The 225,809-nt window shown below is 38.7% G+C and overlaps 3 protein-coding genes across 4 annotated transcripts; 1 reads left to right on the top strand and 2 right to left on the bottom strand.

Moving 5' to 3' along the window:
- The first annotated feature begins 21,259 nt into the window (after positions 1-21,259).
- On the top strand, positions 21,260-49,789 carry LOC139731931 (uncharacterized). 2 transcript variants are annotated; one of them, XM_071642805.1, is made up of 11 exons: positions 21,260-21,361; positions 25,637-25,816; positions 27,157-27,341; positions 31,917-32,066; positions 33,235-33,333; positions 42,162-42,298; positions 44,301-44,406; positions 45,166-45,325; positions 46,770-46,890; positions 48,667-48,860; positions 49,306-49,789. In XM_071642805.1, the coding sequence occupies exons 2-11, from the start codon at positions 25,696-25,698 to the stop codon at positions 49,707-49,709; spliced, it is 1,677 nt and encodes a 558-aa protein (XP_071498906.1). In that variant the 5' UTR covers positions 21,260-21,361; positions 25,637-25,695; the 3' UTR covers positions 49,710-49,789. The 2 variants fall into 2 exon arrangements, with proteins under 2 accessions (XP_071498906.1, XP_071498907.1); XM_071642806.1 differs by lacking the exon at positions 21,260-21,361 and adding an exon at positions 24,146-25,151.
- A 37,320-nt stretch (positions 49,790-87,109) lies between these two features.
- Positions 87,110-198,278, bottom strand: LOC139731932 (inverted formin-2-like). The gene is made up of 18 exons (XM_071642807.1): positions 198,132-198,278; positions 178,338-178,437; positions 136,774-137,431; positions 123,153-123,268; positions 122,094-122,287; positions 113,391-113,411; positions 100,893-101,046; positions 99,353-100,265; positions 98,979-99,130; positions 98,245-98,412; positions 97,388-97,473; positions 96,686-96,786; positions 95,972-96,042; positions 94,976-95,154; positions 94,160-94,280; positions 93,141-93,305; positions 91,569-91,784; positions 87,110-90,597 (listed from the first exon to the last, which is right to left on the bottom strand). The coding sequence occupies exons 3-18, from the start codon at positions 137,219-137,221 to the stop codon at positions 88,384-88,386; spliced, it is 5,319 nt and encodes a 1,772-aa protein (XP_071498908.1). The 5' UTR covers positions 137,222-137,431; positions 178,338-178,437; positions 198,132-198,278; the 3' UTR covers positions 87,110-88,383.
- Positions 198,279-210,767: 12,489 nt separating this feature from the next.
- On the bottom strand, positions 210,768-225,211 carry LOC139731933 (phosphopentomutase-like; the record flags this gene model as incomplete). The annotated part of the gene is made up of 10 exons (XM_071642808.1): positions 210,768-212,374; positions 213,098-213,231; positions 214,339-214,425; positions 215,917-216,016; positions 216,509-216,638; positions 217,865-217,958; positions 219,636-219,718; positions 221,076-221,337; positions 224,257-224,380; positions 225,042-225,211. Coding segments are annotated over 10 exons (1,287 nt in total), but the record flags the coding sequence as incomplete, so codon positions are not given.
- Positions 225,212-225,809: the final 598 nt, after the last annotated feature.

Genomic DNA, 225,809 nt, shown 5'->3' on the forward strand with positions numbered 1-225,809 from the left:
GTGGTGTTCTTTTAATAACTTTCCACACTTTTGAGCTATATGACCACCAAATTCACTCATCAGATCATCTAAAGATGGCTGTCAAGTGTTGATAATGGTGAAGTCCGACTCTGTCAACAGTCAAAAAATTCAATGAGCTTACATTTGAAAATCAGTGTAATCACAAATTCGATATGTGGGCAAGACATCACTTCGCTTTTACCTTGTTATATGGTGAATACTAAGCTTCCGTTTCTAATTCATACAGCATCAGCATACCTCATGTCTGATAGTGGTAAAGAAGATTAGAGACTTTGGCAACAGCGTGTAAAATTCGCAAAATTTTATTTTGTGCCTTATTTGCTGAACAAACGTCGCAGGAGTACTACAACCTGTTAGGCAATATAGTGGAACAATAACTCTATTATTAGCGTTATAGAATAAATGACAATGATGTAGTTCTGAAGCATACTTTTCATTAGATACTTTTGCAATGACACCATGAATTGAACTAGGTATATAATCATCAATGACTTGTATACTTGAATAACGACAGAATGATTCGGTGAGGAAAGTTTTCTGTCACGTCATTAAGGAAGAAGGGAACGTGTCAATATTATGCTATTTGTTCCATAGTTATTTCTGAAGTGGTTAAATGTATTTTCCTAAAACATTTTTCATTTTATATACACCTATGTTGCATCTAGATGCCTATTCATTGAAAAATGTGGGCAATGTATTCAAAGGTCAAAGATCATACGTTAATGGGCCTAGGGTATATAACATTTCACTAGTTGTTGTTGTTTTGTTTTGTTCTCTTTTTTTTGGGGGGGGGGGGGAACGGTTCAAAGTGTCCTGAAACCTTGTATAATACATGTATTTAGTTATGTATGATGCCAAACTGTTGCCGTTGCAAATGCAGCCGTTTCAAGGAAATAACATAAGATTATTCTTATACTCCATGATTTGGTAATGCTTCAGTGGTTCATAAGAGTCCATTGAAACCGTGTATAGAGCAAAAAGTGGATTTGACAATGGTATACGATATCCGCAGTTTACTCTTTAACGGGGTCTATCATCCGATTAATATGTATAAGCGCGGTAGTCCCCTATTCGGAAACTACAAGTTAGATAAGCTGCATTCATTTTGCACGCGACCATGGCGTTATAGCCAAAGGTGATCTGCAAATCCCTGTGTGCCTACAGAGGATTGGAAAACGTAACAACTTTCTTTGTATAGAACAACGAAACAGAAACTGGTGCATGTATCATTCTCAGTCACTTTGTTAGTCGTAATGATGATTTGCTCAACTTGTTAAATCCGCTTACATCTTTTTTTTTTTTTTTTTTTTTTTTAGATATGGTGCATACTTTAGAAATGTAAGTAGCATGCTCTTGTTTTTGAGGCTTTGTGTACTGGTAAGAAGCATATCTTATTCTTATAGATTATGTGAATAAGTACGTATTCAAGTACGTTTTGAATAAAATGTATCCAGACAAATGTATATCATATTTTTACCTCTTCCTTCATGCAGATGTATACTCTTGCCTAGAGGGTTTGTTTGATAGATAGTGATAGTGCTCACCTTATTGGAAAGGTAATTGGGTAAATATTTGGTTTTAGTATGTCATTCAAACATAACTATAAATTAACTTCTACATTAACATTTCAAAACTCACAAATTCCACACACACATTTCATGATTCACAGGACCCAAATTACACCAATCCTATTTACTTTGCAGAGTGCAACAACAGCATAAGTTTGATATACTGAGCAAACAGGCTTGCATTATTTCGCACTATTCAAGGTCTAAAGTAGTAAATTAATCAAATTGTATACCCGGTTATGTGATGCTAAGTATATACCTTATAGATATAATGTTGCAAATATGTGGTGCTTATTTCATCCATAACTGCTGCAAAATTGCTTCTTTAAAGGAGCCATTCAGTGTCACTGCCTGTTCCTCTAGAGACGCAATATTGCCCAGTAATCTCAAGGTGCACTTGAGGTTCTGGGCAACATTGCGCCTCTAAAGGCGTAGACAGTGACACTGACTGGCTCCTTTAAAGAAGCAATTTTGCAGCAGTCATGGATCAAATAAGCACCACATAGGTGCAACATTATACCTATATATATGGCACAAAATCGCACCCTCAAGAGAAGGCTACAATCTTGGAACTTTGGGTGCTTCTTTGCACCCTCACGAAAGGTGTAAAGTTGCACCAAAAGTAGAGGCAAGAAAGGGTGCAAAGTTGCGCCGAAAATTAAAGGGAGAAAGATCGCACCCTCAAGAAAGGTGCAACTCGGCACCAATTAGTGTGGGTGGAAAGATGCACCCTCAAGAAAAGGGTGAAACTTAGCACCACTTAGTGTGGGTGGAAATATGCACCCAAGGGAAGAACTTCGCACCCTCAATAAAGGGTGCTATGTTGCACCCTCTATGGCCGTGCAAAGGTGCACCCACAGGGTGCAAAATTATACCATTGCACCATGGTGCAGCTTTTGCACCAATTTCTTGAGGGTGCAAGATAACACCCATAGGGAGCCACCAGTGTGACATCACTTTGCACCCTTAAAAGGTGCAAGAGTGAACCATTTTTTCTTAGTGTGTAGGTCCAAGCAGAAGCCTAGTGTGAAGAACAGGATGAGGAGCACGTCTACGTACTATAAGTACGGGTACAACTAAAGACCAAACTATTAAAAAAATAATCTCGGGGTACAAGATTCTTCTCAAATACATTCAAAGAAGAACAAGTAAGCAACCACATGCTGCACACGAATTGTTGCTATGGTAACAGCATATTTCGTATGAAAATCACATACTCCCCTAGTTTTTTACATGTGATTTGAAATAATAATGGCATATGTGACCACTATGTCTATGATCTGAGTTTGAGCAAACTTCATCATTTATCATCGTCAAACAATGTGTGGCCATGGTATCAATATTATGATATAAAAATCACACAAAAATATTATGGATTGTGCTATTAACCGCCCCCCACCAGGTTAGTAGCATTTATTTTGACGTTAGATTTGACACATATTATTAAGACCACTGTACAGTTTTAGCATGTGCAAAACACGTCTTTTGACTGTGTTGAACAATGCGTTGTCATGGACCATGCACATTTCTTTTTCAAAAAAAAATACAAGGAATTGCGGATTGAGCAAACTCCCTCAGTTTATTAGTATTTGACTTGAAATTTAGCAAGTGTATGTGACTGCTTTTACTATGTAGATGTGCAAACTTCATTTTCGTCAATGTCGAACGATTGGCTGCCATGATAAAAGCATTTTCTCAAAAGAAAATTATGCAAATTACCAGAGAATTTTGCTCACTCACTTAGTTTTTGAGCATTTGAATTGAGGTTTTGCGCATGTATTGTGAGCAAATTAATTAATTTGAGCAAAATTTGACTTGAAATTTAGCAAGTGTCTGTGTCTGCTTTTACTACACACTAAGAAAAAATGATTCATTCTTGCACCTTTTAAGGGTGCAAAGTGATGTCACACTGGTGGCTCCCTATGGGTGTTATCTTGCACCCTCGAGAAATGGGTGCAAAAGTGGTACCTTGCGCAAGGGTATAACCTTGCAACCTGTGGGTGCACCTTTGCACCGCCAAAGAAGGTGCAACATTGCACCCTTTATTGAGGGTGCGAAGTGGTTCCCTTCGGTGCATATTTCCACCCACAATAAGTGGTGCTAAGTTGCACCCTTTTCTTGAGGGTGCATCTTTCCACCCACACTAATTGGTGCTGAGATGCACCTTTCTTGAGGGTGCGATCTTTCTCCCTTTAATTTTCGGCGCAACTTTGCACCCTCTCTTGCCTCTACTTTTGGTGCAACTTTACACCTTTCGTGAGGGTGCAAAGAAGCACCCTAAGTTCCAAGATTGTAGCCTCTCTTGAGGGTGCGATTTTGTGCCATATATATAGGTATAATGTTGCACCTATGTGGTGCTTATTTGATCCATGACGGCAGCAAAATTGCTTCTTTAAAGGAGCCAGTCAGTGTCACTGTCTACGCCTTTAGAGGCGCAATGTTGCCTAGTATAACCTCAAGTGCACCTTGAGATTACTGGGCAATATTGCGTCCCTAGAGGAACAGGCAGTGACACTGATTGGCTCCTTTAAAGAAGCAATTTGCAGCAGTTATGGATGACATAAGCACCACATATTTGCAACATTATACCTATAAGGTAAATATACTTAGCATCACATAACAATGTACAATTTGGTTACTTAACTACTTTAAACCTTGAATAGTGCGAACTAATGCAAGCCTGCTTGCTCAGTATATCAAACTTATGCTGTTGTTGCACTCTGCAAAGTAAATAAGATTGGTGTAATTTGGATCCTGTGAATCATGAAATGTGTGTGTGGAATTTTGTGAGTTTTGAAATGTTAATGTAGAAGTTAACTTATAGTTGTTTTTGAATGACATACTAAAACCAAATATTTACTCAATTACCTTTCCAATGAGGTGAGCACTATCACTATCAAACAAACCCTCCAAGCAAGAGCATACATCTGCATGAAGGAAGAGGTAAAAATATGATATACATTTGTCTGGATACGTTTTATTCAAAACGCATTTGAATACGTACTTATTCACATAATCTATAAGAATAAGATATGCTTTTTACCAGTACACAAAGCCTCAAAAAAACAAGAGCATGCTACGTACATTTCTAAAGTATGCACCATATCTTTAAAAAAAAAAGTAAGAGGATTTAACAAGTTGTTTGTATGCATTTAAACGAATAGGCCTACATATTTCCATGCGTACAATATTCATGTATTACAGTGACGTCATCATGAATCATCAAAAAGATATGTTTCCAGCATAGACATGAATTTATCTAAAATTTAAAACATGTCTTACAATTAGGAGTTTGTTTTATAATGACGATGCCAATTGTCTTAAAGTCCTTATCACGACATGTCTTGGTGTTCACACTTATTCAAATCATGAGATTCTTGGCACTTAGATTACGACTACAATTTATTATGGTTTAGATACTTAACTGACATACGCATACCATATACAGGTATACGGGCATTTCGATGAAAACATCTAAATACAAGGTATAATTATAATATGAAAATCGAACTTGATACCAGCCCTTATGGGCTACCAATGGAGACTAGGCAGAATCGCAGTTATCATGGTTATGTGTTCAGATTTTGTTTTGGGTGATACACGCATTCCGACTGATTTGGGATCAATTCGAGTCCCTCGAGCTGAGATTCCGGAACTGCAATGAGCAAATCATCATAATGACTAACAAAGTGACTGAGAATAATACATGCACCAGTTTCTGTTTCGTTGTTCTATATACATAGAAAGTTGTTACGTTTTCCAATCCTCTGTAGGCACACAGGGATTTGCAGATCACCGTTGGCTATAACGCCATGGTCGCGTGCAAAATGATTGCAGCTTATCTAACTTGTAGTTTCCGAAAAGGGGACTACCGTGCTTATACATATTAATCGGATGATAGACCCCGTCAAAGAGTAAATTGCGGATATCGTATACCATTGTCATATCCACTTTTTGTTCTGTACACAGTTTCACTGGACTCTTATGAACCACTTAAGCATTACCAAATCATGGAGTATAAGAATAATCTTATGTTATTTCCTTGAAACGGCTGCATTTGTATGAGCGGGAACAGTTTGGCATCATACATGACCAAATGCATGCATTATACAAGGTTTCAGGACACTTTGAACCGTGTCCCCCCCCCCCCCCAAAAAAAAAAGAAAAACCCACAAAACAAAACAAAACAAAACAACAACAACTAGTGAAATGTTGCAACTGATTGACAAATTGCCCCACATCGACGTAAATGAGCACTGAATTGATCAGTGTTTTAGTAGTAGCCATGATAAAAAATCATGGGCGTTCATACTCGAGCAGGATTTGAACCTACTATGGCTACTACTAAAACACTGATCAATTCAGTGCTCATTTACGTCGATGTAGGGCAATTTGTCAATCAGTTGCAATGAAAACATTTCGACGGAAGAACTTCATGAATTTGAATAGTGAAATGTTGTATACCCTAGGCCCAATAGTGTATGATCTTTGACCTTTGAATACATTGCCCCTATTTTTCAACGAGTAGGCATCTGGATGCAACGTAGGTATATATAAAATGATTTTTTTTAAAAGGAAAATACATTTAACCACTTCAGAAATAACTATGGAACAAATAACATAATATTGACACGTTCCCTTATTCCTAAATGACGTGACAGAAAACTTTCCTCACCGAAATCATTCTGTCGTTATTCAAGTACGAAGACATTGATGATTATATACCTAGTTCGATTAAAAGTATACATGGAGCCATTGCAAAGGTATCTAATGAATAGCATGCTTCAGAACTACATCATTGTCATTTATTCTATGACGCTAATAATGGAGCAATTGTTCCGCCATACTGCCTGGCAGGTTGTAGTCCTCCTACGACGTTTGTTCAGCAAATAAGGCACAAAATAAAATTTTGCGAATTTTACACGCTGTTGCCAAAGTATCTAATCTTCTTTTCTCAGACATAAGGTATGCTGATGCTGTATGAATTAGAAACGGAAGCTTCACAAATATTCACCATCTAACAAGGTAAAAGCGAAGTGATGTCTTGCCCACATATCGAATTTGTGATTACACTGATTTTCAAATGTAAGCTCATTGACTTTTTGACTGTTGACGGAGTCGGACTTCACCAATATCAACACTTGACAGCCATCTTTAGATGATATGAGGAGTGAATTTGGTGGTCATATAGCTCAAAAGTGTGGAAAGTTATTAAAAGAACACCACAATACTATGTCGACAGTGCTAACAAGGTGAGATACAAAGAAAGAGCACGAAATGACATTGTAGAATTTGACAATGACCTACAATATTTGACCTTGAACGCTGGCACCCACAAGGTGGTAGAAGTAACTTCGTCCAATCGTACATACATATGCAAAGTTTCATTTGGATACCTCAAACAGTACTTAAAGGGGAATGAAACCCAAATGTACCCGTGGATTGGAGCAATATCATAAGAACACATAAGTGAACATGGAAAATCGTATGATCCAGTGGAAGTTATGCATTTTTTAAAGTTTCAGTGTCACTTTCATGTATGGAAACGTATATGAAGAAAATATCAAGGGAATTCCATAAAATCTGATTCTAAATGAAAAGTACAAATTGCCTCCACTTATTTGTCGTTGCCATAATGTTAAGGGTAATATTACCCCCCCCCCCCCCCCCCTTCTGGATGAAGGAAATCAAGTGCTCCTTTTGTAATGCTAGAAACGTGAAACTATGCCTATTTTCTTTACATTTCTTTATATAATTTTCCATGGTTGACGTCAAAGATGTAGCTTTCTCATCTCGTAATGGCGGCACTGAAACTCTAAATATATGTGTATATAGCTCTTCAACGGTTTTTCCGATATTCCTCAATTTGTGACGATGTGTTCAACTGCTAAAGTAATCTCCCTGCATTAACTTGTCCACTTGTACTTTTCGTTTCATTTCCCTTCGTGATACAACGTTGCCATAATCGATAACAGACTGATGTACGAACGGAGGGACAAGCTGAACAACATCATTTCTCTGGTGACAATTCCTTGTAAAAGTATACACCATGAAAACTTTAGGCTGGTAAACTATATCAAGACAATCATTGAACAATATTGTTAATGAAATGTCGTAGGTTTTTCTTCGTGATAGTTGCCTGTTCAGATCAAGGCTTGCAATGTACTGCTGAAGTATGCATCGGGTGTTTCTGCCTTGTCTGAGATACTGAAAGCCACAGAGCACAGAAGGCCGGAAACATTGTAGCGAAGGAAGACACGATTGTATACAGGAATTCGGGCAGATTTCACAACCATCCAGCCAAATAGTGATGTCACTAGTGCGCAGCATTCACAGTGAAGATTGTGGGATTTAGTCCTGTCAGGTTCTGAAAGAGATTTTGGCATGAATAGATAATGACTGAATAAAATTTCGAAGGAAATAGGTCGTTTACACTACGCAGTTGTGTTGCTTACATAAACTAACAGGTTACAACTATGACCATTGACCAGAAAATGGAAAATTAAATTGATTGCATAGATCTACTTCAGGTTTCTAACGTCTTTTGCTGAAATAATGAGAAATGGTTTTGAAATAGCTGCGATATCCAAAAACAGAGCAATAATAATATAATATAGGACTCACTTTTTATCACGATCGCTGCATTTTATTTTGTTTTTGGATGGCTCATCCATTTCAAAACCAATTTTCATCAAATAATCTTTAGAATTCCTCTTAGAATGGCATACTCTCTATTATTTCATAAGTAGGTTCTTGGTATATCACAAAAAGTTAAAAGCCCAAATCCTCACCTCCACCAATACTATACCATCCCTTTAAGCTTTGATATTGGTTTCTAAACAAATCCGGTCGGATAGATTTATTTCAGCTCTTTGTCATATAAGTAAAACATGATAATGTTGCAAAGAAATATTCCTCTTATATTTCTAGTCACAAAGCAGATGGAATTCCCGTCTCCCATAAAAAAATAAAAGTGCAGCACTTACTTTGTCACAGACATACAGCATGTCCTCTCCAGGCAGACGGGGAATTAGGAGACAGCATGCCGACATCATTAAGTTAGAGCTGAAAAAAAAAGAATAGATGTGGAATAGCCTGAGTAAAGTCATGTTGAAAAGAAAAATGTGGCGAATTTGGACTGAGATGAAAATACACACCTTTTATGTAGGCCTGCATACATTTATGACATAGGGCATATTCAAATATTCCCACATTTTCCTGACGAACTCAAAGTCTTCATAACATAAAATAACAAAGTAAGACAACATCAAATTACATGCCAATTCAACATCAGTTTGCTGTATATTTTACACAGTTAGGAAAGGAGTAAGACTTATAGACCTCAGCCATTCAGCCGTTGCTGAGCTTGCCACAGATGATGGTCCGGGTGCTGGCCATGGCAATGGGTGTAATGATGCCCATTATGGTTGACACCTCTAATCCTGCTACCACACACACAAAAAGTGAAAATATAGCCCCCTCTACTTATTCATAACATTGATTTGATTTACTTTGATAATACTGGTTACAGAAAAGAAGATTACCCCCCCCCAAAAAAAAAAAAAAAATAATAATGATAATAAATAAATAAATAAATAAATAAATAAGATAAAATAAAATAAAATAAATAATAAATAAATCAACAAATCAATAAAAAAGAAAAAAAATGAAGATTCTTGCGGGGTAGAGATGCTGCCTGTATGAGTTACAATCCATCATGGAGTTTTCAGGAAAAAGTCCGAAAAAAAACTGAGAAGACGTAGAACGGAAAAGGCAATAATGAATGATCGCAGTGGTCCACTTGAGTAACATATCTCTCGATTATAGATGGTATCAAAAATTGCACTATAGTCTTATCAAATTTTCCGCAACCCACTAAACGGTGGCTACGTTATAGTAACTGATAGAACTGCGTTCATGTGTAATAATAAGCTTTAATATAATATACTTCACGGATATCACATGCTGAAAATCTAGATGAATCAATAACCTGAAAATACATATACATGTATTACGGATTAATCCATTAATGAAACTTACATATTCTGTTGAGGAATCACTCTGTCCTTCAGAATTGCATATAAGTTTACGTGATCAGGAGAATGCGCGCAACTTCATCATATTGTATCTTGCTTGAATACCTGAAAAGGAAAATCAAGTGTCATGAGTTCAAGGCCACTGTTCATGCGTGTGTAATAATTTTGCAGAAGAGCTAACTTATGTAAATGTGACTACATAACTCTCTCCATGGCAGCTTAATGTATAGTTCAATTCTTATGCACTGCCTTCTGCATACAGGGTGAACTTAAGTCCACCACTAACACTACCTGACTACAGAGAATTATCCCAGCATAAAGATAAGCGTGCAATGTTTGCCATTATGAGTTTAGTTAGTACACTGGTCTATTTATCCATAAGTTTATCAACAATTATTAATCAACTTCCGTTCCTTTTATTCGTTATTAATCAAATGTGGTATGGCACGACGCGATGTATTATCCTTGGGGATGTGTGTGTGTGTGTGGGGGGGGGGGAGGTGGCGTAAAGGTTATGTTAAGGATACACTTCCTTAGGAATATCGGATTCCACGTTTTCTTAACTATTTTGTTTTGTTGTTGATCGGTAAATATAAAGAATTACTTGAAATTTGTGATTATGTATGTGTTCACTGTATTGTGAGTATAAATTATGCTTGTATAATTGTGTATGTAGTGAAAATTGTATCATTTATAATGTGTACATGTACATGAATATATGTGAGTTTATGCATGTATGTACTAGGTGTTTCAAAAAACATTTCCCACTTTTGATCATAAATATTTCAAAAACTATTCGTCCGATAAAACTGTCATTGATATGAGTAATAGCTGAATAGTGTACAATTTGGTTGGAGGTGATTTCCACGTGAAAGCATAAATCAGTTTCATTAAATCTAAGATTGATTTTGAAGTAAGGTTTCAGATTTTGGTCAAATTTCATCCCTCTGTACAAAAATTGAACATGGCACAGGAACCAATGATGTGTATGTGAGTGTGTGCTGACAATGGCCCTGAACAATGGACATGCCTGAACCATCTGTTGACTAGGCGTCAGTCTCGCGCTCCCTGGCACATGAATGCTTAATCAATAATTCATGTGGATTGCCCTGGGCACTGCTAGTCTGAATTCATGCACGGTAAAGTGCTTGCAAACACCACATTTCATTCCAGCTGGCAATCATTTTCAAATTTTGCTTCACATATCACTAAATTTGGGATATAAATAAGCATAAATGATCTAAAGTTCCTCATTTTAATACAACTGTCTACTAATCAAATAGTCTGACAAATTTTTCGCTTTTTCGAGAAAAAGATCAATTTTGGTAAAGAGTTCAGCAGCATTTATCATTGGGGCGATTTGTTTCAGAGTAGATTTATTTAAGGCTCCATATACACAAGTGTATACTCTAATTGATTTTCTTTACTTCCTGTCACCACGTTTACGATAGAACAGAAGGTATTCATTGTAATTTTGTTTTTCAGAAGTAGGGAGAGCACTGACGCGACTCAACGACAGTATCGACAGGCGTTTGACTTTACACAGATACTGCCAGAGGCTGAATAAAGACTAGCTGTGATAGTGGAATTTCTCATGAATGAATAATGAAGCATTCAAACCCTGGCCATTGTTCAGGACCATTGTCAGGGTGTTAACCACACACTCCCATACACACCCATTGCCCCCTGTGCAAAGTGAAATTTTGTACAGAGGGTTGAAAATAGAGCAAAGTTTGGAACCTAACTGTGAAATTAATCATGGATTTCATGAAACTTATTTATGCTTTCATATTTAAACCACCTTCAACCAAATTGTACACTATTCAGCTATCACTCATATCAATGACAGTGTTATCAAATATATGGTTTTTGAATTATTAAGAATCAAAAGTGGGAAATGTTTTTTGAAACACCTAGTAGATATTCCTATGTGCACGCCCATGTACCAAAAAAAAAGAATTTCCTATTAAAATGAACAATAAATGAATCTGAAATCTGAAATCGGAATGCCATGACGTCTTTAGCAAGACATTTTATCGCTAAAGCTGCTCTAATTCCACAGAATGGTTACGAAACAAAACAAAATAGAACAGAAAACAGCACGCATAAAACTAGCCAGTTTTAACAGAACTCTAAAATGAACATTTTAATATTACTGCCTGCAAGCTTATGACATGGCTATACAACCAAAAACATAACAGATACAAGAAATTTGATGAAGGGTAATATCGAGAGTAAGGCCTTGGTCGAGAACATTGTGGATATTTCAAATCATGCTTTACGATGATGTTTTAACTCACCATTTTCCACGTAGTAGGAATCTGCGGGGTCTTGATATTATGAAGTGGACAAAATAATTTTGAAGTCGGAGTTGCATTCAGCCGCTACGAAAAGCCTCAGAAGAGCTGATCTGCTGTGGAAATGGAATTTGCGCTAGATGCTCAGCTCAAACACGCATGAACGAGCTGTACAATGAGCCATCTGGGAGTCAACGTATGTGCACATAAGTTTGCACGACTCAACAATTCATTGAATTCATAAATCATGTTCAAGAAAAGAATGAACATGCCCACACCAGGTGACCAAACTACTGGGTCCGTGAATTGACACTCTAGGAAACATCCATGTCATTATTTTGCATCGAATGTATTCTATGGATTAATAGGCGTTTAAAAAAAATTCCACTTTTGATTCTTAATAATTCGGTAACTATATATCAGATAACACTATCATTGATATGGGAGATAGTTGTATAGTGTACAATTTCGTTGGAGGTGGTTTAAAACACAAATCAGTTTCATGAAATCCATGATCAATTTCACAGTTAGGTTACAGAGTTTGCTCTATTTCCAACCCTCTGTACAAAATTTTCACTTTGCACAGGGGTCAATGGGTGTGTATGGGAGTATGTGGTTAACACCCTGACAATGGTGTTGAACAATGGCCAGGGTTTGAATGCTTTATTATTTATTCATGAGAAATTCCACTATCACAGCTAGTCTTTATTCATTCTAAAATGTGGTGTTTGCAAGCACACGGAAACATGTGCTTACATTTTTCATGTGCATGCATTTTACCCTTAGGCTTTACCGTGCATGAATCCATGAAAAAAAGGGGGAAAAATCAACCCTTACAAATAAATCGTGTAGTTTGCACCCTTATATATCCGCGAGTTTGCTCTCTAAATGATTTTAGTTTATCATTTCCTTTACTTTCACTTAATAAAATATGCATACATAAAATGTGACAATGTTACGAATAAAATAACAATGTGACAAACAAACAAACAAAGCAAACAAACAGCAAAAGATATCAAGTGAAGGGGTGAGTGAGAAGGCAATTGGCCTTATTTAAAACTAATCCCGGAAAAGTAAATACATTGTATATACAGAGAAAAACATTGGCACACACACACACACACACACACACACACACACTCACACATACACACACATGCATACACAGACAAAAACATGGACCAGCGCATATTAGCAATACACAAGATGTCATTTTCACAAACACACCCTATCTTGCTAGTCTCTTATAAATTCGTAAAATGATATTGGTAACTTCCAGAAAACCTTTCAAGTTAAATACGTTTGAAAACTTTCTTAAAACTTTGTACCGTTTTCTTACATTTCACATCAGAGTGGATGGAATTCCAGATTTGAGGGCCTTGAAAAAATATTGACTTTTTTTTTCTGTCCCGAGATCGAGTCGCAACGAAAATCTTTAGCGTGTAGTAGGGTTTGACTCTATCATCGCACAGTAAGCATGCAGGGAATGCTGTGACATATTCCATTTCGATTGGTCAATACCAGACGAGCAGTCAAGTATTCTTCGTTAGCTTGTTCGCAGACCCTTTCATCAAAGACTCAACTTCATTTAAAAATGCTCCGATGAATGATTATGAAATTATAAGAGAACATCAAGTTTTATGATGTCTTTAAAAAAAAAAACATGTACATAGTAGCACCACGACGGTATGCAATATTGTATTCAAGTGTCGATCAACACCATATGGGTCTTTCTTTGAGACTTGCTATGGGCTCAATATTGCACCTTAGCAAGAATGAACCACAAACAGGAAGATATGTCTTTGTAATGGTAATTACGTTTCGACATCCCAACCAATAAGAGACAGGTTAGGTGAATGTTAAAGACACGGGGATACACGAATAGAAATTGCTCCCCAAAAAATGAAATAAAACGAACATTATTCTAGCAGGCATGCCTGGGCAATAATCTGATGTTTCTATAGATAAAGAATTCTATTTGAAGATTCATATCAGTTTGCTTTGTCAGAATCATGAGGAAAAGTGATAAAATAAATCGGCTATCCAGGGTACAGTTTAAACACTTTCACATGAAACAGCTCTGATTAAAACTTCTGCACAATAATATTTCTGTTCAGAATTGACTTTTGTTTTATATGTTTTTATCTTAAAGTATAGGATTTCATTTGAAGCAAAATATAGCCAAAATTATGTAAACGTCCAAAATGAATCTTCAGATTGCTCAGCGAGACGGCGGCATCGAATCCCGATCAGCGAAGGTACAAATGCACCTGTGGAATTGTTTTGTACAGCAATAGAAATCTGACGACTATTTGAATAATTACATCCAGTTGGAACTTCATCTGTTAAACCTCCTAGGTTATGTGTACAATGTGATTGGTCAATACCAGACAAGCAATCAGGTATTCTACGTTTGTTTTTTTAGTAGACCCCTTTCATCATGAACTCAACTTAATTTGAAAATATACTCTCGATGAATGATTATAGAATATGAAAGAAACTTAATTTTCCTGATATCAAAAAATATATGTTCATAATATCAGCACAAGGATATGTAATATTGCATTTTAGTGCCGAGCAACACCATAGGATGGCCTTTGTTTTGAGACTAGTTTGGGGCGTAATATTGCACCGTCAATGACCGTGGCAAGATCGAACCCAAAATGAACCATATAAGAAGCAAAGTTCCACCATTTTCTCAAATCGTGTAGTTTGCACCCATTTTCGCGACTTCGAACCCTTCTAGCTCCCTTATTGAACCTTTTTTTCTTAGTGTGTATGTAGATTTTCAAACTTCATTTTCGTCAATGTCGAACGATCGGCTGCCATGATAAAAGCATTTTTTCAAAAGAAAATTATGCAAATTACCAGAGAATTTTGCTCACTCACTTAGTTTTTGAGCATTTGAATTGATGTTTTGCACATGTATTGTGAGCAAATTAATTAATTTGAGCAAAACACACTTTCAATGAATGTTGTGGTAACCTTATACGAGAACATACCTATATTGCAGAATGAGCTATACAGTAACTCCGTCAGTTTCAGGTTGGGTATTCATCACATTCGGTGATAGTTTTAAGCTTGCCAGCTTTCCTTCCAAAAACGTGTGATAGGGGGTAATGTATTTGTCTTCCCTTCCAAAATCCCGTGCCTATGGGGTCAAAATCTTAATTCATTTCCATTCCTAAAGGGAATATCTGAATCTGGAACAAGAATTATGTACCGTATGTCCCCAAAAAAATTACAACGGGAGCCTCCGCAATGATATCTTTAAAAATAGTAAATCGATCCAAATAAAAATTCAGGGTATGGAACTATAACTCATTGCCCACACCTTACAGAAAACCCCATTTGATGTGCTTTAGATTCAAAGAGAAATGAGGAATTTTGTAGAGGATGTCAGGAATCTCTTCCGTCCAAGTTCTAGCTGTCATTGTATTCACACATAAAAGCATCGAAGTGCTAAACTTGGAAGAATCAGACTCATGACATGCTTTACAACTTTTTATATTTCTATGTGACCGTTTAACCAAATTGAATGGGGTTTTCTGCAAAATAGAGCTAAGATGTTATATTTTAAGACCCTAAAGTAGCATTTAGACATAGAATTATAACCATATATTATACTGAGTGTTATCAATGCGAAAATTTGATTTGCCTGGGTGTGTGTGGGGGGGGGGATGGGTGATAATTTTTTACAGTCAAGACACTACAATAAAAGTGATTTACATTAAAAAAAAGTTTCTCTTGATTAGGCTAAGTAGGTATCCCCTAGTTTGCAGGCACAAACCCTTGTTGGTCGTAAAGGAGTTTGTGCACCAAGACTACTACAATCACCACAGACACTGCTACTAGTAATAGGTCGTGTAGTAGTCTTTGCCCGCGCATACTCATTTACGACCAACAAGGGTTTGTGCCTGCAAACTAATATCCCTTTTATGGATTTCATTTTTCTTTCCCGTTGTCCTCTTCATGGTGGCACGAGGGACAAACGAAAAGGACGACTACGGTATCGAAAATACGATGAATGCAAAATCGATATAACTCTAACACTAGATTAACTTATATAGTGGGGCGGTTTAGCTCGAAAATTCAAAGGAATTGTGCATTTTGTGATACAAGCACCAAATATGGCACACATGTACATTAATATGTTGCAAACATTTTTAGATATTAGGCCACTCGGAATTCTGTCTTTATGTCCGCATATTGGATTTCAAAATGGCCGCCATTTGAAATCTACATTTGCGATTATCTCTGGGTCTAATGCTGCTATTGACTCGATTCTGGTGTCTAAATGTATGTTTTTGGGGGGCAAGGAATCCAATGGTAACAATCTGCATTGCGTATTTTCACCAATGGGCCGCCATATTGGATTTTAAAATGGCCGCCATTTGAAATCTACATTGGCGATTATCTCTGGGTCTAATGTTACTATTGACTCGATTCTGGTGTCTAAATGTATGTTTTGGGGGGCAAGGACTCCAATGGTAACAATCTGCATTGCGTGTTTTCACCAATGGGCCGCCATATTGGATTTCAAAATGGCTGCAATTTGAAATCCACATTGGCGATTATCTCTTGGTCTAATGCTGCTACTGACTCGATTCTGGTGTCTAAATGTATGGTGTTTTTTTTTTTGGGGGGGGGGGCAAGGAATCCAATGGTAACAATCTCTATTGCGTATTTTCACCAAATGGGCCGCCATATTGGATTTCAAAATGGCTGCTTTACATTACATGGCCGCTTCTCGACCTACATTTGTCGTTATATTTGGATCTAATGACTTGATCCTGGTGGTGGTGGTGGTGGTAGTAGTTGTAGTTGTAGTGTTAGCTGTAGTGGTAGTGATGATGCCAGAAATATTACATTATGTCATTCCAGGTTCATCGTGATGCATGCATGCCTGTAGACTGACGGTGCTGGTCGGTTTTTGTTCAAGACAGTTCCACCATGTCCAAGAGGTTCACACTAGCTCATGCTGAGTGAACTTCACCATCAACATCACTGCATCTCACCACAACTGACTGCAGGTTGTGCCTCATACGGTCAAGAAGACAAGATGGAGACACTGACCAAACCTGACCAATCAAAGAGGAAAGACATTGGTAGTGGGTACAGTTCACTCGCAGAGAACTTGATCAAATTCAGTGATCTTTGAGAGCTTCCAGGATCATTTCACATGGAAAGACTCGATGATGGTCATGGCATTGAAGCTGCGATGGTTGCACACGATGTACAATACCACCAGACGTGCAGGCTCCAGTACAACAACGCCAAACTACAGAGGGCACAAAAGAGAGCACTCAAGAAAGAATTCAGGGCAGAGCGATGAGGAACAATCTTCATGGAAACGCACCAGGGCACATTCACGTTCATCGAGTACAGAGACGGTCCCAGAAACTTGTTTGTCTCGTGTGTCTGCAGTTTGTGGTCTACAGTATTGGTTCCCATCCTGGAATTCTTCGATCACCCTAGCAACCTCCGGTCCCGCAACCATCCAGCGATGAAGGGCACTAGGGTTTCAGTGAGCCCAACTGCGCCACCGTCTCCTTTGATGCAGGCATTATTCTGCTTATGTGCCTGGTCAATCGGGATTGAAGAGAACACTCTCTGTGTTTTCTGAACTGTGAAGTGGCCTTCACTAAATTTCCTGGCTACGTCTCGGTGTTTGGTAATGAGTTCGGCCATGTCCTTTAGGTGCACTGGTATCCACCTAGCATAGGTGGGACCAGCTCTGTCAGAGCATCGAGGTACATCATCAATGATCCCTGCCTGAGAGAACGCACATACACTAGAACCAACAGTTCTAATTCTAGCACAGTTGCCCAGTAGCGAAACTGGGGGATGTTGTCTCGTCTCTGGCGACACCAGTCTTCAAACGCAGGAAGGTCCTCTGTGTCCCTGGTTTCTCCTAGACAGTTGTGGTTGTAGGCACGATGTTGCAGGATGTACAGTGCAGCTGTAGTCACTTGATGTGCTCTTCTTGTGCGTAAGACATGAAATGCTCGCAGGAATGAGTCTGCTGTCACGATCGCCATCTCAGTTTGCACAAGTGCTTGCACCCAATCACTCCCTTGCAGTCAGTCCCCCATTGTTTTCAGTGCCGCCATCTCTAAGTGGAGATCACCAAACATCACCACTCTCTGGCCACTTCCACTGTATCTGCTTGGCCAAAGCAAACAGTAGGTGATCAAAGGTGACCACTGGTGTCTGTCCAGGATTCAGGTGTTCTGCAGCATTTTTCACAACATCCATTGAATGCAGGATCATGGCCACAATGTGGGCACTTTCCAGGAAGAGTGGAAGCAGCGACATGGGCAGATGACTCGAGCATCTGGTGGCTGTTGGCTGACATGAAATGCAGCCCAAGATGACGAGAGAGAGAGAGAGATGCTCCGGCCAACGCGTGACAGTCTGTCGACCAATTCCTTCTTGCGTGTATGAGCATGCAATATCGTCCCTATGTATGTTGGAAGTGGGGTCTCCTGTGCAACACTGTGCTTGACACAGGTAGATGATGTGGTGCCACGTGTTCACCTGTGTTTGATGCTGTTGAACGTCAGTATCTGGGCTGCGGTAAGTGCTGCAGGGTTAGTGTCTGCGGTCTTGTGATGCTGGGTCCCTCTAGGATCATGCTGACTAGGGCAAGCAGCAACGGTGGCACAGATTCTTCTTGACATCATTCAGGGAATCCTGTGAAGGGCTTGGCTTCTCCAAACGCATGTGATTGCGAACAATATGAGCAGCACGGGCAAGATGGACTGCATCACTATCACTGTCCAGCTCGCAGGCTTTGTCAAGAGCAGCACCGAGATCTTCTTCAAATGCCATCAGGATGTCTCTCCCCTTGGTGTGCGCCCGCATGTCAGGAAACTGAGATAGCAGTCTCGGTTTCAGTCGTGTGGAGTGGACTCTCGTATCGAGCTGCACTCCAAGCTAATCCATTCTGGACTGACAGAGGTGGAAAAAAATCGGCCAATCTGAATACTGGTGCCGTCTCCTCATCTTGTCTGGTTTCTTCAATGTAGAGGACGGGTTCAGCGAAGACAACTGCCGACATTGCTCGCTCTTGGTCTGAGTCCTGTAGTCCTGTTGACTGGACCTTTCTTGTGCAGTTGTAAAGTCCTATTAGGCACTGTGGGTGATACTGGGTGTCCAACGCTACCATGTCCCCACCACTGAGACGGCTAAGCAGTTCTGTATCACCAAGAAGGGTTGCACAGGCACATACCCGTCTGTCCATTTAGAATGTTGCAGCTTTCCAAAGAATGTTAGACCCAGTAGATTATCCACAGAAGAAACAAGCTTCTGGGACCTTCTCTGTACTCGATGAACATGAATGTGCCCTGGTGCGTTTGCATAAAGATTGTTCCTCATCGCTCTGCCCTTCTTTCTTGAGTGCTCTCATTTGTGCCCTCTGTAGTTTGGTGTTGTTGTACTGGAGCCTGCACGTCTGGTGATGTTGTGCAACCATCGCAGCGCTTCAATGCCATGACCATCATTGAGTCTTTCCAAGGTAAATGATCCTGGAAGCTCTCAAAGTTCACTGAATTTGATCAAGTTCTATGCGAGTGAATTGTACCCACTACCAGTGTTTTTCCTCATTGATTGGTCAGGTTTGGTCAGTGTCTCTATCTTGTCTTCTTGACCGTATGAGGCACAACCTGCAGTCAGTTGTGGTGAAGTGCAGTGATGTTGATAGTGAAGTTCGCTCAGCATGAGCTAATCTGAACCTCTGTGACAAAAAACAAAACAAAACAACACAGTCAGTCTACAGACATGCATACATCACAATGAACCTGGAATGACACAATGTAACATTTCTGTTATCATCACTGCCACTACAGCTACCACTACAACTACTACCATCACCACCACCAAAATCAAGTCATTAGATCCTAAGATAACGACAAATGCAGATCGAGTAGCAGCCATTTTGAAATCCAATATGGCGGCCCATTGGTGAAAATACGCAACGCAGATTGTTACCATTGGATTCATTGCCCCCCCCCAAAAAAAAACCACAAAACAAACAAACATACATTTAGACACCAGAATCGAGTCAGTAGCAGCGTTAGACCCAGAGATAATCGCAAATGTAGATTTTAAATGGCGGCCATTTTGAAATCCAATATGGCAGCCCATTGGTGAAAATACGCAATGCAGATTGTTACCATTGGATTCCTTGCCCCCCCCCCAAAAACCCAAACAAACAAACAAACAAACAAACAAACATACATACATTTAGACACCAGAATCGAGTCAATAGCGGCATAGACCCAGAGATAATCGCAAATGTAGATTTCAAATGACGGCCATTTTGAAATCCAATATGGTGGCCCATTGGTGAAAGTACGCAATGCAGATTGTTACCATTGGATTCCTTGCCCCCTAAAACATACATTTAGACATCAGAATCGAGTCAATAGCAGCATTAGACCCAGAGATAATCGCAAATGTAGATTTCAAATGGCGGCCCATTGGTGAAAATACGCGATGTAGATTCTTACCATTGGACTCCTTGCCACCCCCCCCCCCAAAAAAAAAAAAAAAAACACAAAAAAACAACAACAATTTAAACAAACATACATACATACATACATTTAGACACCAGAATCGAGTCAATAGCAGCAGTAGACCCAGAGATGCATGAAAGCAAATGTAGATATCAAATGGCGGCCACTTTGAAATCCAATATGGCGGCCCATTGGTGAAAATACGTACGCAATGCAGATTGTTACCATTGGATTCCTTGCCCCCCAAAACATACATTTAGACACCAGAATCAGGTCAATAGCACCATTAGACCCAGAGATAGTCGCAACTGTAGATTTCAAATGGCGGCCATTTTGAAATCCAATATGGCGGACATAAAGAGAGAATTCCAAGTGGCCCAATATCTGAAAATGTTTTCAATACGTAATGTACATTTGTGCCAAATTTGGTGCTTGTATCACAAATGCACAATAGATTTGCTAAGCTGCCCCACTAATAGTTATGGTAGGCTGTGTGTGATTTGAATATGTTTTTCATACAATTTTAGATATTTCAATACAAATAACAATAAACAAAATAAAATGACGAACAAAGGATTTATTGTCTGTAAATATGAATAACAGATTGAAATGGATTCTGGAAAACAGTAGGTAAAATCAAAAAGAGAAATCATACCATATGTCGATTTATCGTGACCCCCCCCCCCCCTCCACCTTCTAGACTGACGGACAAGGGTTCTGTGTAGTGTGCAGTGGATTGTCGACCCCCTCCCCCTCCCCCCTCCCCCCCCCCCCCCACACACACACACACACACTTTCTATTACAAAGTGGACGTGTACTGAGATTACGACACTTTAAATTTCTGGTGTAAAATACTTGCATGTATAGCTGTCAACTGCGCCAGTCGCACTGCAAAGGATTTTATAAGGCCGTATCCATTGTAAGTAGAGTTCTGCACGTTGCTTGTCATTCATAAAACGAAATTCTAATTGTTAAAGACAATGCGTGCTCCGTGTAAACACGAAGTGTGCATGTGCCCACGTATACATTTTTGTGTTATTGTGTGTAGTCTATGGACGCCTCGGTTTCTCCCGCTACGCATATGAATACAGTATGTGACCATGTACCACAAACCAACAAAAGTCGCTAGACAAGGATTTTTTGGTGGCATTATCGTGATATAGTCCCCACCTAGATCCCCACCACAGTGCGCGTGCACCCGTGCGTTTAGGGTTAGGGTATAGGGTTAGGTAGGGTTTTATTTAGTACGGACACGCAGCGGTGGGGACTAGGTCTAGACGTTCTATATCACGATTATGCCTTTTTGTGGTTAAGGGCAGATTCTGAAAGAGCAGACTCTAAGCTTTAAAATGATGTAAAACTCAACTCAAATGGACTCCAGCTCCCCTAACCTACCTAAATGTAAATTTATTTATTAAACTGTTTAATTTTACTAGAAAAGATAGAAACCAAGAATCTAGATAATTTAGATCTAGAGCTAGATCTAGGAGAAGTCTAGATCTAGTGGCAGTGCCGTGGAAAGAAAGCACACACTCTGGAAAAGTGTGAACTGAGAAAAAAGGCTCTTAAGTACACGGTCTAATCAAGCGCTTAAATCTTTACATTTACTTTACCAAGCTGTGCTAGCTGTGGCATGAAATGGACTAAACACGGGATGTAAACCACCGGGGCAACAACAATGAAGAGATTATCAGATTAAGCTGAAATTGAGCATGTTCTACCAACACATTCTGCCCGTGGTTAATGCTAACTTTCAAAGCAGTAGCATCATCCTGTCAAACGTGGTTTGGACTAGACTTGAACATGTGTTGAAAGTGAAGAGTGTGCAAAGGATTTCAAGATATTTAAAAGTGGCCTGTAAGACATAAATTACTTTTTTTTTGTTTTGTTTTGTGATGCACAGTCTCCTATATAATATAGGAGAGTGGATCGTATTTTTTTTCATGGCTCTGAATTCTGTACTTAGAAAATGAAAATTCAGAACTGCATAGTCGAACCTTGTAAGAACAATGTACTTGGCAGGTTTTTTACTAGTGTGATGGAATATGCAAATGCCAAAAATGGACACCATGCCCCCACTCCCCCACTCTCAAAGCTGCCCTGCCCCTACAACTGTAACTGCGACCAGCCCCAACGCTACGTGTTGGGGCTGCGCATTGTAGGATTTTGGATTTGGGAGGACGCAGTAAAATTTCATTTTAAATACTAGAAAATGCATCAGTTGAATACTTACTGATGTATTCCAATTACAGTACTCTCCGCGTAATCGAGTATCGCTAAACAGGTACCGGTACTCCGTTTAATTGGGTAGAAATGTCATAATCAGTTCCAATGCACATTAGAATTACCTGATAATTGGGTTGCCTCTCCGCATAAACGGGTAAACAATTTTCTTCTAATCTAATTTCTACCCACATTTTATGATATATAATGCTGCAAGAAACCATGAATGTCAAAATTTCCACGGCTAATCGCATTCTCTGCTTAACTCTTAATGTGCCAGGCCCAAAACCCCTAACGTGCCAGAGGTTTTTACCTAACGCCAGAACGTTTCGAAACTGGACTGACATTGAAATTTAAAACAGCCATATCTCTGAAACTATTGACTGTTTTGAATTGAGTTCTACACAACATACATCAAGAAATGTTTGCTCTTTCATTTCATGCAGTCAGTTTGCCACAATATCTATCTGAATCTGAAATATTGCAGAAATATTTGATGCATCAAAAAAATTATTAGAAATGTTTGTGTAGTATGGAAAAAAAAATGACTCTGTTTTGTTTTTTCTTCAATGGAACGCTCCCTTGACTCTGTGAGAAAGTTTTAGAGCAACATCTCCTCTTTCAAATGATAACAAAATTGCCCTCTAGAATTGTATGATTCCAAAGATACTAGCAGTTTATTTTGTCTTAGCAATTTCTCTTTCTGCCTCAGTAATTCATTCCCAAATCTGAGTCCTTTAGTCCCAGATCCTATATTTGAAACTGAAGTAATTGTTCCGGGCCCTTGAATAGTGTCTTTTGTCCACCTGAGAATGAAGAACCTGACAATCCTCCTTTTGTCTAAGCGGACTGCGGGCGGGTGTACTCTATTGAAATCGGGAGGCCTTTGTCCGCGCGCAATTCCTATGCTAGCTTGGGGACGATTAGTGACGTTCACCAAAACAAAAGGATGAAAGACTTGACCGACGAACGAAAGCTGACCCTCTTTGAGGGACAAAATCAAAGCAGCTTCCCGCAGGACACCGTCCAAGTGGAACAATGCGAGTGGAACCGCATAGACAATACACGCAGAGTCAGTAGCATACACACGCGTTGTTTACCTATGAGACTTTTGATCCATACACATCTCGCAGAGGGTGCGCCCGCTGCGGATTTTCCCGATGTGAAAAAAATACATCTAGCTGAAAAATGGTGTATTTACTCAAAATTTTCCAATGTAAGCATGCTCATAGTTTTAGTGGAAACGATGGCCATGCTAATCAGCTACCAGTACATATCATTGGCAGTTCCTTGGTGGTACACATTATGGTACCACAAGAACTTAAATGATCAATGCTTTTCTCGCTGTTCTTAATCGCCGATCGGCGACCATGGCACGTCAGGACTAAGGTCGCCGTTCGGCGACCATGGCAATTTAAGAGTTAATTTGCAAAGACTGATCATTTTGTGAGTGATTAAACATGAAAACACATGTACCAGTACCGACTTGCCACATGCACACGCACATTACACATGTAGCTGGCACTCACAATTGCATAGTCAGTCAGGAGTTGAACACACTTGCTCCCCTCCCTTGATCAGCATTTCACAATACGAGAAGTTTGCAACGAAAATCAGGTCATGCACCAGCTCCATAATTTTGCTTTTCCCCAGTCACTTCTCGAAAAGTAAACAGACGTTCTACTTTAGAGAAATAATTTCAGAAAAGCCTGCTTATTAGCGAGGAGTCCATACATACGCAAACGACAAAGTTTTCTGAAAACATATTTGTCGATAAAAAGAGTGTAAATTTTTGCTCGTGACTGAGCAAAAGTAAGGTATAAATATAATGTGCGTGCAAGCACCAGTGTTAAGCATACAGTTTGGTGCAGTGTTCAATGCATTATGTACATACACATTGTGTGTGTCAATTGTGAATGAGACGTGTTCTTCTGTTAATCGGGTACTCCGCTTAATTGGGTAAGAAACGCTCTGCTAGAGCCTACCCGATTATGCGGAGAGTACAGTGAACATATTGACAAGAGGAAACGTGGTACGTAAAATAGTCCGTTAATAGTCCATTTCTGTCTAAATTGACGACTTTTAAATGATTTAATCAGCAGGGATCTCTGAAATCGACAACTGCTCACGAAGACGGGATTCCAAACCTCTGCGTTTGTGCTAGTTGGTACCACTGTAGCCTTTTTGACCAGGCACTCTTACTGCGTGACATCATGTGGCGCCTGATCACTTGTTGCTGGTGTGGGAGAGTTTTACTCAAACCCTTTCGCTCGCCACTACACAGTGCGCAGCAAAATGGCCTTGTTCAAAGGCTAAAATCATCGAGAATCTCATGCATACGTATCATATCGCCAATCCTAAAGTGCCACGAAAGACAAAGAATGAACGGGAGGTATGGAGATGAACTCGTAGACAAAACATCTTTTCAAGACTACGTACATGGGATCAATGTGGAAATTAACAAGTGAATGTTTTGTATGAATAAGGTAAGAAATGCACATACTGTACATTATAAAAGTAAACCTTTTGCTAGTAAATTACAAAACTTATAGTGGTGCGAAAATTTGTGTTGCTTTTTCAATGTGCAGAGATAGCACTCTTTCGACTCAGGGCACTCCCACAGTATAACTGTGTACATTTACAAGGAGCGCCCTGAGGTTACCCCCCCCCCCCCCCCCCCCCAAGTTTGCATTGTTCTGAGGTTAAGAGTCTGCAAGAGTGCTTGGAAGGTGTACTTGTAATTCTCAGGAAAGCGTGAGACCCCCAGGTTTCTTGTTTATGTTAAGAAGGGCATTTTTTATGTATTTCAGGCATAGGAAAAAAAAAATTGTCAGACATGTGAGTGTGTGAACCCCTAAGGTACATACACGTAGGTTGTATGAGTCTCACATCATTTGGTCTTTTGCACCCACCATTTGAATGCATCTGTATATATAAGAGTAAAGTATTTCATTTGCGTTTGAATTTGCAGGTGATATAGCCAAAGTCAACATCTGACAAAATGTCGGCAGTTTGATAAAGCTTTCGGGAATGGATCCTCTAAATTTTGAGGAACAGCGAGGGCGTCACTGCAATGTCTGCTACCATGCTTTTTCAAGAGATGGAGAGCATGTTCCACGGATATTAACCTGTGGGCATACATATTGCACAGGTGAGTGAGACCCCTTAAATGCATATCTAATAGATCTATAATTCAGGTAATGCTTATTTCAGGCCAGCCTCTCTACACTGATAACCTGACACTCAAAGGCAGCCTTAAGTTTGGACTATGAGCTATTCTGGCTTTTTGTTTGTTTTTAATGACAGAATATGGAAGGCATATTCTCATGCAAGGCTATTAATTGTGATCCCAAAGGAAAGCTGTAAACTCTTGAGCAAGCCTGAAGATACTGTACATGTCATTTGTGTTCTTGTGTGTAGATTTACAATTCTGCTCCTGGTTAATCATGTTTTATGCCCCATCCCTGCAGAGTGCCAGATATTACTGAGATGATTTACCGCTAAGAAAAATCAGACAGTGGATGCCCTTAACACTTTTAATAGCCTAGGATTGTTGCATACGTTGTTAGTGCACTTTTATTCAATATTTATAAGACAAAAATCCAGTTCTGTCAAAGTTCACTGAACTTAGTCTTTGAGATATATGTATCACATCTTCTAGTCTGAACATCAGAATGGAATATGTGATGGGTGGAATGTGTGATGGGAGAAATGCACATCAATTAAGACAATTTAAATAGTTGAAGATGAGTCCTGAGTATGCTCAGGCAGGTGTCTATGGGAAATGGGTGTATTAGCAAAATCAGCCTGTCGTTAATGGGTTAAGGTGTGAGAGAAGACAAATGTTTCTGTCAATTAATAGACTCAGTAGTCACTCTACTTTTACTAAAAATGTCTTATAAATAAAGAATGAACACTATGAGGATGATATGAAAGGAAGAAAGTTAGAGGTCAAAGGACCCTCTACTTTGGCAGCAGTGGTAATTTTCCATCCATAAATTCAGCATGTCTATAGAAAAGACCAGTGATAACGTTACTTCCCAGAAGGATAAAAAAAACCAATAATGAATACAGGTGAAACAACAGCTTGTCAAAAGCACCACTTGAGCAGACAGATGGCAAAAGTCACTAAGCTTTATGGTGTTAGCTAACAAGCTATCAAATAATGCTTGTTCAGTCTGCTGGATATGTAAGGTTGTATGAAGAATATGATGTGGGAATTAACCTTGAAAAATAGGCACTGTTTCTTATCAGGAATGTTCTACCATACGTACATGTATGTTCTGTCTCTGTTTTAAATGGCAAACACAATCTTTTTAAAGCATAGGAACAAAAGACAAGCTTAATTGGTAAGTAGAGTCCACCTACAGTGAATGAAATTTGTTTGTGTGTGTGTGTGTACATTACCTCTGACCATATTAAACCAGGCACAGTGTATCGTATGAAGGAGAAGCTGAATTGTCATCCATGATACTCTTCTTCCACTGTCAGCATGCTTGGGCAAACTTGTTGGGAAGTTCTCCCGAGGGAAGGTGTGTTGTCCAACTTGTAAAGCAGACACATCCATACCTGGTCTCGTCAACAATGTCCAGAGGCTGGCCAAGAACTTTGCTGTCCTGGAGATACTTGAAGGACTAGAGGAGTCTCTGAGGGGGTCATCTTCCGCTACTAACCAGGTGAGGAAAGACATTTCAGTGAAATGGCACAACATGTTACATGGACACTCTGTGATTTGTATCTGCACTTCTCTTAAGTCTAAGCTTATTTATTGACAATCTTTATTTGCCATTGAAGCTGAATGGGTTTCGAATTCTCTCATCTATTACCCTACCATCTAAACAGAGCTATTCAAAACCTTACCCCCCCCCCCCCCCATCTTCGAATTTTAGGATAACGGCCAAGGAACACATTTCTGTACCTTGGGCAATAAAACTGCAGGAGAGAGCAGAGGTGTGGTCTTAACAGACACACAAAGAAAACCTTGTTCGGGTATGTTTCCATAACAGCGTACCTGTTCACATCTGATTCAATCCTTATGTGGATTAGATCACACTAGTCATGTCATTTTTGTCTCGCCCACCGGAGGTGAAGGCGAGACTAAGGGATCCAAATGGCGTCCGTCCGTTGTCCGTCCGTTGTCCGTCACAAATGTTAAAGTTTACCTGCAAGACTCTCTTATGATGCATAACTTGGCAGCTGTTACAGCAATGGCAGCCACACTTGGGTGATAGAAGCACTAGGGGTATCTTCATGTTATGGTGTTGTCAGAGGTCATGTGATGATGTCAAAGGTCATTTGAGGTCACATATTAAAGAGTACAACAGGTTGTATGTGCAAGACTCTCTTTTCTATGTTAAAGTTAACCTGCAAGACTCTCTTTTGACAAATAATTTCACATAAGTTGCTTGGATTACAACCTAACTTGGGTCATAGATGCACTGGGGGTACCTTCATGTTATGGTGCCGTTGGAGGTCACAGGATAAGGTCAAAGGTCATTTGAGGTCATACGTTAAAGTTTACTTGCAAGACTCTCTTATCACATGAAACTCGACACATGTTGCTACAATGGCAATCAAACTTGGGTGATGGATGCACTTGGGATACCTCCATGTTATAGTGCTGTAAGAGGTCACATGATAAGGTCAAAGGTCATTTGAGGTCATACGTTAAAGTTTTATCACACGTAACTCAGCACATGTTGCTACAATGGCAATCAAACTTGGGTTATGGTAGATGTCTCTTGGGAAGTTGAAGGTAGCCACAAGGTCAAAGGTTACAGACAGGGGTCAACGAACTTTTAGGGCCCAATGTTAAGTTTTTAGGGGGCATTTCTTTTATGGCTCGTAACTTTTGATCCCTTTGTCCGTTTGTGACCAAACTTGGATGGAAGATGTCCCTTGGGGAGATGAAGGTCGTCACAAGGTCAAAGGTCACAGGGGTCAACAAACTTTTAGGGCCCAATGTTATGTTTTTAGGGCGTGTTTTGATTGTGGCTCATAAATTTTGATCCCTATGTCCGTTTGTGACCAAACTTGGACGGTAGATATCCCTTTGGGAGTTAAAGGTCATCACCAGGTCAAAGGTCACGGAAAGGGGTCAACAAATATTAGGGCCCAATGTTAAGTTTTTATGGCGCGTTTCGATTATGGCTCATTACTTTTGATCCCTTTGTCCGTTTGTGACCAAACTTGGATGGTAAATATCCCTTAGGGTGTTGAAGGTCACCACAAGGTCAAAGGTCATAAGCAGGTCAATTAACTTCCGGGAGTTATAAAAGATATTAATTCCTTGTATGCGAATGGGCGAGACACAATTTGGCGATTGCCTTGTTTAGCAAAGTAATGCTGCTGTGAGTGTAAGATACCAAGTTTGAACACATCTATTCCAAATGAATTTCATTGACAATCATGGGTGTGTTCAACATGAATTTGTGGTGGAAAATTTTTGTCTATATCATCGGATGATGACACAGCAAACATTCTGGTTGTTATGGGTACTGTCAATATGAAGTCCTGTCCTTTTCTGTCTTTTTATAAGGAATCATTTCTCCTCTTTGTCCAACATTGTCAGGGTTACTCTGATTTGAAAAAACTCTGTTAGACAGGGTATATGTGTAGTTTAGGACCATGCTAGAGGTAAAGGCATTTTCTGCATCATGATATTCTCATAGTTTTAAGAATACACACTTTTTGAACTCTGTTTTCTGAATCCATGTACCATTTTGAAATAACAGGGAAATTTATCTAACACTAGCCAGTAAATCACACTTTATGATTCACTAAAATATGACAGTACCACTTTGTCAGACGTGGATCACTAGTTTCATGTTTCATGTTTTTAGCACTAGATTCATGTTTATTCCAATGATGGATTTCAAGTGAAAAAAATACAATATGGAAAATATGACAAATGTGCTGGTAAGCCTTTGTAACCACTTCTCATATAAAAAAAGAAAAAGAAAAACAGTTTCCATTGTACAACATGTTCTGTTGTTCTTTGTTATGTTGCAGTTTGCACCATATGCATCTTCAAAGAAATCCATGTGTTGTCATGAGGATTTAAAAAAAAAATATGGCGAATAGAGGATGATATTTGCGAGTATCCTCTTATTTTTTTTTCCCACAAGCACTGCTTTTCAGGTAACCTTACCTCTACACAGAAAATGTATGCCTGTTTTTATATCTATGCTTGGTTGAGGCTGGGATTCAGGTTTAATTTTTTTGTAAGATTATAAGAAAAAATATGAAATATCAAAGAGCATACAACTCTAAGAGATATTGAAAGTTTAGTTGATAAATATCAGTTTTTATGCCTCCGCCACGAAGTGGTGCCGGAGGCATTATGTTTTCGGGTTGTCCGTCCGTCCGTCCTTCCGTCCGTCCGTCCGTCCGTCCGTCCGTCCGTCCGTCCGTCCGTCCGTCCGTCTGTCCGTCCGTCCTTCCGTCCGTCCGTAATGAATTTTGTGGACAAGGTAACTATCAAAACCTGTTGAGGTATCCTAATGAAACTTGGCTTGTATGTGTATTAAGGGGTGAAGTTGTGCCTATCAACTTTTGGGTGCACATGCTCAAGGTCAAAGGTCAAAAGGTCGAGGTCAAATACATAAAATTTCACTATTTCCACCATATCTACGCAATGCCTGAAGATATTTTCTTGAAACTTAGCGTATACATGTATTACCCAATTAAGATTCTCTGGTGAAAGTTTGGGTCGTGAGGTCAAAGGTCAAAGGTCAAAAGATCAAGTAAAAATATTAAAACTTCTTTTTTTTCTCCGTACCTTGGAAAATTGTTCAAGGTATCTTCATGGAACATAGTATATACATGTACTGACTGGCAGTGATTACCTAGAGAATGTAGGGTTCATGGGGTCAAAGGTCAGGGGTCAAAGGTCAAGTGCAACACAAAATTTTACTATTTCCCTCATGTTTATGCAATGCCAGCAGGATTTTTTTTTTTTTAAACACTTGGTGTATGCATGTGTAACCTAATAGAAATTCTCTGGAAAGTTTTTCTTTTTCTTTTTCTTTTTTTTTGCCTCAAAGGTCAAAAGGTCAAAGATCAAGTGAAAGTGCTGAACTAACTTTTTCCTCCATATCTCGGAAGTGGCTCAAGTTATCTTGAAACTTACTACATATTTATGCGTGTTCTACCTGAAAGTGATTAGCTTAATTAGTTATAAATTTTAGGGTCAAAGGCCGGATGAAAATGGTAACAATTCACTATTCAATACAGAAATTGCTTTTTTTCTCCATACTGGTACCTTGAAAATTACTCAATGCATTAATGTATGAATGGGTCAAAGTCAAGTTATAGTCCTTAAATCCCCAAATACATGCTCTCCTTTTATCCAATTAAACCTATGTCAAGGATGGTGAACATTCAACACATTTGAGACAAATTTGTCATTTCAATATTTTGCCAAATTTGTGAAAATGTAATCACACATTGTCCACATGTACTAGATCTAGAACTATTAAGAGAATCGTGCATTTTGGCGGAGGCATACCAGTCGCCATAGCGACATTTCTAGTTAATTAATGGCTCAGATATCCCAAAACTAAGCAAACCAAAGTGGTCCTTAGGGACCCATCTTTTATTTAGTACCACTAATGTTTTTGGATATTTCAGCCATTTCAAAACCATTTTTTTATCAAATAAACTTTTGATTCGTCTTAAGAATGCATGTTCTTTAATATTTCATATATTAAGTGCTTTCTAAGTATCTCGCCAAAAGTTAACATCTGAATCTCCATCTCAACCAAAACTATACCATCCCTTTAACTAAATGCTCGTGGCCAAAACTAATGAACAGAAATTTCCTTTGCTGTATTTAAACAAACTACTACTGTGGTGTATTGAAAGACAAATGGATCTAAGACATTCAAACACAATTTTAGAGCAATTGAAAATACTGTAGCAACATACTCCAAGAAGGTTGACAAGTGTCTTGACTCAAAACATCCTCAACCAGCTTAGGACGAGTCCAGAGTATACTCCGACAAGTGTCTATGGGAAATGCGTGTTGTAGCAAAATCAGCCTATCCTCAACAGGTTAAACTTGAGATTCAGACTGGAAGTAGTAAAGATATAAAACTTTAGATTTCCAACTATATTTCTTATGTTTCATCTAGATCACTTTACTTTGGTTTCTTTCTTTTTTTCATAAGTGAAGTTTTCTTAATTTCTCTTTACTGCACTCAAAGTCTTAAAAGTCATAATTTAACTTCAGGCAAAATATTATTCCCTAGGTGCTTTTGTGCAATGAACATGAGAACGAGCCAAAGAAGGTCTACTGTCTTACCGATAAAGAAGTCATCTGCATCTACTGCCAGGTCTATGGCCAGCACAAAGGTCATGAGTGTCAGTTGGTCAGCCAAGTGGCAGCAAGTAATAGAGAGGTCAGTACCTAGAATTGTCATTACTAATATAAAATTATGAGACTGCCCAGCTCAAAACCCACAAATAAACGGTCACAAAGTAGTATTCTCTGTGATGGACTATGATAAATACGTCGTTTAATGTGACTGACTCAAATTCTTAAACTTCGTCTTACCTGGAAGACTACTCTTTCCTCTACCTGTTGTACAGGCTGCTGTCAAAATTTGGTGGCCCCCAAAAATTAAAATCATGATATTAGTTTTTCTGGGCCATGATTTTTTGGACAGGTGCTGCTTTCACTGGGAAATTCTATTGATATTCCTATGCAGCAAATCTGAGTGACCCTAATCTCTCACTCATCTTTTCTACCTTTTCTATGAAACTGCACCTCACAAGTCTCTCTTATTTCAATCTCTTTCTGAATGCATTACAATTTTAACAAGTTATGTATCTCATTTTCTCTGCTCAATTTTCCACTTAATAACTTAAGCCTCGAACTTACGTTTTAACTATGTAGAAAAGTGGAACTCACTTTGGCTGAATTTTTGTGGGTTTTCAGCTTGATAGTCACATATTGACTGTTTAAATAGTGCAAGAGATAAGCATTTAAGCAGTAGCTACTTGATGATGAAATTTTATGACTAAAAAGCCCCAAAATGCCCACGTGACGGTCAAGTGAAATATTACGTGCTTTGCAGTATTCTCTCGTGAAATTTTCAGAGTTTCACACAAGGATATACATGTACTATGTAGTATCCTTTTGGCCTTATCCCAACCTGATTGTCTTGTAAATCTATGTATGAAAGGGAAAGTTCCTTCCAGAACAGTCTACTGTGATAAACAGGAAAGGGAAGTACTTAGAACACTACGTAGAATAACATCATGTGAAGTACCAGATTTATCCATTGTACATGTACTTTATATTCTCATGGCATATAATACAATGTGAATATTCTAGTTTGGAAATGGTTTTCCAGTGCGGTGATACTTGTATATCTCTTCATATTTTAGTGATGGATTAATGTTGCAACTTTTAAATTGTTTGAGTGTTTCTTCAGGAACATGGTTACAATGCATGCAGCACATGTCATCAAAGTTGAGTAATATCAAAGGTAAAGGCAATGATAGTGTTATAACAATTTTTGGTGACAGACGAAACACTTCTATTTCATTCCCCCTGCATCTCAGACATTAGGTCAACTGCAAAATGACCTGTCTGCTCAAACAGCCATCCTCCTCCCAGCCTTGAAGCATTTACAAGATGTTTCCAGTTCTGTTCAGCATCAAGTGAGTTCCAGTTGTCACCATAATTGCTTTAACCTTTAAACCTTATAAGTCTACAGGTGTATAATGATATATTTGTAGGCCTATTTTGTGACAGCAACACAAAAATTATAATCATACTCCCTCCCATAGGTGAAACCATTGGTCAGCGGAGGTTATGTTTTTGGTTCCATATGTTTGTTTGCCTGTCTATCTGCCTGCTTGCCTGTTTGTGTACAAATCAGCTTGTGAACGAATGATCAGATTTTCACCAAACTTGCAGAGTGTTTATAATGAAGTAAGAAACTTTGGGGGTCATGAGATCAAAGGTCAAATGTCATGCATCATAAAAGATATAAAACAACCTTAATCTCCCAATAACTCAATAATGAATGATCAGCTTTTCACCAAATGTATTGTGTGGATGTTCCTGTACCGCTCTATGTTTGTGTTGAAGATGCTGCCTACAAAATGGTGATGTCTTAATCACAGATGGTTGACAGAGGTCTGCTCTCTTGCCATGCTCTTGATGTTAATGAACACATGTAAAGTAATACAGTTGAACGTAGGATGTTGTGAAATTGACAGCTTACATCGGGAATTCTGGGTGTTTCATTCAAGCAAATCCAATGCAATGTCTTTTTTTTTTTTATCTGTTTTTTTTTTTTGCTACTGTGTCAGAAAGAGTCACTGAATTCGCATTATTTCTATGAGTGAGTCTGCATATCTCTGAATTTGTAGGTCAGTATGAAAGGAAGCAAAAAAAAAATGGTTTGGTTTGACCCACTCTCATAATGGGGAAATGGGGAATAGTGTGCCTTACTCTAAACCTGTTTTTGTTTCAATTCTTACATGAACATATTTCTCTTGAATATTTCATTTTCATACTATCCTCTTAAAACAAATTTATAATGCTCAATATTTCAAATTCAATTCAGTTTACCAATTTTGAAGAAAAATTAAACTGTACGGTGGGAGAAAAATGTTAATAGAAATGTCAATGATTCTTAGATTTATGATATTGCAACAAGCATGACTTTGTCAACTAGAAAAGCACTCTGAGAGCGCAGACCTCCGCCAAGCAGACTACTTTCCATCGTGATCTGGCTATTCCATAGAGGTCAGTGATTTCCACCCACGTTGACTGAAAAATCGCCCGATTTCCCAATATAGAAGCCTTTGTTATGTCATAAACCCTCACATGCGCAGCGCGCCTCACCCCAGCAGAAACAAGAGCACACACTTTAGTGCGCGCATGAAAACATAAAAAATGTGCAGCTTGAACTCCCACGTTTACTGACCTTACCTGGCAAAATATCCAAAATCCTTCATAAAATCCATAAAAATTTCTGGATCACCACCAAAATTTAATCATTTGTTGCTTGTGTCATTCTCAACCTTTCCTGTAAGTTTCATTCAAATCCATTAACTACTTTATTATTTTTTTTGAGTTATTTTGCACAAGGACAAACAAAGAAATAGACCAGGGGCTGGCTGCTGGTCAATTTACCCCACCAAGCCCAAAAGGTTTGACCCCTGAGAGTTGCTGGGACCACCCTCCTCATTGAAAAACTGCGCGTCAGCCTGGTCCCTGAGGGCGGGTTATATTAGGTGGATACATACTAGTAATAAAGGGTATTCAGGTTGTGTGGCCAGTAAAACACAATACAATTGCACTCAAATTTCAAAATCTCTTCACTGCTCCTGCTTGAAGGTTCACAGATGGTATCCATAAAAAAAAAAAAAAACATTCAAAAGGTATGAACATCTTTATAGGTCGGATATTTGATATGTGCAAGGTATCATGGTTGTATGGAGAAACCAGTAAACATGTTTTGTGTAACGGTATACTTGGTATACATAGAGTCATGTGTAAACGTATGTGTGAGTGCGTATGCGTGTGTGTGTGTGTGTGTGTGTGAGTGTGTGTGTGTGTGTGTGTCTGTGTGTGTGCGTGTGTGTGGTGAATTTCTGGATGCAAACTACCCTGGGTTCCAGGGTTTAACGGGTAGTTTGCAGGCACAAACCCTTGTTGAGCATTAAGGAGTCTGCGCCAAGACTACTACATGCACTAACTGGCACTGTCCCTCAGACTGTTGGGAGACGCTACAGAACAGGGCCTATGGGACAGTGTAGTCTTGGTGCAGACTCCTTGACCAAAAACAAGGTTTTGTACCTGCAAACAAATGGTCTGGCAACCCCTTTCCCAACCAGATATTTTGTCAGTTTTTATATTTTGATTATGTACACCCATAGGACGGTATACTTAGTATACATAGAGTCATGTGTGAACGTATGTGTGAGTGCGTATGCGTGTGTGTGTGTGTGTGTGTGTCTGTGTGTGTGTGTGTGTGTGTGTGTGTGTCTGTGTGTGTGCGTGAGTGTGGTGAATTTCTGGATGCAAACTGCCCTGTTTCCCAGGGTTTAACGGGTAGTTTGCAGGCACAAACCCTTGTTGAGCGTTAAGGAGTCTGCGCCAAGACTACTACATGCACTAACTGGCACTGTCCCTCGGACTGTTGGGAGACGCTACAGGGCTCACACCCGTAAATACAAGGGAATGCCCCAGGCCCCTTCACAAATTTGTACCAAAGATACCAAAATAAATGAAGAAAAAAATTGATTAAAAATCAATGATGTAGTTTGGCAAAAAACTGAATAGCTGTATATATTGAGTATGAATTCCTCTACAAATTGCGTTTTGGTTGGAAGATGAAAGCTTTTCTGGTGGAATTTGAGGGGACTATATTTCATTGGGTACGTGTACGGAAAATGGGTGATTTTTTGAGTGATAAGAACTCGTAGTCTGGCTTTGCGGACCCCTGGACAGAATTTGAACTGAATTATCCACCCTGAGAATTTGATAGATGAAAGGGTATATCTAACTTATCCAGGTTAGTGAAGCTGAAACACCTCATTTCTCCCAGCTGTTTTACAGAATTTTTTGAAAAAATTTGATTTTTAACACACATCCCTATGGGGAAATATTTATGGGTGTGAGCCCTATAGAGGATGCATGCAATGCACACAAGTCTATGGGAAGTATTCATCCCATACAAACTCTGCTGGTTTATGTTGATCTATTGTGTCAGATCTCTTCCTCCCTCCCCCCTTCCCCTTCCTACCCCCCCCCCCCCCCACCTCTCTCCTCTACCCCCCCCCCCCCCCCCTCCCCCAACTCTGTTTGGCTACAATTTGTTTTCTTATTATGTTGTTGTGGTATAGATAGATCTTTGTACATAGCAGGCATCAGTATCACACAACTTTGAATGACTGTGTTATTTTAATGTATTTCTTTGTTTGGCTACCACTGAAATAGGTCAAACTTCATAAAGTTAGTCTGTTTGACAAAACAGAGTCTTTTCAAGTATTTTGTAGGCAATAATGTGATGATGACACCCCCATAATCAAAGATTACTGCCTGCCTCTAGGTATTCATCTTATGAAGAACTGATCCACACTACATTTTTATTTTTTTTAAAAACCTCAAAGGGCATGAGTTTCAAAAATGTCCCTTTGAGAAGCTTTATGACCCTTGAATGTGTAATTTCCCATATGATGTAGGTGCAAATCTCATCAAAAACACATTTATGATGTTTAAAAGTCAAATGAGAAATATTACCTCCACTATAGGGCTCACACCCGTAAATACAAGGGAATGCCCCAGGCCCCTTCACAAATTCGTACCAAAGATACCAAAATAAATGAAGAAAAAAATTGATTAAAAATCAGTGATGTAGTTTGGCAAAAAACTGAATAGCTGTATATATTGAGTATGAATTCCTCTACAAATTGCATTTTGGTTGGAAGATGAAAGCTTTTCTGGTGGAATTTGAGGGAACTATATTTCATTGGGTACGTGTACGGAAAATGGGTGATTTTTTGAGTGATAAGAACTCGTAGTCTGGCTTTGCGGACCCCTGGACAGAATTTGAACTGAATTATCCACCCTGAGAATTTGATGGATGAAAGGGTATATCTAACTTATCCAGGTTAGTGAAGCTGAAACACCTCATTTCTCCCAGCTGTTTTACAGAATTTTTTGAAATTTGATTTTTAACACACATCCCTATGGGGAAATATATATGGGTGTGAGCCCTACAGTACAGGGCGTATGGGACAGTGTAGTCTTGATGCAGACTCCTTGACCAAAAACGAGGTTTTGCACCTGCAAACAAATGGTCTGGCAACCCTTTTCCCAACCAGATATTTTGTCAGTTTTTATATTTTGATTATGTACACCCATAGGACATTCATTTAGGCCAAGTTTGGTCCATGGGCTCCATGGGGTAAATTACACCCGCCGGAGGGCCTTTTCAGGGGGTCCCTGGGGGCCGAACCTGCCCTCAGGGACCAGGCTGACGCGCAGTTTTTTAATGAGGAGGGTGGCCCCAGCAACTCTGAGGGGTCAAACCTTTTGGGCTTGGTGGGGTAAATTGACCAGCAGCCAGCTCCTGATCTGAAACCACTGGTAATGAAAACATAACCTCCTCCCTTGGCGGAGGTAATAAGAAGTCACACTTACATGCAGACAACAATGACTTGTTCAAGTTGGCCATTATTTGCAAAAAAAAAAAAAAAAAAAAGATAGAAAGCATGGTTGAAGATGCATATAAAAATAGCTTTTGAAATATTAAATGTAATAAACTTATACTGTTCATTAAAAGTTTCTTGTTTTGCAATAGCCTTGCAGTAATATGAAAGAGTGTAGTTGCTTCAAGTTATCAACTCTTATCAACCCAAATATGATATTTAGTATATTCTTGGGCACACCAAAGAGAGTTATAAGGGGAATGTCAGCATCACATCAGCATATAGCATAAGTGCACATAACAAGCGTCAACTAGGAAGTGAAATCATGTGAAACATTAAAATGCTAATTTCAATTCTTTTCTGTGTCCAATTTTTATGAAACTTGCACCACTGTTTTTCTTATTTGATTTGATTTGATTTGATAAACTTTGGGTCAACTTTAACATGATTGGAGCTGCACTTTAAGCAACTGTTTAATTTTCAAAATATTTTGATGACCATGTGATCTACTTGACACTATTATTATCTTACATCACACAATTTTATGTCCCATTATTTAAACCACCCCAAATGTGATATCACAAAAATGTGCATGAATCAACATTTATAACAAGAGATATGAACCTGAAAGCCTGCCAGTAACCATATAGAGAAGAACAGAAAGACCAAAAGAAAAAGAAAGTCTGTAGAGAACTATCCATTTAGATACCAGACACACATGAAAGAGGCTTTTGACAAAGACAAAAACATATTATAAGAGGTACAATATGAGCTGTCCTGTAACTCAAAACCTAATTGTGAAATGCTGCTGGTACTCATTATTCATTTTGATCATGAAAGTGAAAGTCTAGTGCTGGTTAAAAATAAGTGTGTCATGCGCTTCTCATATGATCCCAAGGGTTACTTTTTTTTTATGCTGCAGCATAATGATTATGCAGATGGAAGTATTGTGATATTGGTTAAAGTTTCCCAGGAGTTGATGAGTTTACATTCACATATTCCTGAATGGGAATAGTGTAATCAAATTGAATGTCTCGAATAAAACTGCTGGTAATTTATATTTCAGATGAAATTTATTTCATCACGGATTTTAAACTTTGCTCCAATATCTCATAGACACTTTTGATTACAGGTCTTGTTGGAAGTAAAGGGTGTGTACAGTTCTGGTCAAGGTGTAGATTTAGCTTTTAACGTTTTGCGAGATATTCAGAAACCACTCTATGAGATGTCAAAGAGCGTGCAGTTCTAAGGGGTATTAAAAGTTTATTCGATGAAAATCGCTTTTGAAATGGCTGAGATATCCAAAAACAAGGTGAAACAAAGAGATCCTAATAAAGTTGTGGCATGTCGCCTTTTACTATTACCACTTTTTTTGATATCTCAGCCATTTGAAAACCAATTTTCATCAAATAAACATTGATCCTTCTTAAAATTACATGCTCTTTCATATTTCACAAGAGGCTTTTCATTATCACACTTAGGAATGTTCAAAACATGAATCCCTACCTCAACCAGTACTGTACAGTCCCTTTAATGTTGATCTAGCTAACTATCAGACTTTGGTTTCAAGCATGTGTTTGTAGGCTGTGGAGTACTGTATAAAGAACAGTTCATTGAGTGTATGCTTCTTCCTACTCTATGTCCCTTATCTCACTCTCACATATTTCTTCACTTCCTTCCTGGTCCTCTCTACTTTGTTTCCTGTCATATTCATTTTACTCTTCAAATGAACAGGAAGTCAATGTTTCTGTCTTCATGACAAAATTAAAGTTCAGGAAAAAAAACAAACGAAAACACTGCATTATGTTGTGCTTTATGTATATATCAGAATATTTTCTCTGGTTTGGTGCTCTGTTTTGTTTCTAAATTGTCAATATTCAACATCATCATTTCATAGTAGTGACTTGATGATATCATTCTTATTCATTTGTTGTTCATACAATTGTAAGTATATCGGCATTTGATTCCATAGACAATGTTTATTAAATTACAGTTGTATTGTTTGAGTAATGTGGAATATCATTCGGGCGTGAAATATGTAATAAGTGCGGATGACGTATGAACTGAGCATGCGCTGATGGGCTCACATTTTTTTTTTTCTTGGACTAAAGAGGCATCTCAATGGGGTCAGCAAGTGAGATAATCTGAGCTCAGCCGTGATTGCTTTGTACATCTTCATACAAGTTTTATAGCAAAATAAGCGCAGACTACATTGGAAAAAAGGCAAATAATACCAGGATACACACACTTTTTATACAAAAAGAAACTGATATTGATACAAAAAATTGTGATCTTTCTCTCAAAGCCATTTTGTGGGAAGCATAATACAAAATGATAAGTATGAATTTAGGCCCTGAATGCAGGGACTCTTGTCTACATTTTTGGAACCTGGTGTACCAGGTTACTGTACAGTTGATGCCACGGGAACCTAGTCCGGAACCTGGAACCCCAGGTTCTCATAAGGAATGGGGTAATCAACAATTTTAAATTTTATAGGTCAGGGATATTTATAGGTAGTAGGTGGCTTAATAGGGGGATCAAATGTATAACAAACATATCAAGTGAATTTTCTTAAATGCTTTGCCTAAATTTAGTGTCATTTTAGTTGTCAATTGTTAAAGTTTTATATTGCTTATTATGGCACAGGCACATTGTTTTTATTTCAATATCTCAGTCATAGGCACCTTTATTTATAAAGGTCTTGTTGGAAATTACTAATAGCTGTTAATCAGGCTTTGGTAGTAACGTGTCACATGCCTGTGTGATGCGATGTTGAAGGGAAATGGTTTATTTCCTCTTATGTCCTATGATATTAGCATGCAAGGTAAAGAGAACCATCTTTGTGGCAGATGTGTGCATTCATCTTTCTTATTCTTAGATACTGTACGAGCTGAAATTTTCACGTACAGATATTTTTGCGAATTGCTACTTGGAGGACATTTTCGCATGTTGTTAATTTTGCAGTTGCGAGGGTCTTATTGAACTTAGTTGTTCATGCGTTGTTATTTTCGCGGTTCAAAGGCGATTCGCAAAATTCGCGAAAATAAAACCACCGCGAAAATTTCAGCTCGTTCAGTAGTATGTCTGTTATTGCACCTCATATAATTCTGGTGATAGGTAAATCCTCTTAGGCTGTCATGCTTATTTTCTGGTAGGAAAACCAGTCGTTTTTTAAGGGGGGGGGGGTCTGCAAAATCATGTGAGTGTGTTTGTTTATAAGATGTGTTTTGAATATCTGTGAAGTGAAAGTTTCTGTACTCTCTGCTTAACCCATGAAGTTCCATAGACCACATTTCTGTGTTCTTGTGCTGTGTCTTTAATTTTTTTTTCAAGTTATCATTTCAAAGGATTGAGTTTCTCATTTTCATTCATTTGAGTCCTCTGTTGTACATTGTGTACGTATCTTTTTTTTTTTGTAATGATAGATAATGATTATTAAATTACATTATTACTGGTAATCACAATTTGATTACTTAATTTCTTCATTGTCCCCACTGAACGAGTTCGAGCAGGGGACTATGAAACGGGCTTCGTACGTGTGTGTGTCCGTTGGTGTGTGTGTGTGTGTCCGTGTGTATGTGTGTGTGTATGTGTGTGTGTGCGTCCATGTGTGATCAAAATATTCAATTTGCTTCTTCTCTGTCATTTATGAGCCAATTTTGATTCTGTTTGCTTTATATGATAGCTCTACATGGGAGCTTTGAAACTTCTACACAAAATTTCAGTTGTGACCTTTGACCGTGACCTTTGACCTATATTGTACATTTTGCTACAAAATGCTACTACTTCGCCATTTCTAACCCGATTTCAATTCCGTTTGCTTTATGTGATGGCACTAGGTGAGGGCTTCAAAACTCCTACACAGAATTTTGACCTTTGACTTCTTTGACCTTTGACCTTGATTTTTTACCTATATTGTACATTTTGCTACAAAATGCTACTCCTTCGCCATTTCTAACCCGATTTCGATTCCGTTTGCTTTATGTGATGGCACTAGGTGAGGGCTTCAAAGCTTCTACACAGAATTTTGACCTTTGACTTCTTTTACAGTACCTTTGTCCTTGATTTTTTACCTATATTGTTCATTTTGCTACAAAGTGCTACTTGCGGCGGGGACATATATTACGCACCGCGTAATTTCTACTTTTCCTTGCTCTTCTTTATTTCATGCTATCTATATTTAGATGGAAGATGGAGATTGGAAGAATATATCTGCAGGAAGAAATAAAACTTGAAAATGGGGCATAAAGAAAAAACAATTATGGTTGATGTACTTGTGTTTCTGTGCCAACTAGTTTTTCATAAAATTCCCATGGTAGGAGGAGCATATCGTTTGGGAAATCCGTCATCACTTTGAGAAGTTGAGGAGGAAGCTTTGTCGGCGAGAGAAGGAGGTTATTGGAAAGCTGAAGGCCTTGACATCAGGCAAAGTTTTGCTGTTGCGTGAGCAATGCAGGTGAATTTTTGGATGATGCTCATTTGCTACAAAGGTAGCTATATCAAGTTTTTTTTTTTCTTTAATGATGTAGCATATGTTAAATTGAATGTGAAATTGGGTGATTTATTCTGAAATGGTTTAAGATTTGCTTTGGGGAGAACAGCATTGTTTGAGTATTAAAGGTCATAAACAATTTTGTCACATTTACCCTTATGTCATGTAAGTAGAGCTTTATTTGCCAGGCATATTGACAGTGGTCGCATATTCTACCTTTTTATGCTTGCGTGTGTGTGTGTGTGTATGTGTGTCTTTCATATCCTGTGTCTTGAATATAATGGCACAATATCCTGAATATATTGTGTCAGGACAAAATTGATTAGGCCTTGAATAGAGAAAGTGAACAATTTTCCTGTTTATGAATAGATCGGGGAGAGACATGTGTAACCAATGTGGCCAAATCATTCAACATCACATGACAAAGATAAATACACTTCTACTTCAGTATTCCAGTGGTAGCCATTCGAATGCCATTTGAATCTTAGTATGACTTTGTGGTTTCCAGCATGATAGCTTTCTTCATTTGACCCCCCCCCCCCTCGTTTGTACATAATAGGTGTATTATCTGATGTCATGGTGTGTTCTTGTCTGTTTTTATGCCTCCGCCACGAAGTGGTGCCGGAGGCATTATGTTTTCGGGTTGTCCTTCCGTCCGTCCGTCCGTCCGTCCGTCCGTCCTTCCGTCCGTCCGTAATGAATTTTGTGGACAAGGTAACTATCAAAACCTTTTGAGGTATCCTAATGAAACTTGGCATGTATGTGTATTAGGGGGTGAAGTTGTGCCTATCAACTTTTGGGTGCACACGCTCAAGGTCAAAGGTCAAAAGTTCAAGGTCAAATACATAAAATTTCACTATTTCCATCATATCTATGTAATGCCTGAAGATATTTTCTTGAAACTTAGTGTATACATTTATTACCCAATTAAGATGCTCTGGTGAAAGTTTGGGTCATGAGGTCAAAGGTCAAGTAAAAATATTAAAACTTTACCTTTTTTCTCTGTACCTTGGAAATTGTTCAAGGTCTCTTCATGGAACATAGTATATATACATGTACTGACTGGCAGTGATTATCTAGAGAATTTAGGGTTCATGGGGTCAAAGGTCAGGGGTCAAAGGTCAAGGGCAACACTTCAAAATTTTACTATTTCCCTCATGTTTATGCAATGCCAGCAGGATTATTATTTTTATTTTATACTAGGTGCATGCATGTTTAACCTAATAGAGATTCTCTGGACAGTTTTGTTTTCTTTTGTTTTTGCCTCAAAGGTCAAAAGGTCAAAGATCAAGTGAAAGTGCTGAACTAAGTTTTTCCTCCATATCTCGGAAGTGGCTCAAGTTATCTTGAAACGTACTACATATTTATGCATCTTCTGCCTGACAGTGATTATCTTATGCATCTTAGGGTCAAAGGCCAGATGAAAATGGTAACAATTTACTATTTGATACAAAAATTGCACTTTTTCTCCATACCTTGAAAATTACTCAATGCATAAACGTATGAATGGGTCTAAGTCAAGTTAAAGTCCATAAATCCCAAATACATGCTCTCCTATTCATCCAATTTAGCCTAGGTCAAGGAAGGTGAGCATTCAACACATTTTGACAAACTTGTCATTTTAACATTTTGCCAATTTTGTGAAAATGTAAGCACACATTGTCCAAATGTACTATTTAGACCTATTAGGAGAATCATGCATTATGGTGGAGGCATACCAGTCGCCATAGCGACATTTCTAGTTTATTTTGGTTTGAATCTTATTATGGAAATGTTGTGTGATGAAATCTTTTAATTGCCTGTTACCTACAATGCCACCCCCCCCCCCCAAAAAAAAAAAGAAGGTTAAAAGGGATTATTTTTTTCCATTTATGAATATGAGTTTTGAAAGTTTTCTGTTCAATGATCTTCTTCCTTTCAACCCTCTTTAATGGTGGTTCCTGTATTTATTCACATTGGTTGCTAGGCATATTGGAGGGCTTTTGGATCGAGCTGAACAATTGCAAAGTTCCTGTCAGACACACATTTCTGGGCCAGACTATGAAATTGTGCAGAAAATGGATTTTATGAAGGTATGGGTAAACTTTGTTGCAATGATATGTGAATCTTTTTTTTTTTAAACCATGGGGACATATTCAATCAGGCTATTACCTCAAAGTTTCTAGTCATCAGACGGTAGGCCTATGTATGTTTGAGCAAAAAAAAGAGTTGACTTTGAATTATTGAAAGAGGTATTTCAAGGAATGTGAAGAATTTGACAAGATTATCATTTTTGATCATTATTGTATCAGTGATCACTTGCTATGTATAAATGGATTGGTAGAACATTGAAGGTAGTTGCTCATCTTATCACTTGATTTTTCATTCCCTTTCATGTGGAATTGATTTGAAATGAAACACAGAGAAAACATGAAATGTTTCAGGTTACAAAGGAGATCTGGTATTACATTGAAATATTTGAGGGTTGTAAACAGACACAATTTTTTTGGCAATCTTAAAGCTAATATACATATATATTTACTAATATAGCTTGAGATACAGCAGTAGGTACAATATAGCTACATGTATCAAGCTATGTAGAACTAACAGCAAAAATAGTTATGAATTTTGCAGCAATTGAACATGTTCTATTGGAGATGAGTACATATATATAGGAGTTCTGTATTAGTACTTGTGTGAAATATGCAGATTCAACAATTATTATAGATCTCTGTTATGTTTCTCTTCTCTCATGCTCATTGTCTTCCATGTTTCCCTGTTGCTCTGTCTGCAAAACTGATACCACCACATCTTTACTTCCGGGTTCCTTGAATGAAATTGAAACCGGGCAGCATCAATTTCAAAGCCTGATATCACAGCTAGCTGGTCACGACTTCTCTCCGTGCACAAAGAGGGGCATTGCGTGTGACCTACCAAGTACTCTAGAGGATGCCATAGCTACTCACGCAAAAATTGAAGAGACCGATGATGTACAGAAATTCAGTCTTTTTGGTAATATGTGGAAGCTACATGTTATTTTTTTTCTTTATCTGTAATGCACAATCAATAATACATTTCATTCATTTGTTGACTGTATACTTCGTCTAAGTTTTCCAGCTGCTGAAATTAGCTCAGAAATATATCAGCCCATGTGCATCAGATAGTGATTACACCACTTAGAATGTATTGTACATGCCATATATTTAGAGTGAGTCTAATCTTTTGTGAATAGTGCCTTTGCGACAATTTTTTGACTAGTTAAATATATGATCTAGGAGTACAGTAATGAAGGGAGATTTGTATGCATGCATGTGCCATGACATCAAGGTCAGACTTTATATAATTTCACATTGTTAAATTTGGGAATAGTACCGACTTCGAATTTGCAGAGGTATAACATTGCAAAATATGTGGCATATACAGTGTGCAGAATATTCCCTCACTCCAGATTCATTGGTTGGTCGTTGTACGTTCTAACAAGAGAGTAAATGTTAACATGGCTGTAAAAACCATATTCTTCCCTTCTCCCCCCCCCCCCCCCCCTTCTGATAAAAATCAAAGCTATCCAATTATTAAAGTTATATTAATGGTAAGGCTTGTTGGGTTTCCACTGCGTAAAGTACTTGAAATGTTTTAATGTATGCTTCCCAGCAAAATATGAAATGGGCTGAAGCAAATCTTTGGTTTGCATGTATTTCTTCAAGGTTGCTATTGTAACAGTATATCATCAGCTATTTAGTTAAACCAGAAGGGCCCTATCACGCCCTAAGATTTGAGCGGAAATAAAAATGAAGAAGTTGTCAATTTTCATGAAATAAGAAACTTTATTACATCAAAAGTAGGTAATATTGGGTAAAATAGTGCCCTTGTGGTTTTGATTTTTGACATATTACTGAAAATCAAAATATTTTGAAATTGACACTGTAATGAAGAAGAGATTGAGCTTTACAACATGATACCAATCATTCATTGCCTCCCAAAAATGTGTTAAAGGCCTTCTGGTTCTCGGCTGACGATAGATAACAAGAATATTGTAACAAGTTCACTCTTGCTCACAACAACTCCTCGGAACAGGACACAGTAACTCACTCTCTAAATAGGACAGCAGATCTCAAAATTTCCTATAAAATTACAAATTTGAAAGATGAAACTGACTTACTTCAACAGTCGATGTTCACGATTATGCCCGGACCATCCTTGGCTACTTCTATGAACTGCTCCTAGCCACGCCTGAATCTCGCCACCAACTCCTGTCCCCCGCTTCTCCCCAAAACGATCTGGCCCACTCACTTGCCCCCCTCCCTTTTATGCACAGCACCCATGCTGTGCTGGTACGCGAAGGGGGTGAGTCATCTGTGGCGCACGCACATTTACATTATCCTCTATTTTAACAATGTTTGCATAATCTTTAATCCCATTCTCATCTTTCATGCACCTTGTACTTTGTCCTGTGCAGCTAATCCTGAAGGGCAGAATGAAGATGGTAATGGAAGTGACCCAGTTGAATGCCAGCACCAAGGTGGATCCCCTCTGCCATCTGGTTGTCAGGGACAACGGTACGGCCACCCCTCTGTCAGGTAATCCTCAGCTACCTTTGAAACATTTCTACAGCAAGTTCAGACATAGCTGTATGGAAAAAAAAATCATTATACTATAATTATCTACATTATCATTACCATGTGTGTATATGTGACCCTGCACCACAAAACAAACAAAAAGTAGCCAAACATGGATTTTAAAGAGCATTTTCTGAAAGAGCAGACTTCAAGCTTTTAAATGATGTATAACTCAAATCAAATGAACTCTCCTAACCTATCTAAATAGTGGAAAGAAAGCACACTCTCCAGAAAAGTGTGAACTGAGAAATTAGGCTCTGCAGTACAGGGTCTATTCAAGCATTTAATCTTCACCAAGCCATACAACCTGTGCAATGAATGGGTCGAAAAAACAGGATGAAAACCACCGGTTTAACCACAATGAAGGGATTGTCAGATTAAGCTGAAATTGAGCATGTTCTATCAACACATTCTGTCCATGATAAATGCCAACTTTCAATACAGCAGCATCATCCTTTCTAAAGTTGTTAGAGTTGAAAGTGAAGAGTGTGTATAGGTTTTTTTTTTTTAAGAAATGAAAGGTTGAGTCTAAAGACACACCTAATCGCGCTATTCTAAAGAGCGTTCGAGATAAACTGCTAAAAAACATGCTTTCCTGTCAATTTTATGATACCAAATTTCAGCATAATGTAGAAGAAGACTTCCTCTTTCAGAAACTATAAAAATGTCAAGATTGACCAAATTGACCCTTTTCACCTATTTTCAGTCCTCACACAAAATCAGTGTATGCGGCTTTTTGTTCGTTTTGTGATGCATGATCACATATCGTCGCTGGGGTGACAAGACCTCGTATCTCTAAAATGTCAATTTCTTTTTTTTTTTTTTAGCCTAATGGTCAAATAATGGGTCAAGTGATGTCTTGGCCAAATCCCAACTGTCTTACTCCAAAAATAAAGCCACCATGACATGTCAAAGGAAAGGCTTTCCCATTCACTATAGTGCTTTGGCCGCCATGTGTTTTTGCTCTCCTGAACATTTGACATTTTTGAGATACGAGGTTTTGTCACCCCAGCGACGATATATACTTTGATATGATTGATTAGTTTCATTTTGTTGCCTCCTCCTGGTACATCCTTTCAGGGCTCAATGTTTGCTCAGCTCCCCGTGCCCCCCCCCCCCCTCCTCAGTTCCCCTTGCTGTTGCCATTTCACTCTTTTCCTTTCTTTATTCCTCTGTTGTTCCTTATCTACTTTGATGTTGCCTCCCTATTCATCCTTTTCCTTCAATGGTTGCCCCCATGGTCCTCAGGATCATCACTGACCCTCCTCTGCCTTTTGTCTGTCCCCCCTCCTGTCCTAATCCCCCTCCCTTTACCTGTTGACCTCCCACCCTCTTCTTTGTTTTCTTTGTTCTGTGTACCCAGTCTGTCCTTGACTGTTCTTGTTGTGTGAAGTCCTTATAATGTGTTTGCTTTCCCTGCCTGTTTGTCATTTTGCCTCTGATGAAGATTCTGCTAAAATCGAAAGCTCAGGCCCCTTTTGACTCCAAAAAAGAAAAAGAAAAAAGTTTCTTGGTGTGTAGTATTACTACTGTGACCACAGGGGCAAGTTCCAGCAGATAGGCCCAGTTGATATGAAGCAGAAAAAGCTTGTGGAATCTCATCACTATTTTCTTGTGATGTAATCTTTTTAATTGAAATAGCCATGAGATAACCATAGGATATTGCATTTGTTTTTGTTCTTATTAATTTTTCTGAAGATGTATGCTAAAACAATTTTCTGCATGGTAATTATGCAGGCCGAGACAACGTCTCCAGAGGCCCGATGTCATCATATTTGACAACGTTGGTGACCTGGACGAGATCGATCCATCTGTGTGTAGAGTGCGCCCTCTATGTCCATGCCACCACGATGGCCGAGGGAGGAGCAATCTGTACATTCACAGTGAAAGACACGGCCACAGAGAAAGAGGATCAAGCCAGACTGGGGAAGGTCTGATGACTAATTTTTTTAACATGCATCAAGTTGCAATAATTACACACATTGAAAGATAATATTTGATACGCTATATTATTCTTGATTTATGTGTGTTGTTAGCTTGTTTCATTCTAACACTAGGGAGACATTGCTAACACTACAAGGCAACACATTTAGGAAAACAGAATTGTCTCATTTGATAACTTACATTTTGTAGAGTATATGGTGTGCAGATAGTCCTGCATCGAGCAAGAAAATTTTTGTTTATATTACAAACCATGAAGAGCTCACAACTTTCGTATTCATTTACATTGCATATAAATGTGAATTTCATGCCTATTTGGTAAATCTTTTCTGATAATGCTTCTCTTGAGCCTTGACATATGGCGATTGCCTGTAATATCACTATTTTGGATGCAACAAAAGAATAAATTGCTGATTCATTCTTTTGCTCTCACAGATACCTTCCATAATGTTAGTGACATCAGCAGTGACTCTAGTTCAACTGTGGACAGCCCTCATTTCAGCGACTTTAGCGATGTTGACCTGGATCTCCCGCTGAGGTCAGCGTGGTCGAATCGTGATGGGTGGTCGTCTTCGACGCCAAACACCACTTTTGCAGAGCCTCACCAGAGCGGAGAAATGGAAGGAGCCACTGCTGTCAGGGTGTCTGCGAGGGAGGTTGTCGCAGAGATGGACCAGGGTCAGGGTGCAGAGGATGGAGGTGAGGGAGCAATAGGAGGTCAGGAGTCATCATCTTCGTCGTCATCATCATCAGGTGAGATGATTTGTTGTATGTCTGTATTCCAAACATTCATTTTTATTCAGGTGAGAGTTCCTTCAATTTGTCTCCCCCACATATGAAATTTGTTAGATGGCAACTGCTGATCTGTAATTGTAACAAACATGTCGGAAAAGAGAGGGAGACAAATTGAAGAAACTCATACCTGAACCTTCACCCCTCTGAATATCTTGCTTTCATTCATTTTTAGTTTTGTTTCATTTTTGCCACTGTTGTGCAGTGCAATGTTTTGCTTGCCCATGTCCTGCTGCATCTGTCAGATTCTGGAGACATCATGTCATTGTGGTAAAGTTATGAAGCTTCCATTATTGTTTTGACATTGAGAATGTCTTGATGGTTGATTTCTCTATGTTGTACAGTTTTGCATTATGATGCCAATGATTTAATCATAAAGTCTCGACAGATGTGTGTTTCACCCAATGTCAGTGTTTTTGGTTTTTTTTTAACCTCTGGTTTTCCATTTCTTTTCCTTCATACAGAATATGCGCATTTCCACACTGTTGTATCATGTTAGACGATCTGAGTATTTAATTTAAACATCATGTAATATACACGCTGATATACTTTTTGATAGCAAAATGTGTAATTAAGGTCGCTAAGCTTCCTGTTGTGAATGCACATCATCTGTGCAGCAGATGTAAACTAACACCATGCACTCCAATGTCAAAGAGAGCAAACAGATACAAGGGATGTAATTTGTAATCCATGCGAAATAAATTGTGTTGATAAATGTGTAGTCAAGAGACGAGTTGTGAAGGAGACAGGTTTCAGGTCTCAGGTCTCACTTCTATTTCAAGTCTGTGTCTCATGAAAAAGTCCCTTCCAAAGTCTGCTCCACCCAACTCTTCAACTGCATTGCACGCTGTAGGCAAGCAGTGTCTTTGGCATACAGTATTGACTTCCTTATTTAACTTGCGACATGCATATCAATGAATACAGTTGAACTATGTAAGATATGTGACCCAGTATCATAAAACCAACAAGAAAGTGGCTATGAATTTAAATTGTTCAGTGAAGGGCAAATTCTGAAAGAAGAGATTCCCAGCTTTGAAGATGACAAATGACACATGGAGCTGTACATACATGCAAACATTCTGTAAAATTAATGATCAAAAATCAATGTGTAGCAATGCTATTTTTTGAGAAAAAGGCCTGCTAAAGTGAGGGTCTCTTCAAAGTATCAAAGTAAAGGCAGACTCTAAAACTTATGCAGGGCTTTATTACACATTTTTACATTCCTCTTGGGTGGAATTATGAGAAAATTAAGCTGAGGTAGGAAAGAAATATTGAGTAGGAAGTAAGTAGGAACTCTGAAGATCTCCTACTCAAGTCTACACTTTCAAACTTATACAAATGATAACTCCATCAAAAAATACCCCAAACCCCAAATCCACTTGATTCACAGTGCTACATGTATTTGTGTAAAGGCCTTCTGATAAATCAATCCACCCAACCATGCATGGGGATCTGAGATGCAAGTTCGTATATACGACACATACATTATGGTACTATGTCTGCGTTAACCCGATGTAGACAGCCCGAGAAACTCCTCACTAGTCTTCAATGGGTTACACGTCCTTAGTCTCAAGCAGACATGTAGCTGTTTCCTGTTTGTAATAAAAACATGCTTGAAATGTGATGGTATCATTGGATACGATAGAGTTTCAGTTTTTATAGCCAACAGATGATTTATTGCCAAAAGGAAGAAACGTGTACATGTACGTACTTCCCGCGCTTGGCTGTAAAGTGGAAATATGATACATTTACGTGTGATGCATATCGTCGGTGGGGTGACAAAACCTCGTATCTCAAAAATCACGAATTTTCAGGAGAGGGAAAAAACATTCCTGTTTCAACAAATTACGTGCTGTGATAACGTTCTTTCTTTTTGAAAGTGGAATATTTCTTATTTTTCAAATATCATTATTGAAATATCATAAAATGGTTATTTTGATTTTTGAAATTGAGTTACGAGGTTTTGACTTTTATCGAAATTGAGATACGAGTTTTTTACCTTTTATTCAAATTGAGATACGAGCCCTTAGTTTCAACTCTGAATGAGTTACGAGGATTTTGCTGAGTCGTTGTTATGATAATTGATGTTCATGGTGATTATGAAGATTATTGCAATCCTGTCAACATTCTAATATCAATTTTCTCCTTTACACGGTTCATCGGTAACTTCAAAACAGAACCATCGTTCACACGCCCATCTCCCAAAACAGACATTGACGGCACATATCCGTAGTGAAAAAAAAAACATTATAGATGAAATTAATGACTGCATTAATGATTATTGTTAAGACAAAACAAATGAGATATTCACAATTTATCATTTGAATCGCCAGATAAATTTTATTTCATTCAATTCAATCCAAAATCCAAGCAACGCATTCCCAACATATCAAAATGGATTTGTTAAGAATTCTTGAAAATTCATAGTCTTAGAACATCGATTCAATGTTAAATAGAATCTGAATTATTAATCGAATTAATTTAAATCCAATGCATTTTATTGTTCAGGGGGGTGTCTCATCAAAGTTGTCTTTCACTTACGGTTACCATAGTAACTGTCAGTGACCAGTATTTTCAGCCAATCAAAATGAAGGATTTCACTAAAATTGTCAGTGATGACAACTTATCAGCACCGACAAACTTAGATGAAACACCCCCGATATATTCCTGTTCTTCCAAGAAGGTATCAAAGTGATCAGCAAAAACATAATCATTTTTGGAGTCACAAATTTGCTTACAGAATCACACCGACTGTGATCACAACAACAGAGTTTGCCTAATGTATCGGCAAACTGTACATCACTTTATGAATGAAATGCAGAATCATTGTCTATGCTCTATTTATTCATCACGCCTGTTCTATGTCATTGAGTTTTGAGACGGTTGTCCGGCATCATTATCAGAAGAGGAACTATCCCCATCACTGACATCTTCTACGTCTGGTGCGTAATCTTCGTCAGATATGTCGAGATCAGCATCTGCAGCTTCTAAACTTGTGTCTTCTGAAACTGAAATAGATATGCCATTCACCTAAAGGTTTACCCGTGTATTTTTTTTTCGGGGGGGGGGGGGGGGGGGAGGGGCGGAGATTCACATGCTACAGCATCAGGACAGGGTATTTTGTTATACAAAACTAAATACTTTGTGTTATGTTTTTAAGTCGTCTAGGCAAGGCCAGCGGTAGTGCCCAAGTTTAAATGCATGTATGTCAATGTCGTTTGACATTGGATTTCTTTTATACAAATTTAGTTGCCGAGCAACTGTTGATCAAGGCTGAAATAGGAATACATCAGCAAGTACGGGGGGGGGGGGGGGGGGGGGGGGGGGTGAATCCACTGGAAAAATATGTATATTTACTGATAATTGTTCGGGAATACTTGCTCGCTATAATAAAAGGCGCTATGAATGACGAAAATATGCGTGAGAGAGAGAGAGACACTTATTTTGAAACATCAGCAAGTTTTCACTGAGTCTCCTCTGCAACAGCTCGTTTAGGGAAAAAAACAATCATTTTTCGAGATTTATTTGATTTTTGAATAAAGATGAGTAAAAATGCGGGACATTTTTGCACCATAACGGTTTCTACTATCTGCTGAGCGATACTTGTATGGGAATACCATAGCTGGTAGTTCACTATTCTAATGTAGGTTTTTGTGATTTTGTTAAAAGATGTGTACCTTTTGTGTCTTCATTTATAACAGGATAAGTGTTTGACTGTCTGTTATCACTCTCGATGTTTTGATCTTGACCTTCTCCAGCCTGTCGCAAATCTGCATCTGAAAATCACAATCACATGAATTACAGCTTCAAGTTGCATGTACATAGTGTATACATTTTTCTTTTACAAAACACTTTACGTTGTGACTAAATTAGATTTATGCTTTTAAGTAAACCAATCTTCTGACCCTCTGTCTTACCAAGAAGAGGCCCATTCAACGGAATTCAAGATTAGTTCGCCTACCATGCCATGGTGGCCCAATAACAATGGTCAGTGCTCAACATTCTGATTCATGAAGGCAGTGAATGGATAATTATGTAACACAAATCTGAATTTTCCCCCTCAACAGCTATCCTTGGTAAAAATTTTATGTCATGTGTTTTAAAATGCAATGGGGAAGGAACCGAGTATAAAGATGAATACCCGTAAAAATATCGACAAATGCTTCTTTAATAGAGTTGGACTCGAATGATAAGGTTAAAAATGCCATGCCTCTGAATGTTGAACACTGACACGGAACCAACAGCCGCACATTATTTTGGTTTATTTTTTTTTATTTTTATTTAGTCATCATGAATCAATTCAATTCAATTTTTATTTTCCACTTATGGGGTGGAACACCCTCGTCAGCCAAAGGCTGGTTTTCAGAGGGGTCCACACATACAGGTTTAAAGATATAAACATTATACATACAGTATGACCAGGATATACATCACATAATATGAATATTATTTTGTTAGACACACAGGGGCATTGTTCATAGTTACATTTTTTCCTTTAATTTTAGAAGACCTGTTCATCGCAGGCGAAAGTGGGAATGTGGATGGCAAGCATTCATAATTAAAAACAACATGTATAACAAAAATGCCCCCTTCTAATAAAAGTTAACCAGAGCAAAATTAAAATTATGAATCTATTTAAAGCTTAAGTCAAAACAATCACACATGCAATAACTTTTAAAAACTTCAAATATCTCAGTATGAAATAGTGAAACTAAGCAGGAGGGGTAGGGAGGTTGTAGAATATGACTTGACTTCAATGTCTGTACATGTATCTATTAAAAAGACATTATACATCCCCTCAATTTTAGTTTTACACATTCAATGGAACTTCTCTTAGATAAAAGAGACTGTACACACAAAGGACTAAAAGGGGAAATATGATTTATTGATATTTCTAAATAATATGTACGACAGTAGTGCTAAGTATTAAATAGACAAATTGAATAAATTTCTAGAGAAACAGTACCCGGGGAAAATAGCTCTGGAAGATGAAAATGCGGCTCGCGTAAGTTTTCATTGAGTGGAAAAAAGTCTTTTGAAAAGAGAAATGAATTCTCCCCCAGCCTGCTACTGCTAGGAAAGTACACTTAATGTGGAGTATTGAACGAAGAGTATTTTGATGCAGTTTCGATCTGGATGTTTGCCATGTGAAAGCATATTGATAATGTATACATTAAAACGTTTCACATTGAATTGCTGAAATTTTGCAGAGTTTGAAGTTAAATCATTACCAATTTGTGTTTGCCATTCAGCAAATATTATTCATTACACACCCGTGGCTGTTTATTTGTGTTGATACTTTGCCAAAATAGTGATCTATTTTCAAATTCATGTTCCCCTATTCTCAACATCTTTGTTGTGTATCCGTATTTCATCTTCATTGCGATAATACAATATCTTAATGCACAGTTTCAAAGTGAATTGACCTACTGCCAGTATTCCTGCTTACCTTTAAAAAGGAAAAAAACAAAGACAGAATCATCTATTTACCTTTTTTTTCTACTTTCCATTGCTCCAATTCTTACCAAATGTTGACCTCCCTTGAATAATGTCAAGGAGCACCTCTTGGGCCTTCAAATCACGGGCGTCATCATCTGAGTCCTCCCAGTAGTCCTGTTGTGATTCTTCTGTGTCCATTGGAATGATTGGTTCCTGGGTTCTTTCGACTTTAGCTTGTTCATTTTCTTGACTTTTTGTCTGTTTCTTACTAAGCTCAAGAATGTGCCACCCTCGCGTGAGTTTATGCATATTCCTGCAAGTGAGTAAATGGGATAGGTTGTCAAAATGAATATCCTAAGCGGAGAAAACAAGGAAAGGGCATCCCATCCCCCCTACCCGGCACCTTGGCTCTTCCCCCACCCAAAAAAAAAAAAAAATGAATAGATAAAAAATAAAAGAAAAACAAATACATAAATGTTGATGGAAGAATTAGTGTAAATTTCCAAATGTTCGGTAAATGTATAAACTCGGAAAGAAAACCGACCACAATTTTGTCAGATCTTACCGATTTTATTTTGTCATTTCTTATTTCTCATTTTTTTTATATGGGGATTTGGCCGTCAATTATTTTTGTATAAGTACTAAAAACACACATAACGTTAAAGCATTACTAAAATGTAGAACAGATTTCGGCAACTATTTATCCCCTTCCCCACCCCTCCCACTTCCGCGAGGTATTCAGGGCAGATGGAGTTTGGACAGAACTTTGATTAACGGATCCAAAAGTAATGCGTGCACCCCCCCCCCCCACAAAAACAAATAAAACATTACAGATCTAACTAGTATCAATGATAATAATAAAAGCGGTCCCGTGCACATAGAAGTTATGAATGTAGACCTTCTTGAATGTTACGTTTAACCCGTCATCGCCTAACCTTAGACCAAAATATGGTCTGGTGCTTGTCACAGTGGGTAGATCAAAATGCGGTCTAGTACAACCATTATCAGTAAGATGTGCTCAATTTCTGAATCTAACCGAATTATTTTATGCAAAAAAAAAGTTATTTAGACCTAGAATCTATCACTAAATTACAACATTGTACCCAAAGTGATAGTGAAATTAATTTATAAATGTCAGAGTACCGGTACTCTGCAAATATAGATCTAGACTATAAAAAAGTAATATAGATTGACATTCGAATGATTACAAAGATTACATAGTCATAGAAAATACAAAGTCAAAGATGAACTCTATGCTGGCAAGACAATTAATGTATGATAGTCTAGCTTTATTACACATGCAGCTAGGACCGATAAGCTTGAAACGATCAGCTTAGAAAGGTCTAGATTTACATGCTACTTAAGTTCTACGCCTTACTTAATAACTTAGGCTTAGCTAGCCCGATATCTAATAATAACATGAGCTTCATGTACGAAAATATGCTAAAAGATAGCTAGCCCTAACAGGGTAGACGTACAGGCCATACTTGGAACTCTTTTTCTTGGCACGTACCTGATGCCAAGGATTGGTAGATCTACTAACTTACATAGACTAAGTTTGACCTTATACTAGTTTTAGAATAATTCAAGTTAGATTTACATTTAGATCTAGTTAGATCTAACTGTTAGGTCTCTATATTAAACTAACGATCAACGCCCTAACAAAGCATCAAATTGCCTAATTTTACTGTAAGTTAGACTAGACCTATCAAAACCAATTAAGTTATGAGTCATGACATCTGCACTCTCTAATTTCTAACAAGGTTTTGACCAGTCTGACATAAAATTCGAGTTCAACTCTCCCCCGAACATAAAAACTAAATCAGGAACACTCATGACTCAAAACACTCACACACACACACACACACACACACGCACAGAGCGACACACCGATCACAGTTAATTTACTCTCACAGCCTACACAGGCAGGCCTAACTTTGCCTACCTTCATGAATAATAACCAAAAGTTAAATCTAATTTTAGAATTTTATAATGATATTTTACAATGATACAGTCTCTAACTAGCCCAGCGCTATTAAAGTTCAGCTAAACTCCCTTACCTAATTGATTATGAAACACAGTATAAGAAAAGTAATTTAAGATTTGGTATAGTTTTTTGGTACCTTGGTTCGTGATGGCTGTTGCGTCTTCCTTCCTATAAACTGTTCAATGGGAGAGCACAGAAATCGATATGACATCGACTTCCAATTCCATAAAATGATAAATGGCCCATTCTCAGTAAAAGCGTTCAAATACGGAATTTTGGTGTCGCCGACATTCCATGACAGTTTGCGGTTCCCTGAAACCTATTAGATACTATTTAAATGTTTATAATATATCACGAGGACTTTATTTGTTAAAAATAAACACGATCAAATGCGGTTGTCTGCCTTTTTGTATAAAATTTTGCTGTTAAACTTCGTTAAGACCCCCAAAACGCAGTGTCGCCGGCTATTTCAGAATTATGTTTTATTGCTCCTCTCCGTCCACAAACACACTTTCCAAATATCATTTTCATGGACGATGAGCATATCATATGTGCTAATCACAATACTCAAAAAGTTCCAAAATTTTTATTGACTTCTTTTTTTATAGCCTTTTGAAACCTGTCGCCAAATTTACCGCCAGATACGTTACCAGTTTCTTTAGTGTTACAGCATTGCGAAAATAACAAGACTATGCAATGACCCTGTGTATATGAAACCCTGAGGATATACTTCATACACTGCAAGTACTTAGATTTTTTGTGCAACAGCTCTTTATTGAGAATACGGTACAATGTTTGAAATATCGGTTTTCTACACTTTTATTTGGGCAGATACGTTACATACTTTTCACGCCACCCACTGCGACAGATATTGCAATGTCAGACAAATTGTATATTATACATTACTCCTCGGAATGACGCATCGATTCAACATTAAAGTTTAGTACAAGTGAGAAATATTTGGTAGATATCGCTCTCATAATAATATGATCGACCATATACGTTACCACAGATACGTTACCCCAGATACGTGACCGAATTTTGCTCATTGGTCTTGTGCTTTCTGGGGATCAAATCTGGTCAAAATTCATCCCTACACATTACATGCTTCGTTTTGTTGGACCTCAGGATTATATTCTTACACCAAAAGGACAGAGAGGTGAAAAAGAGCAACACTTCCACATGATTTTTCTTTGAGCGTCAGTGTCTCACCACTTAATGCCAAGTTTTCCGACAGATACGTTACCACATAATCAAAATGCTGAAAAGAAATTGTAAATGTTTTTACAAACAAATCGTTGTGTGCTCATAAACTCCAAAGTTCTATTCTATAAAACCCAACCACTTTCATATTCTATGCAACAACTTTGAACGTTTATTTTACAAGACGAAGCTAAGATTCAGCATATCAGTTTTTTGCTTTTCGGATTTAGCAGATACGTTACGTATAATTCAGGGCACCCACAGTGACAAATAATGTTATGTAAAACAAAGTGTTCATAAAACAATTCTGCATAGAATGACGCTTCCATAAAAAATTAAAGTTATGTTCAAATGAAGAATATTCAGTAGAAATTGCTCTGTAACTTCACCGACAGATTCATTTACGGTACGCCAGATACGTTACCAAACTTTAAAAGAGTAAAAAGTAGTTTATGAAACGCTTCCGAGAAAAGTTTCAGTGTTCTGTTGCATATTTATTCTAGTGTTTTTCAACATATGAAGAACAACTCAAGATTCATTGATAAGTTGAACAATTATTTATTCATTTTCATTAAAAGGGATGAGCCAAATACGTTACCATAGGTCAAACAACTGTTTTATCGAGTTCATAGAGACTGTACCTACTTCCTTCTAAGTGCCTGCAAAAATATATTTTTTAAACCTTGTTTGCATTATCCATCAAAACTTAATGAATATTTATAGTCAGATGGATAAATACATTCAGACGTAAGATGAGAATATTCTGTGAATGAAGAACTCAGCTTTCACATTTAGGGCTCTTTTCCACTACATTTCATAGTTTAAATATTACGTACAATGTTTGAAATTGTTAATTTGGGCTTACATCATTCATTTTTACATCAATTCATGAGGTAAATAATTAAACAGGTGATATTTATCAATTCATACACAACTAAAATCATTACTTATATTTTACCAGATACGTTACCAAAGGTGATTCGATGTTTTTCAATAGTTATTTCCCCAGGAAAGCAATTCATATTTGTTTCCTGTGGAAATTCCAGATCGGATCGTTCCCTTTGCATGATTTGTGGGATTCGAAACTTTATTTGTAAGCGAAATTTGCTAAAGATACAAAGTGAATCTTAAGGTTATATTTCATTTCAGCAAAAAGCATATTTCAACCTACCACACAGAAATAATTTCTACCAATTCAAAAGGGATGACAACATCTTTACCTCTTGAAAAACCCCAATATCTTTAGGGGGGACAGATGTCTTTTCCTGAACAGAAATTGGATCAAAACAATAAATTTAATTCAGAGTTAGGAGTCCATTACAACATGTAAATTTGCGGTAACGTATCTGATTGGTGATCAAAAATCATATATGATGCTCTATTTCAATTCATTTTTACTCAATGAATGGCCATCATTTAGAATGTTCCACTTTTTGTTTCGTATTTGACCGGTTTTGAAGTTTCCGAAAACACATCTTTGAATGTATTACTTTGTGGTTGATTTTTCGGTTTTACTCACATGGAATTGAACACTTAATCTGAGAATGGCCCAAATAAGAAAGCGCGCGCAAAAATATTTCACGCTAAATGTACGAGACACGCGTTTTGTCAATGCGCATTTGGAATCACGGCAAGTAATAATATCGCGTAACTCGATGAACGAAATTTGCAACTGAGATACGAGGTATTATCAGCGCATTTTTGCAGTTCCTATTTGCATAAACCTTGTAACCCAATATGGGTCGAAGTTGGTGTGGAGATACGAGGTTTTGTTAGAACAGATTTTGGAGACATAGGGAGAAGGAATTGCGTATCTTATGTTACGAGGTTTTGTCAGTGCAGCTTCGACGTGGGTTAAAATTACGAGGTTTAGTTTCAAGGCGTTTTTGAAAAAACAAAGGCAGAATGGCGTTCCATAGGTTTATCAGATGGTGCGGTAGGCCATTAGGTACAAAATTATGCAAAAAATTCAAAATCTCAAAAAACTGAGATACGAGGTTTTGTCACCCCACCGACGATATGGTACAGTGCACTTCTTATTTTCACAGTGGCACGTTCTAAGATGTGGGTCGCCTAGACCAGTGTTTAGTATGCAAAAAGATACATGTAATTGATAAAACTGACATGCCATACTCTACACATTGTGAATTGTGCCTACAGCTCAAACTTCATAAAGCACTTGCAGCATTTGTGTGTAACAGTCTATTCAGCCATTCAAAAGCCTTACAAATAGCTGTGGGCAATGTAAGCATCATGTATGTAAGCAAAATTTCATATCTTGCTTGTAATTGGGGCTATGAGTAGGTCATGTCAGAAGTGGAGTTTATGTGTGCTGATATCTACAGAAATACCTATTATACATGTGTATCTCTGTGCAGATGAACAAATTCCTTCAAGTCCAGAGAACCTTGGGTCAAGTACAAACAGAGGTCATGCAAATTTGCAATCTGATGGTCACTTACAGGCAAGGTATGACTGGCTTTGCAACTTTTGTGCATCTCTCAAGATTAAAAAAGATGATGGACCTCATGCGCAAGTTTTAAAAAAATAGTTTCTTGAGTCATAAATATTACTATCCATGAATAGGCACATTTGTATATGCTAAGTCTATATTTAAAGTGTTGTGTCACCAACTATCGAAAAATTCAAAAAGCTCTAATTTGCTTTTTTAGTTGTCATTGTTTCCTGCCTCTTTTTTTTTTTCTTTTCATTTTGTGATGCAAGCCTGAATGTTCGTATGTGACCCTGCACCACAAAACCAACAAAAAGTCACCAGACATGTATTTTTAGTTGAGAGCTTATTCTGAAAGAGAAGACTTTAGGCTTCAAAGTGATGTATAACTCAAATCAAATGGACTCTTCTAACTTATCTAAATAGTGGAAAGAAAGCACACACTCAGGGAAAGTGTGAACTGAGAAAAGAGGCTCTGAAGCACAGGGTCTATTCAAGTGCTTAATCTTTACCAAGCCGTGCTAGCTGTGCAATGAATGGGACAAAAAACAGGATGTAAACCTCTGGAACAACAACAATGAAAAGATTATCGGATTAAGCTGAAATTTAGCATGCTTTCTCAAAACATTCTGTCCATCATTAACCCTAACTAGGCCGGGCAATTTAGGTAGTTGATAGAGCCGGGGGGGGGGGGGGGGGGGGGGGGCCTCCCAGGCCCCCCCTCCAGATCTCGGCCGTCGACCGCGCGATCGCGACGAAAATTGGCACACACATTACCTATGATGTAATCTAAAATACCATGAAGTTATTTTTTCAAAAAAATCATCATTTATGGTAAATTATGCTAATTTAAGCATGATGATGCATAAAATCAGACTATTTGGTATAAATCACAAAATAAAGCTCAAAACAGGCACATTTTTTGTGTAGATATTCTTTTTAGTGTCCTTAGCAAATGTAATAAAAAAAATTGTGATATCAGAAAAAAATTCTTAAGTATTTTATTGTTTTTTGGAATTTCTTATGTATTTCTTTGTTTTTTCGACTTTATGTTTTTCATTGTTTTTATGATGAAATTCGTCCGCGACATCGCTCCGAACAAGAAAATATGTTATTCATTGATTTCAATCAATAAAACACCATAATAATCATGCTTTTATGAAATTTGCCTGCAAGCACAGTTTGCATTGAAATTGTACACGAATTAACGTTTTTGAGCAATTTTTGGTCTGACATGCATGTACATATTTATGCGTAACTTCAGAACCGCGCGCCCGGGCGTCGCAAATTTGGTGTTAAAAGATGCGGGAGACTCGAAAGAAAAAAGTCATGAAACGTCGCGGCGATAGCTTTTTGCGATTGCGATACATCGCGCAGAACGTCGAGGGGGGGGGGCCTCCGAGGCCCCCCCCCCCCCCGGCCTAGTTAGGGTTAAAATGCCAACTTTCAAAGCAGTAGCATCATCCTGACTGAAGTTATTAGAGTTGAAAGTGAAGAGCATGTACGGGGTTTTTAAGAAATGGAAAGGGGACTTTAAAGACACACCTAATCACACTATTCGAAAAGAAGGTGTTCGAGATAAACTGCTGAAAACACACTTTGCTTGTCATTTTCTGATCTAAACTTTTTGCATAATGTAGAAAAAGAGTTGCTCTTTCAGAAAATATGAAAAAGTCAAGATTGGCTAGGTTGACCAATTTCACCTATTTTCAGTCCTCACACAAAATCAGTGTGCGCAACTTTTGTTTTGTTTTGTGATGCACAGTCACATATATGCAAGTGATAACTGGTTCGCCTTGAAGTAAATATGTTGGGAATCTCGTTATCACAAGGTCATTGAATTTGGCTAATATACCTCGTCATATCACAGTCGTTGTATCTGTACACTGGGAATGCATAAGTGTCCACTTTATAAACATGTTCATGCTCTAAGAGGGTTATATGCGATGCAATATTGATGAAATAGAAAACATGATTTGCAATGAAAAATTGCTAGTGCAGTATTCTGACAACTAGAAAGGTCCACCAAAATTTCAGTTTTAAAACAAAAAACAAAATAAGCTGAATGCAGATGGAAAGCACCTCTATTCATATCCATGAAACAACAGTGCAAAGTAAAGTTGATTCCAAGACCCTCATAGTAAGGTTAGTTGGAATAAAGCAAATTCTCATCATTCCTGATGTCACTGTAACAGAACTCGCCTGTATATCAACATATGGGTCCGTGGTATACTGAAATGTTTGTCAAAGTTAGATCAGGGTGGTGCTCCCTGGTTACATCCCTACAGTGTCTATTATCAAGTACAAAGTGATGATTGAAAAGTTCACATAGCAAAGAAATACATGGCCAGAGAAATATGACTTGTCTTTTTGTGTATGTGTGTATATAGACCCAGTCAAGAACCGAAGTGCTCCGTGTTTAACTGCTCAACTAGAACTTCAGCATCTGTGTATGCTCGGTGTAAGAATTGTAGCCGAGTGTTCTGCCAGAGCTGTGTGAGCCAGTCGAGTAGTGCTCGCCGATGCTACAAGCGCCCTCGTGGTCACAGCTTTGTCTTCCTTTCCCATGGATCACGCCCAAACGTGTCTGGCAACAACAGCAACTCTGCTGTCCTCCATGCAACGTCAGGCAGTGGCACTCACCATCGGCATCGTCATCGCCATCACCACCATCCCAGACATCACCACATCCACCACCAGCATGGTCATCACCGTGGTAACAGGCACCACCACCAATCTGCATCGCACAACCACTACCACTCACAACGGCAGCAGCGTCACCACCACCACCACCACCACCAAGATGGCAACGGGGAGTACTCTTCTCGTCATCCATGCAGTGAGAGCTGCCGCAGCAGTAGGAGCAGGAGCCGTCACAGATCTGGAGGTCAAGAGGTCAGGTCCCACAGCCGGTTTCAGGGAGAAGAGCAAGGAGAATCAGCTGCAGTGGTTGAGACCATATTTCAAGATCTCATCATATGAGTGAAGGCATACTCAGAACTAGTGTACAATTTCATACAAAATGCTACAACTGTGGGCGTGCCTTCTGCTTGGAAGATGCAGCCCAGGATTTAAGATGTAAAAGATCTTCCAAAAAAAAAAAAAAAAACGTGACCGTGCATCACAAAATGAACAAAAAGTTGCACCCTCTGATTTTGTATGAGGACTGAGAATAGGCAAAATGGGTCCACCCAGCCAATATTGGCTTTTTATATTTTCTGAAAGAGCAAGTCTTCTTCTACATTATAATAAAGTTTGGGATCATAAAATGACAAGGAAATTGTGTTTGTAGCAGTTTTTTTCTTGAACACTTTTTGGTAGAATCGTGTGATGAGTTGTGCTTTATAGAATCCCCTTTCCATTTCTTAAAGACCCTGTCCATACTCTTCACTTTCAATTCTACTAACTTTGGAAAGGATGATGCTACTACTTTGAAAGTTGTCATCAATCATCTACAGATCGTGTTAATGAAGCATGCTCATTTTTAGCCTAATCTGATAATCCCTTCATTGTTGTTGCTACAGTGGTTTACGTCCGATTTTTTGTTCCATTCATTTCACAGCTAGCACAGCTTGGTGTATATTAAGTGCTTAAATAGACTCTGTACTTCAAAGCCTCTTTTCTCTGTTCACACTTTCCAGCATGTGTGCTTTCTTTCCAACATTAAGGAAGGTTAGGAGAGTCCATATGAATTGAGTTATACATCATTTTATAGCTTAAAGTCTGCTCTTTCAGAATCTGCTTCTTAACTGAATATCCATGTCTGGCGACTTTTTGTTGATTTTGTGATGCAGGGTCACAAATGTTCTAATAAATCTGTATGTGCTAGACATGTTTTCACTAACCCTAAATATAAAGAAAGAAATAGCCTGTATTGTATTTTTTTTTAAAGTCCAACTGCATTAAATTTCAAACATTAGATCCTTGACAAGTATTCAATCGTAATGTATGGCAGCACTTGTTTATGCATTATGCATATTTGTTTTTTGAACATTTCTGCTTGAAGTGGTAATTCATTTCATATACACAGCTGAATGTGGACATGTAGTAACAATATCATCATAGAAGTTTCCTTTTTTACTGTTAATCTCCATGAATAATCCTGTTTGCTCAATCTGTATTATCATTATGAACATGAAGTAAAAAAAAAAAGGGAAGAAGAACCAGCCTGGGATTTTTCTTTTTTTCAATTGGTGTTCATAGCAATACAAATTTAACATGTAATCATATTCAAAGAGAGTAATATCAACAGAGAAAACATCTGTAACTACACCTCAGCAAATAGATGCCCTTCATTCATATGTCATTGTAATTTATCGTAAGAAATTGCAGAAATTCAGTCTGACTGAGATAGAGTAAAAAGAATAACCATGATCATGGCAGTGGCTACTGAACAAAGAAATGTATAGAAATGAATGACATTTATGCTGTGTAAACCAAACAATGCAAATTAGATGAAATAGTCACAACTCTTGAAAACATGCAGAAATCTCACAGGCTGAATTCAGAAAGGTGGTTTAACCTGTTGAGGATGGGCTGATTTTGCTACAACACGTATTTCCCATAGACACTTGCCCGAGTATACTCTGGACTCATCGTCAATGGGGTAAGCTAAGACCATGGTACACTATAAATATAGACCATAGTCTAAAGTATGAAATAAGTGTACCTTTGACTTATGTGTGTCAACGCATTTTTGTTATTGGACGTGTGTATGTGTATGCAATCTGTCAATCATATTTACGCAGAAGAAATTTACATACTGCATGGTTTAAATTTAACTGCCTTCTTGAATTCGGGCCTATGAGTATTGGTTCTGTGAATTAATTTTTCTGTTTAGCAAGACTAATTACATTTTCCCTTCTGTAGAGTCATTTGCTGCTCCGCAATGCCACCTCCTCAAAAGTAATTTTGTCACGCACAGATTAGTACTCAACCCATAGAACTCTGTTTTATGTCATTACACGTACATGAAGTATCCATATTGTTTATGACAACTGAATCCCTCATAAATCCTTCACATATCTAGGCTCAAGGATAATGGTATGGGACTACTTGAGAAAGATGTATTTGTCTTGTTATAGATGAGTTCCTGATAGTCTCAGATGCTTGACAACCATGCCCTGGGAGGAACTATACATTATGAGAGCTCACTCTTTTATCTCTCTTTTCTAAACTAAGTTTCAATCATTATTAAGTACTTAACATTGCAACAAACACTGCCCTGTATTCTGGTTTGAGGAAATTAAATGTCAAAAAAAAAATCCTTAGGTCCCTGATGTGAGAGCAGGATGTTGGTATTATATTGAGATCGATCAAGGAATTTGGCATGGATACAAATGGTTCTTTGAAATGGGGGGAATTTTATGAGACTATCGAGACTATCTCAAAGAATAAAAAATTGAAAGAGGGATCACGCTTAATGAACCCCATGTCTTCACTTTAATATTCATTATCAAGTACAATGTATGTCAGCTACAACAAAACTGTTGGTGGGACATCCTCATCTTTGTGTCACTGTTTTACTAGTTTGCCAGGAATATGTGATTTTACTTCCGTGATTTTTCTTCTTTTTCTGACATTGTGTATTATTAAAACAAGTTGTATCAAAAACACTCCGTGGTATGTGTCACTTTAATTTCCATTGTATTGTTGAATTGATGCTGTACAAGTATTCAGCCAGTATTCAATTAATTAGCACACATTGACATTGTGCAAGTGTGTGAGAAGCTGTATTTTGCCATAACCTTGAAGTCCTGGGAAATTTTACCGCAGAAGTCATCATCCTGTCATTATTAGATTAGTATGCCTGCATTTCACTGCATATCTGGTATTACAGAAAGACAAATTGGAAATAGGTTACATTCATTTTATCTTCACAAAAATTGGATAGTAACTGTTCAAGCTGTTATTTTTGAGTGGGTTTGATTATCCCACATTTCTGGAATCATTGGTAGGCCTTTGATTTAACAACATGCAAAGAAATTGCCAGTGCCTTGGTTTCAAATCGCGAAGACAGCATCTCACAAAAATGTCTTTGACCTCATTTGAAAAAAAATATCTGTTTGTTAAAATAACAGCTTTGACAGGTACAAAATATATGCAAATATGAGAGAAGCGAGAAATAGGGCATTTAGTCTTCTAGCTAGACTATTTTGCCAAAATAAGAATTAGTTACAGATGAAGAAGTTAATAGCTCTAGAACATTTTACAAAAAAATAATAACAAATAGTACATGAACAACTAATAAATATATCAAAGTCATTTTTCCTTGTTTTTTTTCCCTATACCTTATGAAGCACAGACAATGAAAGATAGATGAAGGGGGGGGGGGGGGGGGGGGGAGAGAGGATCTATACACTTGTAGGCAGGGATGTGAGAGTTCAGAATTTAAGCTGATTTCACATCTTTCTTCATTTTTGTTTTTATTCTGACCTAAAACCCTCTTTTTAGACCCTCTGTCAATTCAAATGCATTGAAATGTTTACAGTTTAATGCACTTCAGACTTTTTTTTTTCACCATGAGTCCAGATTTTTGTCAATTTTTTTATTGGCAAGAATAGTACTCTAACACCCCTGGCTATGGCAGCATAACACAGAAATGTGATTTCTTGGACTTCACTACTGTGGCTGTCTTTCCTCAACCTATGGGAAATACAGTGAACCTTGCCTACAGCAAGTCCAATCTGTTCGGATTGAAGAAATAGCTGAGACTTAGAGAAAATTCGACTTATGAGGGATTAAAAACAATAGAATATAAAGAGAAGAGGACTTGAAAAGATCTTTGACTTGGGCAGTTATTTGAGTTATGCAAGGTTGACTGTATGTGGGAAATTTACAGTACTAGATTGATGTGTTGAATGTGAGTTGCATACACCTGTATTTCTTTTTTTGACTATCTCATGCTTCATGCACCTTTCCACTGCCTATTTATTTAGTTTAAGGGTAATGGAATACAGTATAATGTTGTGTTGCATGCTCCATGTGCATCAGAAGAATCTATGAGCATGTTGTAACACATGTAATATGCATATTAAAATATACATACATATATTAACACACAGATGCACACAAAGCGTTTGATGGCACTGCTTTGAATAGCAATGACTCAATTTTCCTACATGACAAATGCAGCACCTTTCAGTTTATTTCATTTTCATCTCAAAAAATCTCCCCAACTCTACACAAGGAAGCAGTAGTGCAAGGAAGACATATTTTCTGCGCAATCTTTTGCTTGGCTGAGGATCAGTAATAATGCATGTACATCACTCGATGCAATTGATGTAACAAAGGCTTATAATTTCCAAGGGTGTGTTAATCGAAAATGAAACTAAAGACGTAACTCTGAAGGTTCATTACTTTCATTTTCGGTTTAACGAACCTTCAGAATAACAAACCTTGTGTACTTTTTTATTTTTTATTTCATTTGTATTTATGGAACCTTTGAAATAATGAACCTTATTTTCTTTTCAGACTGATAAAGGTTTGGAATAATGCACCTTCTGAATGAGGCCACAAAATGTTTCCTATTTTCAGATTAAGAAACTTTTGGTCTAACAAATGTCACCCAATACAGCTAGTCATTACATGCTGTACAATTATTGTATGTGCATGCATGTGGCTGATGCTTTTATACATTTAGGCCTATACATTGAACATGTAGATGCATTGACATGTACGAACAGACGAAAGTTGCACAGAACTTATTTGACCGCTAAAATAGCTACCTCTTAGTAGGCCCTATTCTCTGTAAGAAAATTAGACATGCTGTGGCTATTTCATTGGCTATATTTTTAGAGGCAAAAACAGATATTTTAAGTCTTAGATCCTTTTTAATAGCCCAGTGGTCCCCCTTTAAGGTTCAATTATTGTAACATCCTGCCGTGCACGCCTCTCGTGTAAATGTTATGTTCGGATGAACGGCTAGATATTAATATCATATGTTTAAGCGGTACAGTCCAATGAGCTAGTTCAGTGATTAAAGGGATTGAAAGTTTTGGTTTATGAGGTACTCAGATTTTAGCTTTTTGTGAGAGATAAATTAGAAACCACTTAATATGAAATAGAAAGAGCATAGGCCTACAATAATAAGAGGAATTAAGTTTATTTGATGAAAATCAGTTTTGGAATGGTTGAGGTATCGAAGTAAAACAAAGTGGTCATAATAAAAGGTGGGTCCCACCTTTTGTTAAATATCTCCTTGTTTTAGGATGTCTTGGGCATTTAAAAACCATTTTCATCAAAGAAAAAACTTTGAATTCCTCTCAGAATCGTATGTACTGTCATATTTCACGAGAAGTTTCTCATTGTCTCATTGAAAAAAGGTTGGAAACCTGAAGCCCCATCTCAACCAAAACTACACCATCCCTTTAAAAATGCATGAGAGCGGCATTTCAGGCATTGCTCTTTTCATTTTCTGACCGAAGATGGCGCTGTAGATAGTTAAAAAGACCCTTGGGCCTGAACGTTACTTGAGATTAATTTCCTGAAGAGAAAAATTCCTTTGTGTTGCAAAATGAATCTGAGCGATCACACGAAACAAACAGTAATTGGCCTAAGAATGACGTCTTTGTCAGCGACGTTACAAATATAACTGCACATTAAAAACAATATTTTGTGAACAACATTGTGAGTTCGAGGAAGAAGAGGACTAAAAACTGATTAAGAAATCAAAATAGTTAAATCAACTTTTTTTTCCTCCACCAATCACAGTAATACGGTTTCCGTGCCCTAGTAAGGCAAGATCAATGTGAACACAAAGCAATTTTGGTCCAAGTATTCTTGTAGGCTTTACAGCTAACTAATTCTAATGAAAGGTCGTGATGTCCTACGGATATGACGTCTCGGGAGACAACCATCTTGCTTAATTCCAAATTCAAATATTGTAAAGTGCACTTATTTTGTATTATATTCTAAATCACTAAACAAAACAAGGAAAGGAAAATCAAAAATACTGTACCAGGCATGTACAGTATAATTTTATGCTGCAACTTTGTATGATTGAATATGAGCACTCCAGTTTTGTTATGATCTTGAAAGGGCATTACATACAATAATGATATCAAATGAGGCTGTGTTCTTGAAGACAGAGCTTTTCAGTTCTTCTTGGTGTTTTTCTGCTCCCGATCCCCTCAGAAACTCTGCTTGTATGTATTTTGATATCTTAAATCTCAGATTTTGGGTTCGTAATTCCGAATTAAGGTTGAAAGTATTTTTCAGAATAACAAACTTCTGGAATAATAAACCTTATAAGCTATCAATTTAATTTTCGGTGGAATGAACCTTCGGAATAACTAACTTTTTTCATTCATTCTCGGATGAACGAACCTTCGGAATAACGCCACAAATGTTAGGATTAATAAACCATATTATGTAATTTTCGGATTAAAGAACATCTCCAAGGATAAACAGTACACATATATAATTAACATCATCCACAATGTATACCTCTCCAAAATGTGCATTTCTTATTAAATGCCTTTCAAATGAAGTTATATCCAAGTGGTACACGGATTCTTCCCAAATGGACCTCCAAACTTTATTTACATACAAATCGCGTGATTATTTCCGTTTGGTAGAGTAAACATTCAGAACACCAACAATAATAATGATTAAAAGCAAACAAACACCACCCCCCCAAAAAAATGTATATATAATGATATTGTCATTGCTCATATTTTTGATCTTGCATATCATATGCGAGAACAATTTCACACTGTGGATATTTACGCAAATTTCGCGTCCACTCGCGGGGGACAGAATGCGCGATTGTATTGGGAGGTATCAAAAGGCAAAGCAAAACAAGAGAAACTGAAATGAGAACCAGGTAAACTTTCATCCGCGAGGTTGAAAATAAAGTTCATCTAAATTTGCCCAACGCAAAATATTCATCGCGCTTATCCAAGTTTCTACTTTCACAGTAGATCCCTACTCGATGTAAGGGGGGGGGGGTAGCTATGATTTAATGGCTTACTATAGTTTTGAATAGTGAACGGCCTCGAAAAGAGCATAACCCGAAGGTTCGTTATTCAAGAGATTTGTTATTCCGAACAAAATACAAAATTCGTATATTTGGGGATTCGGTAAATCTGAGAGTTTAAGTAGGGTTCGTCGCATTTTCAACCCCGAACGTTCGTTTCCCTGAATATATGTGACCGTGCATACCGGCTACCTCAAAACGAACATAAAGTCGCACACACTGATTTTGCGTGAGGACTGAAAATAAGTGAAATGGGTCAACCTAGCCAAACTTGACTTTTGCATATTTTCTGAAAGATCATGTCTTCTTTTACATTATGCTAAAATTTGGTTTCATAAAACGGGCAGGAAAGTGTGTTTTTTAGCAGTTTATCTCGAACATTTTTGGTAGAATAGTGCGATTAGGTGTGTCTTTAGAATCCCTTTTTCATTTCTGAAAAACCTTGTCCACACTCTTCTCTCTCAACTCTAATAACTTTTGACAGGATAGTGCTACTGCTTTGAAAGTTGGCATTGATTGTGGGCAGAATGTGTTAATGAGGCATGCTCAATTTAAGTTTAATCTAATAATCCCTTCATTGTTGTTACTCAGGTGGTTTACTTCCTGTTTTTTTGTCCTATTCATCACACAGCCAGCACGGTTTGGTAAAGATTAAGCGCTTGAATAGACACTGTACTTCAGAGCCTCTTTTCTCAGTTCACACTTTTCCTGAGTTTGTGCTTTCTTTCTAATATTTAGATTAGTTAGGAGAGTCCATTTGATTTGAGTTATACATCATTTTAAAGCTTAAAGTCTGCTCTTTCAGAATATGGTCTTAAGTAAAAATTCATGTCTGGCGACTTTTTGTTTGTTTTGAGGTGCAGGGTCACATATTGGACATACCCGATAGCGAAGTGAGGTCGTTAATCCAAAATTGAAGTAAGGTTCGTTTGTCCGAAAATGGAATAGGACAAGTTGATCTGAAAAAAAGAAGAAGAATGAAATAAGGTTGCTTTTATTTACCAACGGTAAGTGAGATTGATCATTCCACCTTGATGTCCCTGGTGTGCTTCTCGATAAGGCAGTTTATAGGTAGTGAACTTACCTCTCGTGGAAATACCATCCAGTGTTGTTCAAGTGTGTAAACACAATATTACAGATACTCTGTGGTCGCAACAACGTTGAAAACTTGTCAGAATGAAGATTATGACGTATCATTATGACGTATCAGCTGATAGAGACAACGCCCCTGACTTCATTGCTTATTATGCGCAGTTGGTTATGGCATTAAATTGTGCGCGTGACGCGCATCTTCATGGCGATTGATTGTTGACAACCGCGCGCTGACACCATTTCCATGGATACATGAATTCATCATCTAGGGGTTATACATCCAGTTACATGCATTTTGTTGGTATATTGTACGTCTCTTTACTTTTGCTGCATTTGGAAAACGTGACTGTTACATGATTTCCTTTATACTTCAGGCCTACTTCAGTATAAAAAGTGGATTGTTGATCTTTACTACAAGAACTTGCTGAAAGGTAACTACACAACGTTCGTCACTGCAAGATTTACGGTGAGTGTATCGATTATTATGTTGTTGACATCTCGATCCTCTGCGAGGCCAAGGCGAGCAGATACAACTTAATGTCAGTCGAGGTGCACTGTGTAATTTAGTGGTTTACAGCACAGCAGTTTGTTTCCTATGTTGTGGTTTGGTGGTAACTGTCATGAAGACTTGCTCTGCGTGCCCGTGTCATAAGAAGAAGAAGAAGAAGAAGAAGAAGAAGAAGAAGAAGAAGAAGAAAAAGAAGAAGAGAGAAGAAGGAGGAAAAACCAAAAACGCACTGAGTCGGACCCGGCATTTTCCCTTCCTTTTCTTCTTCTTCTCGTCCTCCTTCCTATCTCTATTCAGTGGAACTGTTTCACGAAAAGGTCTCATTATTTTTTTTTTTCTTTCGATTGCCCTATAGAACCTCTAACGTTAGGGGTCTTATTTCATTAAGTATGTCTTCCATTTACACTACTATTTCAGGGCCGGCGGAGCGTTTTCAAAGGTGTGTGTGTGTGTGGGGGGGGGGGGGGGGGGCACTTCCGGGTTTCTTCGGCTGACAAGCAAGAAAAAAAAAAGATCCTCAGCTCATCTCTCCCCTTCCACTTCGGGTTTCTTCGGCTGACAACCAAAAAAAAAAACAAAAAAAAAAAAACAAAAAAAAACACCTTCCGGTTAAGTGGGGGGGGGGGGGGGCAAAGTGATGATACCTTATGTATTCCTTTGTATGATGCACAAAAAGAGTGTGTCGGTCGGGCCCCCACGCCCCACCCCCACCCCCCCCCCCCCCCCCCCCCCCCGGTTCCGCCGGTCATGCTGTAACATTATGTGAGTGTTGTGGAACGAAATCTAACATCTGTATAACTGAACTCCTTACAGTATTTCAGCAAAGTGTTATACTGTTGTTATTTTCCAAATACGAAGCATTCAAATCGCCATTCATTGCTGAGGGTTCGTTATTCCCAACGTTTGTTAAGCCGAAAAGTAGATACACTTAGTTCCATGTTCTCGTTATTTCGAAAGTTTATTAAGCAGACAAGTGAATAAAGTTCATTACTCCGAAGCAAAGGTCTGTCAATCGAAAAATGGAATGAAGCTCGTTGGGGAGATGCAGGAGAGTTGAACCACCTTTTTACTTGACGCAGTGGGCCATATCCCAAAACCTGTATTGTGTGCACTGTTGGTCGGAGAACTTCATATCATTTGAGGGAAGAAATTACAGAATACCCATTTTGCGTCATGCATATTTATGCGTGTAAGAGCAGTCGGAGGCGGCTCTCCCTGACACGTGAGAAATAAATTTCATCCCGAAGGCTTGTGTACATGCACGCAGCAGTGCTGCGAAAATCCTTCGTTTTTGTTCAGTCTAAAAGCTATTTGTTGAAAGTTATTTGTTGAAATACATGACTATCACATTCCTGTCAAAATGTTTTGTTTTGATAGCTTACTCAGACTTGATATTTGAAATGAGAGGCTATATGCGTGAACTAATATACTGTAGTTTGATGCCGGCAGGTATTCACAAATTTAAAACCATTACAAGCTGATGACTAGATTGCTGCTCTTTCTGAGTAAAAGTAGGAAATATTGTCCTGTGAATGTACAATACAAATATTTGAATGTTTAATTCCAGAACTTTTGAGCAAATACAAGTAATAAATAACAAATTTATAGCGTAGTTTTAAATGGGTGTCTATGTTTACACATCCCATGTACATGTGCATTGATACAAAAGTGCTTTCGTAGCCTGCCACTGTATTTTATGGGCCTAAGATATGTTATTCAAATGTATCATGCATTCAATAATCATGAGACTTCAATTTTACAGCCTATGACAAAAGGATTATGTAGATTTCGTTGTTGCTGAATACAGATTTTCTTTTCAATCAGTAGAATTTCACACAATGACATTAAAATGCATATGCTTTCTTTTCTCAAACCAATGCGAATTAGAATTGAATAGAAGTAGAATAAAAGTAACTCAACTCCAACATTCTGCGATAAACTCAAGTTCATGACAGGCAATTAAGAATGGTTACCATATAATTCACCAGAATTTGGTGATGTGAGCAAAGTAAATTCCATCAAAGGAAATGAAAAAAAAAATCACTTTTCTATACCATAATGAAAGAGCACTTAATAAACCGCTAACAGAAAGCAGGGGGGATCCTATTGCTACCCTTAACTATGTCAGCATCAAGTTGATGGAATATGTAATTTTCAAGAAAAGGGAATTGTTGTGGAGTTCCCTTTATCATTTTCTTTATATTGTTGTCCACACATACGTCATTACCTCTACTAGTCTCCTCATCCAGCGGTCCAAACACAAAAACTTTAAAAATTCATAACTTTTGCACCGATTGTCCGATTTTCCTAAAACTTTCACTGATGTGTTCTACATTAATGTTGCTGCTTTCACTCAATTCACGTTCTCTTTGGGTTTGGGTTTCCTTTAAGCAATGCGACATCACTCCCGCGAACCGATATCCTCTCCAAGATTTGTTGCATTGTCTAAAAACTGTAAATGAGTTTTTGTTTTCGATTTAGCACAAGGAGAGTTGAGCCATGGATCAAGTCTTCTTATGATTAATGACTCATATCTCCCCATGTCGACTATTTCGACATGTACGCTCACCTCAAAGCAGTTGTATAAAATTCAATCAAAACCTCAATAAATCTACAATGCATAGGCTACATGTTGCCTGCAACATCACACAAATTACTACTTCTATATGTAAATGATAGAAAAGGTTACCTCTATTTAAACTCTGGAATCCACTTTCGTCAGCAATTTAGAGTTCTTCCTTCGCCCCATGTCCATTAAGCTGTTAAACAACTCTTTGCCATGACCAAAGAGAAAGATATGTGACACTCTACCAACAGATGGCATCTGAGCTCAAATCACCTGCATCTCCCCGCGAAGTCGTTAATCCGAAATGAAAATAAGGTTCGTAATTTCGAACATTAATTTAAAGGTCTAGTACGCACCGTCTTTATATTATCGGATTAACGAATCTTCATAAGTTTTAGACCCATGTCACTCCACCGAGGTTTATTGATGATATTGCTCAAGGTGACAATATGGCAACTTAATACATGTATGCTGCTTTGTATTTCTCTTGCAGAGTTTCGCTACTTGTGCATCGCTGGAATATGGAAACAACACGTCTGATCAACGAGGATCAAAGACGAAGTCCGTGTAGAATTCCTACACTAGGCACCACTACTCAAGAGGAACCAGATTGTAGCAGACAGAACAGTAACGCCAATCCAGAAAATACAATTCAAAAGAGGTTAGCACCGGATTCAATCTCAATAAACTGCGTGAGAGATATTGGCAATAAATCCTTTTCCCCGACTGAGGGGTGTACAGTGTCTCCTCTGCCCGGTGTAGCTTCGTTGAAGAAGGCTAAGGCAGAGTTGAAGATTCCACCAGGTATAATAGTGGCTAGTCCGAGGAGCAGAGATAGTAAGGGGCACAAACCCCCTCCTAAGGTAGTAACCATCACTAATGAGCAGCTACGGATCCTTCGTCAGCAGAAGGCCGTACAACTATCACCGATTGTGCCGGGCAAGTCAACTGCTGCGCTGCAACGCACCCAAATCTTTCAAACGGCAAACCTGCCTTCCCTGACTTCTCCCTCGCACACTGATAGTACCCATGGTGAGACTGGGAATAGTGATTCGAAACTTTTTGCCCCTTCCCCAAACCTGATGACAGTTCTCGGCACTGACGACAGAAGCTCCCTGCAAAACAATGGACACTTACCGAAGGAGGATGCACAACCTCCCCTTGACACAGACAGCAAAGATAGAGTTTGTTCTGGAAATATACAGCAGTCATCAAATGAATGCGCAACATGTTCTGAACAAGATGAGAGTTACGGAACACTCAAAGCTCTTTTGTCTGCTACCGAACCCATTTTTGGGGATGGGATACCACATTTGACATGGATGTCCGCTATGTCCGAAGAAGGCAAAACAACTAAGAGAGCACAGCGAACAAGCGAAAGTGACTCGCAAATCATTCAGGAATCTGATACAGCTAATGGAAGTCTATCAGAAGCCAGAATAGCAAGAGAGACTGACCCTAATATTAAAGGGGTTGGGCCAAAGAACACCCGTTGCTTATACAACGTAACAAGTGATGTAGTTCTGAAGTCCCCATCTAAATTCAGCACAACCCCCAAACTCCGAAATAGCTCTTTCTCTGGGATGGTAAAAATATGTAATGAAGTGACTTCCTCACAGAAGCCAGATGTGTCTTCTCGTACTATTCAAAGGTCAACTGGTCATGATGCATCATCGGAGAAACAATTAATGAACGACATGAACATGCTAACAGCGAGAAATATGAGCAATGGTCATGAGCCTAGAAAGATTCTAAGCAAACTACACGTAAATGAGAAATCGGCTAAGAATGAAACAGATTTCACGATCCATGTAACTGGAAGTGTAGAGTTAAGATCTACAGTATGTGAACCAGACACGCGTGAATTGGAAGGCCCATCGGATGGTTCTGTCAATCCAGCGACTGAATCTCATAGTCCTGATGGAGCACAACCGGACAGGTCTCACGTCCAAGTCTGTCCTCACAGCAACTCCCCCACATCGACGACTGATAAGCAATCAGCATTGTGTACGACTTCAAAGCTCATCGGTGCTCTCACCAAAACAAAAGAAGAAGGAAAACCTCGGATTCCCTCAGTTACCGTTTTAAACAGCATGCAGCACAATTTAAGAGACAACCTGGATTGCAAAGAGACACTTGTAACCTCTTGCTCTCCTAAAGCTCCTCCAGAATCTGCAACTGGAAGCTCGGCCTGGAAGAGAGCTACCAGTGTGAACGTATCCACTTTGATACACAGTAATCACAGAGAGACAGACAATACCAAACTCCCTCTCACGGTAAGCCCAGTGAACCATTCGTCGTCTCTTTCTGCAGTTGCCTCTCGGAACCAACCAACGCAACAGAAGACATCGCGTGCTTTCCCGCTTGAGAACACAAGCAAAACAACGAAGCAAAGTCCTGATGTCCCGGTGGTCTCGTCTCCGTCTCCACTTCGTGTGACGTTGACAGGGAATATTAACACTGATGCTTTCAACCTGTGGAAGAGGTAAGTGTAAGATACTTATTGATGAATAGGAACATGCGTTTTGTTTGTAGTACGTGTACTAAAAACCGGATTGTTTGTACAAATTCGAGCAAACACGCTCAGATACAATGAAACTATAAATTACCAAGGACATTTGTCAACCCACTACATTTTTATTATGACATGAATTAAAATTAACAATAAATATTTCAATGACTAAAGAACATCACTAACATCTTCGATTCCGGGAATTTAGCGTATGTTATCTACAAGGCTGAAATGCTTCCATAGCAACGGTATAAAACTTTGTTTCAACCATACATTACTTTCATGAAAACTATGACCATTAACTATTTTTTGGTACTAGCTGTTATCGCTGATAACAAAGCTGTAAATATTTTTGTGTCTCATGCAGCAATGTCCGCAAGGCATTTCATGAAAAATACGGGAAAGACTTCGAATACTACTTACACAACCAGTGGGTAGGGATGACTGTTGCTGAGAAGAGTCCATTCGTTCATCAAGTGTGCAACCTCCTGAAAACTTCTGCGTCAGCGCAGCTCTCGACAATTGCCAGCCATGACAAAAGCACAGCTACGGAACTCGTTGGTCACAGTCCCTTCAGGGCAACTGAACCTCGATCTGCTTTGAAGAAACATGACATTTCGAGGGCTGAACTCTCGGAAACTTCGACAAAACCTAACGACAAGGACTCATCAAGGGAAAACGCGGACGTCATTAGAGAGCTCTTCGACGAAGTGGGGCTTAAAAGTATCTCTTCCGACTTTCCAACGTGGACGAAAGGCAACAATACTTTCCGAAAAATGACGAGGAACATGAGGGACCTCTTCACTTCTACGTCAGCCCAGTTAGATCCGATCTTCGCTCTCTGCGTGTTGTCTAAAAATCCCGATGACATTGACAACTGGATTGCTATGAAAAGTCAGTGGCAGGAGACACCAAAGTGGCTGGAAGACTTTCTTGTGGAATACGATATGCGACAAAGAGCAAAGAGAGTAGCGGCGGAAGCGAGCGTGATGCGTAGAGTTGCCATGGCGCAAAAGATAGTTGGAAAGCGGGAAGAAATAGGAAGAGAGGAATCAAGCGATGAAAATGCACAAACTCCGAAGCGTTGTGGGAAAAATCCTCAACATGACCTTGTCTCAACGACTCAAAGAACAAAAAAATCCGGGAGCCATGCCGACACTGAGATAGTAAAGGACAAAGACAGTATCTCAGCGGGTAGAAAGGGCAGTAATAGCGCTGTGCCTAGCAGAGACGACAGTAAGGTTTCGAGCTCATCAATGATAACGTCATCCTCGTCCAAAGACATGAACTCAGTCATCTCCAATTGTTCTCCCGAGGCAACTTGTTCGGTCACACAACCAGTTTTCACTTCCAGTATTACCTCACAAACAAATGATTACGGAAATATAAATCATATTGAGAATACGAGCTTTAACTTGGCCTCGCAAACCAATACCTCACACTCAAATTCTACGAAGTCTACAGACACGACGAATATGACTCCAACCTCGTCTTTGGTGTTAACTGCAAATAACATTTTGGAATTAGGAGACTTGGACTGTATCGAAGATAGGCAACTTTGGAATATCCAATGTTCTCTGTTCCCTCTATGGAAGCGGGTTCCACTGGACCTTGATGTTGCTGACGTTGAGTGCTTTTTTGAAAACCTCGAGAAAAGACCGTCCTCTGACTGCCCTGATCTCCGAATGGCTAATACATCTGCTGTGGAAGGTAATGCGGAAAAACTATGTGAACCCGGTGCGTCAAGTAAAGCTGATGTCAAGACAGCACCTGATGTCGCAAGCAAAGGAACCCAACAACAAGAGTTTGGCTCTCCAGTTCAGGAACTACATGATGCAAGTTCTAACCAAAGTGATTGTTGTGATGAGCGGACTGGTCCGCAGCCAAAATATCCAGTAGATGATGCAGTAGGCCCCTTACATGGGCATCAAAGCGAGACATCTGATGTATGTACCACACAAATTATCGCTGAAAACAAGACATTGGTAAGTCAAGGAAAACCAAGCCTCTCCAGAGAAGACATGTTGCATGACACTAGTCCCTCTTCAAGCATGAAAAGGAGAGAAAAACGGTCATCATACTGCTGCAAAGTGGATAGACAAGCTGAGGAAGCTGCTGCGGTTGCTAAGTTGCTCGAGATTCTAGATCAAACAGGAGATGCGAACGTGTCAAATACTGGCACAGCAGAGTGCATCAAACGCAAGACTCTGGATAAAACCATGACAACTCGAAATTCTCCTGGACTTCAGCAGCCTCAGGGGAGCAGAAATGCTATCAGAATTGATGGTGATGTAAATACATCCATCATAACTGATAGTGACAAGTCACCTTGCAACATGGCATCGAGGAGGGCTGAAATTGAGCGATGGCACAGAGAAATAGAACCGATATTGAAAATAGTTGCAGATTCGTCATCTTCATCGTCCATTGAAGATCGAGAGGGGACCGAAATTCAAACCAGAGCTTCATTTGAAACGAGTGTAAAAGATGGTGACGAGATGATCCGTAGAAGACCTCTGGAAGATGATGCCGAGACGTCCATTCTACGTGATGTAAAAGTAAGCACGGCATCAACCCTCATCCAGGCCAAGCCAAGCTCCTCCGGTGAATACGTGACTGCGGATGAGGATTTAGAGCAGCACAACTCTCAAAACGAGAATGAAACCCGGGGTGTAGAGAGCGTTGGAAATGTGCAGATGAATTCATGCGGTGGAGAAGGCACACAGCATGGCCGTGACCTCGAAGAAATACAAGGCTCCTCTCCAGTGGAAGAATGTAGAGGAAATGCTTTAGAAGATTGTGCGGATCAGTGCATAGATAACTGTGTTTCAAATGACAAACATCAAAGCTCTCCTCCAAAACGGAAATCGGAAGGCCCAAGGAAGAAGAGGAGAAAGAAGAAGAGAAGCAATTCACTGAACTCTGACCAGACAACGCTGTCACGTTCGCCAAGTCCGGAACCGAGCTTGAGTGAGACATCGCTACGTTCTGCAGATACTGCTATAATTCCATCTACCACCCGCGTGTCGAGTAGACTTGCTAAAAGGAAGAGGTCCAAGAATTGAATAACGAATAAGTGTCAAACAACGAGATGGATAATTCCCCAAAAGAAAAGTCATGCAAGTACTTTGCCGTTACCTCGTTGATAAAATTTGCAATGGAAGAGGGAGGGCTTGGGGTACACCCAGACACGATTTTTGCCCACAGGGCGACTTCCTTGGCAATCCACTGGACTAATTATCAGGAAAGTGTAAGGGATAAGGATCGGACATGTGGAGGCATACATCCGTGACTGAACTTTTTAAACGAAAATATGACGAAAATGAAATCTTAAACCAGGGTCCCATTGCATTAAAAAAAAGTTGATATGATAGCAACTCTTGCTGGAATGGCAATCGTCATGGTGTCAACAATAATCCAGCTTTCTGATTGGCTGTTGCCATTGGCAGTTGCCATTCCAGCCAAAGTTGCTACTTAACATCTTTTATGAAATGGGGCCCAGGACAATCGTGCCTATCTTCTCTCTCCAAGTTTACTGGACAAGATGAGTTTGAAATTCAAAGTAATAAATTAATTCACTGCGAAGACCGTGAAAGCATGGAATTCAAAGATTTCGTGTAGTGAATGAATAGGATAATGATTCTTCCGATTTGAATCAAGTTACATCAGTGGTGCATCGCTGTAAATCGGAGTCAATATTCATGTATATCGATGCTTAACCCAAGTTGAATAATAGAAAATCTTTAATGGTTACTTTCAACTCTTTAGAGTCAAAAGGTGCGGAAGATTTATTTTTGGGTTTGGATTTTTGTTCATCAGAATCAAGCGAACTGACTTAATTAGATTTTTTACGACTTCTGAAGGTATTTTCTTTTATACACATGTATCTATTCCTGATATACACAAACACGTAATTTTGTATCTACACAGACATTTTATAGGTGGCGTCGGTCTACTTGTATTCGGGATTTCGAGTATGTGGTAATTTAACCATCGCCATTAGGTGTTTCTGTGCTTTCTTAATTCGTGCGTATGTGAACTTCATTGTTTTCCATTGTGAGCACTTTTTGCGAATGTTATCAGTCATACTCAGTGATATTTCTTGTTTATACAACGTGTATTCAATTTTCATATGCAAGTGATTTTCTCAATGTACTGCAATGATCATGATATTGCCAAGCGTATCAATATAGCCTTAAAGCACTGAAGCAATATACATGATGTAATTTCAAACAGGTTTTGCCGTCTTCTATAGACAACCATGCATTACTGGTAAAGTTTTAAGGGGAAACACATGCGGAGAAATTTCTCGTTATACGTTCATAAGCTGTATAATGTTGGCCATGTTGGTCTTGGGGTATTGTGTGCAAGGCGATCTTTAGAAAGTGGTATTATAATGATAACGACTTAAAATGAAAAGATCGGGAAAATATAACTTCAGAACCGTGACTAACATCTTTCGCAGTTTTACCTTATTAAAAAGGGAACGTGGCGTGGGCTGGAATATAAAACAATACCGTTATTTCCAATTTACAAACATTCTTGGATGCATGGTTTTACAAGCTACCGGTGTTTTTTTTTTTTTTTATCCAATATACGTGAAATATGAAACTATGACAGTCTTGCGTTTGAAAAGGATCATCTAATGTTACATGAAGGTGAAAAGTCTGTGAAAAGTCGCATCTTTCATACTCATTGTTACTGTAAAAGCAGCACTGTCCAGAATAAACTCTTGCTTTTGGGTTTATTTCTTTGTTTGTTTTTTGACATGGTGATTAAATGTTCGCAAAAATCGTGACAATGACAGCTCGATTTTCAAAATTTTTGTGCTTGTTGTTTTTTCAACCATGTGAACACCATTGTAAAGCTATTGTACGCGGTCTGCAGGTGAAATTTAGCAAAGATTGGATTATATAATAGAGTTGCCAATCACTTTGAGTAGCATATACGATGTATAAGCTTTCTATTCTTACCGTTGATTAGCTTGTTCAATTTTATTGAGCAATTACAAAGGAAAGTAAGTAAAGTTGTATTTTGTTTCTGGGATACGACGCTCTTTGCAGCAAACTGTGAAATACAAGCATATAAGACAAAATACCCCTGTAAAGCGTGCGTGTCTTAACCCTAACTAGGCCCCCCCCCCCCTCGACGTTTCGCGCGATGTATCGCTATCGCAAGAAGCTATCGCCGCGACGTTTCATGACTTTTTTCTTTTGAGTCTCCCGCATCTTTTGACACCAAATTTGCGATGCCCGGGCGCGCGGTTCCAAAGTTGCGCATAAATATGCACGTGCATGTCAGACCAAAAATTGCTCAAAAACGTGAATTTGTGTACAATTTCTATGCAAACTGTGTTTACAGGCAATTTTCATAAAAGCATGATTATTTTGGGGGTTTATCGATTAAAATCAATTAATAACATATTTTCTTGTTCGGAACAATGTCGAGGACAAATTTCATCGAAAAAACAATGAAAAACATAAAGTCGAAAAAACAAAGAAATACATAAGAAATTTAAAAAACAATAAAATACTTAGGAAATTTTTTCTGACTGTGCAATTTTTTTCTCTTACATTTGCTAAGGACACTAAAAAGAATATTTACACCAGAAATGTGCCTGTTTTGAGCTTTATTCAGTGATTTATACCAAATTGTCTGATTTCATGCATCATTATGCATAAATTAGCATAATTTAGTGTAAATGATAATTTTTGAAAAAATTAACTTCATGGTACTTTAGATTACATCACAGGCAATGTGTGTGCCAATTTTCGTCGCGATCGTGCAGTCGACGGCCGAGATCCGGAGGGGGGGGGGGGGGGCCTGGGAGCCCCCCGGCTCTATCATCTCCCTAAATAGCCCGGCCTAGTTAGGGTTAATGCTTGTACTTTTTTTTCATCACATAGTTTTTTGTTAGTTTTTTTTTTTTGCAATTCAAAGCCAAGGTCAATAATATCATTTTCTTATCTTACGTCGGTGTCACTTTTGTATGTGTCTTGTTGTATTGACAGGTTAATGCACACTGTAGCCCCCTCTTTCACAATGAAATCGACAATCACATAACAAGGCAATCATTAATTTGTCATGTCATCGTCAGTCATCTCCCAAGCTGTCTTCATCCAGTAATTAATACGACGACAAACACGGCTATACTGATAAATGGCACACTTCACATCAGTTCACATCAATTTTTCCTCCTCTTTCTCTTTCTCCTGCAAACAGATTTCACTCATGAACGATTATTCAAAGACAACTCGCATTTTTCTTCAGTCTGTTACATTTTTTTTTTTTGCTTTATTGCTGATTTATAGTTTGTTGCGTTTCACCCGAGATACCTCTTCATCTGTCTTTTTACAGGCTACAAAGCACCAGTACTGAAATACCGTATTAGAAACTGTACACGGAGTAGCTGATAACACGGGGTTTATGCACAAAGCACTGGGAAAAAAGCAAACAAAAATAAATAGATTACAATACAAAGAAGAAGATAAAAAATAGTGGTCAAGACTACCACCGTTCAACTTAAGATGACGAGAACCATTAAACCAGTAAATCGTTTCTTGCGAGGGCAAAAATTTAGTCCAGAGAAGAATCCATGTGCGGTAAAGGGATCGTAACGTTATAGACTTTTGGTATAAACCGTCTCTTTCTGGGGGTCAGACTAGGATTACCGTATCGCGACAATCTCGCAGCGAAGTGTCACAGCTAATGATACCAAGAAATTCCACGAGTACTCTCGCCACCATATATCTCCCATGCATAGATCTGCCACCTCCTTTAATAGCTAAAGTTAAAGCTACTGATTGACATGTTCAATTGATTTCATCCAGCGGGTTGGATTTTCGATCACATAAGGTTGTTTGGCAACACAACTTTTCACAGGTTTACACAACCAAAACAAAACAAAACAAAAACATATATACAGCACAGGTATACATGGCGCGAAATTATTTTTCTTTTCTTTGAAGATTTGATAATTAAAAAAAAGCAACATAAAACTTTGAACTGGGCATATGACTAGCATCATAAAGGCATCGGTGACTGTAATGGGTACATTAATTTTTGTCAAATATATACAAGTCATTGAGAAAAAGCCACACAAAAGTAAATCCCCACCTTTTACAGCTCACACATTCAAAACGCAATTTCACAAACCCATAATAACTCAAATATAACACCTACTAATAAGTAAACAGATATTGGCCTTTTTCTTCTTACATATGTAATCATGTAATACGTGTAAGAATTCTTTGTATGATATTGACGAGGAATACAGAAGGTAACGCGGAACACGTAGGCATACCGTTGGCACAAACATAGCGCATAACAAACGGTAAATGTATACCATATTTACCAAACTACTATAAGTTAAATGGATCTCATTTGACTATAGTGGTGGTAGAATTTTTTGTAGCAGGAATTTTAAAGTGAACCACGTGGCTCACAATTAAACTGTCTTCAGTTTCGCCCTTTTTAATATCCGCTTGTGCTGGTTACAACTGCCACTCACAGTAAGTTCTGATTAAAATCTTGGCATGATAATTTCTCAAGAATTGAAAAAGCTGTTAAAATTCTAGTTGCTAAAATCTTTAAAGCTATTGTAAAAAATGGAGGATATTTCTTGGACTTGATCCAGTACCAAAAACAGTTAAAATAATCTCTACGAAAATAGATTTAATTTGTCATAAAATAGATATTTCAGATATAAATCTACAGCAAAAAGAAAGCACATACAAAATATGTATATCTTTGTATCATAAACCATACAGTCATTTCAACAATACCATAATTATTTCGAGTCGTTTGGAATGATGTGACCTTCTAACTCGATGTCTGATGTTTACAATATATGACACATCTTACAAATTTGGAGCTCATCCTTATATGTTCCCAAAACATATAATATGGAAGATATTTTTTGTATATTTTTACATTTTTTCAAACACTTTTTCACGAGTCTGCGCTTGGGACCAGCAAGGAATCCTTTCTTCAATTCCACAGATGCTTTTGAAGCATTTTGTTATCATGATGGTAATTATTTCTTGCAGGTGCATGTGCAACTTGACATCATACTTCCAGGCATTTTTGAAGAGTTCAATATTTTTCAATCTCCAAATTTGTTCTTAATTACCATTACCACAAGGCTGACAATGCTTCCATTTACCTAAAGAAAAAAAAAAAGAATACTAGTCTGTGATTTCTCTCCATGGTCAGTATCCTAAAAGCTTGTTTTGTGTAAAAAACAGCGGTATTTAGTCATATGAATTATATCAATTCCTTTGTCACACCAGGTTAGGTCATAGGCAACGGGTTTCTCATACAAACCTCTTGACCCACAAGATAGACAGGGGAAAAAAAATAGAAGGTGCCAATCTATTTTGCCTGTTTCCTTCCCGTGTAAGATATGACAGATATGACAGCTAACAAAAAAAGGTAATATTATAATAAAACTTCAAAATCCTGAAGGGATGAACAGTACTATCTGGGCATTGGAAACTGTGCTCTTCAAAGTTACAAGTTGATGCCTGAAAGTATTGTAACCAATTCTGATACCATGATTAATGATTATCTTGCTACACATGACAATAATATCAAAAACATTCATACAGCCCAAGAAAAGTACATCTATGATAACTTCAAATAATGGTAAAATTTGCCTGTGACTCTAATCAGTCAGATAAATAAAGAGCAGGGCAACTGCAAAATCACAATTGTATTGGAATAAGTAAATCTGAATCGTTTGTGTGTTTACTTCATTCTCATACACTTTGGATGGTTATATTGCTTCCGATCATGTAAAAGAACTTGCAATATTTCATAAAGGAGCAATATTATGATAAGACCCCTCATTCATACCTACATGAAATGAATTTATGCAAATCCAGCTTGAATGTTTTTACAATGATTTAGCTCTCAATGTGAAAAAAACATACACTGCCAACCACAAAATACCATGTGTACCTTCACTCATGGTTTACTACTTGTACCTGTCTCCATATCTTTGGGTGCGTTCGAGTGCTCTCCTAAAGCGAACTGTACCGTACCGTATCCGCGACAGAGGAGCGCTCGAACGCTCCTAAAGTGTACTGTACCGTACTATACCGAGCCAAAAGTGGACCACTTCCCGATGTGCTCCAAAAGCGTACCAAAAGTTCATTGTACAAAGCATGCGCGTATTATGCGCATACGTCACAATGCAAAGACATCATTCTCTTTGTTCGGGACAGCTGTAGTAAGTAGTTCAAGCGCCAGTCAAATGACATTCTTGCTACAAACATGCGTGACCTTTTCTAAAAATAACTCATGAGGTACACTTTCTCAACAGAGCGCTCGAACGCTCCAAAACTGGCACGGTTCGGTACGGTACGCTTTGGTTCAGTTCGCTTTGGTGCGCTTTAGAGCGCTCGAACACACCCATAGACAATATCTCAGCAAAAGCAACCTTTAATTTTGTTTCAGCTCATTCTTTGGTTCATTACTTTTTGCCCAAAGTCAAATTCTATTACAGACTATCATACAAACTCATGGGTCACATGCAATGTAAATAATATACGTCTCTGCTGATATAACTTATTTTTGACTAACATAAATATATACAGAACAGTATCTCATGAAAGCATTGAAAATATGAATATCATTGAAAGCAACATAAAACTAATCTATTCATATACCCCATTGAGACAGAAAACAGAAGCCGGTGACCATCTTCAACAGAATTTCAATCCTGCATAATATTTACGACAATTAATACATAAGATGTAATGCTGACAAAATATTCTCAAACCAAAAAGTGATGCTCAGTCACAAATAATACAGGGGGATAGGAACAAGCATGGTATAAGCTGTAGCTGATTCTTTAATGGTAGGCTTATGCATAAGAAATGTATTAAACTTATATGGAGCATAGATGCCTCCAGCAAACATGACGAAGCAACCTTGATATACACGTAGTTGTATTACCAGCAAAGCTTTCAAATTAAAATTTGCTTGCATACTTTTGATCAATCCACAAGGAATTGCCAATCATTTAGACATGACAAGTGGAGAAAGCAAGCATTAAATGCATACCTCAAAGCTCACATGACATCTTCATCATAAAGTTTTCCTTTATGGATATATACCTGAATGTTCATATCCCTCAGTAGTCAGCACCCAAACACTTTCCATCTGTTTTGCTAAGACTGTGATGAACTTCAAAACTACCTGTTTTTTTCCAAACCTGTTCCTGAGCACTGTTTAATGAAAGTTGTCAGCCTTGACAAGTTGTCATTCTCTGACAATTTCAGTAAAAAATCTTGGTTTTGATTGGTTATAAGCTCTGACAGTGACTGTTACTATGGTAATTGTCAGAGAATGACAAGATAACAACTTTCATGAACGGTGTCCTGCACCACCCGCTAAGAGACAAGGAATACATAAATTCTTGTGACAACTTGATGTTATAAGCTAAGATCAAGTTTGTGTAATCTCTTTGTGACATCGCCCTTGAACTTTTGACTTGAACTTTGTCATTTAATTACAAGGTTTGTAAAGTTTCATTTGAAAATGTATGGTAATATAATTCCAGACTTTGGTACATATCTCAACCAAAAGGTATAATTCTGACTTGAACTTTGTCATTTAATTAGAATGTTTGCAAAGTTTCATTTGAAAATATATGGTAACATAATTCCAGACTTTGGTACATATCTCAACCAAAAGGTATAATTCTGACTTGAACTTTGTCATTTCATTAGAAGGTTTGTAAAGTGTCATTTGAAAATATATGGTAATATATTTCCAGACTTTGGTACATATCTCAACCGAAAGGTATAGTTTTTTAAAAACTAAAGTGCTACAGGGGGTGGAGAAGTATATTGTATAACTCAAAACAAGTGAAGTCGTGCCTCTTTGTGAAATGGAGGTGGACAAAGAAAACAAGCAAAAAAAAAAATGCAAGACATCTTTCGAGCAATTATCAACATACAGATGTAGAAAAATGCTTTAAGTACTCTTTGCCTTTGATCTGTTTCTGTTCTTAAGGCTCAATCTGAGTTTGCCCATTCTTTGATGTTTCTTCTCTTCCTCTGACTTGGTGCTATCCTGCCCAAGAGCATCAGTCTTTGACTTTACCTCTATATCATATTTTCCTTTGCCCTTCTTGCCACGTGACAAGAAGGAGCTGAAAAACCCACCTCTCCTCTTCTTGTTCCCAGCATGTTTCTGCTGCTCACTGTCCATGCTGGCCTCGGAGGTTGTGATAAGGTCTGGCTGTGTGGCACTGATGCCAGACGACACTGAACCAGTTATGGATGACCCGCTGGGCCCCTCCCGGTTCTCTTTCCTCCGCTTATTCTGGCGCTTGAAAACAGAAGCGTACAGTCTTGCACTCCTTGAAGGTTTTGAGACCATAGGCCTAACTTCATCTGACTGCTCTCTATCATATTGTTCTTCTTGTGGCTGCTGTAATGGCTCATTTGCATAGATGAGTTGCTTCGGTTGGTCGGGTGAAATATTTGGTACTTTTCTCAAAGGCGAACCTTTGGCTTGAGGTGATTTTGTTGATTGAATGTTGGATGCATCAGGACTCGGTTTCTCTTGAAGACTTGCTGACTTGGGATCACTGCTGCCTTTGTCATCTGATTCTACGGCAATGTGTGGCAGACAAACAGAGGCTTGCACTTTGGAAGATCCTGGGGAGACCACTTCCCCATTATGTGACTCATTTCCGTTGACACGAGAGGGTTCATCACTTTCCCTGCCATTATCTAATTGTGAAGGCACTTGACTTGCGTTTTCCAGAGGTCCGTTGGTCCCACTATCCTCTTCATCACGGTCTGGAGAAAATACAGAATCTGACAGAATCGTCTCCTGAGGAATATCCAAGAGGTTCGCCTCTTCCTCTGTGAGGCTGATGCTACTGTGACGCGAGTGGTTGTTATTGGTATTGTCAGATTCAAAGCTGATGTTGATCATGTCCTCCATCTCCTCAATCATCATCTCCAGGTCAGTGGCAGTCTCGCGTTCATCATCTGCGTCCTGCCCCTTGCTGCTCTTGCTTTCTGTCCCTTTGGATGGAGAGGACTGTGCAGATTTCTCACCGTCACTGCCCATGCTTCCATTTGTTTGCCCTTCTGGACTTGTCACTGCTCCTCCTTCAGCAGATTTTGGTGCTGATGGGACACCAATCTTTTGAATTGTTGGTGCTGGCTGATCACTTGGTGTTTGACCATTCACGTTAACAGAGAGTGTTGCATCACCATTAGGAAGGGCTTGACCATTTTCAAGTTTTGTATCGGAATCGGTTTGGCCATTCTCCCAACCTGGCGGTGAAAACTCAATGTGATCAGCTCCATCTTCTTCCACATAAGATCTACGCTTCATGTCTTTGATGTCCTTGTCGACTTGCAGGCACAGGGCATCGATTTCATTCAAAACATCAATATCTTGCTCAGCCTCATTACTAACGCTCTCTCCTCCATTCTTTGAGGTATCCTCCTGCAGAACAACAGCTGGAGTCGATACCGAGCTCTCATCAGGCGAGAGAGAAGCAACGTCACTCGAAGTTCTGTCCTCACCACGAACCTCATCCTGTCCCCCACTCATTGATGCGGTCAGTGATCCAGCTCTGATGCCATCTGGTTTCACGTTTTGTTGCTCATTAATTACCATGGCCTCTACTGCCATTTGCTTCCCCTCATTCTTGTCGGTGTGAGGAGCTCCATTTGATAAAGTTTGTTCAGGTTCCGTAACAGAAGAACCTGTCAAGTCCAGTTGCATACCGGGATTTCCTTCGACGGTATTTTTCATGTCATCCCCTTCACTTCCCTTACCCACTACAGGAGCATGTTCAATCTTTTTGCTTTCATCAGACTTTGTCACATTCTTCTTGTTTTGCTCCTCCTCAGATAAGAAAACTGCATCGTCGGCAGGTGGCTCTTTCTTCGTTTTCTTTTCCGCAACACCATGTTGCTCTCCCTCCTCACTGATTGGCATCACCTGAGTCCTGGCGCTTCCGCTGGTGCTGGTGTCACTCTCCTTCTCAGGGTCCTCCATGACGCTCTTCTTTTCTCTCCTGGAGGTGCTGGAAACCGAGCCCACCGATGTCATGGAGGTGTTCGACTTCATCCGCAGTGATCGCCTCTTGCTCTTCAGAGGGCTGGGATCTTGACTTGCATCATCTGCTGAAGACATCCTGGTTTTCTTCAGGACAAAGCCCTGGGAAGATGAAAAATTGAAATGTTTGCAAAATCAGACTATGCACAAATCTACCATGAGTACATGGTCATTCAACAGAGTTATATGAAGTTTATTGATCTTGACCACTGAGAAAGAATCAATCTGAAACCCTCTCTGCTCAAATGATAATTGTATTATATTCTCCAATCATTTTCTATCCACTGCACGAAATAACATTTTCACTGGATTTCCAGAGTGGTAATTATCAGTTTTTTTCTCCACGGGCATACAAACAACCTAAAAGTCATGGGCCAACAAAGGATACCCCATCCCAATTTCTAAACATGACATACCATGAAAGGCTTCCAGAACTAGGTGGCACGACTTCAGGTATGACATATGCTAAAATTTTCTGGATCAGACAATAACAAACTGCAGGAGTAATTTAGGAAGGTCTATGATTATCAAGGACACTTATCAAAAACATGGATTAGTACATTTATGCTGCCCTCTCTTTATCCTTGTTCTCTAGGTGAAGTGCTCAATGATCTTAACCCATTGAGGACGAGCCCCGAGTATACTCGGGCAGGTCTATATGGGAAATGTGTGCTATAGCAAAATTAACCCGTCCTCAACGGGTCAATATGCTTAAAAAGAAAGAAGGAAAGGGTAAGTACACTAATCAAAGTTACTGTTGTACAAAGCCATTTCTCTTCAAATAGCAAGGGAAAATGTTCTAGTTTTGACAAATTTTTACAAAAGTAACGACTGTAGACATCCATATTTTCGCGTGATTAATTCTTTGAGCTGAGTGGCTCAAAAACATAGGGCCTTTTCGAATTTGCACTGCAAATTGAAAAGGTATTTTCGCAGGTTTTAGAATTCGTGCTAGCCAAAAGTAGCAAGAAAAAAATGAATGCACTGTGAAATTTGTGCATATTTACAGTACTTGGAAGAGCAAGGGGCAGTACTAATAGAGCCAAAAGAAGGTTGTTGTTATTGTCACTAACCTTCCTTATATCACTGAGAAGCCTGTCTATGATGCAACCATCCTCCTCCTCTGGTTCTACATGCTTGAGACCTCCTTTTCCAGGAGCCCCTCCTCCATCTGCCTCGCCCTTCTGTCCTCTCGCTGCTGCCTTGGCGGCCTTCTTCCTCTCCATCTCCTCTCGCTGCTTCTTCCTCTGCTCGGCCTTCTTCTCTTGGAGTTTCCTCTTCTCATTGTCCTGCAGGGCAACGACAGAAAAAAAAAAGACTTCAAGTCTCTTTGCATTCATATTCCAGTATCCTCTTTGTGGGAGAGGGGAAGGAGAAACTAACCTTGCCATATAAGTTCTCATCTAACACACATGTATGTTCAATCCATCACCACAAAAGTATGTTAAAGTGGACAAATATCACCTTCCTGATTTTGGGATCATTTGATTCTTCATACTCTTTACAAATGACATAAAATATGTCCAAATTAACCCTCCATCCCCCCCCCCCCCAAAAAAAAAATAAATAAATAAATACATACACAGAAATAGTCACAAAGTGGTCACCAAATAAACAGTTTTGAGAGTGCTTGCTCTTGGAACTACAGTGTGCAAGAGATTAAGGCATAATTGGTGGCTAACCATCAGTATACTGAAAGTACTTATCAGTGTCATCTTTAAGCTCTATGCAAATTGCATTACTTTGGAATCTACTCAGATGAACAACTGAAGGCTTAATAATCTCTTCCATGCATCCATATACATCTAACTACATAACATTTTATTTTAAATGCATATTATCACCACTACTCTGGCTATGTCTACTACAAGCATATCCCGCCAGTATCCCTGACATCTGTACTACAATTTGTTTTCTTGGTAGCTCCTTCAGGTCATCTAACCATTCCTTACATTATAGAATAAACACACTATTGCTTTTGAAATTAACACTCTTTCTTGCACCTTTGAAATCACTACAAGCTGTGATCTAGCCTTAACTCTTTATGTGCCATGTTCGCACGTCCCACTCAGTCGACGTCATGCCAACTTCGCATATTCTGCTAAAACGCACAAACCCGCCCAAACCAATCGAAAAATTGCCGAATGCCGCAGTACAAAGAAAGCGTTTTTCCCTTTTTTGTTCCTCTCACATATAGCTTGCATTTTATGTCCTGAATGACTAACAAGAGGTGTTCCCTACTGGATTTGCAAGTAAATTCTACGTTTCTGGCACTGTTTTGTGTGCAAAAGTAATGCCTCTACAATAATATGGCTACTGGTCATTTGAAAGAAAAATGATTGCAGATTTGTCATACAATTTACATCAAGGCAAAGTTTGGCATTTTCTCAACAACTTTGCTCATTACATTTCCAGGGTAATAAAAATCTACTTTAACTTACAGAGATTTGAAAAACGGATTGTTTCTCCAAAGCATGGCTACATTATTTGGTGTCTCAGAATAATGTGGCACACAGGGGATTTACACCATGGCACATAAAGAGTTAATAATAATTTTATTTGGTCTGCCTGTTCCCATGACAATCTCATCACCATTAACTACATCTCTGTCCCCCCCCCCCCCCCCCCCTTATTTGATATCTCACCTCCTTGCACTGCTTGATGCGGTTGGCAAAAGTCTCAAATATCTGCAGGAATTCCTGGAGCTTGAAAGTCTTCTGGTCCTCACAGAAGTAGGTGGCAAGTTCATTGGACAGCTGTTCAATCTTGGCCAGACCATCCTTGAGATCCTGGACCTCCATTTCTGCATCCTACAAAAGCAAATAATCCAAAAAATCAAAATACACATAATAATGGGATATGAGTGCAGTAATTTTGACAAGATAACTGAATTTGATACAATTGTATGACCTACCAAAGAACTTAGAGAAGACGGGGAAAAAAGCAGAAATGGTTCAAATGCTGACAGTACAGGTGGTGGAGGAAGAGTGAGTAGAGATTTGGTCAATCTTTATCTCAATCAGAGCAGATTTGTTCTTTCATAGCGATCACCAAAAACTGAAAAAAAAACCTTCTATGGCAGAGACCACATACTAGCTACTATCACAAAGATATTATTATCAAATAACTGCTGACTACATTACTTGATTGTGCTTCTAAAATCATAAATGAGATACTTTGTGAAATTAGATTAGACAAGAACAGCATTGAATATATAACTCAGGTGCTTTGAATATACTCTTATTGGCATTAATATACAAATATTGCTTTACAGTCAGTTCTGGTATAAGCAATACCATCAACAATGGCCTTCAAAGATGCTATTCAAAGTGAATTCAAGAGGAGTGTGCACTCTTTAGAGACACATGCTATCATGGCTACAAGAAGTCAATTATCAAATCAATCTTAATGGCATAAGGGTGAAAAGGACACAAACAAAAACATTGCTGGAAAGAGATATGACCATTGACACAACATGATTGGCTCACGCATAACAAAATGAATTCACCTGATTCTAGTGTAGTCACAACCTTCTCTCCTCCCCCCCCCCCAAAAAAAAAAAAAAAAAAGAAAAACAAACACACACAAGTGAACCATAAACAGGAGTCAGAAGGGGGATGATGTCATTAAATATTCTGGCTCATACTCAAAGCACCATGAGTACCTTTAAGAATTTCCCAAGCTGCTCCTTGATGTCATCTGTGGCCTTTTCCACCTGTTTGGTCAATTTTGCCAAACTCCTGTCCAGTAGATTGACCTCGGATGTCAGGTGGTCAAGAGACAGTCTATGTTTGGGGGACAGGGAGGGTGCAGGAAGGAAATTAAAGTATATCTAAGGGACAAAGCATGAATCTCAGTGGAAAGTCTCTGAGGGGATGCAACACAACCCATATCATATAAATGAGCTTCATGAAACGATGAAGCAGATCCTAACCATATGATTGGATAAGAGTGTACACATGAACAGGCATTCATTTTACCTAACACATATCTCGCTTGCGACCAGTTGTCAGAAAAGTATGATGTTCAGTCATTAGCACTTTCACAGTTTCGTTTATTCACAGAAAATGCTACCACAGAATTTTATCGAATGACCTGGTTCTGCTTCAACATTTTATAAAACAAATGATACACATCATTTTGTTCAGGCATGAGTACATCATACCCGTACTCAGTAATTTCATAAATAAAGTTTCATTAAAACATGATGCTATGCCTGTCTGGATGGAACAAAATATTTAACAATTAGCCAAAAATACATGAGAGATTTATGAAATAATTGCAATCAGCACATAATCCTCACTATTTTTCCTACAATCATCGTTGATAACCTTTTGTTTTTCCTCTCATTGTCGCTGTTATCATCTCCTTTGCAATCATCATTGCAATATACCTACCAAGGGTATATGAAAGTCATCATTGTTACTGATATCATCAATGATTAATAACTACAACTCCAAGATTACAATGGGCAACTTACTTGCACGCTTGGCCGAGGTTCTTCATCTCGTTCGGGAAGGTGAGAAGTTTTGGGTCCTTATCCTCGGCCACCTCCACCAGGTAGTGCATGAGTGTCATCCGGGGCTTGTTGGCCCTGGTGTCCTGCAGCTTGAGGAGGGATGAGATCTTGAAGGCCACTGCATTCCCTGCATAGCCTCCCTGTAGAAATGAGCAGAACAAACAAATTTGAATTCTTACCATTACTGACTATTCAATCAGCAAGGGGTGTAGAATTACATCACTATCCCCTCTTGGCAACCAGCCTAAACCTCCTGACAGAAATTGTCTGAAGGTGCCATACAAAATTCAGCCTGCATTGGTCAAACTTCTTGTTTACCAGCTGGTTTTTAATAGCAATAATTAGATTAAACAATTTTGTGACTTTTCTGTTTTCTGTTTCTTCTATATGCACCATTACAGAGTGAAAGGATTGTGTTGTGATACTGAATGCCATATTGTTACATGATATTAATGTTTTGGATGTTAACAATGTGAATGCTGGCTTCTAAAATTAACATTAAAAGAGTATACATTGCATGCCCTAGAGTGTAGATACAATACTTATCTCTATCTACTGTATAGTCATTCTATACACCAATGCCTGCAACTGACATGTGTCCAAGAATACAAAAAAAGTTCTTTGTACTACTGAAAAGGGGATTACAATTATAGGAAAATGCACGTTCACATTTGTAAGCTACCTACAAAAAAAAACAAAAAAACTAAACACTACATGCAGTTCTTTTATTTCTACAGCAGATCTTTGGACTGTGGACCTTTCAGCATATCTTTAACCCGTTGAGGACGGTTTGATTTTGCTAAAACACACATTTCCCATAGTCACCTGCCCAAGTATACTCGGGACTCGTACTCAACGGGTTAACGACTGAATGAATATCTACAAACTTTGTAAAACCCTAAAAGCTGCGGATAGTTCAGAATATATTCCCTGTGCGACCCAGACACAATTACTTACAGCATTCATGTAGTTGCCAGTCACCAAAATGAGCGCCAGAAATTCCTCCAACATCGCACTGTTCAAAATGTCTGTGAAACAAAATATTTAAATAGGATGTGAAAGTGACAGATATACATAATTCATTACTTTGAAAATTTGCTCACCACATCAAAAAAAAAAAAAGGAAAACCTACAATGTCAATCCTCAACCCTAATAAAGCTGAATGGAAGCCAGTTGGCATGCACATTACACTACACTAATGAAAGTTTCAAGGTGAAAATAAATGGAAGGAAAACAATAATGCCAATGTTGCACTCTTAATATGAAAATGAGACTGAAGAGATTTTATGGTGAAGAGATTTTATGGTGAACAATACAAAGTACTGTATATGCCATATGTGCGTCTAAGTTTTCACGAATCAGGAATCACGACGATTTCGCGAGTGGTTAGATCGCGATTGTGGAGCACAATCCAAAACGGAGAAATGTATACGTGTACATCACATTCATATCATGTTCAGAGTCAGTATGTTTGCATGTCTTTAAATTCGCGAACAGCACTGTACTCGTGAAAATTAAAACCTCCCAAAATATTCAGCACATACAGTGCATAATATCTTCAGCAACTTTTCTTTAAAGACGTATGATGGATCAGAGGTTGATACTACAAAAAAAAAAAAAGCACAGATGTGATAATATATTCACTGGACCGACGGAGAATCATTTATTACCTTTGCATGCTTGGGCAGTCACTGTGATGGCAGGCTTGAGGTACGCCACTGACACGGAGTGCTCCTCCTTCATCATCATGCCATCAATCCGTAGGGTGTAGCTGGAGATTGACAGACACCAGCAGAAATCATCATAAACATTATCACACATCAACAAAACTTTGATGGAAAGCAACAACGCACTTCCTTTGCACCCCGATCCAATACCAGGTACTGTACTCCATTTTGGACGTGGGTTTTGTTTGAAGAATTGTAATGTTTGGAGTAATCACAAAGAAATAAATGTACATTGCCCAACAGATCAAACTGGCAACAATGTGTTTTTGCTCTCTAGCTTGAAGCTGATGCGTGTGCACATCAAGACTTCATGTCTGTATGACCATGCACCTTGCTTTTAATAATTCCCTGGGATACTTTTAAGCTTTCAGCTGGGTCTCTCCCAACCTGATGACCACAGTGAAATCCGTACAACCAGTGAAGGATTGAGAAGGAGTAGCATTGTAGCAGTACCACATATAAAAGCCATTGTGGCACATAAATGATTTGGAAGGAGATGTTCATTCCCTTGCACAATGCCAGCCAGTTTCAGCAATGCACCTGTGAGGATCAGTAAATAGAATACAAATGAAATACAAATAAAATAACTCCCCCCCCCTCCAATATCTGGGTCCCGATCTCTCGCAGTTCAAAAAGTGTACTCACTCTTTAAGCTTGGACAGTTCAAGATAGAACTTCTCTGCTGCTCCAAGTCTGGTCTTGTCTCCTTCAAAGTTGTTGAGCATATCCAGCTAGAAAGAAATGGTCAGGATTTGTTAGGTAGAGCAGTTATGTGAATAAATCTAACAAGGTATCTATTTTGTGAGGAATATATGTGGTTGCAACTATTGCACTTACCTGAAAATAACAAAGCTGCATTCACGACTTGAGTTCTTGATGTGGTAATTGCACTAATTTCAAGTGACAAGTACTTATAGCTGAATAAGTTGGACTTCTTACACCCAAAGGGGGTGGGGAGGGATACGTTGGATATCACCTTGCTATAGAGAAGAGGAAGGCATGTAACTGAAAAGTTTCATCACAAAAATGGCTCAGCACCACTTTTAAACATTTTTGGAGTAAGCTCATCATCAGAGCAAAAGCAAACATTTCCAGTGATAACTCACTTGTAACATAACACAGAATATTCTTGAAGCTATGGTTAAAAACATCTGGTATTTTCTTATTGTTTTCTCTGTTTATTAGAAGCTTTAATGGCAAATATCTCAAATAAACAGGGATGGAGTTTCAGTGTAGCTCATTTTGCAATAAAACATTTATTGCTGATCTCAATCAAGCATTTCCTGCTGAATGCTGTGTCTTTAATTCTTTCCAGTATAACGAACATGAAAAGGAAATGACATTAAAAAAAAGAATACATATCTTCTTGTATTTCCCTTGTCTCACCATCAGAAGAAACAATCTAAACAAACAACCACAACATTATATAAACCACCTAGCACAAGAACAACAAACAATTAAAGGATAAGGGCAGGGGGTTGCAGAACTAGGACACTGCGTACCTCATCTTTTTCCGGGAGGAGCTTGGTGAGGCCTCGGAGCCGCTCCACTCCTCCAAAGCCCTCCACATTACTCTCCTCTATCATCTTGATGATGGCCTCATTGGGCATCCTAAACTGCTTCAGGAAGATGTTGACGTTAAGACTCCTCTTGCCATCAAGGAGATTGATCTGACAGAAAAAAAAAAAAAAATTGGATGATGGTCACTTTAAGTTCATTCACAATTAATCTGGACCTCATTTTGTTGAGATTTGCTAGAATGGGTCAGGCATTCATTACGTGACAAGACTAAAACTAAAAGAGTACTGACCTATGGTGTAAAGACATACTGCAACATTTGAAAAGTGAAAGAAAATAAGCTTCATTGTCATTCCTGTCCTAAAAACTGGGAGTGAAAGGGGGGGGGGGTGCTAACAAAGTACAGCAAAATCATCTATTAATATGATGAAAAGTATTATGGTTGCTTCTTCAAAATGATCAAAATGCCGAGAAAAAGAAATTGCCTGCAACATACAGGCTCATCTGGCAATGTACAAAACTACCATCATCACGAATACGGAAATGCATTCCTTAGTAGTATTTACCACATCATATCCTTCAAAAAGTGGGAAATCTTAGACTTCTTTACAAAAATATAATAAAGGAGACTCTTCAGAGATTTACACTTTTGTTACTGTTTAAATGATAAAGGAGGCTTGTACCCACTACATGATACAGTATCTTTTTGTTGTCTCACCTCTGCAGACTCTTTCTTTTTCTTCTTTTTCTCACTATCCACCTCATCCTTGGGCTTCTTCTCCTGTTGGCAGAACAGACTTTCCAGATTCTCAAACTCGGGAACAATGGAAGGCGTGCCAAGCTCACTGATCTGACGCCAAATATTCTTACCTGGAGGAAAAATACACACACACATGAAAAAAATGAATTGATATAAGAATTACATTCTTTGAATTTTCCATATAATTATACTAATAGTATTAAGGAAAGCAGGATTTGTAACTGCTTGTCATTCTTTCTTCAATGCCTGAGCTCAATGAAGGCAGAATTCTCCATGTTGTTTCTCTCCTGTGACAAAAACTGTAAAAGCAGTATCAGAGCAATCAATCTCACCATTGTTTGTGTTGATGTTTGGTTGAGACATGACTCTGTTGGGAGGGATCTTGGACCAGTTGACCGTTCTCATCTTCTTCTTTGGCTTTGGTGGTGCTGAGACTGCGTTCGCCACACCCACAACACTGAATACTGACATTCCTGGTGGCGCTGGTGGACGCGGGACACCCATCCCTCCTAGTGGTGGTGGGGGCGGAACGCCGCCTGGAAGAGGAGGTGGGGGAGGCGCACCCCCTCCTGGGAATGGGGGTGGAGGTGGTGGGGGCACACCGCCTCCCATTCCTGGAAGTGGTGGAGGAGGAGGCACAAACCCACCCATCCCTGGAAGCGGTGGTGGAGGGGGAGCTCCTGGCAAACCGGGTGGTGGAGGGGGTGGTGGCACACCCATGCCACCCGGCAATGGCGGGGGTGGTGGTGGAGGTGGCATTCCAGCCCCAGGAGGTAGAGGTGGAGGCAGAGGGGGTCCTGGTATCAATGCAACACTGCCAAAATCTCCTCCCAAAGGTGGAGGGGGAGGAGGTGGAGGAGGTGGAGGGGCAGCTGCAACACTAGGAGCAGCACTTTCCTGCATCCTCTCTGTCTTTGCTACCACCACACCCTCCACTTTAGTTCTTGGGTCTACCACCTCTATCTCATCTGTCTGCACCTCCCTGTCCACCTTGTCAACACTCGGGACAGCCTTAGGTACTTGGTCAGTCAGAGGATCCAGTCCTCTCCTCAACAACTGGATGATGTCCTTCAGGCCCTTGTTCAGCAGATTATGGATGTGGTCAGCATTGTCAAGCGCTGTGGCCTGGTTAACCAGCCTGTCGGCCAGCTCCCAGAGCTCATCTGAAACCTGGTCTTCCGGATCCAGCTGGAGCAAGGCGTGGAGGATGGACAGCAGGGAGGCAGCCTGGGGACTGCTTCCAACCTGGAGGCAAAATGGAAGATACAATGCCAGTAGGAAATAGAGGTCGACTGCACAGACAGTAATGGTCAGTTGTTTTTCCTATTCTATTTTTTTTTTGACCCATTGAGGAGGGGCTGAGTTTGCTACAACATGCATTTCCCATAGACACATGCCCTAGCATACTAGGGACTTGCCCTCAATGGGTAAAAGATAAACTCTATACGTACCATTATTATAACAATTTACAATGTAATACATGCCTGTAAGCTACTGGTTTGAAAGAAGAGCTACTGTGTAACTTGGGGTAAAAAATGAAAAGTTACAATACAATGCTGAAGACAAAGTCTACATTTATATGTGTATCTGTAGTAATGGGTCAAAATCCTCTAATCTTTTCATTTCATTTCATTTCATTTCATTTCATTTCATTTCATTTCATTTCATTTCATTTATTTCCAAATTCTAATTTAAAAGCAAAGAAAAAGCTGAGAATAATAAAATCACATCAGATTACAATACACATGTACAAGAAAAAAATGCAGCACATTATGAGAGAGAATGATGAAAAGGTAAAAGAAGAAAAAAATATATAACATGTTTTGTTTTGTTTTTTAATCTAGGGGAAAATCAAGGCAAAACATTGTTTACCTTCTTGAATATTGCATGGAAGCATTCAACTGGGCTGTTCAGATCTACACCATCATCAGGGTAATAGGTCATGAGCTCCTCATCATCCACCAGCTTCTGCTCATCAAAGACATCCAGCTGAATGGCCAGATCACTGTCCTCTGTCTCATCTTGCCTGTAGAGGGCGACAGAGAACATTTTCACCACTTAAAAACATTTCTCAAAATGTTGCTGTGATAAATCGATATGATGACAATTGTGATGCTCAAAGCTCTTTTAAAATAACTGTACGAAACATTGTCTCTTTTTAATATATGTTATGTCTGATACATATTCTCACACAAAATGATGAAAATCTTGAAATCAGGCATCAAATGGAATGATAAGCTTTCATCTAATCTACCACAAAAGTACAAAACTTTATCTGCCAAAAGCAGAAGCAAAACAAAAACAATACAGGCAGAAGCAATACATCAAAACACTATCGGAACTCACTCACTCTCTTTCTTTCTCTCTCTTCCTTTCCGCTCTGTATTAGAGCTAAAAAAAAATGGGAGAGCTTTCATTTTTTTTTCTGAATGCTATGATAGCTTTGCCAGGCAAGAAGCGAGCATATGCGAATGGAATCTAAGGGAGCAGGGTGCAGATGATGTGTGGTCACAATATGAACTTTTGAGATGAGGGGTAGACTGAAATACACAAGCTAATATTGGAAATTCTGAAATGAATATTATGTGTGTACATACATACTATGTCCTTGTCTTGCATGAAGATGTGAAGATGGAATGATACATTGTATTACCTTGTCATGTACTACACATGTACATGTATGTTGGGGGGGGGGGGGGAGGGTAATCAGATGCGAGCTGTTCAGGCTGTATTGATTTACTTTTATTGCCATCAGAGTTTTGGTCTAGTTTTATTTTGTATAGGTAAAGGGCAAACTTCCAACAAACTGCATGAAAGACTCACAGAGCAGGATCTGTGGCACCCTTTCAAAAAGCTGTCAGCCCTGACAAGCTCTCAGTCTCTGACAATTACCATGAGTAACAATCATTGACCAGGGCTTCTAGTCCAATCAAAACCAAGGATTTTTATGAAATTGTCAGGGTTGACAACTTTCATGTAACAGTGCCTGGATCTGTTATACATGTATACATGGGCAAAGACCAAATTCAAAATCATGAAGATCTAATCTGTATCCCCCCCCCCCCAAAAAAAAAAAATAAATAATAATAATAATAATAAAAATAAATAAAAAATAAATAAATAAATAAAAAAAATAAACAAAAATAAACAAATAAACAAAAATCAATAAAAAATAAAAAATCAAAGCATTAGCAGAATAAGAAAAAAAAAACCACTCACGACATGATGCATTGCAGTTACATAATTTTTATGTAGAAATCTTGCCCCCATTACATAAAACAAGAATGTTAACATTACTAATAATATATTGGCAATTCTGCAATCAATGGTAACTACCATCCTGTTACCCTACACTCCCACTTCTCAATCAGTGGCCGGGTCGCAAAGCTCTCTCACGTGGGCTGCGATGTCATCCAAAAAATGAATAAAAGATATTGTATTCTATTTTACTGGGCATCAAAAATAAAACAAACATATAAGAGCCTAAGTGGGCCTCAGGCTAAAAAAGGATGAGAGGTATTGCCCTATACCATAGCCAATCCAAGCCAAGATGTCTCTGATGGTTACCACTAATTGCAGAGTTAACATTAATCGTAAGGTTACTATTAAAGTTTAACACAATGGGGCCTTAAAGTGGATAGTAATGACACATTTGGAGCCAGAGGGGAAAGAAATGTCGTTCCCTAGACGAGGCTCTTGGGAAGTAACCAGGGTTCATCAGCACTGGAGAGTAGGCTGCACAAGGTTGAACCATATCCCTGGTAATGTCATCATGGCTCATTCATGATCAACTATGCATTCCTGAATGTGCATCCAACAATATAAGGACTAGTCTACATATCCAGACCTTTCATAGCATAAACATAAGGGCTTGCATCTCTGTACAGCTTTATTGTGTAAATGAAGCCAATTACCTTGTTTTCAGAGCATATAAAAATTGTCAAGTTCAATTTAGGCCTGTTTGTTTTACATACCACCACCCCCCACCCCCCCCCCCCCCTCCAAAAAAAAAAAGAAAAAAAGAAAAGAAAAGAGCAAATTTATGTTGTGTCATTATATAATGAACAAAATGAATCCATTATCTGCCATAGACCATACACTGCATTGGATACAATTTAAATTACTCAGGTAGATTTGGATTGACAATTTGACCTGCTAGAGGAAGATATTACATTTTCATAACTCTTTCATTCCAAGGAAGAAACAAATATGCCCCCAAGAAAATAAGATAAAGACAACATCACATTTAGTAGCAAAAAGGCAGACTTGCAAGGATAATCTGCACACTCCTACCTCCTCACTGGGCATGCTATGTAGACAATCACATACTCTTCGGGGGTACAAATATGAAAGTCCAGGTCCCTTTAATTGTCTAAACCATGATTTTTCTTCCTTTTTTTCAATGGAATATCAAATTATTTATTACTATTTGTGCATGAAAGGGTTGTATAGAAAAATATTTACAATGACTGCATGTATGACTTGAATTTACATGATGGGTATAGGAACATTTCTTATTTCATACTACAGAGGAAATGGGAGTGAGCTTGTACTGTATGTGACATCATAGAATGTCAACGATTGAATAATCACAACTTAAAAAATCATAACTTTGTCAGTTTTCATAAGAGTTTGCTCAAACTTTCACTGTCCCTTTCCTCTAATTTTCATGCATCTATTCAGACAAACTATTTTGTCAGGGTGGACGTCCCATTTTAATGTGCTTCATTTGAGAACCAGTAGCATATCAAATATGCTGCTATGTTTTCTTTTCAACTTCCATTTGCCCACATGTCCTGTAACTCAACTGTCAATATGGAGGAATTATGTCATATGCCTAATCTCCATGGAATTACAACAGCTTTAATGTAGGAATGTCAAATCCCTGCACCTGAACAGGTTTGTCAAACTCACATTACAGCCAGAGCTGGAAAGCTGGAGCATAAAAAGTGCTTGGAGATATGTGTCTTATAGGTTGACAGAAAACTGGCACACTTTAAATACAGGAACATGTGTAAGAATTATGACCGAAATAGCAAATTTCTCACAGCATTTCATCAACAAGCAAGGTGCAAACTATCATTTAAAGCAACAACAAATATTTAACAACAAAATAATGTACCCAACTTGATTATTAGATTAGTAGTTGTCTATATCATACCATTACGAAAGGTTTCTTTTCCTTTCTTTTTGACAAAGAGGACCTACATGTTCCACAGTCATACAATATATGCAGGCTGACTACAATAACCATACACACTATATAAATATCATCAAGTAGTGATTCTGATGTTTGCTATCTTTGGAAAAAAAAGATTATCAATCCTACGTACTGGTCCAAGAAACAAATGCTGCCATCTGATATCTCAGCTTGACAATGAACAGAAATTGGTGGAATGTTACAAAATGATTGAAGGAACTGTAACAACAGAAAATATGAAATAAACTAAAAACTTACCATACATTTTTCAATGCCTCTGTTGTCATGGTAATCCACAATGAAATTCTCTTTGCAAAGCTCTCTCAAAACAAACTGGTAGACCTACCCACAGCAGACCAGTCCCACAATAAATCCTCTGCTGAATTGACAGATGTCACAATTAAGGACTTCCCCTAAATCTTAGGCCTATAGTCCAGTCCACTGACCCATCCATCCAAAAATGTGGGGAGAAAATGTGTTTGCGTCATTTGCGGGTTGGTTTCGTGGGCAGTTGTTTGAAATCCCTGCTCTATTTGCGTCAACTTGGATATAATCCAGTTTTGTCTGTCTGTTCGGAGAATCCTGAGTCATTTGACTACAGAAACACAACAGTTGAGGAGAAAAATTTCCTTAAATCATTATTAAAAACCTGTTCCTTTCGGGAAACCGGTATACCATACTTCCAAGGTGTAGACAAGAGCATCTATTCTCCATATAATTATTGTGAATTACGCAAGACAGGTGTCAACTGCAAATTTAACAATATGCAAAAATATCAACTTTGATGAATGTGACAGGCATACATACTTTTCCTGGTTCATTACTGTAATCCCTGATCATGAAGTTACCCTCTCACAAAAATTGTCAAGAGGTCCAAATTTGTGAAAAATTAGACTTGCTAAATACAATATGACATAATCATATACAGCATGTACTATAGTACAAGTATGCTATTCTTTTCTTCTTCTTCTTCTTCTTCTTTTTTTTTTGGTAGTCCTTGACTAAAGTCAGGCACATTATGAGTAAATTAAGTGAATCCAATTTTTCTTGAAACTGATTATTAAAGAGATAAGCACATTAGCATTGCCGTATGGAGTTGGCACACACTTATCCCAATGCAGCAAGTGCCAGTACTTTTCCCCCTAATAAAGTGCCACCTAATTGGACTGCACTTCTGAATTGGATCCCTGCCTGGTGATTGTTAGCTTTTCCCCATCCCCTGAGGGCAGTATTTATAGAATATGAAGTGTGTTGTTGCTGTAGGGACCGATATTGACTTTAGGTGTGGCGAGGATGCAAGCATTTTGAGAACTAGCTAATTGGTTTTGTGTGCATTATCGTTCTTCAGGTCCTGATATCAAAAGAATACCAAGTACGTACCACTAAACGGGTCGCTTTAGTTATGGCCAAAATACCACACTTTAAAGGGTTGTGCTTAACTGATTGAGTTTGATGTTTGTCGTACAACATTTTATAGAATATATCCTTCTCTCTTTGTGCTTCATATAATATTGCTCCTTCCCCAGACAGAAACGAATGAGAATGCATACGCCGATATTTTACTACTCTACAGCTTTTTTCCAAAAGAGCATGACCGAGGGCTTGCCACCGCAGCCTTAAAGGACAAGTCCACCTTCATATACATAAGGATTGAGAGAATGCAGCAATATCAGTAAAACACATCAGTGAAAGTTTGAGGAAAATTGGACAATCCGTTCAAAAGTTATGAATATTTTAAGTATCTGCGCAGTCACTGCTGGAAGAGAAGACTACTACAGTGTATGATGTCACATGCGCACAACTATATAAGGAAAATAAAAAGAGAATTTCACAAGACTTTACTTTTTGAATAAAGTGTACATTTCTTCAACTTGCTACTGACATATGCTAGGGGTAATATTATTCCCCCAGCCTTCTGAAAGAGAGAAGTCGAGTGTTCTTTTGTTATATGAGAAAAATGGAAATATGTTGAATTTTCTTTATTCTTTCTTTATTTTGTTGTACTCATGTGACATCACAAGCTATACAGTAGTAGTCTTTTCATCCAGCCGTGACTGAGCAGAAACTTCAAAAATTCATAACTTTTTAACGGATTGTCCGATTTTGCTCAAACTCTCACTGATGTGTTCTACTAATATTGCTGCATTCACTCAACCCACATGTCTATGAAGGTGAACTTGTCCTTTAATAATACATCACAGACGAGTAGATGACTGGAAGCAAATGATTGAAATAAAATCAGGCATGAGCACAGGGGATAAATATAGTGCCATTCTCATATAGAAATTTGGGTCGCAATCAGGGTAGCTCATTTTGATTCAGCATTCTCACTGTAAAAAAAAAAAAAAAAAAGGAGTACCGGTAATGTTTTGGGTCACCAATATTGCAAAGAGTTGACCCACACATGTTATGAATGGTATGCTAGTCTATGTACATCTCAAGGCCAATTCAATATACTGTGGTGCACCACAGCATGGTAAAAATAGCAAGGGCCGACACGCATGGTGCCTTGTGGAATGTACAATCTCAAAATTTTTGGTTAATTGTCACTATTCTCACTGCACAACTCATGTCTTTTTACAAAAAATCACACAAACTTAAGTGCACTTTGGATCGCGACCCAAATCTAACAACAAATGCATTATTTCTGTTCTCACTGTAAAAATTTCATAATCTGGTTGGCGATCAGGATCATGACCTGAAATTATTTTTAGTATAATGACAACTTTGGCAATAATCACACAAATAAAGAGGAGGGATGCATGCTTGAAACATTAATTGTCACTACATGCTGGCTTACACAGTATATGTATGGGGATGGATCGCGAACACAACAAAACAAGAAAGAGCATGCTAAGCAGATATACATAGCATCAAATAGTATGCTGCCTGGGCTTTTCAGTGCAAGCAAATTATTGCAAATCAGTGCAAAGCATGAGATATCAAATGCTTAATCCATACAAAAAACAACCCTATGATACACACACACATGCACACACAAGTCACAAGGAGGGAAAATATATCTTTTACCCATATACTTTCAGCAACAGGAATATACTGAAGAAACATGCTCAGCACCCAGTAGCTTTGCACTCAATCATTTATCTATATTTTTTCTAATTAGCATTATGACTTATGATGCCAACCATCACAAAAGACGGCAAGCTTTAATAGAACCATATGTCTACAAGTCAGAAGTTCACTATTACCATATCCCTGTTAAAGCTCAGATGCTGAAGTGCAATTAAATACAGGTGTCCACACAAAAATCATTTGCAAGAACAGAAAACAATATTGTGTGTATTCTCTTGACAAATCTTGACAGTTTTAGTAATCCTTTTGAAACCAAGGAAAATTCAGAAAACAGTCAGAAATTCACCTTGCCCATATAAATTCAACAGTTGCTTATGTATAATCCAGAACAGGGGTTCACACAAAATAATTTGCAAGAAGAGAGAAAAAAAGCCAGGTGTATTCCCTTGACAAACCTTAACAGTCTTTATAAGCCATTTGAAACCAGGTAAAATTCAGAGAATGAAAGGAACAATTCCAGCCACCACAAATTGTTGAAAGGAAATGTGAAAATGGTAATAGAGCAGTTAAATAAGCCGCAAAATTTCGACAAAAAAAAAATCATGGGAAGCATCAGTAATTTTCGGTGCAAGATATGATCGATTGATGCATGATATTCTAAAATGCAGGACAAATATTTGCTCTTACAGCCACATAGCCAGACCTACTGCATAGCAACAGGCCAAAAAGAGATGATCTACATGCCTAGCAAGCACTTTTATATTCATGGAATACATTTGAGCACTTGCAGTAAAATGAAATGAAAGTAAACAGAACAAAGTAAGAGTAAACCAAATGAGGGTCAGAACTATGGTAAGCTTAGATTATTTTGTGGTAGAAAATCACAATTAGGCCTATGTTCATCCTGATTTCATGATCAGAGCATGAGAAGGAAATTGTTGCTTATGACTCACAACTACCTATTATATAAAAAGCCATCCACATACTGCAAGTTATTCAAAAATTTCAGGTACGGTAAACAAGTACATAATTATGAATTTATCTTTGATTATAACTATATGCAACCATCATGATCACTGTCACCACTGTAAGAGCAGAAATATTTGCATGAACATTCTATTTTGTTTGTGTGTATTCCGCCAGGTTTAAAGGGTGTGTACAGTTCTGATTGAGGTGAAGATTTAGCTTTTAACATTTTGCGAGATATTCAGAAACCACTCTGTGAGATGTCAAAGAGCATGCAATTCTAAGGAGTATCAAAAGTTTATTTGATGAAAATCAGTTTTGAAATGGCTGAATGGCTGAATGTGCTGAGATTTCCGTACAGTGAAAATCTCCACTTTTACAATATCATAAAAGGCCGTCATACGAACAAACAAAAGGCTTAGTTGGGTAAGTATTTGTTTTTCAGCTCTGCCGTTTATACCCTGATACTGTGGAATATCAATCAAGACAGGACAAAATTGTCTCTCATAAACTATCATGTGCATCAATTATGAAATCCTGAGCTGCTTTTGCGCACGATGATGAAAGTATGCATCTCATTATGGTACAACAGTTCTGATAAAGCAATGACCAATAGAAAGGGACTGCAAAGTAGCAAGTGAATAGTTTATGACTAATAAATCCAACATGCTGTTTTAAGCTGAAAAAAAAAAAGTATTCTACTGCAGACAAAGGCAATTTTAAATTAATAGCACTAGACCTGAACCATCTATTTCAATGAAATTAAAATCAGCGATGAAAGCAACAAATTTTGAAGGAAAGGTATGGTTGAGCAATCACATATTGTAAGCTAAGAGGAACTTTGGTGTACTGTAAAACCGGAAACATTTGCAACATGAAACTTTTGCAAATTGCCACTGCCATTCAATGTATTGCGTAGAAAAAAAAAACAAACTTTTGTATGCATTTGACTTTTCATGAATCACAGCTCCTCAAAATATTTGTGAACATTTAATGCATTAGAAAATTTCTGGTTTTACTGTATGCACTGTGAAATACAAATAGATGAGCTCTAAGGCATACTATTTCAATCATCTACATAGGTGGCGGATCCAGAGGGGGGCGCAACCTGCGCATGCCCCCCATTTATTTTTCGCTAAAAACAAAAGAAATAAAAAGAAAAATAATGAAATGAAACCCCGAAGTGGCACCAGAAATATTAGTCACATCTCCCCCCCCCCCCCCTTACAGAATTCCTGGATCCGCCCCTGTACATATATCATCTATTCATCCATTTTCTGATCCATCTGTTCATTCTCTTCTTATTTTTTTTCAGCTCTGTTCTGTCTTTTTGTGAAATGTTCCAACAAAGATTAAATGATAACAATGTAAAAGGGGAAAATAAATAGCATATAGAAAGCATTACATATCCAAGCTTGAGATTTTTCACATCCTCTCGAATTTAAAATTGTCTTGACTGGACAAGTCTTCTTGTTTCTATCCCCCCCCCCCCCCACTTTAATTGTATAATATGTCATTACTTTGTATCACATTGTGTGCCATCACAATCTGTGCATTTGTACATTTGGATAACTTCATTCAATAATGGGCTCCGTACTTGAAAAATGGTAAACATAGTAGCCCCTATAAGTGCAAGGTATTGTTAGCATCATATACTTGATATGACAGAGAATAAAGAGATTCCTTTCTTCTTGTAAAGTAACTCTGGCAAAAGTGATACCTTTGTCACAAATGAAAGCGATACGTACCATGACCCACACTGCAAAGACCAACTAAGCTAAATGGATTAACCTTTGCTATAGATCTGCATATATTATGTGGGACTGGAAGCAGTCTGCACCATAACTGGGTGAATGTTCTCACTAGCGGTACAATAGTCAAGTTTTTGGCAGAATCGGCTAAATGTTAATAAATGGCAAAGCAAATTACAGCTACAAGGTCATATAGGGGCATTGGAAGCTAGAAAATGAGAGCGTATATTTGGAAAGCCAGAAAATACAAAATAACCAAAACAACACAAAAGATAAAAAGAATGCAAAGGGAGGATGGTCCTTCTGCTATTACAGCGATTCTGAAAAAGCTGGGACTAGATCTGGGCATGTGTGCATTCATTTGCAAGTGCAGTACAAGAGATCATCCAAGTGCAGCAAAAGAGGTTTACTACCACAGTGCCTGCATCAGCTAATGAAGCAAGCAGATGAGCAGGAGTTGAGTTACACATCGCTGTGGGGCTGCCACAAAACAAGACAAAACATGAAAACACACACATACACTCACAAAGCTGTGCTTGCATTGCAAAATGGATGGACAGCAAAATGGGGGGATGTCAAAGTCTACTGTAAGAATCTGAAGTTAGCTTTCAAACTGCGGGTAGATGTTAGCTGGGGTTCAAACTGAAGAGAAATGATAGTTCAATGGGAGGAAGCTCAAGACTGCAAAAATTTGTGAGTTTTTTTTTTAATAGTGTGCCATGGATTATTGATCACACAATCCTACTTATTAGAGATGTTTCCCTTTTGGAATTAAAAACCAACATGACAAAACTAATTGTTAGTTATTCACCCCCAAAATTATTGGGGGGGGGGAGGGTATGAACATCTATCTAATCTGGATGATCTAGTTTAAGTCTAAAATATTTTTCTTACGTAAAATCAGGGGGTGCGACGTTTTGTTGGATTTGTGATGCACGTTTACATATATGGGCAAGGAGTGCCACATCCTAGTACAGTCTGACAGAAATATAATAGCCTTTTCTCTTTTTTTTTGTTTCCTTTTGTCAGTAACCTATTTTTAACTCTTATGAATTCTGAATCTTAATCTTTGCTATGCTTGTCTTTCTTATGAAAAAATGAAAATAAACAACAGCGTATAATCAGTCCAGCAAGATCACTTCTGATATGAAAACAAAATATGCAGTATCAGTTTAACTCTTTACTAGTGATTTTAGCTTTCCCCTTTTTTTTCAAATAGTTGTTTTAATGGTTGTTTTAATGATGTAATTACCGAAGAATTTCTTGAATGTGATCTCTACGGCAGGAAAAAGGGTAACTACTTGTAAAACATTTGTGCAGTGAGGGAAGTTCTTTTTTTTTTGGGGGGGGGGGGTGGTATGTGGCTAATGACACAGTACACAGTACTTTGTAATCACAGTGCGGTTCGTAATGATAGTATGGACTAAACAAGAGACCCGCGGGTCTAGCGCCCACCTGAGTATCGCAAGTTCACCTTTCACGCAGTCACTAATCTAAATTATTCACAGCTCTACCAAAATTTGACCAGGCATTCTCAAGTAGAAGATGAAAATGTACAATAAGGGCCCAATTTTTTTAAGATTCCTTAATTTGGGGGGATTGGGGCCCCCTGGGGCCCTCTGGGTGGGGCATGGTGCCCATTTTGATAAATTGAGATCCTGACCCCCTAGGGATGCTACCTGCCAAGTTTGACAAAAATCCATCATGAGGTTTTCAGGAAGAAGATGAAAATGTACAATTCAGGCCCCCATTTGGACCCTTCCAACCACCACCCCCCCCCCCCCCCTACCCAAGAGGGGCACCCCTGGATCTCCTATGAACAAACTTGAAACTACAGTCATTAATGTACTCACTCATAGTATTATCTCAGCTCTATATATAACTTCTGATTCTAGAGAAGATTTATAAAGATTCCTTCATTTGGGGGATTTGGGACCCCTGGGGGCCCCCTGGGTGGGGCATGGTGCCCATTTTAACAAATTGAGATCCTAACCCCCTAGGGATGCTACCTGCCAAGTTTGGTGAAAATAGGTCATGGGGTTCTCAAGAAGAAGATAAAAATGTACAATTTAGGCCCCATTAGGACCCCTCCTCACCCCCTCCCCTGGGTCCCAAGGGGGGCACCCCTAATTCTGCCATGAACAAACTTGAAACTACAGTCATTAATGTACTAACTCATAGTATTAACTTAGCTCTATCACTTCTGGTTCTAGAGAAGAAGATTTTCGCAGTTATTCCTTAATTTTGGGGGGTTTGGGCCCCCTGGGGGCCCCCTGGGTGGGGCATGGTGCCCATTTTCACAAATTGATTTCCTAACTCCCTAGGTGTGCTACCTGCCAAGTTTGGTGAAAATGGGTCATGGGGTTCTCAAGAAGACGATGAAAATGTACAATTTAGGCCCCATTAGAACCCTTCCCCACCCCCCTCCCCTGGGTCCCAAGGGGGGCACCCCTGATTCTGCCATGAACAAACTTGAAACTACAGTCATCAATGTACTAACTCATAGTATTAACTTAGCTCTATCACTTCTGGTTCTAGAGAAGAAGATTTTTACAGATTCCTTAATTTTGGGGGGTTTGGGCCCCCCTGGGGGCCCCCTGGGTGGGGCATGGTGCCCATTTTAACAAATTGAGTTCCTAACCCCCTAGGGATGCTACCTGCCAAGTTTGATGAAAATCGGTCTTGGGGTTTTCAAGAAGAAGATGAAAATGTAAAAAGTTTACGCACGACGCACGACGCACGACGGACGACGGACGACGGACGACGCACGACGCACGACGCACGACGCACGACGCACGACGCACGACGCACGACGGACGCCGGACGAAGGGCGATCGCAATAGCTCACTTGAGCCTTTGGCTCAGGTGAGCTAAAAAGGGTTAAAATGCATCATATTGACACTAGGAGGGAACTAAAGCATGATTCAATATTCAAATTAATGAAATTCTTGCATCCAGTTGTTTTTATTGTAACTGATTGGAAAACTGCCCTGCATCTACTTATCTTTGTTTTATGTACAATGTAGGGCAATTTGTCAATCAGTTGCAATGATTCGCCTATGGTATAAAGACCAAGTTAACGCAGACGCAGTATACATATTTGCGCATCTTTTAACATATTCTTTTAGCATTTCATAGATTTGGTTTGTAGCATTATCCTCTACTCTAATGTTATATAGTGTGGGTTTTTTGTTTTTGATTTTTTTTTTCAAACCTCTACTGAACAAGCCAACAATACAGCACACAGTTGCTACATGCCATTGCATCAAACACTTTACATGACCATAACTGGAACACAGGAAAACATAAAATTGGTAATAGAAATGTGTTTAGTATGTGCAGGCAAACTTTGCAAAGGGAATTTTAGGTCAGTCCAAGAAAAATAAAATCAAACAAGCAAAAAAAAAAAAAGTGTCTTACCTTAGTTCGCATGATTCAATCCTTTGGAAGAATAATTGAGAAGAAATACAGACAAATTGATTATATTCATAGACGTGGTAAAGATGAAATTCACACCTTATTTAACACAAATCAAAGCATCAGCACACGCAATGTGTTTCATGTGTACAATGTGTTTCAGAGAAGAGGAAAAAATCTAATGGAGATGGCAAGGTTGTCTCAACTCTAGGTAGGCGTAGGCCCCCACCAAATTTCGTAAAACATGATAGAAAAAAATGTGAAAATCACAAACAGGCAGTCTATTGTAAGCATTCCGGAAAACAGAATTGAAGAAGTAAAAAATCAAAGAGCAACTTGTAATGCTAATCAGAAAAATCAGTTTCACATGGATTCTCGCTCTCTCCTCTACATAACCCAGAGCTCTGATCATAGGATGCAGACTTTATCCATCAAGAAACATGCATTCTAGACACCTATACTGCTACAAGGGGTAATGTGAGAGTAGGGTGGGGAGAAAAAATGGAAAAAAAGACACTATGATTCACATTCCATTTGTGAAGATCATATTTCAAATCAATGAAAGGGGGGGGGGGGGAGACGGCACTGCATACAGGGAAACCGAGCTTCAATGGATATGGAAGGAGAAGCGGTTGCTAGGAGACACAATAGCGAGATGAAGAAAGAGGGCATCTCCAGGTTGAGACTGGTCTCCCCTAAAGGCCTGACCATACATATATCATATTGAAACACTTACCTTGACTGGGGGATTGAGGAGGAGCAGGAGAAGGAGGGGGGGGGGGGGCTTAGCTGAGGTGAGGCTCATAATGATCGACGAGGGAGTCCCAACATTTGCACACAACTTGGAGGCACAATGAATGGTCTGAGAGGCTCAACATCCAACCCGCCTGTGCCATTCACAATGACCTTTCCTATATTAAAAGCCCTGGGGATCATGGTCCCATTTGTCATACTCCCGTCTTGATGGCTTTCTCAAGAAAGAAAAGGTGGGTGGTAGAGAATACTTGCATATCACATTGATATGTCATCTCCTCCATTTTCTTTCCTTGTTGGGCTAAAAGGCTTGCTTGCGTTGAGAGATTACATTACATCATTCACATTATAGGAGCTATGAATGTCAGGGGGATATGACAAGCTCGCTGTTCATTGTGTTCACTGGTAGGTACACGGTGATATTTCACAATATCAAACAAAACACTATTGTGTACTTCAAAATGCTGAACCTAGCTTCAAACAAATGTGAGGGCTATCAAAATTATTTAATTTTTTTTTCTTTGGGAATAGAAATGGTATAAAGAATGGCCCTAGAACCAGCATCTGGGAGAAGTGACAAAAAGCAATAAGCCAGCCTCGGTGGTATTTGATATTAACTTATCTCATGAGTATATTGCTGCATACACAGAAACTCTCCTCATTCATGTCATTGTATTTATTTCATTTTATTTTTGTTTGTTTAATCTCCTCTGAAGATGATATCAAGCTGCAATGCTATTCCATATTTAGTTGACTTAATAAACAGGATGAAATCAAACAAATGTCAAATTAAGGCATGCATATTTTTGTTGGTCTACCACAAACCTCTCTTCCTCAAATATCAATTACAAAAGAAATGGGATTTTGAAGCTCCTTCATATTTTTACATCACATTCAAACTCTTTCATCTGATTTTTATGGAACTTCAGCTATGACTATTTATTTGATGTTATCGATTCATCAATGTCAATTTCAACTTGGAATGACACTGCTCTTCAAATTTATCTAAGAGCAGTGTACCAATCAGCTGAAATTGCTCATCAACTCCAGTTGGAAAATTATGCCCTGTATTTTTAATCAGTGAACTACACCACCACAACATTCATTACTGTAGCAGAATGCTTTATATCTCATGTCAACATATCTATAGAAGATAAAACAGGTAACATCGTCATGAAGATGATATTCATCACAAATAAGATGCTTTTGTTGTCTCGAATTCTTTATGGTCCAGGGCATATGTCACATGAGCTGTATCACTGAATACCCCATATGCTGTAACCTTGGAAGCCTCTTACCTTGAAATCCACATACATATGGATTAGACTTTCTATCACTTATTTTACTGGGTTAAAAGCCTCCACTTTTGACGAATTTATCATTCTAAGGATGGAGAATCCCTGTGACTTCAATATTCAAATCTGATACTTTTTGTTGTTTTATGCACTGTTACATAATTGAATAAATAATACAAACATTACCACAACAAAAAAGATAAATGGATTTCATATCTTTGCCATCTCTGCCATGTTAAAAAGCCTTTGATGCATATTTTGAATCATGTTTTGCTAGAGGCAATACATTTTTTGAAGTTCAGATTTCTGCTTTTTAAATGCATTTTGTAACTGCACTTCTTACAAATGAAAGTTGACTAGTGAAAAGTCCCGATACAACATCACTTCTGACATTTTTGCAGAGCTGATGCACATTTTCCCCATTACGGACATCTCTCGAATGACATCTTTTGAGTTCCCTGTCATTTCCTCTCTGGGCCTGATGCATGTCGACAGGGTAAAATTCTACTGAACTCTGGCCTGTCTGGTAATGTCGTCATACGTTAGAGTGCATACTCTTTTTCTTTGTCCTTGTTTACGTGTTACAACAGTGTCATCTTCCTCAAGAGGGGGCTTGCATGATATCCAAGAAAAGAGTAAGCCTAGATATGTCTGACTGGAAAAAAAAGAAGGAAATAATTTCACCAAACAAATACAGAGCTCCAGCAGCATTCTGTAGCATGCCCCACAGAGAAACAATTCTTGCAAGGCTTTAAGAAGATTTAAGTGTCAAAAGCAACTTAGCCAAACATACATTAATAAAAATAAAGAATGAACAGTTGGTATATTTTGTATTTTTTGGAAGCAGCAATATAACATATTTTTTTCACTACTGTTACATTAGATAAGTTCCTTGTATGACAGATAACCTTCAAATTGACTTACTTTTATACGCTGAATCAGATCTTGTATCCCATGTATTCCATTATTGAAAAGTGTTGTTCCAGAAAGAGTAAGCCTTTGATATCATTCCTAGGATCACTTTTTTTCTTTAAATCACATTTAATGGCATTATTCTAGATGTCCTGGATTTTCTTCCATTGTATCTTAAGTTACCAGATCTCCCTGTGTGTGGTACATGATAAGTAATTCTCTGTTATTGCATATCCTGCTGTTTTCACAACTTTGTCAAGACAGAGACAAATTTTACACAGAGACACAGGCAGATGATTGTCTAAAAGCTATTGATTCTTGCAAGTGGAAATGCAAAATTTGACACTTGCTCATGAGTCATATATGCAAATTATGTATCTTAACAAAAATAGCAGACTGCAATTAACATTACTTTTTGTTTAATACAGTATCTAATCTTTTAAAGGTCATCAAAGTTCAGCTTAACAAATCCTCTGTCACGCTTGGTGTCCTTTCTCCATCTCTCCTTCGAGATTTTCGAGACTGATCACATGATCTCATGTGAACAGCTGTACGTTTGCCTTTGAAGGCTGCACAAGGCTGTTGGCAATGCTCGTATGCTGCAGTAGGCTTTGGGTTACCATGCCAATGTGGCATTGAATTTTCTATTTGTAGCAGTGTGTGATTCACTTTAATACGGATGTGAATAGATGCTGCAGTGATTAAAACGTACAAATTGTAATCTCTCGCAAGTAATCTCCACGATGACAACATTCATGAGAATGATCTAGCACCCACCTATCTCACATTTCTGATATGCTGCTATACATCATCTGTCAGGGTAAAAAAGATAATTTTTAAAGAGCAAAATATGGGTGTGTGTCCTCTAAGATCAATTCATGAATGCTTGATGCTCAATGACATTTGAGAAATATGCATTATCATTATAATGCACCTGTCTCCTGGGATTTTTGCTCTATGACTGTGGAATCCATTCATCCCCTTCATAATTCTTCTTATTTAGTATAGGCCTAATATATATTATTTGAATATTGCATTTTTATGTGCGTATGCATGTATGTACTGCATAATGTTCATATGATCTACCTGTAGAAGATTTCCTTTTCATATAATGAACAATTCGATGCAAAACAAAAAGCACATATTACATGATAGTCACCTAGCATTGTTGCTATCATTTTTTAAAAGTTGCAGCATCCAACTTTTGGGTGAATCACAATTCATCACTTCATTGTCCACCTCTGGCAAAATATTTCACCGATTTCTTTAATGCACATAATTTAGTTTCACTTAAAGATTACATGCTCCTAAGATTACATGCTCAAATATCTGCCATCTTTTCCTTCCCATCTTCAATATGACAGCCAATGAATGTACTTTTCTGGTGCAAGTGACACTGATGCAGTGTAAAGTGCCCTGGACTCCCCATATCTGCAGGACATAATGTGACAGCTAACCCAGGGCCATGGTAGTGTTATTCCTCAAACCACACTGCACTCCAGGTATCACGGCAAATTGATGTTTTTCCAGTGAACACTCACCCCCAGTTCTTTCCTTTTTTTGTGCAGTGCTCTTTTTCTTTTTTCTTTCTTTTTTTTTTTGGGGGGGGGGGAGGGCATTGATGTTGTTTTTTGTTGTTGTTACTTATGTCCTCAGCTTGCCCCCTGTGCACTCAAATCCTAGAACTTGTCAAGCTTGCCTCAGTCCATGGTACTCTAAATCCCACCACTGATGGATTGTTTCCTACATAAATTACTGCTCCTGTCATGGCTCGCCCCTTCCTGCCCTAGTAGATTCCATGGCCCTCGCCTTTTGCAGCAAGTCAAATTTTACTCGATCGCCTTTTGCAGCAAGTCAAATTTACTCCAATAAAGTCAAGTCAAGTCAAGCAAAGCAAGTCAAATTCACTGAGTTTTTGTTTTTGTTTTTTTGATCACTCATAAAACTCTCACTTCAGATCTAATGTATTTCCTTGCAACCTAGATAGGCTATGTTCCACTCATCTTTAAACTTGATGAGGTACGTCAATTCTTTTTCAGGGATGATTACTTGAAACATTCCTAGAAACCCTTGAAGTACGTATTATGCCTATTTTAAAGCTTATAAGCCTCTTATTCCTCGTAAGTTATTTAATCTAAATACCAAGAATTATTTGTCTGTGTTTGTGAATACATGTGTGTGTGTGTGTGTATGTGCGTTATTTTTTCTTCTGACATACTCAGCTTGCTCACAGTTACACAGAAAGTTTCTTGGCCATGTTTCTTGAGAGAAAGCGTAGAAATGAAGGAGTACTATGCAAATGATGGAGGAATCCTCACAGATATCACTTTAAAGTCAGTTATGTTGCATTTGATATTCATCAATTTTGTTAACTATTGTGGATGAAGTTCCCTGTCATCAGAAAGGCATGGACACACAACATAACCAGCAGCCCACTATCTGCCATGACATTGGACTCTGAAAATGATCCTCTTACTATAGACTGCAAGATACATGTATTTCAGACTCACTGATACCTTTGTGACCTAGTGAGTGTATCTAGTGAAAACAAGGACAGTTCCTACTTCTAATATTAACCCACCCATGTAATCATTTACAATGACGTAGCTGCTGGTTTCAATGATGGCATATCACTTGCAACCTTGTTATACCTGTGGAAGATGATATGTATTTCAGTGGAACTTCATATTCCTGTATGTATACTTCCATCTAAGATTACTTCCTAGTCACTATACATTGATCCACACGGCACAGGGAGTATTCTTCCATCAACCCTTTGTGCCCATGCGCTACTGTAAAAGTGAATATTTTTGTGTGACTAATTCTTCACGCTCAGCCGAGTGAAGATGAGTTTCACATGTTTTTAATTCCACAGAATCTAGACATCAACTACTGGAACATATGGCAGGCAAGAATATGCGAGGGCTTGCATTTTCGCGCTAGTTTCTGGTTGCATGAAATGTGCGAAAATTTCCACTTTTACAGTAAGGTATACTTTAAATCCAGAAACATTCCCACATAAAACTTCTGCAAATCTAAGGTCTACTACACATCATGAAACTTTCAAGAATTGCCACTGGCATTCAATGCATAGTGTAGACAAAAACCTTTCACAAAATCTTTGCTCCTCATGAAATACGGGGAAAGTTTCATACCAAGAAAAATTTCTGGTTCTACAGTAATACTTGCCATGCTGTTTTATCAGCATTCAGATAATTCCTCCAAATCTAATGAAACTGAAAGTTCACCAGTCTACTAAGGTACGTGTATAGCAACATGCGCCTCAGTCCAACAGGAAGGCCATAGCGCATGATAGGGATTTAAAGAGGATTAGTTAATCTGTAATCATATATAACCATAAGTTTGCAGACTTCGGGAATCACCCAATCGGGGAAGACAGAACTCAAACAGATGTCCTAAACATCGAGTGACCCTTGGTTTGCCTCTGTGGATCTCTCCAGGGAAGTGAAACATACCTATCTACACAAACACAGGTACTGCCTAGCATATGATGGGCAGGTAAATAGGTCTCAAAATAAACAGAGCTCTGCTCGTAAGTTATTCATCATAGCCAATCAGTCATATGAGGCTTAATGGACCATGACTGGGGATCAGTCAAGCTGTAAAGTATGTCTGAACTGATTACCATTCACATGGGTAAGGAATCTTCAATCCACACCGCATAACCACTATACCATTGTCATTCCCATCAAGGATATTATGCACAAACACCAAAAATATTGTAATGAATGCAGCCAACATTGTGGTATGTATTCTGACAACTGGAAGGTAAATGGGGGACTACAAAGATTGTAGAACCTTTAGTCATTTTTTTATCTGCATGACGACAACTTCTATGCATTAGTGATAGCTTGATGATGATATTGTGATCGATAACAAAATGTAGAATCTATGGTATGGGCATACATCGTATATTCATGGGACAGTTGACTATAAATTGGTGTACAGATATCTCATTCTGACCTTGATACTTGACAAACCAAGCAACATGTACATAGCCGTTACCACTTGGCTTGTTCATGTTTTCTTTTTGTAGTGATCATAAGCTTTTGAATATCCTCTAATGCTAAATTAATGCAAGAAGCAACTTTCAGTTGAGCAAAATGCTGATGACAAACCTTTATTTCAAGAGAAATGGTAACATCTTTTTCTCAGAGCCAAAGGATCATGCAAATTGTACACATAATCATGTACCTATCAAAGAAATCAATCTATCAATCATAAAGATGGTCAAAGATAATGAAAGTAGGGACTTGTACAGTTAGGTTGAGTACAATATTTCCCCCATAATCAGCAAAGATTTTGTTGTAGCTTTCGAGAGGTTGCTGTTTATTTTCTCACGTGCCAGCAAACTGTGATTTATCCCATTTCAATATAAACATACTTTGCCACACACACTCAGGCTGTTGGTGTGACATATCATATTGAATGTATGCACATGTTGTAAGGAAACAAATGACATGGTAATTTCAGTTATACAATGCCATTGCCGGTCTGTGCCATTACATTACTGAGCACTCCTTTTCTGTGTTTATGGGTCTGTTTGTCATTTTGCTTTCTGCTGCACAACATACACAGAAATCATTTCAAATCATAAATTAATTTTCTGAGCGAATCATGGATAGGGTACTGTAAAACATGGTATATTCGCGGCATGAATTTTTCGTGAATTGGAGCCAACGGCCTTTTTTGCGGCATGAAATTTTCACGAACTGCCCCTGGCATCCAATGCATATAGTGTAAACAAGAACTTTCACGTGCATTTTAATTTCGCGAATCTTGGTGCTCGCGAAATTCGCGAAATTAAAATGCAGGCGAACATTTCTCGTTTTACAGTACCCATATTATGTGACTGTGATGCCAATTTCATGCTTCATTACTGCATCAACTCATGTGTGAGATCCACATTATCTTTGAATTAGATCTCAATATTCATCAAGAAGAACAAGAATTATGGCATGCATCTAGGGAAAGGATCTGACAAAGGAACTCTTTTTTTTTGAGCAATGTAGAAACAATTGCTCCATTTATAGAAGTTGGGAACATTTGTCTTGTTCAGTGCTCCTGATCAATCTTGTAGAAATCGCACACAATGTTTGTGTTTACTTCATGAATTGTTTGTGACACAGCTGGAAACACATGAATGCATATAATGCCACTTCCAACATTGCTGAGGGCTGTGCACAATGGCATAGCCTAAAATAGGGGGAAGGAATAGTTTCGAGGGGTGGGGGATGATACTGGGAAGATGAAAAAAAAAAACATTGCAGACAAGAAAATGATCTACTACCAAGGAAGCAGATTGACAGGCATTAGTGGGGCAAGTGGAAAACAATGGGTTAATATCCGAGTTTTGGTGTCGGCACTCGACAACAACGGGGCAGGAGAGGTATGACTCCGTAATCTTAGACTGGAAATCAAGAGGCTACCTGGCGAGATGGGATGCTATCTAAAACAACAGGGCTGGCTAAAATTGCCACGAAATTTAAATCGACACCAACCATTGGGTCAGGACACTTTTTCACTTCCCCTTATCCCACTGCGTAAGGGTCATTGAGCATCACGTAACTCAAAGACATTGTATGTAACTCTACTGCCGAATAAGTATGGCAGATACTTCCATCTGCACTTTTCCCCCCGCCGACGCCTGTGAGGACAAATCTCCAGTTTCGTTATCGGCGATTGCAGCTCCTGGGAGAGATATAAAGCTCGGGAGTTTCATTACCTGAGCTGTGTGAGTACATCGAGCAGCTGGAGACCAATGAACTCGTTCCTCATGTGAATCCGGGCGTCAAAGTCGGCGGTGGCTATCAGCAGGGCGTTGATGAAGCCGAGCAGGGTCGTCTTGTAGGGTATGATCTCCGCCTGCTTCAGCTCGTTGATGATGAGGCTGAAGCGGTATCGCTGATTCTTGTTCACCTGCAAAGAGAGTCAGACAACATTTCCTTGCTTGTACATCAAGTTTTTGTAGAATAACTACTATTCTTATTGCTGTGATCTAGGTGACCCACTACAACAAATGGATCCTAAAGTCACAGACGGGTGAGCTGAGAAAATAGAGTTTGAAGTCAGATCACCAAAATCTGTCAAAACGTTCAGATTTCTGTTTTTAACATAATTTTGTAGTCTAATGTATCTTCTATCATCTGCCGAAATTTCGAAGCTAAATGATCAAAGGAAAGGCCTGAAAATAGCATTTTTCTGGGCCATGCTTGGCTCGCCTGTCAGCGACTTTAGGATCCTTTTGTTGTAGCGGGTCACATATTATACAGCACTTAGGGTAGGATTCATTCATATTATTCATATTTTCATGTCTTCACAGCTAGCCTTAACATGCCAGCAAAGAGTTTACAAAATACATTCTTCCCAAGGAGTATCATCACATTAAAATTCTCCTATGTAAAGCCATGTACCATTTCAAGGCAAATTGAAACAACAAATATGAAATTACAAAACACCTTTGGAAGGGACTGAATTCTACTAACAAAGTCAAATATAACTTGGAGTTGAACATGGATATGGGGACTCTGAATGATACATTAGAAATGGTTATCACAATCAGAAGTAAGTAAAAGTGATCCCTATGAAGACTTTTAAGACTAGGAATGATCCCTCACCTACACATTACAACTGACAGGGCATCAAGATGAGGCAGCAACAAACTCTATGTGCATATAGATCAAAGTCAATATCAAACGTGGCTTATCTCCAATCTATGTAAACTAATGTAGATTGGAAGATGGGAGGACAGGAGGAGGGGGTCAGCCATGATGGGTGTGGTTACCTTGTAGTCCTCCAGGGCGTCGACCGCCAGCTCATAGCCCTTGTGGCTGTAGACACATAGGGCAGAGAGCAGCTCAAACACCTGCTTCTTCACTATTACATTCTTGGTGTCCAGGGCTGTGGAGAGGGATGGCATAAAAAATAGAGCAAATAGCCTTAATATCAATACACGTTTAGGGCTAGCTAAGGATGTACTTTGAACACATACACAAAGATATAATCACAATAGTTCTGCCCTTTTGACAACTTTTGTGGAAAAAATGACAGAGGCTATAGAACCACACATACATACAATGTACCACACATAGTAGAGCAGGACATGGGTGGGACTTGTTTGTAAAGAACATTTGAGATTTACTACAAATGTAGGTGTAAGCACAAATGTTCATTCACAATGGTCTGGCCAAAGGAAACCAAACACACTCTCTGCTTCATTACATTGTTAAGAAGGGGCAATTATATGCTTTTGAGAAAGAGGGGATTTTTTTTTTCTTTTATGCAGAGAGAGTGCAGTTACAAGCCAGAGATTTTCTTTTTCTTTTTCCTTTTCAAGCTAGTTCTTTCTTTTTCACTTAATGTGCATAACACAGAGAGCGAATTTGCTCTCATTCATGGAGATAACAGAAAAAAGAAAATAATCATAATACAATTTTTGTAAAAACCTTTCTTGTGAAAAGGAAAATAAATCAATGGTTGTCTTTTTGTGCAGCTTTTGTGCAGTTATCAAGTTTAAGTCTACATGTACATCTATTCTAGTCCATATGGACTAGAATTGCATTTAACACCACCTATTCCCAAACCAGACACAACCACACTCTAATCTACAAAGCATCGGCTATCCACACACACAAAAGAAACTCTGATATATGGGGCTGATAGCTAATAAATTAATTATTTCTACAGGTATGTTCCCATAGCCAAATGCTGAGGCATGGAAACAAAATTACATTTGTACCCTTAATGGGATTGCTGCTGGAATATTTTAGATGTAATCCATTAAGCACATGTCAGTCTGGCTATTCAAATTGATACTACATTGTACCCATCTGGAATGATTTAGAAAGAAATTGCATGTTTTAATAATGAACTGACTACAGCATCGACCTCAAATATTACAATGTAAGTATCTCTCAATAATAGATATCAAACAAACTCTGTCCATGAATACCTTTTGGTACTGACTGATTGACTGACTGACTGATTGATATATTGATAATATCATTTCCATCTCTTGACATAAATCAAGGAAATGAAATACACTAAACACAGAAATTCATATTGAACTATTTAGATACATAGTTTCTATATAATCAATGCACATACAAGAAGTAGGGAAGGCAGAATGCTCAAAATAGCTTAAGAAGAGCAATGCCTCGCTGAGACACTGGAAATACAGAAGAAAATATCTAATATAGAGAATGTAATGAAATGAAAAGATATGGTACAGTAATACTTCATAACCCTACTCCACAAAGTGTGATATGCTTGTCTTTTCCCCCACCCCTCCTCTCCCATAATGGCAAAGAGTATTAAAAGCAAATGTGACTATTTCAGCAATTTTGTTCTAGGAAGTATTAAAGTTTGCTATGCAATGTATTACATGCTATACCAAGCAGGGTTCCACACACACACACAAAAATTGCTGCATTTACCATCATTATTTTTGTCATTATTTCATCAGCTATATCACAGGCAGGCACAGAGTGCTAGTCCAGCAGTGAATGCAATCTTTAAGCAGATTAGATATCATATTTCATGCTTGACTTTCCTTTTTAGCTCAAATCTGATTAATTCCTGTGGCTAATCCTGTCTATCCCAGCTTTGGGCAACTTCCTAATAAATTATGTTTGGGCTCTTATCCCATAAATGTGTAGAAGGATGGATATTATATTCCTGTAGGGTGAAAACCACATACAAGCATTGGACAAAGCCACTATCATAATAAAAGGCAGTATAGATCACTCTTAACACTAATTCTCATGAGCAAGTGGAAGAACAAATTAGTTTTTGAAATTCAGCTTGTGGGCAAATACAAAGGGATTGTATAGTATTGGTGGAGATGAGGATTGGGCTTTTAACTTTTTGTGAGATATCAAGAAACCACTCATAAACTAGTACAAAGCATACCATTCTAAGAGGAATTCAAACTTTATTTGATTAAATCGGTTTTGGAATGGTTGAGACATCCAAAAACAAAGTAAAACAAAGCAATTGTAATAAATGGTGGGTCCCACCTTTAATTAGGATTGCTCTGTTTTGGATATCTCAGCCATTTCAAAACCAATTTTCATCAAATAAATGTTGATTTCCTCTTGGAATTACATGTTCTTCCAGATATCATAAAAGGTTTCTCATTATCTCATCAAAATGTTAGAAACATGAAGTTAGGTCTCAACCAAAACGATACGATCCCTGTAATACCCATAAATGCAAAGTGGTGTGGTATTTTTCTTTATTTCTTTCAATTTCTCTCTCTGTTTGTGTTTGTCTGTCTGTCTGGCTATATATCTTTCTTTCCTCATTTATGTGATATGTACAATTGTATACAAATGATGCACAGGATAGAGTGTGTTAGTGAAGGTGCGGCGCGCTCGAGAGTATTGACAATGGTGCGACATGCACGAGGCGCAGCCGAGTGCATGTTTGCAACCGTTGTCAAAACTCGAGAGTGACCCGCACCTTCACTAACGCCACGAAATAATCCTGTGCATCATTTGTTTTATAAAATGGGTCGAAAACTAACAGCATTATTCACGTACCTTTGTGGGTCAATACCAGTCAGCTACATGTAGCACTCTCTCAAAAGTCAAGATGTCCGAAGATGTTCGTCCCAAACATTTACGCACATCGCACTCGGAAATCCCGCACATAAGTACTGTGCGTATGTATAAGAGTATACGTACGCCACGTGTTATGCACAAGAAAGGCCGCCGGCTGTTGTGGCAGCCCGAACTAGAAGTTGTTTACAGGATTGACAGCGCGTATAGTAGCGCGTGACGCACTTGTAACAACTGATTGAGTGCGCACTGCTAGTGTAAACATTGTGACGTACGTCAGGCCCCGGCCGTGCATTTACTAAGAAATTAATGCACGCACACGTGACTCATTTCAGCGCTTCCAATTGGCTACATTCTTGAACCCATTTTATAATGTATGATACTGTATACACAAATAAAGTACAAACTTTTTTGTTGTTTTCATTCTAATTGATATGCAGCACTCTAAACTTGACGTTTTCTTATAGTGTCAGTGCTCTGCTTTGTCCATGGATATCCTATTGAAAGGGCAAGCTCTGTAAGAAAAGAAATCGAACATCATGGTGCCAAGTTTTTTAAAGGCGGAAGGGGAATTCAGACAGACATTCACACATTTCAAAAGAAACATCAAACACCTGAAGAGACATTTAACCCCATAAATAAGCCACTCACTATGAAATCATACTTGTATACTGGCACATACACTTGACACTGATAGCATGTACCGTATTTGGGAATAGCTCTTTGAATGAAAGATGAGCACTGCGAATATCATAATGCACATGGATGTATCCAACACCCACTCTGTCTTGTGATTTGGTTCTCATCTATCCAGGTGCAAGCCTAATCCAAAACTTTGATAACTAATGTAATACTGCAAACCTGTCACATTGGGTGGAGTTCTGTTTGAAGGCCCTCAAAGGCAGCTGTTACACGCTAACGAGGGGACATCATAATAACAAGAGACCCGCGGGTCTAGCGCTCACCTGAGTATCGCAAGTTCACCTTTCATGCAGTCACTAATCTAAATTATTCACAGCTCTACCAAAATTTGACCAGGCATTCTCAAGTGGAAGATGAAAATGTACAATAAGGGCCCAATTTTTTTAAGATTCCTTAATTTGGGGGGATTGGGGCCCCCTGGGGCCCTCTGGGTGGGGCATGGTGCCCAGTTTGATAAATTGAGATCCTGACCCCTAGGGATGCTACCTGCCAAGTTTGACAAAAATCCATCATGAGGTTTTCAGGAAGAAGATGAAAATGTACAATTCAGGCCCCCATTTGGACCCTTCCAACCAACCCCCCCCCCCCTACCCCCAAGAGGGGCACCCCTGGATCTCCTATGAACAAACTTGAAACTACAGTCATTAATGTACTCACTCATAGTATTATCTCAGCTCTATGACTTCTGATTCTAGAGAAGATTTTTAAAGATTCCTTCATTTTGGGGGTTTGGGCCCCCTGGGGGCCCCCTGGGCGGGGCATGGTGCCCATTTTAACAAATTGAGATCCTAACCCCCTAGGGATGCTACCTGCCAAGTTTGGTGAAAATGGGTCATGGGGTTCTCAAGAAGAAGATAAAAATGTACAATTTAGGCCCCATTAGGACCCCTCCTCACCCCCCCCCCCCCTCCCCTGGGTCCCAAGGGGGGCACCCCTGATTCTGCCAAGAACAAACTTGAAACTACAGTCATCAATGTACTAACTCATAGTATTAACCTAGCTCTATCACTTCTGGTTCTAGAGAAGAAGATTTTTCCGGATTCCTTAATTTTGGGGGGTTTGGGCCCCCTGGGGGCCCCCTGGGTGGGTCATGGTGCCCATTTTAACAAATTGAGATCCTAACCCCCTAGGGATGCTACCTGCCAAGTTTGGTGAAAATGGGTCATGGGGTTCTCAAGAAGAAGATGAAAATGTGCAATTTAGGCCCCATTAGAACCCTTCCCCACCCCCCTCCCCTGGGTCCCAAGGGGGGCACCCCTGATTCTGCCATGAACAAACTTGAAACTACAGTCATCAATGTACTAACTCATAGTATTAACTTAGCTCTATCACTTCTGGTTCTAGAGAAGAAGATTTTTACAGATTCCTTAATTTTGGGGGGTTTGGGCCCCCCTGGGGGCCCCCTGGGTGGGGCATGGTGCCCATTTTAACAAATTGAGTTCTTAACCCCCTAGGGATGCTACCTGCCAAGTTTGATGAAAATCGGTCTTGGGGTTTTCAAGAAGAAGATGAAAATGTAAAAAGTTTACGCACGACGCACGACGGACGACGCACGACGGACGACGCACGACGCACGACGCACGACGCACGACGCACGACGGACGCCGGACGAAGGGCGATCGCAATAGCTCACTTGAGCCTTTGGCTCAGGTGAGCTAAAAAAGTACAATGTATACCATCAATGGGAAAAAAAAAATGTAGATCCATGATTAATGTGTCTCCTTTAGAAAGGAGCATAAAGAAAGAAGAGATAGAGGAAAAGAGAGAAAAACAAGACAGGAGAGAGAAAGAGAGATGTCAAAAAAAGTTGGGGAGGGTTCTCTAGTAGAAAAAAAAAGTTAGCATGCATGAGATCAAGAATTCAAAAGGCTTGAAAGGAATGACAAATGCCTCCAGGTAACAAAGGCTTTTGTGCGTTGAGTCATTTAAAAGATCTTGAGAAGTTTCTGCATGCAGAGACACTCTGTCCTGCCTCACAATTGGACCAGCAGCGACAGTTTTGTGCATGCATGTCTACTTCGTCATACATGTAAAACCTGTCGCTACCGAAGTAAGACTGATGTAGACTCATCACCAGCACCTTTCATTTATTATTCAAGAGCCTGGCTATCTAGTATTTGCACTTTGCAAAGAAACCTCTTGAATTAGGCATATGTGTCTGCCACTATCTGGTAGCAAAAGAAGAAAATGTGCATTTGTCACAAGGTGTTCACAGAGATCTGTTTACTGTAGAAATATGTAAATTTAGCCCCACCGTTGGTACGGGACTATCCTTAGCCCACTTTCTGTTTACACTCGTTTTTGCCAAAGTGGGCTAGCCCCACCGATAGTACGGTACTATCTGGCCCTGCAAAATAGCAGGGGTTAGCACCGCAATTGCGGTGCCAAGCAAGTGAGTGTAAACAGAACGAAAAAATAATCCTGGGCTAAGCGAAGGAGGCGAAGTCCGACCCTCACTGACCAATCAGAAACAGGTAATCAAGTGCTGCCGTTGCGTGCGTGTACGTGTACAGTACACAGCGTAATCATGAATATTCATGTGGTTTGGAAAGTCCGGGGCTAAGAAATACGAGTGTAAAAAGGTCAGTTTTCTCCTTAGCCCCGGACAAGAGATAGTACGGGACTAATTGGTGAGTGTAAAAAGCCGAAAAAATTGGTACGGGACTAACGATAGTCCTGGGTCAGAGAAAGTCCGGGGTTAAGAAACACAAGTGTAAAAAGCCCTACACGTACTGTACAGCCAAATAATCCAACCCAGGCAATAGTTTTTGGTTACAATAATTCAGATGGGAGATGGTGTCCAGATCAAAGGTTCTTAATCGCCACGCAGCCGTAGAAATTGTCATTAAAGGCTCAAGTGAAAAAGGCATTTGCAGAGCAGCTAATAATTCCTTCAAAAATATCTCCAGAAAACTTGCTCATCATACATTGTAGCATAAATCAAAGAACTCTAACTTATCACCAAAATAGAGCAACCGGAAGTCCTAATCACTAAATTTGTAATTACATCAGAGAGGTATCTGGGTGATGCAGTATATATACTTGACATACAGTGTAGGCACCATGCTAGAGGCACACCCCATTAAGACTGATATGATGGTACATCTGAATCACATTGTTTTAATACTTGTATCTCACTTTAATATATGGGGAATGAAACCAGCTAAAGGAATCAACTATACAGTCATGATGGCAAGGAATTACAGTTTTATATAATCCACATGCCTAGAGCTGACTGATTTGTCCTCTGAAACAGAGTTTGCCTCATCTGGCTTACAATGAGATGTATCAAGCAGCCCTTTTCTGATAAAAGTATAAGCAATACCAGTACAAGTATGTTTATAATATCTGCATTAATTACTATGTCAAATATGTATATTTACAAGTCATTGTAAGGAGGAATATCTGGAAGCATTATTCAGGATCAAACATGGAATTATGACCACACAATTTTGATTCTTGTTCGATGAAGTGCATTCCCAGGGCAAGACAGTACAGAAGAGCTTGTGGTGCCAAAAAACGAGAGAATAAGGAAACAAACAAACAACAAAGTTTCTGCATGGTTTGTATGCATGAGATAAAATGGACACTCAAGTTTACAATTTATACTTTTAAAATGTTAATCACCAGGGGAGGGGGATATTTGCTACTGACACTATAGATCTGACAGAAAGTTGATTCATTTCTTCTTTCCAGACACCTCCTGATTTTATAATCTCAAAATGTTAGAACATACATTGTATATGATCCAAATGTGAAAATGTGTAAAAGAAAAAGACAAACTCGGGAGGGTTTGAAGAGTGCCATGGCTGCCTTTAATGGAGACCCTAATCTAAACTGTCAAGGGTGATTAATCATCCCCAGTTTACAGAGTGTGAAATGATGGCATTTTGCGATCACAGATTATGCATCATTTCCAAACGACAGCACACACCCATCAGCGCAAAGTACCAAGGAATGTCCCAAGTGTACATACAGCAAGAGATGCACTTCAAAACATTGCAAAGAGATGGTTCCAAAAGCCCTACCGCATTGTCACAGTGATTGTGATCATACATACCTAATATTGTAATAATTATACTGCCTATGATAATTACTTTCAATATATTTAATTTTGACTACATGTATCGTCAATACATTGTTGTAAAATCATCATTTTATTGAATATGAAAATAATTTCCAATACAATTGATTTTGAGCACTGTCCTCACAAAAGGGTAAAATATACATTCTTCATCATTAATATTCTTATTTGGGTGTGTGATTGATACATGTAGAAAGTCCTAAGACATTCTGACATTCTGTGAATGGTAATATTCTCATCAAAATTTGAATTAGAATATAAGCCATCTGTACGGGGGAAAAATATGACTTCATCTCACACACTACGGTACATGTAGCTCATTTTTAGGCACTTTTCACTCATACTGCAGCTATTGTCTTTAGCATTCAGAAAACCTGTTCCTGATGTTTCAATTTAATGTGTAATATTTTGAATATTCCTTGTACCTGATATTGATACAATCTGCTACTTGACTTACAAAATTAGAAATAATGATATAAACATACCAGCCCCTGGTCCCTCTGTATTGTGAATACACAGAAGATAAATAGAATCCTATGTACATATTCATTTCAGATTGCTTTCAAAAAGATTTTTTTACTGTTGCACTGCAAGTAATGATTATCATTGAACATTAGGTAGGAATGTTTATCATGAGCACAGGAGTGGTAATCTACTTACCTATTACAGAATGCAAATTCATTGGCATTTTGTTGCAGTTTTTTTTTTTTCCTGCGAAGATTACACTTAATGTGCCACCACCAGAAGCACAAAAGATGACTAATGTAGGCCTCTGAGGCATTTTTTTTTTCTTTAGCTGTATGATCATTCATCTGAAACAGAAGGGTGTGGGTGAAATTTGACTTTTCTAAGCAAAGCATGCATGAATGCATACTCTATTAATAATGGAATTCAATGCACCATTTCCACAAGACTGAACATGCAAAGGAAATGTGGCAACGAATTCACAGGCTTATTGCCAACATTCAGCCTTATATTTTTTGCAGTCAGCACATGGAAAGTTTTTTTGTGATAAGTGTGGCAGCATTTGAAATCACTTTTGGTAGTACTTATATACAATAATGTACTATTATAATAAGCAGTATTCATCAATGTGTGTATGTACACTATGCTAATGCAATACTGTATACGCTATAATTTTCGCGTACATAAATTTTCGCGAATTGCCGCTGTCACACATTTTCGCGAGTGGTTAGATTCGCGATTAGGGAACCAGAGAAAATATGAAGTGGCAAAGAAAGTGTGAATTTTCAACTTACTAGCAATAAGAATGATACTAGTTATACACTGCATGAAAAATACTTCACCAAACTCTGCGAACTAGTAAGTTAGAATTCAACATTTTTGAAGTGGTTAAGTCCATCGCGCTAGATTTCTGACGAGTGGTCCCCTTGCGATAATGGATTGGCTCTCTACAGTACTCGTAAGTAGACGTGGACGTGCTATTATGTACGTAAACAAGCTTAGCCAGCATGGTCTGTTCGGTAAGCCATGACATGGTATACTAGTACTGAAATGTTCGTATCATCAAGGCAAGGGATTCATTTTGGAAGGTAATATTTTCATGTGTTGTTAATTTCCCGAATAGCACCCGACTCGCGAAATTCGCGAAAATAAAACCCCCGCGAAATATATAGCGTATACAGTAGTTTATAACCATCAGCGGATAAAAAGAAACGTCTAGATATAACAAAGGCATGAGTCACTTATTTTGAGAAACTGTGTGAAAAGAAGAGATGGAACTTAGTGAGACACCCAAGGCAACATTTATTCATTGAGTGCATAAACAAACACTGTATTCCTGTCACTTGTTTTTATGCAGATTGACTTTAACAGTGACGGCCACAGTTGACTTGACAGCGGGACAATGTCCACAGAATCAACAAATGTCACAGGAACACAAGTTTGAGCAGAGTCTTCTTTTTCATTGAGTCATTCAATTTCTTTGGAATAAACATTGAAACGTTTTCTTCCATATCAGCCAACAGATATAAACACACTCACACACTCACACGGCTTTTCCACAGGTTCCTGATGAAGCACAATTTTTTTCTGTCTCATTTGCATAGCCAACAACTATGGTAACTTTTAGTAAAAAAAAACCCACCCAATTACAGTGTAAACAAAGAAATAAGATAAACAAACTTCAGCTTTCATTATCACAATTGGTAGATTCGAATAACAGCTGACACTTGCCTAATACATCTTCACTGTTCTATAGGAACAGTTAAACAGTACCTTAAAACTTTTGTACAACAACTGTAAGACAGAATGACAATTATTCGTCCAAGTCCTGGATTATAAAGCCCTATTACCCCTTGCTATCCCAATAGTTTCATGGGATGTTTCCTCTATTTGTTCCCAAGCTACACAAAAATCCTGTTAATCAACCTTGGGGAGTACACTCATTACCTTTTATCAGTGGTATATCACATCTACCAAACTTGCCTACCAAAGAGAACTTATCTTGAGCAAACATCATATTGGATATCTATTACATAAGGGTTGCTCCCTTCAAAGAGACTTTGCTAAATACACATTTCAAATGCAAAGTCAAAGGAGATGTTTGCTTGTTTTCCTCTCGCTGATAGCATGTACTAATCAATTACACCTAGATATCCAGAAATGACTGTTTAACTCATGCATCATAATTCTAAGGTGGCCATCACTGGGCTGATTTACTTGCGTATGTACAGTGTACATGGAACACTGAATAAATTCCAATGTTTGGGGTTAAAAACTTGTGAAGTTATAAAAATTGGACTGACCAGCATCTTGTTGATACTATATATGGTAGATTCGAAGATATAGTACATTTTCCATTTTCAGTACTGTATACATGGTATATTTTGCCATGTTTTTATTACTATAAATTTCAAAAGTCAACTGATATTTGCAAAATTAACACCTTGTGAAGATTACCTCCTGTCACACAAAGGCACTATCATATTCGATTGAAGGTGGAAAATCATTAATGCTTCTCTGGAAGGAGAAAAGTGTTCATTTTTTTTATTCCATCCCTTATTATTAATCACAAATTCAACTATTTGCAAAGTCTTTCTATTTTGTTATGAATCAGGAAATATTATGCTTACGAAATATGTATGTTGTCCTCAGAAATCTGTCTAAGTTATAGGCTTTCAGTTATGTATGCTGTACATGGAGAGTATATGACAATGTCTCCAACAGTGGGAATTTTAATGCCATACAATTGTATGTTGTGATAAAGTATCTTGATGTATGAATAAGTACATTCACTCAAAAGAATGCAAAGCAAAATTCAACCAATTTTCAGGTTCAGCATCAGCAGAAGACATTCACACTGTTTTGCTTTGTAGACAAGACATCTAAAAGACAATATGTTTCCATGTGCAAAACAGCTGTCCTTACATTGTTCCTCACAATAAAAGCAGGTCTGCTATGATGCGATTTGCTTTACTTTTAAATATAAAGAGATAGGAACAGTCTTTAACTCTTTATGTGCCACGTTCGCACGTCCGACTCAGTCGATGGCATGCTAACTTCGCATATTCTGCTCAAATCTACAAACCCGCCCAAACTGATCGATAAATCGCCAAATGACGCCGTACAATGAAAGCTTTTCTCGCGCTTGCATTTTTTGTGGTGACTGACTATCAAGCGGTGTTCCCTAATAGATTTGCGTGTAAATTCTAAGTTTCTGTCGCTGTTTTGTGTGCAAAATCATACCTGTATAGTAATGTAGCTACAGGTCATTTCACACAAAAACGATCATCGAATTGTCATGAATTTTTATCCACTGAGGCAAAGCTTGGCATTTTTTCTACAACTTTGCTCACTATATGTTCAGATTAACAGAAATTTATAGAAGCTACACAGATTTGAAAAACAAAATGTTTTCTAAAAGCATGACTATGTTGGTGTCTGAGAATAATGTGGCACACATGAGGTTTCCACCATGGCACATAATGCAGACTATTAAAGCAAGTTCAATGAACCACAGGATTGCAAAGCACAAAGTAGCTCGGTGAGGTGTGAATGCATTGAAAGTCACAATGGCTCACGTTCAAACCTGAGCCATCGTGGTTGTATGGGAATTACGAGTATAGCCTGAGCATGACTCTCATGGATTGTATCAAATTTTTTTCTGGACTCATAAAAGCAAAATAAGAAGCCAGCTAGATTTATTAGTGTCATGGCCTAGTTCGTATCATATAATGATGTTCATTTCTGATAGAAGAGAGATATTTTCATTGTTACTTTGATATTAAGAAAGGGTGTGAGAATGATTGTGTTGCCGATGGACGTAGAGCAATCTACTTTGCATTTACACATGTATGCTTTGTGCACATTGATGTGACAGTAGTGACAGTGTGTTTTTTTTCCCTCAAACAATGTAAATCAATGAATCATCAAGTGTAATTCACTGACATTGTATGTGTAATACTTGGGTATTTTTCCTTTCCTTTAAATAAATAACAGTAGATGCATAAAGGCATCAAGATATCTTGACAAGCATTGGCAGTGCTCATAACATATGTTCTTTAATAGAACTGTCATATAAAAAGTGGTCATACCGTATTTATGTATACAAGCACAACGTGTATGAAAATGCAAGGAGGCAAGCACTTGCACATAACATGTATGATGTACCATTACAGCATGCATGGTGCATGAAAATTGAAATGAGTATTTTGGAACTGAAGGATATTTCACAGATATTTCACACTTATCCCTCCTGGCAGCTAGGATTTTCTCCCTCTCTTTCTTTCACTTATTCTGCAGGCAGTATAACACAATATTTCCTGCAGCATCTTCTATCGTGAAATTGATTGCAATATGATACAGTGCAGTGACTTCTGGCACGATCGAGTGAGGAGCATGCAGTATAACCAATCTGTGATTAGAGATACAATGTACATGTTGTACGCTTGATAGTTGGTTGTATGCTGTAGACAAGACTACTACCCATGACATTATTCTTACATGAAATATGATTGTATCCATTACTGCAAAACATATTATTTTCATAGCATGAAATTTTCATCAAAGTTTCATAAATTGGAGCTGACCACTATTTTTGTAGCATGAAATTTTGACAAACTGCCACTGGCATTCAATGCATATGGTGTAGACAAGAACTGCATTTTAATGTTCAAAGTTAGGAAATGCAACTGACTGACACTCTGTCCTTCGTACATTAATGGAAATACCCTCACCCCCCCCCCCCCCCCCCCCCCGCCCCCTTAACAAGGAAAAAAACCCCAGAAATACAAAAACATTTATAACATAAAAACAACTTGATGCAAGAATGTCATCAATTTTGAAGTTTGGGACTGCTGATGCCTGTATGATACACAATGTAGGCAATTAGGTAATCTACGTGAAATGTGTTCACTTTTATAGTGACCAGCATCATCATACAACCCTGTATGATGATGGTGATGATGCAGATGGAACACAATGTTTGCCTTACTGGTTCCTGAAAAGGAAGACAAGCATCATATAACTCTGATGTTGTGGGACTTGGGATCCCACCGGCCGCGGAACTTGAGAGCCAAGGTGGATCACATCGTATGGCCGAGGGGCTCAGGCGAGCAATTCAGAACAGCTATTTATGGTATAGGACAGGTGGGAAATACACAGGACATGCTGTACTGTAGAGGTGGGGATATTTCATGTGAATACAAAGTGTACATGTATTTTTTGCACTTGACCAGGTAAGATAGATTCTATGGTTTTCTCATGAAGAATACATGTGTACTTCATCATAAATCCTAACAGAGTTAAAGGGAAGTATTGATGGAGGGTTGAATGATGGAGACAAGATCAAAAATATCTTCCGCCCGACTGGCTGTCAAGCAGAAGATTTGTAGTCTAGTGGATGTGATTCCTGTCCTGTAATCAGGAGATCATTGGTTCAAATCCAACCAGAGTACGTATGCCCACAATTTTTTTTTTTAAATCATAGAATGTAATTACTAGAATATTAGAAAACTGAATAATCAGTGCTTATTTACATTGATGAAAAGGCAGTTTGTCAATCAGTTGAGAGATCATAAAGTGTTTGAAGGACTCACCTCTCGCCAGTTTCCTGGTGAAGTCTGTGCTATCGATCAAAAAGTCCATCCCCGTCTGAGAGTTCATGACAGCCTTGATGCATCCCACAATCTCCACCTGGAGGTAGGCGTCGGCGATGCTCATGCCACGCCCGGACAGCCGCTCCACCACATCCAGGAGCACTTCCAGCCCGTCCAGCTCCAGGAAGCCCTCCAGCCACTCAGTGGAGCCCGTCTGGATCCGCTTCTTCAGACCCGTGTAGTTGTTGATAGACGGGATGCGCAGGAGCTGTATGCAGAGCTCGGGCTCGCTGTTCTCCAGGCTGGCTCCACTGTTGTCATCTCCCCCACTGCTGACTTCTCCCTCCGCTCCTCCTCCTCCTCCGTCTCCTCCATCCTCACCGGGGACCCTTCCCTGCTGCTTCTTTGAAAGAGTCCTTCTTGCAATCCCTGACCACTTCTTCAACATGATGTTCCTTTTGATGCCTTTTTGCGTCAAATCAACACTCTTGGGCAGTGAGCAGTTCTCACAGCAGACCAGCCATGTTTACATTTGTACCTTTCAATACAAAAATTGTCATGATCTGCTCATTATCACACCAGCAATTTCGGTCAGCAAGTGCTCATTTTGGAGAACGGTCATCAGCATCTCAGGTTCATGGCGACTTCAGTTCCTCATCTGCAGAAAATAGGAAAAGAGAGACCTAAAGTTTGTTAACTTTTATCATTTGTGTCCTGTATTTGTCATAAATAGTCTTGACTAGAAACTTGATGTCCTGATACAAACTTCAAATGCTGCAGTTTATCTATGGTCTACTTTTTAATAACAAATATGATTGATATGGGATTAAAAAGCCCACATCTGTGAACAGATAAAATCTACTCGTTTATTCTTGGAACCTTCTTTTCTTTGAGAAGAGACATCTGAGCCACCAACAAAACAAATTCCAACTTGTTTGTGTACTAAACAATTACTACATCAGTAAATATCACTGCATGTCAGCTCCACAGTTCTATGCTTTAAACAAGCCCAAGCCAATTTTTTGCTTGTATAAGTGAGGGAGGCTTCACTCAAACAACCAGGATATTGACCTCCTTTGAAAGACATGACAAGATCCTCCACCCCTCCCCCAATCAATGGCAGCAGACCCCTATTGTCAGAGGAAAACTTTTTTTCAAAAGTGACAGAACAAAGAACCAGTCTACCATTGAAGACTGTGAGTTGAGAAAGTTGGATAAAGGGTGTCTGTACTGTAGTCATCCTGACTGCTTTCAATATCCATGTTTGTCACCCTTCCTATTCATGTTATGTCCTCACCTGAAAACTGGATTGATGAATACATGTCCCTTGATAACCTTCAAACAGTTCTTCATTATTGTCAATGATAGTCTGAATGTAGCACCACCAAAGATGTATGGAATACTGATAGAACCTCATTTGCAAATTCTCAGTTCTCTTTTCATGCATGGATCTTATAAGTCACCTGAAAATATCAAAAAGGAAAATGCTGGACCAAATGTGCATATTCTGTAGTTCTCTGTTCATGATCCATAATGTAGGCTAAAAGTCACGTGAACATATCACAAAGATAAATGTAAATGTAATGGCAATAATATGTGTCATCTCATTTCTCTTTTTCTAATTTCAAAGACCAATGGAAAAGTTCTCCCACAATACACATCCTGATAACATACATGTTGATCTTAATTGATGAACACACATAGGGTAGCACTGCAAATCAAAAGATGACCACTTTTGCATGTGACTTTGCATTATGTGATTCAAATCTCAGAAAAACCCAAGAATAAGTACAACCAGATATTTGTTCTGAGTGCAACTTTTTGTCACAAGGTACCAGTATTTTCACTCTTGCTCTGCACTACGTCAAGTGAATTGGTGGAAAAGAGCACTTCCCACAGCCATGCTTCTCATGTTTCCTTGGGCAACAAGGCACCACAAAGAGAGAGGAGAGTCCTTGTAAATGAGCTACATGTATACAAACATGATGATGGTAATAATGCAACTACAATGTATAATGTACCAATTGCTAGTACTACAATACATGTACACTGTACTACAGTACTAATGATGATGATGTTGATGATGTTGATGATGATGATGATGATGATGATGTTGATGATGATGATGATGATAATGATAATTATGATAATAATAATAATAATAATAATAATAATAACAATAACAATAACAATAATGATAATAATAACAATAATAAAAATAACAATGATAACACAGCAAGTTTGGCCTTTCTCACGTTTTGAATGTGCTTGGAAAAGAGCATATATCCCTTAGCATCACACAGAGTGTAGAACTGTGGTATACATTGTACATCACATACAAATATCTCGTTCCAACAACTTGATACATCATGTTTGTTTGGTGGAAGCTATCTAATTTATGATACAACATTTTATCTTTTAGCGATCGTGAATTCTGTAATCTCATTGGTCAATCAACCACTTGATATATCCCGTATTACGGGGATATGATGTCATGATACTGTATTACACAGCCAGCTGTGTGTGTACCAAAGACGCTTATAGGAAAGTGCGCGCTAATCCTGTACAAAACAAATGGACAGCGCGCGGTCCTCAAGCGTATTGCGCACATAACCTGAGACCACTAGACGCTTGATAAACAACAGCAACTTATATCTATCTGGCTACTGCACTGCAGTATCTTATGGCGTGTACGTGTACGTATTTGTATTCGCGCATCACATGCAGTAATCAGCTCGTGAGACGTACGTAGGCGTAAGTCAACATGGTCATGGCTGACAGCCGGCGATTTCAACATCATTCACGAGGGGAAATCAGCGAGAAGAAGGTTAGCACTTACACTAAAAGATAAAATCGTTACCCCCTGCTTGTTCTTACGAAATACGGGAAATATCTACGGTCTGGTGCCATATTCCATTCGGCCTTCGGCCTCATGGAATATGGCACCAGACCGTAGCAGGGGATAACTGATAGTATTGATCAAACATAGCAATATTCCGTTCACATTGAGATCAGATTTAGTATAAAGTCTGTAGTATTATGTCTGTGCATAAGATCAGGAACATATTTTTCAAACACTCCATGCTTGCTATAACTGATAAGACTGCATAAACCGATTAACACTTTTATAGCGAAACATCCCCCTCAAAAAAAAAAAAAAGAGAGAAAAAAAAAGAAAGAAAAAAAGCCTGAGGAGCTTGACAACATTGGGCAGTACTCAAAGGTTTCAGCCAAATGCTCCTGTTCTGTTGAAAACAGAAAAAAAAAAGATCAGTATAGATTAGGGGTGCAGTAAATGACACTATCTCATTTGAGTCCACCAACCATGTCAGAGGATTACTTTTTAATCTCATCACGTGCAATCACCTTATATTATGGGGGTCAAAAAATGAATGACCTACAACAAAATACCTTTCATTGATCTACTGTACACTACAACTGTACAGTCTGCTACCAAGTACAATGTAACTGCAAGGAAGGGGTGTTTCACACAAGAAAGCTTTTTAATACATCGGGGGGGGGGGGGCATTTCATGAAGCATTTTGTCAGATATTTTGTCTGACAAACTGTTAAAAGCTACTGAATTCCTTGCATCTGATTGGCTGAGAGCAAATTTGTCTGACAAAGTTGTCGGACAAAATGCTTCATGAAATGACCCCCAAGTGAACTAATCACTTTTTGCATGATCACCATTACCCACGGGTTCAGTTGGGGAGGATGGTGTAGCAGTTTGCGACTTTGGTTGTGATGTGAACATCTGGATGAGGTATTCACAGTCCTCAACAAAATACACTATTAAAGAGTTTAGGATTACAAACTGTGAGAGATCAATTATCGCACACTTGTAGAACAGGCCATATGTGGAAGAAGCTGACTGTTTTATAGTATGAAATTTCATTTGCAAAGCATTGTTGGGGATTTCAAAGAATGGCAGACTTTGCAAGGATTCTTTAAAGAGATGACCTCTACGTGATAATGTCGACATGCACCATGAAATTGAAAACCCGGAATTGGTGACACGTGTCACAGGTAATGCTGCTTTCACGGGATGTGGCATAAACGGATCCAGAGGGGGGCACCCTGGGTGCACACCCCACCTATTTTTTGTTAAACAAAAGAAATAAAAAGAAAACACAATGAACGGGGCGAGGGTGTCCGCTCCCCCTATTAATATTTGAAGAAACCATCTTTGTCAGCTGATTGTAGTGGGAGTAGAAAATTGCGCTGAAGCCCTTTTTTGTTTTTTGCTTATTTTGTCAGCCAAAGAAACCCGGAAGTGGTATGAGAAATTGAAAAATTGTTTGTTTGTTTGGTTTTGTTTTTTTTTTGCTTGTAAGCCAATGAAACCCTGAAGTGGCATCAGAAATATTTTTGGTGTCCCCCCCCCCCCCCCACCCCCCCTTTTCTGAATTCCTGGATCTGCCCCTGTGTGGGAGTCTGATGTAACATACAAGACACAACCTCTCAAACATTGTCATATAGGTTTAGCCAACTCTACACTCCTGCAATTTTGCAGTCAACAAACAAGCATGACTGGAGGCAGAATAAGTCAAGCTTTGAAAGAGCTTTCCACACATCATGTGAGAACTATCAAATCTCCAGCTCTATTTATACAATCACAAAAACAGGACTCTTTCTCACACAAGAAACTAAACTCCCCTGGTATATATGTGACATGATTGTTCAATCATGTATCAAAGTGGGCTCTTTGTCTCGGAAACATTCAAAGCAAAACAAAAACAAACAAACAAAATGCAATTATGATGTCTTAGATTCTCACACTGCCACATAACCAAGCTCAATCAGAAGCAATAGCAATATCTTCTTACATCTGACCACCAGTGCAGTCACCACATTCAATCTACCCATGGCACTTTCAAGGAACTGTGAGTGTGATAATGCCTTTATTTCACCCCTCAGCTCTGGAACATTACATAATTCAACCCACTGCAGTGCAACCACGATATTCCTATCACAATGGTCTGCAAGTTAAATTCCTTTCATATCAGGAAACACACTTTTACATGTAGTTTTAGACCTGCGATATGACTTTAAATAATCAATTGCTCATGCAATTACAGCGGATTGAAAATGTTCAATGTTCCATGAATCTCTCTGGGGTGTGAAAAGACCTTTATCACATCCCATGATTCCAATCAATCGTACCACTTGTGCCCATGAAGTGGTTCATCAATTGATTACTTCAGTCACATGCACACACACACACCTGACACACTATGATTAGGTATATGTCGCACACATAATTGACACTTTGCAAACTATTGTTCTACTTCCATATCGATACATGCTGTTCTTTATACAAATTGTAACTCTCATCAAATCATCGTAAGAAGTAGTTTGTAAGCTTTCCAAGGTCTTGCTAATTATATGAAGAATCCCACAATCAAATCAAAAACATTTCAATTTTCCTCCTACCTCAACTCCCAGTTGAAGAAACACAACTGTTGCCTGTCGGGTAGAACTCACATGAGACAGGGGCCAGCCAACCAACTCAGATCCACTAAAACCGAGGTTCTGGAAGGTGGCCTACAATATTAACACACTGAACTAGGCAGTGATGAGATAGTGACGAAACACAATTCAGAGGTACTGAAAGGAAACCCTCCGCATAGACTTATCCATGGTTAAAGCAATGTGAAAGCTGCGAGAGTCACCAAATCGCTCACCCCCTCTAAATCCGCAACAATGCCCACTAACAATACTAGTACGACCCCAGATTTGCCCAACTGTAACCCACAGACAGTCTGAAAACCTTCGTAAAAGGAAACCACTCATATGGACAAGTGCACTTATTTTCCTGCACTTGGGCTGAGCCTATTTCGAGGGATATTTTTTTTTCTCCTCTCAACACGACTACCATCAATACACGTGCAAATGTCTGCATCCTCACCCTACCCCCCCCCCCCCCCAAAAAAAAAAAAAAATGATCCAATTAATGGACTGGTACCCAGTGCATCCAAGGCACCTGATAGCCATAAAATTGATACCACTGACTGAATTTTCCTTAACTGTTCATTTGAATGAATCCAACTGAAAACAGTACGACTCCCTGGCTGCATTTAACCACTTTCCAACGTTTGAAACGTTTTTCAATACCCACTATCTATAAAACGCACAAGCGAACACCTTTCGGATCTTGTTTATCGAGTTGATGCATTTATCAATTCTGTTGTGAGTGAGTCGACTGGGAGACCTTGTTACTGCACAACTCCATTGTGCAGTTTGACCCGAGGAGCTGAGATGTGTAGGCCTACATGTAGTTGGCAGTGGTTAGGGTGGGCAGGTCTGAGCAACAGTATAAACACGTTTCAAAACAATTTTGTGTTTATCAACTCTAGAGGAACATGTTTGTGGCTGAAACGCATTTTTTATTACACTATTTTACGCAATTCAGAAACGCCGTTTCTGACCCCATAATCAAAACAGTTTGCGCTTTTGGTATCAACTGCCCAAAACTCTGTGAAGTTGTTTGGAAACCGTAATTCTGCGTCAGAAGTGAGTTGATGAACATACCCCTTGTCAAATGACCAAAGAATTGCATTGCTTTTGCATTTGCATAGTAATACATGCACCGCACACAAGATTTCACTTGTGCCAAAACCTGCCATCATACTTAATGGTTAATTTTCTTTGAGACCGGAGGAACCTGTCAAGAGTTCTCCAGATTTTGCACACCACAAAAATTATCTAAAATTCAGAGACAAAATCACGAGTTGGTTATATTGTCTGGTTGATTTGCAAACAGAAACTACAACCAAATAATAACCTGAACTTGAAAATGACCGTTATGCTGTTCTGAGCATTGATAGAAGATTCACTGCTACTGACCTCTTTTGACATCTAGGCTGTGATTTATCACTGAACCTCAAACTCTGATAAAATGGGATGAAATTGATGTAGATTTATTGGGGTCAGGTACACAGCAGCCATTGTGAATCTTTCTCAAGGAAACTAAATGCTGTAATTCCCCCACTTTTATTCCCCTATCTCTCTCTCTCTCTCAGTACATATTTGTCTATCTACCTACAACATTTTGTCTATTTATGTATCTACCTGTCTACCAATCTATATCTATCTACCTATTGTCCCATCTATCTATCTATCTATCTATCTATCTATCTATCTATCTTTCTATCTATCTATCTATCTATCTATCTATCTATCTATCTATCTATCTATCTATCCATTTACATATCTAAATAATCTATCTGCCTATAGACTATATCTACCCATCTATCTACCTATCTATTATACACAACATATCGTCGGCTGAGAACCACAAGGGCATTATTACAATTTTTGTGGGTATTGAATTATCATGGTGAAGAGCTTGATCTCCTCTACATTATGAGGTCAATTTTAAATTCTTTTCATTTTCAGTAAAATGTTACAAATCAAAACTGCAAGGGCACCATTTCACCGAATATTTGGAACAATGTAAATAAATCTACTAGCCTTTGATTGAATAAACTGTTTATTTTAAGAAAATTGATTGTTTTAACTTTACTACAGCTGTAAATACTCAATCTTTCATAGAATGCTATAGCGCCCTTCTGGTTCTCAGCTGATGGAATAATCTAGTCTGTCTATCTACCTAATGTCTGACTATCTATCTATCTACATATCAATCTATCTATCTATCTACCTACCTATACCATATCTGTCTATCAATCTACATTTATTTATTTATTTATCCACCCATCCATCTATTTAGATATCTGCCTATCTGTCCATCTACCTATCCCATTTGTATCTGATCTATTTAGGTACCTATCTGTCTTCAGACTACATGGATGTCTACCCATCTATCTACCTATCTATCTCCACCAATTCTTATTACTATATTTCAATCCTGTGGCCAGCTCCCTCCATCTCTCCCTCTTCTGCTCTTTCTCCCTCTTACCAACTGCCTCCACTGTATCAGGCTGTCCAAACTCAGCCATGTTTCACTATGCAATGATCAATGAGCTCTTCTATCTCCACGGATTCAGTTCTCTGTCAAGGTGTGACATCATCAAACTCATCAAAAAGATTAAATCTTCATTCAGCAGTGCTGTGGTAGTGCCATCCTTATTCTGATTCTTGACAGGCAGCACATCATATCATAGTTCCAGGAGCGCCAACACAATGAATCACATCCAGTGATTTACGACAATGGATCCATACATGTGTTACTTGACGACGAAGATATCATCTGTAAATATTATTGGATGTAAAGTACAGTGCTAATGGGCCTCGCAAAATGTCGACAGCCTAGTAACCAAACGGCCTTGGCAGCAGCTCCCAGTTGTTGCACAGCTTCTGTCCCTGCTGTGAGGCACGAAAAATGCTGTGGAGTAGCATTGGGCTTCACAGCCCTGCATGCATTCATTCTTGATTCTGAGGCCACCTTTTATATTATTTGAAGGTCTGGAAAGGTACTTTGTGTATATCTATGCATTAGAAGAATGTATTATTCATACCACATTCCCATCCAAACCTTATTATCTATTAAAGTTTGTTGTTTGTCCTTGGTGTAATGAGATAAAAAAAAACAGGGGCCACAATGTCATCTGTCTCTTTCTTACTTAGCTTCATAGAGTTCGCAAATACAAAACTTACATAGTTATCTAAATGTTTTCGAAATATTTAGTTCATGATTTGATACTTTCTATACCTCACCTTATAAAAGGTGTAGGGGCCACAATATTTCTGTCAATTTTTTTTTCTTTTTGGTAATGCTTGTAAACATACACACAGTTTTTGAAATGATGCATTTAACATATATGATTCATTCTGCTCGTTTTTGCCTCACCGCATATACAGCATTGGGGCAACATGTTTTCTGCTTTTTTTTCTCCTCTTTCTAACATTTGTAAATATTCATATTGCATACATCGTTGTCAAAATGTGAAATATATGTATACATCATTGTGCATATAGGCCCTAATTCATGTTGTACTTTCTCTTTACCTACCACGCAAATCAAAGAAAGTACTTGTACTCTATTTTGAGTCAAAGGGTAAAATCATATGAACCCATCAATGACAGAAACTGAATGGGCCTTGTGCAAAGTCAATGGGGGTTTCGACTCTGTGGAAGGGAAAGGGTTAAAGAGTTCCTTCTATACTACACTGGGACATTCTCAAACCCTCTGACATTCGCAGCACTCCGGTAGCACTTATTCCCTCGTCTATCACACAGAGCTGTGTGTCAGCATGTCATGTGTCCTGTCATGTATTATCAGTGTATAAATACAAAGGGGAAAAAAGGACAACAACTGCACTGGAGGCACACTGACTTGTGAGGGAGTCCTTGCTCTTTCAAAAAGCTTATTACGATGCATGTTTTTTATATCTCCACTGAAGAGGACATGTTTGTTCTATAGCCCTCATTTGTGTGTTTGTATGTTCATTGACCCTAGCTATTTGCAAAAAGATGAAGAAAATTCTTCTAAAATTCCTAGAAATTCCCAGTTCACAACCAAAATTTAATCATCTCTTTCTCATGTCATTATCAACTTTTTTCTGTAAGTTCTATCCAAATCCTTTCACAACTTTTTGAGTTATTTTACAAACATACAGACAGAAAAACAGACAGATGAACCAATGAAAGCAATCCCCCCCCCCCCCCCCCCTTGGTGGAGGTAACAAACAACAGTTGAAAAAAAGGAACCCAGAAAAATTGTTTGTGTTTGTAGCTGTGTGGGCAAAACCACTTCTTTATTTAGACTATCATCTACCTTTTCACCCTGTATTGGCTATAGGCCTATATGAATTTTAACAAGATGCATTTCTTTTTCTTCTTTTTTTTTGGCCACTGCTTTGGTTTGCACAACAATTGGTTACCATTTCCTATGCAAGGAGTTCTGTTTTGAAAACAGGACAGGGAAACAAAAACACAAACAACAAAACTGCATTTCGCAAGCAAGTAGCCTCCACAATGGTAATTGCTCCTTATTTGTGAGTAAAAGTTGCTCATTCCAAATACCAAGGATTTCTGGTGGCTAACCACTGAATCCACCATATACGTCAACCCAGGGACCCAGCCAACACAGAACAAGCATCAGGGATTTCAAACACACTTCTGAAGCTTCTCAATGACGTTTTGTGTGTGGATGGGAAAACAAGAGCACGGTGAGGAACATCTGTTCGTAGGACAATTACAGAGAACACAGGTGGATAAATGTCAATTCAAACTATAATCAGTATGCAAATTTTAGATGTAAAAATATTATATGGGTCTACTCAAATTGCTGTCCACATAGCAGCCACAAGTATTTGAAAGAATTGGGAAATAAAGGTTAAAAAAAACTTCCAATAAGTGATTAATGATACAGTCAACATTGCTGAGATTTCAATACAAAAAAGACAAATTATATGATATAGATGTCATAGGTGTTAGCTTTCCTCAGTGTATCACTAACCATGATATATTTTAACTTTGTCTATATATACTGGATGTACTATCACTTACTGTCTTTCAATAAAGATGAATTCGTGTATCTTTGTCACATACTTATTATAAGTCCTTGTCACATAATTATAAGCAGAAGCTGCATGCCAACAAACAAAACTGCAATGACAGCTGGCTTGCTGTGTTGCAAACATTAATTCTGTACTCGTGTAGGATGGGGATTGGCCCCTAGAGTGGCAAGTTCATTGTCGGTGATTCATGGGAATCTATGCAACCTGGGCCCCCATTTCATAAAACTTTTTATCAATAACAAGTTACGATAATTGCTATAAGCTACTGAAATCCTTACATCTGATTGGCTGGGAGCAACTTTGTCATAAGGGCTTTTTACACTTGTGTTTCTTAACCCCGGACTTTCTCTTACCCAGGACTATCGTTAGTCCCGTACCAATTTTTTCAGCTTTTTACACTCGCCAATTAGTCCCGTACTATCTCTTGTCCGGGGCTAAGGAGAAAACTGACCTTTTTACACTCGTATTTCTTAGCCCCGGACTTTCCAAACCACATGAATATTCATAATTACGCTGTGTACTGTACACGTACACGCACGCACCGGCAGCACTTGATTACCTCGTTTCTGATTGGTCGGTGAGGGTCGGACTTCGTCTCCGTCGCTTAGCCCAGGATTATTTTTTCGTTCTGTTTACACTCACTTGCTTGGCACCGCAATTGCGGTGCTAGCACCGCAATTGCGGTGCTAACCCCTGCTATTTTGCAGGGCCAGATAGTACCGTACTATCGGTGGGGCTAGCCCACTTTGGCAAAAACGAGTGTAAACAGAAAGTGGGCTAAGGATAGTCCCGTACCAACGGTGGGGCTAAGGCCCCCCCTTAGCCCCACCGTTGGTCCGGGGCTAAGCAAAATTTTACAAGTGTAAAAAGCCCTATAGAAACATGGCAGTTGTTACTGATAACAAGTTTTATGAAACAGGACCCTGGAACACAGGATTGAGAGTTGCTTCAATTGGCTAAACTTGAAGCAAAACATTCCCCCATGCAGATCAACGCTCCTGATTTATTATTTACATTGGAAAACTGACACTCTTATATCAAGGTTACTGGATGCCATAAAATCTTCCAACTGCCTAGAATGGTGGGGTATCTTGGGCATATCTTGAATCCACATGACTGTAAGCAATCTATCAAATTTCATGTGAACATTTAGTGCTTCAACAAAGAGGTGCGTTAAACTGAAACATCTACTCATCCTTAATTTCATTACCAACATCAGGCCCCCAGTGAGTACTGTTTTTTTCGGAAATGAAGATAGAGCACAGACGCCTCAAACCCCTTCGGCAGCCTCAGAAGCTTTCACTAGTCGCTGTGTGATGGCCGATGGTGTACATTTCAAACAGAACATCCTGGCTCCAGCCCCTCATTGCTTGGCTGCATGCCGTCATGCTCATCTCAATCTACTTGGTCACATTCTACTTCGTCTGCAACCCCCCCCCCCATCTCTCCCTCTCTCTCACACACACAAACACACACATATACACACTCCTCTCTATCTATCTGTCTATCTGTCTATCTATCTATCTATCTATCTATCTATCTATCTATCTATCTATCTATCTATCGATCTATCTATCTATCTATATATCTATCTACATCTGTCTACAGACTATGTCTACCAATCTACCTATCTACAAATATACCTACATATAATATTGTCTATTTATCTACCAATCTACCTACTTATCTATCAACCTACAAATACTAAAAAATTTATCTACTTGTCTACCTACCTAGATATCCGATATTTTTCTACCTACCTACCTACCTACCTACCTACCTATCTATCTATCTATCTATCAATCTATATCTATATATCTAACTACCTAAATGTATCTATTATCTATCTCTACCAATTCTTATTATCTTTCAAATCCTTTCAATCTACTTGTTCACATTCTACTCTGCCTGTCATCTCTCTCTCTCTCTCCCCCTATATCTCAATCTATATATATCTCTCTCCAGCTGGCTGTCACTCTTTCTTTCTCTTTGTATGCCTAATTGTTTCTTTGCCAGAGGCATCATCTACTCTCCATACAAAAAGTACCAAATATCTCCCTCCTCCATTTCATTTTCCCAATTTCTCCCTTCTCTCTCTGTCTGTTCCTTCTTTGGTCTTCATTCAAGATTTATCTACAATCAAACTACCGCTATGCTAATGTTTGTTTGTTTGTTGTTGTTTCTTTTTTTAGGGAAGAAGTATCATCTTTGTTTTATATAAACTTGCAGTGTACCCAGCTAATATTCCTCTCTTTTATTTTCTCTATCTTTTATGTACACATACACACACATTACCTCTCTCTTAAATGATATGTATCCATCAATCCTTTCTATTTCTCTCTTTTTTTTAAATAATTTTATTTGACATGCTTAAATGTCCATTTCTTTCCCTTTTGGATCTTTTCATGTAGTCGCTGAAAGCCATTATGTTTATCTCAATTTGCATCACATTCTCTCCTTATTTCATACTTTCTTGCTATTTACCAATGATGACATTGCTGCAGGTCAAATACTGGATCAATATCCTCTTTCTTTTCACTGATTACTGCAATCATGAAATAACAGGTATATTTATGTAACCACTGCTCTTTGCATTTTATGGTGCACATTTTGACATCCAATATTGATTCTGACTGAAACTCGTCTGTTCCCCTCTCTTACAACGATCCCTGTAGAAGAGAGGTTTTATCACATCAGGAGATAACTGAAAGTCATTACTCTTCACCCTCCTACTTGCCATGTTTGACCTTTAACACTTCCATCTGCTTGCCAGCTTTGACTTTTGGCAAAGATACTTACTGCAGAGGTTCCAATGGAGCACATGTTATGTTTCTTCCAAGGACAGACGCAACAATGATGTGTCAGGTCATGTTATGCTCACACAATCTCATTCATTGTCACATGTCTGCACTTGGGCCTACTTAAAGGACAAGTCCACCTTCATATACATGTGGATTGAGTGAATGCAGCAATATTAGTAGAACACATCAGTGAAAGTTTGGGGAAAATCGGACAATCCGTTCAAAAGTTATGAATTCTTAAAGTATCTGCGTAGTCACTGCTGGATGAGAAGACTACTATAGTGTATGATGTCATATGCGTACAACCATATAAAGAAAATAAAAAGAGAATTTCACAAAACTTTACTTTTTGAATTAAGTGAACATTTCTTCGACTTGTTACTGACATATGTTAAGGGTAATATTATTCCCCCTGCCTTCTGAAAGAGAGAAGTCAAGTATTCTTTTGTTATGCGAGAAAAGTGAGAATATGTTGAATTTTCTTTATTCTTTCTTTATATCGTTGTACTCATGTGACATCACAAGCTATAGTAGTCTTCTCATCCAGCCTTGAGTGAGCAGAAACTTCAAAAATTCATAACTTTTGAACGGATTGTCCGATTTTCCTCAAACTCTCAACGATGTGCTCTACTAATATTGCTGCATTCACTCAACCCACATGTCTATGAAGGTGAACTTGTCCCTTAAAGATGATTAAAGTTTTGGTACCTCAAAAGTTTCCCTGAATTTCCTTGTCTTAGTTTGTGTTTCAGGTTAAATTACCTTTCGTATAACTAACACTGTGAGACTGACTCGCCCCAAAGTGCTCTCATGTCTCAGTAATCATGCAATAATGGTTTCGTACCAGAGCACAGTGGGCTCTGAAAATTTGAACGAGCCGTTAGTTTGACTCGACGTGGTACCGCGAGAATCAATATACACGTATTATACAAATGATGCACAGGATAGCTCGTGCATGTTTCACAATTGTAAATACCCTCGAGTGCGCTACATCTCCACTAACGCCACGAAATAATCCTGTGCATCATTTGTTTTATAAAATGGGTCGAAAACTAACAGCATTTTTCACATATCTTTGTGGGTGAATACTAGTCAGCTACATGTAGCACTCGCTCTAAAGTAAAAAAGTCAAGATGTCCGAAGATGTTCGTTCCTAGCCCGACCAGACGCTGTTACTACGCTACGCGACATACCTATGTACAGCGACTGGGCTGTGTATACTCAGTAGTTAGTTCATCCCAAACATTTACGCACGTCGCACTCGGAAATCCCGCACATATAAGTACTGTACGTATAAGAGTATACGTACGCCACATGTTATGCACAAAAAAAGGCTGGCTGGCAGCCCGAACTAGAAGTTGTTTACAGGATTGACAGCGCGTATAGTAGCGCGCGACGCACTTGCAACAACTGATTGAGTGCGCACTGCTAGTGTAAACATTGTGACGTCAGGCCGTGCATGTTAGTGAGAAATTAATGCACGCACACGTGACTCATTTCAGCGCTTCCAATTGGCTACATTCTTGAACCCATTTTATAATGTGTATTATTGCATGATTACTAAGACATGAAAGCACTTTGGGGCGAGTAAGTCTCACAGTGTTAGTTATATAAAAGGTACTTTAACCTGAAACACAAACTAAGACAAGGAAACTCAAGGAAACTGTTGAGGTACCAAAACTTTATATTATCTTTAACTTCCATGCTGAGTTTGTGCTTTTGACCTTACAATTTTGTGCATTGGAGGAATTGAAAACTTTGGTAGCATGGCTGCATATGAATGCAGGGTGAGCACATTACAATAAAATGCACATTGCTTGAAACACAAAGTCATCTTCAAAACATTTCAGACTAGAAATGTCGCTTTGACGACTGGTATGCCTCCGCCATAATGCATGATTTTCCCAATAGGTCTAGATAGTACATGTGGACAATGTGTAATTACATTTTCACAAAATTGGCAAAATATTGAAATAACAAATTTGTCACAAATGTGTTGAATGTTCACCTTCCTTGACCTAGGTTTAATTGGATGAATAGGAGAGCATGTATCTAGGGATTTAAGGACTTTAACTTGACTTTGACCCATTCATACATTTAGGCATTGAGTAATTTTCAAGGTACAGGTGTGGAGAATTGGTGTGAATTTCTGAATTGAATAGTAAATTGTTACCATTTTCATCTGGCCCTTGACCCTAAAATTCATAAGATAATCACTTTCAGGTAGAACATGCATAATATGTACTAAGTTTCAAGATAACTTGAGCCACTACCGAGATATGGAGGAAAAAGTTAGTTCAGCACTTTCACTTGATCTTTGACCCTTTGACCTTTGAAGCAAAAAAAGAAAAAAAAATTTCCAGAGAATTTCTATTAGGTTACACATGCATACACCAAGTGTAAACAAAAAAAAATAACCCTGCTGGCATTGCATAAATATGAGGGAAATAGTAAAATTTTGAAGTGTTGCACTTGACCTTTGACCCCATGAACCCTACATTCTCTAGATAATCAATTCCAGTCAGTACATTGTATGTATGTTCCATGAAGATACCTTGAACAATTTTCCAAGGTACGGAGAAAAAAAAGAAGTTTTAATATTTTTACTTGACCTTTGACCTTTGACCCCATGACCCAAACTTTCACCAGAGAATCTTAATTGGGTAATACATGTATGCACTAAGTTTCAAGAAAATATCTTCAGGCGTTCAATAGATATGGTGGAAATAGTGAAATTTTATGTATTTGACCCCGACCTTTTGACCTTTGACCTTTGACCACATGACTCAAACTTTCACCAGAGAATCTTAATTGGGTAATACATGTATACACTAAGTTTCAAGAAAATATCTTCAGGTATTCAATAGATATGGTGGAAATAGTGAAATTTTATGTATTTGACCCTGACCTTTTGACCTTTGACCTTTGACCTCATGACCCAAACTTTCACCAGAGAATCTTAATTGGGTAATACATGTATACACTAAGTTTCAAGAAAATATCTTCAGGCATTCAATAGATATGGTGGAAATAGTGAAATTTTATGTATTTGACCTTGACCTTTTGACCTTTGACCTTGAGCATGTGCACCCAAAAGTTGATAGGCACAACTTCACCCCCTAATACACATACATGCCAAGTTTCATTAGGATACCTCAACAGGTTTTGATAGTTACCTTGTCCACAAAATTCATTACGGACGGACGGAAGGACGGACGGACGGAAGGACGGACGGACGGACGGACGGACGGACGGAAGGACGGACGGACGGACGGACGGACGGACGGACGGACGGACAACCCGAAAACATAATGCCTCCGGCACCACTTCGTGGCGGAGGCATAAAAAAAGGACAAAGAGTTGAATCCACTGCAATCCCATTGTGACATTACTAACCACATAAAATTAGTTCAGTTGTCTGTAGGAATAATCCCCCATTATGAAGTTTGACAGTGCAGCCAGGAAGAGGTTGATACAGCAGGAAACCCCATTAGGCTAAATTCATGAAAAGAGTTGGGTATGATATTTACATGACAATCTTTCAGTAAAAAATGGGGATATTTAACTTATAAAGAAGGCAAGAATGACATAAAGAAAAAATACAATTTGAACATATCACTGTTCGGTGACAAAATATCCGTAATGCATATTACCAATGCAGGAAACACCCTCTTTTTGTAAATGGCAATACGTATAATTCCTAAACTTCCTTTTATTTAAAGATTAACAGTCGAGTGCTGTCCAAACAGCTACATTCCTGTTATTTTCCCAGAAGACCTTTTCGTGTCACCATGATTCTGGGCAAACACAGGTTTTCTTGACTTGCTGAAGGATATGGGGCAAACATTTCCTTTTTCATGACAGGCATGAGCCTGCCTGTCAGGTCAGACACATTAGGCCAACCACAATGTGTCGAAGGGGAGCACCGTCTTTCTGCAAACTATTTGCATTCTGTCTGTCTTTGTGAATGCAAACACCACATCACTATCAGCAGGTTTTTCATTCTGACTCTTTCAAGCATGACAACCATTTCAATACGTCCAGTCCTTGTCCACTCAAAACTAGTTTGCCCACCCTACACCTTTTTCATACTGCAAAACTTACAAAACTCTGGCAGGATGTTTGTACAATGAAAGTAATCCCCTCCCGAGAGAGAGAGAGAGAGAGAGAGAGAGAGAGAAAAAAAAAAAAAACAGAAAAAAAAAAAAACACAGCACATTATGCGTGTGTGTGCATGCGTGTGTGTATGTGTGCGTCTACCTGGTATGTAAGTACATCCATGTGAAATAACATAAAAGCTCACAGACAGACAACATTCATTGAAGACTGATCGATGCAATTCCATCAAGGCTTTTAACAAGGCAATCGCCAAATTGTGTCTCGCCCATTCGCGTACAAGGAATTAATATTTTTTATAACTCCCAGAAGTTAATTGACCTGCTTATGACCTTTGACCTTGTGGTGACCTTCAATACCCTAAGGGACATTTACCATCCAAGTTTGGTCACAAACGGACAAAGGGATCAAAAGTAATGAGCCATAATCGAAACGCGCCATAAAAACTTAACATTGGGTTCTAAAAATTTGTTGACCCCTTTCTGTGACCTTTGACCTTGTGATGACCTTTAACTCCCCAGGGGACATCTACCGTCCAAGTTTGGTCACAAACGGACATAGGGATCAAAAGTTATGAGCCACAATCAAAACGCGCCCTAAAAACATAACATTGGGCCCTTAAAAGTTTGTTGACCCCTGTCTGTGACCTTTGACCTGTGACGACCTTCACCTCCCAAGGGACATGTTCCATCCAAGTTTCGGCACAAACGGACAAAGGGATCAAAAGTTATGAGCCATAAACAAAATGCACCCTAAAAACTTAACATTGGGCCCTAAAAGTTCGTTGACCCCTGTCTGTAACCTTTGACCTTGTGGTTACCTTCAACTTCCCAAGAGACATCTACCATCACCCAAGTTTGATTGCCATTGTAGCAACATGTGCTGAGTTATGTGTGATAAGAGAGTCTTGCAAGTAAACTTAAACGTATGACCTCAAATGACCTTTGACCTTATCATGTGACCTCTTACGGCACCATAACATGAAGGTACCCCCAGTGCATCTATGACCCAAGTTAGGTTGTAATCCAAGCAACTTATGTGAAGTTATTTGTCAAAAGAGAGTCTTGCAGGTAAACTTTAACATAGAAAAGAGGGTCTTGCACATACCCTTTAATATATGACCTCAAATGACCTTTGACCTCATCACATGACCTCTGACAACACCATAACATGAAGATACCCCTAGTGCTTCTATCACCCAAGTGTGGCTGCCATTGCTGTAACAGTTGCCAAGTTATGCATCATAAGAGAGTCTTGCAGGTAAACTTTAACATTTGTGACGGACGACGGACGACGGACGGACGACGGACGGACGACGGACGACGGACGGACGACGGACGGACGACGGACGACGGACGGACGACGGACGGACGACGGACGGACGCCATTTGGATCCCTTAGTCTCGCCTTCACCTCCGGTGGGCGAGACAAAAATGAGTCTTTGACTGAAGACTACAGAGATGTCTCTGCCCCACCCCCTTCTAGAGGAATGGCGTCAATTTAAAGAAATGATATAGTTCTGGTTGAAGTCGCAAGCTTCAGGTTTCCAACTTTTTTGTGAGAAATGAGAAACCTCTTAAAAAATATGAAAGAGCATACAATTCAAAGAGGAACCCGAAGTTTATTTGATGAAAATTGGTTTTGAAATGGCCGGTATACCTAAAATAAAGCAATCTTAATACAGTAAACGGTGGGACCTACTTTTCTTGTAATTGCTTTGTTTTACTTTGTTTTTGGATATCTCAGCCATTTAAAACCGATTTTAATCTAATAAACTTTGAATTCCTCTTAGAATTGTATGCTCTTTAATTTTCATAAGTGGTTTTGTAATTATCTTGCAAAAAGTTAAAAGCTGAATCCCCATCTCATGCAAAACTATATTATCCCTTTAAATGCTCTGCGTAACATTATGCTAGCTTCCCCTATTGAGATCATGTTTGTAACATGGTGGGACCAATTGATCTCAGCTGATCATCGGCGTGGCATGCGGCATTGCCTAGTTACAACCTCTTTCCCTGGCTAGCTGAGCACAATCTCACCAGTATGGAATGCACACTACTACTCACCCCTCACTGTCCTCAGACATATATACAGTATCAGAGGACAATGACAGAAGTTGAGAAGCAGAAGGTCATTATCTCTATGCACTTCACAAAAAAAAATTATCAATGCCCAAACTTTCACATACTCTACTAATAACTTTCTGCTGGATCCACTAGGTTCATATTGACAGTGGAGCTATACTATCTGGTCCTGTTGCTTTATCCTGGTATTCAATCTCACTTCACAGAACCCACTGACTCTCCTGTTGATTAGAAAGAAAAAATGGCCTTATTCTCAAAACATCCCTTAGAAGAGGAGACATTTCTTGGATGGTGGAGGAATCTTTAGAAGTCACTCCTTTACCCCTGCCATTTTAATTTGATGATGTATGAATCCCGAGATGTTGGTCTTTTAGTATGCCCCAAAATATTGAGTGAGAATAGACAATGATACAGCAAAGTAATCAGTTGCTGTAGTCATGACATAGGCACAGCATCAACGATACCTTATGACCAGAAGGTAACACTATCAATGTTGGTGACTCAAAACGTGAGCGGTTTGATGATTGTTTTGAACAAATCAAAGTAGATTCTTTGGGTATTATCTCTGATCTACAAAAATCCCTCCTGCAGTCTAAAAGTAGGTCAGTCAGTGAGGAGTGCACTCTCCAAGAAGGTGTAAAGTTTGATTTGATGCATTGAAGAGGAAGACACCTGCCTGCTCTTGTAATATCATACCATTCTTATTCTTAAGTGATTGACAATATGACTTCATAATTATCATACTAGCCTTTGTTCCACAATGTTAAGTGGATTTTTTTGTTGTTACTTTATGTGTGGTTATCTTATTTCATTGACAGTAATACAATGTTTGTTCAGTTATCACAATCTCACAACACAAAATGGAATTGAACAAGCTTTAATAGAAAATGTATGTTTCCGTAATCTTGATGTAATTAATAGGTCTGATCAAATTGTTTTAGCTTCAGTCTGGAAGTCCAGAGCATGATGGAAAGATTTCCCAACCTCTAATAAGGAAGAAAGAAATGCTTGATGCCACATTAAAGGGATCGTACAGAACTGGTTGAGACCTAACATTTTTGGTGAGATAATGAGAAACCTCTTATGAAATATGAAAGATCACGTAATTCTATGAGGAATACAACTTTTATTTGATGAAAATTGGTTTTGAAATGGATGAGATGTCCAAAAAAGAGCGATTCTAATGAAGTGTGGAACGCACACTTTATTACGATCGCTTTGTTTTACTTTGTTTTTGGATGTTTCAGTTATTCCAAACCCGATTTTCATCAAATAAACTTTGAATTCCTCTTAAAATGGTATGCTCTGTACCGATATCAACAGTGTTTTCTTGGTATCTCACAAAAAGTTGAAAGCCCAATTCTCATCTCCACCATGGCACCAATACTGTACCATCCCTTTAACTCTTGTGTAGACACTTACAGTTACAGTATTTTCTGCACACATTGTCTTATTGCATGATATGGACAGGATCTTCACAGCTTGTGAGTAAGTATGGCTTGTGCTTGCCAGCAGGCAGTCTCTGTCTGACTGTCTAGCTGCATGGTTAGATCTGAATCAAATGAATAATGACCTACGAGTTAAGGTTGAGCATGCACATTGTTCCTTTTGTCCTTGCCTCCAGGGCTAGGGGTAACTGCCAGTGGCTGCCTCCATGTAAACCTATTCCAGCAGTCCTGGCTAAATAAAAGGGGATTTAGTGAACAATTGACAGCTTTTCATTCAAGGCCTTCCGAGTTATTTGCATTCGATAGGCGTTTTCACATCAGCCCGATGTTTCGAAATAGTGCGCTATTTTCTGACTTGGGAAATAGGAAAATATCTCGAGCTTGGATTTTTATCGGGCTGATGTGAAAACGCCTATTAAGAATCCTCTCCCAATGGCTATTCACAACCTCCATAAACGTTAATGAGCTACATGTGTGTCCTTAAGCCAACAAATTGTGTACTCTTCGCTACGTCTAACCTACAAAGATGTTGAATGTGGTTTACCTAAGACTGGTAAACTGTGCATTGCAATCACAGAAAGGACACATTAAAGATGTGAGTACTATTACTTTTAACTCATTTAGGATGACCTGATTTTGCTATCAAGACATGCATCTACCATCGACACCTGCCTGATGATACTCAGAACTAGCCTTCAGCGGGTTAAGATAGTAAGAAACGACTTCAGCAGAGACTAGATAAAACCACATTCATGTCATCTAAGTTTCCTGTATCTAGATAAAAACTAAGATCAACTGATCCTGTAGGTTATGGCATGGTAAATTGTGATAAAGATGGAATATACAACAGTAGGCATATTCTCACGTTTCTTTCTTGGAGACTTTTACATCAAATATCCAAACAAAATATTTGCAGTCATATAGTTTACCTAGTACTATAAACACATTATAACTAATTTGTAGGCTGCCAGTTTAGATTCCATTATGTTCAATGTGTGTGGGCAGTGTGTGAACATCAAGATACAAAATTTATGTTCTCTGCGGTTAGAGCATCAAGTTCTAAAGCAGTGGACTTTGAGAAAACAGCTTGATCCCATTGCACACAAGTGTAGATCCTGCAAGGTTTAAGGGTGGTCAGTTTTCCCCTCTACCAGGGCATGGATGTTTATCCACAGTATGCAAACTTTTAACAGTCCTAGCCTTGGAAGTTCATTGCTGGTCATTGTTGTTCATGTAAAAGTTAATTGCCACTAACTTTGCAGAGCCACGCTATGGACTTTTGTTTGTTGATACAATAATTCTCTTTCTTCTTCAACTCCTCACAATCATCATTGACATCATAATCTGTCTCCATGTTTGTTTGTTTTTTGTCCATCTGACAGTGACTAATCATCAGGTCCTGACCTTACACAGCATGCATGCAGCCTAACTTTCAAGTCCTTGCCTCCTGCTTTCATCCTTTAACAGTTGTACTAACGCTCATGTTTAATACCAGCCTTCACACTAAGAGACTTTTTATCTCTTTTACGATCATACTTCAAAGGGTGCAGCATTGTGCTGAACTAAAAAAAAAAAAAAAAAAATGAAACATTGTCTCTCTCCCCACGCTACATAGGTCTCTGAAGAAATAGGAAAAAAAAACCAATCAAAGCCCGAAAGCAGGCAAGCTGTATTAACCTCTATTAACCTCCTTCCTCTTCCAGTTTTGATATCTTATCCTTGATAAACTTGATCTCCAAAAGGGCTTTTTACACTTGTGTTTCTTAACCCCGGACTTTCTCTGACCCAGGACTATCGTTAGTCCCGTACCAATTTTTTCAGCTTTTTACACTCGCCAATTAGTCCCGTACTATCTCTTGTCCGGGGCTAAGGAGAAAACTGACCTTTTTACACTCGTATTTCTTAGCCCCGGACTTTCCAAACCACATGAATATTCATAATTACGCTGTGTACTGTACACGTACACGCACGCTCCGGCAGCACTTGATTACCTCGTTTCTGATTGGTCAGTGAGGGTCGGACTTCGTCTCCGTCGCTTAGCCCAGGATTATTTTTTCGTTCTGTTTACACTCACTTGCTTGGCACTGCAATTGCGGTGCTAGCACCGCAATTGCGGTGCTAACCCCTGCTATTTTGCAGGGCCAGATAGTACCGTACTATCGGTGGGGCTAGCCCACTTTGGCAAAAACGAGTGTAAACAGAAAGTGGGCTAAGGATAGTCCCGTACCAACGGTGGGGCTAAGGCCCCCCTTAGCCCCACCGTTGGTCCGGGGCTAAGCAAAAATTTACAAGTGTAAAAAGCCCTAAAGTGATCCTTCCAGACACCCATAATCTGTTACACCTGTTCCTATTTTGTTTAACTTCTGGGTTCATGTACGAAAGCATCTTCAACATGTAATGTCTCAAAGTGGCCTCTTTAGGCCAAGTTCAATAATGAACAAGTAGGAAGGAGCAATTTACATTCAATGGACAGTAGAAACAATTCTTATCCTTACCCTGGCAATATAAACATATGGAAATTTGTGTGTTAGCCCATTGAGGACAAGTCCCGAGTAAACTCTGGCAGGTGTCAATGGGAAATGCATGTTGTAGAAAAATCAGTCCACTCAATGGGTTAAACACTATGACACAAAAATTAAACTTTGTTTGTGTTGGCATAGATCTATTGTAGGCCTTGGAAGCGATAGGCTAATAAATGACACCTCAAATTAACCAATGCTCAATCAACACAGAAGGGGCAGGTGCATGGTCCCTGCTAGTTTCAAATGCTTTTGTCATGCATATTGCATGCTCCCTTGAAAAGTTGAAACTTATAGAGTTATGACAGTAAGGAAGAAAAAACTTTGATTTGATTCCAAATAGAACCCATCAATGGCATCATATTTGCGTCCTTGTTATAAAGTGTGCAGTACGGCGGGTGTCAACCAGGTTGATTACTCAAGGGGTAACCCTGGGGCACTCCTTCACTCAGTTTCGCGCTCGGTTTCAGGAAGACTTAGGAAATCATAATAACATTTTCATAATACCTGACACAATCAGTCATCACATCTTGATATTGTAGGTAGATAAATTCCTGTTTATTGCAGTCTATGGCACATATCCGGTATGCTTACATCGACATTTCGAGTGAAGACCTTGAAAACATACCTTTCACAACGGTTGCTCGAATGCGCTGCACCTATTAAGACCCACCAACAACCCCCCGCGAGTGAGTGAATTGCCCCCTGAGCGCTGGCGTTGGTAACTAGTTTGCCGACACTCGAACACGCCGAAGAAAGGCAAGTTCAGTTGGCCTATCCGCCCGTCAATATTGTGCCACAAATTTATCGTACAATCCTCATCTCAACCCCTAAGTCATTAAGATGGTATTCTCCCACATTTCATAGAAACTAAAGATGCAAAAAATGGCAAAAGAAAAAGTTCGGAGTCATTAAGTGTGTAAAGCAGAAACACTCACCGTCTACTGGGGTTCTCCGCGCTTGACAGTTTCTGTCGCTTTATGTAGCGTCTGATGCCAGACACACACCTGTACACGGTGAGTAGGCCACCGTGACGCTCTGAGGGGAAACTCCCTGCCCCCGTGCGTGTTCAACAAGGAGCTGACTTTCGCATGATTTTCGACTCATACACGAGCAAAGGGGATACTGTTCGGCGATAACCTCTCCGAACTCGCCTGATCCTTCTTTCGTGGACATCTTTCATTCTGCTACCCTTCTGCTCGTTTAACAGTTTTCATCTTTTTTTTTCTCCCCCTCAATCCTTCAAAACTAGTCTAGCGATGTCGAATACTGTCAAAAGGTACAAACCGAAGACCAAGATTCAGCAAAATATGTCACGTATGCGTGCACATTCCTTCGATTTCCATTATTTACAACAAAATCATTGGCGGAGAAATAACAACGGTGCTTTTCAGCACCTACACAGCGAATGAAAACATGCTGTTTTTGTTCCTTTTTTTTTCAAATTGAAGTACCACATTATTCAAAGGGAATATATCCGGCGATAACATTTCCAAGCGCGTCTGATCCTTGTTTCGTGGATATCTTTCATTCTGCTCGTTAAACAGTTTTCGCCTCTCAATTGTCTTTTTTTTTCTCAAGCTTTCAAAACTAGTCTAGCAATGTTGAATGCTGTCAAAGAAACAGACCAAGATTCAGCAAATGTTTATGTGTAACTGTATAACAAAATCAGTGGTGGAGAAAGAACAATGGTCCTTTACGGCGAATGGGAACATACTGCTGTTGTAGTTGTTATAGTTTATTTGAAGTACCATACAGTTCAAGTATCGTAAAATAGAGGACACATTTCTACTAATTCTAGAGTTCACTGTCGTAGTTGGGTAAAATGATGTGAAACTTCAGTGGCGGATCCAGACGGGGGCGCAAGAGGCGCATGCCCCCTTTATTTAATCGTTAAAAACAAAAGAAACGAAAAAGATACAATGAAATGAAACCCGGAAGTGGCACCAGAAATATTAGTTGCGCCCCCCCCCCCCCCTTTACAGAATTCCTGGATCCGCCCCTGAACTTGTCCTGCTTTTATTGGGGGATCTTCGACAGTGTAATATGAGTCGATAGGGATTTCTTGATCTCGCTGGAAATGAGTGGAATAAAGTAGGTACGGCTTACATGTACACAAAATATCATAGAATATGCTAGCAGGTCCATGCTCTCATTAACAGATGCGACTTGAGGGCACTGTGTGGGAAGTGAACATGATTGCCTATTACATTTCATCGGCCATACGGTAACTTTATCATCAAATACACACATTTAAGACAGACAACATTAAATAAAGGTGTGGGTCTTATAGGAAGTTTGCATGGATCTAGAGTGATATAAATACGCAAGAATCTAATTTGCATATAACTGTTGCCTCTGTGGGAAGGAAATTCGTAACAAAAACCAGTCCCTGATATACTACCGAACGCAAAGCAAGCGGAGGTCATGCATAAAATAAAAACATTTGTGCCTCATGTACTCTGATAGTAACATTACAGGGCCTTGATGCGTATAACAGTGCAGGAAAGACAGAGGATCGGCCTTTAGGCCTGGACCGTATAGGACCTCGTCCTGCTTACAAACGCTTTCCCATCAAAAGAGGATTATATGACGTGAACAGCAAGGCGCTAACAATGGTGCAGTGAACATAATAGATACTAAACGGATCAAGTATACCAGCGAAAAAGGGGTTAAAGATAGTATCTCTCGGGCATTCTTTCACGCAGCATTAACGATTCGGGCTAAAGCCACACATTAATCGAGTTGGAAGTTTACAATCCAAGGGTTAAGGGCTTCCTTCGGAGCATGCTGATTCTGAGAAGAGGAGGCTATCGCATTATTATTTACACATAATAATGTATCTGATCAAGACATCGCCGTGCAAAACCCGAATGTGGATAAACTCATACCGCTTGTGATGAATGATCTTGTAATACTCGCACACAAACAAACAAACCCACACAAACATACGCACACACACACTTAGTATGCAACATCATTACATTTATATAAGCACAATGTGTAAAACTCTTATAAATTATTAAGTTGATCAGTAGAACACGTCAAGATAATGGTATGCTACTTGTTTTCCTTTTAATTCACTTCAAATTGTTATCAAAATTTACAGAGACATTCCTCTGTCACTTAGGCTATCTCATTTTGTATATCATTATCATTGGGTGCACGGAAAAAGACTCCAAAATTGTCATTTTCATTATGAAGTCATAGAATACCATTGAACACACACACACACACACAACAAACCATAATCTAAGGTTAATCTTAATTCTTAAGATCCATTTTAATTATTCGTGAAACGACAGCACCCCGTTCTCCCACGATAATAGCACGACAAAAAAAAAAAATGCAAGCGTGAACCACTCACTTACCTGCAGCTCACCGTGAACGTCGTTACAGGTGTCGACTGCTCCAATGAACTACCATTAGGCCTATAACGGAGTATGCCATCTCCATCGGTTCATTTTACTCTGCTCGCTCATTACCTTTGGATATCAGAGCTGATAGGCGTCATAAATCCAGACATTGGATTTCCATGGTAAACCGCACGCTCTGACTACTTTTGTTTGCACCCTCCGCTTTTATGTCCTATTTATTGTGATCCGCTATGTTTACTACAGATTACAACTAACAATTTAGTATCCGTGTAGTCACACGGTAAAACGCAATTGCTTCTGTTTCTGTTACTTTTTTTTCTAGTGTGCACATACCCGTATTGTGCCTTCTTTCGGATGTTGTGTAAACAATGGCAGTATTTAAACTTCGGGAACTGTTATGCATATTTGGAATTTACGGTCTATTTCCTAATCAGTTACGTCGGCAAGACGAGGTATGTGCGAATGCAATGAGCCATTCAATTTCCGTCAAGAATTAATGGATCTCCGACGTGCATTCCCACTGACGCCTATAAACTATTTTGATAAAACCATTGCAGTAATGAGTCAAGATACAATACAATAATACAAGACAGAATACCTTCTTCAATCCCTCATCAGCTCGTTGGCTGTTCCTATAACAGCAAAGCCTCTACTCCATGCTCATGGAGCTCGTCTGAGCCTTTTCCTTGATCCCTACGGTATGCCTGGCACATTAAAAAACCCATACGTATGATAGGCGAGATTACTGCAGTGAGATAAACGTAACAGATTGCTAAGTTAGGCAAGTTTGAATAGTATGTCAATAAAGGTTTATAATGAAAAATTTTGAATGTCCTTAATCATTTAACCCGATGCATATTATTTTATGGACATTGATACCGCATGGCTGATATCAGTATCAGTATCATGGAAGATATCAGTATAATTGATCATGACCACATACTGTTTGATGCGCCATCGTAGGCCATACAGTTCGGAGTCAATGAGTTAACATGACATTGTATGGATATTTGAAGAAAAAAAAATGATGGTCTGGCGACTAAACATCATCACTTTCGCAACTGATCTTATGTAATTCCCTTTGCGAGAACAGTCATGAGTTTTGAATTTTCCCACAAGTCAGGACTCTTTACAATATTCCATGTATACATATTATCGTGACAGCGTTAAGCCTTCACATTTCAGAAAAGAAACACATTAATTTCTTCCTTGAAATCTGAAAAAAAGGAAAACAAAAATGTCTATGTTGTGGAATGAACCTACGCTGTATGTCCATGATAGTGGTCTTTCCATTTAACAGTGGTGATTATTGCGCATGTATAATAGCCATGTGGCTGTGATTATCGTGTTTGATATCCCCTTATAAAGACTAATGCCGTTCAAGTATTACTGACACGCATGCTGTCATTGCTATTTTCCTCACATTTCGCTGTATGCTCATTTTTTTTTCACCAAAAGCGTCAAAACTTTTTTCTTTCAAGAGTACATTCCCTTTAAAAATTTGGATGAGTACAGTTTTTGACGAAAGGCAGTCATGAATGAAAGTCCGTTTTCTCTCATTGTGGTGGGTGAGAGCAATTCAAACAAGGTGGTGGGCGCAGACTATTAGTGCTAACACGATTTGTTTAACTGTGAAATCAAACATTACTGAAACAGACTGAAAAAGTGTATACATACTTTCTTCCCACTTATCAAATACTTTTATAGCCAATTCGCACGTTTTATTAGGTTAATGTTGCGGAGGTGTATAAGTGGTTAAGGGTTTGAGGTCGAATGGTAAAATATTGGTGGCTATCGGGGCTTTTGCGTTTATACAATAATGAATCTTGTAACTATGCCCCTGATAAAGAAAATGATTGCGTTTTTCCTAATGTCACTTATGCCCCAAATACACGTACAAAATCTTAATGTACTACAGTAAATCATGACATGAAATTGCACTGAAAGGGATAAACCATCTGTTAGGGCCTGACTGTTTTGTAATGATTACGTGTTTCCGAAATACGGTGAGTTTTCTGTCAAACTGCGTAGCACACTCACAAGGATATTAGAGAGGTAAAAAAAAAGCAATGTGAAGGTCATAGGCCCACCAAATAACTATTACGTAGTTTGATAATCAGAACTGATATTTAGCATGCTTTGTATGGCGATGCAAAGAAATAGGTTTGACAGAATTATTGTTCCCTTATGCATTAATTCCCATCCCTTTACTCACCGCTATTATACTTTTGCATGTTATTCAAGGAACTCGTGCGCCCAATGAAGTCCCTTGTTGCGTATCATTCTGGATATAATATATTCACAGGGCATTTTACTTCGGTCTGATGTCACAGTATGGGGGTCCGACGTGACGGAGAGTGAGTTCGCCAATGACCCGTTGAATCAGTGGTGTTCCAGCTGCCAATATTTGCGAGTTACGGCCAAATTTATCTCACACAAGGGGAAGGGCATTCTTCATTGTGAAGGATGGTGCTTCCAACGCGATCCTGTGGTCATGTCCATTCACAAGATCTAAAGATGGGCAGTGGTCACGCTTTATATATATTTATACACACACACACATACACAAACACACACACACATACACACACACACATATATATATACATGTATATATGTATATATATATATATATATATATATATATATACATATATATATGAATAACATTTTCGCTTTGTTGTCGCCTTTGTCGTTTTGTGACACTCTATGAAACCAATGATTATGGTGACGTTTTGTTACGTTGGTATTTATGCCAAAAATAACTCTATGACGTGTTTCAGCATTAGTATAATATGTTGTCACTATAATAGACATTTATTGTGACGTATACTTTGCAAATTCTTGCATGACGCTAATTCCTAGAGAGTAGTGCTGTTAGGAAAATTTCTATGAAATATAATTACTTAATTCTAAAGCGGTTTGTATCATTACAGGAAGCAACAAGAGGTCCTCTTTTTGCTTTGTTTTGATTTTAGGATGCTTTAATGGCAGTGCAGGGTATATATGGAGGAAATGAATTAAAGGAAAACTTTGTGCAGGAAACATTACAATGAAAAAACAAACCCCAAGAAGATGAGAACTGTAACTCCTCGGTTATATACGGAGGGGGGGGGGGGGGGGGGGGGGTGGCGAGCTCTTTCTCGGTTCTGGCATATAAGGGTTAAGGGGTATCACGCTCGTTGCCTGACGACAATTTGATCATAGCAACAAAACAGTCGAGGCATAACATGAAGTGAAAGAAAGGATTCAATCGAATTCATTAAATCGTGTTCAAATCTTTTTCCCCACTGGTGCTCTCCCACGTCTTTGCAAGAACTCATTCAATTGACCTGTTTCTCAATTTTGTTATGCAGTGTGCAGTGCCTGAAAAAGTGAGGGGATTCAGTTGTACAGCTCGGTGCCTTACCTGTTTGTATCATCCTAAAATTCACAATCCTTCTTCTCCTTCTATACTAAAAAAAAAAAAGCACATTCCTTTTCACTCATTGTTTGCCTTGTATTTTTGCTTCACTTCATGTTAGAAGTACATACATGTACCCATTCGCACCTCGTGGAGCAGTGGAGCTGTGGAGCGGTGGAGCTACACAGCTCATGAATATCAATGAGCTGAATTTATGAATATGTATGACTATGTATTTATGTACATATACATGAATCATGTATAAGTGTGAGATATAATAGCCTGTGAATGAGTGTGGCAATAGCAACAATGAATTGTGGAGCTCTAAGATGACCTAGCATGTGAATATCAATGAGCTTAATTTATGAATATTAGTGTATGATTATGCAATTATGTAAATATATATGACTTATGTTTGAACGTGTGGAGCTGTGGAGAGTGGTATGATTTTGCACGATGTGTAATGAAAGTGTAGAGGATATCAGCATATGCAAAGATTATAACGTATAGCCCGGAGATGATTAGCGTGTCAATGGGCGTGACAGTAACGTATGGGATTAAGCAGTTTTGATAGTGAATTGTGGAGCTATGGAGAGTTAGACATTTTTGCTGTTATCGTTGTTGAAATGGATTACATGGCTATAGTGTGGAGTGTATGTTCTCATGGAGTCGTAGGCCTATATACTTTTGCACGATGATACGAATGGTTGATACGAATAGTTAAAAGCGTATATGACAGTAACGTGTGTAGAATTAATCATATGCTGTATACTAATGCATAACTGCTTACATCTCGAAACATAATTGTATAGCTTACGGTCGTGTGGTTTGATATTTTTGGAAAGAGAGAGATAGAGAGAACGAGAGGAAGAGAGAAAATTGTACAAGGTACAAGTACAAGCTTGTATGCATAAAAGAAAACACTGCGATGTAAAATGCTGTTGTGAAATGATTTTATCTTTTTGTACATCAAAAGGTTTCACTATGTGTTACACGATATCACAAGATACGCTGTTATAAGCTATAGAAGCGACGTGCGATTTCCCCTGTAGAAGAGCAAGAGATGTACATTGTATCGTGAACATGGGAAATATCGAAACGTAGATTATACCAACCACTGTTTACTTTCTTGGGTTTTTTTTTTCTTGTGTACTCTGTTTTCAAGTTCTTAAATTTTCGTATCTTCCAAAAGTGCCACATAGGGATACATTTCCACACCATACATATAGGATTTTTTGGTTTCGTGTAAAATGCCGCGACCATGACAGAAAACTAACACGTCTTATAGTCGTATCTACGAGCTCTCGTTCATGCATCATATTGTATTATATACATCACCTTGGAACTCTATTGCTCATTGGGTACTCGATCATTATCTTACGATCAACTTGCTTACTCATTTACACATAATTATGCCTGTAATGATATCACATTTCCGTATTATCGTGCTAAAACATACGACTCCACAATTATCGTACAAAACATTACAATATGTTGCTTTGCACTTGTAAATAATGCAAATGAGTTTGTGTGTCTACCTGTTTGCTTTTCCAACATTGTGTAGAAAACTGACTTAAATCTCTTTAACAATTTAAAGGGAACCCAAACCCAAAGAGCAATGTGGATCGAGTAAAAGCAGTAACATTAGTAGAACACATCAGTGAAAGTTTGAGGAAAATCGGACAATCGATGCAAAAGTTATGAATTTCTAAAGTTTTGGTGCTGGAACCGCTGGATGAGGAGACTACTAGAGGTTATGACGTATGAGTGGACAATAATAATAAAGAAAATATAAAAGGAATTCCACAAAAATTCACTTTTCTAGCAAAATGAAAGAGTACTTGACTAACCGCTCTTAGAAAGCAGGGGGAATAAGTGCTACCCCTAACATATGTCAGTATCAAGTTGATGGAATATGTAATTTTCATGAAAAATGAATTTTCATTGAATTCCCTTTATATTTTCTTTATATCGTAGTCCACTCATACGTCATAACCTCTAGTAGTCTCCTTACCCAGCAGTTCCAACACCAAAACTTTAAAAATTCATAACTTTTGCATCGATTGCCCAATTTTCCTCAAACTTTCACTGATGTGTTCTATTAATATTACTGCTTTCACTCAATCCACATTGCTATTTGGGTTTACGTTCCCTTTAATACGACGAAATGATGAAATGATGAAACGACGAAATGATTACACGATGGAACGATGAAAGGATGAGAATAGAAATATTACTGTCCTCGTTCATTCTCACTTTGGATGCCAAGTACTCACACCGTAATGATATTACGTCATGCAAAGTCATATAAGATTTCCATGATACTGCAAACGCGCACAACTCCACCACACCATAAACTCCACATAGACCCTGAAGTTCATATCGATACGATGTCATGTCATGGACATTCATACATCATACAGCAACTATGGAACTCCACTGTTCCACGACTCCGCTATTCGGCGGGTACGTGATCATTATTTTATGATCCTACATCGTGTTTACACATAATAACGTAATGATATCAAATTTCCGTATGTATTATCATGCAAATATGCGACTCTACGGGTACATGTATATACCCATTCGCACCTCGTACAACACATTCTTAAACAAAATTGATGAATAAATAAACGGCGACATAATAGCCGCGATACGTCACAGTTTGTGTTGATGTTTATTTCAACATTATTATAATACTACTCATGTTCATGGTAAAAAAAAAAAGAGAAATAAGAGCATGCTCATATAGACAAGCTGTGATTTTTGCATAAAAATGAGTGGAAATGTAATATACAACATTCATTTTCTTTGTCTATTGGCATCAACGCCCCATCTACTCCTCTCTTTTCTTCTTTTTTTTTGTTTGGTTACCTTTCCTTTTTATGTTTCTTTTACTGCAGCATTGTGTCCTTCTTCTTCCTGTCCTTCTTCCTCTTCTTCTTCTTCTTTTTATTCCTTTTCTATCTCTCGTTACCCTCTAAAATCACTTCTTCAACAATCCCTAATAACACGAATTATATTAATTTCTTTTACTATATCGTTCACAACTTGCCACAAGAATTTTTTGTACCGATCTCATTGTCATTGTTTCCCAATCGTCACAATTTATTCATTATTACCACCAGCAATGATGTCAGTATGAATATGATCATTTACGGTTAAGTAGAATCATCTGAGTGCACTTTCTTACAATAATCAGCATTGATGCCATCTTCTCGTGCGATGTCTGTAATGCGTTTGGTTTGAAGCAACTTATGGAGATATAATGTGTAGTTTGAGCGAGTTGTAATTAATATAACAAATGACATTACGAACCGGGATTACGAAGTCGCTCATTATACGATGGGCAAGTCATGCAACTGGCTTTATCCTATTGCCTATCCATTTCTCTTTGTATCATTCACTCCATCTCTCTCTCTCTCTCTCTCTCTCTCTCTTTCTCTCCTCTCTTTCTCCCTTCCCATCTCTCTTATTATTCTATTCATCTAATGCTAGTTTTGGAGGATGATAAGGGGTATCGTCAATATTGTTTTCGCATTATCTGCGTTGTCAGTACTATGCAAGTTGCCATTTTTTTCTTCGTGGCAGCTCTATGTAGAGTCAAAACCTCTTCCTTCTCTATTGTTTTGTTGTGGGCATCGTCGCACTGGAATCCTCGCCTGTCACGGGCTATATCCACCGGGGGACCATGATATTATGTCGACCCCCAGATGGTCATGCCCACTGAGCGAGAACCCAATGAAAAGAATGAATAATTCTTCATGTGCTTGACGTGCAGAGGTGATATCTCGCATTATTTTTGAGGCTCGTAAATAAGGAATTTATGATGATGATGATGGTAGTAGTAGTATAATAATAATAATAATAACAATAGTAATAATGATAGTAATAGAAATGATAATGATAATTATTATTATTAGTAGCAGTAGTATTACCATTATTATTATTATTAGTAGTAGTAGTATCATCATTATTATCATTATTACAACAACTACTACTACTATTACTATTGAAAGATCAATACCCTCAATCAGCAGCTTTCTAATTCAACGTGCACAAGAAATTGTGGACAGGGTAGTATACACTTTCAATTTCATGTTATGAATCACATGGGAAAAAGTTTTACGCCATAACTTGTTGTGATATGAGCTAGCGCTCCGATAAACACACGAGGTGAAATTACAGCAAGATGCCCATTTGATTTATGAGAGAGCCACAATGATAATGACTTTGCTCTATTTTAAAGTTTACGCGCGAATATTATCGATAACTGGATTTTTACAAGTTTCTTCTTGGTGTCCATTCTCTGATTATCATTGTCATGAGTAGATCTTTTGTGATTACTATAACCTCTGCTATTGTTATTACTTTTGTTGTTGGTGGTGGATGATGATAGACAAAGCAAACTGTTAAAGGGAAGATAAACCCCAAGAGCAATGTAGATTGAGTGAAAGCAGCAACATTAGTAGAACACATCAGTGAAAGTTTGAAGAAAATCGGACAATCGATGCAAAAGTTATGAATTTTTAAAGTTTTGGTGTTGGAACCGCTGGACGAGGAGACTACTAGAGGTTATGACGTATGAGTGGACAACAATACCAAGAAAATATAAAGAAAATTCTACAAAAATCAATTTTTCATGAAAATTACAAATTCCATCAACTTGATATTGACATTATGTTAAGGGTAGCAATTATTTCCCCTGCTTTCTGAAAGCGGTTGGTCCATTGCTCTTTCATAATTCTAGAAAAGTGAATTTTTGTTGAATTTCCTTTATATTTTCTTTGTATTGTTGTCCACTCATACGTCATATTAGTAGTCTCCTAATCCAGCGGTTCCAACACCAAAACTTTAAAAATTCATAACTTTTGCATCGATTGTCCAATTTTCCTCAAACTTTCACCGATGCGTTCTACTAATGTTGCTGCTTTCACTCAATCCACATTGCTCTTTGGGTTTACCTTCCCTTTAAGATTCATGTCCTCTTCAATTCACGTCACTAAATACAGCAGCACGGAAAGCTTTCCAGAAAATTGGGGAAAAACTTCTGTCTTGGGTTCATTGTCGAGGATTGAGTGCAGCTGTTTATGTTCGTGTTAGTGTGTTGGATGTGTGTGTATGTGTGCGTCTGTGACTGTTTGCGCGTCTGTCTGCGTGTCTCTGTGTTATGTGTCTGTCTTTGTATAGTCATTGTTAGTGATTGTAAGGTTTTTGATGCACATCCTGTTCCATATCCGTCAACCTTATCGCAAACCACAGAATGTGCACTTCCGTTGAGGGTTAAAAAAACACACACAACAAATTCAATTACTCTCTTTCTGTCACACATTTTGACATTTCGAGTAATTTCATTGGATATAGGGAAAGTCCCTCGCCCGACAGTAATTCCTGGTTCAATGTTTGTATCCGTTGCATCCGGCCTGTGTTTGGGTGACATCGGTGAATTGGTGACAATAAAGGAGGAATTTCATGCTTTTTGAATCCTACACTTCTAGCCTACGAAAATAAGACTAAGATTACGATTATGAAGTTTAGATTGATAACGTTGAGAAGTTTCTTTGGCTTTTATATGCATCGCCATGAACAGAAGATACGCTTACATCGATGACATGATTGTTCATGGTGTCGTAAATACGTGTTTAGTGCATCTGCCTTCGATATGTTATTGTGTAAAGCAGGCAGATATTCGTCGTTCCACGAGCTTCTCTGCGATCTAAATTCAAGAACTTTGTTACCAGATCTATTCCGAAAATGAACTGCTTTATGCCCTCTTCTGCTCTTTATGTATAAAACTGCATCGAATCAAAACAATTGTAAATCCATTAATGATGGATTATACTTATTGTTGATAGACATTGTTTTTTCCTAAAAATTACGCAGTTGCTTTAAAAATTAGAAAAGAAAGGGTAAGCAAGCTTCATTTATAAGGTAAACCAAGTCTATTTGTATCGTCAAGGTCTTGCTTCTTTTGGATTCATTCATTTTGTATGTCTCGTCTCTTAACCGACTTTGTCAGGGCCTTGTTTGAAACACATTTTGCTCACCCCCCCCCCCATATTTTTTTTCTGACTAGCGTGATTCAGTAATTACAAATTCATTTTGATCCACATATAACGGTGATCATGTACAGATGTGTGAAGTCGTTTAATCTGTGTTGAGAAATCCGCAGTTTCCTCACCAAAAAAAAAAAAAAACAAACGTTCAGTTGACATTTCGCTGTGCACAACTATCATACTTCCTCGTATTGGTCAGAGACTAAAAAGTGGTGCAACTTTAGACTGATAATATGGTACATCCTAACATGCATGTCAAGTGCTCATTCGTTTGGGTATATGGTTAAGCATTTAATGTTTGCCCGAGTATAGCTATTGCCGTTTGAGTCTGAATTTCCTGGTAAAAACTAACAAGTACTACTTCTTTGCTACGGTTTTGCTCATATCCAACTTTGAAAATATGACGAAACGCTGCCAGCCAATAGGTTACTCTAGATCGGTATGTCGACATCTTCTGTAGATTACATATAGTGATATATCATTTATATTTTTGTTTCTTCGCTAAGAAATCTGTAGTCGCGTTTATTTGTGCAAACCATTCGCAATTCTACAAAATGACGTTAACATCACTATTCTTTTGTACATTTTACAATCATCGTATTGTTGCCACGACATTAATTAACGCAAAACTAACGGACATGTAAAGGAAAACGTTAAAGCTGCCGTATTATCAAACTCTGTAGAGGTTTGTTAAACAGGAAACTGATTCCACTAGACATTCTGCACGTATTAGCTATAAACATTTGATGATATTACATCAGAAAAAGGCGATGTCATATTTGTTCACTTCGGAGTGTCGTAAACATAACTGTCCTAAGAAACAAAGCACGACAACCTTACCGTGAACAGTTAACGCAGGACGAGACACCTACTGGGTGTATGACAAAGCTTGAACTCGCACCTGTATTAACTGGGCGACAACCGAGGAAGTAACATGAGTGAGGTAACACAAGTGAAATTCCGCTCAGTTTGAACTCCTGAATCTAGCAGGCGTCCTCTAGAATCCCTCAGGAACATTTTGGAACAGTTACGGTGTCGCGCTAAGCAAGTTAAGTGCCTATTTGAACTGGTCTTCAATTACCCGGCGGCGAATACCCGACACCGAGCCGATGCTTTATGAGAACTGGCAGCCTCACTTCACATCGAAAATGTCAGCGCTTTTTTTTTCATTCTTTTCGTTGGTGCTGTTACAACTATATGCCATGCACTGTACCGACCTGACATTGCCCGTTAGGAGAATAGAGCAGAATTTTAGTCCCTCTCTCTGTTACTTAGCATTCAGGTCTGTTGGAAGATTAAAGAAGTTTTTTTTTTTAAGAGTTCAAAGAAAGCACACGACTCGCTTAAAGGACGAAATTCCCTGTTTTCAGTATTTGTTATCTTCAGCTTTTGCTAAACATATCATTACACAGTTTGTATTCAAAAGGCTTGAATATAATTATGCGAAATGTGACAATTTTAGGACAAGAATTGACCTATAGGGATGACTTTAGGACGCACCTTTGTTGGAATGGTAAGGTACCCCCCCCCCCCTTTCTCTCTATCTATATCTATCTATCTTCTACCTCTGAATAGAGCACAGGTTCCATTCCATCTCCCCAGAATTACACACACTTCAGACACAAACACACATAACACCTAAGAGCACAATGCAGTGCGTGAAATGTGAACAGGGTTGGATGCTCTAGTGATAGTCTTAACAAGTGCTGACGGACAGGGGGTCGAGGCTGCAAATCGAGTTCGTGCAATCAATGAATGAAGCTCTCCGTGTATCAACACCATACAAATCATTGATTGCATTTGACCCCATTTCCCCCTCCTTCCTCTTCTTAAATCGACCCCTCACTTTCTCAGTGTGTGCTCCCTTCACTTTCTCTTTTGGTATCTGCTCGATCACCGCCGTGCCGCCATCGACGCCGAGATGACAGCAGCCAAAACAACGACACGGTGTTCGTCTTGGTATTCTTCTGGCCTTTCCATGACCTTTCGGAGGGTACCTCTCTGTTCGAAGCCCAGTCTTATAACGCTTGATATATGCAAATTTACGTCCTGATTTCTGCCTTCTTCTTTGTTTGATCCGTTCTCACTATGCTTTTTTTTCCTCCCCAGGAAAATGCGGCTGTGCAAACACGTGCATCTCCTTTCTCCCAGCCACCTTGTTTCCTAGGTCTTTTTTCTTTCTTTCGACTCATTCAATATAGATAGCACAGCTGACCGCAGTGACACCTTTAAAGGCATTATTCATTATTTGCAGATGAAACAAAAACCCAGTTTACGTGCTTCAAAACAGTTCTAAAATGTGAGTTAGGGATAGAAATATCAAATGTAAAACTGTTAATCAGTGTAATCAACGTTAAGTATTGTTAAGTATATGCAAAATGTGAACTATAGTTATAATAAAATTATTTCTAGAACGAACCAGCTACAGTTATGAGAAAAACGGTGATATCTCCTTATATTTTAGGCTTCATTGCCAAATATGGCAGGATGTTTTGTGATACAACTGACCTACACATATGCATCAAATGTGACAACTTGAAAATTTTTGAATCACAGCTCCCCAAGGTAAACAGTACCTTTAACCATGCTGCTAAAGACATTACTACGCTGTTTTCTCCCTGTCTTGTGAGCAACTTTACCCTCAATATGAACGGACAGAGTTGTCCGAAACGCATCAAGGAGAAAGAGGGTATTCGTTCATAAGTGTCGATCAGTCGTTATTGGGAAGTTGGTCGAAAAAGTGTACAAAAGTTCTAAAAGTTGCTAGAGACCATTAAAGAGGGACTTATAGATTATGACTATAAATTATGATCTCTCTATGAAAACGGTTTCGAACAAAGGCATATTTGGTATAGTAAAATTTTAATCACAAAGTTTTTTATAACCTGAATGAACTCGCGTCTGGTATTTTTTTTTTTTTTTTTGCCACAGTTGACTTCTCTGCGTGAACTGTATATACAGCATACTGGGTTTTGCAAAACATTTTGGATTCGAATCCTGCTATAAAAGCGCGTTCATTTCGGACAACATGCTTTGCCTACTATGTCCCTCAGTGCACCCGTTTATGAATGAAGTACACTTGATAGTTACTTAATTCTTGAGTGATAAAAATGCCTAGGCAGCACTAAATCATTATCATCATCATTGTCAACATTGTTATTGTCATTATTGTTGCTATTGTTTTTAGTAGTTATTGTATTTATCATTCTACTTTTATTATTACTATTATCATCATTGCTATCATTATTATTATTATTTCTACTACTTTTATTATCATAATCATTATCAGCATCATTACCATTACAATCATTATTGTCACTATCATTGTTATTGCCATTATCGTTACTGTCATTATCATTAGTATTACTATCATTATCATATTCATAATCATCATTATCATTCTCTTAACACACAAGGAGGGCTGCACTCAGATCAGACGGATGAGAGCTATAAAAAGGAGCGTGTTTTCAGCATCTGTTTTTTTTTTAATTCTTTTTTATATATCTGTTACATAATATAAAGCCTTGTGACATCATATTTCGGGCTGATCTATTTTAAACCAGTAAGATAATCCGAGTTTGTACCTCAGTTTTGATGTGAAAAAAAAAGACGGGAGCCTGCTTCAATTTTAGAAATTTTTGCTGCTGCTAAAGGTCAATAATTAATCTGATACGTATAAAAATAATTTCATAACAATAGGTAGGCCTACCACTAAATCTGCGGAATCAGATCTGCTGTATCAAATCTGCAGAGTATTAATTACAGACCGTCCCTGGTATTGGATCGAATTGCCTGCCTCAGGGTGTATAGGCGATGACGACATCCGATATCACACACTCGACTCAGCGTGGACTTTGGTCAGTTATAACAGTGGACAGCATCATAATAGTCAATACGGGATATGACAGGTTGTAATAACGAAGTAATCGCTTGCACTCGAGAGTGTCAGCACCACGATAACTACAATAATTGTGCGCCATTGACGGATTCCTTTGTTACATCATAATTGAACAGCCTCAGTCTTCATACCACATTAGCCACCATGTCACCGTGTCAAAGTGTCGTTTTAATAACCTGTGTTTTTTTTTAAAGCAATTGACTTGCAGCAATGTAGTTCATTCAAGGGAATGGAACAATGTGCATGGCTGATACCGTTTGGTTACTTTTGCTATAGTCACATGGGAAGAACCACGAGGGGTCGGCATCATTCGCTGGCTTTCTTGCGTGATTGGGTATATAATAACAGGGGAACCACTTCACCAGGTTAACACCCTGCTCTTTGCGATGCAACAAACTTGACTTCATGTTTAAGTGAACATTAACTGACTATGAGGAGCTTGCGTATAGGATTCCGATCTAAAGAAGATTGGCAAGTTTCAGGAGGGGGTAGTTGCTTACGATAATTCGTGATCTACATCAAAACCAAACCCAAACCAGACAGATGATTTCAATTCTTTTTCTTTCGTGTTGCCACTTTCAACTCTTTTTTTTGTCTGCGTCAAATGATATTATCAAATTCGCAATGAATGGTAATGAGGAGGTGTATAATAGTACCCTTAATTTCCTTAGTCTGTCTCCTATAATAAAAAGAAATTACGTGCACAAACTATTATTTGCAAGCACTGACGTATGTATGACGAAGGATTGAGAATACTTTTAGATTGTTTTTACTATTTGAGACAATTTGTCAGAATGGAAATCCACCATTAGCCTTTTCCATGAATGATCAACATTTTTAGACGAGGAACAAATCTGTATGAATACAAATTTTAAAGACATCCATTACCAGCCATAAAGTTTATCATTCTCGGCGAAAAAAAAAATCACGTCAGCTATATAGCACACCCACGTTTGGAGAGATAGATGAGGAAGTAGGAGGGAGGGAGAGAAAAAAGAAGGAAAGATGAAATAACTGAGAAAGATAGAAAATGAGTGAATGACAGAGCAGAGGAAAGACAATGACAGAGAGAGGGAGACAGATAAAAGAGACAGATAGAGTTAGAAAGAAGGAGGAGGATAAACATACGGTTACTCCACCACATTGTACTGCACACAGTGAAATTACTGATACGGACGTAGCCTTGATTCAACGCGACAATCCAGCCAGTCAGTGTGCTACTAGTATGTACAATGGCTTCACACCTAGCTTCTTGTGGCGCCTTTTTAAGCGTTGTGAAAACAGGCGGTGTTTACCCCCCTGGTTCCAGCTCGGGCTCTTGATGGAGCGAAAGATGGATTGCAAGAGAAGTATAAGCCAGAGAGGGATCTCTTACCTTTCCAGGCAAGAATCCACCGTTAAGAGCCGTCTTCTGGAATCCTTCAAGCTCCTGCGCGTTGTGATACGTCGGTCTTTTCTCCAAGCCTATGTAATCGCTGAGGGAAGAGGAAGACATAAAGAGAAATGAAATAGCTGATGGACCAGGAGGATGCGTTGCCTAGACAACGACTATTAGATGCGGTTGGCGGAAAACAATGAGCTCTTTCCTCCAGATTTTGTCGTTGTTGTTCAGTGCTGTTGGATATGCTTTGTGTGTGTGTGTGTGTGTGTGTGTATGTGTGTGTGCGTGTGCGTGTGCGTGTGCGTGTTTTTTTTTTTTTTTTGTCGCCATAAGAAGGGTTCACCTGAATCTAGTTTCCTACCCATTGCAGAGTGTCAACGAACATGCTGCAAGGAGACACCTGTGTTTGGTTTATTTTGCTTCTACGGCTTTTCTCTTCGTCCATCGCACTCGAATACCGCCTGCTATGGTTGGCCATTTCCATTTTTTGACGCAGCGTCTGTGAGCACTCTCTGGAACTGAATTCACAACAGTCCTTCTTTTTATGATTCAGAGTGCTTCCCATCTTTATATTATCTATTCTTTCGAGATGAAACACACTGTAGTGTCGAATTATTACTTAATTAGATTGATCATTCATCCAGCAGCATCTTAATATAGATTCTCGAAGATTTCTTCAGTGAGTGTCCTTAAGAACAAAATTACCTGAAAGCTATTTTTTCTTCAGTCCTTGACTCCTCATTATAGCTATGAAATTTATATTCTTGCAAAATAATAACGGAGTTGCGAAAGTAACAGTAGCCGAACTCAATGAGACATCATCCTATACACAGGGGATTTATCAGACATGTTACATGCAGACGCATGGTGCTAACACATGGCGTAAGACATGAATCATTATTTCTATTATTCAGTGGTGCGGGACCGGGGGGGGGGGGGGGGGGGAGGGTTAGGTAGCTGGGGATCGAGGGGTGGAAGTAGAAATCATGTTATCTTATTTTCACAACTTTCCTTACGACCAAGTGCATAAAAATCACGTCATTGACATGATGTTCAAGATTCAAAACTCTGAAAGAAAGCAGGGAACTTCCTGGCTGAAAGAGAAAGGGTAATCTTACTCTAGGGAAGGTTTGTTGCAGTCGGATGTGAATTTTTATTGCTGGATGCAGAGTGCTTGGGTAATGAATTACGCCCCTGAAACTCAAAATTCAGTACGTGAGTCGCCGATGTGTGCACTGCCAAGGATGTTGTGAGAGATTGCGATGAAATTAATTGCCTCCTCTCCGGAACAGTCGTTGCAGCCCTAGACACTTGTTTTCAAAAGGAAAGAGTAATGCATTACGACATCCATTTTGTGGTTGCAAGCTAGCTCAATATCAGCATAGCAACATGATTGCTTGAATTATACATGTCTCTTTTTTGTGATCTAACATCATTGAAGAAATGTTTGATTTTTCCTCGGCAGGACACATGAAGAAGTAATTAAACCAGATCATTAGACATGGATATTCCGAAAAGAAATGCGGTCTTTTACAATGCTTCATCAAAGATCAACGTAGTTTACGTGTTGCGAAATTATACGAATACATAATAATTTATATCCATCACAACCTTACACATTTCACAAACTGTGTAAACCATGTGAATCAATACCTGGCACCTGTGACAAACTTGTGAGGCTTCCGAATCTCTGAAGTATACTGCAAATTGGACCGAGGGCTATTAGAGGTTAATGGAGCGTGGGATAATGAAGATCAGTTTTTAATGAACCCAAAATTGGTCACGTGACGATGCTACCCTCCTCTCACTGCCTTTGGGCACAGTGACTTTCTGCTCGCGCGCGGAACCCTCTGTAAGCCGCCTATTAATCTACATGATGCACGCCGGCAATTAATTACTGTACTCTCACTATACAAAAGTTTGAGAATGCCCATTTTAGGCGCTATTTTAATTTAATGCCTTAAAAATGAGTTTACCTTCAGGAAATGTTGTAACTTAATCATGAGAAAAACGCTGCCGTTTTGTATCTTGACTCCGAATGTTAAACCCATAAGACCAACTATTGTTGATGTTTTTCGCTGTATCCATCTCTCTTTCTCTCTCTCTCTCTCTCTCTCCCTTTATTGCTTGTTTCTGAAGAATGACAATTAGAGAGGAATCAAGCGGAGGCTATACTAGTAGATTACGAAAGACATTTCACAAAAAAAAAAAATGCCTGCAGTCACTTTTTTTTAAAAGCAGAAAAAAAAATGACGATAACAGTCAAACAGTACAATAATTATACGCTACTGCTACTGCTACTACTACTACTACTACTACTACTACCACTACTACTACTACCACTACTACCTCTTATAATAGTAAAGATAATGATAATAATAATGACAATATATAACTAGAATCTAGCAACTTCAGACACAATCACATTGAATATGCCCTCTACTATGAGAAAACAGCAACATAACATAGCATAACATTACATGTCTTTGCATGCAAAGTGCTTCTGTTAAGGGCCTTTAAATTGATATCTCACAGAAAATCATCGGGTATGAAAGCTTGGTCCTGTTAAGTAATTGGTTCCGGCAGATGAGCGTGGATTCTCCTGTAAACTCAACCCCTTCTGAAGGTTGGAAAAGTTATCTTTCAATCGGGAGGAACTTCCTAATGAATACTGAATCTTCATGAATAATGAACAATGTTTATTGAAGCAAAAATTAACAACCCCCCCCCCCCTGATTTGGCGGATTTATTCTTTCCGTTCAGACACTGGCATTGACTGAGCAGAAAGTGCTACTCTAAAGATTGTTGAACATCGGCGAAAAGAAATCACGTAAATGGAATATCTACATGGCGCAAGCCTAAAAATTTATGCTAATTTCAGATATTGGATGACAAAAAACCTTGTGAAATATATTGGTTTTAAAACACGAACAGGTAAGAGTCCAAGAGGTACATTTTGAAAATCGAGACTCAAAAGCAAACAAGTACATCGATATCCATTCGTGTGATGAAAACAAAAATGTGAACAAGTCTCAACTACGGCATACATACATACACACACACACACACACACACACACACACACACACACACCACACACACACTCACACACACACACACACACACACACACACACACACACACACACACACACACACAAACACAAACACAAACAGACACAATCAAACCAAAAAAAAAACGATTCGTGTTTTGCTCATGTGTCTTTAACAGCTGCTCGGCGATGATTGTTGTCGTTTTCTGATCCATTTGTTTGTTTGCTTGCTTTGTTTGTTTGTTTTGTTTGTTTGTTTGTTTGTTTGATTGATTGTTGTTTGTTTTTGTAATAATTTGCCGCGCTGTTTTTTTTTTTCGTTTTTTTTTTTTCATAAATTGTTTTCTCTAAGGGCCTAGCCAGATTCCTACTCAAATTAAAATTCCAACTTCGCGATATCGAGAAAGTCGCCTTGGACATCAAATCAAAGGGAGAACCTCAGTCGACAGCGGAAAAAAACCCAAAATATCACTTGCAATACACAAAAGAAAAAACCAGCATGCAATAGCAATTTCGGAGTTGATTGCTTTCGTGCCACGAAATGATAAGCAAGGTTCAAAGTGCTGCAAAGCATCGCATCGACATAAGGAGCAGTAGAAGTATTGGTAGTGACGCTGCAGTCGCTCGTACACATCTCTGAAATGGAATTCGCTTGCCTCCTGATTGTGACATATGACGAATCCATTTCTTGACAACTAGGTCCTCCATCAATCTCAAGTTGTCGTCGAGGAAAGGTGAGCTCCCACGACACGTAGACGTCTATACCATTCATCCAACGTGGTAGGTCTTGCGTCACAATGCCTCTTTGAGAATACAGACTATATCATGGAGACGGGCAGGGGTGTGATGATGATGGTAATGATGGTGGTGGTGGTGGTGGTAGTGGTGATACTGAAGGTGTTGTTGATGAAGGTGATATAATGAAAGTGTTGATGATGATGATTGTGATTATGATGATGATGATGGCGATAATGATGGTAATGGCGATGATGGTGATGATGATAAGGATTGTAGTTGTGACAATCTTATAATAATCGTCATATTGATGACTGCAGTATGTTGATGCTAGTGAAGACAATTGCATGATTTATACTTAATGTATATTCATTTTGTTATCACTACTTATCTACTTCTAGTGACAGAGAGTTCTACCGATATTCGATTAGGTTTCTTATGTTAAGTAATAAAATCAATGCCTGTTGTTCCACCCGGTAAATCTGACATCAAACAAAAGCTATCAGCCTGATATATCTCATATGTGTCCATGGTACTCTTGCTGTCTTTTGAAATACCATTCAAATTTTACGAGTATTTCTCTGAAAGATGACAGTCGTAGATTGGATGAACGTGTTCCTATTGCAAATAAGTTTTCCATAGATTTTCTTCCGTTATCACGAGGAGTTAAGTCGGTTCACCTCCACGAAATGCTTGATTCTCTATACTGTCAAAGTGACATCAGTTTCACGTGACATGTGGTGGTGTAATTGTGTTACAAGACTGGACATCATTCAGACTTCCAAACAGATCATCCCCATCCCACCTCCCCCAGCACACATATACATGCATATCCATCCCGCCTATGAATGATGCTTCGCAAGCATAGATTATCTCCCCCTCCGCGCTACCCCCCCCCCCCCCCTTGCTACCATTCTCTTTGGTACATACCAATACACACAACATCACACACACTCGCACACACACAAGCATACATATTCTTTTTCTTTCTTTCTTTTTTTCTCTCTCCTCATCTATTTCTTTCTTCCACCATCCTTCCCTTCCCCCATACTCTTACCCCTGCACTTGTGTTTACTCAGGAGCACATGGCGTCAATATCAGGCGGTATCGTGTGGTGCTGGATCTCTACATCATGGGTATATCGTCGTGGATTTCAGTGGATGGTACATTGGTATATGCGTTAGATGTGGTATATGTTTCATCTCTCCCATACTTTTTGGGGGTGTGTTTTTTTTTCTCTCTCTTCTTATATTTTTCTTTTGCCTTCTTCATCACTGTCATGTTTTGTCTCGTCTTTGTATCTCAGCCAGTTCGGACCGTCTGACGCAGTTAACGTTACTGCGATTAATAAGAGTCGGCTCTAGCTGCATATAATTCGATAAGAATGTCCACAATGTCATCTATTCATGTCGCTCAGTACATGATGATGCTCCCATGTGATAAATGTCTGGCGCAGATATCAATAATCAAGAACTAGAAATAAGACCTTAAATAAACCTTTAGAGGGCCGCAATAGGCCACGTTGAGAAAAAAAAAATATGGGCACAACAAGCTCACATTGGGAGGTGTAAGACATTAACATCTTTTACTTCAAACTAACGCGGAGTGCTGTTGATAATGATGATAATAATGATAATAACGACAGCATCAAGAAGCAGAAGATGAATGGACAAAAGAATAATGATAGAATAACGTTATCTCAATCCACACACGTATATAAACTTAAAGCTGTGTGTTATATCATTAAGCAAATATCTTAAATGCAATGCATCATAGGCATTATTGACATACGCTTATCCATTTTCTTTCTTTTTACTCAAATCAAGAGGTATAATGTATATGCCAATACGATGCCTCAATACCTTCATAGCACTACACGACTGAACAATTTATCACCTTCCAGTTGCGTCTGCGATGCCACACTTCCCAATGGAGGTAATGCATAACACCTGTTTCCAAGCTATTGCTTTATGATAATTTATGACAAACGAATTATTCATAATAACGCGATACGCTGTCCTGTCAAGCCAAATTTGAAGTGGGTGAGAATTTTAAACAAGTATGAAATATGGAGATGTTGATAACCTTTCTCAATGCAGATTATGCTGTGACATTGTGGATGTAATTTTGTAAGAGTTCAATATACTAACAATTTTCCTTTTTCTGGATATCTCCTCAAATTCTTAATGGGTATAATCTAGCCATATTAATCATTGATTGTCATTTGAATTAATTCCGTGCTCTGTACCCACTAAACAACGTATTAGAGTCATATTTTCAGCGATTAGTCAATTAAGAGGAATTTGGAGCAGACACTTAGGCAGTTTTAGTATCGTGATTGAATTGATCTACCATGGCGGCACAAACATATTCGTTTGAATTATACTCATTCCTCTGTCATCAATATTATAGAATTGATTCATGATTTATGTCAATTATATCGTTGTTATTATTGCTTCAACGTTGAAACTACTTAAATTCATGCTTTGGTAAATTACTCGTAATCATAAATATAAGTATAATATCGAAAAAAAAAGGCATTGATGAACCACATTAAGGTAAGCATCGCAGTTAGTACACTTCAACTTTAACCCAGACACATTCACATGTATACATGCATAAGTGTCCACATAATCCTTTTAAGATTGATGACTCTTCTGTCACGATTATGCCATATCAATATCACTGTACTCTGTATCATTATGCAATGAATAGAGTCATAATAATCGTATGCTACTAGTCATAAAGATAATGATAATGAAAAATCTAAAGCAAAATTATGGAAATTAAAATCACGATTTTTTTTCCTTCTCAGCACTTCGAAATTAGATGGAATTTGGCACCTTTGTTTGCTCACTCTCTCACTCAAAGGTTTTCACTCATTCTACTCCAGTATTTGCTTACTTCGGAAATGCGCACGTTTGTTCAATCATTATAATGACTTCCTTGGTTCGGTCTACAGTGCATTAGTCAAAGTTTACAAGTTAATAGATATGATTTTATCTATGAAACGAGGGATCAAAGATATTTCCGAACAGCAAATCACACTCATCGTCTGCAATCAGGTATAAAGGCGCAGCACATAAGTCATCTGGAAGGTTTAACGTCGAACTTCTTCTCCTTGGTTTAGGAAAAAAAAGAACAAAAAACAAAGCAAACACCTGAAAATGACACCACAGAAAGGATATAATAGAGCGCTACATACATAGTGTCTTAGTATTTTCTTTTCCCCCGAACATGCCGAACGTGTGATGAGCAAGGCTCGGTCTGCCATTAGTTAGTCTGCGAATGTGATATAGATTCATATAGAGATCATCAAGAGGATCTCTAGGGGTGATGTCGCTATTGATGCAAGTAACGCCAAGGAGAAGTGAATCAGTTGCTAGGATACCATCCTGCTCCATGCGCCACTGCTTGTTCCCATCTGCTATCATACCATGTTTCTCATGACGCACAAGGGGCACATTACCAATCGCGAAACCCTGATAAGGCAATGTAAGGGGGAAAGGGGTACCCAACTCATCACTCCACAGATATTCTACAATAGATGGGTCAAAAGGGCAACAACAACATCAACAAACAAGTCACATTTTCTGAAATCTAGAATTGTTACTATGTAGATATACACACACATACATGATGGGTGTGTGGTATATTTTCTTTAGTTTCGCTTTGACACAGGGTACTTTTAGATTTCATATTGTATCCTTTTTTCTATCATCATGCATTTTAAACTGTAGAGCAGTATGATTAGGGGAAACGTTTTTATCATGGCTTTGAGAGAAACTAGAAATTGCAATATATTGTCATTGATGCAGGGCAGATAAATAGATATAATGCATTCTTCGGCAATTACCGAAATAAACATAATAGGGAGCGAATACGTGGTACAATAAATATTCAGGCCATTCCTTTTTTTTTTCTTTACGACAGTGTTTCGGTTTTGATTTAAAAAAAAACAACTTGATATTGAAGTCAATACTTATAATTGTATACAAATAATGATATATTGATGACGTGAATTTGAAAACAAAGAAATGCACGCCAATCATAGATCTTGCATGTTTTTACCCAAACATATACATACACTGTAGTCACGCTCATGCCTAAATCCGTCAAACTGTCCTATTTGGGTCCAATAGCGCCAAAACAATCAACTAGAGTTGGTTAGAACATTGCGGCGACTGAGATTCGAGAAGTAAAATGTATTCTCCATGGAAAACTAATCATACAAAAACATGGCATAGGTTTCGCGCTGACACAGTTCAAATTACGTAGAGAAGACTTTGCTTATAAAGCCAAAATCATCATCTTACACAGATGCATTTTGTTTTCTCTGCATTTTCTTTTTTAGTATGTTTCTGCTGATAAAGACGAATGTGAACAAGGCGTAAGCTAGTTTAGTCGTGTCTCTCTGCTGTATTTCGCCGATTTGCGAAAAGCTGAAGAAGCAGTTTGGCTGGAACGATATCTTGGATCAAAGCTTCTTCAGTAAGAGGCCTATTAATTGTGATTGATCACTCCTTTTAGCAAGGTATTTGACATAATCATGAGATAGATCCGTATAACCAAAAGTATCTTCAAATGCGTCAACTGATTTGATTTGCAATTCATCTTGCTCTGAAATGCTGTAACCGTTATTTCATAGCAAAGTAGCGACCACGTTATGAACGTGGAATAGTGCGTAAACTATACAGAATTGCAAGAATTACATATTGTATTGTAATTTCGTGTCAAGGAGATTAAAAGACTTAGCTTTACGACTCGGAGGGACGCACGACACAGCCTACTGATGTCATTTGTCGGTACCTCTTCAATGGAAGTTGCTAATTAAGACCTACTATACGGCAGGAAAAAAAACCCCGGAGCATATTCTAAATGTGTTCAGAATCGTAAAGACTTCGTTTGTTAATCATCAAGGTTTCAGCTGTGTGTATCTAAATCTAGCTCAAAGTTATTACCGGATGACATCGGTGACAGCACACGACGTGCACCCCTATATATCCCTTTGTCTTTTTCTAGCAAACAAGGCTAAAAAGGGCAGAGAAATACTCATACGGTATACCGCTGAAGCAAGTCCTAGTTTAAAGGGACTGTACAGTACTGATTGAGGTAGGGATTCGTGTTTTGAACATTCCTAAGTGAGATAATGAAAAGCCTCTTATGAAATATGAAAGAGCATGTAATTTTAAGAAGGATTCAACGTTTATTTGATGAAAATTGGTTTTCAAATGGCTGAGATATCCCAAAAAGTGCTAATAATAAAAGGCGACATGCCCCAACTTTATTAGTATCTCTTTGTTTCACCTTGTTTTTGGATATCTCGGCCATTTCAAAACCAATTTTCATCGAATAAACTTTTGATACCCCTTAGAACCGCATGCTCTTTGACATCTCATAGAGTGGTTTCTGAATATCTCACGAAACGTTGAAAGCTAAATCTTCACCTCGACCAGAACTGTACACACCCTTTAAATAGAGTTCAAGATTGCCTTTATACAGCTCTAGTTCATGCGCATGGTTATGGGTAGTAACAAATAGGGGGAAACCCACCATTCCTTTCTGTATACATAATATTATCTGTGTGCCTCGAGAGTAATTAAAATATGTCATCTTTGTGCGCAAGGTTGCACGGTATATCTGGGCATAATGCCGAAGTCTCTGTGGTTATTGTATTCAAACCCTTTCATACAAGATTTCTTAAGTTGGTAAAGTACCTCACAGGTGGATTTATTTCGTTGTATTGACTATTAGTTACATCATTTACAACTGCATGCCTACCATTTATAGTGACATATAGATACATCAAAAATATCGTAGCCATTTATCATTTACCCTGAAAAAAAGAAGGGTGCATACTGGATCCATGTGGGACGCTAAGAAGAGATCAGAATGATGATGATGATAATAATGATAATGGTGATGATGACAGTAATGATAATAATAACGTATACAGCATCTTGTGATGCACCACCGATTACAGTAATCTACTCTGATGATATCCTGATTCAGAGATACATTATTATAGTGAGTTACATCCGTGTTAAAATGAAAATGAGTTGAAGAGATACAATTTGTATAACAAATGAATGTTCATCATCCAGATGTAACTAAAACAAAATATGAACATTATGACTGGAGATTCTTTTTAAATGCTTCTCTGGATTCCGCTAACCGGATTCTCAGAGGAAGAGCAATCAACACCAAGAGAGATGCGGCTGCAGAAACGAAAGAACCAATAGAACAACTGGCACCCACAGCGCCGTCAATTATTGAAAAAGAGTAACCTGCTCGTTTACCCCATCTCTTCCTTAAACATCCATCCCGAAAATAGAGGCATTAAAAGAATCTTACAGGGATCACCCAGGGGCTAACACGTGACCCGTTTCTGTCAAGGACGTGTATGGAGTCACGATCAAACTGATTAATAAATGATATCACGCGGGATATCAAAAAGGCAGCTCAGCCGTAAGCACACCACGGTGGTCATCACTTGCCGACGTCACTCACAAGATGTGCCCGTTTCCTATATCATCTGAGCCCGGCGTGTATGTATGTATGTACAGGTGTGCATATATCTTTCCTTATTATCAATATCTTATCTCTATTCTTTCGTCTTCCCGTGCTCCGAAAGCATTTCATTTAATGGATTTGGCGCAACATGAATTGCAACTTTTGTAATTTAAAAAAAAGAAAAAAATATATATACACGTATATAATCATGTATTGCATGTGTTGCATCTACAACAACAAAAATCGTCACCCCCCCCCCAAAAAAAAAAAAAAGAAATGAGCAATAATATGTGAGAGAGATGTATATATTAAATTTCTACACTTATTGTGTAACTTCTGTGTGAAAATGAGAATGATCTGTTTAGTCAGGCTTGAGTGAGCACACGTTAAAAAAAAAGAATGGTCGATTCAAAAGTCACGAGTCATTTTTTTTTTTTTTTTTTTTTGGGGGGGGGGGTGGGAGTTGTCTGTGAAACGAGATTTTGACAATTGTTTGTTTCTGGTGTATGTTTTAGTGCTGTTGTTGTTTTATTAGTCATTATTCGACTCCCTCAAACGTATTCTGACTTTTTCACGGTTTTGGGTTACGGTTGAGTGAGCAAAATCTTTAGGGGTTTCAACCCTGCTAAATTGCGAAATCCGTCTAGCTGATTGAAAGAACTGACATCAGATATTGATATACCAACATGAAACATGAGTGAAAAAAAAATGTGAGGTAGTCGTTGTGTCGTATTTGACTGAACACACTTTAAAGGTGAAGCAAGAAATATTAAAATGTTATAGTAAGTATTGCATAAATGCATAATATATGCTTTATTTACTAACACTTTGTCGATTTTAACACTGTCTTACTCGCTTTATAGATCCCCCCCCCAAAAAAAAAAGGATAGAAGCCGACTCTTGTGACATTTAAAAAAGTGACCATTTTGTATCAAATTCGATGTCAATGATTTGTCTTTAAATAGCCGTAACATTTGCTCTCTATTTTGCTTGTCCCTCTGCCTTTATATAACAGTACATTAAAATTTTACCTACATGTCCCGTTTTCTCTGCTCTTAATTCATTTAGCCTTTTTTTTTTCAACTTTGTCGTTTTATCACAGTGATAAGATCAAATCGGTTTATTTTAAAAAAAGATCCTTTATAGCAACTTTACCCAACAATACATGATACGACAAAAGCTGACTTCTCACTTTTCTGTCTATGCTCTCAAAATGGTCGTTTCATCACGCGCACCTCTCCTCATAACCTCCCTGTCATGTTCTCTTATTCAAGACCTATTTTTTCTAGGTCTCGTATCCGTGAAAAAAAAAATCACATTGGGTCACTGCACGTAAACGTGACTTGTAAGCTTCATATTTCGCAAACAAAGAAAAAAACAAACAAAAAAGTAGAACTACCTAAAAAAGATGGTCTTATTGAAAAAAATCTTCTTCCTTTTTTTTTTCATCTTCTGTCATATCGAAACGCCCCTGGTAATTTGTTGGTATTGAATTTTTTTTTCGTTTTGATCTACAGAAACTTTCACTAGCGGAAATTCGATGATAGATGCAGACGGATATCGGAGATTTTCGCTGCGAAATTCGACTCAGAGTGGAAACTAATTGAGCTGGTTTTCTCTCAAAGCTGGGGGTCAGAACACTCTATATGGGATTGCTTTCTGTTCAAGCATATTCACTTCGTAAGGGAATTATTTTGAAAACCTACGAGTTCCATGGCTTTGGTTAAAAAAAAGGTAACCCGGCTGTTCGTAACGATATTTACCAAACTTTACAGTGATAATAATCAGTGACGAATAATCATAAGCGCAGTAATTGTAAAAAAAAAAAAAAATAGGAAACATATCAATGAACCTGTATGACAAAGATCCAGCAGTGATGGGCATAGAATTGGTATGATTTAGTTCTGGCTAAATCGAAGAGGTACACACATACACACACACACACACACACACACACACACACACACACACACACACACACACACACAACTATCTGAAACCTACGACACATGATTCGGGTGAACCTCTATATAAGATAAGTGTTTTCCGAACACCTGCCCACTACTTTGTCAATGTCGAGGTTTGCCTAAACCCTTTAAGTCACCTAGGAATCATTAACCTGCGCTACATTATATATATATATATATATATATATATATATATATATATATGAACAGTTTAATAGCACCACTTTTAAATATTCTAGAGGTAGTCCATCAATAGATTGAATAAAACGAATTCTTTCCAGTGATACCTAACTTGTAACTTAGCAAAGGATGTTATGATTACAGATATCCCATATTTTCTCATTATTTCTTTGTTTTCTTTTAGCAGGAAAATGTCGTTAACTCGATATGTGATCAAATTCATACAATATATATATATATATATATATATATATATATATATATATATAATGTAGTCATATAATGAGAGAAAGAGAGAGGATATTATTATGTATATAGTCATATATAATATTATGAGAGAAAGAGAGAGAGAGAGAGAGAAGGAGATAGAGATAGGCGTTTGTGTGTGTGTGTGGGTGTGCCTGTGTTTATTGTTGTCGAAAACAGATGAGAGATACCAGTGAAGTCAAACCGAGTGAAGGAAACAACTTTACTGTTGTCAAGTCGCCTGGCAGACGTCTCCATCGTCTGAAAATGGACAGCTTTCCGGCGTAAAAGCATCCTTCGCCTCACGCAGCATGCGGCTCTCTTGTTTGTACAAAATTGTAATTAACACAGAGGGAAGACGCCAGCCAACACGCTGTTTGTCTCTGTGTGAAAACCAAGGAAAGCTCGTACAACCACCTGTCAAGATAATCCAAGGCCCGATCCATACGAGAAATCGATACAGAAGCATGTCTTCCACGTCAAAGTCGGAAATCTCCCACTTGAGTTTTATCATCAATAGCGTTGATGATATACCAGCACGTTGTTGTAGTTGTTTTTCTTTTCCAACATCATGAATGTGTACATTCAACCTCTTGTCGGCAAACTATAAGGATTGACAATTCGATGTATCTTCGTGAGAGAGTCCCACCCTCAAACCATTTTTTGCATCCGTTTTAGAAAACATAATCATCAAATCAGTTATATATATTTCAAATTTTATTACACACACACACACACACACACACACACACACACTCATGACTTTATATCACTGGATGTACGTATATGCATACCAACAGGATTGATAATACCGCAGTCGTGCGGTGGGTTTCTTTTTCTCTATTTAAGGTTATCTTTTCGAGAGAGATCCAGTTCAGGAAACACCATATTACCAATTCTAGCTCCCTGACTGGTGAGATTTGTGAATAACCATATGGCAATCATGGATCGATAACCATTCCTTGATCGATAAAATGTTGGGGGAAGAATATCATTTTCCCCCTCTCTCTCTAAAAAGAAAAAGAAGAAAAAAAAACTCAGTTTGTTTTTGTCGTTTCTGAGTACATTTTCACATTACATATACATTACGCTTTATTGATGTTCTGTTTGATGCAGTCTTGTACAAGCTGTTCAAGGTCTTTTCCTGAAACTGTATGTGTTATGCTATTTTGCATTAGTGAACTTGACGGACGGATTTGAACGAAAATTGTATATCATGTGGTATTTCCTGAATCGGATCTTTCTAAAAAAGATAACCTCAAAAAGAGGAATAGAAACCCACCGCACGACTGCGGTATTAATATCAATCCTGTTGATATGTTCACAGAACACTCCATTCTTGCTTGTATACCATTCTTCCGGCAGTTCCAATTTGGGTGTCTTTGTTTTTCTCCGCGATTTTCCCCTTTCCATTGCGGTATTCCTTTGTATGATTCCCGAATCCTAGTTTCTCGTTACTTCCAGTGCTTTCAGCATTCATTCCAGAAAACAAGGGTAATATAATGTTTCCTTGATCAGAGTTTCGCAACGCACTGTCCTTTCATATAGCACAGCCATGCTCGACTGGGGTTGTCCACGGTTGTCGATGCGATGCACTGTGGTGACATCACAGAGCAAGGATGGAAGTTGCGGCCCGGGTCTAACAGCTTGCGTCCTTGGTTTTTAGATGATTTTGCATCATGATGTCTCTTGTAGGTAACCTACGTGGAATCCGTGTTGCGACACCTTAGAAGAGATCTTCCACCTCCCTACTTTTGATAGTACGTGGCGGATTCTCATCTAGGACGGGGGGCGAAGGTGATGGTGGTGGTGGTGGATAGTAGTCAGCCATCAACGGACCATGCTGGCAAATTTTCTTTCCAAAGATAGCCCTCGATCAATACAGATAAATCTAATGTATAGTGCAACTAATGTTTTCCCTCATAAGTATCGCGTGGGAGCCGTTCCAAATACTACCAATTATTCAACATGTAATTATTATCAACAAGGACACCCTGCTGGCTATTCCACTAGTTTACAATATAGACCGAAAACGAAAAAGAACAAAGCAAAGATTCCTTTTTCCATCAATTACATAACTATCATTATCTTTAGCACAAAATCGAATATTTGAGGAGATAAAGCATAACTGATACTTACATAACAGCATAATAAGTATGGTAAGACTTCTCTATAAAGACTACAAACGGCAAACACATACAGCGACCTACAAGGACAGGCACTGTCTCTCTATAAGGCAGGTTTATTAACTTGTAAAACGCCCTGAGAGGAAACGAAATTCTGTTAGTTCTTACGGACAGGTTATCTTTACATACAGGTTGTGGCTAAAGCAGCTTCAACTTTATAATGTGTTTTTTACAAGACCCCTTTGAAATATTTTGAAAAGCAAAAAGAAGTAAAAGACTGGGGGGGGGGGGGGGAGGTGAGACATTCGGAGTCAGGCACATATTCCGACATGTTTGACACTAACAACACCGCAGCCATGATGGAAATTGATAATGTCACCTGAAACTACACAAGTCAAGGCCACGAGATCAATACTGAGATTAATTAACTTTGTCCAGGAATAAACATTTCCCCCATGACGTTTACAAAGATGACATCAAGGATCTATCATGTTTCACATAATGTCCTGAACGAAAGAGGAAGTTCAATTTATCCGCAAAATTCCGGAAACATCCTACTTTTGTGTTTGTCGTTGTTGTTGCTGCTGCTGTTGTGTTAAATCCTTGTGCATACACATAGTTAATGCGACACAAGTGAATTTCGACGGAGTTTGACATCAGTACAATATAATTATAACAGTTGGATTTTTTTTTTTCACAGCACGAAACAGCTGTGACTGGATATGCTTGGTACATATGTTGTCGATGTCATCTAACAAGATTATCTTCAAGATATTAACCGTTTGCGCACTGCAGTTTTAGGGCCGTCCTTCTCATTATTCGTTGTGTTTGATTCAACGATGAATGATCTGTGATTGGTTCAAAGCATCATACTGGCAGTAGATCCTCGCACAATCAAGCAGAAACACCCGAATTAAATGTGAGTAAATATTCCGGTCAATATCTTTATCTTTCTCTCTTTTTTTTCCCCCGGCCATGATTTTCCCTGTTGCAGTTATAGTATTCGCATAAAAACAACACATCGTTCGGTGTTATGGCATTGACTCCCTTTCGGTCTAGTGTCATCCGCCTACTCACAAGGATGTCGGAACCAGGAAAAAGAAGGAAACAACGCAGAACAAGGAGGAAAACCTCAGAATGTCACCCCTATCATGTACATCCCTCCTCCTCAAGCGACAGTGGTGGTGGTGATGGTGGTGATGGTGGTGATGGTGGTGATGGTGGTGATGGGGGTGTTCTGATTTGGATTATCAACATGTCGCCCTTAATTGCCTTGACGCATGATATGCAACGTCATTAACGTTGCTGCCCCCCCCCCAAAAAAAAACAACAACAAACAAACAAACAAACAAACAAACAAACAAACAGACAAACAAAAACACAAAACGTAAGGACACCTAATCCTTATAAGGCTGTCGAAGTCATCGATATCTTCTCATGATCTACTCTGTAAGATTATCAGCTTTTAAAAGCACGTTATTAGAATGATACTGTCAAAATGTATACTATAAGTATGCATGACATAATGCTATAGCTACAGACATCTACCTGCTTACAAATCAAATAATTTTCTGTTGTTTATCAGCTAAGCGTCATCAAACTATAACACAGTGATTTTAGTCACAATGTCACACTTTACAATAATTGTATATCGTCAACATCGTTATAATACATATACAAAATTGCCCAAATTTAAGACTCATATCTATCGCTCTGTGAAAGCTAATGTTATACCAAATCCTTGAAATTATTGATTTTGCCTTATATCCTTCACTGTTTTTAACCACGCAATGCGGTAAATTTGTCGATGTAATCGGCAAGGTACTCGAAAATTCAATACCTATATTTTCATCCACAAGTTAAGCCATCTTCAAAACTCAAAAAATCTTGCGCTCACAATATGAATTGAACAGACTTTGAAGTCACGAATGGGTAAAAAAAAAAAAAAAAAAATCAGCCTGATATGGCGAAATGCGGACATTCCTACCTCGAAAGGATCCGAAGTTCATCGTACAGTATTCTATTTAATTGTCTAATGTCCGACAGTTTATACCGTACCCTTTGCAGAATTTTGTGTATGTTTCATGTTTCCTAACTCTACTATAATATTATCGTTGTGAGGTACAGAAAACTTTCTATTCGTCGTGAGGTACAGAAAACTTTCTAGTCGCGTGCGCTGGACTACTTTCTGTCTCTCCTGCCATTGTTTGGCCTTGGTCGCTTCCGTTCTGTCTCTCAATATTGTACCATCTGTCTCGATCACCCCGCTCAAAACGCGATCTACCGCAGTAGATCGTCAACAGAGTTGGCACTTGTTGTCATGTCGGATTTCGTGGTTTTGTTCTTGCTCCAACGATACAGCAGGGAGGTGGGTTTCTTCCACCTCCCTGGATACAGGTAGGCCTACAAGGTATATATTTACAGACGAGATTGATATCAAGGATAGGAAAGGAAAATATGAAAGATGACGAATGTTATAGCTGTCCCTTGTAATCCCTGTGTCAGATGCTGTTGTTTGTGATGTTGATGTTGACAGCCTGCTGCTGACAAGTAAACAACAGCATTATATTTATAATGAATATTGTCACTACTTCTTATGGCAATTTATGCATACATACTTACACTATGGATTCCGAAAAAAAAATGTCATTTTCCTATTTTCAATATTCTAAACATCTAGATCAGCAAGAGCTGATTCATATTCTCTTACAATGATCAAGAGATCTTTTGATTGCCTTCGGATGCAATGGTTATAGAGGCACTTGCTTGATTCACTGTCACAATCTGACAATCTGAACAACGAGGCCGGCATGTTGCAAAATCTATTACACGTAAGATGAGTTTCTTGTTTTCAACCTGTCAATGTGATTGTTTGATTGTTGACAACCGCCCCCGCCGCCACCACCATTACTACCAACTCCCATATGACCCTTCAACATACTAGATCTGCCATCTACCTTGAAATGATGCCAACTAATAGAGGATTATAGCAACAATGATATCCTTGGCTTTAATCAAACAATATTTCCTAGAAATAAGCATGATGTCCTGATATATCGCAGTGTTAGTGAGATGTGTTTGCTGAATAGTTATGGCCTACTTATGAAGATTTCACGGAAATTATAGTCTTGCATGACTTTTGGGTTGGTCTATGACGTTCCTGGTCTGTTGTTGGTGATTTTTTTTTTATCGCTTTCTGAAAGTGGGTTTACTTTGTTATGATTCTGACCGTGATGGGTCAGCTCCAGCCGGCAGGTTTAACTTGCCAAAACAAATTAACGAATTCCTGGCGCCACTTGGCACGCCAATCGGATGTCGTAATTTGCTGGCCATAACTTCGCTAATGAGAGATAAAACAATGGACATAGATGAAATAGATTCTTTCTGCATCTTTTTTTTTTTTTTTTTTTGTTCAACTTAAGAAGCCATGTATTCATACCACAAAGAGAGAGAGAGAGAGAGAGACTCTGAGGGGGAGATGAAATTTATGACCAAAGCACGGCATGAAAAAAAAAAATGTCTGCCGAACGTATCGTGTAAAGCATGATTTAATCAAAAGTGATGAGATGATTATTTTTCGCTCACATATCTGAAGGTGTATGACACAAGAAGAGACTTATCAAAATGTTTACACTTTGGAATGTGACTGCCTGTGTTTTCTCATCGTGAATACTGAACATCTTCCCGGACAAGAGCAAAGTAAAATGATCTTGAAAGAGTGTTTTCGACTGTTGACTGCTCACAAGCTCTCAATCACACCTTCTACACATGCGAAGGCTACGGAGAGAGAGAGAGAGAGAGAGAGAGAGAGAGGGAGAGGGAGGGAGAGAGTGAGAGAAAGGTAATTTGACTATGTTTTGATAGCGGGGCAATCGGTAACGAATTCTATCTTTGAGTGTTTCCGCTGGCTAGATTACACAAAAGATCTATCTTCCCATTATCTGCACACAACCCTTCACTCGGCAAAACTTTCAAAAGCATAATCCACACAACTGTGGATAGTATATGTTTTCTCACCAAAAGTGAGACAGAAGCTGCAACGTTAAAGTTCAAAATTTTCATCATGTTTAAGAACACAGTCTGTGTTACTATCGTACCATGATTCAATTTTTATCAACAGTACCGAGTTGAGCAATATAAAGTGTTTACGTCTAGTATACGCTGCCAATTATATGATCGGCTTGTGAAACTGAAAGGAAGCGTCGTTGTTTACAGTGAATCGTATTCAATTGGTGTTCATTCGATTTTGAAAGTTTGCGTTATTTACTCTTCAGAATGTGTCTTGGCATGACTTCAGACAAGACGGAATCTCGTTGGTCACGCGCTATAGAAAGAATATCGAATGAGAATTGTAATTTATGCCTATACTTGACTTCTGCCTAACTCTTGATGGCAGCTCCTGCTTTATTATTCCGAGGAAGACGTACATGTGTAAATCAAAACATGTTTGCTTTCTGGTTGTTGTTTTTTCCTCATTTGTGACACAAACAGGTTGATTTATGAAAGACGTTTTTGTTCAGATCCTTTTAGACACACCTATTTTATTATTATGATAATTTAATGATCGGTGAACATGACAATTATAATGCTATATGAAGCAAAGTATTACAAACGTGATAGTAATGCCACAATCATCAAGCGGTAATTTCCATTCCCTGGATCTGCACTTGAGAACAATTGCCACGTGTTGTCGTCACATAATGACACCATGCTAAACGAATTTGCGGGAAACAAACGGCATTGCACATGACAGGTGCCATAAAACTTAAATGGACACAAAATGAAAGAAAAAAAAAACCAACTAAACGCACATGTATACGTCAATACAACAACTTGAAATCATGCTATATGGACTTTGTTAAATAGTATAATTTAATGAAATAACGCCACTAAAAATGTAGTCTTTGATAATCATGGAATAATGTGCCATGCATCCAACAAACAGTTAATCAAAGAACATATTATTTACCTTTTGCTGGTCGACCGTCGCCGTGCCTGCACGATATTATCCAATAAAGTGTTATCCAAAGTGTACGTGTACAAGAGTGTCCAGCTTGGAGCAAGAGAGATCGCAGCCACCACTCAGTGCTCGCGACATGAGAGGTATCCACACACTGAACCTGAACGGAGTTTCGCGCGCTATTTTTATATGCTACTGGAGACCGGAGGCATCACGACGCCGCGGCGCGCCGTCTCACAACTCATACCGCACCAATATGATTGTATGACCATCAAGAAGCGTGCGAACACAATGTGGTGAGCAGTGAGAGTTGGCTCCCATTTTTGTCTGTTCTTTTATATTCAGCAACGCAAAAAGCACAGCAGCGCAGATTCATTCCTCTCTATATCCATTCTCCCCCCCCCCTCCCCTCTCTATCTCTCTATTGTATTTAGATCTGGATTTGGATATGGATTTGTGTCATGACATCTTACATCTTGACATCTCTACCGTATAGGCCCTACCTCTTTCTGGAAAAGGACTCCGCCGAGGGCTCACTCCAGTTAATCTGTTAATGAACTCTATAAACTGGTTTAACATTCGCTTGAACCGTAGTGAAACCAAATATAAAGCACTTCTCGACATGTTTGTGACCTCACATACATGGCATTAATGAACTTTAGTTCCTTTGGTTTGCTTCCCATACGGGTACGTTGTCAGGTAGTAATCTGGTTTGGTTTCATCTCAGTTCGTAACTTATTTTCGAAGTGAACATAAAATCACGGTGAGTATCATCATAATCTGTACACTTTCGTGTCAGGCAATTATTGCGACACAAGGCGAGTATCAGTCTGTTTTCCGATAATATCAAAAAAGATGTTATAAATTTGTAATTTTGACTCACTAATTAGAGTTGATCTGCGGATTGAGCATTGGACTTTCACTATGAAGGTGTATGGTTCGCACCCTGCCAAGGCGTTTGTGTCACAGAGCCTGACCTTTGAATCTGACACACCGAGCCTTGACTATCTTGACGCTTTAACTGGTTACCAGTGAAAAGTTGACTTCTGGTTTGTTCGTGTGTGTGTGTGTGTGTGTGTGTGTGTGTGTGTGTGTGTGTGTGTGTGCGTGTGTGTGTGTTTTCCTGTTTGGATTTAGCAAACGTGCGCCAGAAAGAGTGACCCAGGCTGGAGTGCACCCCTGGGAATTTTCAAAGTTACCCAAAGTCTGGCTGAGTAGGAAACATGTTAAAGTTCGGACGTTATTACTTTCGTCTCCTGAGGCACAACGGTGCAGTTGTTATAGGCCCACAGACTCTCAATGGTGAAATCAATGGTTCGAATCCTTTGGCAGCAACGGTTATGTCCCTATACGCAAAGCAAATCGCTTTATCCTGATTGTTCGGTCCTTGAGAAGGAACTTGAATATATTCACGCATCCTAAAGTTGTTATTCACCATCCTATTTTTCATTCTTTTTCTTATTACTTGCAGGTTGATCCATTACTTTTCTTCAATACTGTCAAAGGAGCGTGTATTGCTTTAAAAAGTCAAAAGATTAGACTGAACTCCGAATAACAATAGAATTATTCACATCTTTTATATATATAGTTCATAGTTTGTTTCGCTTAACTGTCTGACTTTTCAAGAAGTAAAACTATAAAGTCGTCTATTATTGTTTTTATTCTTCATTAATAAAAGTTATATGATGATTATGTTGGTCATTACCTTTAACAGTTAAAAGTAAACGTCGTATTCATCTTTTAGCTGAATTTATTCATAAAAATGTTTTCGACGTGTTGATATTTCCAAGTTTATAGAATGGACACACATGATGAAATTCTAACGTCACAAAGCCCTTTATATCAAGATGTAACATTTTCCATTTCTCTTGCTGGTTATCATTACAGGATCGTATTTATTGTAACAAGGGTGTATGTACACTATCTCTTTTATAGAAATGACCTCGACGTGTTGAGTTTTTCAATTATGACAGGAAGATGATGAATATTTTACGTCACAAAGCACTACATACCCAGGATTAAAAATGTTCATTTTCTTCCGGTTGTCGCTTATCTTTAAACATGACTTTTTCCGTTCAATTAATCAGTAGAATACGTGGTTACTGCATGATAACTGAAAACTCGCTGACGTTCTACTGATAATTCTGTATTCACAGAATTATTGTAAAAATAATCGTGAAGCACACAGATATATCGCTCTTCCTCCCCCTCTCTTTCTCTCTCTCTCTGTTGTAATTAATGCTCAGCAAATGCTACCCACCATTCGCGTGGCTCCGGTGATGGTTGACATTTTTTTCTGCCTTGCTTTCTTTTCTTTTAATTGCTAAAGTTCCGACAAAATTTCATGACCACGCTGAGGACATAGTATACGCGCTATATAAATAAGCTCCATGGCCCGAGGACATTGTGTTGATACGTCCTTCCGGATTTCGTGCTGGGATCTCCTACGAGCAAAGTGTTATTGTATTCAATGTGATAAGGTTTGTGTTGTAGCTCCATGGTTAGACTGGTCAAACATGTGATTCAAGGACTGTAGATATCAAAACGGACCTTCCTTTTGAGAATATCTTCTTTCCGTATGGTTTACAGCCCTCGACCCATCAACGGCTCCCCTTCGCGATCATTCGAGATTTCGCGCAGGTGATTGACCGATGTTACACTTGAAACTACACATCGTAATTTATGTCTTATTAATTTTCTCTCGAGGTTACATTGCAATATCAAGTTTGGTATTATGTGTAATCGTAAACAATTCAAGAGAAACCTTCCGGGAAGTTGTTAAGCACCTTCCTATTTTATCAAGTAGATTGGCGCATGAACAAATTCTCCAGTAATTCCCAAAATTGGATGTCCCATAATCGAAGAGTAAAAGTAGTATAGAAGCAATGATTGTGGTAGTAGTAGTAGTAGTAGTAGTAGTAGTAGTACATGAAGTAGTAGTGTAAGTAGTAGTAGTAGAGTAGTAGTAGTAGTAGTAGTAGTAGTAGATATTAATGATTATACTAGCAAAAGCAATAATAACAATAACTATCATCATCATTATTCGTACCAATAATCATTATCATAGATAAGTTCCATCGTGCATGCAGAAATATGTTGATTATCATAATCTCTGCTGCTTTAGAGAATAGTTATGTTCGAGATAAAACTCATAAACCCTGTTTACAATAGGCTATAGGCACCAAGTCCATGATATCCATGGGGCACAGGACAAGGTGGGGTGGATCACAGAGAGGGGGGGGGGGGGGGGGGGGAGTGGGGGAATGGAGGGCAAAAATGCAGATGTTCTAATTAATGAAATGCTTGCGTCGAGTTGTTATCATAGGCCCTATGTTATAGCAACTGATTGACAAATTGCCTACATCGACATGAATAAGCACCGGCCGAATTAATCGGCGTTTTTTTGTAGTAGTAGCCATGACAAAACAAAAACAAAAACAAAAACAAAACAAAACAAAACAAAACAAAACAAAACAAAACAAAACATGGGCATTCATACTCTGGTTGGATTCGAACCAATGACCTCCTGATCACAGGACAGGCGTCTGACGTCGATGTAAGGCAATATGTCAATACTTTCGACAAGACAATGTCTCTGTTGAGAGATACCCTACACTTTGAGAGAAAACTGTGTGTGTGTGTGTGTGTGTGTGGGGGGGGGGGGTGATGAGAGAATGACTATTCCTTCACTTTCCTCACGTAAATGAGTGAGTCTAACGACATTACGAAACATCAGACAGAAATGAAGAAGGGGAAACCGCTGGCAAATAATAGATCTGCCACAAATAGCATTAGCCAGCAACATTTACACTTGTCAAGAATTAAAAAAACACAAAAAAACACGAAAACAATTATCATGACATTCTAATCGAACTTTCGAGCCACATTTGGGTAGGAGAAAAGTCGTCTAATTCCCACGATAAATGATATTATGTCATTTGTACGTAAACTGCGACCCCCAGTCGATGGCATCTGTAATGCCATCTTTTGGAGCGGAAAGTAATGCGGAAGGATGTCACGCACATACAGAACTCATCGTGACCAGCGTGCAGCACAGATCATATTATCATCAGGATATCCTAGAATGATACACGAGTTCTGGTGGGCACAGCATTGCATGAGACTATGTTCGTGATTGTGACGATGCTTCGTCATAATGACAGGAAACCGTTTCGTATTCCTTCGGTACCACGAGCCGGAGGATGTGACGATTCCAGACAACAATGTGACTCTCACTAAAGAAATAATAATCTTTTTTTTTTTTTTGCCACTGTAGCCTGGAAGCAGAAGACAATGCCAAGAAAACGAAATGATATCAAAGTAAACTCATCTTTCAGCGAATCAGTGGTTTGAATCGCAAGAATACCTCCAAGAAAGCCATTGTTACCAAAATACTTGATAGTGCGATAGAAATACAAAACGATTTCTTCTGCAGACGCACTCCTTCCGTCAATAAACCAAGTCACCCCTTCCTCCTTCCGTGTGTTTGACTGAACTTTGTTCCCTTTGTACCAACAACTACATGTAATCTAACGGCTGCTAGATGCCGCAACTTAGACGACACTGAAAAAGAAAAAGAAAGAAAAAATGTTGTATACAGAAGGACTTTCCATGATTTCCTGTGGTACGAGCATGCGTGGATTGTCTGGGAATGAAATGGTCTGGGATGGATATCATATCCAGATGTCCAATACATGTTATACAAGCCTATACAGCTCGATGAGATTACACCGGCATCTGAAGTTACTGAAAGAACCTCATCGAAAGAGAATTTAATGCAATGCACCCCAAAACTTGGCAAACAAACACACACCAACATTATATTTTCAAAGAGTACATGTTAATCTATTTGAATTGAATAGAAACGCATTTACAAAAGGGGTCATTCCACGAGACCGACACCCATGAGTCATGCGGCCCACGAGTTCGACATTGAAAAAAGGTCCATGAGTCATACGGCCCACGAGTCATACAGCTCATGAGTTTGACACTAGGCAAAAAAGGCCCACGAGTTCGACACTTCGTAATTAAATCACGGGGCTTCGTGTGTCGGTTTTGTGGGTCTTGTTCGCATAATTCGGACTCATACGGGCCTTCTTAGTGTCGAACTCATGGGCTGTATAATTATGACTCATGGGCTATGTGATTCGTGGGTGTCGATCTCGTGACGTGACCCTTACAAACGGGTATAATGAGTGTAAATGCCAGAGAAGTCTATTAGAACAACAGCAACAAAATGTTCATGAGTCCGAGTATAGACATCTACTTTTCTTTCTTTCTGAACTTTTGACCAAGAATCATCGTCAACAGACGACCATTTCATTTTATACATAATAATGATACCTAGTTGTTCCCATTTCCGCATGTCATGCGCTCCGCTGTGACGTATGAAATAACCTCGCGATGCAACATTCAACTGACTACACCGGGGGGGGGGGGGGGGGGGGGGGTTATCAGCCTACCATAATAAATGGAAAGCAAACCATTATCATGTAGGGCCTACATGGCTATAATCTACACCAGTAGCGGATCCAGGGAGGACCGCAACCGGCGCACGCCCCCCCCCCCCCCCCTTTATTTCTTTTTTTTTTGAAACAGAAGAAATAAAAAGAAAAAAATGGGGGGGGGGGGAGGGGTGCGTGCGCCCCCTTTAATTTTGTAAACGCGCCCCCTACAACTACCGAATCATGAGACGAACTGAGATTATTTCGACCATTTTCGACATACTCATTGTACAATTTGGTGTTACTAGTAATTCGGACTTTCGGAACATGACAAAACGTCGATCATCATGCCACCTAACAGCGACCGCTTGATCAATCCCAAATCGATGTGGATTAGAGAGTAAATGCGACACATAATTGGACGTCATTTGTCGCGCTATGTTGACAGCACGTCACCCAAACAATAAACTTCAAGTGGTGAGAAAGTATTGGTGTCATTGGACCATCTCCTTGGTAAACCCAATTCCTGCTCCGCTGGTCGACAGTAATGACTATACCAATCGATTCGAGACGGTATGAAAAAAAAAAGAAAAAGAAAGGGAGAGGGGTGGTTTCTTCTTTGTCTTTTTTTTTTCTTCCCAATTTACCACAAGGTCCTTAATAATTATTATGGTAACATGTGCATATCATTATTTTGACACTGAGGTTGTCTTTATTGAAACCGATGATGCTACCAATAAGCAGCTCAGTGTTGGCCTTCTGCAGCAGTCACCTCACGTCTCAGTTCGCTCCTTCAATAACAATGTAGACTAAGGGGCCCCGTTGCATAAAACTGTGTTAACTTAGAACAACCAATGGTAACTCTGCAATCACTGGTTGCTACATACTATAGCAACACTATTCCACAGCCATTCAAAGCCAAAAAATCACTGATGATTACAACCGAATGCAGAGCTATCATTAACTATACATTTAGGATAGTTTTATGTAACGCGGGGCCAAGGAGCACGAGTATTTTTTTGGATTTTTTTATTTGGAAGATTTCAATTACGCGCGGTATTATCTTGACGCCTGGTGAAAAAGGACTGACTGAACAAGTTTACTAAGCCTCTGCAACTGATATGCCCTCTTCCTACTGATGATGCAAATAATTGTGATTGTATGCTGTGATGTAAATCTAACAAGTATGCTAACCATGTGTTTAGTACATGACAGTAATCATTTACAAGTAGTTGATGTTGATCGAAAAGGGCGATACGTTGTACATGTACGTCAAAGCATATTCCCTGCTTGCGTTGCTCAGACGATTCGGATTATAGGGGTGGATACGCAATTCGTAATCGCCCACAAACATGGTTGACACTGCAATCGCCTTCAAAAATGTTTTTGCCTTTGACGGTCAGTTCTGTGATTGATGTAAATTGTTTGTCAATTGCTGTTTGTTGATCCCTTTTGAAACCCACTTCATTCATCTTGCTCAAATTTTTCACCTGCTCCGATTTCGTTCCTTTAAGATACACACCCGAGACCTAGACAAACGTGCAACGACGCGAGGGGTAATAAATGATAATCTTCCCCGTCACGAAAGAAGAAAAAAAAAACCGAACAACACAAAACACAACAACCCACAAGCAACGACAGCAACAACAAACATAAACAACGACAAGAGGAAGGACAAAATGCTGAACGGACGGACAGTTGTGCCCGATCGGAAAGCAATCATAAAGACCATTACTGGGACTATCAGTCACTCCTTGAGTCATTTTCAGTGAACTGAATCAATCATAAGATTTTTCTAAAGGCATAGGAAAATAATCAACCAGGCCGGATTCGACATGAATAGTTGATAATGTAATCATCTTTTTATTCATTTCAACATAAATGGTTGACAGTGTAACAATCTTTTTCATTCATACTCGAGTTCCCCAAAGCAATATCGATAAAGCTGCATGCAGATTCTGTCTTTGGTTCAACGTGTCATCTTGATGTACACATTCACATTACACTGTCAATCCAAAGGCTCGATAAACATGAAAAACAAAACAACAGGCACAAGACGATACTGATGAAAAACCACCCGATTAGTTCATATTCTTGCAGAATTAACTTGTGAAATTTGGATAACATCAAACTTGTCAATGAAATCTGCCTCTTCGTCTTATCGTGTGAGGTATACAGATAGCCTCGGGACAATTTTTTTGGCGTTGTGTGAAGTACGTAAATAAACTCTCCAAAATGGTAAATGAATAATAAGTGGATTCACATCCAGAGTGAGAAAACAAAGTATTTTATTTATCTATTTATCAATTCGTTTTTATAAGGCCATGTCACAAAATACATTATGGGATAACACAGCGCATTCCCGTTTAATATAACAAAGTCCTCGATCGGGACATGCGGTTTCTTTCGTTCGAAATTTCGTTACAGCCGAACAGTATAGTGTATAGATGATAATTTTGAGGCTTGAATTTTGATGTCGTTGTACATGTAATGAGAATTTCGTTATAACGGGAGCGTACTGTTTGTGTCTATGAAGCCTGTAGTGAGGCTGATAAATGTTCCACAATATCTTGGGGACAGAGAATTATGAACATACATTCAAAGCTATGAAAAGTTCATATTCATAATTCACACGAACTCCAAGCATTCTGTTTCCCTTTGAATTAAACTCTGCGTGGTGTGCTCTTTGGTTATCTGCAGCGCAAACAAGCAGCACCGACAGGTAAGCCTTACACGAAAAAAAAAAAAAGTGTTTAAGAAGTATTGCATTCCTTACAACGCTGTTGTAATCATCCAATCGTAGTCTGGTACACTACAGAACTGTGGCAATTTGATGCCTATAGGACAGTTTGTATTTAAGAATACATATAACATTACTAACGCTGACAGCTAACTATTTTAGTGTTTCATTTCCTTTCTTTCTTAACGGCATGCTAAACTCATACTCCTGCAAACTCTTGGTCTCACAGAAATGTAAACTTCCCCCTCTATGCTCATTAATCTTATGTGCAGGAGTATGGCTTATTCAACTGATTTATTCTTGATGAATCAGGAGACCAGACATTACATACTATTGATGCAACTATTCTACATGTCTAATGCTGTCTACCGAGAAACAAGACGTTACCACTCATGAATATAAATACATGTTTAGAGGAAAAATACATCCAAAATGCTGCATTTCTTAAAGCGTACATGTATTCACAAATGAATAAAGAGCAAGAGAGAAGTGGCAAATCCCTGGTGGCAATATAAATCTGAGGAGTATTCCTGTTTGGCAGGAATTGAAAAGGATTTGATACCCCAAGTACTTTGTACTGAGTATCCCTCTGCTACAAGTACTTAATATCTATATGTTACATTGCTTGGTGAAGGTAGGTGGTGTTTTTGATAATACATGTGTATATTTATGTTTATAAAACATGAGGTCTTAACTTATCAGAAGTGCAAGCATGGATAGTAAGGAGAAGCAGAGTACTGAAACAAGAAGTGCTACAAAAATATAATCTTGGTGGTAAAGGTTAATACATTTTTGTTTGCCATGAGCACAGTACAGATACACGTAGAAATACAACGGTGGTTTAAATGCACAATGGCTAATGGCATTGTGCTATAAATTACCAACATGTATTCAGTACCTGTAAGCACATCGTTACACTGGACCAAGTGTATAGTCCCACATTCATCATGCACTGTTTCAAAACAAACTTTGTAGCAGTTACTATACCATTTATTGTGCACTCTGTCATTATAGGAAATAAATAGGGCCGTCTGTTTTACACGTACGCCATTATGTTATCTCCCGTGTGTAGTGAATGTCTCTCTTCAGCTGGAATTAACCAAACTCACACGCATACACACTCTAGAAGTCAATGAAATCTATTCCCTTGCCATTGCAGTGTGGGGATGGTGCAAATGCAAACTGTTAATCACTTGGTATTTGTCAGCGCGTGCCTTTGAATCCAGCATTCAGAAGAGGAGATGGAATTTTAATAATCTGTCAGTAGTTCAACTACGATGCCTGACTGAATCTTGCATTAATTCTGTCATTCAACCTAGAGAAAACTACTTTGAGCACATTGTAAACAACATTTTGAGTAGACAGCATTGAGAGGATTAATGGAACATCACAGGAAATAATAGTGGCTGCTTTTTTTTTTTTTTTTTAAGAAGCCTGATATTTTACAGGAAATTTATTGTACACTTACTCACAGAATTGAGTGCACTGCTATCAATATTACCAAATGAAAGTACACAACATTGTAAAAGCCTGCATTCTGTGATTGTTTTAAAGGGGCATAGTCCCGGTGGTGTAGAGGGCGCTGTTGATGATACCGCCGATCACCGTTAGCATTGATACGAAGATTACCGAAGTTGAGCTGTCATCAAGAGTAAAGTGCGTAGTTGTTGCTAAGTAACGTTGCCTGCGTTGTCTTCTCTGCGCATTGCGCAGTCTGTAGTAATGCCATGGTGCGTGCATATGTGCTTGTTATTATGACATCACATAAGAACTTTGCTAAAGCTGTCTTCCCCCTCACCGGAATCATGAGCCGAACTGTGATCCGACCACTGACTACAGTGAATCGGACTTCTTCGGACTCGGGAAAGTGGGCCAAAGCGTAAGCACCAAAGAGAAGTCGATAGCGTAGGTCTCTATAGAAAACTTGCGCCGTGCGCCCGCGTACGCATTTGACTAAAACACGGGGACCATGCACCTTTAATAGTAAATACACTATGTATTACTGTATCTTTATAATTATGTGTATAGCCAGAGCTATAGAATAGACAGCAGTCTGTGATTAAACAATGGGTGTTGTAGTCATCATATCTGGCACAAAGAATTTGCTACAGGGAGTTGTCTACAGTTTAATAAGAGCTAACTTCACAGTTGTCATAGTGAGCACACACAGCCTTCTTACATGCAGCACACCAGAGTAACATCAGGATTACAGTGGAAACTCGATATAACGAGATGGTCGGGACCGAGTCATTTTCCTCGTTATAGCCGATATCTCGTTATATCAGTAGGCATATAGAGGGCATAACATAAAGACATTAATTTGCACATGTGGGACTACCCATCATATTTCAATCAATACCAAAATAACTTGATATTGTGTGTGAGGGAATTACTCACCTTTATGGGTAAGAAGATGTTTTTCACCAAGGAAATCCAATATCAAGAATGTGTTTCTTATTAATTGTAGATGTTTGAATTTGTAAATTTATATAGCTTGCGATTGTATCAAGATCGTCTGTGGATTGGTATGTGGTTATCGTATGAGTGTGTGTTGTGTGGAAAGCTTGAATATGGTCTGCACAATGCTGTGTGTGTATGTGACACATTCTGTATGCATTATGACTGCGTGTGTGTGAAGATGGGGAATTCCCTACGTAGAAGGCCAATCACAGCATCAGATTGCCTCACACCTGCTAAACGTCATGATGATGTCATGTATACATATGGCCGTCCCACCACATTTTCTGCATGTATCAGTGTGCGCGCACACACACACTTACACGTACAACATGCAGTGCTAGCTGGAGTGCACTGAAGAAAATGATTATGTGTATACAAGACAGTTTTTGGCGCATCAAGCTTTACAATCTCGGAAGATGATAGCGCAGGCGAAGTAAAGCTTTACCGAAGGCATTTTGCTTTACCTCGCTATAGCAGGTTTGATTGACTATGTTTTTCTTTGTTTGGAAGTCACAAAATTTATCTCGTTATAGCAGTTATTTCGTTATAGCCGATCTCGCTATAAGAGTAGCATTTTACATAGACTTGTGTGGAAGGAAATTTGGGACCGGGAAAATTTCCTCGTTATAACCGATATCTCGTTATAGCAGTGTTCGTTATACCGAGTTTCCCCTGTATTGTGGATGCTGTTCGTTATTCTGAAGGTTCGCTATTCCGAAGGTTCATTATTCCGAAGGGTCGTTAATCCGAAACACGTAACTTCCCTATACCTACAGGTTCGTTAATCCGAAAATGAAAAAGGGTTCGTTAATCCGAAAATTTGTGGCGTTATTCCGAAGGTTCGTTATTCCGAAGATTGGTTAATCCGAAAATGAAATTCGGAACAATGAACCTTCAGAATAACGAATCTTAGGAATAAAGAGCCTTCGGAATAACGAACCTTCGGAATAACGAGCTGTAACCATTATTGTAGTCAAGAACATACACGGAATTCCATTTATTGATAATACGGAAGGGAGCATTCTGTACTAGCAAATATTTGACTTTCGTTTTGAGAGGCAATTTCTGACAGTGGCAAGCTACAGGTGTATATAAGGTCCTGTGCCAACAAAGTCTTACTATCAAATAAACAGTAGAAAGATATATGTTGTGTACACTATGTCAGATATCCTGCAGTCTGTCTCATATTCACCCTGTGACGAAACAAGCGAAGAGAAACATAATTCATCTCTAAATCTCAAAAGATGAGCGTAGCCATCAGTTTGGTATGACACAGGAATGTGAAGCAAATTATAGGAAGCATTGTAGAATATTCTGATGTTTGTTCTGTTACTGGCTGGCTGTCTGCACTCTTACCAGGCAACCTGGATTGCTCATCCAGTAAAAAGTAATTCTGACATAGAGCACAATATCATGTCTGCTATGCCCATAGTATGTGGGTATGATAGACTATAGTATACAATGTAGCTAATCCACTTTTCAGAGTTACATGTACTGTACTATAAACTGCCATACATCAAATGTATGGCAAACCTAAGTCTCACTCGCAGTGTAGTAAAACTGCATTTTTTTACTGTCACGGTTGTAGTTTTTCCCCACTGAATAGAACCCCCCCCCCTAAAAAAAAAAACAACAACAACAACAAAAACAAACAAACAAACAAACAACAACAACAACAACAAACCAACAACAACAGAAAAACATGAATTTGAGATTGTGGAGAATTTTATTTCCATGTACAGTGCACTCCCGTTATAACGAACACGGTTATAACGAAATTCCAGCCAAAACGAAGTAACAATTAGGGCCGTACCGTTATCCACTTTATGTATTTTTATTGTTTATTTGTTCGGTTATAACGAAATTTCGATACAGCGAAAGAAAATTGCCGGTCCCGAGGAATTCATTGTAACGGGAGTCCACTGTATTTATTCATTTCTTTATTTACTACTATTTTTTTTTTTTGGGGGGGGGTGGGCAGTGTTTCTACCTGATGTTCATCTTTCTTAAAGACTGTCATGGGTGGGGAGTTAACTGCAGTACTAAATCTGGATTTCCAGATGAACAAGATGGGCGTGAACTGCTCCACGGACACCACTTCAGACAATCAGACAATGCAGTACACAATGCTACAATAGCTGGGATTTTCAGCACCAGTGTCTCTACATACAAGTAGATTACGAAAGGACTGTGACATACAAATTTGCTAGAAATACAAATTTGAATTATGACATTCACAAACAATAACCAACTCATGACATATGTCAACATGAACATATTCCAGACGCCAATGACTGGGGTTTTAAAACATGTAGTTGTACAAAATTGTACACGGAGACTCTCTAACTTATTCTGTTAGTACAGGAAACAAAAAGAAACATTCCGTTGTAGTTTATCAACCACCATGAATGAAACTGGTGGAAAAAACAAACATACCGATGCCTCAGCAATGGAAATTGAAAATGGAAAGATATAAGTACAAGAAAATGTTTAAAGAAATGTTAATGTAAAAAGGAAATCCATATTGATGTACAACGGAAGAAGATATAAATGTGATGTCCTCCACTTACATATAATTCAATCATTCTATGCTTTCAGGCTACTGTGCATCTTTACATTTCCTTCCAAATTAGTGGCACAAAAAAAAAGAAAATTGTAATCTGTTGACTGACGATTTTCAGGGCAACCTTTGGAATATCACCTTAATTACGTACCAGCACTGCTTCAATTGCTGTAATATTTCGTCACTTCTGGCATGCTCAAGCATGTAAGTGCGCCCCCAACCCACCATGTGTTGTTCCCTGTGCAGCATACATTGTAAGAACACAAACTTGTGGGCGGATCTTCAAGCAGCATCATATACGATGGAAAATGAACACACCCGTGTCTCTGCCCTTCAGTCTTGATATTTTTGTGACCATGGCAACTAAATATTGTCTTTAATCACATGAATCAACAAAAAAAAAAGGATGTAAATCCTAGACCTTACCATATGTGGATGTCTTTCTTGCTGTAATGTGACTCCACACTACATCTCCTACATGCATGATGTCTATAATCTTTTCATAACAAGTCTGACCAGCTCCATTCTGACAGGAAAAACTGTCACTGTCCAATCAGTGCTATAGGAACTTGTTTTTGCCAACATCGATACAATAATATACCCGTCAAAGTAGGCTGCTACATGTTTCCTGTCACTAGCCGATACAAAATATAATCTCTTCAACCCTCTCAGATATTGGACAAATTATGATACATAAGTCATCAAATCGCACATTTCAGATACAAATGGTGCATACACTGCATCACATTTCAGAATTTAAATATGGGAGCTGGATCAGCTGTATTATCATCATTTCATTCCCATAAATCACCAGCAATATGTGAGAGAGAAAAAAACCAACAACTCTACAAGCAGGTGGTTTTGCCTTATTCCCACGAGGTATCATTCCCGTCCGGTGGCTCATTCGCCTGCTCCCCTAACAAACTGCATTGGAAGATTTCCTCAGTCTTCTTTGGGGATGAGTTTGTTCATTTCTGGCTGCAGGAGTTCATCAACCAAGTTCTCCACGAACCTGTTCAGTTCCAAGACTATGTCTTCTTTAGTCCTGTCAAGAGAAACAAGGGAAAGACATTACTCCAAGTGGATTAAAACGTACAGATTTAGAAACGTCAAACTTTCTAAAGTACAGCATTAGAACTGGCTACAGCTCGGTTTGTAGTGATGCTGATCCTTGAGCAGTGGGCGACAGGTTCAAATCCCAAACAGGTTCCTTCTCTTTTTTTTTTGACTATGGCCTATCATAACACAAATTGAACTTGCCACTTAAATCACAGACAGTAACATCATAGAACCTCCAATTCTATGACTGCACACACTCTCAGCAAAAAATAATTCTTTTCATTCAGATTGTGTCAGTTCTACAAGGCTTTGAGTATGCACAATAAATCTGGCATAAGAAGAAAGCAGCCCTAGGCTGTTGCTTTCCATGAAAGGGGAATCTTTTAAGGGCGTCTGATCTCTCATAGAGGCTTGGAAAGTTGATATTAATTCAGGAAGTCACCCATCATGCTGTACACATACTTAAAATCAATGCTAGTTTATCTTACATACGTGTAGGGTCAAAATCTGATACCTGTTCTAAAATCTTGTCATCATCCATACAAATGTACCTAGTCTTTGAGCATAAAATTACCACTGGTATTTGACTGCTTTCATGAGCTGTTCTTTATAACTTTAACAAGGGTATAAAGAAGGCCCTGGCACATTAGTAATGGATTCAAATGTATCAAAAGATTAAAGGCAGGTGCATGTGGGATCAGGTACTGACCTGCTAGCACTGTCGGCGCATATCTCTGTGTAATACTTGATCTTTGGCTCTGTACCGCTGGTGCGGAGGGTGGCTACCACACCATTGTCAAATGTGAAAGTGATCATGTGACTGGACTTGCTCACTGGAAGTATCTGGATGGAAAACAAAATGAACAGCCACATATGATAGGATTAACTGCAATGAAGAATTATCATTTCATTCAGTTATCATTCATGATTATTTTCATAATCGTTATTTTTGGTGTATCAAACATGGGAACTTCTGCATAACAAGAGAGAAATGGCACTACATTTCTTTCTCTCACTTCCAAGTTCACTATTTTAGAGAATATACAACAAGAATACATTGTCAAAAAGTAAAGAAGTAGTATATTTGTCTGAGCAGCACAATAGAATCATGCAGTTGATTTGACGTAATACTATCGTGCAGTATTAGGACACCTTTTTGACGATTCCCATGATAAAGTGGACTCATTAATAAGTTCCACATTATAGCAATGGACCACTTTCAATACCCATAACACAAATTTGATTACAAAAGATGAAATAAAGTCATCCCAGTTTGAAAGTAGATTTGCAATCATGCTTGCAGCATACTGTAAGATATCTCATAATGCATTGCAAGTTATGGATTCTACCAACTTCAAACACCAAACACCAGAGGTGTGGAATACCTGGAGCTGTACACAAATAATGCACCGGTCTGAGTGCGTCAGTAGGAATTGTGTGCATAAAGTAACTACAGAATGTTACTCCATGAAGCATAGCCGAGTGGGTTTTAATAGACTACATTCCATAGTTTATACCCCACACACAAAACTCCTACTGACACACAAAAAGACATGTGCCCTATCTATTTTATAGAACGGGGGATAATTTTTCTTTTGTCCAGAAATTTATTTTTTGGATCACTGAACCTGATGGTAACTTTACGGGATGCATTTCCTTTTGGCTTGCCTTAGAAGCATACCATGCATCTAGAACTTCCACCCATGCATCCAGTAATTACTGGATGCATGGTAAATCTACTGCATGCATGATTAGCTAGTCCATAGGCATCTCTTACTGAGTGCACAACACTTGTGATAGTGTGCCAACTGTTGCTACAAGTGCGGGATACCAATTTGGCAGTGGCTACCGTCAATGAGGCAATGTGCTACCTGTAAAAATCAACACACAGCTCTTGACAACTGAGTTCACAGAATTTTCTTGACCCATCTGAAAATGTTGTATACTTACAGCCTTTTTGTCTGGCTGCCTGCTGTCATACCCCGTGGTGAGGTCTCGGACAGACGTTACTTTACTTCCCCCGACAGACGATGGATACTGAAAACAAGAAGAATATTAGCAATTGCTGTCAGTAAAGGTTTGTAAATTGTACATACCATAGCAACACATAATATCACATTCAATTCAGTTTTCTCTGATTTTTTAAATGAGAGTCAATTCTTGTTTGTTCTCTCTCGGTCTAATCTGATTATCTATGATAAATTCAATGCGTTCTTTTGCTGCGATACATTGTGAACATGATTCTACAAGCACCTCAACAAAATTGTCTCTGCAAGAATATCTTTAACTTTCAAGCACTTGTTAACCCTCGTAAACAAATCTGCTGATATCGCATTGAAATCATTAGCTCATCACTTAGAATTGGCCAGTACACAACTTTACTGCCAACACCATCTTGTCGACAAAACATCCATCAACAGAGAAAGCGCATTCAAAATCAATTGGAGAAAGTTTCTGCTCTTCACACACAGTCTTATTTTGTTGCTGTTGTTTCATTTCAGGAGCATTTGACCTGCTGTTGAAAGTTTCATACAATATTTGATGTGGAATATATATGAGAAGTCAGTATTCTGTTGTAAGACTGTGGCATTTACAGTACTTCTAAACCAGTTGTGCTTTTTACATAAGCACAAGACATGCACTGAAGTCACTTCTTTATAATGTTTAATTCTCTGGGGCAAAAGCAGTCATTGAGAAGTTAGGTTACTACCTCATGAACACTATTTCAGAGTAATGGGATGGGGAGGGGCATTTATACTAGCTAACAAACTACAGCTACTATTACTACAAATGTGACCGTGCATCACAAAACGAACACACAGTCGCAGCCCTTGATTTTGCAATAAGGACCTCAAAAGGGTGAAACAGGTCAACCAAGTCAATCTTGAATTTTTCATACTTTCTGAAAGAGCTATTCTTCGTCTACATTATTCATAAGTTTGGGGCCATAAAACGAAAAGGAAAGTGTGTTTTCAACAGTTTTTCTACAACCCCTTTTTTGTAGAGTAGTGCAATTAGGTATGTCTTCAGAGGTCCCTTTTCATTTCTTTAAATTCCTTTAAACACCCTTCAGTTTCAACTCTAATAACTTTTGAATAGATTGTGCTACCACCTTGAAAGTTGGCATTTATTATGGACAGAATGTGTTGATTGAGCATGCTTAATTTCAGCCTAAACTGATAATCCTTTCATTGTTGTTGCTCCAGTGGTTTACGTCCTGTTTTTTATCCGATTTATCGCACAGCCAGCATGGTTTCTAAAGATTAAGTGCTTGAAGAGACCCTTTACTTCAGAGCCTATTTTCTCAGTTCACACCTTTCCACAGTGTGTGCTTTCTTTCCAATATTTAAATAGGTTAGGAGAGTCCATTTGAATTGAATTATACATCATTTTAAAGCTTAGAATCTGCTCTTTCAACATCTGCCCTTCACTAAAAATACATGTCAGGCGACTTTTTGTTGGTTTTGTGATGCAGGGTCACAAATTGATGAACACTGACAAGTGAAACAGAGGACATAGTAGACTTACAGATTCCTGGTCTAAAGTCCGTATCCTGGCGAAGATAGCATTTATTGTCTCTGGGTTGTGGCAGATGTAATAGGAATTCCTTGATACGTGGTAGCCATACCTGTATTGGGAGTATAAACAACTGCAAATTCACTGCCAGGCTATAACAACTAAAAACAAGCCCCAAAATATCAACAAGAAGAAACAAAAAGCTAAACCTAGAATAAAAAACGAAATAAGTAACAAAACAAAACATAACAAAACAAAAGATGGGCAAACTCAAGAAAGATAATGTTAGTCACAGGGTAATTTGGCTTGTTTTCATGCCCCACTATCAGGTCTGCCAGCATTCCCACATCCAAATCAGGGAGATTCCACACAGCAATCACGGAGATATCTGGGTGTTACATGCATTTTAATTGGCAAAAATAATTCCCAAATCAGGGAGATTTTAATATTCTCTTGAATATTCAGACATGAACAGATTTTGACACTTTCAGGGAGACTCCTGCAGAATCAGAGAGACTCCTGCAGAATCACGGAGACTAGGCAGCTCTGCACTATTAGAGCATGAATTATTTCCAGGAAAGCTGTGACAAGCAAAAGCTCAAACCTGGAATAAAGGTCCTCCAGCTTCTCTGTTAACATCATGCCCTCGGAATCCAGGTAAGCAGTCATCTCCGCAGTAAACGTTCCGGCACTGATGCCATCTTTGTCCAACACCATTGTACCGCACATGAAACCTGGCAGAAATACACATCATAATCATACTCTTTACAAGACAGGGAAAAAAAAAGAAATATAGCACTTGTACAATCTAACATAGAATTTCTGCAATTCTTGTCACAAGGTGCAAATAAAGTTAAGGTATTATGCATCTAATTTTAGTACAAATTATCACGCAATTTCATGAGGTGGTTACCTGCACTGAACTTGGACCTTCGCATAATTTCCAACATTTGAATTATCCTTCCTCAGTATCATCAATTCATCATTCTATGATAATGAAAGTGTGACAGTGTCTGAACTCCTATTTCACTGCATCAAAATTCACGAGGAAATCAGTGGATATCATTGCAGAAAGCCATCAACAAGTAGGGTAAGAGCACCAGTATTCGTTCAGCTACCGGTATTCGGTCACTTATCACTAGTCAACAGCCAGTAAGTTCAACTGTCACAACACACGCAAATGACATCAATTCACATACCTGCACACTCATTCACAACAGGAAACTCCCGTAGCCCCCTCCAAAAAACCATCCAAAATCCCAAATTCTACAGTCAAAAGTGCAGAATCGGCGCTACTTTCCAAAGGCGCGCGCGGATAAGGCCCAGTTTTAAGAGTACGGGTCGCCGAAAAAGCGCTAAAAATCGGGAAATAGGCCATTCTCTCGCGGGATTTTTTGCTTATCGCAAGCTTGGGAGTGTGATGGTATCCTCAAAAACGCAAAAGAAAAAAAAAATTTCCGTACTTGCCGATACAGTGTCTCAACGTACAAGGGTTGAATGCAAGTGCCGAGTCCCCAGTATTCGGTCACCAACGGGCGCCCCAACGTTCCCGATGCAATTTTGCGCCAACAAGGTAACACGCGCGCGCGCGTTTTTCAGCTGCCTTGAACACGCATTGACTTTGAACGCGCATATCGCGTGACCAAATACTGGTGTCGGTGACCGTATACTGGAGAATTTTCAAGGTGATGTATTTTGCGATTTTGTGAAATTCTGTGTGATATTTAACAAAATGAAAATTGAGATTAAAGAAATTTGATATATTTCACATACAATGATGTAGATGTGATGTATGTATGTATTATTGTAGTTTGAAAAATATTGCAAAAAAGCTTAAGTGATCGAATACTGGGGATGTTACCCTAGTGCATTTATAACAGTTCATGCCTTTAATTTGTCACATTGAGAAACAGGCCCTGTACGATGAAGACGAAGGGCTCTGAATGGTACTAGCACTCACCGATGGCTTCTTCATAGGCAAAGAGGACGGTTTTCTTCTGCTTCATCAACTCCACGGCCTTATTTCCCATCCACTTGAAGCCTGTTAATGTTTCCTGTTGATACAAATACAGCACAACTTAAAAAACAACTAGGAATGTTGCGTTGGCGACTGGTATGCCTCAGCCATATCGCATAGTTCTCCCAATAGGTCTAGAGTACATCTTGACAATGCGAGACGACAGTTTCACATAATTGGCACAAAAAAAAAAAAAAAAAAAAATCCAACAAAATGAAATGACATGTTTGTAACAAATGTGTGGAGTGTTTACTTTCCTTGAACTAGGTGTCATTTGGATGATGGCTATATAATTTAAGAGAACAAGTATTAGGTATATTTGAGCATTTTCACTTGACCTATGACCCTTGCCCTTTGAACCCATGGCCCATAATTCTTCAAATAATATCTAACTGGTAACATTTATTTCCATGACAAAACTTTGAGCTATTTTCAAAAATAAGTGAAAAATCGCGACACTTTAACATTTTATACTTGATCTTTGACCCCATGGCAAAAAAAATCTTACCCTACAAAATCATTGTTGAGTAATGCACAAATCCGCCAAAACCAATTGACAAATAACCAAATGCCACAGCACAATTAAAGTGTTTCTTGCAATTCCATCTAAATTTCTCTAAAATATTGCTTATTACATGTCCAGGGAGCTAAAAATCAATTAAAGTTACAAAGATTTGAAAAACAGAATGTTTTTCTCAAAGCATGACTATGTTACTGTCTCAGAATAATGTGGAACACAGGGGGTTTACAACATGGCACATAAAGAGTTGAGATACCTCAAATAGTTTTCAAGTTTACACTGTCCACAAAAATGATTTCCAGATGGACAGACCGATGTACAGATGGACATCCCAAAAATATAATGCCTCCAGCGACACTTGGTGTTGTATGGCAGAGGCACAAAATCACCCACACACTACGTCTGATGTGTCATGTGATGTACAATAAGTTATGTGACTCTGCATATTAAGAAGTTTGGATCCATATGAATAAATGAACGGGATATGATACTGTTGTTGTTTTTACACACTTGCTACTCCTCTCTGACTTTGTTTATCTCCACTTTTAACCAGAAGAAGTATACAAGAAAGTATATTATGGAAACCCCACACCGCACATCCATCTACACAGACAGCTACAGTATTGAAACAGTCGACCTTGCCTGTAAAGTCGAATCTATTTGGACTGAAGAAATAGTTTCGACTTTGAGAAAATTCTACTTGTATGAGAGATTAAAATCAATAGAATGTAAAGAGGACTTGAAAAAAGACCTTCAATTTTTAATAGGCGATTATTCGACTTATGCAAGGCCAACTTGAACAAGGAAGGTTGACTGTACTTTGAAATACCCATGAATAAATTTTACTTTACTTGGTGTGTCAACAAGCTTCATAATCCCTTAGTGACGGCTGCTATGGTTTGAAATCCCTCTTTGTGTGTTCTTTCACAAACACCTTGCTTTGAAGCATATTTTTGCAAAAATTACCATTCCTGGGGTCTGAACTTTTACATCACTCATTTCAATTGGTTATGATAACAATGTACGTTTGATCGGTTATATCATTTTGTAAAAGCTGAGACTGCTTTCTTTCATACTCTGACTGTAGCTCAAAAAAGCGTGTAACAAAAACAAATAATTTGATACTCATACAACATGACACCACAAAAATCACATTAGGATTACACTGACGATGCATGAAGGAGCGTGACTTACCAGAAATTGAAAACCTTCCCTCTCTGCCATTTTCTGGAGAAACTTTGAGGAAACAGTACTGGCTAGCATGTACACATCATTGCCTGCAGAAAAACAAAGACCACAGTGACACTCGGATGAAATGTGTATCAAGTCCAGGGCCCTGTTTCATAAAGCTGTTTGTAAAGTTACGAACAACTTACGAGCGACTGGTGATCAGTTCTGATGTGCTATACTTATCAGAATTTCCATAATTCAGCATAAGAACTGATCACCAGTCGCTCGTAAGTCGTTCGTAACTTTACAAACAGCTTTATGAAACACCCCCCTGGTAATGCAAGTCAAGACGAAGCTCCTCTGATCATTTCCTTTGCCCGTCAGTGTGGACTGAGGAAGCAACTCAGACGTGCTATGAAATTATTCTCTCACACAAAGATCAGCTGACCAAATTGAACAAGGTGTTTCATTCACAGCCCGGATGAATCATAACTACACTGTACATCGCTCATTACAGTTGAATGCATCTTTCATTTGCTTCTTGCATTTTATTTTGGATGTTACATATTATCATTTGCTTTAATCACCCAATTCAGATATAAAGAAATATAAAACCAACAAAATGATCTCTTATGGTAAAAGCTGCTATTTTCATGTTCAGATTATTATCATAATTATTTTTTTGTGTGAATGAGGTCACAGACACTTTTGCAAGATGTTGTTTTCCAGATTTGACCCCAAGATTATCTGAAGTGCACTGATGCCTGCTGTTTTCACTCTTTATTAACTTTTCGTGTGCTATGTAGTAAACCCCCTGTGTGCCACATTATTCTGATTCACCGCAGGAGCACTTTTGGGAAACTTTTTTTTTTTTTCGAAGCCATGCAATGTCTTTAATAGACATATGCTTATGCTGGACATTTATTGAGCAAAATTGGAGAGAAAATCCCAAGCTTTGCTGCAATGTAAAGTTTGTGACAAAGTTGTGATTATTTCTCTTGCATATGGCCAGTACAGTAGAAGCTACAATGTATATGCTCTTTCCTTTTCAAGTCCTGAAAGGCATGATTTTGTAGCAGACACAACCGCTACAGAAAATTAGAATTCATAAAAAACAAACAAACAAACAAACAAAACAAAACAAAACAAAAAACCCTACGAACATCACTACATATTCAAACATCGGGCAATCCAAGCTAAATGTCTGCGGAATGCAATAGTAAGTGGAACTTTCATTGTACTTAGGCATTTGACCATTTATCAATCGGTTTGGGTGGAATTGTGCATTTGAGCAAAATGTGCTATCTACTGAGTCGGGCATGCCAACGTGGCACATAAAGAGTTGAATTTGCTGCCAAGCAGTGATTAGCAAGTTTTGTGAATATTAGAACCTTGAAAAGAATAACAGCTTTTACAGTCCTACAAACTTCTATCGTTGGACATGTTAGCTGGTACTCCACCTACTGATAGCGGAGTCTCCGTTCTCCTTCTTTGCCCGATGGAAGCACCACCAGCCCAAGAGGGCGCCCAACTCGTTTCCTGTAAAGATCTTCCACGACCCGTTCTTCTGCCTCTCCCCTACTGCCAGCCGGTCTGCATCGGGATCGTTGGCAATGATGATGGTGCTGTCGTTGGCCTCGGCTGTGCTCATGGAGAGGTCGAGGGCGCTCTTTCCCTCCTCGGGGTTGGGATATTTCACGGTGGGAAACTCGGGATCTGGTTCGACCTTTGAGAAGGGAGCAAAAACAGAACTTGTGTTGCAAAGTCACAATGGAGCAAAAGAGCAAAACAAAAGGGTTCAAGGCCATGTTTGAATGCTCAATAGCGAACCATAGTGAACTAAATCCTATGCATACCGTACCATATCATACCAGATTTGGAGTGTTGAGCAATTTGTAGAGAAAGCATACTTTAGGCGTTTTAACATCAGCCCGATAAAAATCCAAGCTCGAGATATTTTTCGTGATTGCATATTAGCGCACTATTTCTCGCGATTGCAAATTAGCGCGCTATTTCATTTCCTATTCACATCAGCCTGAAGAGAATTAGCCCCAAATTTTTTCGAGCTAATTCGACAGCTGAGCATTTGCAAACAGTGTCGGGTATACCAGTAGAGCGCGCGCTTTCAAAAAAATTACCCGCGTGATCGCCATCACACATGCTAGGTATGATGGGATGCATCGTGCTAATTTCTTGAGGCGATTTCACATTATCAAATAGCGCGCTGGTTTGCAAATTATCCCGCTATTTCAGAAATTTCCCGAGTTGGACTCGGGAGAAATTTTTTGGATCAGAGCGATGAAATTAGCGCACTAAGTTGTATTCACATTATCAAATAGTGCGCTATTTTGTGATCGGGTTAATATCCCAAGTCAGAAAATAGCGCGCTATTTCGAAACATCGCGCTGATGTGAAAACACCTAATATGAGTTAGTTTGAGAGGCAATCACATTTAGTAGCAACAGGGTCATACACCTGGCACGCTTATGCTACTTACAGGTGTCCCAAACAAAGAGAATCAACTCTTTGTATTAAGAAGTATGTGCGTGTTGCATGCATTCCTCTCATGCCAACTTCTGGTATGGTTATGTCACGCTTTTGGAGCACATTGAGAGGTGGTCCTCTTTGCACTCAGTATAGTATGGTATTTTACACTTTAGGAGCATGTGAGCACTCCTCTGGCATGGGTATGGTTAGGTATGGTACACATTTGACAGCAAATTTATCACTTGTATAGGTGACTGATCTTTACCTCTTCATTGAACTTTCTGTCATGGTAAGACATTAGCAGGGTAACAAAGACATGTGACCAACAACCCTGGAAGCCTGATTGAATTGCAGGACATTGATTTTCTGATTGCAGGCTTTTGCAAAATCTCCAGATTTAAAGTGTTTGGATGATGACGCAACATGTCCTACTACATTTCCAAAAATCAGTAGCAGAAACAGGAAAAACCAAGAGCAATATACAATGTAGACGGTATAAGGTCCATAAGTATTTGCTTGAGTGAATAGTAAATGCACTGCAACTGTAATGTAGTACATCAAAACTAAAAATTTAAAACCAAAATGAACAGCCGTGTCTCACATACCGGCTAGTTGTGGGCGTTCTTCTCCACAATGAGTCGACAAAGTTGTGCTATACAGATTCATAACCACTTATAACTTTGAGACAATCAGTGAGTGTGGCTGTTCAAAAACATTGTTTCCTTCTAATTGTACTGCACGTTCAAACGACGGAATTGTTTTACCATCTGGGCCAACTATTTATAGACATATCATCCTTCCACTGTAAACAACCAGTGGATCATCTTAGATTTGAAATATGGATAGATGAAATATTAAAACAAAATATGTATCACAAAGGTCTACTGGTATCAGTTGGGCACAACTGTATTTATGACCTTCAATATCAACTTAATTGCTTTAGTTCAACCCAAGCCCTGCTCAGGTCAAATTCTGATGATTCTTATCTTCACTATACACTGTACAACAAATATGGTTCAGAGTCAACAAATACACCAGGACTGATGCAAGGCAGCCACTCAATGCAGTAATGGGGAAGTCAAATAGCGCAATTTACTTCAAACTCAATTTCCATTCATTTGCACATGTGTATATTATAATCTGCATAATTTACTGGTATACAGCAAAAAACCAAAGGAAAAAAAAATCATGCATCGTATCTGCTTATGAAATGCTTTGGAATTTCCTTCCTACATGTCATCATTCTCATGTCTTAAAGGACAAGTTCACCTTCATAGACTTGTGGGTTGAGTGAATGCAGCAATATTAATAGAACACATCAGTGAGAGTTTGAGCAAAATCGGACAATCCGTTAAAAAGTTAAGAATTTTTGAAGTTTCTGCTCAGTCACGGCTGGATGAAAAGACTACTATAGCTTGTGATGTCATATGAGTACAACGATACAAAGAAAGAATAAAGAAAATTCAACACATTTCCATTTTTCTCGCATAACAAAAGAACAGTCGACTTCTCTCTTTCAGAAGGCAGGAGGAATAATATTACCCTTAACATATGTCAGTAGCAAGACGAAGAAATGTGCACTTTATTAAAAAAATTAAGTTTTGTGAAATTCTCTTTTTATTTTCTTTATATAGTTGTACGCATGTGACATCATACACTGTAGTAGTCTTCTCTTTCAGCAGTGACTGCGCAGATACTTAAAATATTCGTAACTTTTGAACGGATTGTCCAATTTTCCTCAAACTTTCACTGATGTGTTCTACTAATATTGCTGCATTATCTCAATCCTTATGTATATGAAGGTGGACTTGTCCTTTAATTCAGCACTTGCATATGAATTATATCAACCCTAACTGTGCTTTGCTCGACAAATGGCACACATTCTGGAGTGCTTTCTTTGCGCAATGGCACAGACGTCTAGAAAACTAGAAATCCTCAATGAATAGAGATTACCTACTTCCCCCGTTGTGTTGCCATGGCCTTCCTATTTATAGACAGATACAAAAAATACCATGCATGCAATGACTTACTGACTTCACAACCAGATCACATTTTGATGGGACTATTGATGGTGATGGAAGCTTGGAAGCTAAGCTAAAAGTTCCTAGGCACAAGGCACATCTCCTTGTGACCTGGAGTACGTATTAAACCAGCTCACCTGCTCTTTCACCATGACAAATGGCTTGAAGCCAAACTCTTTGACGGATGCATTGATGAACTTGGTGCCAACTCCATGCATGGCTGAATAGGTAAATTGTAATGGTGTCCTTTCGTTTATTGATCTGGAAAAAGAAAAAAATATGTGCATAGATATGTAAAGGAGTCCAAGCATCAAGACAGTGATAGAAAAATCCACCCTCCATGAATGTTTACTTCTGAGAAAAGAGGCTTTGATGTTCAGGGTCAATCAAAGTCCATTGTCTCTTTCTTGGGTACTGTGCACACAATGGGATTGAAGTTCTATATGAAATATTGTTTTGGGATTACTGAATCATCTTAAAGTTGGCGTACTCATTTACATGTACATACATTCTTTTCATGACTATGCCAAGTTATGTTGTAACTGCTGATTGTGTTGTTAAAACATGTTCTTGTGGGGTTTTAGTACACATTTGTGTGCCTCCTACGGAGTAGAAAATTCAGAAAATAGTGTCAAACAAAAGAAATACGGCTCTTTAAAAAATACAAAATGCACCTACAAAATTCTGTGCTTCCCAACTTTTGATATCATGTAAGGATTACTCAATCAGAAAGTACCCAAGATGTAAAATCAACATAGCTGCGAAGCATATATTTTCATTCCCACCAAGAAACTGACCTGTGATACTTTTTGTGGGTTTTTCTGATGCAAGGTCACATACATGTACAATGTTTGTTGTTGTTTTTTCTTTGCTTAAAGATATATTGCCAGAGGAATGATTGTATCCACAACTTCAAGCTCACCTGTAAAGACAATGCTGTTTTAATTCCTGTGTGTAGGAGTGGAGGATTTCTTCATATGGATCTTGAAGCTGTTTACTAGTCTCCAGAACTGATAAGTCCCATGAGTTTGACCATGGCTCTAGATTTTCCAGTATGCTTTTGGCTATCCCCTTGTCAATTGGGCTGATGATCTGGAACAAAAACAGAAACATCTTTCATTTGAAACATGAAATGAATGAAATGTAATGAAATTTCCTTATTGTGTTGTATCATAACAACTCCAGATATATCAGAAATCTCTAAACAGGCACGCATTGTGATTCTGAAGCAATCTATCAAATATAATGATTTTTTTTTTTTTTTTTGCAGCAACTTAAATTTGGCTTGTTACATACAACAAGTAATGTCCAATCTTGAAACTTTTTCAAGAGTCTGACATTACAGCAGCATACCCACCAGGATTCATTTAAAGTTCTCATTGACCCTGTTTACAGTGAGTGAGAAGTCCGGGCTCAGCCTGGCCTCCCTTTTGCTCTAAACACTCACTAGGCCAAATACAGTACCAAAAACGGCCGCGCATTTGGCCAAGCTCTGGAGGTAGTCTTGGCTCAGGCTCAGCCCGGGCTCAGTCTGGCCTTTTCTCACTGTAAACGCAAACTTGGCCAAATGCGGTACCAAATTGAGACCGGCACGCTCCCAAATAATTGTTTGTTTGTTTTTGTTTGTTTTGTTTACAAGCAGAGCACCACTACGACAAAATATTAAAAGCCCGGGCCAAGCCCTCCACTG

Source organism: Diadema antillarum, unplaced genomic scaffold (genome assembly GCF_040938485.1).
Source record: "Diadema antillarum isolate AM-2024a unplaced genomic scaffold, OU_Dant_1.0 seq00000388_RagTag, whole genome shotgun sequence".
NCBI lineage: Eukaryota > Metazoa > Echinodermata > Echinoidea > Diadematoida > Diadematidae > Diadema > Diadema antillarum.

Excerpts from the sequence above, each read along its gene's own strand:
- LOC139731931 (XM_071642805.1), top strand. The coding sequence starts at position 25,696 with ATGGATCCTCTAAATTTTGAGGAACAGCGAGGGCGTCACTGCAATGTC. Across the intron at positions 25,817-27,156 it reads TGGGCATACATATTGCACAG|CATGCTTGGGCAAACTTGTT; the intron begins GTGAGTGAGACC and ends TTCCACTGTCAG. Across the intron at positions 42,299-44,300 it reads CTGTTGCGTGAGCAATGCAG|GCATATTGGAGGGCTTTTGG; the intron begins GTGAATTTTTGG and ends ATTGGTTGCTAG.
- LOC139731932 (XM_071642807.1), bottom strand. The coding sequence starts at position 137,221 with ATGTTGAAGAAGTGGTCAGGGATTGCAAGAAGGACTCTTTCAAAGAAG. Across the intron at positions 113,412-122,093 it reads GATGTACTCACACAGCTCAG|GATTGAATCATGCGAACTAA; the intron begins GTAATGAAACTC and ends ATTCTTCCAAAG. Across the intron at positions 93,306-94,159 it reads AGCTTGGGAAATTCTTAAAG|GATGCAGAAATGGAGGTCCA; the intron begins GTACTCATGGTG and ends TTGCTTTTGTAG.